The sequence below is a fragment of the Vulpes lagopus genome, chromosome 5, assembly GCF_018345385.1.
Source record: "Vulpes lagopus strain Blue_001 chromosome 5, ASM1834538v1, whole genome shotgun sequence".
NCBI lineage: Eukaryota > Metazoa > Chordata > Mammalia > Carnivora > Canidae > Vulpes > Vulpes lagopus.
The window spans coordinates 95,027,682-95,316,039 of record NC_054828.1 but is presented as its reverse complement, the minus strand read 5'-3'; the positions used below and the strand labels follow the sequence as shown (position 1 = coordinate 95,316,039).

Below are 288,358 nucleotides of genomic sequence, written 5' to 3'. Positions count from 1 at the left end.
ATTCATGATTGTTAGGTCTTCTTGTTGGATAGATCCTTTAAGTATGATATACTGTCCCTCTTCATCTCTTACTACAGTCTTTGCTATAAACTTTATCTGAGGATTGCTACCCCAGCTTTCTTTTGAGGATCATTTGAATGGCAAATGGTTCTCCACCCCTTCATTTTCAGGCTGGAGGTGTCAGGCCGAAAATGAGTCCCTTGGGATCCCTGGGTGGCACAGGGGTTTGGCGCCTGCGTTTGGCCCAGGGCGCGATCCTGGAGACCCGGGATCGAATCCCATATCGGGCTCACGGTGCATGGAGCCTGCTTCTCCCTCCGCCTGTGTCTCTGCCTTTCTCTCTCTCTCTCTGTGACTATCATAAATAAATAAAAATTTAAAAAAAACATTAAAAAAAAAAAGAAAAGAAAATGAGTCCCTTGTAGATAGAAAATAGATGGGTCTTGCTTTTTTATCCAGTCCAATACTCTGTGTCTTTTGATGGGATCATTTAGCCCATTCATATTCAGAGTAACTATTGAAAGATATGAATTTAGTGTCATGGTAATACCTATTCAGTCCCTGTTTTTGTGAATTGTTTCTTTGGGCTTCCTCTTTCTTTTACAGGGTCCCCCTTAATATTTCTTGCAGAGCTGGTTTGGTGGTCACATAGTCTTTCAGTTTCTGCCTATCTTGGAAGCTCTTTATCTCTCCTTCTATTCTGAATGAGAGCCGTGCTGGATAAAGTATTCTTGGCTGCATGTTCTTCTCCTTTAGGACCTGAATATATCCTGCCATCCCTTTCTGGCCTGCCAGGTCTCTGTGGAGAGGTCTGCTATTAATCTGATATTTCTCCCCATATAAGTTAATCTCTTGTCTTGAGCTGCTTTAAGGACTTTATCTTTGGAATTTACAAGTTTCACTATTAATTGTCAAGGTGTTGAAAGGTTTTTACTGATTTTTGGGGGGTCCTCTCTATCTCTTGGATCTGAATGCCTGTAACCCTCCCCAAATTAGGGAAGTTCTCAGCTATGATTTGTTCAAATACACTTTGTGGTCCTCTCTCCCTCTCGGCCTCTTCTGGAACCCCAATTATATGTAAATTCTTCCTTCTCAGGCTATTATTTATTTCCCTAAGCCTTTCCTCATGGTCTCTTGTTTTTCTCTTTTTCCCTCAGCTTCCTTCCTTACAAATTACAAGAGGCATACTATACAGTAATATAATTCTTTGAAAGCAGTTATAGAACAGTAAAATACACTTATTAATTTTATATTAAATACCACTCATCTTATGCTTATGTAAGCATAGGCTGTCCACTTGCACACAAGTCTTACACATGATGCCTTACACAATACATACTTGATGATGACTAAAGAACACCTCATACAATTAATTCTTGCCATGAAGTTATTATATTTTCAAATAGACACATACAACAGATAAGCTTATTAACTGTATGGCATGATTACTTACTCTTGACTAAGTGAAATGAATCATCATCAATGTCTTCATTCTCAGCTTCATATTGAGTTGTCTGAGGAGGAGGAAGAGGAGTTGCTATTGTTCTCTCAGGGGTGGCAGAGGTGGAAGGGGAAGCAAGAGAGGCAGGGATACTCAGAATAACTTCATGGACATACATCATAATGTATCTTATTTCATTTCTCTAAATGTTTCAATTTGTACCAACCCTTCTTCCCTCATTGTTCCAATGACTGTATCCTAGAAGGGTCCATGTTATAAAAGAAGTCAAAATTAGTCTTGAATCATTGGAACCTTTCTGCCAAATTGTCTAATGTCATTTTGTTTACTGGCATTGCTTCTTCTACATCTTTTTCCTCAATGTCTGGCACTGGTAATTCCTATCAAGTCTTTAAAAATTTCTCTGATGCAGGGTCTGTTAGCTTTTGAATTTCTCCAACACCCATATCCTGACACCCTTCAATCCCTACCCTGTTTGCCATATTCACAATCTCTTTCATACTTTCCTTAACTGTCATAAATCCTGATAAGGCATGCACAACATCTGAAGTTTTCTCCAGCAAGAATTTATTCTGGCTTGATGGCTTGCTTCCATAGGTTTTTCTATAACAATGATGGTATCTTCAATGGTGTAATCCTTCCAGACTTTATGATGTTCAATCAGGCTTCTCTTCCATAGCACTGACAATCCTTTCCATACAGTGTCATGTGTAATGAGCCATACATGGCTTTATGATCTCCCGGATCTAGAGGCTAAATTACAGATGTTGTGTTTGGCAGCAAAGAGACACTTCAATGCCTTCAATGCTAAACTCAGAGTTCTGAGAGGCCAAGGGCATTGCCCAGTATCAAAAGAACTTTAAAACAGAGTCCTCTGCTGGTGAGATACTTCCTAACTTCATGGGCAAAGCATGAATGTAACCAATCCAGAAAAAGAGTTATTGTCCAGAACTTCTTGTACAACCAAAACACTGGCAGTTAATATTTATCTTTTCCTTCAATGCTTGGATGTTAGCAGCTTTAAAGATAAGGGCAGTCCTGATCAGAAATCTGACTGCATTTGCACATAACAGTAGAGTTAGCCTATCTATCCCTTTGTGCCTTAAACCCTGGTACTTGCTTCTCTTCCTAATAAGTGTCCTTTGTGGCCCCCCCAACCCCGCATATCCCAGAATAGTGCCTTTCATCTATACCAAAAACCTGCTCAGGCAGATAGCCTTTCTCCTCAGTGATTTTCTTAATGGCTTGTGGGAACTCTACTGACTCTTGGTCAGTAGAAACTGCTTCTCTGAAATCTTGACATTTTTTAGGCCAAACCTTTCTAAAAGTACCAAACCATCCTTTGCTGGCACTAAAGTCTCCAGCTTTAAATTCTTTGCCTTCCTTTTGCTTTAAGTTTTTGTCAAATGATATTAATCTATAGGCATGCCTTTCTTACAGGAATCCTTAACCCACACAAATGCTTATTTTCAAGAAGATAAAAAGTATTTCACAGAAAATATTTTGCACCTGTTGGTGTAGCACAACCATAACTTGATGAATTTTTTTTCAAACAGTTCCTAAGCTGAATTCATTTATCTTGAAATGGTGGGCAACTGGAGCAGCAGATCTCAATCTACAGGACATATCAAACAATTCAACTCTTTCTTGTAAGGTTTTGACTTTTCTTGGGAGCACCTCCAGCATCATTAGCAGCACTTCATATAGGTCCCCTGGTGTTACTGTTTGTGGCATTGCCCTAAACACAAAAATACATGACAACTCCAAGAGAGCACTTTTAATACAATATGTAATTTACTGAAGACATGAACTGCTCATGCAGAGATGACTAGTCACTTGGTGTTTTATTTGAGCTCACCTTGACATAACAGGTGGTTATGAAATTATTAAAGTAGTACAATATACTAATTTTATGCAGTTATTTCATACTGCATCTATTTACTTTTCTTGACTGGAATGGCCCAATGCAGTCTGTGTTTACGTGCTTCAGTTTTATTAAAAATCTTTCATAATAGATTTGTGTATATTTTATGGTAATAAATGTAAAAAGACTAATACCTACATATATTTTATGCATTTATGACATACCTTTTTAATTTGGGGGGTATTTTTAGTCTACAGGATTTATCTGAGTTTTAAAAAATTTTTGCAAATCTCCAAAAAATTTTCCAATATAACTAAGTAAATCCATGTGTAAGTGGATGTGTGCAGTTCAATGGTTATTGTTCAAGGGCCAACTGTATATATTTTTTTCAGAGATTAGATATAAACATTTCCCAACCTTTTTTAGGAGATTGTAACTTTGATATTGTAACCTGACATTACAAAGACATTTCAAAATTTTAGACCAATACCCTTTACTAACAAAGATGCAAAAACCTCCAAAATATATTACTTATGTGTAATTTAAGCCTTCTTTTTCTTATACATTGAAAACTACCATTCCTAAGCACTGTTGTGACTGAATCCCACTATTTTTTAAGTTTTTTTTTTTTTAAGATTTTCTTCATTTATTTATGAGAGACAGAGAGAGGCAGACACATAGAGAAACAGGCACCCTGAGGGGAGCCCAATGTGGGACTCAATCCAGCGACTCCAGGACCACACCCTGAGCCAAAGGCAGACACTCAACCACTGAGCCACCCAGGCATCCCAAAAAGTGTTGTATTTTTATTATTCAGTCTCAAATATTTAATTTCCATTCTGATTTCTTATTTGATCAATGGGTTACTTAGAAGTATGCTGCCTAATTTCTCAGCATTTGGAAATTTTGCAGTTATATTTTTACTGATTTTTAGTTAAATTTCACTATCATCACATCAAGAACGTACTTATACAATTTCAATTTATAATTGAAACTTAATCCTTGAAATGTATTTACAGTGTATGGTCTTCCTGGGTGAACAATCAATATGCACTTGAAAGAAATGTGTTATTTACAGTATTGGCTTTAGTGTTCTAATAAATCCTCATTTGATAGGTTCAATTATTTTATACTTCCATTGGTTTTATGTCTGCTTATAATAATTATGGAAAGAGGCAAAACCACCAATTGTGAATTTCTTTTCCCCTTTAATTCTGTCAAATTTTGCTTCATTTTCTTTTGATGCTCTCTATTAGGTGTGTACCCAGGAATATTAGAACTTCCCACAGCGTTGACCCTTTTACGATTGCTAAAACTTTTTCTCTCAATACAAATACCTCATGATTTCACACATACGTGGAATCTAAAAAAACCACAAATGAATAAAAAAACAAAAAGGGGTACCAGACTTATAAATACAGAGAATAAACTGATGATCATCAGAGGAGAGAGAGGTGGGAGATGGGCAAAATGGGTGAAGGGGAGTGGGAGATACAGGCTTCCAAGTTATAGAAAGATTAAGTCGCAGGAATAAAAGGTATAACATAGGGAATGTAGTCAATGATATTGTAATAGCATTGTATGGTAACAGATGGTAGCTACACTTGTAGTGAGCATATATAATGTATAGAGTTATCCAATCCTGTACAGCTCAAACTAATCTAACATTGTGTCAACTATAAGCAAATAATTTTTTTTTCTAAATCCAAACAAATGAAAAACTTTCTAGTAATACTCTTCTATCTTAAAATTGGTATCAATATAGCCATACTTACTTTCCTAGGACTTGTGTTTACATGGTATAATTTTTTCTGTACTTCTTTTAACCTACAAACTGTATCTTTCATAAGCAGCATATAGTCGAGTCTTTTATCATAGTCAGACCATCTTTATCTTGCATTTGGAGTATTCAGAAAAGCCTCATTTGTTCCTTTTCTGCCTTTCTAATCCGTTTTTAAAAACCAAGAATGTCATTTTCTCATTCAACTCCAAAGGCTTTCCCTACTTGGGAGTTGATTTTTATTTTGGTAAAATATACATAATAAAAAATTGAGTATTTTTAATCATTTTTCAGTGTACAATTCAGTGGGTAAGTACATTTACAATGTTATGCAATCATCAAAACCATCCATCTCCAGAACTTCATCATCCCAGACAGATATAAACACTCTACCCATTAAATAGGAGCTCCCATTACCTCTTCCTCCCTGCCCTGGCAACACCATTCATTCGACTTTGTCTCTATGAAATTTGACTATTCTAAGAATATGATTACTTCTCATGTAAGTGGAATCACGTATTTATCTTGGGTATGGCTTATTCACTCATGTTGCAGCATGTGCCAGAATTTTCTAAGACCGAAAAATGCTCTACTGCATGTATATGCCCTATCTTGTTTTCCTTTCATCTTGATGGACTCTTGGGTTGTTTCCACCTTTTGGCTCTTGTGAATAATGCTGCCATTAACATGAGCATACAGGTATCTGAATCCTCGTTTTCAATCCTTTTGAGTAAACCTAGGAGTGGAGCTGCTGGATATGTTGTTTAACATTTTAAGGAAAATCATCCTGAGGTCTAAAAATATTGTTTAATGCTATTATTGTTTAAATGTATCCAGGACTTTGTAATTCCCCTTGTCCTCAATTTTTTTCTTCCATGATGTGGGTTTTCTTTCCTAAGGATGTTCTTAAAAGTTCCTTCAGTGAGGGCCTGAAAATAAATTCTGGTTTTTGTCTGAAAGTTTCCATAAAGAACGGGGAAAGAATTTGGCTGTCTGTGTTTCTGTTTCGGGCTCTGTTCTTCAGCACAGTGAGAACGTCTATTTTCTTCTAACCTTCACTGTTGCTGTGGAGAAGTCACCTGTTAGTCTGTCACTTCTTTGAGGATTGGGTTTTCCCCACTCTAGCTGTTTTTAAGAATCTACTTGTTTGCATATTCTTTAACTTATTTTATGTGGATTTTTAATTTACCTTGCTTGATTTAAGTGGGCTTCTCCAATCTGATCATGTCGTGAGTACTGGGAAATTTTGTCTCTGACAGCATCTCCCTCCCACCATCCTTTTGGCTTTCAGTCCCTGGTGTCCTGCTTATCAGTTAACACCTCTTTGCAGTTTCCTGTTATTCAATGCTGTATTCTGTATTTTTACCAATCTCTCAGTTTATAAAAACCTTTTTTGTTGTTCAACTCATCTAAGTTTCTAATTTTAACCATGTCTCATTTCTATAAGTTCTATTTAGCTTCTTTCCATATCTGGTCAATTTCTGGAAATCTCATTCCTCCATCGTATTCCTATACTCTTTCTTTTTAAGTTTTTTTTTTTTTTTTTAAATTCATGAGAGACACAGAGAGGAAGAGACATAGGCAGAGGGAGCCCAATGTGGGACTCAATCCCAGGACCCCAGGATCATGCCCTGAGCCAAAGGCAGATAGATGCTCAACCACTGAGCCCTCCAGGTACCTCACTCTCATTTCTTTTTAACAGAGTAAACATTTCAGAATATAAAATAACACTGGATCATTTCAGTCTGTAAATCTCTGCAGGTTTAATATAGCAGTCTGAAGGTTCTTGCTCATTCTTGTTCTTGGTGGTTTTTAGTTTTCATATTTGTTGTTACAACGTATTTGATTGTGAATAACAGTCTTGGAACTGTCACTCCCCTGAGGCCTGGCTTGAAACTGGTTTCTTCTAGAGAGGAATCCAAGTTTTTCTATTTCAGCTGAGGGAAATTTCTAAGTAGCAGTGCCAATTCTAGAGCCAAACCTGTATAAAGGAGCTTCTGATGAATTCCCAGGGAATATGTTTCCCACTGAGATTGGGCAGATACTTCTACTTACTCTTTTCAAGAAATTTATGTTTTTTAAAGTTCATCCATTAAAGGTTTTGGCTTGAAGAGGCAGCTGGAATTAGGCAGGTATCTTCAACTTCCTACTCTGAGCACACAGTAAAAATCCAGGCTCTAGGCCTTGTTTCCACTACTTGATTTCAATTTTAGTCCTTTTATTTATAATAACTATAGTTATCTAAGAGAATCAGGGAGGTACAGAAAGGTGGCTTCTTGATGAATTTCTTGCATTAGAAAGGATTGTTTTAGATACTACTATTCTAAAACTTATAATAATTTCCTTTTCATTTGTAAACTCATACTTGACGAAAGGCCCGAAGAAAGACAACGTATTACAATCTCTGAAATACCTTTTTACAACCATTTAACCAGCCACTATTTGGTTTTTTTTTTTTTTTTTTTTTTTTTTTTTGGTTAACTTCTCCAAATTTAGCTAATTGGTGGTGTTTCTTTGCAAAAGTATGACAAATTTCCACTTGGCTGAGAAGAAACTTATTTTCATGTTAACATTATAATAATCACTCACAAATCACTATAGCATCTAATTTCTCTGCTTTTAAGATGAGCTCCTAGAGCAAACTCTTACACCTGGTGACATTTGAGAAAAGTGTGTTGAATGCACAACCAGAGGAGTAAGTGGAGTCAAAATATTATATGAATACTTTAATGCAAAATGCTTAACACTTAAAATTAGCAAAGCTTCATTTAAATTAAAACTCCATTGAACTAAATAAAGATGGTTAAACCCAAGAATTGTACAGTAGTTGATTTCTGCTATATAATGCCAGTTCTAATGCAACACAGCAGGAACTGCATCGTTAGCTGTCACTTCCTCCATTGCTCATCTGAACCCTATGGGGTGAGGGAGAGGGTACTCAGACAGACACAAAACAAAATACAACCAAATAAACTGTGCAGTGATTTCTAATGGTTTTAAACCCATTTTGACTAAGCTGTCCAACCCAACAGCTGGAGAATAACTGCAGATATTGTTCCAGAGCTGATAAGAGGTTTTGTTTTTACAGCATGGTAGAAGTTCTGCACTAGGTGAAAAGTCACAGTTTAAGGATGCATGTTCTGTAAATAGTTCCTACATATACACATTTAGTGTGTGTAAACACTAGAAATATACATTAGACAGAGTACCCTTACCAGTTGGGTACAATTAAAAAAGAAGATGAGGTAACATGAATCTCAAAGTCCACAGGAATCCTGCCTGAAGAGTTTGAACAGCTGCCAGTAATTCACTTCCAATGTACAGGGGTTAAGGCGTCTCTGGGACCCTTAGGGTTTGCCAAAACTGGATTCACTGGCTTTCAGCATAGCAACTGCATCTTTCACTGCATGGTAGATAACATTTTTCACCTAAAAGAACAGGAGAAAATATGGTCAGTTTTCCACTAAATTTAAAATCTGTCACTAAGACTAAACATTTCCTCTACCAATCTCTCCAAATTTAAAACTCAGTATTCAAGATATCAATACTTAAAAGGCCACTAGACTCCTTCAGGCCAGTATTTCATACACATTTTAGACTCATGCCTCCTCTTCCTGCTTCGGTAGGTTTTAATGTCCCACAACCCTGAGCCTGGTGAGTACAGGGAGAGGCTAGCCCCAACATACAATTTTTCAAAACTTCCATGTTCTCCTAGTTTTCCAAACATGAAACTATGTTACATAATTCACTACTGAAAGCATCTTTAAACCCACTCTCTGAGATCCTTTTTGGATCCCAGAGATTCTGTCCTGCTCTACTCAAGGATAAGAACGACACAGCAGTAAGTCTTTGTTCAAGACCAATGTCTGGCAGTTGAGCCAGGATCAGAAGTCAGATCTATTTGTTTCCTTTCCTTTTTTTTTTTTTTTAAAGATTTGTTTGAGAGAAAGTACATACACACTCATGATCTTGCACACAGGACAGAAAGGGAGAGAGAATCCCAAGTAGACTCTCTGTAGTCACTGCAGAGCCTGACACAGGGCTCAATCTCACAACCCTGAGATCACGACCTAAACTGAAACCAGAATTGGATTTCACTCAACCAATGTACAACCCAGGTGCCCCAAAGACCTATTCATTTTCAGTACTAAAGTCTTTTTCTTGGGGCATAGTCCTTTAGAGTCTAAACAATAGCAAGGAGAGACTTCCTCTATGTTCATTCCTCATTGGCCTAGGTTGACAAAGGAACTACACATGAAGCCACTTCATCAACTCACTGCACCAAGTGTGACATGGCCAAGTTCACTGACGCTTTTTATAAGGTCAGTAATGGGCCATGAAGCCAGAGACAGAATGTCAAAAATCAGTGCTATTTTCACCTGTAATTTATCTTCATGATTGGTATGAGTCTGTGACAGATAACGGAATTCCTGAGTAAGCCAGAAACAGTGTTTAACATGCTCTGGAGAAACAAAATCTTCAGCCACTTTGATACAGCTATATAAGTTATGAACCTGGAAAACACAAGTTACATCAGTAACACATATGCAAAAATTCTTAGTGTAAAGAGAATAAAGAATAATGTTTCTTGCCTGATGTGGAGCTCCTGCTGGGATAAATACCACATCCCCAAGAAACTGTACAATAGCCCAGCCTTGAACTCCATATTCTTGATGGAGACGCTTTCTTAGTGATCGGTCTAAATACCAGCTCTGATCATGAATGGGATCATGGTCTGCTGGGTTTTCTTGACCTTGCTCTTCTGATACCTGGAATACATTTGAAATATTATGAAACTTTAACACACTAAAGCCCAATGAGGGAATTTCCCAACCCACCCTCAAATAGTGTGGACAGTCAGAAGATATCAGGCCTTCTTTTATAGGTACTTAATTGGTACAAAGAGACAAGTAATGCTCAAAGACATTAACTGAAAAACAAGGGAAGACTGTAAGAAAATGTGGTTTTCCTTCTGTCATTTCCAGTAATCTCTGGCAGTTTGCATATTTTTCTAAAGACTATGTTTGGACAGTATTTTGGTCTAGACTTTTGAACATAAAGTAGGCTTGAATTCCTTAGAAACAGACTTGCTATATTGCAGTTATTAACAATCTGTATTCACTTAACAGTCTCCGTTACAGAGCAGTCCCAAAGATTACATTTGTTGATTCTAGACAGAGTGGTAGCACAGACTCACATACTCAGGGAGACACTATCAAAGAACCAATATAGTGACCAGCAGGTTTTGGAAGAGTCAAATGATCCTAAGTCAGAAATACCTTGATTCAAAGCAGTGCTGGTTAAGGACTTACTTGGTACTAGGCAATAGGTTAGGAGTGTTCACATGTCCTCATGAACAACTGAAGAGTAACAGCCACAAATAAAGCCTGAATGCTGATAAAAACCAAATGCAACATCTTTCCAGTTGCCTAGAACTTCCACACACAGCCTAGCTGAACAACCAGAGAACTACTGGAAACTTGGCATCTTAAAAATCCCTGTATCCCTTTCCAATGATCCTTTGCAACCTAATGGCCACAATAATACCTGAGGCTTCCCTGACCTACTACTACATGAGGCTAGACAAACCCCCAGGGACCTAAGTAACTCACTCAGAACACAGGTATCAAGGGCCAAGGAATTACAATGTCTTTAGATTTTTCAAGGCAACAAAAACAAATAGATGCTAACAGACAATCAGAGGAACTAAGCTGAAAGAGCACAAAAATCTCCAAATGTGCTCTAATGTAAAACAAAGACATAAGACAAGTCCCCCTCTTTTCAGAGATGTGAACCTGATCATTTAGAATCTCTGTTCCTCAGCAACTGGCTTCAGCCTAGTCAATCTGACATGCAGAGATTATTAAACTTTTGAGGTGGTGATTACTTCTCAGTAGTCAGTTGCTGACACAGAGTAATTTCTAACAGTGCTATTCTCCATGTCTTTCTTCATAAGCCATAGGGTGGAAAGCACACCTTTTTAAGGAATTCTCGTATTTTCTCTGTGTCCTTCGCAGCATATATGTGCCAGAGGGCTCCTGGCTTCTCTTTTCCTTCAATAAATCGCTTTATTGTGAGTTCATCAGAATCTCCGTCTTGGATGGTTTTAAGGACTTCTGGAGCAAGAAGAAGCAAGTATCAGACCACAGTTTCCAGCTCAGAGAGTAAGACCCACTTTTACACTTAGCACCCTACCTTCTTCTTGGTCACACTGTCCCTTGGGAATTCCCACATATACCATGACATTAGCTGCATCAGATACATCTAAGTGAAGATTTGTTGTTCCATATTTCCTGTCTTCTGGAGTAATTAATCCTGCCAACAGAAAACATTTTAAATTTATGGAGATGATAAAGGCTGCCAATTGTCTTTCCCACTTCCTAGGAGATATCTGGTCACAAAATTTAAAAGGTGCCTCTCAAAATCACGTAAGGGAACAACATATAATATTAAATTATGGGCACTGCGGGTCGGGGCGGGCCCGCGGGCCCCCAGCGCCGTCCCCATGGGGCTGTGCTTTCCGTGTCCCGGGGAGTCCGCGCCCCCGTCGCCGGCCCTGGAAGAGAAAAGAGCAAAGCTTGCAGAGGCTGCAGAGAGAAGACAGAAGGAGGCTGCGTCTCGGGGCATTCTGGATGTTCGGTCTGTGGAAGAAAAAAGAAAGAAAAAGGAAAAAATAGAAAAACAAATGGCTGAATCTGGGCCCCCACCAGAAGGTGGACTTAGGTGGACAGTCTCATAAGCATAGCATGAGTGGAAGAGTCTACTGCCAGTAACTACTATCTGCAATCAAGTGGACGTCCTCAGCTTAATTTCTTCTCTTTGAATAAACGAATATTTAGACTTTGTAATTTTAGTGCCATTAAATGCAGTCAGTGCTTTTTCAATATTGATGTACTGAAAATGCTTTTGATTTCCTAACATAGAAAACGGCCAGACTTTTCATTAAATACTTACTTTCTTATATTTGCTCTTCTGCAGGTGGCAGGTGATTCGCCTTTTTTAGTACTTAAAATATGGACCTTAATAGTGAATGAATATATATCGCATGTAAAGTCTGCATACATCTCAGACATTAAAGTTTGCCGTTGTATTTTCTCTCCTCTATTAATGACCTCGCAGTCTGTAGTTTTCTGCTTAGCCTTATATCTCCTTTTATTTCATTATCTATGAAGGCTTTTGCTTAAACTTATGGACTTTGTGCCTTTAAACTGATCATCAGGGAAAATCTTGAAGGGCTTATGTGAAGGAACACTGTAAACTTTTATAACTTACTAAGTAATGAAAATTTGTAGAAAATGATAAATTTCTCCTAATTTATTTTCTATTTCTGTGGCTTATAAAATTAACATATAGTATTTTACATTGCAATAAAAGTGGGTTTTTTTGCTTGCTGAATTTGAAATTATATGTTAGCAGTGCCATCAGAGGGCAGTGATGTACTATTGCACAATACCAGATTCAGCTCTGAAGATCTTTGTGGGAAACGAATGAGGTTAAACTAAGAATCTGGATGGGCTATACTGAGTAGTAATATATTTGTCCAAATTTCACAGGTGTTTTTATTCTTTTGTATTTATTTATACAGATGCGTAATTGCCAAGGTAAATGTGAATGTATGAAATAGAAATAGGTGTTGTATTTTAAAAGGTCTACTTTAAACATAAAAACATGAGGTAATTCTATGTGATGCAGAGTTCTAAACTTTCCAGATTTTTGTTTATTAGTAACATTAGTTTACAGCATTTTTGCTTTTTGAGTTTTCTTTCTAGTATATATAATAAGCTACAATAGAAGAATTGCTGTATCTTCTAATTTGGTTGCTAACTCTTTTGGATGACAGGGCCACAATCTGAGCCCTAAATCAGAATTCATAGACAGTACCAATAGAGATTATAAGTTAAATAGACCAGCTCATTCGATTTACAAAAAACTGAGCCATTATTGTGCTCATCCCACAAGACTTATGTTATATGGCAGTATGTTGTATATGCTAATTTTAAAGAATTTGAACTCTAATACAAATCTCTTGACTCTTCATTGGAAAAATTACTTTTTTTCTATTATGGTGTAAAATGGGTTATGAATATCCAGTCAAGATATATATTTAGATAGATAGGCTCAATTTTCTTCATCCTTTAGAAGATGAGTGCTCTTTTTGTTCACAAAGGATAGTGAAATCATTAAACTGTATCTTAGAAATAAAATTCTTGACTTTATGAACATGTTAATTTCTCCAAGGGAAAAAGATCCTCAGTAGCTGAACATAGAACCAAAGCATATTATCCTTGAACTGTGCAAATCCCTCCTTCTGCTTTAATATAGAAAGAACAATTTTAACTGTAGTATATTTAAAGAATTACAACTTGGGTTGGTGTAAACAAAGGTTTACATCCAGGGATAATGCCCTATTTCTAACAAAGTTCATATCCAAATACCAGGTTTATTTACTGTTGAACCTTGAATGAGATGTCGATGTATTTTGCTTTCTAGGAAGAGTGGGATATGCTGCTCCAGCCAGTCATGCATGGCCTGCCTCCATGGGTGTAGTCCACTTTCCCAAAAACCACATGGGACGCAGAGGCCAATGGGTGATACAAAAGCATTAAGAATAGTTTAAGGAAGGGGAAGGGAAAAGAGGAGACTAGATGCTTGATAGGAAACCAATAAGTGACTACTAGAAAAAAGAATTGTACGTATGTATCCAAGCATCTCCCTCATCAAGTTATGAATCAGTTCCTGATGAAAACCTTAACTTGGAGCCAGCTTCCCATAAATCATAATTTAAATAGAAAAACACGGTAATGCTTAATATGTCACCCAAGCCCTCCAACAGATTACTAAAATATAACTGAAACAGTAAAGTGCATATATATTAACTGTCACGTTAAAATGTAAAATGCTAAAACCACTGCTTTTTTTAACTACTGCTTCTTGATTCTAATAGTCAAATTAATATGATAACAAAAAGTTGTTATAATCACAGCCCTTTTGTTGACATGCTGCATGTCTTTTAAAACATCTGTATGTGATACTTTGGTTCCACCGACTGTATTTGGAATGTAATTAATAGTTTTCACACACGTGGTTTGTTATAAATTCTGTATTGCTTTATGGGGACACAAATATACTTTTTTTCCTATATAAAAAAAAAAAAATTAAATTATGTTATCCTTTCAACTTTGAAAGAAAATAATCTCAAATACTTATGAAAATAAAAAACGAAGTCCTAATACTACTAGGACTTCTGTTTCTGGTAACAGGCAAAATAAGTCCTTGACAGATCCTCTGCTAAGAATAACTAAAAATCCTGGATGCAATTATTGAAAAAAAAATTTTTTAATGAATCAGTGTGCTGGCAAGAAAAGAAGAAATACTAAATACTCATAAGCCAAAAAACGAGAAAGCAAGACTCAGGAATGGTAAAGTGGCTCCTAAAGCTGGAATCTGCCAAAAGGACACGTGCTCTGCCAATTCTTAAGCTTTGGTTGTCATAGCCTAGAGTGCTCTGGGAACAACCTAAGGCCCAAGGCCTACTCAAGATGGGGAGTCTAACAGAAAGCTGGGAACTCAACTGGCTATAACACTCAAAACAAAAGAGGACACTGCCCAATGCAGTCCTTGGTTCCTCCAAATGTTAAAAAAGGGGGGAGGGGAACAGAATGAAGGAGTGAGCTATAGTATGAGATCCTGGTTGGTGCTCATAGTCTGAAACTTTAATCTCTTACCCCCATGAAAAGACTCGCATTGCTCGCAGTCACCCCAAGGCTCATTGAGCCCTGTGGTCACCGTAGATGGCCTTCCCTGACATGAAGACTCTTGAATGGGCAGCAAAGGGAAGCATGGCTCATAGTGGGCAAACAGAAGCTGTTTGTTAACCCTCCAGCAGTCTTGTTTGGAGGCAACCAAGGGACTTCCATCCAGCTTGCCAGAGCCTTGCAGTTTCAGGAGCAGCTCTATACAGGAGAGGGTACCCCTCCACCCCTTTATTTCAACCTGGGACTATGGCCCTAAGAGCAGTGTAGTGATTTCCTTTCTTTCCATTTGGCTGAAATATTAGTCTTAGGAGAGGGCTAAACATTAAGTATTTAGGAAAAATCAAAGGATATGCTTTAAAGTAGATGTATCAAAGGAGATTTGCTTTAAATTGTAAAGGAAAAACAGGACAGGAGGGAATAATGAAACAATCACGGCAAAACACTGAAAGCTGCTATAACTGGGCGACAAGTATATGGGGAGTCACTCTATTAGATTCTCAAGTTATGGGTATATTTGGAAGTTATTCACTAATAAAAAGTAAAAAAATTAAAACTTAAGAAGGAAAAGCAATAAAAGGAAAATGAATGAAATAGACAATTATAAATGATAGCATGGATGATGATCCAAAAGTCTGATTCTACTTCTATAAAGCTCAAACACAGGTTAAAACTGAAAGAATATTCTGTGGGAATACAAGTATATATAGTAGCCTTACAAACATAAGGGGATGATAAACACAAACCACAGGCCAGCAGTTAACACTGTGGGAGGAAGGAAGGGCACAAGGTGGGAGGAAAGGGAGGAAGGGTGAATAGTCTCAAAACTTTGTCAGGCCACTTGCTCTTTGGCCAGTGCCAAACAGGTGGAAAGACTCGTGCCAAACGATGAAGGAAGTGACACCTACCCAGCTACCAGCCCAGCACTCAACCACATACAGCTACAGATGACTGCACACTAAGAAAATAGTCTCTAACCAGAGAAAGCCTGAACTCCAACAGGACCAAGAGCATAAAAACACGAAGGTCCTGGGGGAAGGATTCCCAGAAAATAGAAAATCCTGGAACATAACACCATCGACTTATGAAAAGCACATGAGCTGACACAACAGGGGCTGCTGGGTGACAGCACTGGAGTTGGGGGAAGAGCAGAACTAGCCTGGAAATCAGGAGACCGAACATTCTAGTCCCAGACCTGCTACTGACTGCCCCTTATACATCCTGAGCAGGTCACTGTCTCTGCCAACATCTGTGAAACTCATGGTGTCCTGGAGCTAGAGAGATGTTGACTATATGTCTCCACAGAGCTTTTCACTCTACTCTAAGGGGTCCCAGCTCAGTCAGTCACCCAACCTTTGAAAGTGATCATTCTCTAATGTTTATGATAAGGTCTAAGTATTTGAAAATGAACATATTTTCATTTTTTTAATCCCTTACTGCTTACTCTGGATAGGAACAATTTTGTCAGAGATAAAGCTTTTACAGAGGAATACTGCCACCTATCTGTTGATGTCTATGCTGCCAAACTAATATTTAATCCAAGCAGATAATTTATTCTGAAACTTCTCAGATAATCACTTTTACCCCATAAGCTTCATGAGGCCTACAAAGCAGGGATAATTACTATGTGTAATATTACATCACTTATTTCAGCAGAAAAAATATTTTCATTCACATAAATTCATTGTTAAGTCTCTGCTGGAAAGACAGTATGCCCTGAGACCCCCAACTAACTAGCTGCTCTCTAGGGCTTGAGGGAAGGAAACTCAGCCAGAGAACATGCTGCAGCTCCAAAGCATACGCAGGGCTCTCTAAACTGAGACCCAAAATATAAAGGGAATAGGTCAGGGGGCTTCTGCCTTCTGTGTACTCTCTCCCACAGACCACTTCTCACCCTACCTGGCAGAATGATCTCAGGCATCTAGATCATGGGAGTTTCCCAACATCAACTCCCTTCTCGAAATGCTCCCTGACCTCATTCCAGGTGTATCCCTGGACTGACTCCACCATAACAGAAGAACTGTGGGGCTGAGATCTAAGCCCTTGCTCTTCTTGTCCCCCAGTAGTCACTGGAGAACACAACAAAGATGCCAAAAGACTCTGCCATCCTCAGGTCTGAGAGGCTGGAGTTTAGAGTAATTATGGGAGGACAGAACAAAATCAAAGAAGTAATTTCTAGAAGGACTGGAAAAATGGGGTTCAAATAAAAAACTAAAGCAAAATCACTAAATGACCCAAACTGAAACTTCATTCAACAATCAATTGGTAACAATTCCTTCAAAACAGTCAACTATAATCAAGACCTAACTAAAACCTCAACATGAAACTGGTTAAGGTCACAGTAATAATGATGAAATATGACCCTGGTAACTAAGGAAATCAATCTCTATTCCTATGCAATCCTTCATGTTGGATAGTTTACTGGGTCATATCTACACGATGAAAATCCAATTCAAAGGATGCTTCCAATACTAACTTAAGTAACAAACTACTACCCCCAACAGGGATATTTAAGTGTGGCAGATGTTAAAACAGCTGGAATGGGGGCAGCTGGATGGCTCAATGGTTGAGCATCTGCCTTCAGTTCAAGTTGTGAGGGTTCCCGCATCAGGCTCCCCACATCAGGCTCCCCACAGGGAGTCTGCTTCTTCCTCTGCCTAGGTCTCTGCCTCTCTGTTTCTTATGAATAATAAATAAAATCTTAAAAAAAAAAAAAAAAAAACAACTGGAATGCTAGCAGATGGACTTTAAAATGAGTAACAAAATCAGATATGATGAACTACTCTACAACCATCAAAAATTATGACACTATAAACTACTAAGCAATATAAAGATTGTGTAATAGAACATGAAATGCAGAAAAAAGAAAAATAAAAAATTGCACATGCCCTACTATGAAAGGGAAATATACATGAGAAGAAATGAAAGGAAATATGGGAAAATAAAGCCTATTGCTGTGTGAAGTAACAGGACTACAGAGGTCTTCCATCTCTACCTACCCCAAAAGCAATTTTCCAGACATTCTGACATGCTCTATCTCCACTGTAATTTTTTTAAGTTAGCCATTTCTTCCTTACCATAAGCATTATACATCTTCGGACCGAGATCTGGCCTCACGAAGTAGTTTGGCAGCCTGGAGGCCAAGTTTAGTTTGCCATCTCTCCTTGTGTACTCAGGCAATGGGATATTGGCCATCAGATCATCAAACCTAGGACAAGAGAACCAAGCATTTACAAAATAAGCTTGCCTTAGATGTAATCCATCACTGATCTGTTCTGTTCCTTACCTAAAAGAATAAATACATCTGTGCTTATAAAGATGGAGACAGCTTTCCTTGAATAATGTTTAAGATTAGAATTATAGGAGTTATAAACAAAGATGTCTTCTTTCTCTCATACAGCACACATCTTTATCAAAATGACCTGGAATCCTTCAGACAAAAGATTTGAGCAGTAACTTCCTGATGAGAAGTGACACTCAGGAATGTATTATTCATTTGTTCTAAGGATCCTTTCCAAATTTCAAGCTCAAATCAGGAAAATGGATCTACCAACTCATTTGTCTTACTAATGCAATATCATTACACTGAACCCTGAAATGTACAATCCCAGTATTGTCTCTAAGTCAGAGGCTGCACACCTCATCTGGCCTTTTCTCTGGCAGAGCACTAACAGTGGAAATGTGTGAAGCTTCATTAGTTCAGCCAGATCTCAAAATCAATCACTTCTTTTCTCTCATTTAAAACACATACCTCCAAAGACTATAGTCTACAAATAAGATAGCACCAGTAACACTACTCCATATTTCATCTTTTCCTTTTGAAAACTCTTTTCTCACCACCTTAAAAAGAATTTTAAGTACAGAATCATTCCTCCCCCCGCCAATTAATCATACCTAGAAGGCATCATATCTCTAAAATCCTCTCCTGGTGGCCAGTCCTTAAGTTTCAACACCATTGGTTCTTTTTCATTTTTCAAGCGGTCTGAAAGGTAACCAGAATTACTGAATTGTTACTGTTCACAGCTCAGAAACAGACCAAAATATAATGGCATTTTATGCTTAATAATGCAAATAAAATTTTTCTTTGCAGAATCTTCATAACCCATACATTTAGTACACAAATATTATTATTATTATTATTATTTTTTTTTTTTTACAAATATTATTTTTAATATTCCCCTCCTGCCAATCACCAACTATTTTATTTCTACACTGCCAAGAAGCCCATTCATACCTGGGTAGCACAGGGATACCAAAATAAAAATTACCAACTGATCTTTTCTAGATGCTTATTAAACTGGTTTTCATTCTTTGAGATTTCAGCCACCCCCTTTTGCCCATTACACATGGTTGGTGTTCTGACAGTTGTCCATCTCAGATCCAGTATCTTCCCCTAATACAGTGTTCTGAAAGAAGTGAGCAGCTCCTAACTGATAAACAGCAATGCACTTTAATAATCAGAGGCCATAGATGTGTAGTAGACTAGATTTTCTGAGGCTACCATGACTTGTTTTGCTCAGAGAGACTGAAACTACCTGATGTTCTATCCAGGGAGGAGGGCCAGTAGTACCACGTGGTTTAGTCAGAACTATTAGTCAGAACTATTACCCAGGTAATGGCAAGGAACCAAGAACCAAGGAGGTCTAATTAAAAAAGATGTTGATAATTATGATCAAGAGCAATAACCACTATTATTTCATTTCTTGCTGTGTTCCATTCTCTGCTAAGTGTCTTAACCATTTAATCCTTACAACTCAACCCAACAACTCCATGAGACTAGCCACCATTTAATATTCCCATTTGGGAGTGAGGAAACTGACAAACACACTCAAGGTCCTCCAGCTACTAAGGGGCAGAATTGGAACTGGAATCCAGGTTTAACTTCAGACCTTGTACTCTTGAGGACTAACATCTGTATGTTTTGTAGTCAACTAAGTACTGTCCCATAACCTAGTTTACATAAGTGCATTCTCCAGAAAGAAACAAAGAAAAAACAAGGTACAGTGTATGTTCAGAATACCAGCAGTATGTCTGTGTGGGTGGTGTGCTGGGGGTGTGTGCAGCAGAATCATCAGTATAGAACAGGAAAGCTATAGTTGACTTGGAGCTGTTTTCACCATCTGCCAGCATGAAGGAGTTTGAGTCCCAGAAAAATTAAGTTACCATACTCATATACACAAGGACATATCAAAAGACAGGATTTGAACTCAGGCCTAACTGGAAAGCTGCAGAAAACTTCTTGCCCAGACACAGCTTTTAGGGTCCACTTCAGCTGAACAGCACTGCCTTGCTAGGTCATGTCTTTCCTGGGGCCCCAGTCTCTAAAGATTGAGGGGAGGTAGGGGGACAAAGGCCCTGACATTTCCCACCTCAGCCCAATCTGAGACAATGAAGGGCAATCCTCATCTCAGAAACCCCTGGCAAGACTGGCCAAGGCTTTGCAGCATCTGCACTGCAGATGACTCCTCGTCCTGAGCAGTCTCACTTCCTCCTTCCATTTTACAGACGCTGGTCCCTAAGTAGCCAGCTTTGGTCTGAAACTCCATCTCAGCTTCTACTTGTGGAAAACCCCATCATGCCTTGTATTAAAAACTCAGCTCTTAACTTTGCTGTAAATATAAAGCTTGTTGAAAGTAGGAGCTATAATCTGTAAATGTGGGTAAAAAGAATAAGGAAGCAATAGATTAAAATGTGTGTGTCTAAAGAAATGAGAGTGATAAATGAGTGAACTTGAATGACTTCGAGTCTGAAGAATGAACTGGCCAAACCCTCCAGCAGAGATGGGGGCCTGATGATGGGTATCTGTGCTAATGGGACTCCCTCGGACCCAGCATGAACTTGACATTCCTGGAAGCAGTTTACTGACTGGCCGATACACAGAGGGGGCAGCCTCAGCATTAGACACACAAACCTCCTTAGTGCCTCAGTGGCTCGCAGCAAAGATGCAGTAGGTGGCGACCAGGATACCCAGTGTTAAATAAATTCACATTTCCTGACATCTTCAGGTCTACCTATCTTGTTAAACAGTAATTAAAATTTTTTAAAGTAAAAAGGATGTATGAAGGTAAGACACACATAAAATCACCAGCTTTGGAGTCACAAACCCCAGTTCTGTGCTGCCCTTCCCACTGGGCTCAAGTGGAAGCAGAGAATTTCTGTCACAGGACAGACATGAAGCTACCTGAAGAACAGATGATGAAAACCTCACCTCTCTATGGAACTACAAAGTAAATATGCCTCAGTTCGACAGCATACTTTTAAAAATGAAGGTGAAAAAGAAGACACAAATTTTAAACTCCAGGATCATGGACAATGCTGTTGTTGCCACTGAAGGGCTTCAGACTCCTGCTATTGTTGTGCCCTCCTTCACATCCTCATTCCCCTAAAAGGTCTTTAAATACATACTTGGAACATCTTCAAATCCATCCCAGAAGTCTCCTACTGTGGCTCCTGTGATGATTTCATTGGTCCTACAGTTAACTAGGTCGACTTCTTGATTCCCAAACTCTTTCCTGAAGGATTCAGGTTTCCAAAGGTCAGTGTTCAATTTATGATGCACTCCTGACACCATCACTGGCTAAAAGAAGAGAATGAAGGCTTTAGTTTGAACTCCCCCAGCTCTGTCCCCAAACCAGTGACAGCCCTTTTACAAACAGCTACTTGTCTAGTTTTCTGTGGCTGGTCCTCAATGTCAGATCCTGAAATGACAGCAGTGTCCTGAGCTCCCACAACATTTCTTATCTTCACGTATTCCTTTTTTTAAAAAATTCATTCATTTATTCATTGAGACACACAGAGAAAGACAGAGAAACAGGCAGAAGGTGAAGCAGGCTCCCCAGAGGGAGCCTGATGCAGAATTCAATCCCAGGACCTCAGGATCACAACCTGAGCCAAAAGCAGATGCTCTACCACTGAGCCACCCAGGTGCCCTACTCTTCACATACTCCTTGCTCTCTTAACTACATTAGTAAGCTTCTAGAAGCCAGGATCACATCTTCTGACTCAGATGCCATTCCTCACAGAATACCACCACTAAGGCACAGGACTGGGCAGGGAATGTAAAGGAAAGACGAAGGTGGTGGGAGTGTCCTGTCTAAAAAGGGTGCTGCCACTGGTCTCCAGCCTACTGCTGCCAGGCAGTAACTTGGACCTCAGATGCCAAGACAAGCCAGAAATCCCAATCTTTATGGGAAACAGCCTAACTAAAAATATTGATGAGTTCAGTATTTTTAAACACTGAGGAACGCAAACAAAACACGGCTGGTGTATCATATTTAGCCTGTCGTCATCATCATCATGAACAAATCTTATTAGTTAGTATACAGAGCTGAAAAGAAATGTAAGAACTTTCTTTTGGTTAAATACATACATTTCTCTATTTGGTAATTCTCCAAGCCCTGGCCTTGTCCAAGAGCACAATGTTCCTTTAGTGAGGATCCATTTGGCCCACAAGAGAAGCCAAAGATCCAGAATACAACAAACAAAACGGGAAAGCAGAGGAGCAGGTCTACAAACCCATGCATCTCTCAAACCATCAACCACAACCTAATATCCAACAATGCAGAACCCTGGGGGACTATACACCAATTCCAAGAGAGCACAAGGCTCTGGCCCACCTAAAACTGCCTTCAGCATCAGGGTTTTAGTTCAAGGAAGAGGGAGACATGATTTTGATTTTGTCCATTTGCCAAAACCCATCAGCCTCTGTCTCTCACTCCTGTTGAGGTGGGTCACCCAAGAATCACTGAGCCAAGAGCATTCATCAAAACCTAAAGATGACTGGTTTAGAAGCAAGCAAAACCTCACTGAAAGAGTGCTTGGGAATATCTGTTGTAAAAAATAAGATTCACAGCTATAGTGCCCCAATTATATTCGGCCTAAACAATAAAGTACAAAAACAGCAGACAAAGTATGTACCACTTACAATGGAAGGGTGGGGGTGGGGTGGGATTGTCAGAAGCCTGCCAAAAGATCTGAGAAAGGGGATCTGAATTGGGCTGGGGAAGCAGAGGCCACACTTACCTGTCCTTGTTTCCAGCACTCCCTAAACACATTCCAGTTGCTCTTGTTGTTGGGATCCTGGAGGCACAGCAAGCGATTATCACAGAGCCAGTAATGAGGAGTGTCAAAGCCCAGAATGCTGGGCTTAATGGTCAGTCCTTGAGGCCTCTTAGATAAATCAGAGGAAGTCTTATTTTGCACCAAAGAGGCAAAGATGTCATCAAGGATTTTTGGTGTATTCTTCAGTCCATTTTCTGTCTGAATTTGAGAAAGAACACAAGTGTTAAATAGGTCATTCCGTACCATCAAAAAACTCATTTCTATAATGGTAGGATGAGAATCACATATCCAAAAGAATCCAAATCGGGATCCTAAGACAAATAGGTTAAGTCCCTTTCCCTCACTTGACATTACAACTCACAGAAATAGGTACAGAAAAAAGTTTAACAGGAGAAAATGGCCCAGCTTGGTACTATAACCCTGTGAAGCCCATCTGCCAATGAAACCTGTACCCATGAAAGAAAGCCTAAGATTCTTCTTTCTACTATCTGTTTCAATTTCTCTAGTCTCTTCCTGTTCTATTTTTACGAGGCGGAATACAAACAAGAAAACAAATTTATACCTTTCCTGTAGAGGAATTCAAGAGATTTCGGAGGAAACCAGAATTGTTGTTGCTTACAGGTGTTAAAATTGTGCTGTTAAAAGTGTGGAGGACTGTGCTGGATTTGCTCAAAGGAGGGAGGGGTGGAAGGCATTTGATTTCATTCTTTAGAATTGGCATCGTTGGTTGTTTTTCTAGAAACAAAACCAAAAACATCCAGATGGAAAGATGGAAAAGCATTCTGAAAGGCAAATCCCTTACTTACCGTCCGTTAATAGAATTATCTTGGAACTTCATTTTCCTTTACTTTAGAACCAAAAAACTTAAGAGGATAGATACTAATGAAATCATCAATTTAGACAAGGATTTTCAACCGGTATTAAAACAATAAATATCCAACATTCAAGGTGATGTCACATTAAAGGTTTTTTTGTTGTTGTTGTTGTTTTTAATGTTTTTTTTTTTTTCTTTCCAGTATAGATGACACACAACATTCCTTTATAGTTTCAGATGTACAACATTGTGATTCAACTTCTCCATATGTTATGGTCTGCTCACTACACGTGCAGGTCCCATCTGTCCCCATACTGACACTTAAAGTATCACTGACTGGACTTGCTGTGTTGTGCTTTTATTCCCATGTCTTCCTCATTCCATACCTTAAAGCCTAGATCTCCCCTCCCTATCACCCATCCCTCCACGTCCCACCTGGGCAATTACAGGTCTGATTCCACTTTTTATTATTTGTTTCTTTCTTTTAGATTCCACAGATGAGTGAAATCATATGATCCAAATGATATTTTTAAACTTCCATTTTCTATTTGTTTGGTACACAAAATACAACTTATTTTTGTAAATTAACATTGTAACTAACAACCCTAATATATTTTTATTAAATGTACTTTTAGGGATCCCTGGGTGGCGCAGCGGTTTGGCGCCTGCCTTTGGCCCAGGGCGCGATCCTGGAGACCCAGGATCGAATCCCACGTCGGGCTCCCGGTGCATGGAGCCTGCTTCTCCCTCTGCCTGTGTCTCTGCCTCTCTCTCTATCTCTCTGTGACTATCATAAATAAATAAAAATTTAAAAAAAAAAATTTAAAAAAAAAAAATAAATAAATAAAAAAAATAAATGTACTTTTAGATTTTTCACATCTATAATCAGATTGTCTAAAATATCAGCTTTATTGCTTTCTTTCCAATCTTAGTATCTTTTGGTTTGTTTGCCTTACTTCAACAGCCAGGACTTCCAGTACAATGTTAACAAAACAGTGATGACAGGTATCCTCTTATTCCTGAACAGAGGCAAACTGTTAAAAAAATATTCAACCAATTAAAAACAAAATCAGTCATTATGATGTTTGTCAGTTTTATTGTAGAAATCCATTATTGTTCCCAATTAAAGGGTTATTTTTAAATCGTGAATTTAAATTTCAGTACTTTTTGTGTCTTGCTACATGACTTTTCTCCTACATTTTCAATATTAAACTATACTGCATTTCTTAAGCCCTGCTTTGGTCATGCCATAGAATTCCTTTATTTAGAGTGCTGAATTCTGTTGAATAAAATTTTGTTTAGGATCTTTGCAGGAAAGAAATCAACCTGCAATTTTTCTTTCTTATAACTAAAAAAGCAGAATCACATAAACTCTAATCTAACTACCTGACTCCAAAGCCCATATTCTTCATACTGTCATCAAGCACCCTAACAACATAGAGGAGAAAAATAAAACTGAAGCCAAAACATTGCAATTAGACAAAACAGGAATGACAAATAGGGTAAGGACAGTAATGTGGAAATCATTTATTAAAACACACAAGTCTCAGCCTACTCCTTTCTTGCCAAACACAATCTCAACCTACAGTTCTACTGTCAGAAGTTCTCCGTTTTGGGGCTGTATGTTTGTTTTTGTTTTTGTTTTTGTTTTAATGTAGGCTCCACACCCAGCATGGAGTCCAACATGGAGCCTGAACTTGTCAAAACTTTGAGATCAAAAACTGAGCTGAAGCCAAGAGTTGGATGCTTAACCAAATGAACCACCCAGGTGCCCCCTTGGGACTGGATTTTAAAAATATTTGCATTTCTGTCAGGTCTTGCTGGTGACTACAGGGAACCACCACTTTCCATTCCACACACTTCTAATCACACTGTTCTGACAGCAACTGAGGTTGCCGATCCCCTCATGGATTAAAGTTCTCAGGAACCCACAGGAAAGCAGGAAACCCTCACCTTTGTTTTCCTTGTTGACATTCCCGCTGGTTAGGTCTGCCAGCCAGTTTAAGGGAGATGTACTGGCTGGACAGGCAGGCTTCATGCTGCTGGCTGGCTTGGAAGCAGCCTCCCCAGCCACAGGTACTGGCTCCAACACCAAAGGATTCTGCTGGAACACAGCACCAAGGCTAGGTTTTTCTCCAGCGAAGGAAGTCTGTGTTGAGTATAAAAGGAGAATTTTTCACAAGCTGAAACATTGTATTTCCTTTCTTTTACCTTCTCTCCTAACAGCTTCACCAGTAAGAGATAAATATTCCAAACGGTACCACCTAATAAGCTCTGGACTGATATCACCACAGCTGCATTAATCTTATAATAATAGAGCAGAACTATATAAGGTAGAAGATATTTTCTTTTTTTTTTTTAAGCTTCTAAGTATTACTGGTGAAAATAAAAGACATGTTAAGAATTTAAATACAGCAAGTTATCCCTCCCTGTTAACCAATCATTTCCTGCTCATGCCTATCGCTATCACTCCACCTACCATGCTACTTTAAAATGACCAGTTTTTAAATGACCAGCCGGGCAGCCCCGGTGGCGCAGCGGTCTGACGCTGCCTGCAGCCCGGGGCGTGATCCTGGAGACCCTGGATCGAGTCCCATGTCGGGCTCTCTGCATGGAGCCTGCTTCTCCCTCTGCCCGTGTCTCTGCCTCTCATTTTCTCTCTGTGTCTCTATAAATAAATAAATAAAATCTTTAATAAAAAAAATAAATAAATAAAAAATAAAATAAAATGACCAGCCCAGGTGGCTCAGCGGTTTAGCGCCACCTTCAGCCCAGGGACTGATCCTGGAGACCAGGGATGGAGTCCCACATCAGGCTCCCTGCATGGAGCCTGCTTCTCCCTCTGTCTGTGTCTCTGCCCCCCTGTCTCTCATGAATAAATAAATAAAATCTTTAAAAAGTAAAAATAAAAAATAAGTAATAAATAAAATGACCAGTTTGTGCCCATCTCCCCTGTGAACTCATAGTACCCTGAGTAAACACTCACAACATTTGCAGAATGAATGAGTGAGTGAGGCAGGGTAGGAAAGGTACTGCTGTGATTTCAGAAGGAAATGAGATGAAGAGACAAAAATGCTCTTTTGTTTTAGCACAGCATACTAGGCTTTAGAATGAGATAAACAGCTCTTAAAAGTACTCAAACATTTAAAAAAACCACACAGAGCACACCACTTATTTTTCTGTTACTTAAAAACTGCCTTCACTCAGCTGATGAGTTTATACAAACAAAAAATGGAAAAAGTCAAATTCCTACTGTGGTCCCAGCCTTTTATGTATGATGGATTTCTGTGATACTCAACTCTCAGTATTGTTTATTATTCCTGTTATTTATGTTTTTTATTTTTATTATTTTTTAAAGATTTTATTTATTCATGAGAGACAGAGAGAGAGAGAGAGAGAGAGACAGAGACAGAGACATAGGCAGAGGAAGAAGAGGGCTCCATGCAGGGAGCCTGATGCGGGACTCGATCCTGAGACTCCGGGATCACGCTCTGGGCTGAAAGCAGGTGCTTAACTGCTGAGCCACCCAGGCTGCCCTATTTATGTTTTTTAAAGTAGGCTCCATACCTAGCGTGGAGTCCAATGTACGGCTGGAACCCACAACCCTGAAACACCGAGCTGAGATCAAGAGTCAGATGCTTAAGACTGAGCCACCCAGGAGCCTCAACTGCTCTGTTTTTGATGAGAAAGTGGAAGCATATGTGAATCAGCTGATATGAATCAATGCTATGCAACTAGAAAGTGGCGGAAAAAGAATTCAAATTCAGTTCTGAATCTAAAGAGCACACTTCTACTGTTTGACATCACAGCTTTATGAAAATGTGAAATTCTGATTATCAAATACAATGTGGGAGAAGAATATACTGGGGTGAAGGGGAAGCAGGGAGAGGGGAATAGATGTGATGGTGGAGGTGAAGGGGATGCTACCAGGGAAGAGGCACCATGGAAATGTATATTTTTTATGGTGAGTGATGGGTATATAAAGGTTCATTTCAATATTCTTTCCTTTAACTCTTCAAATATATATTATATAGGTAATATACACTCGGTAATTTTATTTTTTAAAAGATTTATTTATTCATGAGAGACAGAGAGAGAGAGAGAGAGAGAGAGAGAGAGGCAGAGACATAGGCAGAAGGAGAAGCAGGCACCTCACAGGAGCCCGATGTGGGACTCGATCCTAGATCCTGGGATCACGACCTGAGCTGAAGGCAGCTGCCCAACCGCTGAACCACCCAGGCATCCCTACACTCATAATTTTATAAGATTGTCTTAACTCTGTAAAACATGAAAAGTTTTTTTTTAAGCCCACATAAAACTCAACAGCAACTCATTAAGTAAACTACAATAGAAGACATTTTTGCTTTTTCAAGGAACAAAAATTAAAATCTACTATAAAGAGACTACAGATGAGGTCCACAAAAATGTGAAAAGTGAGAACAGGTCCATGAAGTGTTACCTGAAATGTAGGAGTTGTCTCTTTCCACTGACCATGTCTCCATGTTCCTTTCAAATATACTACAGAAATCCTTGGGTTATTTGAAAAGACAGACAACAATCTCAAAGATGGTGAATCTAGCATAAATAGTAATACCTGTTTTACATCTTCCTTTGAGGCTGGCTTTGAAAAGAGTTTGAATTGCCTGTTAGAACAGGGACAATTTGCTTTTATTCCCCATTTTGCTCTCACAGAATGAACAATGTCTCCAACATCATAGAGGGCTAAAAAAAAGAAAAAGGGCAGAAACAAGCATCTTAACAAGAGTATTAGGTACTTTCAACCTCAACATTACAAAGTAGAAACTGGTATTTCCAACAGGATTACTTTTTTTTTTTTTAAGCAACATGGTGCTTTGGATCTCTTTTTTTCATCCTAGGTATGCCTTCTTCTGCAATGCATTATTTTCCTTCCTTCCACAAAAGTATTAATAAGATCTTAACTAAAAAGTTTTGGGGGTATTATTTAATACATCTTTGGACAATTTATGGTACATACTAAGTTAGAAAGTAATTACACTATATAAAATAAAATTAAACCACCAGCCCCTATGAGCTAACCAAAACAAGGGGGAAAGAAAATAATTGCATCACATGAAATACCTTTCCCAGGAATGATCTGTGTAGGCATTAGGTTCTCTGGCTCATGTATCTGACTCTTCACACATCTTAGCCATGAGAAAGTCTTGTAGGCAGCACCTACAAATAAATAATTTATAGTAACTGCTCCTCATAGACCCTGGCCCCATGCTTAAGAAATCCATCAACCACAAATCAATAAAGGCTTAAGTTTGTAAGGGGGGCTTGGAAGAGAATCAAGTTCTTACCTTGTTGGCAATTCTTCCTCTTCATCCGGTAGCAATCCACACAAACTCCAAACCCACACCTAGGGCACACCCAGTGCAGGTTGAAGATGGTGGTGTCACATACATCACACATTTCCCGAACACCTTTGACAGCTCGCTTCCAAGCAACCTGTCCTACAAAAATCAATAAATCGCTTAGTCTTAGGGAAGAGAGGTTTTCTGAAATAAAGTATGAAAGGGCAGGGAAACTGCTATCATTTCCCCCTCTTATTGGAGTTCCCATCAACTCTGGTTAGCCTTTAAAGACCATCTCAAGTGTTCCCCCAACCCCTTCACCCTCCATCATGAAGCTTTCCTGGATTCCTTCAGCACTCTCATCAACTTGTATTTGTACTTCGGACTCGGGCTTCTTCACACTGTATGTTGTCAGGTATGGTTCTACCATTCCCCAGGAGATTAAACTCTGTACAAGCAGCATCCCTGCTTGGGCTGTACCTTGTCCCCCACCCACTCTGCATAGTGCTGGTACGTACTAAGTACTGCTAAGTAAATCAATGAAAAAAAGCAGCAGTGATTACAGGAGTTGTAGCTTAGACTCCTAAACAGCAGGTATTATACAGCAGTAGTTCTTTCACCTTTTGGATCATGAGCCCCTTTCAGAATCTAAAGACCGGGTGGACCATGATTTCTCCAAAGGAAAAAAAATTACTCAGATATACAAAGTCAATATAGATTGGTACATTAGTCACACAGGCCCTGAATCTACTCACACAGCCTATGAAAAACTCCAAGGGGTTAGGGAACCTGGAGGGAGCAGCGTATTAACTTAATAGTACAGTTGGTTCCTTCATGGGCCAGAGTCAGAAACTTGATTTTTTTAGTGTCAGTAGTGACGAAGGCATCCAGGACTGACACTAACCAAATAACCAACCGGTTGAAGCATAATCCAAGATTCTACAAACTAGTGTCTTCTGTGGCAGTGGCCAAGCCCTGAAAACTAGTTGGAGGGGTCTTCCAAGACTGGCCAGGACATCATACTCTTCCCCCAAGTATGGAGGAGTGCCAAATCAGGTTATAAGAAAGTTTCAAGGAGTATGTGGCAAAGTATGTGACATTTTCTTGGGTCACAGAAAAGCTCAATGTTAAGCAGAAATTTCTTTTCTGTCTCTCTCCCCTGAACAAGACTGGATCAATACTATCACATTCTTGTTTTATGGAAAATATCTTTTTTCTTAATCCAGTCTGTGGTTTATTCACTCCTTCTTCCAACTGACCAAAATACGAATGATCAACTTCAGTTTTTTACCAAATTAATCCAACTGCTAAGTGAACTGCCATTTCACTGTAATGTAATAGCTCAGTACATAATACAGAGAGCTTTAGGCATTTTGCAAATGAAGTTTTATGAACTTCTCCTTGGTCACTTGGATTGACTATTTGAGACTATTCTTAGATCTTTTAGCCACCCATCTAACGATAATTTGTCATTGAAAAGACAGGATAAACATATAAAGATTGATACCTGATTCCTAATCTCAGGATCAGAGGGTAACCTCTCTAGAAACACCTTATGGTGGCATTTGTCAATATCACTCACAGTGAGTTCCTCTCTTCAACTGACCAGCTTGTCACAGGAGAGAGAAGAACAGAATAAAAAAGGCAAGGAGGAAAGGTTAATCCTATTTAAATCTTCAAGGACAGAGTTTCTTAGTTATACTTTTTTTTTAAGATTTTATTTATTTATTCATGAGAGATACACAGAGAGAGAGGCAGAGACACAGGCAGAGGGAGAAGCAGGCCCCATGCAGGAAGCCCGATGTGGGACTCGATCCCAGGACTCCAGGATCACGCCCTGGGCTGAAGGCAAGGCAAGCACCAAACTGCTGAGCCACCCAGAGATCCCCCTTAGTTATACTCTTAAAAGACATCTATCTGTACTTTTTTCTGTATGCTATTCAGATGACTTCCCTTGAGCAAAGAAACAAACATCAGTTGCTTGTAACAAGTCCTGCTAATTCAGGATGAAACTACTAATATATTCCAAAGAAGTGTTTCTATATTCCAGTCATTTATATACCTACCTACTAGATGAGTTACTTAAGAATTTTTCTTTAACCTCACGACTTTTACTTAAATGTATATAATTAGGAAACTCCTTATCTCTACTAAATATAGAAACCAGTCTTCTATCCTAAATAGAAGACTATAAAAAAAAAAAAAACTTCAGTAAGATCCTTGATTTGTAAGTCTCTGCTACTCCAACAGAATGGAGTGATTCTACGGCTACTCTCTACTTAGTACAACTTTGGCTGTGCCCCAGAGTTCACGATCCCATTCTCCTTCTAGCTCTGAATTCCTGCTCCTCACAATGCCTCAGTTTTCATTCCTTGGACTTGGAAATTTAACACTATTCATACTTATCCAAAAAATTACCTTTGTGAAGCTAGTTTCAATTAGTTTCTGTACCTACAACAAAAATTCTTAAGACTGGTTATGTGTGCATGCTAATTGAAACATATTTAGTTATGCAAAGTCTGAAAAGATATCTGGAGAAATGAAAGGCTTTACTTTTAAGTTTCAACCATTTGGGAAAGATACAATGATGGAAGGAAGCATAAGACTTTAAAAATAGCTGCTCCCAGGTGCCTCTGGCTGGCATTTCACTTCTACACAGGCATAAAAAACAGAGGTATGCTGTTCTCCCGGACATCATACCTTGAGATGTTATGAGGGAGGTCTGGTTCTCATGTGTCACCCACACTGATCCCTGTGGCTTACTATGCTGCCGCATCAGTGTGAGAGTACTCTCAGAGAGTAGAAGATACTGGCACTCACCCAGCTGGAACCTCCAAGTATCCTGTTAAAACCCTGACTCTAACAATCCTTTTCATCTGAGTGTATTCTCATTCTCATACCTGGGACCCAGCCCTCCAGATTCTTGATTCAGTTGGTCTAGAACACAGCCTGTCCATTCTTATTTTCTTGAAATGCGTTCCTGATTAGGAACCTTTGTCTTAAAATAACCCAACCTGAGGCCTCAACCCCTTTTGATGAGCCCACTCTGCTGATAAAGGCTGCCCAAATTCCACTACCACCTCATCTTCACCTTTCCACTCCTTTAGTACTTGTCCCAAAATAAACCCCACAGACAGGTGACTGACTCTGATGAAACCAACAGGCAGTTATAAAATGGAAAACACAACCTCATTATACCAAAGTCTTCCAAACTTCTGGGTGAAAATGAAACCCATGCAATAAGAACTTAGGTGTCATTTAGGAACAAAATCAAGTTGGACTCAAAAATCCTACCCCCTAAGAGATGCTCTTACTGTGTGGCTCAATAGTTGACATAGCTTCCTTTTCAGAAATCACCATTTGACAGAAGTGGTCTCCAATGTTGGCCAGGATATACTTTGCAGTGTCCAAATCAGTCCCCACAACGTTTTTAGTTAAAGGCAACCATAAGCCAATTGCTTCACTGTCATACTTGTTTGGTGTTAAGAAGCCTTCTACCCGCAACACACCATGTTTGTTGAACTGTAACCTAGAAGAAGTGGAGGAAAAGTGTCACACACACAAAAAAAATTCATTTGTATCTTATAGTTACTATTTAAATCAACAAATTCCTTCCTAGTTTTCTATAATCTCCATGGCTAATTACAGCCAATTGTTACTTGGCAATGTCAGCAGGAAGATTTAAAAAATTTAAAAATTTCCAAATTTTCCCTTAGAAGATATGGGGAGGGAGGCAGGGAGAGATGCTTTACACTTCAACCAAGATCTAATCATACTGCCTCCAGGGGCAGCTGCTGAACCTTTCAGACTTGAGATTTAACAGCAAGGACAATCACAGAAGAAAATGGAAAACGAACAGAAGGTGGTAAGATAAGCTGATCAGATTTGAATACAACCACTCCTTCTAGAATAATGCTCAGCAAAGGAAGGCTAACCCTAAACAGTCACTGAAGCCATGACCATGTAGATCCATGAGGAACTGAGGTTCCATACGAATCCTAGCTGCAAATTACTGTGTAAGCTTCTGGAATGAGAGGCAGTGTTAAGACAGACCTAACTACTTAAGGTGGAGCAAAAAGGCAGAATACTTATCAGGATTCTCTTTCAATATCTTTGGCATCTGTTTTCCCTAAGCTATCTATTAGTTTCGAATTTTTAAAAAATTCATTCAAAATGCCATTATATGTTAATCTAGTTGAAGATACAGAAGTAGGCATAAAATACACAGTGAAATAGGATATGACAGATCTCATAACAATCATTAAATTTTAGAGTAGGAAGTACTGACTATGAGCATTGTGGGGCTAATATTAAGACTTCATGGTAGAGGCAGTGATTATGACTGGCCTTATAAAAAAAAGTAGACATGGGATCCCTGGGTGGCGCAGCGGTTTGGCGCCTGCCTTTGGCCCAGGGCGCGATCCTGGAGACCCGGGATCGAATCCCACGTCAGGCTCCCGGTGCATGGAGCCTGCTTCTCCCTCCGCCTGTGTCTCTGCCTCTCTCTCTCTCTGTGACTATCATAAATTAAAAAAAAAAAAAAAAGTAGACATTCGCTAAGAGAAAGCATGTCAAGGAAACAGTATTTCATACAAAAGAAAGAAAAATACAGGGATCTTGATTTCTCCATTGGTCACTGCCCGCTACCAATTCTTTGTGCCCATGAGACACTCCTAAAGTTGTATTTTTAAAAAAACATTTGTCCAGAAGAGTGTAGAATGAACTGGAAGGACACTGGAGTTGCTTAACACATGCAAATTTATTTCAGGCAGCCAAAAGGAGAGATGCAAATTTTTAACTGATACCCCAAATTAGAGATAGTCTTAATACTAAAAAATGAATTTGAAAGCTATTTTAAAGGGGAAGATGGCAAATAGGATTTGGCAACTGGACTTTAGTACTGAGACCCAAATCTTCCTATTTTATCTACAGGACAATTTTTTTTTTTAAAAGAATTTATTTACTATTTGAGAGACAGAACAAGCAGGGGGAGCAACAGGCAGGAAGAGAAGCAGGCTCCTCACTGAGCACAGAGCCCAATGTGGGGCTCAATTCCAGGACCTTGGGATCATGACCTGAGCCAAAGGCAGATGCTTAACCAACTGAGCCACCAGGTGCCCCTCTACAGAATTTAATGAGAAACAAGGAGAAGGCTAAGGACAACCTTAATCCTCTCGCTAAACACCGGGGCGGTGGGGGGACGGCTCTATTCCTTAAATTATAACACTCTTTTTACCAAAGTAGTGAATTTGTTCTAGTTTCTACAAGACTGGTTTCTACTTTGCAACACTAAGCAAAAGCATTTTCCTTTTCAATGAGATAAAAAATGAGAAAACAGCTGTCATAAAATCAGTGATTTCAAGATAGTTACAAAATAGTGGTTTAAAAAAAGCCCCAGTAATATTTAAAAGAAAAAATTAAGTATCTCTCCCTTCAAAGGCCTCTGCAACTTACACCAAAATCAAACAATCTCTCCCCTCCAGTCCACTTACACCTTCAGAGCAGAGGAACCATAATGAAATCAAGTGTGTAATAGTAATGTATAGATCTGTAAAAAGCGTAACATTTTGTGCTCTCTTCAACTTATGTCAGAACCCAAAACATATGCATCTTAACACACTTACCTGTGTAAAAAATTCTCCAGAGAGGAAATAGAACTAATCCTTATTAAGAACTTATTCTGGGCCATGTAGTATTGACAATATGTTAATATACAAGTATGCTAACATTCTAGCAGTTATCACAGTTCTAAATAGTAGATACATACTTCATCACAGTGCTTTTGCAATTTATTCAGAACAAATGGGTCAAACTACCATCTAAAAACCTCTAGAGTGCATTAAAATAAGCCTGATTCTGAAAGTTACTAAAACAGAGATAATCAATGACCTAAAATACCTGTGCATTTAATTCAGTTTTTTTTATTTAGATTTTTTTAAAATTTATTTATTCATGAGAGACACACAGAGAGAGAGGCAGACATAAGCAGAGGGAGAAGCAGGCTCCATGCAGGGAGCCCTGATGTGGGACTCAGTCCTGGGATCCATGATCACGCCCTGAGCCGAAGGCAGGTGCTAAACTGCTGAGCCACCCAAGTGTCCCTAATTCAGTTCTTCAGCACTCTTTTATCTTGATAAAATTAAAGGGGAGGAGATAAATAGGAAGATATTCAAGTCAGCACTTCTGTTCATGATTAGAACCAGTTGAGCCTGAAAGTATCTACATTTCTGAGAAAGTGAATCAAAAAAAAAAAAAAAAAAAAAAAAAAGAAAGTGAATCATACCTAAAAAGTTAACCTATACCCAAAACAACACTGCTCATTTATCAAAAAGATGACGACAATATTAAGAAGGTCTTTTTCTTCACTAAGAATAAAAGAATTCAGAGAAAATTAATTTGACTTAAAAAATACAACATGAAAATCAAAGTATTTGCCTATAAAATTAGAAAAGATTTTTTAAGAAGATATGTCTCTTCCTGTTAGCAAAAGTACACAGAGATAGGAATGCTTAGACACTGCCAGAGGGCCTGGACACAGGTGCAACCTTCCTCTAGTGCAATTTGGCAGAACATATGTATCAAAGCCTTAAACACACACTGCTTTTGACCCAGTAATGCCACTTCCAGTAATCCTTCCAAAATAAAGAAGGAGAGATAGGGACAAGGAGATGATCATTTCCGTATTATTTTCAGTGACAAAAAACCCCACAAAATAATCTCAACACCAATAAAAGAAATTGATTAAGTAAATTCTGTTAGAGGAGTTCCTGCTTAGTTATTCAAAGTTTTTGCAGAAAAAAGGTAACATGACCCAGTAGGTCCTACTATGTACTGGGAAGGCAAGATTCAAAGCAGTATATACAATATACCCAAGTAGGTATGCTTGAATGTATTTTATGACCATACAAACACTAAAATGCACTGCAAAGTTAACAGTGGTTATTTGGAGTGGTTTTTAGAAATTTCAGCATTTTTCTATAATGTTTGTTAGTTTTAGGAAGAGAAGTTGGTATGTGTAGGCTCCTCTACTTTAAAAACAAATTGAAAGGGAGACCAAGAAGGAAATAACATGGGATAAGATCTAGATGCTCAAAGCTAGAGATTAAACAGTCTTCACTCTCTGTAGTTCTAGATTTACTGCTGATAGAAGAGGGAAGGGAAAATAAGTATGCTGTAGGGCCCAGATTAACTCAGATAATCTGAGCTTTTTCCCCAAATGCCTTACCTCCTGAAGTGAAAGAAACGACAAAACACAGGTGAGTCTTTCTGTTGCTCCTTATCTTTGCGGAGGCTGTCCAAGCGACACTCCCGGCACTTGGGTAGCTGTGCAACAATGTTCACACAGGAGTCATCTTGTACAAAGGCCTCACCACTCTGCTGCAGCTTCTTGAGTTTGGCTGGGTCTGTCAAAACCGACTTCCGAGAGGGGGCTGGGAAAGCAGAAGATTAAAGAAATGAGACCTGAAATTTTTAAGTCGCCTCAACATTTGACTGAATTCTATTCCAAAGACCAGTTTTCCCAAAAGGAGAACTCCTTAAATACTGCCTTAAATACTGGTTCAACTGTAATTTCTAAAGCTGGCTTAACATAAAACAACTATCAGAATAATTGGAAAGCTTTACTCACTTTATAAAATAATTCTCATTTGGTAAATCCATTTGGCAAGGCAACTTAAACCTCTAAATTCACCAACTTGACTCATAATTCCAAGGTAGTGTACACTTCCATTCACAGCCCTTGATAAAAATATTCCAGGAAGACACTTCCAAATCAGATACTTAAACTCACTGCAACATTAGCAATGCACAGAGATAGGTTTACCTCAACAAAGATCTGTGTGCAAGTTAATTCTGCTACTTTTCAAAGGCTGGTTTAAGTGTGTTTTCTAGAGTACTCTATAAAACCTAACCATTCTAAATATAGTAACAACCAAAGAGCTTTCCCACACAGGCCCCTGGGTCTATAAAATAAGTGCTATCTCCTAAATGCTTCCAAGAGGATATTTCTTTAATTTACTTCACACATATGTTCCATTCAGGATGAAAAGCAGTGACTAAAGTCAGGATTATGATTTTAAGTAAACACACGTTTTAACATTTAACTTGTAATGGGCAGGAGAACTTAAATGTTAACACAGTTTCTAAAGAAAAGGTGGATAAAGTAAAGATTTGACAGAAAAGAGTGATCTTTGCATCAGTTACATCAACTCAACACAGAAATGAATCTATTTATAAGTCTTCAAGAGACTTGAGGAGTATTTCACATGAAGCCAAGAGAAAAGACCTTCCCTCGGGGTCCAAGGGTGCAAGGATGTATATTCTTTGGCAAACAAAAACAAAACCCAGGAAATAACTTTTGGAGAACCAGTTGAGAGACAGCTAGGAGAGGTTAGTAGTTGTGGAGGAGAGTGGAAGATATCAAAGCTAAGGCGGCTTTAAATAAAATAAGCATCTTTAATAATGACCTCATCAGTATTCTAATCTTCTCTTTTAAAACAGAGCCAGAGCATACTGTAAAATGCTAAATGGATGCTGTCAGGCCATGATCCCCTAAGCATTGTTATTCTGTTATAGTGAAAAAGAAAGTACAGCAAGAAAGAACAGAAAATAAAGAGATCAGTAGTTCAAGAATGGAATTTTAATCACTTAATACTGAAAAAACATCACCCTTTAGGTTGGACCAGGTTTTCACCAACCATGGGCAAACAGTCCAAAGGTTATCTGTTCTGCTCTCACATACAAGAGGAAATAGGTAGAAATAAGCAAGCTGAACTACCTAAAGCTAGCTCTTCAGTGAAGAGAGCAATAGTTGACCCAATCAATGATTCTCACAACTTGGAGTACAGCCAAGGGAAAAAAAGCAATGCCAACTTCTGAGGAGTCACACATCTACCTAAAAGAAAAAAACGCAGCTGTTCTTCGACTTAGTCTGCTTTTGTTTTCTAGCCCCTAACTGGAGAAGGTCACAGGGGACAGAATAGCTTCCAGTCGAATCTTTCCATACCTACAAGCAGTACCAGTGGACACAGTACAGAAACCCTGATCACACTCACTCCTCAACCATGCTATTTACTGTGCTCCTCGTAAATAACATGCACCAGGATATTTAACTAGGTTTTTAATTTCTCTAAAAATCACTTTAACTGGTGCATACTTGTACAACATATTAAGTAAGACAAAGAGAGACTCCGTAACTCATTTATATGTCTAAATGTGCTTATCGATATAGAATTTTTACTATTTCTTTACATAATATTAAAGTAATTTGCCTCAAAAACTAGCTGAATGTAAGGCCTGATGACTCAAAAAGAACAAAAAATAGAACAGAAATATGGTTATGAATATTCACTTTTTGGGGGAAGTTATATAATTCAAGAGGAACAGTATAATCTTATGCAATTAATTTTATGCAAATTAACAGCCCTATCAACTTAAGCCCAAGAACATAGAAGCTGGGCTAGAAGTATCACTAGGCAAAGACAGGTTTTCCTACTCCTCCAACTCCGCATCCAAAGGCCAAGAGTCAAATCCATCCATTTTCTCTCTAGCTTCAGAGGTCTAAAGTAAAAGCTAAATTGTGGATACATTCGTTTCCTACTTATTCAAGTGCATAGTGTTTTTTATTAAATTTTTTAAAAGCTATCAAAATCCATGCTAATTTTCCCACACAACTAACAATTATCAAAAGGTATTTTTAAATTGTAATAGCTCTGAACCTTTTGACATACCGAAGCCATTTAGTTCTACTAATTCTAATAGGAGAACTCCTGTTAACTACCAGCAGTGGAATGAATCCTCAAACTTGACAGAAGCAGTATGAAATACAGTGTACCATTTTCTCTAAAGGGTACAGACATACCTTGAGGATACACAGCAGGTGTGGTTCCAGACCACCTCAAAAAAGCAAGTATCACAGCAGAGCTAATCAAATGAATTTTTTGGTTTCCCGATGCATATAAAAGTTATACTGACACTATACTGCAGTCTACTAAGTGTCTAACAGTCTGGGATCCATCAGAAAAACGTTATCTATGGTAGCCTTACAAAATGTATTTCTTAAATAAATTTGAGAGTCAAAATTATTCCTTGATCCATGGGCTGCAGAACTGCTGCTGCATTAGCCGGGATGAAAACATTAATCTTGTCCATCTCTATCAGAGCTCTTGGGTGGAGAGGTGCATTGTCAGTGAGCAGTGATATTTTGAAAGGAATTTATTTTTTCTGAGCAGTAGGCCTCAACAGTGGGCTTAAAATATTCAGTAAACCATGTTATAAACAAATGTGCTGTCATACAGGCTTTGTTGTTCCATTTATAGACACAGACAGAGTGGATTTAGCATAACCTAAAGGCCTTAGGATTTTCAGAATGGTAAATGAGCACTGGCTTCACCTTAAAGTCACCAGCTACATTAGTCCCCAACAAGAGTCAGCCTGTTCTTTGAAGCCAGGTATTGACTTCTCCTCCCTAGCCATGAAAGTCATAGATGGCATCTTCTTCCAATCTGCCATGTAGTATAGGCACCTTGATTAATTATCTTAGCTAGATCTTTTGGCTAACTTGCTGCAGCTTCTACATTCGCACTTGCTGCTTCATCTTGCACTTTTATGTTATGGAGGTGCTTCATTCCTTAACCTCAGGAACCAACCTCTGATAGCTTCAAACTTTTCTGCAGTTTCCTCACACCTCTTAGCCTTCATAGAACTGATGAGAGTAATGGCCTTGCTCTAGACTAGGCTCTGGCTTAAGAGAATGTTGGAGCTGGTTGCTCTTCCATCCAGACCACTAAATTGTCTCCAAATCAGCAATAAAGCTGTCCTACTTTCTTATTATTCATGTGTTCATGAGTACTCTTAATTTCCTTCCAGAATTTTTATTTTGGATTCACAGCTTGGCTAACTGGCATGACAGGCCTAGCTTTATCTTAGCTTTCGACACATCTTCCTCACTAAGCCTAATCATTTCTAACTTTTGATTTAAAGTGAGAGACCTGAAATTCCTTTCACTTGAACACTTAGAAGCCATTGTGGGGTTATTAATTGGCCTAATTTCAGTATTTTTGCATCTCAGAGAAGAGGCAGCCTTGAGGAGAGGGAGATGAGGAAATGATTGGTTGGTGAAGCAGTAGTCAGAACAAATGCAACATTTATCAGCTGTTTGACATCTTTTATGGGGGCAGTTTGTCATGCCCCAAAATAGTTACAACAGTAACATAAAGATCACAGATCACAAATCACCAGAACAAATGTAATGAAAATGAAAAAGTCTGAAATATCACAAGGATTACTAACATGTGACATAGAGACTACAAGTGAGCAAATATTGTTGGGAAAATGGTGCCAGCAGACTTGCTGGACAGAGTTGCCACAAACCTTCAATCTGCAAAAAATGCAGTTTCTACAAAGCACAATAAAAATGAGGCATGCTTGTACATATTTTTTAAATTGTGGCTGCAGTAGGACTTCCCCTTAGACAAAGAAACTGTACCTGGTGTTTCAGCACTGTCTTTAAAATCTTTAACCAAAAACCCCTTTTCTAGAGGTGGTGGCATAATTCTCTTTGACAAAAAAATAATCTGCAGATCTGAACTACCTGCAATCATCTCTTTCATCTCTTCTGTCTTTTCTCCTTCTTCTTTCTTCCTTCTTCTTCCTTCTTCCTCCTTCTCCCTCCTTCTCCTTTTTTTTTTTTTAGATAGGGGAGGGAATGAAGGGGCGTGGGAAGGGCAGAGGGAGAGGGAGAATCCCAGACAAGCTTCATGCCCAGTGTGGATCCTGACACAGAGCTCAATTTCACGACCCTGAGATCATGACCTGAGCCAAAATCAAGAGTCGGAAGCTTAACCGACTGGTCCACCCAGATGCCCCTCCAGCTCTTCTATCACACAAAAATCAGTGATAAGCTAAAGATAAAATAATCATCAGGTAACTTTAGATTTTGTTTAAAATTATTTCTTACAGCCAGAAACTGGGAACCACCTAGTTACCCAACTAATAGGAACCGATTAAGTCATCTGATAAACACATATATAATGGAATCCTTGAAGCCTTTTTTTTTTTTTCCTTGAAGCCTTTAAAATGTTGATAGACACCTACACTAATTCACTGGGTAAAATTATTGGTATAAATGCATTTGTGTAATAGTTTATCTGTAATTCTAATATACATGGAACCAGGTACACCAAGATATTAACAGTAATCATTTCTGAGGAGATTGGGGATGTTACATTCTCCTTTGAACTTTTCCAATTGTACGTTCTTTTTTTTTTTTTTTTTTTTTTTAATTTATTTATGATAGTCACACAGAGAGAGAGAGAGGCAGAGACATAGGCAGAGGGAGAAGCAGCTCCATGCACCGGGAGCCCGACGTGGGATTCGATCCTAGGTCTCCAGGATCGCGCCCTGGGCCAAAGGCAGGCGCCAAACCACTGCGCCACCCAGGGATCCCTGAACTTTCTTTTTTGTTGTTGTTTTTAAAGATTTATTTACTTATGAGAGAGAGCAAGTGAGTGTGCACAAGCCAGGAGAGAGGCAGAGGGAGAGAGAGAATCCTCAAGTAGATTCCCCACTGAGCAAGAGGCCCAAGATGGGACTCAATCCCCAGACCCCAAGATCATGACCTGAGCCAAAATCAAGAGTTGGCCACTTAACCACCTGAGCCACTCAGTTGCCCCTGTATGAACTTTTTCTATAGTCATTTTCATATTATTTTCTCATAAGGTAAGAAAATACATACGTACCCACTACCATCTCTTACCTTTTACCAATAAAAACATGTAGAAACACTCACCATTCTGGATTTTATTGTTGCTTCTTGTACAACAGCTTTCATTATCTATTTTTACTGAAGATTCCTTCAAAGTCTGTGACCGGCATCCTAAAGTTGAAGGTTCTATCTTCTTTTCCACACAACTATGAGGGCTGTTACTAACAACACCAGCTTTCTCTTCTGGCTTATTTGAAAGGACATCAGATGTAGAAGGTGCATACTCTAGGTGCTTCTGTAGTTCAGGTGTACTGGCAATTTCCAATTCTGCTGTAGAAGGCTTTGTAGGTACGCCCTCCTTAGGAAGGCCAGTTGATGACTGAGAAACAGATTCCAATTTGTTTTCCTTATCAGTGTTGGTCTTCAGCTGGGTACAGTTATCTTTTGGTTCACTAAGGGGTTTTAAGTCTCCTGTTCCAATCTGAGGGAACTTTGAAGACAGCAATCCTACTTTGCAGACATCTGGTTTTGTTCTCAGTATTTCAGGCTTTGTATTCAGACAGGAAGAAAGTTCTTCTGGTAAAATCTGTTTATGACATCTGAAACAGAGTATGGAAAATGGAAAACTAGCATCTAGGTCTCTTTTACCTCTCCTCTATCTTTCAAGAACAATTGCTTGGTATCCTAAGGCAACCAATATGAAGGGGGAATAAATTGCTTATGTTATGAGAGAACACAGGACAGAGTCCTGTGAGTTGGAGTTAAAAATAATCAGTAATGGCTCTGTAAAAATGTCTTCAACACTCAGAAAAATATAACCATAAATCCTATTTGTATGTTCTTATAAATCCTGAACTACTTCAAGTTAGTTCTATATATTACAGCATAATGAACCTTAGCTTTCCCTCAAAACAAACTGAGTATAATATGGAGCCAAAACCACCAGCAGCATAAAACCTGGTCCGGCTACAAACAACATGTTACCAGCCCCGACACTGGATAATTTCATTCTTGTTTGCTTAGTGGATCAGGACCCAAAGCACCTGAAAAGCCAACTGATCACTTGCTTGTTCATAGAATAATCTGATATTCTTCCCATCCCCTTAATACCTTAATAGGGGGCATCCTTAAAGAATTTTTGTTTCTCTGAAATTCAAACTGAAGTTTTTTTCCCATGCCTCTAATAAAGGATTTCATCCTTGAAAAGAAAAAAATATGTATTTTTAAGTAAGCCCTATGCCCAACTTGGGGCTTGAACTAATGACCCTGAGATCAAGAGTCTCATGCCCCATCGACTAAGCCAGCCAGGTGCCCCAAGAATTTCTTCATTTAAAGTACTCACATTAAGCAAGTCAATCGGAGAAGGACAAACATTCTATGGTCTCATTCATTTGGGGAATATAAAAAACAGTGAAAGGGAATAAAGGAGAAAGGAGTGGGAAATACTCCTAACTCTGAGAAATGAGCAAGGGGTAGTGGAAGGGCAGGTGGGGGTGGAGGGGTTGGGGTGACTGGGTGATGGGCACTACGGAGGGCACCTGATGGGATGAGCACTGGGTGTTATCCTCTATGTTGGCAAACTGAACTCCCAACTACATATATATATATATGTAATTATATATATATATATATATGTAATTATATATATATATATATAATTAAAAAATAAAAGTACTCACATTAGATTTGGGAACACTGTACTTCTTACTGTTTCTTCTTTCTACTCTGAAGACTGCTCCTCCTTCCGTCTGACTGCTTTTGTGCCCATCCCAGACAGCCCACTTTCCTCCCAGTGAAGCAATGTGCCCAGCTACTCTTCCCACGCTCACTGAAGTGCTCTTAAAACCCACCTTTCTAATATCATTGTCTCTCTGACCTGCATCTTAAGCCTTTATCAACTGCCTGGCCAGGCCACCACTCCTCCTGAGAGAGTCTTCCCTTAAAACTCTGGTCTCTGTAACCTTGTAGCCACTTCAAGTCTCTGGTTACATGTTACATTTTTTATTCATTTTCTTCACCTATAAATTAGTAAACTAGTCTTCCTATGGCTACCACATCCTCATCTAGGATTTATTTTCTCTACCACCATGTTTCTCATCTATATTTGAGGTCTGGACTGGTAAGAACCACTCACTATCACCATGTCTCCCTGTTCTCCACAATCTCATTGACCTCAATCTTTTACATACAACCAATCTGCTCCCTTTTCATTATAGCAGACATTTATTCTACAACTGTCTACAGTATTTCAATGGACTATTCTCATTTTATCAAGTCAAGGAAGTTGCTCTTTCCTCACATCTTCAATTTTTAAAAAACATTTTCACGTTGCTCTGTATGCCTATCACCCTTTTTACCGCTGAAGGCACCTGACCAATTTGAAAACTCTACTGAAAAACCTCCCTGGACAACCTGAGATGTGATAAATGGCAGATCATTACACCAAATATACTAATTCTCAATGAAACACCAAATACAGGCTAAGCCTTGCCACCTAAGCAATGTTAAGCTCAGACACGATGAACCATAGCTAAAATCATTTTCCTCTTATTATATTATGATTAAACATCTTTAATACACAGCTTTACTTACCCTTGAGGAATTTTTGCTCCAAGGTTAGGTGGAGAGTTGGCAGCCTGGGGAGTGCTCTGCTGCCTTGGGTCCTTACTAGGTGGAGTTGCTGCAGTACAGCCAAGCAGTATCTCCTTAAAAACTGTTGTGGGAACAGACTGTACAGGACACACACTGGGAGAGGCCTAAAAGATACCAAACCAAAAGATACTCAAAGGAAAGTCCCTAGTTGGGGAACTATGAAGTCCTAGCAAAATTCAAACATATTGGCTTGGTTTAGTACAAAACAAGCACAGTATCATTTCCAAATAAGAGCAGAACAGTAAAATAAGCAATAAATCACAAAATTAAGGATTTCTATCTGAAGGCAGTTAAATAAATCATGCCAGCTTTTCACAAAACTTGAGTTTTCTCATGAAAGATCATCAGCTGATCTTTTACAGACCTCTGAATCACTATGGCAGGAAAATGCAGCCAGGTGGCAATTATTTTAATAATACAATGCACAAAAGTGTGTTTTCAACTGACCATCTTCAGGTGGTAGCAGCTTCACACGATTCCAGTATAGCACTACTTGAGTGTCTACCATGTACCCACTGCACAGGCTGGCAGACCAGACCACTAGGACTCCTGCAGGGAGTGGTGCCCACTATGTACCAAGATAAGCCTTTACAATGCAATAGAGAACATGGTTCTTGATCCTCTATGGCTCTTCAAGTCACAAAGACCATCCCAAGCTGCAAACAATATCAAGTCATGACGAGCCTATGGGACAGACCTGGTACACCTTCTCTTGTCATAGTTTTATCTTCACAAAAATATAAATAATGGACCTGTTTCTTCCCAGTTTACACCACAAAACTAAACTTCCCATTAAGTGAAAAGAAGGAAGAGGCTAAAACTCAACTCTATATGGGTAGTTTTCAGCTCAACCAAGGGAAATCATTCCCCCTCTTCACCAGCCTCTTTGTACATGCTTAAACTTTAAAACTTGTGCCCCTTCCCAACTGTAACTCTTTCATTTCACAATGACCTTTACATTTATCTTACCAACAAATAAACTTGAAGAATCTTCAAAGTTTCTTCATCTTCCCGGAATTAGTTTCTAAAATTTGAGGTAGAACCTGACCTAAAAACTTAGTAAGTTTTTAAAACTTCATAATTCCGAATATATTTATATGTAGTCTACTTAAGAATCTTTTTCTCATTTAACTTTGGAAGCCTTGAAAAGACTGCCTAGTGTATGCTAAATAAATGTATCTGAAAAATAAGAATTTAGTTCATCACTACCAAAGTTTTGGTATAGCTTCAAACTATTTTAAAATACAGAACCATCATATTACATATTATTTTAATCAACTCGATTTTGGTTAAATATTAGGATGCCTGGGTGGCTCAGCAGTTGAACATATGCCTTCAGCTCAGGGCGTGATCCTGGAGTCCCAGGATCAAGTTCCACATCGGGATCCCCGCATGGAGCCTGCTTCTCTCTCTGCCTGTGTCTCTGCCTCTCTCTCTCTCTCTCTCTCTCTCTCTCTCTCTCTGCCTCTCATGAGTAAGTCAATAAAATCTTTAAAAAAAAAAATGTTTTTTTTTGTTAAATATTAACCTAGTGTTCTCCAGAAAAATATTTTTGAGGGGGAGACTTTGGCTATTCCAAGAATATCCTTGGGATGGTCAACTTTAGCTCTCTGGGACTCAGTTTCCTAATCCTTAAGCTGAGAAAATTAGAGAGGTTTAGTCCTAAAGTCCTTTTTGACTGTTTTAGAATTCTGGTAATCACCTATAAAATGATTACCTTTCAAAAACTGAATTGCCAAGTCCTTTCAAAATGCTTCCTAAAGACTCACTTTCACCAAGCATCTTCCCTCATGTCACCTTCCTTGTTCTGAAGTATGTTTAAAATTGATCCACTAATACATACAATACCTTTTCTTAAATTACTTTCCTGAGAGTAACCTACTCAAGAAATTTTGATGGCAAACCTAGAGTAACATACTCAAGAAATTCAGACTGTATAAATTTTTATTCTGCACAACAGCGATTGAGCTGGAGTCAAAAATTCCTTCATCTAATTTCCTATAGCCAATCAATGAAAGAGTAAATCCTGCCTCTATTTCCAAAATAATTATGGAATCTAGCCAATTTCTTTCCATGCTACCACTACCACCAATTTCCCTGTAGACTACCATGAGTCTCCTAACTGGCCTGACTTCCTTCCATTTCTACCTAAATGTTCTGTCTCTTACCCAAAATGTATTCTAACACAGAGCAATCTTTATAAAAACATAAATCAATCAGATCATGGCACTCCATTGCCTACAAGAATTCTATGTGGTCTGGTCCCCGCCAACCATCTCCACTCATCTCATTCTACTTGTTCACAGTGCTTCAACTATATCAGCTTCCTTCCTGGTCTTCAGATGGTCTAAACTCTTTTGGCCTGCACCTCTGTATTTGCTATTCCCTCTCTGGACAGTTTTCGTGTGGTTGGTTGGTTCCATCCCTTCACTCAAATTTGCTCTACTGTCACCTCCTCACACAATCTCTGATTACAGTTTCCAAACGAATGACCCCCAAGGCATCCCCTTATCTTTATCATATTACTATGTTTATATCTGTCATTGCATCATGATGCTGCACTTATGCTTTAAATTACTTTTCTTATTGTTAACCTCCTCACAATGATTCGTAAACTCCTATGGGCAGACCTTGCTTGTGTCCACTGCTATACCTTATAAAGCAAGGCACATAACAGATGCGCAAGACTGGCAGAAAGCATGAATGAATGAATGCTCTTAGCACTTAATATTTCAAAATAGCTATGTCAGTCCTATGTCAAGAGCCAGACAATAATGCTCACCAATGTCTACCATATATTTCATATTCAATAAATATTTGTTGGAAAGATGGATGGAAGGATAGAGGGAAGGAAGTAGGAATCTGTGGTTTTTACAATGGTGACTCACCATACATACCAAGAAGATTTAGAGAGGAGTAGCAACACCAGCACAGTGCTTAAGAGTACTGGGCTTTGGTGGCAGACCTTGGTTGGAATCTGGTTTCTGACACTTCCTAGCACATTATTTAAACTCTCCCTAAGTTCAGCTTTCTCAACTGTAAAATGAAAATAATGAAGCATACTTTATGGAGCTGTGCTTTACCACATTGCCTGGCACATAGATTAGCTGACTCAAAGCAGAAAAATACAAAAACTGTCTCAGTCAGTCACCATGTGTTACAAGTAGTGTAACTTGGCATGCTTTTCCTTTTAGAAACAAGATATATCACTCTAGAAATTTCTAAGAGTTAGCTCAACAAGGATAGGGCTCCAATTCCAAAACCCATCTTCATGTGCACACCGCTGCACTGGCCTCTGACTTGCCAAGGGTCAAGGTTTCTTCTTACCTGAAGAGTTTTCCCTGAAGGTCTTCTATACCAGTCATGGCAATAGTTCCTCCCTGCCAGCAGACGGAGATAATATAATTGAGTGTATGATGGTATTCTAAAAAAGATACTGCTGGCTCACACTACTCAGCAGACTCTCTCAATTAACCAAGCAACATCCTAACTCTGAGGAATAGTCTGCTAGGCAGAGAAGACCTTCAAGGAACCAATGTTACTGGCAAACAGGTTTATTCTACACAAAAGTATTCACCAAGGCAATTAAGAATCTTATCTACCTAATCCCAAACACCTGCCTTCCAAAGACCACCCTAAAAGCAAACTCCGTGCCAGTCCAACACATCTGGGAAGTGCAAATAGTGAGGTGTGCCAAGTATGTTACTGTACTCACCTTTCACTCCCATATTTAAATGAATTTTCCTTCCCTACCTCTTCCTTTACCTCTCTAGTGCTATTGAATCTAGCCCCAACCAGCATTTCCAAAATTCGCCTGATTACTAGAACCACCCAGGATAAAAAAGAACATTTACTAATATGGAAAAATACTCACAACATACTGGAATCATGGAGGCTATAAAAAGTATAGTTTTTAGTTTGTATTTTTTTAAAAGGCCTCCATGGTTATACAGGAAAAACCTGGGGGGGGGGGGGGGGCAGGAAGAAGACAGGTATTCCAAAATGTGAAGAGTGAAAGTCTGTGAAAAGTCTGACTGTAAGCAATTTTCTTTTCCTTTTCTGTTTTTTTATGTTAACTAAAAATTTTAAAATGAGAGTAACTGTTTTATGTGAGAATCTTTATTTGACAAATAAATGCAGTATAAAGTATAACCTTTACAGTAACAATAAAAAGAATTTCAAAAAATCCCAATACCCATCTCCAGCCAAATCTACCATCTCAACATCCTGAGAATAACAATTTGACTAGTACACAGTTTAAGAGCTGAAACATTTTTAAAACATCAAATTTACTTTCTCATTTTAGATGCAGAAATAAGGCTCAAATAGGTTATGGGAACTTATCTCCTAGCCAGTTTAGGCTTTTTTCAAAAATAGCCTGTACTGTGCCCGCCCAATAATCAGTTCAGTGGCAGACAAACCTACCGAGCTGGACAAAATGATAAGAGATCAAAAAGACATGCTCCCTGCCCTTGAAGAGTATGAGTCAAGCAGAGGGGTTCACTCATAACTGTATATATTACTACATTATATCCATGCCTCTTGGAAGGCTATACATTTATTTGCTCAATTATGTGTCCCATCACTGATAAACTTGTCATTGTGAAGAACTGGCACCTTCTTCCATAGGAGTTTCCCTGACCCCAGTCCTGCCTATACCCTAGGACACACTATACCCTAGGATGATTCTTCAATGATCCATCAGGATGCCATTTTCTATTCTCTGGCCCCCTCCTCAATATGTCATGTGGTTCTCCTTTTCATCTCACCAACTATTTAAACTGATGCATTTTTCATGACAGGATACACCCAATCAACTTCTCCAAATTGGGCTTTATTACCTCTACTCAAGATCGCTAACAATTTATCCGATGTCAAAACCTAACAAGTTCTTACTCGACTGTTTCTCAGCATCTGATACTGTGGATTACATGAAAATATTCTCTGTGAGCTTAACTCCAAGACACAAGAATCACTTACTTGACATCTTCACTTTACAGTTCCTACTATATTATTTCTCCCTTGTTAAGGTAAAAATGAAAGTAGTAATATTAATTTCAAGTAATAACCTCTTTATTCTTTCCTGAACCACCTGAGGTCAGGCCTACACACTTTACAAAGTTTTTAGTCAAGTGACAAAGTTCCTGTTGCCTATACAGAGGCTTAAGACGCAGGAAAGCCAATTATCCTACCCACTCAGATTCATATATATTTGCGTAGCACGGTGCTTACTTTGGTTCTAGTTGATGTTGCAGTCCAGTCTGCTCTGATCCAGAACCTTAGGTTCCTTAACTGACTCTGGCCCATTCCCACACCATTTCTCCTTGCCTTATTCCCACAGACTCCAAAGTTCCCTCTAAAGTGCTTCCAACAATCTTAACACCAACTTGATCAGTTTTAAAATTCTCAACTTCAGCCTGGAGCAGAGCATCCTAAAAGTGTTTTTGTCACTGTTTCACAAGTGCATCTGGATATCTAAGATGTAAAAAAACTTATCTGTATTGTAATAGGCCCTAAGGATTCAACCCACCTAAAAGCCTTAAGTTTCTTGATCTAGGGATCCCTGGGTGGCGCAGCGGTTTGGCGCCTGCCTTTGGCTCAGGGCGCGGTCCTGGAGACCCGGGATCGAATCCCACGTCGGGCTCCCGGTGCATGGAGCCTGCTTCTCCCTCTGCCTATGTGTCTGCCCCCCCCCCTCTCTCTCTCTCTCTCTCTCTCTCTGTGTGACTATTGTAAATAAATAAAAATTAAAAAAAAAAAAGTTTCTTGATCTAAATCCTAATCACTTCAGAATAGAATTAAATCCAATACTTGAATTCACAGTGGGATTCATACAAACCTATCCTGTTCTGGGCAGAAATTAGTAATGGCAAACCAACCACTTCCTTTAAAAAACTAGTATGTTTGTTTAACCTGTCATAAATTATCAATCAAACCTCTCTATTACTGAGAAAAGGGAGTCCTATTTCAATACCTACTCAGATTTCTAAGGTTCCTCCCCCTCCACTCATGCCAGGCTTTCTTCTACTTAGATAACACAACTCAGTTTACCTCAAAAACACTTCTTATGGGTGAAATTGTCAAATCTATTGAGAATTTTCAGCATTATCAAAAAATAAAACATGTTTTACACAAAAAAATAGTTGATCAGAAACTTATATTATCTCCATCTGCATGAGTGTAGAAATTATGGCCAAGATCTGGAACCAGCAAAGAGTAGACAAGATAGCAAAGAAGAGCACAGAAGAGAATTCTATAAACACTAACAAAGCTGGCCACACACCGTTAGAGTTAAGGAAACTACACAAGTGACAAACATTAATCAGGTTACCTCAGAGCAAGATTTTGCTTGTTTGGAAACTAGGCTTCCATTATTTTCAGAAGACTTGCGTTTTACAGTTCCGATTCTTGTAGAATTACCTAGAATATTTAAAAAATAGGTAGGTTGGCTTCCCTATTTTTCTTAACATGAAAAGGAGAAAGATGAAAGATAGGAAGGAGAACAAAGGCTTTAATCAAATAATATATCTTACCACATGTCACAAAGTTATCATGTACAACTTCAACATGAATCAGTGATGGATCAACAATTTTCAGTGCTGGAATCTTAAAAATAAATAAAACAAAGATACTAGAAAACTTAAAAATGCTCAGAAACATACCAGAAATGAGCTGTTAACATACAAGGAAGCTTCTTAAAAATAATTTCTTTTAAAAACAATCACTGCATTTCTTTTTTCTACTCTAATATTTTAATATCAAGATAATAGAACTGCTTTAGATCCTATAAGATATAATTCTTTTTTATAATTCTCTTTCTGTCAAGTTATCTTACATGCAATTAGCATCATCTTTTACCTCCTCACAGTTGACTTGCAGAGTTTTCGACGCTGGGTTTCCATTTACAATGGTTGCAGAAAACCACTGAGTAGATGGGTCCAAGCTATATATTTTTACTTCTGAACCAACTAAGTTTTTGTCACCTAAAAAAAAAAGTAGACAACAATAAACATTAAAAGATATTGCTATAAACATGAGAAGACAACATTTTCAGCAAAAAGCTAGAAGAAACTTTTAATTTTAAACTTTTAGGTAAATTAATAGAAAAATGGAGTAAAAAGTAGCAATATATTTATTCCAGCATTTGTATAAGACCAAGTAGTACCAGATAACTCACTGAGCCTTCACTGTCCTGTGCAGAGTTTTAGGGGATCCAAATTCAGGAACCCCAACAGAACTGCTAAGTCTTTATTTATTTATTTATTTATTTATTTATTTATTTATTTATGACAGTCACACAGAGAGAGAGAGAGAGAGAGAGAGGCAGAGACACAGGCAGAGGGAGAAGCAGGCTCCATGCACCGGGAGCCCGACGTGGGATTCGATCCTGGGTCTCCAGGATCGCGCCCTGGGCCAAAGGCCGGCGTTAAACCGCTGCGCCACCCAGGGATCCCAGAACTGCTAAGTCTTATAAAATACTTATGTGACTGTGAAATTGACCAGGAAATTCAGTAACAGTATAAGGGAGATCAGCAGTACCAAATTCGTGTTTTACCAGTTTTATAAGACTGAAATTTCAAACACATCAAATTCCATGTCAAAATACAGCCGAGCTTTTTAAATATCTACCTTACTAGTTTACACATGAGTCCTGAGCTTTCCAAATTTCAGATGCTTTAAAATAAAGTTCATCAATCATCTAGTTGCATGCGGAAAGTAAAAGGAATCTCCAAAAAATTAGAAATCTCAATAGGAGAATGAGGACTCAAATGCAGCTTCTTACAAAGCTAACCATTGGTCAACTCATAAACTATCACCAAAAAATAAACTCCATACCTTGTAAAAGATGGCTTTCATCCAAATGTTTCACAATCAAAGCTTGAAATTCTTTACTGACATTCTGATTATCCATAAGGGAAAGTCGAAGATTGTTTACATCCTGAAAAATGGAAGATCGTTATATTTTAAGGTAACAAAGAGTCGTTTAAATTCTACTGAATGCTTCAATCAGCTTAATGTTAAATACTGTCATTAGCCATTTGATGGCACCAAACCACTGCAACTCCAATGAACTTATTAATAGGTCAAACAGTAGATGTAAGGGAGACTAAAGTGGAGTCACCCTAAGCTAAGAGGATGACAAATACTAAGAGTGGCTCAAAGCACAATTTTAAATACAACACAACTTTGACTATGGAAATATAAGAAAACAAACTAGCTGGTCAACTCATGAGAATTCCCAGGGACAGAAAACACATACATAAAAACACAGTTATGTAGTGTAAATTCACTGAAATTGTTTTTAATGAATCACTTGACACAGATTGATTTAACCTGACTAGAAATGCATTCCAAATGCATTCTTATTTACAAATGGTAAAGGGGGGATGGGAAGGGACAAAACCTGAATGAACAGCCTAGGTTTTCAGCAAACCAGTTTTGAAACACTCAGTTTTTGGCAAGAGCTCCATTTTGGGCACAGTCCCATAGTCTTTTGGCCTTGTGCACACACTAACTTATGATAAATGTATACAGAGACTGTTAATACGAATAGCCTGCCAAACACAAGCTATATAGCACAGAAGCCCTTCTAATACCAGGCCTTTAAGGCTTTTGTGCTACTGTGAAATGGATACATAGTGCTCAAAAATGGTTCATCCATTTCTCCCACTGGGAAGAATAGTGCTTTAGAGATGCTATGCTGGGGGCAGACCTGGTGGCTCAGCGGTTTACGGCCACCTTCAGCCCAGGGCCTGATCCTGGAGACCCAGGATTGAGTCCCACATTGGGCTCCCTGATGGAGCCTGCTTTTCCCTCTGCCTGTGTCTCGGTCTCTCTCTCTCTCTCATGAATAAATAAAATCTTAAAAAAAAAAAAAAAAAGATGCTATGCTGGAAAAATGCATTTCTTATGCCAAATAACATTAGACTTAACCTAGGGTCTTCAGAAGAGCTCAACATTAATTATCAGAATGGCCCGTGTGTGGGTTTTTTTTTCCCTCATGCTGCTGTAATTTAAAAAAAATGTAAATGTGTGCTTTAATTCCTACTAAGAAATAGCATATTAATGGGGAGAGCCACAAATGGCTCTTAAGGTAGAATAATTCTACTCTACCTTGGAGAGTTTGAATGCCAGATAGCTGACTTGAGTACTTTATCTTTTTTTTTAACCACAGATAAATAATTCAAATTCAATCCAAAGAACACACCTTAAGTTTCAATTCCAACTTCTATATATGCTAAATGATTTTCAGGTTCTCTGTGCATTTTTTAGGGCAAGCATGCTACTATAATAATCATATCCCTAAACACAGTTTCATACAGCAGAACCCTGATATAATTATATATATATATATATATATATATATATATATATATATATATATATATAGGAGAATGCACTAAATTTTGGCACTATCATCATCAGTAAAAGTCAAGAGCACACATAACCTTCCTCAACTAATAGTATATTCACATGGATAGCCACAGTGCATCTCCCTGAGAAGAAATAAAAACTGATCTAGATTTTGCCTTTTCAACCTCAGGAAATTTTGACTGAAAGGTTTAGACACACAAAAGATATGAAACAGAACTGTCCAGAAAACAATGGTGAGAAGTAAAAACTACTCTCATGAAGCAAAGTAAGTTATCCGAAAGCCCCTCCACTATGTTCTTTGGTCCTTAAGAGCAAGTCATTCTTTTAAGCTAGGAAAAATATCAATATTCCTACCTAACATCACAAAGGTAACTTGCACCTGAAATTAACTGAAGCAAAAGCACTTTCTTTGTTCTATTTAGTTAAACATTAAAATAAGGTTCAGAACTTTCATGATACAGAAATTAGACTTAAGTAGAGGAAAATCCAGTGCTTTGGGTTTTCCCATACAGGCATACCAATGGCAATGACCATGGGCCCTGAACTGCCTTATGACAAATAAGTGACTTTAAGTTTTGTACAGTCCACAGAAACAAGACAGGTCACCAAATGGAAGTGGGTAAAAGGATGAAGTTTCATAAATTACATCTAAAAGATAAATGTTATTATATGACCAACATTATTCCCAAGGGAATAATCTAGAGATAATCTGTGTGTTCCTTCCCGGTCTTCAGACATTTTCCTAAAGAAAATAACCATATGTAAGCAAGACCCAAGAACCTAAATGTTATGCAGAAAAGGGTGGGAGTTTTGCAAGCCAACTGGAAAAAACACGCACGTGATCTCAATTCTCATCATTTATGGTAGTTATGTTTCACTAAGTCACCACAAACAATGAATTAGTGAATAGTGAACCACTGCCCCTAGTGGAAAAATAGGGTTAGGTTCCTTTGAGCCTCTTGGTCACAGTTTCATTAACCAACCTATACACAACCATGTGTTAAGTGTGTTTCTGTGGAAGACACATTATTTAAATATATACTGCTGCATCATTAACCTGGAAATCACAACCAATAGCATTGTAACTCATGGCTGAATGAAACTTATTTACCATATATATTTCCTCCCTAAGACACATCCTGACCTTACACTTAGGAACACTAGAGAGCACTTCAGCACTATACTTGGTACAGTGAAACCACCACCACCACCCAAAAAAAAAAAAAAAATCACAAAAATTCAACACTAATAAATAGACCTCATAAACCACACTTGTTTACAGAATGAGAGAGGAAACAAGCCAGCAGAATGTCACCTTATTTGACTTCAGCTGGGAACATATGTCAGGTAACTCAAATTTTTTACCACTCTGCCAATGTCTATGAATGACCATGAAAGTGCCTAAGAACTGATTTGGGGGTTACAAATATATTCTAACAAGTAGGCAACTTCCCACATTATACAATACATAAATAATGACTGCCATACATGTGAATGATAGTCAATCTTTCAAAAATTATTTTCATATCATCTAGGTGTTTCCATATATAAATACAGATCATCAACTGTACTACTTCTGAACTTCCAATCCCAAATAGACAATACCAACCCCAATGGCTAACACCAAAGGGTAATGTCTAACAACTAACTGCTAATGAGATGGGTCTATTTCTGTGTTAGGTATTTATCAGAATTAGAGCAATCAACGTCAATACTTTTAGTTCTCATATTAAAAAATTTATATTTCTATCTTTAGAGGTTAATATTTTTTTTTATGCTTTACCTGTATAGGCTTCAGAAGGTCTTTAGAAAGAAATACTCTTTGTTGATCTCCCAGAAAGCGAATAGAGGTTATGGATCCCAAACCAGCTTTGTCCAACAGAGACTTATACACCTAAAACAAAACAAAAGGGTCTGACATCACAACTGCTGTCAGAATAATTCTGAAAATGGTGACTAGCAATTTTCCACATGTGCAGAAAGAGATAAAACCACTAATTTTATTTACTGCTGGCATCTCAATAACAACTACTTATGCAACCACAACGCGATCACACAATTTTTATCCAAAACCATTTAAACCAGATACACATTTGGGAGTCATTAACACATAGGTCTGGGTCCAGAGATACATGACTTCTCCAAAATTTATGCAAAAAACTGTGTGTATACATTTTTTCTGGGGGAGATAGGGCCATGTTTTTGGCAAATTCTTAATAGCTGGGGGAGAGAGGGATACAAAGAGAAAAATACAACTTTAACCAAAATCTATACCACTCAAAAACCTCCAGCAGCTCTTCTCACCCATGGGCAAAATCTTAACTTTGCTAGCACAGTATGCTAGGCCCTTCACAATCTGGTCAGCCTTTCAGCCACCTTCCTAGCCTTTCTGTCTAAATCTTGCCCTTCTACTGTTATGCCCTATGTCTCACAAAACCTGAATTGTCCTCTCCAGACACTATGATCACTCTTATCTACTACATCAGATTTATGATGTGGAAATGGCATAATCATGTACTGACTGCCAGTACTTTCAGAGCCAAAGAATATCATGAGTCAGAGAGAACCTTAGAGATCATGAGGCCAAGACTGGCAACACCTACAGGAGCTAGGCAACAGCCAGATTTTAAGGTATACTTTCCATATTTTAAAAGTAGATGACTAACTCAAACTTTCTTAAAATGTTATGAAAATCAATCCAAATATACATATACATATATATTGTTTCTCACCTCTGACCTAGACATTCCCCCACATTACCTCCAACCCCATTCTTCAAGTGAAGAAACTGAGGGCTGAAAAGTCAAAGGCACAGAGTTACAGGGTTCCTAGCAGGGCTAACAGGAGATTCCTTATCTGTACTATTCTCCAGAGGCCAAATACAGGCATTACATATACATTTCCCTTGTTTCACTCATAATGGATTAAATCCCTGGTCTCATAACCTCAAGTTGTACTCACTATTGCAGGCCACTGAACAACTCGTTCAGAAATTTCAGGAGACTTTCGTTCAGCCAAAACCAAGTTATGCTCTACTAAAAATGCTCTCCTTAGAAGGCTATAGACTTCTATCCATCTTCTCTTTCTCCAAGATTCCCCATCAAACTCCACACACACCTAAACAGAAGTGAAAAAAAGCAGATTCAATTAACAAAAAAAAAAACATGAAAAATACCAAAGTTGAATTATACCATTATTCTACTTGAATCTTTTTTTTAAAGATTTTATTTATTTGAGAGAGAGACACTATAAGGTGGCGGGGAGGCCAGGGAGAGAAGTAGACTCCCCACTGAGCAGGGAGCCCTATGCGAGGCTCGATCCCGGGACCCCGAGATCACAGAAATCATGACCCCAGCAGAAGGCAGACTCAACCTACTGAGCCACCCAGGCGCCCCTCTACTTCAATCTTTTATCTGAATATTTTGTCCCTCTTTCCCACTCTTACTTCCCTTCCCAGTCCACAATAAACCAATCAGACATGTTAATCTAACCATCAAGCTTTGGTTCCCAAATCACTTTGAGAAGCGGCAGTCAAGGCTTTTGGAAGCCAGTCTCTGCCTCAAAAGTAACTTGTAGAAAGCCAAAGAACCCCCATGTAGAAAGTTTTTACACATGTTAGACATCAGGCTTTGAGAATCAAAAGAAAGAAATTTGAAACCTAAAAGAATTACTTATTGCATGTCATTGTAATTCTAAATGACACTGTGGGCTTAAGAAGACCATCCCATCACCATAATCCCTTGTTTTGAATCCCTTTGGTATGCATAGGATTCAGACTTACAAGGCCTAGAAGACAGCACATCCTCAACATCCCTTTGAGTTGAATAAACTGGGAGTTTGGAGTCAAAGTCTACTTTGCTAAATATAGAAACAAATAGTTGATAAACTGACACCAGAGCTAAACTCCCTCAATATTTCTTACTAAAGAGGGTTAGGGTTAGGGTTAGGCTCTCATAATTTCATAGACAACCACACTTCCCTTTCCAAGCTTTAACTTTAAATAAGTTAACTTCCATTCATCTGCAGAACTCAAAAAATATTTTCCTCAAAGAAGCCTTCCCTAACCAAAGAGCTTCCATTCCCCACCAAAGAGAATTCCTCCTTGTTAAATGTACTCAAAGCCCCATACTTTTCCTTCACCATGTACCCACACTTTGTATTATTTATTTGTGGCTAACTGATTGACGTAAGTTCTAATAGGTCAAACTATATGTTTTTATTTACCTTTGTATTTCACTAGTATCCAGTCCCCAGTCAGTACTGAAATACTTGTTGAATGAATAAATTTCCTCTCTGAATTGGCCTCTTACCTTCAGTTACTCTCAGACATTTAGAAGGCAGGACATTCCCAACTGGTATACCACTAGCCCTAATCCCAAATCTTCTCTAATTTTATGACTTTATAAATACCAATCTTTAAAAAAATCAATGAAATTTAAAACCCATCCTTCTCCCCCAACAGTAAAATCTGTGTCCCTTTCAGGTAACTTTCTCTCAGAATATGCATATCTTCTTGGTACGGCAGGCTTTTTAATCTTGCAGTTATCACAGAACCCATATAAATGTGTAAGTACCTATTATGTGACAAGTCCCTGTGTACGCTCTCCTTGGTTCTGTGCATTCCATCCATCACTACGCCCAATCAAATGGTCCTTCACAGAGTTTAGAGACTGTTCATCTTCCTGCCTCCTCAGTCACAGAATACAGGTCTTATGATAGCTCCCCTAAATTAGATAGTCTTTCTGCTCCATATCACATCAACCTCAAACCCAAACTAGCTTTAGATGAGTTTTCCCATCAATGCGGTATAAGAGGAATAAGCATATATAACTACAGCACCAGAGAAATCTGGGTTTGAATCCCAGCTATGCTGAAGCTTTTTTAGGATGATTTTAACCACATAAAATATGTAGCATTACAAAGAAAACCAATTAGCCTGCATGCCAGGTTAAGAACCCTTGCTTAAACCTAAGTTCTTTGAAACTAGTTTTGCTAGCTACAAAATGAAAGTGCTAACACCTACCTCTCACTGAATCATTAGGTAAAATTTTAAGACAAGGTACATAAAGTATCTGGCAAGGAGATTAGGCAGTCTTAAGATTTCAATGGTAATTCAAATCTTAATTTATCAGGGTATCAGTTCAGTTGGGGGAGAGAAGATCCTAAATAAAATTATCCAATATCTATTGAGGGGGGAAAAAAAAGTAAAGGATTAAGAAATCTTCAGTAGCTTTCCCAAACTTAAGCAACATCACAATTCTTATCAAATCTCTATAAAGCTTATGATCAACCCTAAACCAAAATTTAGACAGAGCCCCTTCTTCTTTATATCCCAATTTTTAATAATTCAAAAATTAAGTTTAGCTCCTTAAAAATAACTTAGTTTATGGCTTCAGAGTATTAGATTCCACCGGTCAAAAACTCACTTTAACTTGACTTTTAAAAAAGGTGACTTTTAAAAAATATAATGAAACCAACAAGTTGTGAACTCTCTTCATTCTTTCAAAAGTTTCCTATCATAACCACAAATGTCTCTCCCATTTGTGTCTTGAAGCCTGAGGTTATAAGGGACCCCCCCACCCCCCCCGCAAGGCTCTTAAGCAAAAATTTCTATAAAAAGAACACCAGGGGTGCCTGGGTAGCTCAGTGGGTTAAGCACTGGACTCTTGATTTCGACTCAGGTCATGAACTCGGGGTTTTTTTGTTTTTGTTTTTGTTTTAAAGATTTTTTATTTATTTATTCAGAAAGAGAGAGAGGCAGGCAGAGACACAGGCAGAGGGAGAAGCAGGCTCCACGCAGGGAGCCCGATGTGAGACTTGATCCCGGCTTCCCAGGATCACACCCCAGGCTGTAGGCTGCGCTAAACCGCTGTGCCACTGGGGCTGCCAGAACTCAGAGTTTTGAGATGGAGCCCCACGCTGTGCTCAAGCACTAGGTGTGGAATCTGCTTAATATTCTTTGTCCCTCCTTCTCCCTCTGATCCATTCCCCTCCAAAAGGCACACCAATAAAAAAAATTCAAATTATGGGGAACTAAAGTGACCTGACCAAGCTTCTGCAAGCTTATTGATGTCACTAGTTCTCATTTAAATTGTATTATTCCTGGGTCTCTGGGTGGCTCAGTTGGTTAGGCACTAGCCTTTTGCAGACCCTGAGTCAAGATCCCAAGTCCTGGGATTGAGCCCCACATCATCAGGTTCCCCACTCAGCAGAGAGTATGCTGCTCCCTCTCTCTCTACCTCTCCCTCTGTTCATGTTCTCTCTTGCTCACTCTCAGACAAAGAAAATATTAAAAATAAGTTGTATTATTCCCCCCATGTTCCTTTGGTACACAAAGTAGATGTTATTTATATTGTCTGATTCCAAAGCCCAAAGAGAGGCCGGTTGATTATGATTCGCTACCTACAATTTCCAAACTTGCCATTCTTCTAATAGGACATTTTGTAAATGTGTACTTATTAGCCTATACATATCTGGACTAAATGTTGAATATTTCAAATTAATTATTTCAAGTTAATTTTCCCCAACAGAAAAAATTTTTAATACACAAATATTGTATCTAATCAAGCTAATCTCAAACCTCTCACTCTTAACATACATTAATCTCATCTGAGTATATGATTAGGAAAACCATCAGAAATGCCAAGTAAAATATTTCCAAGTTTAAAAGCAGGCACTTACAGAATGGCATAGTTTTTAGTCAAGTTTTTAATGACTTATCTATTCTGTGCCCAGAACTATAACATAGATTATCACTTATTTCAGTCTCCACAAATGAGGAAATTATTTATGTTTCTATGTCTTCCTACACCGAAATAAAATACTTATCTAAAATCCCAGGGACACCCCCCTCCCCAGGCTCTTATGCAAAAATTTCTATAAAAAGAACAACAGGGGTACCTGGGTAGCATTCAATTATGGGGGTAAACAGACTTTATTACACTGCTAGGAATTTCTCATTTTACATGGTTCGACTGGCAACAGAATCTATCAATATTCATATTCCAATTGTATGCAGGGATGAAAAGGCTAGGCATTGGTCAAGGCACCCAATTGCCAAAAAGGAAATTTTTAACAGCAGAAAATGGTACACAGAAATGGCTAGTACTACTCGTGTGCTAGTTAGGGATATCCCTAAGGACTAAGAAGGAGCAGAAGACTCAAGGATAAGTTTGGTTCAAAGGAAAGGGAATTGGAAGAGACCTAAACAGACAAGCTGGGGAAGAAAGACAGTTCCAGCATGCAAAATGAATGAAGACCCTTGTCTCACTCTTAAGAAGAAAGAATAGGATAAAAAGAGGTTCTAATAACCACACCTAATAAAGATTTGCTGTTATTCCAGGGAAAGAGGATGCCACTGCTCCATCAGATTATTTCTAAAACTGATTTTCAATGTAGGATAATTTTGATTCCTTCCATTTATTCGTCCAAATACTTCAGCAAACACTACATGCCAAGCAGTGTTCTAAGTGCTAAGAATATAAAGGCCCACTAAAGACAGTGCTTTAATCTCACTCTACCTGAATATTAAAAAGCCTGGTGTTTAAAATCTAGAGACAAACTTAGGCAAGTTATTTAACTTCTTCAAGCCTCTTTTTCTAACACTAAAAAATATGGTTTATCATCTAGAATATTTTTCAGAATTAAATAAGGTGCCACATAATAAGCACTTAACCATCATTATGTCTTCACCTTGACTCTCTGTAACCAACAACTAAACATACTGTATCTCAGTGAGTGACTTTGTTATAAACTCTCTCTCAAGGTGAAACAAAGTTAACAAGCCTTGGCCTCATTACATCATCTTCAACTAATAGCAAATCAAACTAGACAAACGTGTACTTCTAACACCAAACCAGTTGCATACAACTGGAATTGTATTCATTTATACTCATCTAGACCCCAGTCTCACTCCAACCTCAAAAACTCAATACCTTAAGCTCAAGTGCAAGCATGGTCTTAAGTTACTAGCTCCTGCCTGCATTTCCCCAAGCACAATTTAGTTCTAGAGTTTTGAAATTCTATGTTTTTGCTAATACAATATGCCCTTAAACTTAAACCATCTACTACTCAATTAAGGAATGTAATGATAAATCATGACTACATAAAAGAAATCAAGTAATTTCCACCTTACATGAAGGCTGAATTTCAAAGTCTGCAGGTAAAGCAAAAATCAATTACAGTTAGAATTGTTCTTGAAATGAAAATCCCTGTTTATCATCAGGTGAGGCACCTTAGTGCAATGGAAAAGACACAGCCAAACCTAAATTCAAATTCTCCCTCCATCACTGGGCAGCTAATTATGCAAATCTGGGCAAGACTCTTTTTCCCAAATCTATTTTTCTCATTCTGCAAATGGGAGTTATTACCACCACCTCAAAGACTGAGGGTGGCAGAAAAGTGGAAATTAAAAAGAATACACAAAAAGGACCTCCTAGATTGCCTTCTTAATCCAACAGGTCTATAATTAGGTCCTGTTGGGGAAGAGAACACCTAGTCTGTCATCATCTGCCAAAGAACTAAAGACTCAAATCTTGTTTCCATTCAAATCAGATAAAAACAAATGCACTAGAAAAATTTTTACTTGGCAGGTGAAATAAACCACAACAACTATGATTGAAATCTGGTACACAAAGCCCACTTTATGGAGAAAGATTATTAGCCTAAAGCAAATAGGTTCGCCCACAAAACTCCATTTGCTGGGAAGAATGAAAAGGAGAAAAACCAAACTCCACAGTGTATGACAGGAGTTCTTTTGTGGCACAGGGAGCATACTGGTAAAGATAGTGGTAACAAAACTCCTGGGTGAGAACACAGGCTATGCCAATTTCTAGGTATGTGACCTTGGTAAGATACTTAATCTCCCCAAGCCAGATATTTTTGTCTGTAAAATACAGCAATATTAGTACCTACTCCCGAAGAGTTGCTGTAAGGATTCATAAGATCATGGCTAGGAAGTATGCCATCAGTATGATACCTGGCATATGGATAAGTGCTCAACAGTCACTCCTTTTCAATATGAAGACAACACAAGCTGAAAACTTTAAAAATGTATGAATACATATTCTTTTCCAACAATCCTTTGCAGACTAAACCTGGTTTTGGCATGTACTGTCACCTTCAAGTGTTCAAATGAATGATGTGTCAGAAATCAACATGTATTCAACTGCCAATGCTAAAACTTCCTCCCAATCTGAATATAGTTTTCAAGAAAAAGCAGTAATGACCAAGTGAAGATGCTGAAACATATCCACTACCCAGGGTGGAAATCTCTTCTGTTCTAACAGGCTTCCTTCAAGTTATCACCACTTTGGAGTCTTTGTTAGGGACCTTTCTCCAGTTATTTTTGCACAAAGGAGTCTTTGTTGGTAGAATAGCTAGCTTCCTTACTGGTTGTTCCCAGACAATCCTTTGCCACCAAAAATTTTCTATTAGACAGTGCAATTAGAATTCCACCTCTTTTTGAAAAGATGTAACTGAAAAAGGTTCTGAGTGTCATTTTGATTAAAAATCACTGTCCACACTTGTACTAGTTTCTCTCCCTCCACCCAAACACCAAAGTGGAATATATTTCAAAGCCATTCCTCTAACACACCATATAAGGGTCGGCTCCACCCCCTGCCCTCCATATATGGTCAAAGCCCACACCTACCTACGGACTCCTCACAGAAAAGACCTGGAACCCACTTCCACCGTGACCCACCGTATACGGACAAGTACCCACCCTAATATGCCAAACAGAACTAAGCTCCTCCCTCTTCATTCACTTCATTTCCAACAAGTCTGAAAGTTTAACAAGTTGGCCGAAGAAATTAAGAGGAACAAACAAACCAACCAACCACCCGAAAGCGCTAGCCATCAATTCTTAATGATTCCTCACGTCATCTATCTACCTGACCAATCTTAATATTCACGATACTCCCCCTTCGGAGGAGTAACCATACAGTCCTATTAGGGCACAGAGCGGGCAACAGCGAAGCGTGTCTGAGCAACCCCAGGGCCGTCATTAAACACAGGCAACTGTAGGCCAAACACACCTCGGTTCTACACAACCATTTCAAAGACTTTCAAGGTCTCGTTTTCTGCACCTTCAGATCAGATGCCAACTTTCTGATCGCCCTTTCAGAAAAGGGGAGAGGGGGGGGCCCCCCGCTGGCTGTCTCGTTACCAAGGTAACTACAAAACGTCCGACAGCTGAGGCCCGGGAGCTGATTTTACCTTCAGGTCCTTCTTGGTAACGTCGGTGTGGGAGACGGCTCGAATGGTCCCCGAGACCCAGGGCCACTCGGCGACGCGCTCCACGTCCCAGCTGTCGTGGCCGCCGTCGCCGCCGTCGGCTGCGGACAGACTGAGGAATCGCTTCCCCACCAATACTGGCCAACTTTCTCCGAGCGTGAGCACCATGGTTTCCACGCCTGCAGGAAGGGCTCCTCCCTGCAAAAATACAAAAACAAAATGCAGTGGGGGCTGCCGGTGGGAGGGGGTCGGGAAAAGAGGACGCGGGGGAAGCGGCGGCGGAGGGGCAGACGGATGGGTCCCAATCCCGCTCGGCTGACGAGACCCCAGGCGGCGGCGGCGGCGGCGGCGGCCGGTGCGAGGGAGGACCCAACACCCGATCTCCACAGGCGTCCTCCCCCGCCCCCCGGGTCCCTCCCCCACCGCAAACACGGGCCCAACCGCCGCGTGACCCTCGTTCTCCCAACTTTCGCTTTCCCAAAACCTTAAACCTAAACGAGGAGGGAGTGAGGGGAGAATTATCTGCAGCCTAAGTGGATTTTAAAGTGTTGCCCCCCCCGCCCCCCCACTCCGGGAAAGAAAAGGCCCGAAGCGAGGGCCCCGTCTGGGGCGGCCGCGTCCCCGCCCCGGGCGGCCCCACGGGAGGGGCCGGCCCGCGGTTCCGCACTTGCCCCGCCGCCCCGCCCCGCCCCGACACGGCGCTCTCCCGGCCGCCGACCCCCGGGCGTCCGTCGCCCCGGCCTGCGCCGCGGCGCGGGGGCGGCGGGGCCGCGGGATCGGCGCCTTCATCTTTCTTCCTCCTCTCCCCTCAGCCGAGGCCGCGGCGCTCTTACCCCGCCTCCTGCCTCCCTGAGTCACCGGCGGCGGCCGCCGTTTCCAGCCGCCCAGCTCTAGCTCTGACTTGGTTCAAGAGCTCTCACAAGACACGCACAGCCTCTCGGGTCCGCCCCCTCGGAGCCGCTTCCGCCGCTCATTGGCCCCGGCCAGGAAGCGGGGCGAGGCTCCTGGGTAAACAACCCGCCGCCATTGGCCGGCCTGGCGCAGGCGGGGCGAGAGAAAAAAACAATTCCTTGGCTGCCTCCTCCCTCTCCCCTCCCCCTTCCGACTCCCGGACGACCCCCATTAGGTTAAAGTACACAGAGCGTAAGCGAGAGATCCCTCCGCCACAGCCATTCTTTCCGTTTGTTGCCTACGGTATGCAAAAGAGTCCCGCGAAATCGCTTATCAACTTTAGGGCCCAGAGGAAAACTGCAGGGGTGCATAGATAAGACTGAATGACGAGCCCCAGAGCTGTATGTGCCTATTGGATTGCTCTTCAGTTGCGTAGGCTGTCGACGGAAGATGGGCTTTCCACTTGGCGGAAGAATCTCACAGGAAAGGGGTGAGGGCGGTGCAGAGTCAGCGGGGGAGGGAAGGGACGGGAACGTGCGGTTTCAAGCGTACTCAGCTAGGGGGAGGAGCCACCGGGCTCTGGAGGCTCTTGCGCAGGCGCTTCGCGAAGCAGAGGCTGGAGTTTGGGCTGCTGGGCGAAATGGCCGCGGGAGGCGCAGGCGCACGTGGTGTTATTCGTGGAACGTCTGAAGTCCGCCATTTTGAAGGAAAAATGAAGAAAGGCATGGAGTCGTTGGGAAATGACGTTCGTTGAATCTAGAGCAAGAGAGGCCATTCAGTACAATGCAGAATGGGATTTTTTTTTTTTATGTAAAGGGAAGAGAAGATATTATGAGTCTTATATAGAAACTGAAAGACTAGATGAAGGCCATAATGATGCAAGAAATAGGAAGAGGTGACTTTGAAGGACAAAGGAGAAAAAAGGTGATTGTGTCTATTGGACCCGAAGTTTTTTGGCTGAATGAAGAAGAAAGAGAATGAAGGAATTGAAGACCCCTTGTTTAATAAAGGCTAGAGCTTGACATGACGTCACATTTAATCCTTAAGATAAATGAAAATTAAGTGAATAACTCAAGGTCCCAGCTTTACAAGTGTGAAACTGGGAATCAGAAGAAGTTCAGAAAGGTTTTCAAGGGGTTATAGATACAGGCTAATTCCAGGTATTGACCTTTAACATATATGTTCTGACTATATGACATTCAATACTTTTTTAAGTCTAAATACAAATTGTAGAATTAAATTGGATTTATAATTCACAGACTATTAGGAAGGGGGGAAATGGAACAAAGAAAACCTATCCAGTCCAAAAAAAGTCAGAAATGAGAGCAAGAAGAGAAAAGGAAACAAGATGGAAGTACAGTAAATAGAAAAAAATAAGACGAGAGAAGTAAGTCCAAACATCAGTATTTACAATAAATATAAATGGGTTAATTTTACTCGTAAATTAAAAAGACACACTGGATTAAAAAAATCCAGCTATAACTTGACTGCAAGCAAGCTCCAACAATGACACAGAAAGCTTGAAAATACTAGGTTAAAAGATGGATATATCAATGTTAATATAATTGAAAAGAAAATCAAAAGAAAAAAGGATCTTTTATATATATATATATGATTTACTTATTTATTTATTCATGGTAGACATAGAGAAAGAGAGAGGCAGAGACACAGGAGCTAGGAGAAGCAGGTTCCATGCAGGGAGCCCGACACGGGACTCATCCTGGACTCTGGGATCGTGCCCTAGGCCAAAGACAGGCACCAAACCACTGAGCCACCCAGGGATCCCTGGATTTTATATTAATAAAGGATAAATTCTACAAATATACACCCGAACTCCTGTCACTCTAAGAACATAGCTAAGACTAAATATTAAAATTATGGGAAATTTTTGACAATTTGTAATAGAAGCAGGAGATACAAATATATAACTACCCCGGAAATAGGTATCTCAGATTTTAAAAATAAGTGGCGGTATGGAGGACTTTGATTACATAATTAACTATTAATTGGAAAAACAATCACTAGGGATGAGTTCTATCAAGGTTCAAAGAGCATATAATTCCTATGTTATACTTGTGATTCCAGGACATAGGAAAGATGGAAAAATATCTGAAGCATTTTATAAAACTTGCAAAACTCTCCTATCAAATCTGGGCCAGGAGAATACAAAAAAGGAAAAGTTTAGGTCAATGAGGCTCATGAACATAGATGGAAAATTTTATATAAAATATCAGCAAACTGGGACATCTGGGTGGCTCAGTGGTTGACCATCTGCTTTTAGCTCAGGTCTGATCTTGGGGACCTCTGATCAAATTCCATATCAGGCTCCCAGTAGGGGGCTTGCTTCTCCCTTTGCCTATGTCTTTGCCTCTCTCTGTGTCTCATGAATAAATAAATAAAATCTTAAAAAAAAAATAAAACTTATCAACAAATTAAAACCAGTATTTTTTAAGTCACCATGATTAATTAGGATTATCATATGAATACAAGGATATTTCAAGATTAGAAAATTACTACAATTCACCAAATCAGGTTAAAAGAGAAAAATCATATGTTCGTTTTAGTAGAGGCTGAAAAGACTAAACATTCCTATCGTACACTGAACTACCTAGAATGTCAGGAATGTTAAGAGACACACATAGTTATACTAATGATTTTTTTAAATAATGTTAAACTTCCCAGAGTCTTATATCTACCCTAGAAAAACATCCACATATGTAAACTAGGAGACATCAACAAGTTTGTTCATTTCAGCATTGTTTGTGGTTGTAAAAACTTCAAAATCTAAATGTACTTCAGTTGGGGAATGAATAAATAAAATGAATACATGGAATGTAATACATCTAATAGAAAGCTGTAGAGCATTTGGAAATGAATTATATTTATGTTCTTTTAGTGAAATATATTTAGATGTACCTATAAGGATAGATTAGCAAAACACATTTTGGATGAAAAAAGAAAGTTGCATTTCATAATATTTGAAAATGTGCACCAATGGTATATATGTTCTATGAAACATATACTTAACCTCATGATAATAGTTGAGGGGCACAGTAGAATTGGGGGTATTGGTCAAAGGTGATTTAGCATTATTTGTAATTCTCTCACTTTTGTAAGGCAGATGTATTCATGTTGCTTTTGAAGGTTAATTTTTTAAAGATTTATTTATTTTAGAGAGAGAGATTGAGTGCATGAACAGGAGGAGGGACAAGGGAAGAGAGAAAACCCACAAGCTTGATCCCAGAACCCTAAGATCATGACCTGAGCCAAAACTGAGTAAGCCGCCCAATCAACTGAGCCACTCAGGCACCCCTGAAAGTTAATTTTCAAGTCCTATGAATGGTTTCTACTACATTAACACCCAAAAGCATTTATGCCAAGTTGTTAAAGCTAATATTAAGAGTGAAAAAGTTGGTGCAATATAAACATTTTTTAAAATCAAAAGAATTGCTATTTCTTTAGCATCTACTGGAACATACAATGAGAAAAAAGGAACTATTGATGATCTTGAAAACTAAAAATACTTAAGAAAAACATAAGGTGAAATCAATAAAACGTATATGAGGAAAACTGTAAGACTTTCCTGACAGGCATAACAGAAGATTTGAAAAGTTCTGTTTCCTTATATGACTTGGTAAAAATGTTGATTCTCCTTAAACTACAATATGATGAAAGAATCAAAATAGAAATATAAAATTGTTGGGAATATATAAGCAGATCCATGCATATATAAAAAATTGGTTTATGATTAATACAGCATTACAAATGAGTGTAAATAAACTAATCAATATATGCTTTAAGTTATATGGATCAAAGAGCTAAATAAAAATTTAGTTATTAAAATTTATTTCCCTTTCCTTCTCTCTTCTCTTTCCCTTCCTCTTCCTGGACATTTCAGTCCTAAAGGCAGTAAGAGTGCAAAGCAAAGTATGACTTCATAAGGACAGGTTGCCTTATATGGAATGATCCAACTAGAAATAGTAAAGAGTAGTAGCCTGGCATGGAGAGGGAGAGCCCAAGTTGGGTGAAAAAGGTAGACACACAGAAGGTGAGCCCAGCAAAGAATATCTAGAGCCCAAGTGAGGTGAGAAGAGCATTCATGAATGGGAGTCACCTAGGGTGATATGTTAGAATCCAATCGGGGTGAAGAGACTACCCACATTGGGAGGAAGCCTGGCACAGGGTATTAGAGCCTAAGGAAAGTGAGGAGAGCATTCACACAGGGACCTGCAAAAGACAGCGAGAAGACCAAGAGAGATGTTTCGAGCAGGAGGAGAACCAGGAGAGAGGGCATCCTGGAAAGAAAGCAGGACAGAATACCAATTTGGAGAACTATTCAGAGAAATCAAAAGATATGCTGAGGTCAAGGCAGATAAAGAACTGAGCAGCAGGTTATTGACACTTCCAACACATATGTTAGCCTGGAGGTATTATCAGAAATCACTTCTACTGGTTAATAAGCTCCAGCATACATATACCTTCCAGTCAAAATCCTGTCACTAACCAGTTGAGTTGACTTTTACCCCAAAGGACATCAGAAGTTTCTTAAAGTCTTTAAGAAAGTTAGCAACTAGTAATATAGAATTCATTTGGATCTTGATTCCTCAACTGCAAAACAATTAGAATACAATATTTCCTGCCTAAATCTCCTTTCCTTGGGCACATGGGTGGCTCAGTTAGTCAAGCATCAGATTGTTGATTTCAGCTCAGATCATGATCTCAGGATCATGAGATTAAGCCCTGCATCAGCTCTGCCCTGGGTGTGGAGCCTATGTAAGATTCTCTCTCCTTCTTTCTCTGCCCCTCTCCCCTACTGCTCATGGATGCACACACACACACACACACACACACACACACTCTCTCTCTCTCTCTCTAAAAATAAATAAATAAAATTTTAAAAATTAAAAAAAACTTCTTTCCTTAAGTAGGACAAGAATGGTGTGTTTATATGAAAATGTAAATATCTTATGCTATTTCTGTTAATGCAGTGCACCTGTGACAATTAATGAAACAAACAGAACATCAGTACTAAGCTCCTTGCTTCTTTTTTATAAGGACTTTTCCTGTTCACTCACATCTAGAGAAATGCACAGACGTTAAGTGAACAGTTTCATTGGTTTTACAAAGGCCTACATCCTTATAACCTACACCCCTAAAAAGATATGGAATAGAGATCAGCCAACTACAACCCACAGGCTAAATCTGGCCCACCACCTACTTCTCCAAAGCCTGTGAAAATTGGTTTTTACATTTTTTTCAAGGTTTGAAAAAATTCAGAATAATATTTTATGACCATAAAAATTATATAAAATTCAAGTTTTAGTGTCTATAAGTAAAATTAGGACCCAGCCAATCCATTTGTTTGTGTTTTATCTATGACTAATTTCATGTTACAATGGTAAAGTTAAATAGTTGCACTAGAGATCACATGAACCTCAAACCTAAAATATTTACTCTCCATCCCCTTACAGAAAAAGTTTGCCAAACCATGGTAGACAACATTCCATCATCCTTGAATGTTTCTAAGTGCTTTTCTCAAGTCAATACTCCTGCCCAGAGTAACCTTTGTTCCAATTTATATCCACATAAATTGGCTTTGCCTGTTCTTGAATTTTATTTAAATGACATAATACAGTATGTACTCTCATGCCTAGCTTCCTTTACTCAGCATGTTTTCAAGATCCATCCATGTCATTACATCTATAAGATGTTTACTCCCTTTCATTGATAGTATTCCATTGTCTGAATATGCCGTAGTTTCTAAACCCATGCTCTGTTGATGGATATCTGAATAGTTTTCAGTTCTTGGCTATTAGGGGTAATATAATTATGAATCTGTTTGACTTTAAGTCTACTAAGTTTTATTTTTGTTGGTCTTATCTGTTCTGCCTTTATATTTTCTATATTTTAACTCTGCTATTCCTTATTCCTTCCTTCAAAGTCAACTTTTGGCCAATATAATTTCTCTTCAGCTTAAAGAACTTTTATAATGGATTAATGATTTTTCAGCAATTTAGATAGCATAAGGTTCAATCAAAGGAATAATGTAATAATATGCACTGTGCAATTCTGCCCACCTATAATACTAAGCCAAGATTGATATATACTCCACTTAGTTTCATTACCTGGGGTTTCCATATGTGTGATTTGATCAACAAAAAAAACATATACACAATGTCAAGCTGTTTTTCTTTTTTGTTTTTAAGAGCAGCTCAATGATTTGGGGAGTATCTACACTCTAGAGAACATAAGGGGAAAGATACAAAATGTATTCAGCACTGATGTCAGGACTCATCTCACAGTTACAACTAATAATATTAATTTTTGGATTATTCATTTTGTTTTAGAACATACACCAAACCCATCAATTTAACTTGAGGTATATAAGCAATACATATACAATTGTATGAAGAATACTTTCCATAAGTAACTACATTTAAAAATGTTAAAAACTGAGTAGCAGTGCTGATTTGTGTTTTGACTTAATGGAATAAGAGGAGACCAACATTCAACTAGAAATGATTATACTGATAGTAAAGCTCTTAAATATGTCTTCCTCTCCCCTTGTGCTTACCACAAGCTAAACTATGCTCTCTAAGGATTCATTATGAGAAAAATGTCAGTCACAGCTTTAAGACCTTCTTTGGAAGGAACTAATAAGAAAGAAAGTTGGAAGGTGAGGCTTCATCTTTGTTTTCAAGTAAGTGATCTTAATTTTTCTTCTCACATAATAAGTTTAACTTGGTTTATTGTAAATATAACCAAACGATTAGTTTTTGATGCCCTTCAGATAGAGCCCAGCACTTCTTTTATACTGATGAACTTTGAGTAGATCTTACAGTACAGATCTGCTGAGATCAATTATTTCAGCTTTTGTCTGTTTAAAAACTCTTTAATTTCACTTTCATTTTTGAAGGCTATTTTTGCTAGATATAGAATTCAGGATTGACAGGATTTTTTTTTCATTTAAAATTAAAGATGCCAATATATTGGTCTCTTTGAATTATTTGAGAGAAGGTCAAGACCAGGACTAAGGCAAGATAAGTGAGGTATTTGCTGAGGTACACAAAGAGACAGCATCCATAAATGCTGTGCTGAGCTATTCTGGAATCTGAGGGAGAAGGAAAAATCAGTAATACCATATCTATCATTATCTAAAATTTTTAGATTTTGCTTATTATGGATTTTTTTGCATAACTTTGTTTTTTAAATATTTCATTAAAATGTTATTCATCCTAATTGCTGAGTTTTGGGGGTACCCCTTTTTTGTGCCAAGGGCAAGTTCCTCATTTGCCTCATTTGTTTCACTCTAGTCCTGACCTTCTGGTATCAGAATATTTAACAGGACTTGGAATCTGAATGTCTGGAAGATTCATCTTCCTTTTCTTCATCTATCCACTGATGTCAGCAGATCCTGTGTGACTGTATTTCAGGGGGTCCTGTTGAGTTTTTCTATCTCCTCTGAGCACCAGATATTGCCTGATACTCAGTGTAAGGCCAGGAATGCTTGTGGGGTTTCTTCAGGGGGCTCTCTGAGATTGCTTGTCTCTACCCACTGGGAAACTGCTCCTTCATATTCAGTGTAAGGCCCAGAGTGATTTTCCATTCTCTCATTTCACACTCAGACATCAACAGGCCTAACACATTTGTGTTTCAGAGAGGTCTCTCAAATGGCCTGTCTTAAACTTTCTTCTGAGAAGTCAGTGAAAAGGTCTATGGAAAAGATTTGGCAGTTTGGTTCAAATTCTCCAGCATCTTCACATTCTGAGAATTCTAAATGGTCATTCTAGTACACATCCTGTCTTTAAAATTTATTTAAAATTCAGCTATGTTCCTCTTGCCTGCATCCACAGATGCTTCCTTCTGCTGTTTCTGCTACTCTACTACCATGAATGAAATCATCCATGGACTCTTTTCTCCTAAGAAGGCTTGCCATTTCATGGATTTTCATTTATTAGGTTTTTTTGAGAGCTTCTAATGGACTTAACCATGATTCTGTAGATTACTCAGCTCATTCTCATCATTACAGTGGGAATAACATTCTCTTAAAGATTTCTATATCCAAAGTAGAAAGCAAAAGGCAATTGTTTGCTTTTATTACTCTTTTGATAACAACTGGGCTGACTAGAGCCACTGTTTGAAACTTTTGGCCCTTGGATGATCATGATCCCTGATATAAAGGCCTTTGACTCAGTCTTGAGCCCAATATTTATGCATTCCCTGCATTTAAATCGGGCATGCCTGCCTTCTCATTCAAAGATTCTGCCTGGGGATTTTTGTATCCTGTCTTATTTTTCTTTGAATCTATGCTTACTATACTTACTAGTTAATAGCAGTTGCTCAATAAATATTGAGTTGACCCTTGACAGTTTGAATCTATTGCTTCCAGATTCCTTGCTGATTCTTCTTACATGTATACTCTGAACCAACTTCCTTCTTTACACAGTTCTCCCCAGGTTATCTGAGTACTTGCTTTTTTCTCTGTAATGCCCAGGATCAATTTATAACTTAGTGGACATGACCAGGCATGGCTGCAAGGAATCAGAGATACCAGGGAGATCTGTGATATCAGATGTGCCAGGAAGATTTCTCAGTTGAACACAGCAAAACCACAGAAAAGTCTGTCCACATATACACAATAGGAAAAATCAGGGAGGCTTGCCATTCAAAGACAGGGAACAAATATCTGGAAGGAAAAAGGGAGAAGGCAGGGCAACATGCCTAATTGAACCAGATAGAATTCACCAGTGAAGTCAGCTAGTCCTCAGGTTTTCTTTGCTGGTTTTTGATTACTGATTCGCTCTCTACTTATTATAGGTCTGTTCAAGTTTCATATTTCTTCTTCACGCAATTTTAGTGGTTCGTATGTTTCTAGGAACTTGGCCATTTCATGTAGGTCATGTGTTTTGTTGGTGTATGATTTTTCAGAGTATTTTCTTATAATTATTTTATTTCTTTAAGGTTGGTAGTAATAGCCCCACTTTCACTGCTAATTTTATTGAATCTTTTTTTTCTTCTTGATTACTGTAGCTAAAGTTTTCTCATTTTGCTGCTGTTTTTCAACGAACCAACTTTTGGGGTCATTAACTCTCCCTAGTGTTTTCTAATCTTTATTTCAATTATCTCAAATTGTTATTATTTTCTTCTTTCTGATAGCTTTGGATTTAGTTTGTACTCCTTTTCCTAGTTTCCTAAGGTGTACAATTATTGATTTGAGATCTCTTACTTCCCTTGTGCATATTTTTTGCTGCATGCTCTAAGTTTTGGTATGTTGTCTTTTTGCTTTCATTTATCTCAAAATATTTCCTAATTTCCTTTGAGATTTCTTCTTTAACCCAATGATTATTTAAGAGTGTTGTTTAATTCATACTTCATAAATTTTCTTATTTTTCTTGTGTTAATGATTTATAAGTTTATTTTGTTGTGGTCGAAGATTATGCTTTGTGTGGTTTCAATGCTTTTAAATTTATTGAGACATTTTGTGGCTGCTGCTATTCTGGGAAGTGGGGGATAATGGTTAGGTAAGTAAAAATCCCAAACAATGCTATATTACAAAAAGTTAGTAGCTTTTTTCGCCATTTAGCATTCCTCTGGTTGTTATAAGTTTTTATTATGTTCTAGAGTTCTGCAAAAGTTCATTCAGTTTTTACAAATTTAATCATTACTTTAAAAGAGGAACACAGTTTTAAACCTCCCTACTCTTCCATTCAGTCCTTAATGATATTTTGATTTTCATGCATTTTATTTTTACATATATCATAAGCTCCCAAATACATTTTTATTATTTTAAGTCAATTATCTATTAAAGAGATTAAAATAATAGGAAAAATCTTAGATGTTTGCCCACATAATTACCATTTCTGGGGTTTTTTCATTCCTTTATGTCAATCCAGGTTTCCATTCAGTATTTTTTTTTCTACCTGTAGAACTTCCTTTAACATTTCTTGTAGTGTCACTATGCTAGTGAGTTTAAGTAATTTGATTATTATGTACCTCAAGATAGTTTTCTTCATGTTCTTATGTTTGGAGTTCTTAAGTTTCTTAGATCTGTAGATTTACAAATTTCAAATAATTTTCAAAGAAACTGATCATTACTTCAAATGTTTTTGTTTTATTTTCCTCTCTATCTTCTTTCGCATACTCCAATTGCACATATATTGGGCCCACTGAAGTTGTCCCACAGCTATTTGATGCCGTTAAATCATTTTTCAATCTTCTCACTCTTTTATTTTAGACCATTTTTATTGCTATGTCTTCAAGCTTACTAATTTTTCTTCTGAAGTGTTTAGTCTGCTGCTAATCTCTTCCATGGTGTTTTTAATTTCAGATATTGTTTTTTATTATCTCTAGAATTTTAACCTGGGTCTTTTGCATATTTTTCATGTCTCTTCTTCACATGTTTCTGCTTTCCTCTTTCTCCGTCATCATATGGGATATATTGATAATAACAGTTTTAATGTCCTTGTCTACTGATTCTATCACCCATGACATTTATGGTTCTGTTTTAATGGATTTATGTTTCTTCTCATTGTGAATGGTATGTCTGGTGGGTTTTGAACAGATGCCAGACTTTGTGAATTTTGCTTTGATGGATCCTAGATATTTTTTGTATTCCTACAAACAGTCCTGAGTTTTGTTATAGTGTTTTATCACACTATTGAGGCAATTAGCCTAAGGCTTATTTTGCTCTTCTGAGAACTTTACCCAATGCCCCATGAATGTTGATGTATTTTACTCTTCCTGGTACAATCATTGGCTATTCCTGGTTCTCTGCAAGCTCTGATGATTGTGCTCCTTTCAGGCAGTTATTTCCCTAGTTCTGGGTAGATTACTTATGCATATGCTCTGGGTATTTAGAGCATTTAGCTAACCACTCAGAAAGGACCTTTTACAGTTATCCAGACCCTTTTCTTGTGCAGCTCTTTCCCCTCTGGTACTCTGCTCTGTGAATTTTAGCTGCTGCTTTAGCCACCCCAATCTCCTAATTCTATCTGTTCAACTGAAGGAAACCCAGGGCTTGGCCTGAACTATGGCCCCAAAACTCTCAAAAATGTAAGCTTAGGCAATTGTAGGGCTCATCTCATTTGTTTCCCCTCTTTCAGAAGTCATGGTCTTGCGACACATAATGTTATGTTTCAAACCTATTATTTCATATATTTTGTCTGTTTTTTTTATTTGTTTCAGGCAGGGGGTAAATCTGGTTCCTGATATTTCATTTTTTCCAAACCATAATTTCACCAAACATACAATTCAGATCAGTGGAGAAAAAGATGAATTATTCAATAAATGTCATCAACACATCTTAATCAGAGTCCTAATTTGCAATCATAGAATCCAGCTGAGATAGTTTAACAGAAAAGAAATGTATTAAGCAATATTAAGTAGATTAAAATTGTCTCTAGAAGTTAGGCTTTGGGGTAAAGCATTTGAAAACTAAGTTAGCGGGCAGCCCTGGTGGCTCAGTGGTTTAGCGCCGCCTTCAGCCCAAGGCCTGATCCTGGAGACCCAGGATTGAGTCCCACATCCAGCTCCCTGCATGGGGCCTGCTTCTCCCTCTCCCTCTGCCTGTGCCTGTGCCTCTCTCTCTCTCCCTCTCTGTGTCTCTCATGAATAAATAAATAAAAATCTTTAAAAAAAAGAAAAGAAAACTAAGTTAGCCTGTTTAACTGCTCACAGGGATGGTTGCAGCACTTCTAGTGTTGGCACCACACTTTACAGCATAGATGTGTTGTTGCTGCTACTGACTTCTTATCTTTCTGCTGTGCTTCATTACCTTCCTCAGGAACTATATTTAGGTAGTAGGACCTGCTTCCCCATGATGCTCTTTAACAAATCAAGACCTCACTTGCACATGCCTAGTTGATGAGGCCTAGGTCATGTGCTTTTCTTCTACCCACAACAGAAGGTGGGGAATTGAAAGTTGCCTCATACTTTGAGAAGGCAGGGCAAATAACATGAAAACATTCCCAAATACAGAAATAAGATTCAAATCACATTGGGTGGCCACATATATGGCAAATGATGCCACAGCAAAAACTGGATTGCCATCTGAAAAAAGATAAAGTTGAATCCCTACCTCATATTTTACACTAGAAGTTGAAAGATTTAAGCAAGAAAAAAATAAACTGTAACAATACTAAAAGAAAACTAAGAAAAATTTTAAAATAATTTACTTTTTTTTGCATCTCTATCTTCTAATCAAATATCTAAGAGCTTACAGATTTAAAATAAACAGCATTGAAATAACCAATGAAATGAACACAAATCCAACTCAATGACTCTGCCTTAGAAGTAAACTACACTAATAGCATCTGGGAGGTGTTCCAAAGATTCTACAAAGTTTCCCATCTGTATGACCAAGTATCCATAACCAATTGACTGCATTTCTGGGTCCAACCTCCTCAGGTCTCTACTTTTGTTATCATGTACATCTCCCACAGAGCCTTTTAGCCTCTAAAAACTTTCTGGGGGTGAAAGGATCTTTCTCATGGAGCTATTAACAGTGCTACTGAAAGTTCTTAATTGCACTGGTAAAACAACAGATACAAGGAGAGACACTTGTACAGTGGAAATAACAAGGGCTTTGACTCATGCATGAGCCCTGGGTCATGCCCTGGCTCTATCATCCATCATTTATTGGATGATTGGGCACATTACCTAATTTCAGTTTTCTCATAGATAAGATTGCTCCAGGAAGACCTACCACACACAGTTTATATATATACATATATATGTATAAAATTAATTCATAATATATATATACTTATATACAATGTTATTTTCATTAATTGATGAAAGTTAATATTCGTCATTATTATTCATTAATGAAAATAACATAAATACATTATTTTCATGAAATAATAGATGTTTTAGTTATGCATATTTTAATGCATACATAGGCCCAACAGTATTTATAAAATTGATTTTAAAATAGCAAAGTAGGGCAGCCCGGGTGGCTCAGCAGTTTAGTTCCGCCTTCAGCCCAGGGCCTGATTCTGGAGACCCAGGATCGAGTCCCGTGTCGGGCTCCCTGCATGGAGCCTGCTTCTCCCTCTGCCTGTGTCTCTGCCCATCTCTCTCTCTCTCTCTCTCTCTCTCTCTCTCTCTGTCTCTCAGTAATAAATAAATAAAATCTTTTTTAAAAATAGCAAAGTATCATAGCACTTTCCTTTGGAAAATGAGGAAAAGCATCCTTCTAAAATGTCAAGGAAGACAGGGTTTGCACTGTAGAAAAGGATCAGGTACATAAGGCACAAAGTGTCATACATTTTATACTATTAAGGACTCAAAGTTGAACTGATGAGACCGAAAGGTTAAGAAAATTAAGATAGTAAAAGGTTTTCACTGTTAGTGATTTTTAACAGTGATAGCCTTTCAGAACTCCACCTGATTTGCCTAAAGTTAAGAGAGGTATTCCCCTCATTTCTTATCACAAAGCTCTGGAAAGTAAAACTGGTTTTATCCATTTCATATTTAGAGAAACACAGGTTTCATCCTTGCTGGTATAACAGGAGCTATAGGGAAGTTATACCTAATCTTTGAAAGTCAAGGAAATACCAAACTGTGTAAGGAGCCTCAGTGTCCATCGAAAGATGAATGATAAAGAAGATGTGGTTTATGTATACAATGGAATATTACTCAGCCATTAGAAACGACAAATACCCACCATTTGCTTCAACGTGGATGGAACTGGAGGGTATTATGCTGAGTGCAGTAAGTCAATCGGAGAAGGACAAACCGTGTATGTTCTCATTCATTTGGGGAATATAAATAATAGTGAAAGGGAATATAAGGGAAGGGAGAAGAAATGTGTGGGGAATATCAGAAAGGGAGACAGAACATAAAGACTCCTAACTCTGGGAAACAAACTAGAGGTGGTGGAAGGGGAGGAGGGCGGGGGGGGGGGGTGAAGGGGTGACGGGCACTGAGGGGATGAGCACTGGGTGTTATTCTGTATGTTGCTAAATTGAACACCAATAAAAATTAATTTATTAAAAATAAATAAATAAATAAATAAATAAATAAATAAATAAATAGAAAGTCAAGGAAATATTTATGGAAAAAAACTATTGAATAAACCACCTTAAGTATTTTTTTCTGTTTAAACATCTTCTTACTTCCAAAAAAAGTATATTTTGGCTTATTTGACTTAACTGAATTTGGTTGTTAGAACCAATAATAAGGCAGATTTGAAGACATAGTTGCCATGATGAGAGGCTCTAGAAAAGTGGAATCCTCTCATTGGCTCACTTTATCTGCCATGTGGCATCTTCAAAACCATCTTTTATACCACTACACACCTGCTAGAATGGCCAAACCCCAAAACACTGACAATATCAAATGCTAGTGAGAATGTGAAACAACAGGAATTTTCACTCATTGCTAGCAGGAATGAAAAATGGTATGGACACTTTGGAAGACAATTTGGCAGTTTCTTAAAAAACTAAGCGCATTCTTACCATGGGATCCAGCAATTGTGTTCCTTGATAATTCCCAAAGGAGTTGAAAACTTATGTCCACACGAAAACCTGTGCATAATGTTTATATCAGCTTTATTCATAATTGCCCAAACTTGAAAGCCATCCAGATGTCCTGCAGCAGATAAATGGATAAATAAACTGTGATATATACATATACCCAGTCAAGTACTTGAAAAGGAATGAACTATCAAGCCATGAAAAGACATAGAAGATTCTTTTTTTTTTAATTTTTTTTAAATTTTTATTTATTTATGATAGTCACAGAGAGGTAGAGAGAGAGGCAGAGACACAGACATAGAAGATTCTTAAATGCATATTACTAAATAAAAGAAGCTAATCTGAAAAAGTTACATTCTGTATAATCCCATCTGTATGACATTCTGGAAAAGGCAAAACTATGGAGATAGTAAAAAGATCAATGGTTGCTGGGGATGGGGGTGTAGTAGAGAGAGATGAAAGGATAGAGCATATAGAATTTTTCAGGCAACAAAAATAGTATGATACCACAGTGACGGATACATGTCATTCTACAATGTCATATACATTGTACATAAAATGTACAACACTAAGAGTGAACATAATGTCAACTACGGATGATTATGATGTGTCAAGTGCAGGTTCATCAGTTGTGACAAATGTATCATGGTGGTGGGGAATGTTGGTAAAGTCAGATAATTCCTATTCACCTTTGAAACACAGCTCCAGTATCATTTTTTCTGACCCTCCCAGGGTAGGCTTCAAGCCTTCATTCTCCTGCTCTCAACACTCAGAGATTAGGGTGGGTGTGTGGAGAGGGGGAATAGTCACCAGAGAGGGTGATGAATGCTATATGATGGGGGAAGTAGAGGCTTCTGTCCGAGCCCCAGTTTTGTGGAAGAAGTGACCAACTGTTAGGCAGGCAAAGAGGGAATGGAGAGACAGTTTTAGGCCACAGAAAGAGCCTGTCCAAAGGCTCAGAGTAAGGAGGCTAAAGAGTTGTACTGGACCAGATAGAAAGGGAAATAAGGTGCTGCATAACGTTTTGAAATATTTAACTCCTTTATTCTCCCCAAATTTCTCTTTCTCATTCTCCTATGAAAGTCCTCAAGCCCATACTATTAAACTCAGGAATAACAATTTGTTGGCAGAAGTGAAGTGGGTCGCTTTGAAGTAGAAGCTTTAAGAACTAGCCCATGGTCTCCACATTTCCTTTCCCTTAGCCACAATGGCCTACAATATTCCATATAGAGGCTGCTCCATAAGCATGGATCCTGAAGTGAAAAGAACATAGCCTAGTCCTCAAAAACCATGTAGCATGGGGGAGAAATAATCTTTATTGCCATAAGCCATTGAGATTTGGGAGTTATTTGATACTGCAGCAGAACCTAGCCTGTCCTGACTGATATACTCACTTATTAGTAATACATATCTAACCACTAAGCAGGGTTACTGAGATTCTGGGGCTCAAACTTGGGCAGTATGCCTGCAGTTATTACACTCATAGCAATATATAACACTGTCTCTTCATTTATTATTATTATTATTTTAAACTAGATCATGTATTGTGACTAATCATTGAAATCCTTAAGATGAACTGGATCCTGCAACATCTGCTCTCTTGGGTTTATGTGTTATTCCTTTTTTTATGATTTTATTTATTCATGAGAGACACAGAGAAAGAGAGAGAGGCAGAGACATAGGCAGAGGGAGAAGCAGGCTCCTTGCAGGGAGCCTGATGTAGGACTCAATCCCGGGACTCCAGGATCACGCCCTGAAGGAAAAGCAGACGCTCAACTGCTGAGCCACCCAGGAGTCCCTAGGTATTATTTCTTCATGGAATCCATGCCTAAATCAGCAGCATACAATCTTTAGATGCCTCATTTGACTAGTGCCAGTGGTGTTTCATCTTTGAACCTTAGCGCTCTAGTTATACTTTCATCTACTTGGTAGGAAAGCCACATTTGCCACAGGTCAACTGAGGATGGTAGACCTTAAAGTCAAAGCAGCGGCACAACATGTGAGTCTCATTGCCATGCTTTCCAAATCATTGCTTTCTCTTTGTCACTGTGCTTCTGCAGCTGAGACAAAAGAGGCCCAAAGAGTAACACTGCCTCTTTATATAAACACAAGAGTTGCAGCATGCAACAACTCAAACAACATACACAATTTTTTTTTTGATAGTTTGACCTCATTTCTGTTTCAAGCCTCTATTCCATCAGGGTGCTATAAACTCCAGTGTAGAGCTGAATCTAAAATACTATATCCTGAACATACTTCTAAGATAGTAGATACAGATTTACAGAGTGACCTTCCTAATTCCCATTGCTCCCTTGATTAGACTTCTCCTCTGACTTCCATCATATTCTGAGTAAAACCCGACCCTTACCACAGCATGTACCTTCCCTTGGGCTGGTCTGCCACTCTCCTGGTCTCTTCTTCTACCTCCTAGTATCATCCACACAGGCCTTCAGCCACTTCCCAGACTCACCAGCTGGCTCTCAAGTAGAATGGGATGCCACCTGCAGTTGAATCTGGAACTCTGTTCTCCTGATCTTCCCATGACAGGCTTCTCCTACTCATGTAGATCTCAACTTAGCACTTATTTCTTAGAAGGCCCTTTCCTGAAAAAGGAACTTCTCTGAACTGCCCTCCCTTCCCCCCACCTCCCATGAACACGTTTATTTATGGAATTTATCATTACCTGAATTTATCCTGTTGATTTACTTACTTGTTATCCATCTCTACCCTCTTTCACACACCAGACAAAGAAGAAATATGTGTCTTATTAACTATAGAAAACCTGGTGAAAACTCTGCAGAAAAGGGTTTTGACACATGGTAATTGCTCAATTTTGGAAATATTATCAATATCTTAAAGAGTCTTGATACCTATTGTCAAAATGCTTTCCAAACAAATGGGACAAGTTACATTCTTTTCCTGCACTCTTAATAGTATTGGATAAGGTTTACAAATTTTGATTTTTTGCTAATTTGCTATTGACCAAATTTGAATCTGATTGTTTAGAATCTGCTTTTCTTTGATTACTAATAAGGCCGAATATTTCTTACTCTTTCTCTAAAAATTGTTTATTCATATCCTTTTTCCACTGATCAGTTAGGGAGCTACTGTTTGTCATGCTAACTTATATGCCTTCTTATTATAAAAGCTGGAATTTTAAAGATCAGTGACCTTCTGTGAGCTTGAATCTATTTTAAAATATATCACTGAAAGCCAGGATGAACACATGCACACAAAAATGGTTTGTTTTGTTTTGCTCATTTGCTTGTTTTCATTATGGGGGGTACATCCCTAGTTAATAAGCCATGTCAAGGGGATTATTACAGGGGTAAACAAAATACTTTTCACAATATAGTAAAATAGAGATAGGAAGCTACAAAGTGAGTCTGGTGGATAAGCAGACAGAACCCTAGAGCAGACTTCAAAATAAGATTGAAGGTGAGTTCCAAAGGAATTGCAAATCAAGGTCTCTATATGAGACCATCATTAGATGAAGTTACAATTAATAATATTAAGGCTAAAAAAATAATATTAAGGCTAATTTAATAGGTAAAGTAACATTACTTCAAAGTATTGTTTATTAATTCATTTAAATCATGCTTATTAAATCTGTACACATGAGCCATTTTAATGAAAAGTTGACTTGGTGGGTATTTTGTAACTGCCTCTCCAGATTTGCCCCCTCCTATTTCTGTGCCCAAGAAGACCAGTCCTCAGATTGGAAAGGAGATTGGGAGGTAGGAAGAGAGAGCAGTTGGGAGTGTTTATTCCCCAATCTCTTCCTTCCCTGCTGGACTCCGATTTAACTACATTCCTTTAGTGGAGGTCATATCTCCTGCTGGGTGGCACTCTCCTACAACCACAGCTGTTCCTTCCAGGCCCTAGTAACCTCTTCTTCCTTTTGTCCCTTGAGAGGATGGCTCTACGTTATTGCCAAGGACCACTGTCCCTGTAGTCAACCTTAACCCTATCCTCATCCCGTAGATAGTCACTTAATTACATGCTCCTCAGTTATCCCACTTGAACCTGCCATTTGCTGCCAGGATCTTGACTGATAAAGGATGTTCCTTATTTAAAAGGAAAGGAGGAAGGAAGGAAGGAAGAAAGGAAGGAAGGAAGGAAGGAAGGAAGGAAGGAAGGAAGGAAGGAAGGAAGGATAAAATTAATAGTTGTACTACTACCAATTGGTGGAAGTATAACGTATACAGAGAGGAAATAATCTCTTAAAAATTAGCCTTACAGGGATCCCTGGGTGGTGCAGCGGTTTGGCGCCTGCCTTTGGCCCAGGGCGCGATCCTGGAGACCCGGGATCGAATCCCACGTCGGGCTCCCGGTGCATGGAGCCTGCTTCTCCCTCTGCCTGTGTCCTGCCTCTCTCTCTCTCTCTCTCTGTGTGTGTGACTATCATAAGTACATTTAAAAAAAATTTAAAAAAATTAGCCTTACAAACCTCAACAATGACAAACTTGATGTATCTCCTTGTTTTCCTTGCACAGCTCTCTCTACTTCCATTGTGTCTTTATTTCCTGTACCTCTCTTTGTTATGTATGTTGGCAAAGACAACTAGTTGTCTATGCGTATCCATTATCCTCTTTTAGTAATGAGTCCCCATGTTTTAGCTGGGCCCATAGCTGTCCAGGTCAAGGTTAAGTTTCTGAGCCTTCCCTATAACTAGATGTGACTAAGTGTTGCCTAGTAGGACATGAACAGAAACTACAGATGTACCACCAGGTCATGCCTTTAAAGGGCAGGCATGACCACCACTTTCTCCTCTCCCCTTCCTCCTGGATGGAGGGTGTTATAGGGTGACCAACAATTCCTGCTTGTACAAGTTCCTGAGACTCAGGACTTCCTGAGCTAAAACTTGGGAAGGTCTCAAGTAAACCAGGATGAGTTGGCCACCCTAAGTGTAAATGTGATGGTAGATACTGGAGTAGCCATTTTGGAAGCTATTGAAGCACTGGCCCTCTTACACCATTGAAAAATATACTCTTGGGACACCTGGGTGGCTCAGCAGTTGAGCGTCTGCCTTTGGCTCACGGTGTGATCCTGGAGTCCCAGGATGGAGTCCCACGTTGGGTTTCCTGCATGGAGCCTGCTTCTCCCTCTGCCTATGTCTCTGCCTCTCTCTCTCTCTCTCTCTCTCTATCTATCTTTCATGAATAAATAAATAAAATCATTAAAAAAATAGAAAAATATACTCTTAGTTTGTTCAGGCTATTATTATTTTGGTTTCTCTTACAGTGCTAAACCTATATCCCAACGAATTCATATTTTTTCTTTTTTTTTTCTTTCTTTTTATCTTCTCCTCCTCCTCTCCTTATTTGTCCCTCTCTCCATTTTTGTCATCTTCTCCTTGAGAGCCCATACTCCTTACTGGAATATGGTAATATTTTTCGTTAAATTTACTTAAGTTTTTATTTATGTTGTATTTTTAAAAGATGGCCCACTAAACACATAATAACCATATGACCCTGCAATCCCACCCTTAGTTATGTACATACCCAAAATAACTGAGAATAGATGTTCAAATAAAAACTCATAGATGAATGTTTACAGCAGCATATTCACGGTAGTCAAAAGTTGGAAACAATCCAAATGTCCATCAACTGGTGAACGAATAAATAAATGTACTATATCCATACGATGGAATATTATTTGGCTACAAAAAAATAATGAAGTACTGATACACACTACAATATGGATGGACTTTGAAAATATTGTGCTAAGTGAAAGAAACAAAAGACCAGATTGTATGTCTCCATTTATATGAAATATCTGAATATGACATTCTACATAGACAGAAGTAGATGAGTGATTAAGGAGAAGGAAATGGGGAGTGACTATTTAATGCATACAGGGTTTCTTTTTGCAGTAATGAAAATGTTCTGGAACTACATAGTGGTGATGGTTGAACAACATTGTAAACATACTAATTTCACTGAATTGTACAATTTAAGATCGTTGAGATGGGATCCCTGGGTGGCGCAGCGGTTTAGCGCCTGCCTTTGGCCCAGGGTGCGATCCTGGAGACCTGAGATTGAATCCCATGTCGGGCTCCCAGTGCATGGAGCCTGCTTCTTCCTCTGCCTATGTCTCTGCCCCTCTCTCTCTCTCTCTCTCTCTCTCTCTCTCTGTGTGTGTGTGTGTGTGTGTGTGACTATCATAAATAAAAAATTAAAAAAAATAAGATCGTTGATATGATGAACTTTATGTTCTGTGAATTCTGTGCACATACACACGCAAGTTTATATAAGTGGTGCTGTGAAAGTTGAGGAAGCTGGTTGAGTTTCCTTCCTTCCTCCAATAGGTTCTTCTCACTGTTTTACCTTGCTTATGAATTCCTAGAGAGCTAGGGAAGTAACATACCCAGAACACAGTGTTCCATCGATTTTCACCACAAACCACTGGGCCCCATTCCTCCACTCCCTTTTTTTGGGAGGGCTCTCTGTTTGCCCCTGTACTGGATACTGGGCACTGGACTCCATTTGCAAATGTCAAAAATCAGGGGAATATTCTCAACTGCAAAGGTCTAACATGGTAGAAGTTCCTCTGAGGTAGATGTGAATGATCCATCCCTAATATGAGTTAAGGCTTAAAGAGTTAGGGACCTTAGGATGGATACTAGGTTAATCCTTATAGGGGATATGGTAGACAGAATAATAGCCTCCTAAAGACATCCATGTCCTAATTCCCAGAACCTGGTAATAAATTTTTTATATGGCAAAAGGATTCTGTAGATATGATTAAGTTAAGTATCTTGGATGGAGAAATTATCCTGGATTGTCCAGGTGACCTGCTGTAATCAGAAGTCCTTGATGGGGGTATGGGAGTGGTTGATTCAGGAGGGTCAGAGAAGGAGATTGTGACTACAGAAATGGGTGAGAGATGGGGATGGGGGAGGGGGGAGGGAGAGAGAGAGAGAGAGAGAGAGAGATGGCTTCCAGAGGCTAGAAAAGACAAGGAAACAGATTCACCCCTACAGTCTCCAGAAAGAATTTGGCTCTGCTGATACCTTGATTTTAGGATTTCTGAGCTCTAGAAATGTAAGATAATAAATTTGTGTTATTTTAAGCCAAAAGGGGGGAGGGTGGCATGGTTGAACGTTTACTGGTTTTCCTTCAAGGAATATTAACACCTTAAAATTTTTTTTCCCTGAATAGCTACAATACAAGTGGACATTTTTCCTCCTAGTGAGTTAATGATAAAGGCTATCCTTTGTTCATTGCTTGTAACATAATTTGTAAGCTTTAGCTTGTGGAATCTTCCAAATATATCTAGGGTAGATATATTATTCCTATTTTTCTCATGAAAAACCTGAGCCTAAGGAGGTTAGGAAATTTACCTAAGAGCATATAGCTAAGAAGAGCGAATTAATCTGCATTCAAAGCCAGTGTATTCATTTGCCCCTGTCCTATACTATCTATGACCTTCAGCACAAAAAGGTGCCTGACATCACCACAAACCATTATTGACTGCTGCAGCTGTGACAGGCACATACAAGGAGTTGAAGGGGCCTCCTGGCAGCCCAGTTGGTTTGACAGATTTGGCTGTCAGCTGCTTATAACTGTAGTGTGGTTCCTCCCGAGGCATCCATCAAGTAGGTCCCATCCCCTTTCCCTGCTCCCATTTGTGACCCCCTTTCGCCTCCCTGTGGGGCTGCTTCAGCCCTAAGTTCCTGCTTAAACATTCACCCTTGATGATATGTCAGGAGTATAATCGTTCCTTATTAAGGATTTAGTCTGAGATTCTTTTACCTGTATATTTTTGTATTGTCTCAGTATGTTTTTTATTCTGATTTATGTTGCTTTGAACTGTTTTTTTTTTTTGTTTTTTTGTTTTTTTTTTTATGATAGTCACAGAGAGAGAGAGAGAGGCAGAGACACAGGCAGAGGGAGAAGCAGGCTCCATGCACCGGGAGCCTGATGTGGGATTCGATCCCCGGGTCTCCAGGATCGCGCCCCGGGCCAAAGGCAGGCGCCAAACCGCTGCGCCACCCAGGGATCCCGCTTTGAACTGTTCTAAATGGTATTGTTCTTTTACCTTTTAAGTCTTTATTAGTTTTCTATTTTTATCTTTCTGATCTTTTCATATTTGTTTGCTTTTCATCTTTTAAAAATTTTTAAACTTTTATTTTGTATGCATTTTAAACAATATTTTATTTTTCTAACATGTTTAACTTTTAAACTTTTTTTTGCCTTTCTCTTTTTGGGGGGACGGAGGGGCAGAGGGAGAGGGAGAGAGAAAATCTTAAGCAGGCTTCATGTGCAGCACAGAGCCAGACCTGGGGCTCTATCTCACAATCTAAGATCCTGACCTGAGCCAAAATCACTTAACTAAGTGAGCCACCCAGGTGCCCCTTTTAATCTTTTTGTAATTGTTTTTCTCCCTTCAGTCTTTTTCTTTTTTTCTTTTTTTACCCTGCTATACTTAAGCAATCACTATTTTATCTTCAATATTTTTGATCTTTTGATTTTATTGTTTCTATATTTTATTTTATTTTTATTGTTTTTTTATTATTTTTGTTTCTATATTTTTTTGTTTCTATATGTTTAAAGAAAGTTTTTACATTTTAAATTAATTAGCTTCCACATATCTGAGAAGGGGCTAATATCCAAAATATATATTTTTGAAAACGTATATAACTCAACACTAAAAACCCAAAATCATTCCAAAATAGGCAGAGTACCCAAATAGGCATTTTTCCAAAGTAGACATACAGATGGACAACAGACACATGAAAAGATGCCGAACATCACTCATCATTAGGGAAATGCAAATCAAGACGACAATGAGAGATCACCTCACACCTATTAGAAGAGTTAGTATCAAAAAGATAAGAAATAACAAGTATTGGCAAGGATGTGGAGAAAAGAGAACACCTGAGCACTGTTAGTGGGTATCTAAATTGGTGCAGCCACTGTATAGAGGTTCCTCATAAAATTAAGAATAGAACTACCATACAAACCAGTAATTGCACTTCTGGGTATTTACCCAAACACACAAAAACACTAATTTGAAAAGATACATGCTATCTATGCTTATTGCAGCATTGTTCACAATAGACAAGATATAAAAGCAACCCAAGTATCCATCAATAGATAGATGGATAAAGAAGATGTGTGTGTGTGTGTGTGTGTGCAATGTAATATTACTCAGCCATCAAAAATAATAAAGTCTTGACATTTATGACAACATGGATAGACCTTAAGGGTATTTTGCTGAATGAAATAAGTCAGACAGAGAAAGACAAATGCCATATCACTTAACTTCTATGTGGAATCTGAAAAACAAAACAAAAAACAGAAATAGATTCATAAATTCAGAGTACTAGAGGGGAGAGGGTGGTGAGAGGATGGGCTGATATAGGTGATATAGGTGAAGGGCATTGAGAGGTACAAACTTCCAGTTATAAAATAAGTCACATGGATGAGAAGTGCAACATAGGGAATATAGTCAATAATACTGTTATAACGCGTAATTACAGATGGTAACAACACCTACCGTGGTGACCATTGTATAACATAGATAAATACTGAATCTCTATGTTGTACACCTGAAACTAATATAACATTTTATGTCAGACATACTTCAATAAAAAATCAATTAATTAGCTTCCTTATTTTTATTTAATTCATAATTTCTATTCTTAAACTTTTAGTCTCTTGTTATCTGAACACATTATATTGATGTGGGATTTATTTATTTATTCTTAAAGGTCATTTGATACTTCGTTGTTGGTATTCGTTTTCATATTTACATTATTTTAAATTCCTTAAAACTAATTTTATATTTAAATCACACCATTACTTTTACCACACAAATTATTAAGCTCTGGTTTTGTTTGGTTTGAATTTGTTTCCTGCATTTGAACAATGATTCTTTTCCTCCCCTTTTCATTGATTCCTTCATCTGCTTGAAAAGATAACTTCGTCTTAAAAGCTGTAACTATTTCTTATTATTCTTAACTTCTACTACTTTTTAAAGTTTGCCTTCATAATTAGGAAGTTGGTAGGAAGCTGAAAGTGTCAGAAAAATCTCTTAACATAAACTGGGAAGTCTGCTTTTCAGCTATGGCTACAGCTGTCCTTTTGATTTCTCTTAATAGATTTCACATGCTCTTTGGCACTGCTCTAAAGATTAAAAAAAAAATAGCAATACGAGAAACAAATCACCCCTCCAAATGTCTTTCTGCCACAGACAGCTTGCTGTGCACCAGCTGGGGGGCATGGATTAATAGACACGGTCACTGAGTGTGGGGAGATGAAGCCTCAGAGATACAAGAGGAACTACATATGGAAGTTAGCAGTGGGAGTGCACCAGGGATTATTTTGTTCTGATGTTCACATCATTGGCTCCCAAGCTCCTGAAAAACATCTATTTAGCAAGCAAGTAGTTGTGACATTCAGTCCATTAATATAGGTATGTGAGAAACCAAAGCTTGTTTACATCCTCTACATCCTTACCCTAAATTCCATCACTGGCCTCCTGGGAAAATGTAACTGGAGTCACGCCTGGGTTCTCCTCCATAAAATTGTGTCCAAGAGATGGGTGTGCAGGATACCTGTCTGGTCATTGATCATCTGAGCCAGGGCCAAGCTATGCTTCTGCTCCATGCCTGACAAAAAACACAAGCATACTCATTCCTTCCAAACCTAAAGACCCACTCCCTCCCTGCCTCCTTTCCCATAAGCTTTTTGGGTTTAGGGATGATTCTTCTGTCATTTAAGATATATTCAAGCATCCATGTTTATGCTCACAAATTTTTCCTTCCTGTTAAAATTCATGGCAGACTTGTGGAATACTTCTGATTCTACTCCAGAGCAAGACAAGGGAGTGAGTTATTTAATTATCTCTATGCCTAAGCTTTCTCATTTGTAAAACATGAACAGTAATGGTGTCTATATAAAAGCATTGTTGTAAGAACAAACGTGATGTGTAAAGGCAGTGCCTGGATACATGTGCAGTAAACACATGGCCATGAGCTAAGAGTGGCTTGTATATTTTTAATGGTTGAAAAAAATCAAAAGATAATCTTGTATGACATGAAAATTCCATGAAATTCAAATTTCAGTGTCCATAAGTAAAGTTTTATTGGAATATGGCCACGTGCATTTGTTTACAAACTTTCTGTTGCTGCTATTGCACTACATCAGCAGAATTGAGTCCTTTTAAGAGTGAAGCCGTTGTGTAGCACACAAAGCCTAACGGATTTACTATCTGGCTTTTTATAGGTATTGTTTGTTGACCTCTACATAGACTGAGGCCAGAGAAGAACTATCTCAGGGTAGATAGGGTGAAGCTTACCTCACATCAAGTGGTAAGAGCTAAACCAAAAGGTCCTCCTTTCTGTGGGACCTGGGTAAGAGAGGGTGATCTGGGAGGCACATTCCATTCCAAGATTAGACCATGAAGCAGGTTCTGAGAATGAAGGACCCCAACAGACAGAAACATAATACCCAGCTGTATCCATTCCATACTGGGGGTCTGGGAATATTAGCTTAGCATGCCATCCAGTACCTGGTTCGAGGTACCAAAAAAAGGTCTGGGGCTAGATGTCCTATTAGCTATGCCACCAAATCCATTTTTAGCTACATATTAAAACAAGGTCAGAAATATGCATTCTGGAAATTTAGTATTTTTTCCCTCAGTTTCTTAGTACACTTTTTGAGCATAATCTGGAGGGTTTTTTTTTTCTCAAAGAAATACAACTAACTTTTTGAGTGGAACAACTCTTTGATGCATAGTTCTATTCTTACCCACTAAATGCCAGTAGCTCCTAACCCATACTGATAAGAAAATAAAAGCAGAAACAGAAGAACCAATTCTCTCATATTTCTCAGCGCCTCCTGAGTCAAAAATAGGAGAAGAGTTGGGTCCCAGTGTCTCAATCTGAAAATTATGCTGGTGTCAGGATGACTGGATACTTCCAGAGCCCAGGAAGAGTTTGAGCCATTGGAATATGTACCCAGAAGGGAAAACACTTCTCTAGCTCTGTGACTCATTTAGACTTGAATGCTTTGAATGCAGAAGGGACCCAGTATATCTTCCATTGGCCAGGTTCCATTCTCCTTGACTTATCTCTCCTGGCATGAAACCACTGCCTTACAAGTGGCAACAAGAGCAATTGGGATCTCCCACTCAAGTAGAGCTTCGTTCTCATGAATGTGGGCTGAGTGGAAGACAGTAGCTCCCACCAGTTAGCCATATTTACCTGGACATGTAGCTAGGGGCCGGATGAGAAATTCTGAGCTATCTCAGGAAGAGAGCTTTCCAAGTAGAAGCAGGAGAGGAAGGGGAGGAGCCCTGTGTTCTTGACTGAACCAGCTTGGAGTGGAGTTTTCATCTCTCTGAGTTGGGAAAGTGGAGGTAGAGAGCATACCTGGGTTCATGTTACCGACTCTTCTATTCATACTGAATGCTAACAGGCTTTCTTGAATAAATACTTCTTCAGTTACTTGGGACCATTTCCAGAGGCTTTGTGTGGTTTTCTTTTTCATTTTTTTTAAAATAATTTTCGACAGCTTTCCTTGAGAGTGGGTCCATTCCAGAAGTCCCTCTTTCTGGTTCTCTCTTTTTGTATCTCTAAGCCAGTAAATCTTGGGTGTGGGGGGCCCTTGGTTGGAGAGTGGGAAAGAATCATAACATCCCATGTGACATAGCTTCCATTTGGCTGTAGGCAATTCTCTGGAAAGAGGGGTCTGCTGTGAACTGTTAGCCACTGACTCTAAGCAGCTAGGATGAATGTCCTGCCCAAATGAAGGGGATCTGGGGAGACCACAAAAGAATCCTACTATGTCACTTGGGCCAGGCCTAGGGTGAGGTGACTGAAGAACCTAGGATGCAAAATTCAAAGAGGCACTCCCTCTTAGGATCATGCAAGTGCAGTCTCAATGCCTGAGCAGGGAAGTCTTAAGTCTTCTCCCCTGTGTGCCTCAGTCTAGGGCCTGGCCCTGACACCATTCATTCTTTACTTCCTCTGTGAGATGTACCTGTGACTTTCATCCCACCAATGACACCTTCTTGAGGCATAAGCAATTCCTCACCTCTGTGCATCACTAAACAATGTAAACACTTCACTTGCAATGCATAGAGTACCATATCATTTTATTTTTATATTATATATATTTTTTTGCTCACATCTTACTCACTTAATGGACCATTGCTCCACAAAGTCAGGGATAGGGTCTAATTCTTCTTGGCATCTGTAGCCCTGAGGCATGCTAGGCAATTCAATAACTGTTGGTTCATTAAATGAATGAATCTAACCAGTCACTCAGCGTCTACTTCACTACAAATCTATAAAATGGATGTTAGAGCTGGAATCTCCCTTCATAAGCATCTGATCCAATCTTTCTCAAACTTGAATACTATTTACAACTGTTTTCAACACAAAAAGTATCCCACTAAACTCCTGACGCTATTTTTGTGTACTCACAGATTCCTTGTTTCTAGTTTGAGAAAAACACACTTCTTACTTTATGAATATTTCAGTGATTTTTCACAGAAAATAAGAGGATATGTCATTAATGGTTAAGGAAAATCTGTTAAGGTTGTCATCAAAAAGAAAGCAGCAAATTACAAATTGCTCTTGGAGTTCAGCCTTGTACATATACCTGCAGATCTCACCCAAGCCCCTCATTTAACTGAGCTTCGTAGGGCAGGGGAATTAGAGTCTGCATTTTAATTCTGTTAATTTTTAGCTTTTGGGAGATGAGCAAGTCACTTGACCTATAAAAACCTGTTTCTCCATCCATAAAGTAGTAATAATAATAATGTTGATGTTATAGGGTTAGAAAATTAGAAGGATTGAGTTAGAAAAATCTGGGAAGTTATTTTGGAAAACACACTGGGCCATACACAATAAAGTTTGTTATTGTGTAGAAAAAGTTCAATCTTCCTCCTGCGTGTCTCCTTTACTCTTACACTCTTACTCTCACACCGCTGTGTGTCTCCTTACTCTTACACTCTTAACTCTCACACCGCTTCTGACACCAGACATATGTGAGGTTTGCCCCCACAAAGCAATATTCTGCAACACCAGCTGTGTGCCCTATAATTTAACTCAATTATGACACTACCTGGAGAGTGTTAGGTCCCACTGATCAGGAGCTCAGTCCCACAAAACTGTCTTTACCCCATGTCAGATGCCAATCACAAGGCAGGTTGTCACCCATGCTTTTCACCAATGGGCTATAAATTGGAGGTTCCCATGACCCCCTTCTCAGATTCAATTAATTTGCTGGAGCTTCACAGAATTCAGAAAAACAGTTTACTTACTGTTTACCAGCTTATTTTAAAAGGATGTGATAAAGGGCACAGATGAAGGAACAGATGCACAAGGCCAGGTATATAAGAAAGAGTGCAGACCTTCCATGCCTTCTCCATGCACACCATTCTGCCGGCACATGTCCACATGTTCATCAATCTGGAAGCAACCTGAACTCTGTATTTTTGAGATTTTATGCAGGCTTCATCAGATAGGCATGATCAATCATTAACTGCATTCCCAGTCCCTCTTCCCTCTTTGGAGGATGTGGAGTGGGGCTGAAAATGCCAAACTTCTAATTTTGGCTTGGTTTATCTGGTGACCAGCTCTTAACTAGGAGCCCAACAAGAGTCACCTCATTAGAACAAAAGGAAATTCCAAGAGATTTTGGAGCTCTGTATCAGAAACCAGGGTCAAAGACCAAATATTAGAATAAAAGATGGTCCTAGTTCTCTTACCACTTAGGAAATTACCAGGGTTTTAAGATCCATGTGCCTGGAGGCAGGGGCAGAGACTAATATACATATTTTCTATTATCTCACAGTTATTACTGCTCTTGGGCCAGGCATGCCACAGAAAGCTTCTGACCTTTCCATGAACACTTTGCCAGACATTACGGAGGTGGGAGTGGGGCTCAACACATGATATGAAGAGGATGGAGGACTTGCTATCCCTGTCTTATATTGCTGGCAAGTCACAATGGTACTGCTTCTTTAGGCAGGAAGGATGGAGGCTTCCCCAAGGTGAGGTTCTTTTCTCTGCTTCATTCACTGCCTTTTAGACATATACATGAACTTCATTGGGAGAATATGTGCCCATGTGGCCAGAGGGCCTGGGGTGCCAGCCTCAGCACTTGCAAATTACAGCACAGTATTTACCTCCAGACACCACTATGAACCCAGCCCCAGATCATTGTATAATTTTCTTGGACAGTGATTCCAAACCTCAGTTTTTCCATAGCCAGAAAACTCTGTTCCATGATAACTGGACCCTTAGGGGTGAGGAAAGCAGAACCAGGCTATCCCAGTCCCTCCTGCCCATGTTGGCTACCCCTACCTAGCCTAACATCTTTCTCAGCAGCATACTATAGCTGTCATCACCTCCTACTCCAAACACCCCAGGGTCTGGGCTGTGGTTACAGCTTCCTTAGGACTCTGAAAAAAATCGCAAACCACCCCAACCTTTTAACCCTGAGCAGGGAAATGCTGTTCTAAGTTAGAGGATCTCAAAAAAAAAAAAAAAAAAAAAAAAAGCCTATCATCCACCTGGTTGAGATCAAAATCTCTCCAGAGCCTAGAGTCCAGGGGATCTCCTGTATGGTCTCAAGGCAAGTTGCACAGTGTATTTTCCAAAAAGACCTCCACCCAACTGACTCAACATCACTAATAATGGAGCCCATTGCTGTGATATATGCCATAGATTAAATGTTGGTATCCCTTCTCTTCCCCCTACCCAATTCATATGTTGAAGCCTAATCCCCAATGTGATAGCATTTGAAAGCAGGGCCTTTGGGAGGTGATTAGGTCATGAGAGTAGACCTTCATGAATAGGACTAGTGCTTTTATAAGAAAAGGCCCCAGGGAGCGCCCTCTCCCTTCTTGCATGTGAAGTTTTAAGAACACAGCCATCTATGAACCAGGAAGAGGGCTCTCACCAGACACTGAATCTGCCAGCATCTCGATCTTGGACTTCCCAGCCTCCAGGCCACTCTCTTTCCCATAACTCTTCTTTAACACCTGTATCATGGGGTCCTCCAGTTGCTGCTTCCTCTCTAACTCCTCCTTCTCTACTTCTTTCCCTGGCTTCGATTATTTGCTGCATTCATGAGGGGAGTGTTCCTCAGAGTTCCTTTGTCTTCTCTTCCATCTATACTTTCTCACTTGACAGTGTCACATAATACTGGGAATTACAGGCAGTTATGGCTACAGAAAGAAAGAAGTCCTATGCACTATGGAGTAGACAAGAAAGGTGACTTCAATTCTGTTCACCCTAAGCTGTGGCTTAATAAGGCCCTTTATTTTTACTATAAAGTAACCTTTATAGTAAAGGTTACAATAAAGTAAATGAGACAAATGTTCATCTCATGGACATGAATTGAGTTGTTAAATCACAGTAATTTGCTGATAATAACCAAATCAAAATACTTTTTCTGAACCTTTGAATTAAAATTTTTGCTTATTTATATTAAAAGACAAACACCTTGTTCTAAGTAGAAGACAGCATACTAGTAACACCATGAAAATAGAATTTTAAAAATACAGGCTAATTATTTCACAGGCATGTACTTCCTCCATCTGTGTGGTATATAATTACTTATATCATCTGTTTGTAATAGCAACCTCCTTCCTCTAGGAAACTATCCCTTTACCTTAGCCATGAACCTGCTTCTGGCCACCAGTGAGGGTTGGTGGCACAATCTGGGCATTAATTCCTAAGGCATCGTGATTAGGCCAGCAATAGACACATGACTTAAGCTTGGACAATCAGAGTTCTTCCATGGGAGTTCTCTCGTTAGAACTTAGAAAAGGGCCCTGTTTTCTCTCTGGCTGCATGCTCTGAAGATGTAAAGTTGGGACTACTTGTGGTTATGTTCCCTCACCCAAGGAGAAGTCAGTCTAAGAGAGCAAAACTGACTTTATGACTCAGTGGATCAGATAATACCCTAGTTCATGATGAATGGTTTGTGTTGCCTAATGTCCTATGTTCAAGATTCACTCTCTATCAGAGCCCAAATTCAGTCTTGTTCTGAGAATTAGTGTCTTGGGAGCTTGTGGTTTCATGGGGAGTGGGGGTGGGAGGAGGTAATGTTTTGGACTCTCTTCTCTAAAGAGGCACAGGGTTTCTTGTGTACAAAGGAGATTCTTGAATCAAAGGCTAATTGAAAATCTTCCCTAACATGGTTTTGTTGCTACATAAACCAGGATAATAATGATTAACATGGTTTTCACTTTTATTAGTTAAGCCTCAAGCTTCACAATAATTGTCGAAGTAGGTTTTATTATCTCAATTTAATCAGAGGAAAACTAAGACATAGTTCTAAAAGTTAAATGCATTGCTCAAGTTTACACAGCTCACAGGTGGTGACAGCTGGATTCAGACTGCCAACTGCAACACTGTCCCCTTGCCCACCCAAAATAGCTACATAAAGGCATGTTTACATCACCAACCACTGGAATCTTATCAATGCACAGAGCCAAATCAGATTTATCTAACTTTGGTGAAGGGTAAGGGCATGGGGTAGGGTGGGTAAAAGCAGGATACCAATGGGTCTCAGTATGGGCTGATTTTCTTGACCCCCAAAGGATCACATCCATAAAGGTGATGACTACATTGTAATATATATTGAAGCATACATTGATAAAATTATATCATGCCTATAATTTGCTTTAAAATGGCCAAGGGGCACCTAGGTGGCTCAGGTGGTAGAGCACATAATTTTGATTTCAGGTTCATAAATTCAAGTCCCATATTGAGCGTGGAGCCTACTTGAAAAATTTAAATTAAATTAAATTAAATTAAATTAAAAGACCAGGAAGCAAGAAATCAGTAATGAAATAAGATTGGCTATGTGTTGATAATTGATGAAGCTGAGTGATGAAAATAGAACTTATTACACTATTTTTTTCATGTAATAAAAAGTAAAAATGTACTATATTACCAAAACAGACATTCTGGGTCATAAAACACACCTTAACAACTTTAAAAAACAGAAACCATACAAACTCTCAGACCATAATGGAACTGAATTAGAAAACAATAATAGAAAAATAGCTAGAAAATCACAAAATACTTGGAGATTAAACAACACACTTATAAATAGCACACAGGTCAAAGAGGACTCTCAAGATACATTAGAAACTAGTTTGAACAAAATTAAATAATCTGGACTTCAATTAAAATGAAAAATGTTCTGTTTTTATGTTCTGTGAAAGACAATGTCAAGAGATGAGAAGATAGGGGTGCCTGGTGGCTCAATCGGTTGAGTATCCAACTCTTGGTTTTGGCTCAAGTCATGATCTCAGGGTTGTGGGTTTGAGCCCTGCATTGGGCTCCGCACTGAGTGTGGAGTCCACTTGGGATTCTCTCTCTCTTTCCCTCATCCCCTGCTCATCTCCCTGCTCATGTGCTCTCTCTCTCTCTCTCTCAAATAAATAAATAAGTATTTTAAAAAGAAAAGGAGGGAGAGATGAGAAGAAAGCCACAGACTGAAGAAAATATTTCCAAAAGATACATTGCATAAATGACTATTACCCAAAATATACAAAGAACTCTTAAAATTCAACATTAAGAAAATGAACATGATAAAAAATGGGCCAAAGACCTGAATGGTCTTTGATACATCATCAAAGGACTACAAGACGACAAGAAAGCATATGAAAGGTTTTTCAACATCATGTCACTAGAGAATTGCAAATTAAAACAACGGTAAGGGATCCCTGGGTGGTACAGCGGTTCGGCGCCTGCCTTTGGCCCAGGGCGCGATCCTGGAGACCCGGGATCGAATCCCACATCGGGTTCCCGGTGCATGGAGCCTGCTTCTCCCTCTGCCTGTGTCTCTGCCTCTCTCTCTCTCTCTCTCTCTCTGTGACTATCATAAATAAATAATAATAAAAAAATTTTTTTTAAATAAAAAAATAAAAAATAAAACAACGGTAAGCTACCACTAATGTTGAACAAAATCCAAAACACTGGCAATGCCAAATGCTGACAAGGATGTGGAGAAACAAAAACTCTCAATCATTGCAAAATGGTACTTTGGAAGCCACTTTGAAAGGCAGTTTGGTGGTTTCTTACAAAACTAAACCTACTTCCACCACACAATCCAGCAGTAGCATTCCTATGTAGTTACCCAAAAGAACTGAAAGCTTATATTCACACAAAAACCTGCATGTGGATGTGTTTAACAGCTTTATACACAATTGCCAAAACTTGGAAGCAACCAAGATGTTCTTCAGTGATGAACGGATAAATAAATTGTGCTTCAATCAGACAATGATATATTATTTAACACTAAAAATAGATGAGCTATCAAACCATGAAAAAATATGGAAGAATCTTAAATACTAAGTGAAAGAAGGCAGTCTGAGAAGGCTTTATATTCTGTATGATTCCAACTATACAACATTCTAGGAAAGGCCCAACTACGGAGATGGTAAAAAGATAGGTGGTTGCAGCAGGGCATAGGGGAGCAGTGTGGGAGCGATGAATGGGCAAAGCACAGAGGACCTTTAGGACAATTAAACTGTTCTGTATGCCACTACGATGGTGGATACATGTCATTATACATTTGTCAAAATCCATAGGATGGATGATGTAAAGCATGAATTTCAACGTAAGCCATGGGCTTTAGGTGATAATGATGAGTCACTATAGGTTCTTCAATTACAACAAATGTACCACTCTGGTGAAGAATGTGGAGAGTAGGAGAGGCTGGGGGGAGGGGGGTGGTGGACAGGATTATATGAGAACACTCTGTCTCTGTGTATCTGTCTCTGTCTCTCTCACTCTCTCTCTCTCTCTCTATATATATATGTATATATATGTATGTATATATATATATATAGCTTATATAAATGATGATGCACTTATAAGTAGGCTGAAGTGGAAAAAAGGAAGCTACACAATCAAACAAATGTAATGGTGTGTGAGTCTCAGTCTGCTACATTTATTTTCTTTAAATCAACTTAGTTCTGGCTTTAAGACCTGGTCCTTTCTACAAGATCCCTCATGGGCACTGTCAAGCTCCTCCTGCTAGGGTGTTGCAGAACCCAGAATGTTGTCATACAAGCTTGAGACTCAGAGAAGAGTCTCTGTTCCCCAGTTCATCATAGTTGCCACTCTCCTCATTGTTCAGACCTGCATTGTCTCCAGGTTTGGTACTTTTTTATTTTGAGGTTGTTTGTGGGACCCAATGATCTTTTCTGAGATTGGGAATGCCCTACTGAGGTCTCAGCCCCCCTCTTTACTGTGCTCATCATCTTCGTGAAGCCTGGGTACCATCTCACAGAACCTGGAGCAGAGTAACAGTGACAATAGCTGAAGCCTTCCAGATCTTGTCCTTCCCATTTAGTTTGAGGGTGGGTGGTGAGGGGTCCCCTGCTTAATTCTCAAAAGCTCTGCCCCTTAGGCACACTCAACATAATCTCTTCTATGGTGACCTATGCTGTGACAGCAGCAGACAGGCCTCTCTCTTAAGACCATCTCTGCCTCCATAAAAGCCCAGTCAGACAGGACTCCTCAGCTTGGCCACTTGGGACAAGATGGAAAGGGGTTTGGAGGAGGAAGAAACAATCACTTCCACCTTTCCAGAAGGTAACAGGGCCAGTGGAGAGCCAGGCTGGCCCTGTGGGTCCTGCAGAATTCCTTTAACTCTTCCTTCTGCCCTCTAGATCTGAGCTGTGTCAGTTCTGGCAGGGCCTTCATCTCACAGGTCTGCCTCCCAACAATGGCACTTGTGTTTGCACCCCACAGCCCCTGGCTGGGGTCTCTGTTCTGCTTCCTTTGCCTTAAGGTATAATTGTCACTCACCTGCTGCTTCCATCGCTAGACTGTATGCTCCTATGGGCCTCTCAGGGATCCAGGTAGCTGAGCCTAGTAGGTAGCATGTAGAGAACAATGAAACAGTTATGTGAAAAAGGAAGGCAACTTGCCTCTTTTTACCCAGCCCTGCCATGAAGCCAGGGGAGCAAGCCCAATCTGCCTCTTCTCAAATTTCCTCACCTTGCAGCTGCCCAGGAGGCCCCAGGTGCAGAAGGCAGAGATGGGTGGTTCCCCTGGCACTGCTGCCCCACCAGCCTTGCCCTTTTGACCCACTCTGAGAAATTCCCTATCCCGCCTGCCTCCTGCACACACCCAGAGCAGCAGAAGCCATGGACTGCACAGAAAGAGGTGTCCTCAGGCTACTAAAACTCCAGCTTCCTAGATGCATTCCAGCAGGTAGCTTACCCAGGGTTGCCAGGAAAGTGTGGCCCCCATCAGTGCCCAGGCAGTACTGAAACCCCAGACCTTACCTGCTCTTCTGCAGAATTCCTGCATCTGGTATTCCTGAAAGCTCCCTGAGTGCATGGCTCCAGGCCTACAACCAAGAAGACACAGAAGTGGAGAGGTATGTGTTCTGCCCTCACGGAGACTTTACTCAGATTCCAGGAACCAGACCCGATGTGAGACAGTTACATACACATTAACTGTGTGGGTTATTAATTTCCCAGGTCAATGGGACCAATCTGAACTGCTCTTCCTGTCCCACCCAACACACCGTTCCAGCCTCCACAGGATGCTCCAGGGTAGCTCTCTTGTGATGAGTCCCCAGATTCACCTGTTCCTTTATCTCTTCAATTTTATACTTACTCCCAGTGATTATACATGTATTTAAAATCAAAATGTGAAGGGTTACAATGCAATGTTTCTCATGTTTGCACAACTGCTATGATTTCCCCATACACGCCTTCCTATGATTTGCTAATTTTTCCTTACCATGTCTGACTTTCCATCATAAACAGAAGAACAGTGAAAATAAATACATATATATCCAGCAGTGCCACCATCTTCAACACAGATCTTCCAGTCACTAAGGGTAGAGAAGATAAAATTAAGATGGCCCAGAGGCGGTATTTTAGATCAGGCAGGCAGCTCTGGAAGCGGTGACACCCCTTCTGTCTACAGTCCATTGTCCAGAACTCAGTCACAAGGCTCCAGCCTAAGGGGAAGGGAAGTGGCCTAGGAAATGTATTTTAGTTGCTGGCCCAGGAGCAGAAGCAACTATATTGGTGGCCATGTAGCCTGACTCTGCCTCATGAGAAAAGCACTGGAGTAGCTGTCAGAGTCCCAGGGAGAGGTCTTTTCTTTTGATTTCTCACTCTCTAAATCTTGATTCCCACCTTTGAAGGATGGAAGAAATAATATCAGTCTTGTCCATCTCACTGGGTATTTTCAGGGACAAGTAGCATCAGGATGTTCTTTATAAAAATTCTTGCTAAACTGCACACTAGAGGGCCGAGCCAAAGTTCACTTATACTTCTCCAAAGCATTTGGGGGGAATCTGAGCATTCAAAGTTCTCAACTGCATCTACCCATATATCTCCATTGCAAGTCTCAGAATCCCACTCCTGTCCTTGCAGGCCCCTGACTGTGGGAGGCCACACAGAAAGCCATAGGGATGGAGAATCCAGCATTCTCTGATGTTCCACAATTATGGTTAAGTCCAGAGCTGGAGTCTAGTCTTCTGCTCTGGCTGCCCTCTGGCTGTCAAGGAGGCCCTCTGGCTTTCATATTTTCCTTGAGTTGGTGAGTGACCACCTGCGTTGGCCATTTTCTCTCTTCAATGACTTCAATGCTCTCAGCAATGGTTACTTGCTGAGTCCTTCCAGTTACCATCTCCCTCATGCCTCTCCAGTGATGGGATTATTGTACCTGCTGGTGTGTCCCTGTGGGTGGAACACCCCAGTTCACCAGTGGTAAAAGTTCTAACCATTGCATGACTTACAGCATGCAAGGGGCTATCTGTATCTGCCAACCACCAGTAATAGTGTCCTTACTGCCAGTTAATCAACAGATGATCTGCTTCCCAGATTCCTTTTTAGAGTCTGCTTCATAGGACCACTCCTAGCATCAATTATCCTAGAATAAGTTCACATTCTGAGATGGACTGTCTGTCATCTGCCCACACAAAGGGTTTGTTGGAATGTGTTTGTGGGTGGTGCATCAATAAGGGAATGAGGAAGGTAGAACTGGGCAGACAGAGAAGCCAGCCTGCAATGTGTTTGCAAGTGATGCCTCAGCACATCCTAGGAGGAGCTCTGAAGTTGGGATGGCCCTTTGGAATGACTCCAAATTGAAGCAAGGGGGGCTGGCCTGTGGATCCATTAGCCAGTCTCTAGATATGGGCTGCTCCTGCCCAGAGGAGCACTATTCCCATTGAATAATGGTCAGCCATCAGTGTTACCAGAAGCTGGGAGGTGGGTGCATCCCCTAGAGAGGGAATATGGGAGAGCACCACAGTATCCACTATAGCTAAGCTTTGGCTCCTGGCCTGTGTCTTTCTATGGCTACAGTCTTAGGGCTCGCACCACTTTCTAGAGCAGCATTCCTTTCTTGTGACCAAGAGACCCTACGAGTTAGCATTTCTCTTTTCATTTAACTTATGTACCTTTTTAGGGGAAAGGGGCTCAGGAAACTGTGGTCAGTTATTCTCCTGTGCCACCTCAAGCCCTGGAAAGTTAGGTGAGGCTGTCCCAGGATCTCTATGCCTCTGACAACCCATTCCATTTTTACTCTATGGCTCCCCCTGCATGAGGGAGGTACTAGAGATCTAGAGGGCAAGGAAAAACAGAACTCTTCTGCTCTCAGCTCCCCACCGGACAGTGCTAGACTATTGATTTCCATTCATTTGGATCTTCCTGGGTGGGAAATGACACCCTGCCCTGGGATTCCCTCTCGCTTCCACTTCTGCTTCCCTCTAGGTGTCTTCTGTTCCATAGGCCAGAAGGGATCTCCATCTCCCCTTGAGTGTGAGGGGTGGGGGTGGACGGGGACATATTAGTTACAAACACCTCTCTCCATGGCTTTCCCATTATTTCCTCAGTGATACCTGTCATTAGATCTTATTGTTATGTAGCGTGCATTTCTTTACCATCACTGAGTTCTGTTTGAAAAAACAAACACAGGATTCTGGAATATGGATCTGGCAAGAGAAAAGTCTAAGAAAAAGTCATCTCATGTTATCCCAGTGACTGTTGCAGAGGCAACATGGATACAAATGAACTGGTAAATATACAGCAGATCAGGAAGGGAGTTTGGTGCTGCAGAAGGCAGAGGGAGGGAGGGAGGTGCTACAGTCTATAAACAAACTGTGGAATGCCCCGCTACCAGCTGTCTGGAGCAGAGTTTACTAAGATCATGTTATCACACTGTTGCATGTTTTTGGTCTCTCTCTCCTCATGCACAAAGAGAGGAAATATTCAAGAGAGAGAGAGGAAGAGGAAATGAAAAAGGTGGTAGTAGACCCCCAGCCGCACCCCCATTAGGCCTGTAAGTAGGCAGTTAAATGACTGTGCTCCTGGAAAGAAATCAGATCTTGAAGTTTAAGCTATCAGAAGGAAGTGTGAAATCAAGCTTCCCTCCAGCAACCAAATGCTGGAGACATGTACATTCCTTAAAATGTATCATACATTTTCTTTAAATTATGAAGGTGACACATGCACAGTTTAGGAAACATGGAAAATATATAAATATGAAGAAGAAAAGAAAAATTAATCATCATCCAGATATAAACACTATTATTATCTCTGTTTTATTACACACACACTAGCACTTTATTTTAACATAATTGAGAATATTCTACAAATACGTTATTTTGGTATTTTTCCCCTTCTTATCAGCATTTTACAATTTCCTTAAAATTGTTTTAAAATAGCATTTTTAATGACTATATAATATTCCATCTTCTAAGCTCTCTGTAATTTACTTAACCATTCTCCTGTTGTCAGACTGTTAAGCACTTTCTTCCCTCTTACAAACAGCGTAGCAATGATCATTTGTTTGCATCCACTTATCATGGGTCTTTAGGAGTGGAAATCCTATCTCCAAAAGCATAAGTTCTAACCAGTTTTTGATGCACACATGGCCAGGGGCCCTTCAGAGAAGCCTCTACCAGGCCCCAAATCCAACTGTAGATAACTTTAGGCTGTTTCCTACTTGTAACATGAGGCCCACTCTAATTAGCTCCAGATTCACCCTTTTTGACTGCTCTGGGAAAACAGGCAGGGACTTTTAAACATTTTTCCTATACCAACTGGCACTAAAGCTTGATCAGTAGAGGGCTCTAGAGAGACACTGCAGAAAGAGAGTTTTGCTTCTGGGTCCTGTGTTATTGTTCAACAAGGCTCCTGCAGTAGGACAGCTTCTCTAGTCCCAGGCTCCTGGACACCTGGGGCCAGCACCTCCCAGCAGCACCATACTCTGGCAGTTTGGTAGCAGGAGCACCTCTGGGGACACCTCACCTAGAGTAGCTTTCCCCAGCACCTAGAGGGCTAATTCCTGGCAAGTTCTGCTGCTGCAACATCTCAGCAGCCCTGCCATCCTGTGCACCATGGCAGCCTGAGAGCTAGCAGCCATTCCCTGTAGCCACTGTTATTAGATTCTTTAGACTATTTCTCTAGCCAACCCCTTGTGACTCCAATCCACTATTATAGTTAATGATTCTTTATATTAAGCGTTCTCTGTTCAAGTTGCTGTGTGGTTTCTCTTTTTGATTGGACCCTGACTAATCCAGGGCCTAGACTGTCCTGATCCCTCTCACAGGAGATGCAGCCTGATTCCTCAAGCCAGCTTGGATCTCAGCTCAGCCCCCAACAGTCTATGTTGCAGCATTAAATAATTGAAACTCTGACTTAAATTTCGTTTTAAGCTTTCAGGTTCAAAGTCTCATTGACATTTAATTTAGGAGGCAAAGTACAGGCACTACAGAACCATTGCTTCATCCTGTTTTCTGCCAGCTTCTATGCAGTAGCCACTTATTCAGTCAATTCCTTCTTTATTCCTTCTCTCCTCTCTGCTGCTGTCTTTCCATTTTCCTCTCTCCATTTCAGGCATCTAACCCAAGCAATTCTTTCTGCATATGGCTCCTCTGCTTCAAACCAGTAGCATTTAGGTTAACAGTCCTGAGCCATGACCTTGGGTGATCACTACCTTGCAAATTAGTGAAGATCATTTATTTCCCCTTTCTGTTACTATCCAGAGTCACCAAGCAAATGAGGCTCCCTGACTTGTTGGGTAAACACGAGATACCAAGGATAACTGCTATTCTGCTCTGTTGAGCGTAAATAAATAAATAAACAACCCTCAGTTTAAGGGTATCTGAAATGCTATTCAGTAATAATACATTCCTCCTCCTTGGCTTGCTGGAAATCACACACATCCTTCATGGTCCAAATCACATGTCACTCTTTCAGTAATGCTTTCTCTCAACTTATCAGTAAGAAGGAATCCCCTTTCTCCTTGGTGCCCTTATTATGTTTATCTCTTGGCTATAGAGCAGATCACAGTTTGTCTGGGCTACATTCAAGTTTCTCATCAGATTGTAAATTCCTACTAAGAAAGTACCATGTCTTGTTCGTTTTTGTGTTGACTCACCAGCGCCTAATTAAGGAATACTATATTCTTATAGTACTAGTAATAAAATTAATACCATATGATAAATATGCAGAAAACAAAAACAACCCAAATAAGATGAACTCAGAGAAGTGGTTCTCAAACTTACATCAGAATTTGGAGGTGGGGGCAGGTAGGGGGTGCTGGGAGAGGAGTGCTTGTTAAAACAGATTCCTGAGCCCCATCCATAGAGTTTCTAATGTAGCAGGTCTGGGGTGGGATCCCCAAATCTGCACTTTTGAACAAGTTCCCAGGTGATGCTGCAGCTCCGGCCAGGGACAACGTTTTGAGAACCACTAAGCTAGTTCACCCTCCTCTTTCTCAATATTTCCTCCAAATGTGCTTCTGAAATCCTCAGATTCCCCCCCAGGGGGAAAGGTTCCCAAGGGGCACTTTTCTCTAGAGAGGTGTCCGTCAGAGAATCACTGATTCTTGGCACAGAAACTTTAATCAGAGAATCTTCAGAGTTTTCTCGTAATTCCAACTTTGTGTCCAAAGTAGAAATCCCTTTGATCATCAAGTGGTCCTCTACGCCTGCAATTTCCTCCTCTCCAATAGTCCATTGTCCTATGCCTCTCATTGACACCCCCTGACTTGGACATGAACAGCTTTCAGCTCACCTGGCTGCTTCCGATCAGCCCAGGACTGAAGGTGGGGTCATGGGATGAACGCCTGGAACTGCCTGCGGCCTGTGAAGCGGGCTCCTCAGAGAAACTCTCTGGTGTTGAAATTCTCATCCACCTGTTCCTGATTCATGCTAGCCCCCACCCGCACGCACCCCCTGGGCCTAAGTATACTAAAAGTCCGGGTTTGAACTTGGGATTAATTTAGGGACCTCACTCAATTGCCGTCTCTCGCGAAGAGCCGAACCCTACTGACCACTGTGGGGTGGGGTGGGGTGGGGGGGCTTCCAAGACTCCGCTTCCTCCACCTGCCCTTGCTCTTCTCGGGCTCTCCCCGCCGGCTCCCCCAGGGGGCGCACCAGCCCCAGGCCAGTCCCCCGGGGGAGTCCGCTCCCCTGGGCCGCGCACCGCCGGCCTCTTGGCTACAGTGTCCTAGTAGGAGGAGCAATCTGGGCGCCAGGGCTCGCTTCTCAGTGGGACGGACCATGGGGTGCAGGCCCTGGGGAGGGACCTTCCGCCTGGGTTGGGGGTCGGATTGCTGGGTCCTGCTCTGACCCTATATTCCTGCATGACCTCAGGCAAGTTACTCACGACTCTGAAACCTCGGGAAATTGCAGAATTCGGGTGACGATTTAACCAGAAAATGCATTTAAAGCACTCACCACCAGCTTGGTACCTAACAGTATTCTAAATGTTAGTTGCTGTTATTAAGTTTGGATCCATTAACTTCCATTTGAGTTGAGTATTTTCTCATCTGATGGAGAGATGTTTGCAGGAAAGAGCCCGGGCACAGGATTCTGCAATTAGAAGGAAGGTGTAGGTGGATGAGGAGGGGCTTAGCAGGATGAGGCTAGGGGAGAAGCAACAAGAATTCGGGGAATACTATATGCCACTTGCTTTAGACACTTTTGTCTGTAAGCAATAAAGGAAAAGAAAAGAAAAGAGGAAAAGAAAAGAAAAGAAGAAAAAAGGAAAAGAAAAGAAGAAAGAAAAGAAAAGAAAAGAAAAGAAAAGAAGAAAAGAAAAGAAAAGGAGCCATCCCTATTTTAGAGATAGTGAGTGGGGTGTAGGGAGGTTAAATAACCTGCCCACAGCACGCAGAGCTTGGGTTTGGACTCAGGAGTCGAAAAGCCGTGCTTATCTTCATCCCGCAGAAGCCAGGGCACCCAGAGAAGGGCAAAGGAGTCTCAGCACAGCATGTGGGTCTCAGAGGACCCTGTCCTCCGTGGGCTGCTTCACGAAGACAGCCCCAAGTCAGCCTGTGCCACAAACAGCCCAGCAAGCCACATCCCTCTGCCCTGAATTTATATTTTAGCCCTCCTAATAACAAATAGCTGCATCCCATTTGATTGAGGCAAAGTTTAACAGTCTGGTACCAGCCTGCCTCAGTTTGCATCTCACCAACCCACTCTGATCCCTCCCGCAAGTGACTTAATTGTTCTGGGCTTCAGTATCCTTATCTGTAAAATGGGAGAATAACAATCCTCCCTTCTTCCAACTGCCAGGAGCATAAGTGAATTCTATTTGTCAGGCCCTTAGCACAGTGTCTGGCATAGAGGAAGTGTGGGTCGACGTTTATGGGAGTGGATCTGACTTGTCAAAGATTGATTTGGCTTGGCTTTGCTAGAGCCAGCATGGCAACCTCAAGGAGTCATCTCCTGTCTCTGATCAGCAGCTTCCTCTGTAAGGTGGCAGCAGAATCCTTTTGCTAGTACTAGGTGTCAGTAGTGTTGTACCCTCTTGACATGTTGAATCACTCACTGCTCCTGACTACCCTGGGAGATTGATCGCTAATATTATCCCCATCTCACAATGGGGACACTGGGGCTCAGAGAGGTGGTACGCCCAACATCACGGGGCTAGGACAGCCAAAGCTAGGAATCAGAGTCCTGTTTTTCAGACATAATTCCATAATGAAGTCCTGTGGGTGAAACAGCTCAGTACAGTTTGGCCTAGAGAGGGAGGAGTCGAGAAGGGCCTAGAACATTCACCTCCTACCTACCTCTCTCCCAGCAACTCTGCAGACCCCCTGGCTCAGAAGATCACAAATCACTTTCCCAGTGCCTGTTATTTAACCACACATGTCTGCTTTCCTCATCTCCATGCAAAGTGTAGACCTCTGGCTCCAGAATAAAATATACCCACTCTAGAATCTGCTTTTCTTGAGATAGTTTTTCCATCTGGAAGGCTCTGGCTCTCTGCTTCATCTATATGACTAATAATTAGATTATCTAATACTCATTGAGATCTTACTGTCTGCTAGACACTCAAGGAAAAAAACCTTTGAAACATTAGCTCATTTAGGCTTCAGGACAACTCTATGAGGTTGGAACTATTTTTGTCTGTATTTTACAGATTTTTCTCCTGCTAAGCCATGTCCTAAGTATATACTATCTCCAGTTCTGTTATTTCTTCTTTTTCAAAAAGATTTTATTTATTTATTCATGAGAGACACAGATAGAGGCAGAGACATAGAAAGAGGGAGGAGAAGCAGTCTCCATGCAGCGAGCCCGAAGTGGGACTTGATCCCGGAAGCCTGGGATCACACCCTGAGCCAAAGGCAGATGCTCAACCACTGAGCCACCCAGGTATCCTTATTTCTTCTTTCTTTTAACGTGCACGTGTCTTATCTGCCCTTTTCTGTTATGTACTAGCTTTCTGAACTTGGACACATTATTTATGTCAAAAGGCCTGAAGTGCTGCTAAACTGAGACCTATAAAGTCATGGTGCTTGTCATGCTACATGCCCAATAAATGCTATAATTCTTATCATTACATTATTAATAAGAAACTGGATCATAACCTCCAAATGCTTTTGCTTCCTTGTTCTCTCCCTAGCACCCAGCCTTGCCTATTGTTTAGTAAAATCCTGCTCATTCACTGAAATCACCTGTACACTGAGGCCATATTATCATCTCTCCTGTAGAGAGGGGGCAACTGAGGTGTACAGTGCATCCTGTCCCTAGGCCTATGATTGGACTTTGGATAGAGTTATTTTCAGAGGGTTGCCCTGTGGCTAGCTGTCATAAACCCATGGCCCTGTATGCTTTGCTTATATGACTGTGATTCCCACCCTGGGCCCGGCAGGTGGTGCAGGCAGAGCCCAGACTACAGAGAACATGGAGACACCAAGGCAGTTCCCCAGGGATTCTCAAGGCAACTACTCATATTAGTTTCCTAGAGTGCTATAAAAAATTAGCACAAACTGGGTAGCTTTAAAAAACAGAAATCTGGAGCCCCTGGGTGGCTCAGTGGTTGAGTATCTGCCTTTGGCTCAGGTAGTGATCCCGGGGTCCCTGTGGGGAGCCCGCTTCTCCCTCTGCCTATGTCTTTGCCTCTCTCTGTGTGTCTCTCATGAATAAATGAATAAACTCTTAAAAAAAAACAGAAACTAATTCTCTTACAGTTCTGGAAACCAGAAGTCTGAAATAAGGTGTTGGCTGAGTTGGTTCCTTCTAGAAACTCTTGAAGGAGAACCTGTCCTAGTTTCTGGTGGTGGTAGGCAGTTCTTGATGTTCCTTGGCTTCTGGGTGCCTCACTCCAATCCCTGTCTCCATCATCACCTGAACCTTCTTCCTGTGTGTCCCTGTGTGTCTTATCTTCTTCTAAGGACAGCAGTCATTGGTCCTAAGTCCTAAGAATGGCCTAATCTAGTATGACCTCATCCTAACTACTTATATCTATAAGACTCTATTTCCAAGTAATGCTGCATTCTGAAATCTGGATATATATGAATTCTGGGGGACGTTGTTCATGCCACTCCCCATCCCTACCTCCCCATCCCACCGGTGGGGTTGCTACCAGTTCTACAAGGTGGTCCTGGTCTCTCACACAGAGAGAGATACATGATTTGCAAAGCTGAGACTATGCTTAGATTCAAAGACACACACAGAGATGCTCTTTTAATCGGGGAATCTTTGTTAGGCTAGAATATTTGAATTGATCTAATTCTATCATTCACTGATGGATTGGAGAGTGGTATTAGGGATGAAATGGAAAAAACAAACAGTATAGTGTGACAAATTTGGCTCTCATTTCAGATATTTCTGCACAAATCTCACACACTGACAGAAAGGTCTTCCAATGACCTTTAAGAAAATGCCAGATAGTGTTTAGGGATATTTGTAGAAGTTTGCCAAAGTCAGAGATAGAGGGAATTTGGATAAGATGTAAAGAGGGCTGTCTTGGCTTGAAAGATTTTCAAATGCTGGGTGTTTGAGTTGCTGCTAAATGCTTGTGGTTTATAGCTAATGCCTCGTTGCCTTCTGTATTCTCTGAGACAATCCCCTTTTTAAATATTCTTCTCGTTATCCAAAACAATATATATACATTTGTCAGACTGCTGTCCCATTTTGGGGGCATGAAAAGAAAAGTTTCTCAGCCCTTAGCACATAGTCAGTCTTTCATTCAACAAATGGCCACTTACTGTGTGCAGGCACCAGAGAGCCAGTGCAGCTGTTTGGAATACAAAGTGTCGCCACCCCCGGGAGCTCATGAATATCACAGAAGCATAATCATCAGTGGGGGGTAGTGGGCAATGAAGGAAACTTCTGGAGCTCAGAGGATGTATGAGGGACAGGAGCACTATTCTCATCTGGAGGTCGGGAGAAGCTTTCCTAAAAAGAAAAGATTCTGTCCACGAAGAAGAAACAACATGAATGGACATGGTATGTGGACAGTCCTACAGACTAACACAGCTCCTCACTAACCATGAACTGGCAGGAGTGTGGCACAGTTAACTCTACAACATTCCACGATGAAGGTGGGGGCAGGTAGGGGCTGGTGGAGTTGTCAATGGCATCTCTGACTCACAAGCAAGTTTTGAATCCACTCTCTGGAACAATGCCAATATGCACACATAAACCAATGTTTACACAAACTTTTTGAGGTCCACAAAGTGTTTGTGGGTCCCAGGTTAACACTCTGTTCCAGGGTAGCAACCTGTACTCTGGAAAAGAACAGCCATGTCCTAGGACCATCTCCCGTCCACACCACAGACTCCCTGCTCCTGGCTTCCAGAATTCAGGCTGGAAACACTCAGCAGCTTTGTGGGTTAATCAGAAGGCGGTGCTGATCCGAACCCAACCACTTACTGGGCAGCACAGTTTCCATGGGGAAATGCAAGCTTGCTTCCACAACAGACTCTAAAGGGCTCTTGCAGCACAACAGAGTTTGTGATTTGGGGGTTGGTTGTCCTGATGGTAATCCACTTTAATGAGCTCAACAGTAAGAACAGACAAAGCAGCCTTTTCTGGGCCTTTTCTTGTGGCCCTGGCTTTGAGTTTAAATGCTTCCCACCGCCAAATCCAAGTGTTCTGCAAGCACTGCTCTCGTGTGCCATGGCTAGCCAGCGCTCATCACAATAACTGGACTCCGGGTGGATTAATTAGAGTTTATGGTAGTAATTCACCCAGCTTCCACAGAACCTGCTTTTGCCTGGAAAGAAAAAGAAATGGCTTTAATTAATTCTGAATTAAAATAACTAGAAAAAAGTCTCTCCAGGCTACCAATCAGAAAAAGCAAACTGAAAATGAAGCTAGCCATAGAAGCCAGAATTTCAAGTTTTACACACTCAGCTGGCTCAAATGATTAATGTTGATCTTGAGTTAACCATTTTAAACTAAATCAATTAAAATAAAAAGGCAAAAGATTATGTTAAAATAATAGTACCTGATCATTGAATGAAAAAAATATAAATATACAGAATAAATATGTTTATATTCATTTCAACTACTGTTCATGAACTTCTCTTCCCCACTGTGGTGGGATAGAGGCTGATTATGGCAGCAAAGTAGCTGAAATTTAGAGAATGTCTCCTGTGTGTCACTCTGATACTTGCTACTTGATTCTATATGTTATTTTATTTAATTTTATTTTATGTTATAAACAGCTCTGTGAGAGATATCCATCTTTTGGGCAAGAAACTGGGGTTTCCAAGAGCTATAGTTTATTATTATGATTTCTAGTGTGACTCTTCTTTCCTGGATCGCCTAAATTTTTTTACTGGTTCCTGAAGGTGGGGGATGAACCAGGTTTCTTTCGGTCTAGCAATTTTCCACTTGTATATAATCCACATAGTTCTCACGTTTGCAATGAGAACTACTTGTTTTTCCGGACTTGTCAGCCAGGTCTTCTGGAACAATAGCTTTGCGGGGAAGCATGAACTTCCTTCACATTTCTCAGTGGGACATTACCATGAAATCTAATCAACTGTCTCTAGGCCCTCACCCAGAGGACCTTGGCCATTGGGAAAGGAAGTATGTGCAGCGAGCTCTGCTCAGTATTTGTTCACTCAGCAGTCTTAGTCTGCTCAGGCTGCCATGACAAAATGTCATGGACTGGATGGCTTAAAAGACAAAACTTTACTTCTCACAGTTCTGGAGGTTGGGAAGCCTAAGATCAAGAGGCAGGCAGATTCCATGTCTAGTGAGAGCCCACTTCCTAGTTCACAGTAGGCTGTCTTTTTGTTATGGCTCCAATGGCAGAAGGTGTGGGGAATCTGTCTGGGGTTTCTTTTATAAAGGCAATAATCCTATTTATGAGGGCTCCACTCTCTTGACCCACTCACCTCCAAAAGATCCCATTTCAAGTACCATCACATTGAGGATTAGGTATCGACATGAATTTGGCGGAGGGTGGGGACCCACAAACATTCAATCTGTAGCATCAGTTTTGTGGAATAATAAATGAACTCCTTAGGTGGTTACCCATGAGAGTGTAGACACAGGTAAAAGACATCAGAAAGCTGAAAGAGGTTGGGTAGAAGGTGGACATGGGAAGAGAAGATCAATAAGCTTCTCCTCTGTGTTCAATATGTGTACCTGGAGGAATAGATGTTCTTTCTTCTGGGACTGCCAGTCTGGGGGGATGTAAGACTGGGGCTGCTAGGGCCATCTGTCTTTGGCTGCTTTTTGTGGCCACCACTTCCATGCAGGCACAGATATCAGAGAGGCAGAGGAAGACAGAGCTCTATAGGGATGATCTGAGTAGAGAAATCCCGCTCTGGTAAAGAAGGCATAGTTTGGGAGTTTGTTTTTTTTCATGCATTTGTTAATTCATTCATACAACACATGTATATATAACAACTGCCACATACTTACCATAGGTCCATGAACCAAGGAACCAAAATTTAGAGATGAATAAGCCATGCCCATGCTTTCTTAGATCTTCCCACCTACTGGGATTGAAAGGTATGTAATCAAATACAAACCATCTCAATACCACCTGATAGGTGTGCAAAGTAGGGAGTAATTAGATTTATTCCAGACAGGATTGTACAAGATACATAAGAGGTCAGGGAGATGAGGAAAGGCTCTTTCTGACACTAAGCACAGCCAGGATAAATACTAGGCAGCTGCTGCTGTTGTGTGTGTCATTGGGAGAAAGCCAGTGACAGGGAAAGCAGTAATAAAATCTACTCACCGGAGGGATGTACTGTAGATTTGAGTCCCACTTCTTCCTTCCCACTTACTCATTCCACAAGTATTCACCGAGTACCTGCTCTGTGCTTGGTACAAGTACCAGGGGCGCGCAGCTAGGCGCATAGCAGATTGAATAGAAGAAGACATGAGATCCCTGGGTGGTGCAGCGGTTTAGTGCCTGCCTTTGGCCCAGGGTGCAATCCTGGAGACCTGGGATCGAGTCCCATGTCGGGCTCCCGGTGCATGGAGCCTGCTTCTCCCTCTGCCTGTGTCTCTGCCCCTCTCTCTCTCTCTCTCTCTCTGTGTGACTATCATAAATAAATAAACATTTTTTTAAAAAAAGAAGAAGAAGACAAAAATCTCTGTCCTCATGGGTTTATAATTAGTAGGGAAGACAGCAAATAAGTTAACAAAGTATAATCTGTTTTCTTTATTTGTGGTAGTTCTATAAAGTCACCACAAACACTGAATTAGCAAATACTGAACAGCTGCTTCTAGGGGAAATATGGGCTAGGTTCTTGGGAGTCCTTTCACAACACTTTCATCCACCAATCAATATATACCTTGTTTTATGTGTATTTCTGTTGAAAGACATCCTTTTTAATATATATTACTGATTTGTTGACCTTGAATGCACAGCCAACAACATTAGAATTTATGCCCTAATTAAGCTTATCCAACACACATATCTTCTCTGCAAAGCTCATCACAGCCTCTTGCATTTAGGAACACCAGGAAACACTTTAGCACTACTCTTGGGGCCATTTTAAACAATGAAATCACCAACACAAATCACAAAAACTCAGTAAATAAAACAGCACTAAGTAGATCACAGAGGAAAACTTGTATATAGAAGGAGGACAAAAACAAGGGCAAAGCATTGCTTTGTTTGACCTCAGTTGGTGATGTGTGCTCTGGGTGACTCAATTTTTCAGAACTCTGTGCATGTCCACAAATGACTTGTAACCACCAAATCAATGCTGCATGTGTTGATTGGGGAGCTACAAATTTTTAGCAAGTAGGCGAATTTGCAAATACGGGATCTGCAAATAATGAGAATCAACTGTGTAGTATACTAAAAGGTGATAAATTATGAAGGCAGGGGATCCCTGGGTGGCTCAGTGGTTTGGCACGTGCCTTTGGCCCAGGGCACGATCCTGGAGTCCTGGAATCAAGTCCCGCGTCAGGATCCCGGCATGGAGCCTGCTTCTCCCTCCTCCTGTCTCTCTCTCTCTCATGAATAAATTTTTAAAAATGAAGGCAAATAAAGTCCTTTTGCAGGGCTGTCTGAGCTGGGGTGAGTTGGGGGGTGCCTAGGCTGAGAGTGTGGGCATCAGTGTTCCAGTCCCAGAGAACTGGCACTACAGGCTTGTTATGCCTATAGTCGACTGTTGGTGAATATCCCTTAGCCTCCAGGGGTCCCCAGTGGTCAGAAAACCTTTGATGGGAATAATTGGCCCCTTGCATGTCCACCTGCGATCCTGTTTATGTCCATCTGTGATCCAGTTTTCTTTTCTATTCCCAGAATGAATAAACATCATAGGGGAATAATGAGGTTCTATTCAGGACTTTTCAAAACATCTCATTTGAGCCTCCCAATTACCTCACAGGAAAGCAGGGCAAAGGCAATTTTCCCTACTTTACAGGTGGGTAATAAAAACCTGAAGCTCAGGCAGGTTGTGATCTGTTCCCAGGTCAACAGCTCTATTGTGGAGGTAGAAATCTAAAAATGCTGATTCCCAGGACAACCTCCACTGCTTAATCCTTATTGCTTCTCTGGCGTATAACTTTCCATGCATGCATTAGTAGCCGAGCTTGTTTGGGATGAGTTCTGAGGCCTCAGAGGACCCATGGACCCTGAGGTTATCCCCAAAGAGCTTCCCTCCATGGCTGAGTTGAAGTTTTTGTCTCCAAATAGCCCTTCTTAAAGTTTAGGGTTTCTACCCTAGAGACCCTGAAGCTTGGACTGCTATAATAAAAGTACCATAAATGGGGTGCTTAAACAACAAGAACTTATTTCTCACAGTTCTGGAGGCTGGGAAGTCCAAGATTGAGGTGCCAGCCCATTTGGTTCCTGGTGAGGGCTCTCTTCTTGGTTTGCACTGGCCACCTTGTCATTGTGCCCTCACAATGTGGAAACAAAGAGGGAGCAAGGTCTCTGGTGTCTCTTCGTATTAATTCCATATGATGACCTCATGTAAACCTAACTATCTCTTAGAGAGCCCATCTCCAAATACCATCACATTGAGGGTTTGGACTTCAACATATTAATTTGGGGGGAACACAATTCAGGCCACAGCAACCTAATCTGTGAAATACTAGCACTTACTAACACAACCTGAATTAGTGGATCAATTTAGTCAAATGTCACTGTGGAGAGTAGAGCAGAGGATCCTGAGAGAATGGACACACGGCAGGTCAGTTTTGCCTTTTAATAGATAAGAGGAGAATAGGAGAAGCCTGGACATTATCAGGGAGGGGGAAATGAAATAGGTTATGGTAGGTGGAGAGTCCTGATATGGTGGTGATTATTATTTCTGGCTTCTTGCTTGGACCATATGATAGGATTGTACTTCTTAGCTCCTCCGTGGTAAGGTAGAAGTATATGAGTTGGTCTGTTCAATGAGATATGAGCTCAATGGTAACCAGTGTGAGACTCTTGAGTACTCTTTCCTTAGCAATATTCCAGTGGTGGCTGTTTTGTCAGCCTCACTCCCAGAGAAAGACACATGGAGCAGAGCCCCCAGCCAACCTGTAATTGTCATATAGTGACCAGTGAGAAGTAAATTTGTGTGACTAGCCATGGAGAGTTTTGAGTTGTTAGATACTGTGGCAAAATCTAACCTCTCTTGATGTACATCTGGATCCATAAAAGGGTAGGAGGCTGCTCTAGGTGTCCTAGTGGAAGGAGGCAATAGGGGCTGTATCATGCTCAGTAGTTGAGCGCCACTGGAATCACATCATTCAGGCATACAACTTAGTCCTGCTGACTCAGTCTTCAGGATATGGGGCCATTCTCAGTGATGCTAGTGAATTCCTTAGGCTCTGTTCTTCTTTTATGAAAAGGACCAGAATACAAGATTTCCATACAGCACTTGCCATTTCCTTTACTTCCTGTTCCAAACACCTGAGGGAGTATCACCATGGCCACTGCTAATGGTGACCCTGGAGACCATGAGCATCCTACCAAAAATGCTGCCTCCCTGGCTCCCTGCTCATTCATCCATATGCCAAAGCAGATTTGGGCTCTGTCTGAAGAGGTCAAGGATGTCCTTTCTTCCCTCTTAGTACCACACAATCTTTACCTTGGTCCCAAAGCAGTCCAGCTGTGTCTAGTGTCCCACATTAAATAGTCTCATTAAATCAGGCCTTTTCTCTTGTCCCACCCATCCCTCAGATCCTGGAAGGAACATTCTTTCCCTCACAAAACCAAAACTAGACTCCACCATCATCACCACAGCAAGAGGCAACTTCTCAAGGAGAGTGTCTTACATTCATTCACAGTCAAATAACATTTACCCACACCCATACCTTAAAATAAAAGATGTACAGAGAGATGGAGAGAAGGGTAGATACTTCCCACAGTTACAGGGTATAAGGGCACACTATTTCACATTCCTAGCCAGCATATGGATCCTAAAAGCCTCGATCCATATGACAGTAGTGCCTGCATCTTTCCCAAGAATAGTGTGTGCACACTTGCTATACCTTTAGGAAATTTAAAAGTCTATCTTGGTCTTTTATCAAGTCAAAGAAACAATATGTCACAAAGGTTTGTTTATTCAATACATGTTAATAGAGTTCATACTAATTGATGGGTGCTTAGGTTCCATTGCAGAGAAAAACCCAACCAGGAGCCCTGCCTTTGTGTGGTTTCCATTCTAGAATAGAGCTCTAGAGACAGACAACTTCTTACACATATTAAATGGTAGTTCATTCTTCCGCCCACATTTGTGTTTTCCCTTCCAAATTCCAGATATGTTTTTTAGCTTAGAAGGTTTTTTTTTTTTTTTTTGAGATTCATGCATGTAGTTGCATGTATCAATAGTTTGGCCCTTCTTAGTACTAAATAGTATTCCACTGCATGAATCCACCACATTTTGTTTACCCGTTCACCTGTTGATGACCATTTGAGTTGTTTACTTTTTTAGCTGTTACAAATAATGCTGATACAAACATTTGTGTACAAGTCTTCTGTGATCATATATTTTTATCTCTCTTAGTAGCATTGTTGGGCCACACAGTAAGTACACATTTCTTTTTTGTAAAGATGTGTATTTTTCATACTTATGCATGTTGTGTATATATGTCATTTTATGAGAAATTACCAGCCTGTTTTCCAAAGTGTTATATCATTCTGCATTCCCATCAATGATGTATAAGAGTACCAGTTGTTCCTCATGCTTGTTTGCCTTGATATGATCAGTCTGTTAAAATTTAGCGATTCTCGGGCAGCCCGGGTGGCTCAGCGGTTTAGCGCCACCTTCAGCCCAGGGTGTGATCTTGGAGACCCAGGATCAAGTCCCAAGTTGGATTCCCTGCATGGAGCCTGCTTCTCCCTCTGCCTGTGTCTCTGCCTCTCTCTCTCTCTCTCTCTCTCTCTCTGTGTGTGTGTGTGTGTCTCATGAATAAATAAATAAAATCTTTAAAAAAATTTAGCCATTCTCATTGGTGGGAATATCCAATGATGGTTTTAAGGCACCGAGGCATTGTTTTAAGTGCTTCATTAACCTACTTATCACAACAACCTTATAAAATATGTGCTATTATTATTATGATTATGATTATCCCCATTTTACATATGGGGAGACAGAGGCAGAAAGGTAAAATAGTTTGCCCAAGGTCACGACATACCTAGTACGTAGCAGAGCCAGAATTCAAAGCAGGCACTCTTAAGGTCAGACTCTTAACTTTTCTGCTGCACTAACCTACCCAAGAAGTTCTTGGTCTCTACCATGGGTGGTCCTTCATAAGAAGGCCTGGAAACAGCAGCCAGTCACCTGAAGAAAAGAGGTGTTGCCTAAGATAAAGCTTTATAGCCTAAAGGTATATGTCTGAAGAGCCACACAACAGGAAACAGAAGAAACTGCCCCTACCAGCCCACATGTGGGGGTTGGGCCAGAATAAGGGTCAAGAGCCCCTGGTCTCAATCTCTTGCCTTTCCCTGCTGAGCCCTGCCAAAGGGCAACATGGCAGCTCTGCCTTCAACAGATAGTATAGTATAGTATAGTATAGTATAGTATAGTATAGTATAGTATAGTATATCCTCCATCCACCCCCCTCTGCTGTTTGAATCCTGTTGGTGCCTGGGGAAGGGCCCTGTCTGACTCCATAACAGTTATAGGGATCTGGGGTATGACAGAGGAAAGATTATCCTACTGCTTTGAATCCTTTCTGGAAACATGTGGAGTATAAATTATAAATGAACACATGTGCTATTCCTATAAGGGAATAGGGAACAGCCAAAAAAAGATAAAACCTGTAGCACCTGGGTGACTCAGTCGGTCAAGCATCTGCCTTTAGTTCAGGTCATGATCTCAGGGTCCTGGAACCAAGCCCTGCATTGGGCTCTGCACTCAGCTGGGAGTCTGCCTGTCCCTCTCCCTCTGTCCCTTCCCATCAGTCTGTCTGTCTGTCTGTCTGTCTGTCTCTCTCTCTCTCAAATAAATAAATAAAATCTTAAAAAAAAGAAAAACAAAACAAAATTCGACAAGTTTCCAGCGTATCTACCTCTGATTCTATGACACTCAAGGAATAGGATAGAGCATTGGCTCCTGGACTTTTGAATTTCAAATACCAGCGAGGCTTAAAAAAAACCCAAAAACCCAAACTGAAAGGAGTGACATAAGTTTAGTAGCTTTTTACTTTGCCAAGAAAGACATTAATAAAACAACAATCACTAATCACTATCACCGTTATAAAAGAAAGGACATATTAATCACCCCCAAAGGTTTCTAGAAAGGCTGATCTCTGAATAAAAGATGGTCTTTTAAATGGGATACATTAGCTTTATGGAAAATTCACTACATCCTCCTGATTTTTCTTAATGAAAATGCTATCACTGCCAGGTGCTTGTTCTCAAGATCTACTAGTGAAAAAAAAAAAAAAAAAAGATCTACTAGTGAAGTAGAAAGTCCATGGTCTGAAGAAATCAGAGAGATAAGTTCAAATCCCAACTCTGTTACTTTATCTGGAACTTTACATAGCATTCCGGTTAGCTGTCTATTGCTGTGTAACAAACTATCTCAAAACTTAGTGGCAAAAAACAACCATCATTTTATTACACTTATATATTCTGTGAGTCAGGAATTTAGACAGGGCACAGGATGGCTTACCTCTGCTCCATTACATACAGAAACTCAGCTGGGAAGACTCAAATTGCTGAGGTGATCTAATAACTAGGGGCTAGAATCATCTGGAGGCTTCTTCACTCACATCTCTGGTGACTGGGCTGGGATGACTTGAAGGACTGCCAATTGGAGCACCTACATATGGCGTCTTCATGTGACTTGGGCTTCCTCACAGCATGGTGACTTCAGGATAGTCACACTTCTTTTATGAGGCCAGTACCTCAGTGCCCCAAGAATGAGTAGTAGTAAAGCAAAAAACAAATGGACTTTTATGACCTGGACTTGGAAGTCATATGTTGTCATTTCCTCTGTAAAATATCGGTCAAATCATTCACATCATCACTCAAATCCAACAGGATGGGACACAGACCTCACTTCTTGATGATAGACATGCCACATAATTTGTAAGTAGTTTTTGAAACCAACTCATGGAAGTTACTGCATTTAATTTTCATAACAACATAAGTTATGTATCATTATCCCCATTTTATAGATGAAAAAAAATGAGGATCATAAGAGCCAAGAAACTCACCCCAAACTGGTAAAGTGCTGAAGTAATATCTGATTCCCTGACCTTTCTTGTTCTCATGGCCTCTCAACCTGAACCTTTAACCAATAGACACACTCTTTCACCTAGCAGGTAAAGGAGCTGTTGGTGCCCAACATTGCTTAAAGAAAGGCCAGAGACCTACCTTTAGTCTTCATTGATCTATTCCCATAAATTGGCTTCCCAGGCTCCCAGCTCTGCCTCCCATTCTTGGGCTCCAATGCAGCTCTTTGGGCTTGGTATTGGGTTTTGCCCCTCTGAGTTTTAACTAACTGTTTGCCTTCAGAGACTTTCTGCTGACTTGTCCATCTACCTTCAGTAGGTTGGTGCATGGGATTGACCCACTTTTCTGGGTCACCCACTTATGCTGGCCTGGCCTGTAACCAGGGGATTTGAATAATTGAGACATTCAATAGCCATGACACAGGTATGATTAGAGTTAGCAGTGACTTCTGGGCCATTCTTCATGGAGATCCCTGAGGAGGTGGACTGGCCTGGGACCTGAGGCCTTAGAGTCGGGATAATACATTTATTTCTCAAGACTTACCTGCAGGTGCCAGAAGCCCACCCTGTGCCCAAAATGAGATTTGTGGTAAGGATGCTTACATAACATATGAAGGGCAGGGATAAATCTGGGCTCAGAGCTCTAGAACCAAGGTTTTAAATGATGCAGACAAAAAATAAATAAATAAATAAATGATGCAGACATTTCTTCCTTACTCTTGTTTCTATATGTCAGGTTAAATTCCTCCTAATTCTGATGGTTTTCTTCCATGCAAAGAGAAAAATGAGGAGAGTAGTTCCTGATGCATCATTTGTCAGAGCAGGATTATTACATTTCCCTTATTCCAGCTTGAAAAATCTCAAGGAAATGTTCTGATTGGCCTGTCTTCAGTCAAGTATCCACCTCTGGACCAATCAGCTATAACCAGAGAGGAGGGCTCAACAGCCCAGAGTTGACCTCTTGGACCTTACTCCCCCATATTTGACTATTTCCCCATGAGTCAGATAGCCACCTATGTGCTGTGTGCTTCATTATTATATGACGAAAATCTGTGGGTGTCCTTAGGCACAGACCGCTGACCTTGACTAATAATATCAGGCTGAGCACTAAAGAAATGTTGACCATTTCTCAATTCATACTATAGTCATCTTCTTCGTGTCCAGGGCTCCTAGATACAACCTCAGAACAGTGTAAATGGAATGTGAATGTAGTTAGTGACCCTATGGTCTGCACCTTACATGGGCCTCTGTTCTACTCAGTCATTTCAGCAGAAATCCATTAATAGAATGGAGAAAAAGTCCCACAGTGTTTTTGGTGTGATAGAGACAGCTCCATCTATTGGCTGCTTTGAGATATTCCCACTTTCTAATCCACTAGAAAGAGACTCCAAATTGTCTGAAGTGCTGAAAGGAACTTGTTGCCCACATTCACAAGGGTGACCTGTAAGCAACTGTTTTATTGTTGTGGCTGCCTCATTCTCTGAGCTCAGTATCAAGGAGGGTCCATATGCTAGATAGTGCTGAACTTGCTACAGTCTCCTGGACCCAGTGGGTCCATATTTTCCCCTGTTAGAACATGATGACAAAGGCTAGTATTGACTCTGAGGGTAACTGAGGCACATTCAAGACTGAGCTCTTTATATACTCAGTCAGGATACTGGGAAGATGAGATGTGGATCAAGTAGGCCAGGTGGATTTCAGGGATGTCTCAGCCAGACTAGGGCTCAGGATTAAGTTTGTTTCGCCTTTCCTTTCCCACCACACTCCTGCGATTGCCCCTGTGGTCAGTGCTTTGATGTGGGTCGTTTTAGGTATATCTAAGAATCCCATTGTTGGAAACCATTGACAATCTCCTTTGGCGTCACTCCCTTTTTATTATATCTTTCTTCCATTTTTCTTTCTTTCTTTCTTTTTCTTTCATCTCTTTCTTCCTTCCTTCCTTCTCTTCTTCTTCATGCTCACCCAAGCCATTTATTTTTTTTAATTTTTATTTATTTTTTATTTTTTATGATAGTCACAGAGAGAGAGAGAGAGAGAGAGAGGCAGAGACATAGGCAGAGGGAGAAGCAGGCTCCATGCACCCAGGAGCCCGACGTGGGATTCGATCCCGGGTCTCCAGGATCGCGCCCTGGGCCAAAGGCAGGCGCCAAACTGCTGCGCCACCCAGGGATCCCTCACCCAAGCCATTTAATTTGCCCTTCTTCCTTTCCCTCCTAACCTCCTTCCTTCATTTCTTCTGTCTAAAGGTGCCAGTAGCTCTTAAAGAATTTACTTTAATGTAGTAGGTTTTCTGAACTTGGAGGTGTGAATTGACAGATAAGAGTGGGGTTGTTATTTCAAGAAAATTTAAGAATTGCCATTGGGTGAGGAAGTTGACAGGAGCTAAGCTATGTAACACATGGGTGATTCAAATGCTCTAGAGTGGGCTCCAGGAGAGGCTGGAGGCGAGAAGACTGGCAATAGCAGAGCTTCTTTTGGGAAGCAGGGAGAGTTTTTAGAACTTAAATTATTAAGACTGCCACAATGTGGATTAAGGTACCTGACTGTTAAAGCTGAGGTCACTGGCAGTGTGTGCTGAGGTGTATCCTACAGTTCTCTTAGCATTGTGTCAGAGATTTGGATATAAGTATAGAGATAGTGATTGTTGGGGTTTGAACTATGTTCCCCAAAAGATGTTTTGAAGTTCTAACCTTCAGTTCCTAAGAATGTGACCTGATTTGAAAATAAGGTCTTTGCAGATATAATTAGTTAAGTTAAAATGAGATCATACTAGATCAGAGTGGGCCTTAAATTCAATAACTGGTTTCCTTGTAAGAAGGCCATATGAAGACAATCATAAAGGGAAGATGATCACATAAAGATAGAAGAGAAATTGGAATGATACAGTGACAAGCCAAGAAATAGCAGAGACTGCCAGCAACCATCAGAAGCTAGGAAGAGGTAAGGGAGGATTGTGCCCTGCAAAGAAGGTATATGGCCTTGCAAACACCCTGGTTTTGGACTTTCAGCTTCCATAACTGTGAGAGAGTAAAACTTTGTTGTTTTAGGCCATCTAGTCTGTGGTAATTTGTTATGGCAGTTCAAGCAAACTAATATAGTAATCTTATTAATCGTGTAGATAAGACATTGTTGGTTGCCCACCCAAATGCCAGTTCACCATTTTTTCTAACTATCCTAACCCCAATTTTGTTTAATATCGGAGAGCAAGGTACTCAAGGAAGATGGCCAAACTCTGGAGAAAAAGATCATGAATGAGTCAAAGCAGAGTTCATTCATTCCCCTTTTTGCCAGGGACTGGATGGAGTGACCAGTTGGCCCTGTTCTGGCCTCTGAAATATAAGGGGAATTCAGGGTCGGCAGGGCTCCTTCTATGAAATATTTCCTCCTTATTAAAGATGTGAGAAACCTCTGTACTTTCTTTCCTGCTTTTGGGCATGTTTGCCTGAGGGCATATTACTTGATGCTGCTTGTAGCCCTCTCCTAGCCATGAGAGAAAGCCAAGTGTATTGCAGAGAAGCTGACCTAAGGCTCTCATGTCACTGAGCTGTTAAATCCCTAATCTCTGCTGTACTTCTTGTTATGTGAGAAAAATGAACTCCTATTGTTTGGTTGGGTGTTCTATTTGCAGTTGAAAACAAACTAATAGATACCCTAGGAATAATAGTGAGCACCACTGATAACAGGATTAAAAATAATTTGATTTGACTGGAACACTTGCCCCAAATAAAAAAAGACAAAATAGAACAAAGATACAGTTTCTGCATTAGCGATAAAGATTAATTGTTGTATTAGCATAAAATAAAAATGAATACATATGTTAAAAATTACATTTGTCAGAGATATAATAGATTTACTTTTTAAAATTTATTTATGATAGTGACACAGAGAGAGAGAGAGAGAGGCAGAGACATAGGCAGAGGGAGAAGCAGGCTCCATGCACCAGGAGCCCGACGTGGGACTCGATTCCGGGTCTCCAGGATCGCGCCCTGGGCGAAAGGCAGGCGCTAAACCGCTGCACTACCCAGGGATCCCGATGTAATAGATTTAAAAGGCAATTGGTAGAGTGGGAAAATTCTAGCATACATGACAGACAAGAGGTTGGTATACTCATACAAATAACTTTTACAAATGAGTAAGAAAATGGCAAAAGCACTCCAATAGAAAAATGGCCAGGAATAAGAAAAGGCAATTCTCAAAAGAAGAAACATAAATAGCTGACTAATAGATAAAATTCAATCTCACTGTCCACACTAGGGAATGCAAATTAAATACAATAAAACATTCAGGGGCATATTCAAGCCTAAAACTTAAAGAATTTGGGTCCTTAAAACTATACATGCAAAATTAAGTATGAATGTGAATTATAAGTAAAGCTACAATGAACAAGTCTTTATATGGGCACATGTATGCAGTACTCTTGGCTGAATAAAAAGTGGAATCTCTGAGTCATATATAAAGTACATGTTTAACTTTAAGAGAGACTACCAAATCATTCTGGAAAAACCATTTGACATTCTCACTGTCAGTGTATGAGAGTTCTAGTTTCTCCACATCCTCATCAGAAGTGGGTATGGTCAGTCTTTAATTTTAGTCATTGTTGTAGATGGGTAGTGGTATCTCATTGTGGTTTCAAGTTGTATTTCCCTAATGATCTTAAGCATATTTTCATGTCTTTGTTTTTCCTTTTTCTGTCATTTGTATATTTTCTTTGGTGAATGTCTCTTCAATATTACATATATTTGAAGATCTTGGCCAATTCCATCATTTTTGTCATTTCTTGGTCTGTTTCTAATGATCTTTTTTCCCCTGCTAATTAGTCATGTTTTTTCTTTTTTTTTTTTTTTTTTTAAGATTTTATTTGTTAATCTGAAAGAGTGAGAGAGAGCACAAGCAATGGGTGGGGAATGAGCCAGGAGCCTGATGTGGGGCTGGATCCCAGGACCCTGAGATCACGACCTGAGCCCAAGGCAGACGCTTAACCAACTGAGCCACCTAAGTGCCCCAGTCATGTTCTTTTTCAAGCCTGATAATTTTTGTTTGTATGTTGGGCATTATACATTTTACTGTACTGAGTATTGGATTTTTCTATTTTTCTCTAGTATTGAACTCTGTTTTTCTGGGGAACAGTTAAGTTACTTGGGATAAATTTGATATTTTTGCTCTTGCTTTTAAGCTGTGTTAGGGAAGATCCAGCTCAGTTTTTAGTCTAGAGCTGATTTTCTCCCAATATCAAGTTCCCTTCTGAGAGCTCTAGCCAGTGCTTCATGCATTAAGAGGTCTCTCCATTTTGGCTTGTATGAAGATAAAATATTCCCAGCTCTGTGTGAGCTCCAGGAATTGTTTGGCACACTGTTTTCTGGTGGTTCTTCACCTGGCCTCCTGAAATTTCACCCGTGTGTGATCTGAACAGTATTCAGCTAAAGACTTGAGGGGCTCCCTCTGCAGATCTCTGGAATATTCTCTCTCTCTCTCTCTCTCTCTCTCTCTCTCTCTCTCCCCCCCCCCTCTCTCTCTCCCCCTCTCTCTCTTTCTCTCTGCAGCTCCCTCCTCTGATCCTCTGCTCCACAAACTCTAGCTGCTACAGCCTTCTTGAACTCCAATCTCTGTCTTCTGAACTCTTTGAGGTTACTGGGCTCTGTTTCGGTTCCCCCTCCTGCAACAATACCTGGAAACTACCTTGAGACAGCCAACAACTGGGGTAGTTGCAGGACTCATTGAAGGTTCTGTTTTCATAGCTGTCACAATCCGTGGCTGCCTGGGATTAAACTGTCCAATTTGTAAACAGTTGCTTACAAACAGTTGCTTGATATATTTTTTTTCTAGTTTTCTAGGTGTTTACAATATAAGAACCATTCCCATGACAGTTAATGCTTCATGGATGAGAGTGGAAGTCCCTTTTTTCTATTTTCAACTTTAAAAATCCTGGGGAAGTGACGTCTGGGTGGCTCAGTGGTTGAGCATCTGCCTTTGGCTCAGGTAGTGATCCCAGGGTCCTGGGATCCAGTCCCGCATCAGGCTCCCCGCAGAGAGCCTGTTTCTCCCTCTGCCTGTGTCTCTGCCTCTCTCTTTGTGTCTCTCATGAATAAATAAATAAAATCTTTTTAAAACATCCTGAGGGAGAACTTTGGACCAGCTTACATTCAGTGATCACCCATGAACCAATCATAGTAGTAAGGACGTGTGAGAAAATGATGCTTTTTAAGACTGGAGCATGGGAAAAATCATTTTTCAATCCAAAAAGGAGAGGTCTTCTCAGAAGAAAGGGCAAGGGTGTGGGGCAAAGACAGAGAATAAGCATCCACTATAACAGCTGTTCATGTGAAAAAGTACATAAAGTGAAATGACTGATAAGGCTGTAATAGTTCCAACGTTGAGAAGGCTGTGTCCATTCCCTGGCCTCGTGTTTTCCGGGGCAAGGACAAACTGGAGGGAGTCTAAGGTGGAGAGATATAGTACGCGTTAACAGTTGCCCTGAGATAGAACGAAGTAAAAATGCAACTTTCTTCTTTCTCTAATCTTTTCCCTTCTCTGCCTGTTGAAATTTGCTGCGTGGAACATTTTTTCCCAAACCTTGACTGAAATCTCAGGTTTGTCCCATTACTTTTCTGGTGTTCTTCAGACAATAGAGGGATCTCCAGATATTTTAACACCGTGAATGGTCTCATTTCATGAATTAAACTGTCCAGTTCTGGGTAATAGTAAAATTCCATTCATAGGAGAATTCCATTTATAGGAACAGGGGACATGCTCCAGGGGAGAAACAATATGCAGAAAGATTCTTCTGTTTTTCCATCAAAAGGACATCTTTGAGCCATAGTATTCCACTCCCCAAGATTGCTAATAGTATATTCTGACCTCTCCAGGGAGTGGCGATAGGGGGCAGGAGGGCATGGATGGAAGGAGGTGGGTCTCAGGAAGAGATTGCTTAGTACTGTTCTGATCTACCTAGTAGGTATTCTCCAAGCTTTTTCTTGTGGGGTATTATTTTAACGGTGTTACCTTGGGTAAGGCATCACGAAGCTAGACACAGATCAAGAGAGAAACTAGAAAGTTTTACAGTTTTGTTACACTCACAGTTCCCTGAACAGAACACAGCATGCCTTTAGGGCCTCACAGGGCCAACATGGGAGTTGGTTACAAGGCAGAGGGAGAGAGAGAGAGGAACAGTGGCTTCTGCAGGAAGGAAAGAGCAAGGAAGAACAAGCAGGTTTAGCATTGGCTTATTTGAATAATTTCAGTGGGCTCTAGGGCAAAGTTGCTGTCTGGGGTTGTCTGGTACCTGACCCTGGAGCGATTAAGTCTAAAGTGTGAGAGCCTGATAAGGAGGTGGTTGGGGGGGGGGTGCTTAATTGGCTGCCCAAGAAGGAGAACTGACCAGCTTTTAGCCAGGGCATCAAAACTGGGTCAAGACAGCACTAAACAACAATAACCAAACTAAGCTAAATTACAAATATTTTATGGTCCTTTGGAGACCCGTTGTCATAGATGTCTCACCTCTGTCCCCTTATTGTGGGCAAGGTCTTTCTTCTTCCTGTATCTTTTCCTGCCTCTCTCTCTCTCTCTCTCTCTCACACACACACACACACACACACACACACACACACACACATTGCTAGTACATTTCCAGCCTCCTGTCAAGGCCTGGGGTCTCCTTGCCTCTGCAAGGAAGCAAGCCATGTTGGGCAGGGCTCCTTTAAAGAAAGCTTCAAGCTAGCTCCTCTCTGGTGCCTCTCACATCTGACATTGAATTACACATGACATGAGCGTCAGTAAGGGGAGAGTCTGGGAGAGTACCATGGAGGGGGGTGAGGGAAGCCGAGGCAGAACAGACGAACAGTGGACAAAGGTTTTCTAAGCACAAGGGAATACTGTATCGGAACTTATATAATAAAGGCCAGAATCAGGGTGAGGAAGGTGAGGCATTTGTCACAGGGGCAATATTGAAGGGGGTACCATCAAATGCAGTTATCAAGATAAAAAATACTTAATGCAATTAAAAAATATATGTTAGGATGTGTGTATAGTATACACATTTTTCCTTTTGCTTAAGGCACCAAACTGGCTCAGCAGGGCAGTGGTGTTATGCCCTAGGAGCTCCTAGGTTCCTCCTGGCCAGATTGTACCCCTGAACCAATTCCACACAGAAATGCTGGAGCAGCCCCCTGGGAAAGGCCTTCCTCAGGAGATAAGCTTTTATCTGAGCCTTGAAGAAGGAGGTGAGGCATGGAGTGTATGACCCGGAGAGACGGAACGGCTCACATGTGAATCCAAAATGCCTGAGTTGGAAAGAGCTAGACGGCTCATTGGGGAAGGGTGGTGGCACTGAGTTTGCAGGCGGGGACCAGATCCTGCAGAAACCCTCCGTCTTTTAACCAGGAGAGGCGCAGGGCCCAGATTTGGTTCTCACGTGGGCGACAGATTGGAGGGGTCAGGCCCGGATGCAGGTAAGTCCCTCGGGGGCCGGCCCGGGGTCCAAGCGAGGGATGACCGCACCCCAACCCGAGCAGGTGGGGGAGACCAACACACCTCCAAGGGCCGGGGCGGCACCGAGGTCTGCGCCCCGCGTATTAATAGCCGGAGCGAGGGGCGAGGGGCACCCGGGTCTCCGCCCCGCCAACCGGTCCGCCTCAGGGTTCCCCTGGAGCAGCGGGAGCCAGGGCGCGCGGAGGCGCCGCCCGAATGCGGCCGCGGGCTGGGGCGACGCGGCCGGGGCGGGTCCCGCTGGTGCCCGACCGACTCGCCGCCCAATCGCCGCGGGCCCGCCGAGCCCCGGGGGGCTGGGGCCGCCGCCGCCGCCGCCGCCGCCGCCGCCGCGGGAACGTGCCGCGGCTGCGCTGACGCGCGAGCGCCGGGCAGGGCGGCGGGCGCGCTCAGTCTGCTGGCGGCGGCGGCCGTGCGCGGACGGACGTGCCCGGAGCGCCGCAGCCGCCCGCAGCCGAGCCGCGCCCGCCCGCCCGCCCGCCCGCGCGCCCGCCATGGTGTCATGGATCATCTCCAGGCTGGTGGTGTAAGTGGCCTTCCCCGCGCCCCTTCCCTCCCCTCCTCCGCCCCTCGCCCCGGGCTCGCTCCGGCTATTAATACGCGGCGGCCGCTAAATTTAGCAGGTACAGTGGCTGCCGAGGACGCCTGCGGGCGGGCGGCGGCGCGGGGCGGCGGGGCCGGCGGGGCCGGCGGGGCCGGGCGCTCGGGGGCCGCGCGCCGGCCGCTTTGTTCCCCGGCGTGGGGGGCGGTTTGCGAAGGCCCCGAACGGGCGCCGCGGAGCCACGCGTCTCCTTGGGGAGCGCCGCGGGCGGGGGTCCCGCGTCCTCGCGCCGCCGCCGCGCTTTTGTCGGGGGAAGGCGGCGAGCCCGGCCGAGCCTGGGCGCCGCCCGGAGGGGTCGGCGCGGAGACGGCGGCGCGCGGGGGGGGCTGCTGGCGGCCGCGGGAGAGACGCCTCGTCCTGGGTTGCGCAAACTGACAGGTTACGGCGGGTAGGACGCAACGGGACGTGTCCGAATCGTGGGTGGGCACCTCGCGGCCCCCGCGTCGGGTTCCTCGGGCGGGGGCTTGAGACAGATCGGGGTGGGCGTCTCCAGGAACTCGCGGGAGATTTCGAGGTGACAGCCGGCCCCCCGGGGTGGGGTGGGGTGGGGGGGGTGGGGGTGGGGGTGGGGGTGGCGGTGGCACCTCCCAGGCCTCGTAGGAGAGCGCACAGTCATCTGGGGTGAGGCCTGCGTGAAGTCATGGGGGGGTGGGGGGCACTTTGCTCTGTCAAGCCCCAGGCCGAGTAGACGTTTGAGGAGCTCCTTCCCTCGTGGATTCATTTCTCTTTGGAGACGCACGAGGCTGGTGTTTGCCTGAGTCAGGACAGACTTGCCACCTGCTCCGGGGAGCTGGGGCCGAAATTGGGCTGGAGGGGGAGGTGGGAGGCGCAGCTCGGGCTTTTTCTTTGTCTGGGAAAGCGGGGCTTCGGGACTCTGCTTGATGGTGCGCGATCACCCCCGACGTCGTGAAACATCTCCCATCTCCTGCCCTTCTCTACTGAATCCCAAAGCAGCAGCCAGAAGCAGCCTTCTGAAGTCATCCTCAGCGTTCTGTCTATCGTATCGATACTCGGCCACCATTCTGGGCTTTCTTCCCAAAGCCAGAAGGCCGGAGTGGATGTGCCTCTGGGACCCCCCTCCCCCCGCCCAAGTCATCCCTTCCAGGCAGGCCTCTCCACAGCTGTTGCGGACTGCTGGGGCTTGGTGCTGTACCTCCAGGCGGCATGTTAAATATTTAGGAGATTTCTGAGGGCAGAGCTGGCATGAATAATACAGGGAAGCGACTGGAACGCCTTGCCCCACCTCATGCCTTACCAAGGCCTGTCTTGCCTTCAGGGTGGTATTTTTTTCTCCTGAATTAATGTGTGATCCTTCTATTTGGCAGTGGCTTGTTGGGGGGGGGGGGGGGGAAGGGAAGGGCAGGGTGTGGCCGGAGACTTTCATGGGCCTGCCTGGAGAGCTCATTTTCTTTAGGTCCTACTGGGCTGGGGCTGGCCCACCGGAGAGTGAAGGCTTCCAGTCTGGGGTCCATGTGACCATCTTTAATTTTATTAGCATTCCCCCTCCTCAACTACACAAGGTAGCTGAGGGAGAGGTAGAGAAAAGACGTATATATTTGGAAGGGGTCTCGGTGTTGCTGTTACTTCCTAACACCACACTCCCCAGAAGTGAAGCTTCGGAGTACTGAAATGACCATGAGAACTGCCATGTCATCCAGGACCCTCTGCCCCAAGGGAGAATTTGTGGGATTTGGGGTTGTTATTTCCATGGTCAACTCCACCTATCCCTGATCACTGTCTCTATAGAAACCCAACATGGAAGTGTCAGTTGTCAATTATTAAAACCAATTTAATAAGCAGTACCAGTTTCACATAAATAATAACCTCATTATAGGAAATTCAGGAAGTATAGGTAAATAGATTGAAAATCATCCACATTATTACCGCACAGAGATAGCTAACGGTAATCTTGAAAAGTATGTTCTTCAAGATGGTTTTTCCAATGCATATACACACATATATTTATAATTCAATGAATTTATTGATTCAGCCCAAATTTCCACATACCTCTTAGCAAGGAGTAGGAATACCAAATTTAGAATCAGAAAACCCTTGGTTCAGATCTGTTGGGCGATCAGATTCCAGCGCACAAGAGATCCTAGTTCAGGAACTAGTTAACCTCATGTTGCTGTTGCAAAGATTTCAGGAACACGTGATACATAAATTGCCGAGCATCTTCTGCTCTCCCCATCCCCGCCCCAGGTTAGGGAACTAAGGGAGGGTGCAGTTAGAGCTCTGGAAGAGGCTCTTAATCTACTCCTGTGTTTTGCAAACTGGCTTCCCCGAGGGTCACCCAGCCTGATCAATAAGGAGTAACTCCCTTTTGTTTGGTTTGTATATTCGGGTTCTAAATAAAAAATAATTTGGAAAATACATGGGTTTTAGCATTAATAAAAACTACTCATCAGTTCTCCCCTCTCATCTGTAAAACACTGCAAGAGGAAATATGCCTTGCCCAAGGACACAAGGTAAGCTTGTGAAGAAAGCAGGCTCTGGATTTTTGGTCCAATGCCCTTTCCACCTCTGCTTGTCCTTAACAGTTGTCTGAAATTGATCTCTTTCAAGCTCCCAAGACCTCTGCTATGGCATCCTGTGATTTTGTTCACCAGTCCCGTTTCCTATAAGAAACTTTTTCAAGGCTGTGTAAGCCTCTGTGACATCAAAGAACATTTAAGGAAGACCTATCACTGTGTTCTGAGGATGGAGAGGGAGTGTCTTCCTTCCACCCAGAGGCCTCAGAACAATCTGATGGCATCCAGGCAGATGGTGCGTGTAGATATCTGTCCTGCCATTGGCTCTGAGTGTTTCTAGGACAGTAACCATGGCTTATTTCCCTCTCTGACCCCTCCCAAACCTCTTTTTTGAAGTACCTGGTATTTGAGTACGCTCAGTAAAGGCTGGTTATGTGGAAGGAGATCAAGGCCTTGGGATAAGCAGGGGAGCCAGCCAGTATTATCTCCTAGGAATGCTGGTTAATGGGCATCAGGACAGGCTTGTGCCCAAAGTTCTTAGAGTGAGGACCGATTTGAGATGCTGCTTTTGTGCTAGTTGTCTTTCTTCTAACTCTATTGACTCAGCCTAGGAAGAGGTAAAGAAGAAATAATCAGTGTAGTGTCAGGGTTGGCCTTGTTAGAACCTAGTTGATATCTGCATGGAACACAGGAGTTCTTTTATGCCTGGCTTGCTTGCCTCCTTTACAATATTTTCTTTTCTTTACAAAGAACTCAAGTTGGGGATCCCTGGGTGGCTCAGAGGTTTAGTGCCTGCCTTCGGCCCAGGGCGTGATCCTGGAGTCCCAGGATCGAGTCCCACATCAGGCTCCCTGCATGGAGCCTGCTTCTCCCTCTGCCTGTGTCTCTGCCTCTCTCCCTCTCTCTCTCTCTCTCTCTCTCTCTCTCTGTCTCTAATGAGTAAATAAATAAATATAAAAAAACAAAAACAAACCCCCCCAAAACAACCCCCAAAGAACTCAAGTCTTAGGCATCAATGAATTTTAAACTGGGGAGAGTATGTTTATGTGCCTTGGAGGATTCACACAGAGATTGCTCATGGCCTTCTTGGGAGAATGCACTATCTTGAAGCATTTATTCCAAGGAGCAGGGGTTGCCTCATTGTCTTTGGACAGAATTTTGGCTAAGGTCCAGAATGTTGGCTAAATAAATCCAGAGCTTCTTCCCCTTTGGTTATTAGACCCAAACTCCAATTACTGTGTGGGGGAAAAGAGAGTTCTAATTTAAAAATTTTTTCAAATAACTAAAAGCTGTACAGAAGAAACCCTTATTTCCACATTGCACATGTTTTATAAAAAAAAAAAGTTAGCTTTTAGGAGGTCCAGTCTGATATTTAAGACAGTCTTAGTTTAATGGCTGTAGATCTGGCTATGTCCCAGGATTGTGATTTGGAGCATGAAGTCTATTTGTCCCGGTGAAGGATGTACAAATAGAGAAGACTGGAAGGAATGTGAGTTGTCCTCAAGATATTCTCCAACTGTTGCAAAACAAATGGAAATAAATGAAAAGGATCCTTAAACATAGGCTTGCCTTTCTTTGAGGGTTGCTTTTAAAAAACAGAATGCAGAAAAAATCCCATTAATTGGAGGTTCAGATCGGTTGAAGATTTATTTCCTGGCACTCTGGGATGGTATAGGGTAGGAGCTGGGTAAATCTTTCAATTGTATGAGGGGAAATATTGAACTGGAAGTCAGAGGATTTGGGATCTAGTCTTAGCACTGGGCTGACCCACTGTTACAGTCCTAAGGGCACCTGCCCCCACCATAGAGCGAGCCCTGCCCCTGGTCTGTGAGACAAGGCTGTTGACCAGCATCACCTAGGGGGGTCCTGGCACAACTCTAGACCCCTTGGTTGTCCCCTTCTCCCCCAGCTGGCCCACATGCACCATGTTTATTTATAAACAAGAGGAATATCCTCAAGGAAGTGAAAAATACCAGCTTTGATTTCACTGCTGCTCTGCTGCCTTGTTCTTTATTAATCCTGCCTGCCTGCTGGGAAGTCACTTCTGTGTACTTTTCCCAACCATGTCTTCTTTGAAGGTTAGCTGACTAGTGAAGGTCTTACCTGGTTATTACTGGCTCAGTTTTCCTCTTCCTTTTCAAGTGAGCTATCTTTTTTGGAGGATGTATTATTTGGAGGAGGCAGAGCCCTGGGAAGAATGACAAAAGAGGGAGTCAGGCCCTCAGTGGTCACCTAGTGAGGCTGTTGTTTTGTAGTGTGTGTGTGTGTGTGTGTGTGTGTGTGTGTGTGTGTTCTGAGGAGGTTCCAGAGGCTGGGAGGATAGGAAGACAATAGTCACAGTATATGGACACATTTGGATTTTCATTGTGAGAGATGAGCCATGCCCATGTCCAACTGGTTACCAGGATTCTTGGTGTCTGTGAGAATTTTTCCAAGGATGAAGCCCAGGGGATTTGCATTTGGACTATGAGGGTGTTTTCCTCTCACTTCTGGGCCTTGGGTGGATTGGCCCTGATGGATTGGAAGATGGATAGTTCTGTATGTTTGTTTTGAAATTTTAGATCTCATCTGTCTTCACATAGAAGCACATTGTTTTCCTTTTGGGTTTTTCTTTAGTTGCACCCAGGGGCTTTTCTGGGATTACAGAAAAAAAAAAAAAAGGAAATATTGATAAAGAACCAAGTATTTGGCACCCAGTAGGGATGTCTAAAGGAATCTTGACAGGTAATCTGATACAGGCTTTCAAGTATGAGTATGGCACATGTACCTAGACCAGGGATTGCAAGTGAGTTTCATCTCATGATCGATAGGAAGTTGCCTGGGACACTATCTTGACAAGTACGACTCTGGGTTGGACTCCATGGGAAAGGGATCCCATGAATGTTTCATGCAGGGAAGAGGATAATGGGAGCACAGCTGTTGGTTCAGTATTTTCTCTCCCAGACCTAACCCATTCCGGATCGGAGAACTCCACCATCAGAATTTTATACACTTCCCTCAATTAGTGGACAGAAAGCTGCATTCTTTACCTAAGTTAACACCTCCTCCCATGCCCCCCAGCATCCCACCTACAGTAGGCCTTGTTAGTCACCTGGCAATTCTAAGCCAAAGGTGCCTCCTTCTTGCCAGGATAGGGGCAGTCCAGCCTCGTGGCTCTCTCGGGCTCTCTCGTCTGCCTCTTTCCTCTAAGGACCATCACTCCTATACCTACATTTTCCCTTTTTCAATTTGTATTTCGCCAATCATAGCTTAGTTAAATTCGACCTTGGGCTTCTCTGGTGTGATTACGCATTCACATCCTTTCTACCTCCTTGTAGGGTCTATGGATGATACTCTGAGCTTCAAAATGAATTTTCCCTTGCCTTCTTGGCAACGTACCCCATCCCACTTCCCTCCACTCAGCCGCAGGATTGGGCATGTGAGTGGGCCCAGCTACACATTTCCCTGGGCACAGAGATTGATCCAGAGGTGGGTATGTGATCTAAAGTGAGCCATCATATCCTTCCCCAGGGCTTGTTGATTTTGGAGCTAAAAGAAAGCAACCTTGCCTATAAGGTCCAGAGCTATTAAGATGTAAAGTTGGGGCTGTTGGCAGTTAAATTCCCTGGCACATGGAGAAGGCCTGTAGGCAAAAGGGGAGAATATGGCAATGCAGAGGTAAATGGAGATGAGCTTTGGTTTGTGCATTTACTTCTCCTTAAGGATCACATGTGTTTTTTTGTCTGCCTCACAGCTCTTCATGTGTAGAGTGAGTTAGGACCTTGCTACTCAAAGAGTAATCTGTGTACCAGCAACATTGGCACCACTGGGAACTAGTTAGGAATGCAGAATCCCAGGCCCCACAACAGCTAGTGAATCTGCATTTCAGCAAGATTCCCATGGAGCTTGAGAAGCGCTGAGTCAGATATCATCATCTCCCCTGTGAAATGAAGAGAAATTGACTTGTCTAAGGTTCCTGTCATTGGCTGTAGAATCAGAAATGAGCCATTTGTGCTGAACTGGTTCATCCTTCCTGGTGCTAAGAGGTCACAACCCTGACTTTTTATGTGTTCTGAATGGCATTACTGGATTCCTTTAACCCAGTGCCCAACCATGAACCTTTTACGATGGGCTGCCTAGTTGTGACGTGTGTAAAATTTAGTTTTGCCCTACTTGGGGTTTAGATTGCCAAGACAATGTCTGTCAGACATAGTGTTATGCTGAGAAGATCATGCTACTCAGAGGAGAGTGGGATACAGCCTACCTTGAGAAAGAGGTATGGTAAAATACAATCAGCTGATGGTGGGGACTTACAGTGGGTTTTCAGGAACATGCAGGGGCTTTTTCTCCTTATGAGAAAAAAAAATCACTGGTCCCCATGTGTCCCTCTTGAGGAAGTTGAAAGAATCCAGAGAAATCTGTAACCTCTTCAGCCAGGCCCTGTGTGCTGTGGAATCCAGTTTTATCAGGGAGTCCTCTTGGCTCTATCTTCAGAATATTCCCCCATCCAACTGACTCCTAACTCCACTGCCACCATCATGTTCCAACCCCATTATTGCTCTCCCAGACTATTTCAGAACTATCCTAATTGTTTTTCCTGTTTCTACTGCTGTCCCTCCAATGATTTGTTTAAAATTTAAGAAAGGTCATAGCTTTCCTCTGCTGTTTAAAAGTTGTCCAAAGAACATGAATTTGCGCTCCAAAATTACAAAACACTTTAGGTAAAAAACAACTTTAAGCAGGATTTATATACCACCAGGAGCAGGCTTAGCCCTCTAGATATAAATAAATAATACAATATATTACTTTTATGTATTATTTATCTACAGTAACTATTACTTAGAGTCCTTAGAATAAGTCTAAGTGAAAAAATGAAGAATTGAAAATACAAGGAAACAACAGATCTTGGGGCTGAGTGGGGAGAAGAATGGGCCCATTGGAAAAGAAGCAGTTCTAAAAGTAGAAAATGAAGGATTGAAATAAAAACTCAATGGAGTTTAAAATGAGAGATCTTAGAGGTAGAATGCATTTTAGTTATATTAGGCTCTTGTTTGATTGAGAAAGAAGACAGGACCAGAGGGGTTAGGTCATTTATCAAGGTCAGTAGCCTGATTGGCTAGGCCAAGACTTGAGGCCAGGTCTTAGTTTCTCAAAGTGCTTAGTTTTAGTTGTTGACAGGGATTGAACTAGGACTAGTGGTGACTAGAAGAAAAACTTTTGACTTGAGAGAAGGACGGGATTTCTAGTAATTGGTGCTAATGTAAGATAGTGAGTTCTTTTTGGCTTCCAACCCTAAGAACTTCCAACTCAAAAACTATGATTTTAATATTTCCCCTTACAGCGTTCGAGGAAGAGAGATAAGAGTTATTGGAAAGATTCTCTTTTTCAGTGGGTAGGCCTTCTGTCCTTGTATGAGATTGACTGATTCATTCATTGATTCACTGACTATTTATTGACCATTTGCTTTGTGCCAAGCACTACTCTGGGTACCAGGAATATAAAGATGAATGTATTTCATTTTCATCTTTGAGAAGTTGATAATGTGCACATAGCCAGTCAGTGGGAAACTTGGACTTGGATTCAGTTGTCCCTCCTTCCCAGCCAGTGCTCTTTCCACCTAGGGGGTGGGGAGGTTTGTGGGCATATGTGAATGACTTTTCTGGCTTTGGTTGGGAATTATAGTGAGCAGCCCTTTGAGCAGAAAAAGTGGTGCATCTGATATGTGAAGGCATTGAACCACTGCTGCATCTGTCTGACTGAGGAACACTGTGGCATCCAGAGTTGGGAGAGGAGAGGCAGATGAGAGGGTGCACTGAGTGAAAATGGTCTGGGACAAACAGATGGGTGAGGTTGAGCATCCTCACCCACTATATTAGTCTATAATTGCTGCTGTAAGAGCTGTAAACTTGGTGGCTTAAAACAGCATAAATAAGTCTCTGATAGTTTTGGAGGCCTGAATTCTGAAATGAGTCTTTTGGCACTAAAATCCAGATGTTGGCAGGACTTCTAGAAGCTCCAGGGGAAAATCCATTCCTTGCTTCTTTCAGCTTCTGGTGGCTGTTGGCATTCTTTGTGACCACATCACTCCAGTCTCTGCTTCCGTCATCGCTTTGCCTTCTCTCTGTCTTCATACCCCCTACAAGGACCCTTGTGATTACATTTAGAGCCCACTTGGGCAATCCAGGATACTCTCCCCATCTCAAAATCCTTAACTTAACCACACTTGCAATGTCTCGTTTGGCTTATAAGGTCACATTCATAGGTTCCAGGGACTAAGCTCTGGATATTCTTTGGGTGAGAGGATTAGTCATTATTCAGCCTCCCATAGCTGCTGGTTCTGCTGCAGAAAGGTCCTAAGCTGAAGAAAGTTCATCTAAAAACAGACTAAAGAAAGGTGAATACTGTGGTGTTCTAATATCTTATTTTGTCTCAATTTACAGACTTTTCTTGATTTGGTAAAACTCAACAAAAAAGACTACAAATAAATGGTGAGGGTATAATGGATAATGACACAATAAACACTCCTTTACTCATTGCCTGTTTAAGAAATAGAACATTACCTTCATTGTATCAGTATACCGCCACTGTTGATGGACATTAGGGTTCTTTCTAGATTTTTGTTTTTCTCTTTCATTCTTGCAAAGAACTCTGCAATGAACTTTCTCTCTTTCTTTTTTCGCAATGAACTTTCTGGTATGTGTTTCCAGGTACACCTGTTTCTTTAGGAACAGAATAGCTGAGGCATAGGATATAGGCTTTTTTCACTTGGCCCAATAAACATAAATTAAGTTTTCTATAGATGTTTAGGTCTATTTCTGGGCTCTTGGTTGTGTCCCATTAACCAATTTGTCTGACCCTGCACCAGGACCACACTGTATTAATTGTCATAACTTTATGAAAATTCTTGATATCTGGCCTGGCAAGGCCCCTTCCACATCTTGTTTTTCAGAAAAGGTTTTCCAAAATGGTTTCCTTTCAGCGGTATGTATATAATTTCAGTTGCACCAAGGTTTTACTGTCACTTGATATTGTCACACTTTAGAATTTTTGCCAGTCTGGTGGGTTACAAATGGAATCTCATTATGGTTTTAATTTGCATTTCCCTGAATACTAATGAGATTGAACATCCTTTCATATGTTTATTGCCCATTCATGTTCTCTCTCCTGTGAAGGGTCTGTTCAAGTCTTGCCAAATTTTCTCTTGTCCTTACCATTTTAATTTGTAGGAGTTCTTTAAATATTCTGGACACTAATCCTCTTTCATTTAGGTGAGCCACCCGGACTGCCCCGCTCCTAGCAGTTTCATTGTTTTGCCATTCACATTTAATTTCTTACTCCAGGGCAGCCCAGTGGCCCAGCAGTTTAGTATCTGCCTTCAGCCCAAGGCATGAGCCTGGAGACCCGGGAATCCCAAGTTGGGCTCCCTGCATGGAGCCTGCTTCTCCCTCTGCCTGTGTCTCTGCCTCTCTCTCTCTCTCTGTGCCTCTCATGAATAAATAAATAAAATCTTAAGAAAATAATAATAATTTCTTACTCCATCTTGAGTTGATTTTTATGTATGAAGTAAAGTAGAACTCTAGAATTTTTTCTTTTTTTTTAATAAACAAAATGTTATCCTAGCACCATTTATTATAAAGTTCATCCTTTCTCTTCAGATCTGCAACGCCCAGCCCTGTTATAAATCAAGTTCTCGTAGATGTATAGATTTGTTTCTGGGCCCTTTCTTTTGTTGCATTGAACAGTTTTGGCCCTCCAGCAGTACCGCTGTCTTAATGACCACAGCTTTGTGAAAAGTCTTAATGTCTGGAATGGCAAGACCCCCACCTTCAAGGGTATCTTAGCATTTTCCTCTTTTGTATAAGTGGTTAGAATTATCTTAGAATTATGTGTTATAAAAAAAAAGAATTATTACACACACATATACACTCACAGTCACTCAAAAATCTGTTGGGAGTTTGATTGGAGTACCGTTGAATATATGGGCGAATGGAAAACTGATGTTCTTAAGATAATGAGTGTTCCAATCCATAAACATGGTATCTAGTTCTTTACTTAGGTTTTGAATTATTTTCAATAAAATTTTGTGAGCTTTGCTGTTTTGCATGTCACTTGTTAGATTTATTCCCAGGTATCTGATATTTGTTGATGCCAATATATTTAGTATTTTAATAAAATTTTCATCTTGCAGCTACTTGTTAGAAGAATGAAATCTTGCTAAACTGTAGATTCTTTCGGGATTTCCATATAAATAGTCATGTTATCTGAGAATATAACACAATGTTGTGTCTTTCCAGGAATTAGTACTTTTTTCTCTTCCCCTTACTGCAGTGGTAAAAATCTCTAATTGAAAATGACTAAAAGTAGTGAAGGCAGGCATACTTGCTTTTTTGTTCCTGATTTTAAAAGGAATGCTTCAACATTTTCCCAAAAAGTACTGTGCTTGCTGTAGGAGTTTCAGAAATAAACTTTATCACCCTAAGATTCTTTCTATTCCTAGTTTTGCTCAGAGTTTTTGTAATGAGTGATACTATATTTTCTCTAATGCTTCCATTAAGATAATATATTTTTCTGGCCCTTAATCTGTTAAGTGACTTGTTAATATTTAGTTTAGTTTTTTTTTTAAGTTAGGTTTGTGAGTGGTGTTGGCTATATTGTCCTTGTCTGATTTTGGTGTTAATATTGTGTTAACCTCATAAATGAAGTTGAGGGTGTATCCTCTTTTTCTATACTCTGGAATACCCTATGTAATTTTGGATTTCTTTTTGGAATAATAGGTGGAATGTGCCAGTGAAACCACTGGGGCTGGGTGCTTTTTATGTACGAAGATTTTAAACTAGTTATTTCATTTCTTTAATGGTTATAGATTCTCTCTATTTTCTTGAATCAATTTTAGGTGAGGAGTTCATTCATTTAAAATTTTTTTCCGGGGATCCCTGGGTGGCGCAGCAGTTTGGCGCCTGCCTTTGGCCCAGGGCGCGATCCTGGAGACCCGGGATTGAATCCCACATCGGGCTCCCGGTGCATGGAGCCTGCTTCTCCCTCTGCCTGTGTCTCTGCCTCTCTCTCTCTGTGTGTGTGACTATCATAAAAAAAAAAAAAAAAAAAAATTAAAAAAAAAATTTTAAATTTTTTTCCAAGTTATTGTTAACATTGCTTCTCCATCCCATTACTTTTGACCTTTCCTTCTAGCACACTTCATTAGACCTAGTTAGATATTCTTACTCTATCCCCATAACTCTTAATTTCTTATTTCTGATTCCCTTTTCTGTTACTGTTGCATTATGAGTAACTTCCTTCATGTCTGCCTCTTCAGCCATACACTCAGCTGCTGGATATTCATTGATTGTTAAATTTCAGTTATTGTATTTTCAAAATGTTACTTGGTTGTTTCAGAATGGTTTGGACATGTTTCATGGTCTGTTTCTTCCATCTTTTAAATTCAAGTTTATTCCTTTAAACATATTTATTTTATGTTCTAAGCCTGATAATTCTGGCATCGAAATTCTTTCTGAAGGTCTAACTCAACTTTTGTTTCTGTTGACTACGTTGTATGAGGTACATTGTATGTTTTCCAATTTAAAATCTATCTTTCTTTCTTTCTCTTTTTCTTTTTTTTCTTTTCTTTCTTTTTCTTTCTTTTCTTTTCTTTTTTCTTTCTTTTCTTTCTTTCTTTTTTCTTTTCTTCCATAAGCTTGTATTCTTTGTCTATAGGAATACTTTGAGGCCTGGGTTAACAGTAGGTTCCTCCAGAGATTTGCATTTGCTTCTGCTGGGTGTCTAGAGGCACTACCAATATTAGACCCCTAGAAAGTAAATCCTTGAGACTTTTATATTTGACCACTTGGTTGGTGTAAATTTGGGCTGCAAATGGGTGAGGGCAAGCTGTGGTTACAGATTCCCAGGGGGAAATCCTGTTTTCTCTCCCCCTACTATCAGGAGTAAACAGTGGGCATTTTGCTTCTGTGTACCATCAGACATGGTAGCAGGCCGTCTCTGGTCTACTCTTTCACTGATGGTGTACTTCTTTGGGGTCTTTGTTTCCCAGTACTGCTGTACCAAAGTACCACAAACTGGATAGCTTAAAACAGCAGAAATGTATTCTTTCACAATTTCGGAGGCTAAAAGTCTGACCTCAATGCAATGTCAGGGTCATGTTGTCACAGGGGGCTCCACAGGAGAATCTGGTTCATGCCTTTCTCTTAGCTTTGGGCAGTTATTAGTGGTCCTTGGCCTTCCTCTGCCTCAGTTGTCTCACATGATTTTCTATCTGTGTATCTCTTTTCTTCTTTTTGTAAGGACACTAGTCATATTACATTAGGGCCCACACTGATGATCTCATCTTAGCTTGATTTCAGATGCAAAAACTATTTCCAAGTAAGGTCTCATACACAGGCACTGGGGTTAGCGCTTCCTTATATCTTCTCCAGGGACACAATTCAATCCATAACAGAGTCCACACTTCATAGAGGGATGTCCTGGGGCAGTGTTACTCAAAATGTGATCTGATGGCCCTAGCATCACCTCATCTGGGAATTTATTAGAACCATATATTTTTTGGGCCCCTCCAGACCTACTGAATGAAAATACCTGTAGGGCAGGGCCCAGGAATCTGTATATTCATAAGCTCTCCAGGCTTTATTATGCAGGCTGAAGTTTCACAAGCATTGCCCTAGAGTTTGTCTGTAATCTATAATCTTTTATAATCTAACACTCAGTGCCTTAGTTCAACAAGTGCCCTGAATTTACCTTTTTGGGGCACTCATTTGGCTTGGTGTTTGGCCTATAAGACATCCTTACATTGATATAGTATGTCAGTATGTTTTAATAGATTCTTTAAATTGATTACTTTTTTATTTCTAAAGCTGGGAAACCCGTAGAAAAGTTGAAAGAACAACACAATGAATACCTATGTTAGTTTGACCTTGGCATACCCACTCCATCTCTTTCTCCATAAATACACATATTTCCCAATGCTTAACCATCTGAAAATAGGCTGTGGACATCATGCCACTTCATTCCCTAATACTTCAGTGTGTCACTTAAGGACAAGATTATTCTCCTACACTAGTGGTTCTCAAACTTGTTGGTTTCAGGACCCCTTTACACTCAAGAAAACTGGGGAACTCAAAAAACTTTTCTGTGCCTTACATTTTTCAATATTTATCCTATTATAAACTTCAAGATAACATTTTGAAATATGTATTCATTAATTTTAAAAGAACAATAAAACCCATTACATGTTAAAATAAATAACATTTTTTACTAGAAATAACTCCATTTTCCAGAACAAAAACAAATGCTGGGAAGAGGGCATTGTATATTTTTGCAAGTCTCTTTCATGTCAAAGTTAATTGCAATGTGTAAGCGGTAGCCTTATTAATAAAGGTTGATGATCTGTCTTACACTTTGAATGGATCTCTTTTTCATGCATGATTTGTAACATCATGCATTTGTTTTGGAAACTCTTGGTTTACCAAATTAAATGCAGATCTTCTAAATGATGACACATTGCATTTATACAGTATTCAGAAATCACTTTAATTAATAATACCGTCAAGCTCATTAGAAAAGTCCTTAAATGTTGCGATGCTTGTGATGGTGGATACAAATTCCAAAATTCTAATTTTAGCTTGAATTTCAAATTTTTTCATTGGCAACAAACACTATTTGTTTTTCTTGAAATAGTACGCTCATTTTGTTCATTTTCTAGAAAATGCTTGCCAGATACCCAAGTCTAAAAAACCATCATTTGTCCATCATTCAAGTAGCAGTGGTGTTTCATGAACAAAAGTAGACAGTTGGCACACAACTCAACAATACGTGTCCTTTTTCTTCAGTTGTCATACTTTGCAGCAGTACTTTATGTGTACTTCTCATTTTACCATAAAACATTAAAAATACCTGTACTTGAGTCAAGGTTTAATAAGACTGATGATTTTTACTGCATTATCAATGACATTCTTAAATGAAATGAGCATTTTTCCCTCTATTGTGAGTCATGGTGACTGCTGGTAGAGATTGGTGTTGCTGCCTTGATTTATCCAAAGGTGGACCTTATAGACCCTCTGGAAAGGTCCTAGAAACCCCCTGAAAGGGTTCTGGAGTCTCCCAGGAGTCTGTGGATTATACGTGGAGCACCACTCACTGTGTGTACAAGCAAAAACCATTACCATGCCTAAGAAAATCAACTCTAATTTTGCGGCGGCATCCAACATGTATGTGGTCCATACTCAAACTAACCCTAATTTAAAAACTCCTTTATGTATTTTTTTTCTTGTTACTATTTGGATCCAGTTAAAGTTCACACATTGAATTTGGCTAGTATGTCTTTTGACCAATCTAGAACAGTTCTCTCTGCCTGGCTCCCACCGACTTTATGAAGAGTCTAGGCCAGCTATGGTATGGAGTGTTCTGGACTTGTCAGACGTGCCCTCTTGATGAGATTCAGGTCAAACATTGTGCAGATGATGAGGTACACCTCCCACTGCCTTCTATCAGGAGGACAGAATGTCAGACTGTCCCATAATTAGTGGATCCTAAACTTGACCACGTGGTAAAAAGATTTACAACTTATTTAAATCCAGAATTTTTAGTTCTTTTCAGTGGGAGGGTATGTCAGAATATCTTGTCTGATACTGTTATATTTCCTCTTGGCTCTTCATTTTTGAAGTTTGAAGGTTCTATCAGAATTCTTTTGGTTCTAAGGGGAAAAATACAATTCATGCTGGCTTATATAACTTAAAGTCTAGAGTGGCACTGACTTCAAGGTAGATTTGATCCAGTGGCACAAGATTAGCACCAGGGCAGCAGGTTCTCTTGGTCTCTTGCCTGCACCCATGGTTAAGGCTGGCTCCTCTCATGGACCCACGCTTGTTGCCAACAGCTTCCAGGGGCTTTGAGTTTCTCATTGATGTTCAGTGGAGGAGAGCATCTTCTGTGGGACACAAGGAAGTTTCTTCCCCAGAAACTCCTAACAAGCATCTTGCTCTCCTGCTTTTGGTCACACGACTGAGCCAGTCCCTGTGGCAAGAGGATGCGATGTGCTGACGTACTGAAACCAGCCAGGACCCACCCTGGACCTCGGGCTGTGGTCAGCTTCTCCAAAGCATAGGGGCTGCAAAGAACTGGGGAAAGGACACAGGCAAATATCCTCCAATGTTTAGTTGATAATGTAAGGCTTTACTGAGTACCTGCTTTGTGACAGATATTGTGCCAAACCATTCTTCATTCATTCAGCAAGTGGGCTCAGTCACCTGGTATTTAATGAGATGCTACTGTGGGCTGAACGTTGGGCCATCACAAGGGAAAATAGAGTCATTGCCATCACAGCATTTTCACATAAAGTTTGTGATATCATTAACACAGCAGTCATATAAGGTGAGCATTGCTATCTCTTTTCCAAATGATAAAATTGAAGCCCAGAGAGTGAAATAGGCTGCCCCAGGTTCCCCAGCAAATTAGTGGTGGAGTTGCATCTGGAGAAACATGGTATGGCCAGCAGCACTGCCTGGCCCAGGCCTGGATGGGACTCAAGGTATAGATTCTGGTCCCGGTTCTACTTGGATGGGTTGTATGATCATGGATCATTCTGTTTCTCTTTGTGGCATTGGGTTGAACCTCCCGGCATGTAGGTTCCCTGGTTGTTCACACTACCCCACCATCTGCATCTCCTAAAAGTGTCGACTGCTCAAAGCAAGGTAGACTTTCGAACACCCATTCACTTTCTCCCCAGAGTTTCAGGAGCCCTGCAGGATCTTTGATGTTATGATGAGGAATTGTTGGATAAAAAACTAAGGAGGACCTTTAGGACCTGCTTCCTCCCACTCCTGTGTGGAGGGGGAGGTGGTAGGAAGTGGAGGTGAGCAGTGGATTGGCTGGTGAGTTGTTAGTGTGGCTTCTGCCCATCAAGACCCAAGAGAATCAATTTAAGGAGCTGCTGGTTATGCTTTTGTCCTTGCTAGCAGATTAGCCTAGTTGCTGTGTTTCCTGGCCAGGCTGGCATGGCCCTGCCTGCCTGCTCACCACACTTGTGCCTGCCTCATCTCAGGAGAGGCTGGGATCCAAACTCTGAGGTCAGCCTGGGCTAGTCCAGCCCCGCAGTGTCCTCTTAGGCATGATTGAGGCTCAGCACTTCCCCGGAGATAGCTCATCCAGATTAATGAGGCTCTGGGCGGGCAGGTGGTTTCCCTCCAGGGCATGGGCACATTCCCTGGCTAACAAGGATGCCTAGGTAGCCGAGCTGCCACTGCTGGGCTTGCAAGCTGGCAGCAAGATGAGGTCAGCTGTGGTTGCAGCATGCCTGTTACCAGGCAAGGGGCTCTGGGGCTGGGTGAAGTCACTTGGGGTGGGAGCTCTGATCTCAGGGTTGAGGGGTACAATGGGAGAATTTGAAGACAGCTTCCTGTGTAGAGGAGCTATACCAGTCACTGAGGGTCAGTCCTTCCTTTACATGAGTGTACTACTTGATGGTTTTCAAACTGCTTTCATGTCTGTTGTTAAATACAGACAGATATGGTGGCTTCCAAGTTGACAGCAGCCTGCATGTGCTTGTTTGATTTGTAGTGTTTTGTTTTATTTTTTGCCTTGCAATATTTTATATTTGAATCCATTACCAACATTCAACATTGAGAGATGTGTCACTTAAATCTAGATTTTTGTCTTCTGTTGGAAGAATCAGAAGATCTGGCACCCCAGCATGATTCCAGCAAGGCAACATCAGCTGAGCTGAACAGTAGGGGTACCCATAGGGTACATGCTTCCAGATCTGTTCAGCCTTCCACCTGGCTCCGTCGCTGCAGGCTCCTGGTGGTTACCATTTCTCATCTTACACCTGGTTATTTCCATCACCAGTATTTCCAGAGCCTAAGCTGGGGAAGTGGGCATTAGGATCCCCATTTTGCCAGTGAGGTAACCAAGGCCCAAACTGGTTTCAACATGTGATGCGGGAAAATAGTCATGACCCATTTCAGTCATGCCTCTAACACTTAATAGTTCTGTGACCTTGAGTGAGTCACTTGCCCTGCCTGGGTCTCAGTCTCTCCATTCATAAAATGCAGTATATGAGAGGGAGGGGAGCAGGTAGCTAAATGCTCAAGAGGGTCCTACCTGCATTGACATCTGTGACTCAGAGTAGTCATTGACAGTGTGTTGCTGAGTGCTGGAGGGACAAAGATCTGTGCCTTGTTCCCTGAATCTAAAGGCAACACTTAAATCCCTTTTACCATAATACAAATAAGCCTATACTGTTTTTATTGAAATGCCTATACTCTATATCAGCTGTTGCATTAGCAGTGTGCATACACTGTTTCACTTACTCCTGACAGTAGTCCTGCAGGGTAGGGAGTATTGTTTCCATTTTACAGATGAGCCATCTGAGGTTCTGAAAGGAATTAAGGAATTTGCCCAGCTCTTAAGTGTTAGAGCCTTGGATCTGTCATATATTACAGCCTTTGCTTTGTCTTGGCCTAAGTGTTGCTGTATCCCTGTATGTGTGAAAGGATCATGAATAGTGGAAGGCAATGAGAGTTAAGGGTCCAGTGCTTTTGTAAGCAGTAAGACTCAGGGAAATTCTTAGGTCCTATGGGCTGGACTGGCTGGTCTGGGGAGGCTGTGTGAAAGAGGAGTAAATGGTCATCCAAATGTACTTTGGATATCCTTCTGCAAGGAGGGAGGCATGGTTCAGGTGGTATGAGGTTAGGTGTAGGGGTGAGAATGTGCTAGTTGTGTTTAAAGGACCAGACTGGCTTGAGTTGAGAATTAGCATAGTTACATCTTGGGAGCTCAAATCGGAAAGGTATATACGAGGCCAAAATACAAAATTTTGCCTTTAAGCAGTTGTGAGCCAAGGAGGGTTTTTGTAAGGGGGAGTGATGTGAGAGCAATGTCAAGCTTGAAGCAACAAAGTTTGAACCAGGGTCTTGGCAGTGGGAATGGAAAGAAGAGGGCTGAATCTATGAGTCAGGAGAACAGAAGTAATTGACAGGACCTTGAACTATGTAGAATCAGAAGGAGTTTTGGAAGCCAGCTAGTCCTATCTTGTTCTGGTGCAAGGACTACTTTGGTGACATCTGTGACAGCTGTGCAGCAAGTCACTTCCAGTGCATGATGGTAGGACAGTTTCTTATGTGGCTGTTAGCTTCTAGAGCCAGCACATAAGGGTGAGGGTTGCTCACTGTCTGCACTGGGGTAAATTGTGTCCCTCCCAAAATTCATGTCCACCTGAGACCTCAAAATAGGACTTTATTTGGGAATAGGGCCTTTGCCAATATAATCAAGTTCAGATGAGTTCATACTGGCTTAGGATTGGCTTTAATCCAATGACTGGTGTCCTTTTAAGGAGAAGAAAATTTGGACACAGACTGAGATGCAGGCAGAATTCCATATGACAATTGAAGCATTTTGGAGTGATGTCTCCACAGGCCAAGGGATACCAAGGATTGCTGGCAATTGCTGGAAACTGGGAGAAGGCAAGGAAGGATTCTCCCTCAGAGCCTTTGGAGGAAGCCTGGCTGTACCAACACTTTGGTTTTAGACTTCTAGTCTCCAGAACTGTGAGAGAATAAATTTCTGTTGTTTTAAGCCATCAAGTTTGGGGAACTTCGTTACAGCAGCCCTAGGACACTAATGCAGTGCTCCTTACCTTGGAAAACCCTATAGTCCCTTGCTGGCCTCCCTATCATAAGAGGAAACAATAGCTACCCAGCATGATTTGTCCTTAGAAAACCCATGCCGTCTCCAGGTTCTCCTCTCTTTTTTTCTAGTACTCACCATCGTTTTTAATAATCTAGTGTAGAATTTTGCTCTGATGTTTGGGCCCTCCATAATGTAGTTCTAAATGACCTTATTTTTCACTGCTCCCCATGATGATCCCTGCCTGTGCCATGAACTTTCCATGCTCTGACTTGAGTCATTGCTATCTCTCTTCTGAGTGGTACTCCCCCAGCCCCCAGCTGTATCCTGTCTGTCTTTAAGGCCCACTTTTTCTTTCTAGACCCATTCTAAAGTAGATCCTTGGCCCTGCAAGCTCAAAGCACACACCACTAGCTATCACCAGTCATTGGACAGCATCCTACCCAGCTGTCCTGAGACATGTTTTAGTATTGCTTAGCTCATAAATTTGTTTTTTTTAGCATCACCAGTATTGATGGCTTGTTTCTTGGGCCCAAGTCTCAGTCCCTTGAAGGCAGACAGCCTGTCTTTTGCTTCCTTTTCTCCTCTATACTCTTTGTACATTTTTTAAACTCAAGATACATATAGTGGAGTTTCTAAACAATGATAGATGGCAGTTTTGTTTGGGAAAGCTTAAAAAGAAGGAAGGTTGACTTGAAGGGGAATCTTGACCTTTAGAGTAGAAAGCCTAATGCGGCTCCTAGAAGGTGATGATATGTCTGTGTATATCCCTGGAGCACAAATTCTTTATCTTTCTCTCAGTAAGTCCAGCCTCATGTAGCCAAAAAGCAACAACAGAGTCATTGAACCTCTCCTGTGTGCCTGGTTATGTGATAAGCCATGGCAAGGTGGCAGTGAATAAGACAGATATAACCTTTATACTCAATGGCTGTTTAGGTTTTTTGTTTTGTGGGAATACTGACAAAAAGGCAAAGAATATTTCTTAACCTGCTGTTAGGAGCTTTTCAGTAGGTGGCAAGGTACAGTTAGGCATGGAGGTCATGCTAGGCTCTGGCAGCCATGTTTGTTTTGCGTGACCTGCCCCTCTCCACTTAGCTATGGCTGATTGGACCAAAGTGGACATCTGACTCAGACTGAGCCAATTATATTTTTCCTTCCCTGGCAACCCAGAAGTCAGATTTCCACTCAGTCCATAGTCAGTTGCTATAGACTGAGTCGCATTCCCCTAAAATTCATGTTAAAACTTTAACCCCAATGTGATAGTATTTGGACGTGTGGCCTTTGGGAGGTTTAGATGAGCTCATGAGGGTAGAGCCTTCCATGATGGGAGCAGTGCCTTTACAAGAAGAGATACCACAGAGCTCTCTCTCTGCCACATGAGGACATAGGGAGAAGGCAGGTATTCATAAGTCCTCACCAGAACCAAGCCATGCCAGCACCCCAGTCTTGACTTCCAGCTCTAGAATTGTGGAAGAATGAATTTCCCATGTATAAGCCACATAATCTGTAGTATTTTATTATGGTAGCCTGAGCTAAGACACCAGTTATTCAAGAGGCAGAAGTGGTAAGAGTAAGAGTGAGGAGGTCTAGAGGCTTTGTCCTGCCATGAAGGCCATGTGGAAGGTGGGCCAGCAGAGGAGGAAAAAGACAGAGATGTTCAGAGAACTGAGGTGGCAGAGATGCTGCATGGCTTCCCGGGACTCTGTAGTCCCCGGTTCCAGACACTTGCAAGGCCCAGCTGCCCTGGGGGTCTTGCAATACCCCAGGGCCCTCCCCACAAATTCCGTTTATTGCTTAGGCCAGATTGAGTCAGTTCCTGTTAGTTACAACCAAAAGAACCTCTACCTTCTCATTTTGCAGATGAGCTAAACGAGAGCTCAGAGCCCAGGGCTACACTGGTGAGTGACAAGAGTTTAGGCTGCAGTTGAGGTCTTCAGACCAGTTTTCTGCCTCTCGCCTTCTCCCAGGCTAACAGTGACCTTGTGAGACAGACCCTGGGAGGTTCTGAAACGATAAGGAGAGATGCTGTTATTCCTCTGCTATCAACCTTCTAAAATGAGGCCTGTGTTCTGTCATATTGGAAAGTGTCTTTCCAACATCACATGTGTTTGGCCTTTTTTTTTCCTGTAATTCCAAAGGGCTGTCACCACTTGCATGTTTGCCTTTGAACCTTGCATCTAGGAGATTCTTAGCAGTGTATATTGGCTGACAACAGGGGTCTTCCCAGTCCTTTGTGTGTTCGTTACATTTGTCTTCCTTGTGTTCTTGTAATCTGACACACATGTATATCACAAGCTGGTGATCTTCTCTGAGCTGTATGACAGGGAATGCCTGATACCTGTGCCCTGTTTGGTTTCTATATTTATTTTATGATATAATTTTAAAATGAGCTCACCATTAATTGAGAAATAAGTGCAAATAGAAAGAACAAGTTACTACTCTCTGTACCATTTTAGCACAACTGCCAAGAACTAATAGTTTTCTACTTATGCACTTAATTTGGAAAGCTATATAGCTGCAGTTATAGATATTAACAATTTTGTATTCACCTTTTCCCCTGTGATAATGTAAACAGTTTTGTACTGTTTCACACATTTTATAAGTGTCATTTTTATTGGCTGTGTCTTTTCTAGTTAGTTGAACACAATTCATTTTAGTGTATAGCAAATCCTTTTTGGCACAAACATAAAAATGCAAGATGCCTCTTTGTGAGACACTTCATTTGTTTCTGATTTGGTGTGTGTGTGTGTGTGTGTGTGTGTGTGTGACCAGAAGTAATAGTATAGTCTTTACTTTTGTTTTCCAGATGTTTTCCTTATGCTAGATGTCATACAGTGGAATTATGGATAAACAGGTGCAACTCTTTGAAAGGCAATCTTGGGAGTGTCTCAGGGAGACTCCTTTGTTGAAAGTAACAGAAATCCACTTCAGATTAGCTTAAGCAAGAAAGGACATTTATGGGAACGATACTGGGGCAGGTCCTGGAATATGAGGGTACAGAGTCCATTAGGACTCATGAAGGACCAAAACCAAGATCTGAACAGTAGCAAGAACGTGGACTCTCTTTTAATTCATAGAACCAGTGTCTATCCAACTCCTACCTATGTCCGGGTTTTAAGTTCTAATGATGAAGCAACCAACCAAACAAGCAAACAAAAAAAAAGATGCAGCTCATGCCCTCATAGAGCATGTATGTCTGTCTATCTGTCTGTCTCTCTTAGAATGAAATGTTGTCTCTGCTTCTCTGTGTTCCGTTCCTCTCTCTGTCTCTGCAGACTTCCATTTTTGCTTTGGTGAGCATTTGGCCAGCTGTGGCCACCTGGCAGCTGTGCCTTTATAGTCTTCATTTTAAGTAATCTAGAAACCTCTCAGCCCTGGTTATAAATTCCTGGGGGAAAAGTCTGAGAGGTCCAGCTTGGGCCCAGTGTTGGGGGAATCCACTCTGGCTGGAGGCAAGGTCCTTGGTATATGCCCTGGTAACGGGGCTGAGTGATCCTTATAAGAGGGGGGAAGAGGCAGCACAGCTGTGCCAAACAGTATCTGTTCCACAGTGCCCTGTTTTCATCTTAACTAATGTGACCTATGGTGGGGGGGGATGGTTTTTGTTTTCTTTCATAATGAACTTCTTAACAGAGCACTTTGGTGATGATGTGGCTGCTTCCAGAGGGATGATGGGAAGGCCCATTGTGGATTTGTTTGCAATAATTATCAGAAACCTTTTTGGGGGAGGAGTTTGTTGGTACAGAGGGCATTGAGATATTGCTTTTGTTCTTTTGGAGGTGGGTCCATAGTGAGTGTCTGATTTGGTGGGTCTGAGGTAGCGCCTGGGAGGGAGCCTGCATTTCTAACAATTTCTCAGGTGGTGCTGTTGCTGCTGGCCCAGAGACTGTGCTTTGAAGACTGCTGCCCTATTTCCTTCCATGATACCACCATCTGCCACTCATTCAGATTTCTCTTTCTCCCTTGACACCTACATTGAGCAGGCTCCAAGTATTGTATTATCCTCTAAAGTGTCCTATTCAGTCCTTCCTTTTAAAAAAATAAAATATGTATTTGAGAGAGTGAACACACTGGAGAGACAGAGCAAGCACAAGTGCGGGCAGAGAGAGAGGGAGGAGCAGTCTCCCAACTGAGCAGGAAGCCTGATTTAGGGCTCCATCCCAGGACTCTGGGATTATGACCTGAGCCGAAGGCAGACACTTAACCAACTGAGCCACCAAATGCCCCCTGTTAAGCCCTTTCTTATTCCTCTGTCCACACTAGCTCTCCTCATCACATCTGAGGGACTTTGGGAACCTCCTAACCATCTCTTCTACCCTCTGCTGTGACCACAGCAGCCCACCTTGTACATCACAACCTGACTTATTTGCCTGGGGCACAGTTCTCCTCAGGCTATTTTCCTGCTCCTAATCTCTGGCTATTATGAATAAAGCTGCTGTAAATGGTCAAGTAAAGTCTTTGTATGGACATAAGTTTTCATTTCTCCTGGGTAAACGCTTAGGAATGGAACTGCTATGGGGGTGGGTACATAGCCTGTACTTGTTCCTCCCACCCTGAGAGTCTGTGTTTGAAACAATAGAGTTTGGACATCCATATCTGATGGACGGGTTCTTGGCTCAGAGAGTAGAGAAGGGCATCACAGTGGCTTCTGTGTTCCTTCCTCTTAGCCAGAGTGAACTTATCTTTCATCTAGTTAGTGCTGTCGGTGGTGAGCTTGAACGCATTCATCTTTCTTTGCCATGAGATCTAGGGCTTGGTTGCTGATGGTTTTACAGAAATCATCCCTTTGTTATATTGGAATCTATTATATATTTATGACCCAGGGCATATGTGTGAATAGATCTTTACTCACTTTCCTTAGAAGGAGAACTTCTACTGACTGGTTTCTTTCCATCTTATAAACTACTTCTTTAACCTCCTGTCTGCCCCTGAGCCATTCAATCATTCATTCATTCATTCATTCATATTTAGTGTACATGCATTCTGTGCCAAGCACTGTGCTAGGAGGTGGAGTTCTTCCTACTTTGCATGTTCAATCACTCAGGCTTGCCACTGCTCATTTTAGTTTTCCCTCCTCTCATCCCCCAGCCTTTGGATAGACGCTGACAGAATGTGCTCTGGAGAGAGATAGCTCCCCTAGCTGTACTGAGACATTTATAGCCCCCAACCCATGTCTCCTGTTTCTGGGTTTGCTCATGCGGCTCTCCCTTTCTGGAATGTCTCCCCACCCCACCTCCCTTCCCCATCTCCTTTTTCAGGATCTGCTGGAGCATCCCCTACCTGGGGACGTTGCTGATTTAAAAGCTAAGCCTTGGCTCATAGAGCATCATTGTGGGTGTTATAGTCTGCTTGTGAGTTGTCCAGCTAGACTTGAACTTGGTGATGTTTAGGACCGTCCCAGTCGTCTTTATATGATGACACTAATGGATAAGGGATCAAATGCTACTGTGGGCAGTAGGATGGGAGAGAAAAGGAAAAGATAAAGAAGAGAATAGAAACCACTCATAATTCCACTACCAGAGATACATTCTGGAGGGATCCTTAAGACTTTTAGAAAGCAAAGATTGTAAGTGAGGGGTGCCAGGGCAACTCAATTGGTTAATCATCTGACTCTTGATTTTGGCTCAGGTTGTGATCCCAGGATCTTGAGATTGAGCCCCCCCGGTCAGGCTCTGCACTTAGCAGGGAGTTTGCTTGGATTTCTCCCTCTCACTGCTCCTCCTCCCACCATGCTCAGTCTCTTTCTAAACTAAATAAATAGGGATCCCTGGGTGGCGCAGCGGTTTGGTGCCTGCCTTTGGCCCAGGGCGCGATCCTGGAGACCCGGGATCGAATCCCGTGTCGGGCTCCCGGTGCATGGAGCCTGCTTCTCCCTCTGCCTGTGTCTCTGCCTCTCTCTCTCTCTCTCTCTCTCTCTCTGTGTGACTATAATAAATAAATAAAAAAAAATTAAAAAAAAATTAAACTAAATAAATAAACCTTAAAAAAAGATTTTATGCAGTTACTATGTATCTTGCTTTTCCATGAACATTAGTATGTTAATATTTTCTTGTGTCCAGAAGATTTCTAAACAGGATTTTAATGACCTATTAAAATCTTATAATCAATTCCCCTTTTTTATTGTTGGACATTTATATTATTATCATTTTTTGACATAATAAAAAAAAACATGTAATGCATTTGTGCCTCAATCTGTTTGCCTCTGATGATTTCTTCTGGGTGGATTCCCAGGAGTACAATTACTGGGTCAGAGGGTAGCAATAGCTGTTACAATTTGAGCAATGATGGCAACTTGCCTCCCAGAAAGATTGTAGCAATCTCTGCTCCCATCCGCAGTTTTTGATGGCTAGGCTTTAAATTCTTAAAGAAGATGGAGGCAAAACACAGGGCCCTGATGGCCTTGTAATTGTCTGTGGCTTCAGTTTGGAAGGAGTGGCAGCTTTTCCTGCGTCAGGAGCCACGCTGGTGGAGAAAGGCCTGTTGCTCAGCAGCCCTTGGCTGGGAGCTTAGCCTTTTGTGTTAAGGACCAATGCTGTCAGCACAACTGCTCCTTGCCAGGTGGGATGCTGGCATCAAGGAGCCTCCTAGGAGGGACTGCACAGGTTTCTGAAACAGAGTGGGGAAAAGCTGCTTGATGACCTTTGGGTGTGAGGCTCCAGGCAGCACTCCATTAGCTGCACATTCATTAATGAGCAGTTGAAGCTTTGGGAAGCACATCAGGTTTTATAAAGTCTATCAGGAATGAAAGGACAGTGGAGTGTGGATGAAGCATTTCTTGCCCATCACAATGTAGAGAGGTGACTGTTTCATGTTCATCTGCAGGGAGCCCCCCCAGGCCAGTGAAGCCAAGCAGCAAATGTGGGTTCTAAGAGATCAGTCACTTGCCTGACAGGAAACTGGGCCCACCTGGAAACTGAACTTGCAAGCGTCTTGGATGTGTACATCTGTTGAAGTATGACACATGCTCTGTTAGTATCGCTTATTTCTGCTGACATACTTCTGGCATTGATGCCCTGTAGAGAGCACTTAGAAATAAAGCCAAATGCTTTGGCCCAGGGCGCGATCCTGGAGACCCGGGATCGAATCCCACATCGGGCTCCCGGTGCATGGAGCCTGCTTCTTCCTCCGCCTGTGTCTCTGCCTCTCTCTCTCTCTCTCTCTCTCTCTCTCTCTCTCTGTGACTATCATAAATAAATAAAAATTAAAAAAAAAAAAAAAAAAGGGATCCCTGGGTGGCGCAGCGGTTTGGCGCCTGCCTTTGGCCCGGGGCGCGATCCTGGAGACCCGGGATCGAATCCCACATCGGGCTCCCGGGGCATGGAGCCTGCTTCTCCCTCCGCCTGTGTCTCTGCCTCTCTCTCTCTCTCTGTGACTATCATAAATAAATAAAAAATTAAAAAAAAAAATTTTAGAAATAAAGCCAAATGAACCCTAATCAAGTTCGTATTTTTCCAGCTGATTGTATATAATGAGGATGATCTCTCATAAATTATGTTTTAAGATTGTATGTTGTAAAACTAAGTGACATTATATTGTCACTTAGTAAATTGAAAAATGAATAAAGATACTTAATGAGACAAAATGGGAGATAGTAAACTAGTACCTGATAAGTATAAAACTCTCTTGTGTTAATCCTCTGGGCTCTTTAAAACTCTCTTGTTCATTTAATCCCTAAAGTGGAAACTTTTATTTTGTACTTCTGTAGATGAGGAAATGGAAGACTTCGAGAAGTTAAGTAACTAGATCAAAATCATACATTCAGTAAATGGTAGGAATGAGATGAGAATCTCTCTCTGATCCAGAGCCCCTGCCCTTCTTAGTATTAGGGGGGGTTATTATACATCTGGCTTCAATGGGAACTGGAAGAAAGGGCAGTGTAAGCCAGCTACTGTTATACACCCCCAGGGAAGGTAGGGCTACACACCCCTGGGAAACCCAGCATAGCTTCTGCTGGGGCTGGGATGTCCTCTGAGAGGTGCTTAGAGCCTGCTGCAAAGGGAAGACAGATGGAGAAGAGGAACGGCTCTCAGCTTCTCTGGCCTTAGACCCTCCCTGTGCGTGCTGGCATTTCACTGGGGTGATGTGAATTTTCGCACAAACATATGCTTTTGGGCCACCATATTCAGTCCTGAATACTGTGGGATGGGATTTCTGCCTTCCTCAACTCAGCAATGATATCCTCACCTTTTGGTACCATTGTAAATTGGGTTTGTTGGCGGTCCTGAGGTATGAAGGGCTTTGTGCACATAGATACATAGTCAGCCAACAGAGAGGTCATGGTCAGTTCCAGGGGAGGTGCATTCAGGCTGGAGGAGTGAGCTTTCTGGGCATCAGTTGTCAGAGGTCTCATAGGCTGTGTGTTAGTCAAAGCCTCTTTCCATTTTTGTTTTTGTTACATGAACTGGATAAGACAAAGCCAAGTGGACTAAGGGGAATTCTTCATTATGAAGAGTCAGAGTTGTGGCTGAACTACATAGTGTCCTAGAACCCAGGCTGGGTGTTCTTACTTCCTCTCCCTGCCCCTGGACCCTTGGTCCCAGACCCCAGACCCACCACTCTACCTCTCTAGCCACATTGGCTTTATTTTCCGTGCATGTGTGCCTATGTGTGTGTGTGTTGCTTTCACTGACTCTCTTTCTCCAGACTTCTACTTTTCTTGCACACCCACTGTGGCAGTCAGTCCCCCCTCCAAGTATCTAGCAACTACTAAGTCAAGTTTTTCAGCCCTAATGCCAACCCATGGGAGATAGCACCTGACCGCTCAGGATCAGAGGAGGCAGATACTGTGGACCTGGGTGCCAGAGCCCATGCCAGCAGTTGGGAGGGGGAAGTTCTTAGAGGGAGAAGAAGGCAGGCTAGATGACACCCTGTCAATGGAAAATAGACTGAGTAGACCAGTTTGGCTAAAGAGGTAGAATTTGGATTGGATCAAGGAATGGATGCTCCTGGGTAACAGATTTCAGGTCAGTAGGTGAAAGAGCTCTAGAGTGGTCCCAGGTGGACCAGGCTGCTTTGGGTGATAGCAAGTCAGGAGTAGCATCCTGAAGGGGATCTAAGTGCATGCTAGGGGTGGGCCAGATGGCCCTCAGGCTCCCCTGTGGTTACGACAGTCTGGCTCTGAGCTGTCATCTCTACTTCAGGTACTAACTTCCCTTGTACACTCTGTGCACAGAAGATTGGAGGGACACACACAAGTATTTTATCTGTATACAGGTATTGGAGAGACTTACCCAGTAAAGCAGTATTTTGGCTGCTGTGACTGCTAGTGGTAGGATTGTGGGTGATTTTGGTTTTGATTTTATTCTTTTCTGTAGTTAATTGTTTTCTACAGTAGACATAAACAAGTAGCACAAGCAAGTTATGTTTATGTTAACGGTAAGCGAGTTAAACCCAGTGGTTGAATTTCCTTAGACCAGTATGTATTATCTACTCTAAATGACATCGTTGCTTGTGTAAGGTGAACAAAACGTGCTCCTTGCCCTTAAGAAATTTATGGTTTGATGGGGAAAGACTAATATAAGCACATACAAATCCAGCTGACAGGAGACCAGGTTAAATGCTGGTAGAATATAACAATGTGAAGTGATAGAACTCTCCTTCTAAAAAGCTCAGAGGAGGATTTCTTGAAAAGAGTAGCACTGGATCTGGGTGTAGAGCAGTGGTTCTCAACCAGAGGCTGAGACTGCGGGACATTTGGCAGGATCTGGCGACATTTTTGATGGTCACATCTGGGATGGAGGGAATGTTACTGGTATCTAGAGCTACTGGCATTCAGAGCCTAGGGATACTGTTGTACATCCCACAGTGCTCAGGACAACTCCCCACCACAAAGAGTTACCTGGCCCCAAAGGTCAGTAGTGCTAAGGCTTCCGATCCAATGTGTCAGAAACATGTATAGGATTTTGGCAGACAGAGACGGGAAGAGCATTCCAGGCAAAGATGATGATGGCAGAGCTCGGTGGCAGGAGCTCACGAGGTGTGCACAGAAATTAGCGGAGGATAGTGAAGCTGGTGGCTTGGCTGTGGCCCTCAGTTCCAAGGTAAGCAGTTGGAGGTTTTCCTGAGGGCAGCAGGGAGCCATGTGATGGAATTGATCCGTCAAGGATGGAGTCAGTTCTTGTCACCCCCACCTTGTTTCTTTGTTTCATTGCTTGCTCGTCTGCATATTTAGTTTTAGACACTAAAACACACCTCTATTTTCCTGTTTTCCACCCCATTCCATCCATTTTTTGTTTTCCTCCCATCTGAAGCAGAGCTCTGTCAGCACTCTCCCTTGATGACCATTGATTCCCATCTGCTGGTGACAAAGGGATTTAAAAAAATCCCCCTTGGACTACACTACTTCTTACTGCAATTTCCAGGAATATACCACAGTGAGAGTTGACTGTCCAGGTCTGTCCTGGTGGCCTTGTAGCTGCTTTGGTTTTTGGCTTATCAGCATGATTTGGGTGTTTGCTAACCTCCTCACACTATCTCAGGATGCAGAGTTGGGGTGCAGGAGACCGTTCATGCTCAACGGTGTCTGTACTGTGCAACCAGCCAAGCAGAGGCCAGGACTTGGACCTGGGTCAGACTGCAGTCATGGGATGAAAGAATGCCTGATCTGGGGGAGGGGGCGCCCCAGAACTCAACAGCATGCTCTCCCCATCTGTTCACTGCTGGCTTGCCAGCAATAGAACAGTGCTGGACATCTATTGTACTAGGTCAGTATGATGTGTACCAGGGCAGTAGGTCAGTGTTTTCTGAATGAAAGAATGAGGAGCCTGAGGTCTGGGAGACAGGGGTAGGGAATTGTGATGGCTCCAGATTACTCTGCCATTTAGGATCAGAGCTGAACTTAGAACCAGGGTTCCTGACCCCTAGTTGGGAGCCCTTATCCTATGCCACTTCTCCTTTCAGTGCACAGGGACCCAACTGTCATCCTGAGGCCTACTGGATATGGGTGTATGCTCCAAACCCCTCCTATTCCTTGAGTTCCAAACCTCCCCAAACTAACCAACTAGCCAACTAACCCACCCTAAGAAACAATCGTCTTCTCTACCCACTGCGCGGCAAAGAAGCTGGGGAACTATTCTATGCTGAAGGGCCAGAGACTGCCAGTTACTTAGTTATACCCCTTAGGGGTACCTCCAGGGACACCTCTGTCCAGGCATTTCTTTACAGTCCAGTTGGGGTGGGGGTCTGAGGTAATACCCTGTAAGTGCTGAAGTTCTGGCCATCTGTACCATTTACAGTAAAGCCTTCTTGGTTCTCCCTTGGGAAAGGAAATGGGGTGGATTTGTGAATTATTTTCTCTCTTTATTCTGGGAGGGACCCAGACTGGTGTCCTCTGAGATCCCCCAGAACCTTTTGGGAAGAGGCTTCCCTGATGTCACGCACCGAGAACCAAGCAATGAATTGAGGAGTAGGATACGCTAAGGATATACAGCCTCTAAAAATATCTGTGTTGAAGTGTCAGTGTTCTTTTCCCCACACCAACCCTAGGGAGAATCTGCCTTGTGGGCAGTGTCTATCCTTGGCCTTCCAAAACTGGGCATTCCTGGATCTCATAGTTAAATATAGGGATTAGTTAAATAACTCACATCTTTGTGGGCAGGTTAGGGTGCAGGCAGATTTACAGCCAGGCCACATCTCCTGGTCAGCACCTTCAGAGGTGCTGACCAGCTCTGTGGTCAGGGAGAGTCACTGGGTATTATTAGTATGGAAGAACAAGTGAGTGGTTTGTAGCACTGTGCACAGCCTGGAGTAGGTACTAGAGCTGCATGTCCAACAGGCTCCGGCATAGACCCCCATGGGACATCCTGAGGGAGATGTGGCTGTCCCTGACACAGCCCCTCACTGTTGTTTGTTTGCAGCAAAAACCAAGTCATGTTACAGTTGGCACGAGCCTTGGTACGTGGGCCTCTGCATTGGATGATCTCATTTAATTTAATTAAATTCATTCATTCATTTGAGACACAGAGGCAGAGACATAGAGAGGGAGAAGCAGGCTCCCTGAGGGGAGCCCAGTGTGGGACTCAATCCCGGGACCCCAGGACCATGACCTGAGCCAAAGGCAGACGCTCAACCACTGAGTCACCCAAGTGCCCCTGGACGATCGCATTTTAAAATGTTATTTTAGTCCTCATGATAACTTAAAAAGATTTCCTCAGCAAAGCTCACAAATCATGTGATACAAGTAATATGTGAACTAAATATTTCATTGATTTTTGTGCCATCAAAAAAGTGGGGACATCAGTGGCTTCAGCACCCAAGCTTTGAAATCGCACACTTACTGTCCAGCCCTATCACAGCCTCACTGGTGACCTCAGCCCAATTATGATTTAACTTCTTTGATCCTTATTTCCAGTCTGTGGGGATTGTCAGCATGCCTGCCTCATGAGTTTTTGTACAGTGCCTAAACCAATGCCCAGCACACTGCCAGCATTCAGTTAGGGCCCTGGTTACTCTGTGAGGTTAACTTTTTTCTTCTAACTGTGAAGCCTTCCTGCTCAGTGTTGGTTTCCTGGATAACAAGATTTCCGTCACTAGAAGCTCCCATATGCCCATCCTATGACTGGGGGCTCACAAATGGAAAGAGCACACATTTTTTTCATTCTGAAGCAAACAAGATTTCTTGTATTTCCAGCCTCAAAGCCAATTCTTTCTATCTGGGAATCTTTCTCTCCTTCTCAGTGACCTAGTTTTATCCATTCTTTTCAAATCTGTAGAGACAAATGGCAGTGTCCTTGAATAGTAGTTCTCAGGGCACCTGGCTGGCTCCGTCGGTGGATCAGGCGACTCTTGATCTCAGTGTTGTGGGTTCAGGCCCCACCTTGGGCATGGATCTTACTTATAAACAAAACAACAAAACAACAGTAGTTCTCATTCTTTGGTTAGGAGGAATATCTTTATTTTCTAAACAAAGCAAACTGTTTCTTATATTTCAACTTTTTTTTTAAGATTTTATTTATTTATTCATGAGAGACACAGAGAGAGAGGCAGAGAAAGAAGCAGAGAGAGAGAAGCAGGCTCCATGCAATGTGGGACTCGACCCCGGGACTCCAGGATCATGTCCTGAGCCAAAGGCAGATGCTCAACCGCTGAGCCACCCAGGTGTCCCTCCACCTTTTGGAGCTGTACCAAGGATTATCTTTAGAAGTATCAAAAACAGTTATTACCCAGACAGGGACCTTCCTCTCTCAGGGCTGGTTTGTGCTTAGTGGTGGCCAGAGCCCCTCGAACTGTGTAGCCACAGTGCACACAGTGAGGTCCACAGTCGCTGGCGATCTCCCAGGGAAGCAGTAGTGCTGAAGTTCTGGCTTACATCGTCTGCAGGGCATGTGTTCCCTGTGTGGGGTGCAGGCTGGCCAGCTCTGGAGGTACTCCAGGAGAACGCCCAGGTGGGACCTTTCTTTAGCAGCCATCAGTTGTGTTTGTTCCCTACCTGTCCCTCATAATTAACATAACTCCTTCATAATTAAGACACTTGTTGGAGATTCTCCCCTTAAAACTTAAATTTCTCTCCCCAAAGGAAACCTGGCTGTTTTCCACCTTGCTTTCTTTTCTCGGACTGTTGAGGTCTAATCAGGGAAGGCATTTTGGGCATGAGCCAAACATCCCTGTTTCAGTCCATTTTTGTTCTTCCATGAGCAAAGGAGTCAGGTGTAGACAATGACTTCCTCTAGTTCCTCCCTTCCCTTTGGGTGGGGTGACAGCAGTGACTGTATTAGCTGCCCCCAACCTTTCTGGAGACCAGCCCAGGGGCCTGGAATTGTAGTTTCTTATGAGCCACATGATTATTTATAACTGAGCCTCCTCAGATCCTTTCTGGAACTAATTAAGGTATAAAAAAATAAATATTTAAAATATCAACAGGAGGAACATGTTTAGTGGTGTAACTTCTGGTTAGAACATAAGATACAGCATTTTCTTTCTTTCTCTACAACCAGACCATTTTAAAAAGATATTTGCATTGCTTGTTAATTTTTACTCATTTTATGTCATGATATCCTCTGTAATGAATTGAAATGGCAGTGCCTTCTAGAATTGGTGAATTTTCTTTTGTTTGGCAATTTCAGTAAATTAAATAAATAGCATTGTACCATGAAATAGAACAGGTGTAAACTGAAAGATTATATACTTTATTTTTTCTAAATTTGTTAGAATTTGTTAGAATTTGTTAGGATGAACCATTTGCAGATTAAATGAACTAATGATTTATACAAAGTAAATTCTTTTATTTTAAATTTTCAAGTATGTATCATTTTAACAAATATTCATGTCAAAATGTTTTTGGTTCATAAACATTTTACATTTATTTTATTTTAATTGTGGTAAAAAAAATAACAAAATTTATCATCTTAACCACTTTTAAGTGTATTGTTCAGTGGTGTTAGGTATATTTGCATTATGGTGCAACCAATCTTCAGAATTTTTTAATCTTATAAAATTAAAAATTGATACTCTATACCTGTTAAACACCTCCCTATTTCTTTTCCCCCCACCAACTCCTGGCAAGTACCATTTTACTTTCTGTTTCTATGAATTTCTACTACGTAAATATGTAATAGTAGATTTATCAGAGATAGTCTACTCATATAAATGAAATCTAGAATATTTGTCTTTTTAATGGTTGGCTTATTTTACTTAGTATAATGTCCTCAAAATTCATCCATCTTGTAGTATGTGTCATGATTTCCTTTATTTTTAAGGCTGAATAATATTCCATCATATATATAGTTATATTTATTTATATCACACATGAAATCACATTTTGTTTTCTTTGCATTTCTTGGCTGTTGTAAATAATGCTATGAACATGGGTGTGCAAATAACTCTTAGAGACAGGACAATTTTTAAATCTTAGCTACATTCTACTCTGTTGACTTATTTTAACCATCAAAAACTCAGTAACTTGACATACAGGACCAGCCTTTTTCGACAGTCTGTGTTCACTTGGTACCACGGGATTGTAAGCTTGAGGAATGCAGCTTCAGTATAGCTGAGTGAGAGAGTTGGAAGGACCTGGTTCATACCTGAGCAGGTGTGTCTGCCACAGGCCCACATCCCTGCTGCAGGGGAAGATAGAAAAGTGAGCATTAACCATTTTCAGCTTCAGGTATGTTAAGGCGAGAACCTCACTACAAGGGGTCATTACTATTCAGGGAGCCAGAAGAATGCTTGTTACACCAGCTTACCAGTATCTAGAATTTTCACATCACAGTGAGCCACAACTTTCCTACTTGCCTAGAATGGCTTGATGTGATGATACATAGGTTTGGGGTAGTGAACATATGATGTAGGACCTCCAAACTCCAGCTGCTTGTGTGATCTCTGGAAACCCTGGAAAGCCTGTGCACTTTGGTCCTTGCTGGTTCCTGTCTATGGGATGTCTACCTCTGCTAGAACCATGTCATTCCTTTCTCTAGGGTTCCACTGGAGACCAGTGCCTTGGGAACCTGCCATTCTTCCTCTCTTGACCTTTTCTTGCACTTGTTTAAGGGGTGGATCAAGTTTTCTTGGGGCCTGAAGCTTTTACATTGGAGGGCAGGAGCTTTTTCAGAAAAGGTAATAAAAAATTTGATGAACAGATTGCTAGGGCCCCACCCAGAGCCCATGCAGTTGAGGAATTCTGAAGCTTTAACTTCATTAGCTTCACTTTAAGTCTACTTCTGTTTGTATTCATTCATTTTTTTTTCCCTTTCTCTTTTTCTCCTATTTTAAAAATTAGAGGGGACACCTGGGTGGCTCAATCAGTAGAGCACACAGCTCTTGATCTCGAGGTCACGAGTTTGAGCCTCACATTGGGTTTAGAGATTGCTTAAATAAATAAACCTTTAAAAATTAGAGTATAATTTGCATACAGTAAAATACACCATTTTTATTGTATGGTTCTATGAGCTTTGACAAGTGCATATAGTTGTGTAGCCACTGCCACAACATAAATTTGGAACAATTACATCACCTCCAAAATATTACCCATGCCCTTTTGTAGTCATCTTCCCCTCCTTCTGCAGCCTCTGACAACTCACATGTTTTCTATCTGTTTTATCTTTTTTCAGAGTGACGTATAAATGGAGTCATGTAGCATGTAGCCTTGTGAGTCTGGCTTCTTTCACTTAGGCTAGTGCATTTGAATGTCACCTGTGTTTTTGTGCCCACCACCAGAGATGCTTAAACAGGGAAGGCCCAGTCCTTGCCCTTCGAGAGCTCTTAGTCTAATGGAGGAGGCAGAGGCCCATCATCATAGGCTTTTCCTTTGATACTTAGTGTACACAGCTTTGCCCTACTACCTATCTTGTTCTGATATACCTGGCACCCCAGTCATTTTGTGATCATCCTGAGGATAAAATCTCTGACCTTCTTGAGGTATTCTATTGGATGGGAAAGAGCAAGGACTTTGAAGCTAGGTGGACTTTGAATCCAGTTCTCCCATTTAGCAGCTCTGGGACCTTGTGTTGGACTCAGAATATGACACAGAATATACTGAATAAACATTTGTTGAATGAATGAATGAATGAATGAATGAATGAAACCTCCTTATTCCCGGTCCCTTCTGCATATAAAGGGAATAATAGTTGCAGCTTCACCTGATTGCTATGGGGATCAGTGCCTGGTACAGCACCTGGTGGGCCTCACTAAGGGCTTGTTACCCTTTCCTTCCTTAGAGCCCTATAATATCCTTCCCCAGACAGGCACACGCACATTGTACAGACCTCCAAGTGATTAGGCAGGATGATACCAGCATCTGCTGTGCAGGAGCCAAGAAGAGCATGAGTTGAGCATATAGAAACTCCACACAGGTACCAGCCCCACAAGTCTAGCTCAAAGAGCCCCTCTCACTAATTCCTGGACCCTGTCAGCTCTCTCCTCTCACCAAATATATTCCTTGTAAGGGGCTTCATAGGAAGGTCACTGCGAGGAGAAAACCATAACCCTTTCGCAGGGGACCCTCCAGCTGAGTCAGGTCTCTGGCTCTCAGACCCAGGGTGGGGAAGGGGCATAAGCTGGGAGATGAGTGGCCATAGAGTGGTCATTGTAAAGAAATCTGTTCTCTCCTTCAGAACACTCTCAGCAACACTCAACCCAATGATTATTATCAATCAGTTTTTTGTATAATTACCTGTGTGCTGGCTGCCTTCCCTACCGGAGGACTCAGGGCATGTACTAGGTGCTCAACAAATATTTAATATTGAATGAAAAATATTTTTGTTAAGAATTGGCATTTGAAGTTACTATTTCTATAGAAAGGAAGGGAATTAATATTTGTCATTCATCTGTGGTGTTTCTGGCATGTTAAATCTTTACCTACAGTCTCATTTCATCTGTATAGTGGCTGTTGAAAGTAGCTATTTTGATCTGTACACTCAAGGATTAACTGACTCAGAGTTATTAAGAAACACATCCACAGGGGCACCTGGATGGCTAAGCGGTTAAGCATCTGACTTTGGCTCAGGTCATGATCCCAGAGTTCTGGGATCAAGTCCTGCATCAGGCTCCCTGCTTCTCCCTCTGCCTCTGCTTCTCTCCCTCTCTCCCTCCTTTTCTCCCTCCCTCTCTCATAATAAATAAATAAATAAATAAATAAATAAATAAATAAATAAATATTTTTTAAAAAAAGAAAGAAAAAAAGAAATGCATCCAAGTCAGCGATGGAGCTGGATTCAATCTTAGGTCTGATGCCAAAGCTCAGCCTCTAGATTTCTTAAGAATGGAAATCTCTACAAGTTAGACTTAAAAAAAATATTCTGACTGATACTCGAGCAGGATTTGAGTGGGTTGGATTGCAAAGTTAAAGCTTAACAGCATGATTTGAAAATCTGCAGTGTTTGTTCCGTTTTGTGCTTTTCTAAATTGGTTTTGGGAGTATTTCTGTAATCCAATTTAAATTGGGGTTTTTATCATGCTGATTACAAACAGCTCTAAATAAGCAATAAAACCCCCTCTCTGTGCTAAGAAAGGCAGTATGGGATGGGAAATGATTGTGGACTTGGAGGCAGGAAGCCTGGGTTTGAATCTTTTTGGATGGGGAGGGCCTTCTGCAGACCCTGAAGCACTTTAACCCTCAGTGTCATTGTTTTGTTGTCTTCATGTTCACTGGGAAAGTAACCCTGGTCATCCCAGAGAATCGTGGTGTGCATCAAATGAGCAATTAAGCAAATGAGATGTTTGTGAGGGCTATCACCCCAGGAGGAGTTTTGTGTGTGTCAGTTATTCCTAATCTGGACACAAGTAAAGGTATGGAGCACCATGGGAAAGAAAGAAGAGTGCAGAGATAGGTCAGCAGAATCACATGTCAAGGTGAGAAAGATGTGGCTTGTTTCTGTTCTGCCTAGATCAGCTTGGGTTGAGAGAACCTCGTTTGTATGAACAGTTTATGCCCTTGGAACCCTGCAGTTATATTGTCACCTGTGTCAATAAATATATAATACAGGGCCAGAAAGCAAGAAACATTCTCTCTCTCTCTCTCTCTCTCTCTCTCTCTCTCTGGCCCTCATCTGTCCATCTGTTTATTCATTCATTCATTCATTCATTCATTCATTCAGGGATCACTGTAGGCTTTGAGCTGTGCATTGTGGTCAAGTCAATAAAGCAGCAAATCATGAGCAGTGGAATCAGATAGACCTGATTTTGAGTCTGGCCTTCTCCCTTGACTAATGTTAAACTTAGTAATTCAATTTCACTAAACCTCAGTTTCCTCATCTACAATATAAGGAGAATATTACTTGGCTTGTAGGGTTATACAAAGATTAAAAGTGATAATACCTATAATGAAGTTTGCACAGTTCTTGGCACATAATGAACATTCAATAAGTAAATAGTAGCTTATACATCTTAATACTATAACTGCCAAGAAGCCAAAATGTATAATGGGCCAATTCTGCTGTTTTAGTATTTTCTCTTCTATCCTCTTAGAAGGTCACAGTGGGTAAGCAGAAACTGAGGCCCGAGGGTTGGGACCCATGGTAAACAAAGCCCAGGTGGTTTGTTGTGCTATGGGAACCTTGAGCTGTGTGCCCAGCCTGAGCAACTCTGCCCAAGGAGGCTTCTGGGTAATCACTGTGAGCGAGGATGTTCTTGCAGCAGCATGCTAAAGATCAGGCTTGCTCAGTTGTGTTTAGAACCCGGGCCCATGGTACATCTTTCAGGGCTACAGTACTAACAGTATTATGGTTTTTTCAAGTCCTTGTTTCATTCCATTTGTACCCTTGGCTATTAGGAAATTGTCTCAGAGCTTGGAGGCTGATGCCCAGGTTGACTTTATCCATTTTTAGAGACACACCAATACACTCACACTTATATGAGTGTGAATTCCTCCAAATGCTTTATTTTAGAGGCCATGTTTATTGAGATAAAATTAGTAAAAGTCACTCTTTAGTGTGATTTTTCTTTTAATCATAAGTTTGAATTCTGAAGTTTTAATAAATGCATATAATTTGCAACCACCACCACGATTGAGATGTAGGAGGTTCCATCATTTCCCTCATTCCTTCACTCTCCTTTGTAGTCAACCCCTCCCACTCTTAGCCCCAACAACCACTGATCTGCTTTTTTGTCTCTATACATTTTCCTTTTTCAGAATAGCATATAAATGGAATCATATAACATGTTGATGTTTCCTGAGTTTGGCTGCCTTCACGTAGTGTAATGCATTTGAGATTCCAAGTGCTTTTGATTGCAGCAAGATTAGTGGTTCTGAGATCAACATGTAAAATCAATAACATTCCTGCATGCCATTAGTAACCAATAGAAAATCTAATTCAGAAATTCACAATAGCATCCAAAATCCCTGAAGGACTTAGGAATAGATAAAACAAAACACGTCCAAGATCTTTATGGAAAAATTTACAACATATCATGAAAAGACATTAAAGATGACATGAGTAGATGGAAAAGATGATGTTTATAAGAGGAAACCCTGAAAACATAGACATGGTGCTTTTTTTTCCTGAGCAAATCTATAAATTCAGTGCAATTCCAACCAAAATCTGAGTAAAGTTTTTCATGGAATTTGCAAGCTGTCATGAAATTCATATAGAAAAAAAGCTCAGGATAGGCCAGACAGTTTTTAAGAATATCAGAATTTATTATCAAGCTCTGAGAATTAAGATACTGTGGTATAGGTGCATAGTTAGATGGTAGGCTAATAGAAGAGAATGGAGAGCCAAAATAACACCTGAACATGTTGGAAAACTTCACGTGTGATGGGTAGAACAAACCCAGTGGGAAAGGATTCAGTAAATGTTACTAGGACAATTGATATCCATACAGAATAGAATAAAATTGAATCCTGAACTCACAGCATACATAAATATAAATCCATAAATTTATAAATACATAAAGGTAAATTAAAACCTAACAATGAAAAAGCAAAAGTTAAACACATTTGTGGGGGGAAAAATGTGACCAGGATTTCCTTAACAAGATATAAAATCAGGCTATAAAATAAAAGATTGATATATTTGTCCACATGAAATTTAAAACTTCTACAAAGAGGGTGCCACAAACCAAGTTAAAGGAGTTTTTTATTGGAGGAAGATGTTTGCAATGCCCATGTCCAAGGGAGGATATATACCCAGAAGTCACAAAGAAGTCCTAAAAATCAGTAAGAAAATGATGAGCTAATGGGGGATAGAAATAGGCTAGTTCAACAGGCCAAGGGGCCAGTAGGCATAAAATGCTGCTCTACCTCACTTGTAATTGAGGAAATACAAATTAAGCCAGGCATGAGATAACCATTTCTCATGTATCAGACTGGCAAAAATTTTGAATCTATATCAGTTTGGCAAGAATGGGGAGCATTGGAAATCTCCTATGCTACAAAAAGAAGTCAAAACTGGAAGAATCTCTATCGCTAGTAGATTTGCACTGTATAGTGGACAGTGCTGACCCCATGATTCACGCTATGTCTCTACCCTAGAGAAAATCTCACATGTGCACAGGAGACATGTATTAGAATGTTCATTACAGCCCTGTTTGAAATAGTAAAAAATTGGAAAGTACCTAAATATCCACAAATAGGTACATCTTTATATATGGATGAACAAATTGTGATATATTCACTTGGTGAAATACCACATAGTCTAGAAAGACTTCTATCAACATGGATCAAATTTCAAACACACAAAGTTGAATTTACATATTTCAGTGGACTGCATGGAGTGTGATTCCATTTATATAAATTTTAAGCAGGTATAATTTTTTTCATTTATGCATGGCTTATGTAGTTAATAAAAACATGGTAGGAATGATAAACACCAAATTCAGGATAATGGTTATTTTGGGGAAGGAGGGAGTGGAATGTATCAGGAAAGAATATATAGGAGACTTCACATGTATGTTATGTCTTAAAGTTTTTTCATATTAAAAATTATATTTATTTGAATCCCAATAGGAGCTCAAAAATCAAGGAGCATCCTTTTATTAGAGTAGACAGCAAAAATGGTCTTGGGGATAAATTCTCATAGAGAGTAATAAAAATTGATCCATAAGCTTTTGAAAAAACCCTCAGGGAACAGCAATTAGAAATTATATTTTTTTCATAAGAACAGAAAACAAAGTATAATCAGTGTAAAATTTAATAGCCTTTTAATACTCAAAGGAAACAGTGTATCTTCATAACTTGGAAGACTTTTTGTGCAAATTCATTTTTTTTGGATATGGGACACCACTTTTAAAAATTATAAAATGTAGGGGATCCCTGGGTGGCGCAGCGGTTTGGTGCCTGCCTTTGGCCCAGGGTGTGATCCTGGAGACCCGGGATCGAATCCCACATCGGGCTCCTGGTGCATGGAGCCTGCTTCTCCCTCTGCCTGTGTCTCTGCCTCTCTCTCTCTCTGTGACTATCATAAAATAAAAAAAAAATCTTAAAAAAAAATTATAAAATGTAACATTCACATATAGAAAAGTGCATAGAACACATGTGTATGTGTTTAATATACATTTGTAAGTACACAGCAAAACTCTGCATAACTGCTGGCCAGGTCAAGAGATTCAGCATTCCAGGAGCCCTGTGTGGTGTACCATTCCTTAAATTTAATTTAATTTGTTTTATCATAATACAAACAATTGTACAGTGGACCTGTTATTTTTCTTACATTAAAAATTAATTTTAGAAAAAATGTTTCTGACATTGATTTCTAAAATTTTCAACACAATTTGTGGGGGGCACCTGGGTGGTACAGTCAGTTGAGCATCTGACTCATGGTTTTGGCCTGGGTTGTGATCTCAGGGTCATGAGATAGAGCCCCATGTTGGACTCCATGCTGAGTACGGAGTTGGCTTCGGATTCTCTCTGCCTCTCCCTCTGCTTCTCCCGCTCATACTCTGTCTCTCTCTGTCTAAAATAAATAAATAAATAACTCTTAAAAAAATTTCATCATAATTTGGGATTGGAAAATGTCAGTCTAATACTAGGATGCCTGAGAAGATTGTGGAAAATACTGTGCTTCATTGTTTGCAGACATCTGGGCCAAAGTTAGCAACTGCCTGTGTCATAGCTTGTACTTGAGCTGCCGGCCAGTGGTTGCTCCTCTGTGGGCTCCGAGAATGGCAAGCCCTCCTTGGTGACTGTCACTGGCATCACAGTTATGATTTATTCATGTGAGGAATATCTCTCTTCTGTTGGCCAGAGCTCCAGGAAGTTGATAAGTAGCTTCAGAGTTGTATTTTCCCCTGAGCACTGACCAATGGGATAGGTATGTGGTTTTTGCCATTCTGAATTGTCTCCTATCTGAACCTCAGATGCTGGGCATTTAAAAAAAAAAAAAAAAAAACTCTTGGGGGCAGATTGTCCTTGATGACTGAGTGAAGAATCCATGGACAAGGATTGGGAAACAGCACACTAGACCAGGGTTTTTCCACTCTAGCACTTTTGACTTTTGGGGCTAGATAATTCTTTGTTGCAATGTGTGTGTTTGGGGGGGAGGGGTGTCCTGTGCATTGTAGGATGTTTAGCTGCATCCCTGGCCTCCACCCACCACATGCCCGTGACACTCTCTCAGCGTGGCAAACAAAATATTTCCAGACATCACCCAGATGTCTGGGGAAATGAAATCACTCTGGTTGGGAAACATTGCCGTAGAAGATGAGACTCATGGTCCCTTGTAGATACTACAGCTGTGAAAGGGGTAGTGGAAGCAACCCCTGGATGAAGGCCCCTAATTTGGAGCAAGAGAAAGAATGAAAGGCAAAGAAAGGAGAAATGTGTCAGGCAGATAAATGGAGCCATTAAGTTAGGGGAGGGAGCTTCAGGGTAGCTGTAAATGACAGTGGCGAGAAGTGGGGGGTGGGGGTGCAGGGCTCTGAGGCTGTAGAGTACAGTGTGAGGTTTTGCCTAGTAATAACTGGGAGGAGTGTTAGCCAGAGCCTGGTGTCCTCTTCAGAGGGAGGCACTCACGCCTTCCACCTTCCCTCTGCTGAGGCCAGCCTTGAGCAATTAAGCACTTTAGATCCTCCTAAGTATTTTACTGCTTTCCTCCTGACCTTGTGGGGAGAGTTATGTGAATCTATCAAGTGGGTTAAGCTCCTTGGAGAGAGATTGCAATTCTTTGATCTTCATACACTCCAACAGACATTTCTCAGTCACCCACCTGGGCACAGGCTGTGCCAGGCACTGGGGACCCCACTCATCCAATTTTAGTATATGTGCTGCCGAAGCGAGCACGGGACCCTACTCATCCGACCAGAACTGCATGGTCTGGGCAGGGAGACGATTCAGCCGACACAGGCCACCCTGGGAGGAGAAAGAAGGCAGGCTCTGTTGTCAAGTGGCCCAGGTCCACGTCCCACTCTGCTCCTGGCCATTCGGTCTCCTTTGGCCTCGGTGTCCTAGTCTGTAAAATGGAGTAGTGAGAATTCTTATCCCAAATGGGTGTGGAGAGGATTAAGTGAGAGAACGCGTGCAGCCTGTGCAGCAGTGCCTGGCATTAGTGAGCACTCGGTGATACTACTATCATTATTGTTAATGATTTATTAAAACTACTACATAAAGGCTGTAAATAGAGTGCCAAGAAAATTCTGAGGGACAAGTGATCAAAGATTCACAGAAGTGGCTTTTTTGAGATGGTCTTAAAGGATTAGTGGGACTTTATCAGGAAAAAGAGCTGTGGCGTTGTGGAAAGATCATGCACTAAAATGTGGGCAGGAAGTCACAGATTGTGAGCAAGTGAGCATGGCTTATAGGGGACAGCTGCTGGCTCTGAGATCCGGAGGCTCAGTCAGGGGTGGGCCATCAGGCTGGAAAGGAAGGCCAGTGGAGCTGCCAGAGAAGGGACTTGGTCTGAATCAACACGAGTACCCAAATCCTTCAGCTTGGATGTGCTTCATTTGTTATTTCATTTCTACAGAACAGAGTGGGAAGGACTTGCCATTTTAATCCCATTCTCCTTTCCCTGAGCAACGAAGTGCTAAGTTTGCTCCCTTACCTGGAGGCATTAGTGAGCCTTGGGAGACTGAAAAGCAAATCGTCTTGCTGTCCCTGTGCTGTCAAATATGGGGCAGGGTGGCATGCAGGGGGACACTGGCAGCCACTTTACACTGGAGTCCAGCAGATGGAGTATGCCTTCTCTTGTCTGGGTGCTCTTGAGGCTTATCCAGCTCTGTGACCACTCAGATGGTATTGGTATTGCTGCTCTACTTGCTGGAGTTCACAGAGGAGCAAATCAATCAACCAGTCATGGAGTTCTGATGCGTTTTCCACCTCTCTTTTTTCTGTGGCTCACACGCTGCCTCAGGGCAGGGGCTGGAAAGCATCCTGGCAGACGTGGCTAATAACCCAGGGAATTTGTGCCAAAGGAGCGGTGTGTTTATTTCTCCGGAACCCGTGGCACTGTGCCCGAGGCTTTGCTGAATCAGCCTGGTGCTGTCTGGCGTCCCCCCCTGAATGCTGAGACCTCAGTCCCAAGGTCATGAGTGTCCCCTGCATGGCTCTGGCTTTTGCTTCACCACTCTCTGAAACTTCACAGAGTGACACTGTATTTATTGAGCATGTGCCAGGCCCAGCGGGGAGTGGTTATGAATGAGAAAGATGCCATCCTTGCCTTTGGGAAACGTGTAGTTTTATAGGAGAGACAAGTGGTGTGAGTATGGGTTAAGGAAGAGGAATCTCAGGATTCCTGGGTGGCGCAGCGGTTTGGTGCCTGCCTTTGGTCCAGGGCGCGATCCTGGAGACCCGGGATCGAATCCCACATCGGGTTCCCGGTGCATGGAGCCTGCTTCTCCCTCTGCCTGTGTCTCTGCCTCTCTCTCTCTCTCTCTCTCTCTCTGTGACTATCATAAATAAATAAAAATTAAAAAAAAAAAAAAAAGAAAGAGGAATGTCTGGAGTCATGATGGTATGGGATGGTGAGAAAAACCTAATCTTGGGCATGGGGCGTGAGAAGTCCGGAATGCCACCCCCCTTCCCGAGAGAAAGTAGGACTCCCTGATATCTGAGAATGCTTGGGGGTGGGGCAGGGACCGCCCTCACCAAGCTGGCTCATGGCTGAACCCAGCAGGCTCCTCCAGGAGGCATCCTCCTCAGCCTGTCCAGCACCTTTGACACTGTTGCCTTCTTTCTCTTTCTTTAAATTCCTTTCCTCCCTCCTCCAGGCCTACTGTTTTCCCTTCCATTCAGGCTACTCTTAGGCCCCTTTGCTGGCTTCTCTTGCTCCCCATGTGCAATTCCAGCCTTCCCAGAGGATGGCCTTGCTCTCCAGAGAAGTAGACAGTGGTGGTGAGAAGCCAGGCCTGGGGGAGGCCAACCTGGCTGGGTCCTAGCCCCTGCTTTACTCCTTATGGCCCTTCAACCTTAGACAAGCAAGTGACTAACTGCCTCATTAAAAGTGGTTCCTTTTACCAGGGCATTAATGATTACTTAATGATTACCAGGGCAGTCTGAGGACTGAGGTGATACCTTTAGAGCTCTTAGTGCTTAGTGTAAGACCCGTGTGAGTCAAGGTTACAACACCCTTTCTCTTTCAGCATCAGAAACTGACTCAGTTCCATTCACTTTCTATTTCTTCCTGAAAACCTGGTGAATATGGAAGGTCAAGGTGTTACCTGGCCACAGTGCTTATGGTAAAACTGACCCCTGCTTGGTACATTGAATCTGGACTGAAGTTCTCTGTGCAACCTCTAAGTAACCTGATGAAGAAGCCATGGTTTTGGGCTTCCTGAGTCTGGTGTCTCCTTCAGGGACCCTAGAAGCTCTGTGTGTGGGGCTGTTACAGGACACGTTGGCTCCTGAGGGGCCTGGGACCAAGGGGGCTCCAATCCCAGTCAGCTTATACCTGAATTGACCTTTGGAGGTGACCTCATCTGTCAGATGAAAGGATTAAACCCTTCCAGATCTAACATTCTGTCAGTTCATTCACTTAAAAATATCCATTGAGAGCCTTCTATTTGGTAGGTGCAGAGAACACATTGTTGATCAAAACAGATGCGTTCTGTGCTCTGAAGACCCTCATGGTTCAGTTGGGAGATGTCAATCAAAGCATCACAAATTGTAGTTAAAAGAGCATTTGATCATATATACATTGTGTAGTAGGAGATTTGACCTAGTTGGGGAGGTTAGAGAAGTCTTCCATGAAGAAGTCATGATGGAGCTGGGATCTGGTGGCTAAACAGGCATTTACCAGCAAAGAAGGGCAAAGAATGATTTCAGAAAGCGAGAACAGCAGAGGCAAAGGTTTTGAGAGGGGATGGGTGCAAGGTGGAGAGAACGAAGGCTGGGAGAGCTCGGGGACCGGGGGCTGAGAGTCAAATTATTTAATGATCTCATGCAGCCCTGGGTTTGGATCAGTGAGAGCTGATACCCAGCTAGTCATGCTGCTGTCATTATTTCTCTTTCTTCTTCTTAAGAGCAGTGAGAAGCGGGTTAAGGCAGAGTGGGGATATATGTCTCGGGAAGATTGCATTTACAATTTGAAGAGCTGATTCTGGCTGCAGGATGCTGGAATCGAGTGTGACAGGGAGTGAAATTCGGAACTTTAAGTGATAAGGTTTTTTTGAAGAAGGAAGCCTCAGGTGTGGGCGGGCTTTGTAGAGCATCAGTGGGGATTAGCAGCAGGAGAGGAAAGTTTGACCTTTAATTTCAGGGGTCATGGCTGCTCAGCTTGGCTTCCCACCCCCACATTTTACTCCCAGTTTTGGCTTCTGTGATCCCGAAGCACTCTTTTATGTTGCCAAATCACAGACTGAAGGAAGGTGGGTGTGCAGCTGTAACAGGAGATGGAGGCTCCTAAGCACATCCCAGCCACGAGAAGAAGCCTTCAGGGCATTCATAAAACTAGATCAAGCCACACAGCAGCATTTTCTGTAGCTTGGAGAACTGCTTTTGGCATTGAAGACAGACATTTTCCATCAAATAGGATGAATGAAAATCACATTTCTCTCTTCTCTCTCTTTTTCCTCCAGGCTTATATTTGGCACCCTTTACCCTGCATATTATTCCTACAAGGCTGTGAAATCAAAGGACATTAAAGAATATGTAAGTAGCACTTTTTGATGGTTGTGGAGGAGTTGGGTGTAAAGTCGTGGGAGAAGGAGGATACCCTCTTTGGTGTAGGCACTGGTAGCAGGGCAAAGGAACCCCTCCTTTACTCTTCTTCTCATGAGGCTTGCCGGGTGTGGTCCAGGAGTCCTCCCCAAGTCTAGACCCCTGTAGAAACAGAGAATGGAATGGCAGTATGGCAAGGGGAAATGGAATCAGGGATCAGAGGTGACCCAGGCTGCCGCATATCACTGCCTTGGTCAAGTGACTTTACTTCTCTGAGCCTCAGTTTCCTTGTCTGGAAAACACTATAGACCAGCATTACTGGGAGATAGTCCACATTAAGAAGCAGGAGCTCAGGTCCTCCTGCCTCTGTGACTCTGGCTATGATCCTCATTCAAGTTGTGTGATTTGAGTACCCCACAATTTAAACCCCGTTGCTTTATAAGCTTTTTGAGAACAGGGTTTTTCATCTTACATCTGATTCCCCAGCACCTAGCAGAGGGCTGAGCATGTGGGAAGGGAATCCAGAGTACTTATTGGTTGGAGGATTGTATTATTGCTGGGTGGCACCATCACAGCCCTAGATGTGCTGGGCACCTCTAGGCAGGAGAATCCTGAGACCACCCCTGATTGACAAAGACCTCCATCGGGTAGGTGATGAGGAAAGGGCACCCCATCCCACGTAGGACAGAAACCCAGATCAAGTTACAAAGAATGTGAATTTGGGCATCAAGAGTCTGAAGTCAGATCCTGGCTCTGACATTTGATTGATGCACTGCTGGACAAGAAGCTTAACTTCCAAGAGCCTTGGTTTTCTAATCTGAGGGGTGATATGAACAATCCTGGCCTGTAGTGTTCTGAGGAACAAAGGGTTTTTGCTCTACATCTTTTACTCAGATGTCACGTTGGAAGTTTGGCACAGATAAAGAAATAAAGTGGATTTGAAAGTCACTTTCCTTCTCAGATTTTCCAGGATGTCTTCATGATGAAAATCAGCCACTTCCAGGTGAACTGCAAGCAGGACCAACCCTCCTCCTTCCCACCACCGCCTGGCCCCGTTTCCTCAGTTTCCCTGAACTGCTTGCCTGGGCTTGTATCTGCTACTAAGCAGAGGATCCAGACAGGGGTGTGTTCCCTGGTGACTGGGTCGCTGGTATATTTGAGAGAATCTCAGAGTGTTAACTATAAATAGCTCTCCTAAGATCTGTCTCCGGACCCCTTCCAGCCACGGGTGCAGGGAAGCTGTGCTAGGTAAGGAGGCATAATTAGTGTCACTGTGGTTCAGGGTCTGATGCTCCGTTTTGCAGGGGCAGAAACTTAATTTTGCTAGCTCATCTGGGAGAGATCAGATCCTGTAAGTTGTTTTGCTCTGACCAAACTCACAGGAGCCTGGTTTATGACTAAAATGGCAATTCATTAATTTAGAGTAAAAAATGTAACTGACAAACAGTGCAGCTGTTTGTGTTGGCTAGTGAGCATGAGGCTTTTCCCAGTAGGGAAAGCTTGGGAGTTAAGATTAGAAGGTTTCTTCATAAAAATGGAACTGAAAGAAAGGAGCTGAGTGTATTAGAAGAGATCTGCCTGCTTTTCCCGCACTTGCTCATGTGCACGCACTCTCTCATACATGCTCTCAGAGGTGCTCTTGTACATGCCCTCACACACACCCTCACACTCATACACACTTACATGCTCTCCAACACTTTCTCACACTCTCACACATGTTAACTCACTCTCACACACCCATACACTCACATGCACTCTCACACTCTCACACATGCTCTCTTGTGCTCTCACATACACTCTCACATGCTCTCACTCATACATTCTTCATACATGTTCTACTTACACACCCACACATCTCTCACACTTCCACACACTCACTCACATACACATACTCTCACATGTTCTCCCACTCATACCCACACACACTTCTTACACTCACATGCTCTCTCACTCACTCTTATATACTCTCATACAAATATGGCTCTCTCACTCTCACTATCACACTCACACAGTCTTGTGCTCTCATACACTTCCACATGCTCACACTCACTCTCACACTTGTTCTCTCACTCTCATACCCTCACACTCTCACATGGTCTCTCTCACACTCTCACACACTCTCTCAATCACTTACACATGCTCTCTCTCACACTTTCACATGCATTCATACTCACCATTAGAAAGAGGGGACTCTTTCCTCTGTTTTGACCAATAAACCCATTTGTCCAAGAGAGAAACCTGGAATTGCTTTCAAGTTCTGCCTCCTCACCACCTGACCCTATCTACACACCTGGTTGGTGACTGTATCCTTTGTCTCTATCCCCCTAATGGTCCTTCAAACCAGGCCTCTTCTCCTGTGCTGCCACCCTCTTAAATGCAGTTCTCATCATGTTTTCTCTGGAATGTTACAGTGGCCTACTGTAGTCATTTTTTATTGCCACTGTAACAAATTACCATGAACTTCGTGCCCTAAAACAACACAAAGATGCTATCTCCCAGTTCTAGAGGTCAGAAGTCTAATGGGTCTTACTGGGCTAAAATCAAGCAAAGCTACATTCCTTTTGGAGACTCTAGGGGAGAATCCATGTCTTTGTTTTTTCCAGTTCCTAGAGGCCACCTGCGTTCCTTGGCTCATGCCCTTCCTCCATCTTCAGAGCCAGCAGGTAGCATCTCTGATCATTCTTTCAAAGTCACATTTCACTTAAATGACAGCCTCTTGGTGACAGCCAGCTCACATCACAGGAAGGCTCTGGTTAGGAAGCTGCTGCTGATGTCACCACCAGGGACACTGACTGCCAGCTCTCTGTGCCTTTGGAACATTCCCTGAAGATTCAAAATTCTAAGTATGAGCATTTAACTTTTCTAAGCCTATGTAACAGGCCTTACCTCCTACCATGATCCTCATGTTGGGAGACTTTCCCCAAATTAGAGGACATTGGATGTTGGTTGTAAAAACAAATAAATATAGGTATTGATATAGATGTATCTCCATCAGTGTCACTTCTTTGGCTGCTCAACACCCATATTCACTCCTTTGTCCATATTTTGGCTTTAAAAAAACTTTCCAACAAGAATTATATATAATTTATGTACTTGGCAAACTTGGTATTTTTTACCTGAGTCCAGCACCAATCCGGTATCTCTGGAAAAATCCTCTCCTCCTCTGGCTCTGACTTCAATATTCAGCACTCTAAAAATTAAATTGTCAAGTGAACCATCACTGATATATCCCATATACTATATTAGAGGGAGAAAGAGAATACATAAAAATAAAACTAGTTAAAATATTTAAATTTATACATAACTCAAAAATGAGAAAATATGGATAGGAGCCATAGTTCTTAGTCATGCAAATAGTCATGATTTCATAGCTGGTGTTCATGTCTTTTGTTATAAGTTAATTTTTTAAAACCATAAAATCATGACTTTTGTACAAAAATAAGTTGATCCATGTTTAAACTTTTACTTAACTCATTAATTAATAAGGGAACCAGGAAGATGTTTAAAAAAAAACAAAAACAGCTCAAAGGAGACTCCAGAGAACAGACATATATAAGGAATCAGGAATGATTAAATGAATGTGTTAATAGGTACTCAACTGATTTTGGAGGATGATGGGGAAATCAATTGTACCTCCACTGGACAAAATTTATTTGCACCTCTATAGACAAAATCATTTGCATTGCAGTCAGTTTTCTATAACTTAAAAAGTTGTAAAAGAGGTCAAAGATATTGAAAAACAAGATACATATAGAATCAAGGTAATTCAGAAGGATGCTCTGGAGAACATCTAGCATTCTGTAGAACACCTGTTCCAAACTCTTTCACATTTTTTCCTATTACTTCCCTCTTCTACTATCTAATTGCTGTTCACTTTGTCTTCAGGTAGAGCTTTAGTGAGTGGGGTTCCTTATTCAGGGGTGTGGCCTAAACCTTCATTCTTGGAGACACTCAGGCAAGTAATCTTGCCTCTATAAGGTTGTAATGATGATCCATTGATTCTTACCTCCAGACAAGGCAGTACTTGCTCAGACAAGTGATCACACTCAGATCCTTAACATCTATCCATCCTCCTACCTGTCACATTATGTAGCAGCGAACACTGGTTCCTCCTGGTAATCAAGATCAGCCACTCCATCAAAGCTTGTGAATCCCTCTACTGTCTATTTCCTAGAGGCATCATGGTCCTGAAATAGCCAGGTGAGAGTGTAGTTTCTGCTTCCACTTCTTTGGAATCATTTTGTATGCCTGGTGAAAGCACCCAACCCTCAGGTACCGTAATATTAAAAAGCAGAATTCAGAGGTTTGAGAGTGAAAAGCATAAATATTGTGAATGAGTTAGAACGGTGATTCTCAAACGTCAATGTGCATATTGAATGAAGGAGAATTTTATTAAAATGCAGATGCTGATCTGTTAGGTCTGGGGCAGGTCCTTAGATCCTGCATCTCTAAAAAGCTCCCCGATGATTCTGATGATACCAGTCTATGAACTACAATTTGAGTTACAAGAAGCTGGCAAATGGCTGAATCATAAGAAACACCACTCTCATTTCCTTGGTCCCTGAACCTTTAGATTCTGGCTAAGCTGTAGAAGCATTTGTTGGTTACTGGTTCATGGAAGAATCTGCAGCCTCCAGGGCAGCACATCAACTGGACGGAATGCTGACTCTTACCTGATTCTCTTTCAGAACTCTCTTAAAGCTGTTGCAGCACTCTTTAAAGCTGGCTGCCTTAGGCAGTGTGGGGGGGGGTGGGGGGGCATGGTAAGATCAGAGACTCCCCAAAGTGCCAGCTTATTGTCTTGGATTTCTTTTGCTATAAAAGAGGGTCCTTAGTTAGAATGAGTGTTGTACAGCATGCATTAAAATGAAAAGGGCTCTGAGTTCCCAGCTTACTCTATAGTTGCTAGAAACATGGCAGTAGGAAAAGCAAGTCCACATGCAGAAGAAATGCATACTCCAGAAAAGACTCTGCTGCCCTTTCTGTGAGGGAAGGGGCCTGGTACGAGGAGCCTGCTCCCAGAAGTTTGACTGGGGCCATGAGATATGGTACCATCACAGAGCTGCTGTGCTGCTGCTGGCAGCTTGGTCTCTGAGTGGTGGTTGTGGCCAGGTCAGCCTTGGGGAGCCCACATTGCCAAGCCCATCTGCTCCCTCTGTCACTTCCACAAGGTCATTGGTACATGAGTGCGTTCCTCATTATGAGGAAAGTGTCTAGCTGACATCCACATGTCTGGCTGGTCATCTCATCCACTTGATTACCAAAAGCTTCCTCTGCCATGGGGACCTTTTGGTGAGCAGGAGCAGGAGCCACAATTATCTAAATTCTGTGGGCCTATTTACATCATTCCCGAACCACTTCAACACTAGTCTCTCACTTAGTCTTGTCCTTTCCAAGTAATCCTTATACAGTTTTCCCAGAAGAAGGAGGCACAGCATGCCATGGGGGGCCCCATGGGGGAACACCAGGGTCTGTCAGGAGTCAGAAGGAGCAACACCCTTTATTGTGGTGTCTGTAGGAAAGTACTGAGTGTGAGCAGGTTTAGGATTGGCTCGTTTGAATAATTTCAGTAGGCTCTAGGGTAATTAGGGCTGGGGAATACTGGCTCAACCTGTGAGAGCTCTAGAAAAGAGGTAGTTTGGAGTATGGGCTCTGGACTGGTCAGTTTGCATTTGAAAGGTGTGCTCCAGGGCAAGTCCTTTGATATCTCTAAGACTTGGTTAGTCCTAGGAGGGGCAGTCTCTCCCCAGCCAGTGAAGCCACAGATGCCAGAGCATCAAGAATACAGAAAATAAGAAAGTATAGTTAATATACCTGATGACAGTGTAAAGACATTACCTCAAGACATTTCTTCCAGCCTAAGTGTACTGTTCAAAGTTCTGCCTGCAGGGGACTGTCACTTTTGCTACTTTATCTGGGCTACCCCTGACTGTACAGCTCTCTACTGTGAGCTCATAGCAGCAGATGGCGCAGAGTCATCCATAAACCAGGCTCATATTTTTTTCTTTCCCAGTCAAAGGCATAGGTAATACTCTGAGGCTGAAGCAGGGCTCAGATATGAAAGAGAGTGTGTGGAGCTGGCATAAGAGAAGGTCCAAATAGGAGGTGAGGCTACAGAAGTGACTAAGCCTGCTACCTTCCCATACCACAGGGGAGGCTTTTTGCAGGCTGCTAGGAGCCCTCCTGGCAGAGTGTGATAAACTATGGGATTTCATCCTGTCTCTGTGGTTCGTGAAAAGTCTCCAGGCTCTGCTTCTGACCCTTTTGCCATGGTTTAGGATTTCACCTTCTCTCTATCTCCTCACTCCTGAATTCTGCCCCTGACTAGTTGAGAGGGACTTCCCAATCATGCTTTCAACTATCCACTCTGGAGTAGCTCCTTGACATTATTCCTCAAATCAGCCATAGCTTCCTTTATTCTGGATGCTGGCCTACTCGGGCTCCCTCTCATCTTATAGGAAGTATTACATAGAATCCCTTAAACATGGCAAGTTCTATCTATTTCAAACTTTGGAAAAAATAGGCATTATTTGGTTTCTCTGCAGCATGATGGGGAACACCATTTCCTGGTAATTTATTTATGATTTTCATTTCTGAGTCACATATTCCATTTGACCTGTTAGGCTCAAATCATTCTCTGATCTTTGTGCATTACAGTAAAGTAAAGGAGTGCAAAATAGAAACTTCTTTAGGTTAACACTTCAAGCCTCCTCTACCATGGCTCCCTTATCTTTGTCCATAGTTTCAAACTCCTTTCTGCGATTTGGCCTTATCTTTTCAATGACCTGTTAGACATTCTTCATGGATGTTCTGAATCCTCAGACTCCCCTCAGCCTTATGGCACTCAACCTCTTCTCCATAAATCACCTCTTTCTTTACTCTCTGGTATGAGTGGCTCCATATCACAGTATGCCTCAACTTCAGTAAGCCCCTTTCCTCCTGTGTATACCCAGTCATCCACTCAGCAGACACTTGTGGGAAACATCTATTGCCTTGCAAGCTGCCTAATTTTGTCTTTTCTTCTCACAAAGCCACCTAAACCAGTATTTCCCAAAGTATATTTTTTCTCAACATTTAAAAACCATCATTTCTTTCCCATTCACAATGTCGACATTCTAATTGAGTCATTCAAAACATATCCTTTGAGTACCTACTGTGTGCCAATAATTGTTTTAGGTATTAGAGATATGGTGATGTGCAAGAATAACTTGTCTCCACTCTCAGGGAGCTTACAATATAGTGAGAAAAGCATAGAAATAAACAAGTACTGTCAAAGTAGATGGATAAGTATTATGACAGGGAGCATGTATGACATTGTGAGAGGAAAAAAAGAGATGATACTTACCCAAACTTTGTGTAAGAAGGAAATGACTTTTAGGCTGAGATCTGAGGCCTGAATTCTGGAGGCAAAAGATGTACTGTTTAGAAAACTAAAAAGCGTTCATTATAACTGGAATGAAAAATTCAAGAAAGTATTAGTGTCAAGGAGGGATTTTATGGAGATAATTAGAGTATCATTCATGCAAGGACTTGCAAGTCAATTTAAGGAATTTGGGCTTCATCTTAATAACAGTAAGGAACGGTTGAAGACTTTAAATTAGGAAGGAATATCATCAAATTTGGATTTAAGAAGATCATTCTGAATTGAATATGGAGGAAAGATTAGTAAGGGGTCAGAGGTTTAGAAACCAGGCAAAAGACTGTAGTTCTATTCTAGATGGGAGATGTTGGTGATCTGAAGTAAGCATATTGCAGAAGGGATGGAGAGAAGAAGATAGGTTCAACAGGAATAAGAGGGTGGAAGCAACAGAACTTGGTGATTATTGGCTGTGTTAGGTGAGGAATGCAGAGTTTTCCCAGGGAGAATGTCTTATATAGAGTTAGAAGAGAATGTCTAGAACAAACCCATGTGGAGGAATTGATAAACCTTAGAAGTAGATAGAAAGTCAAGAAGCAAACAGGACAGTTGTGTTGGGGGAGCTTTTCAGGAAGTGGATAGTTTCACATCCATCTGAAAGTCAAGCAAATCAAGGAAAAAATAAAAAGGGTCCATTACTCTCCCTTGAAGTATGTTACAAAGTGGAATCCCCAATGTGAGCAATGTTAATGTAATGAATGCAGTGCACTGAGCACGTGGAGGATGAGGAAGTAGACATTGCATGTATAGATGACTCACTAGAAAAGTTTATAGCTAAGGATTGTGTTAAGGAAAGGGATTTTTTTAAATTGTTGTCATTGTCTTTGTTTTTTTGTTTGTTTTAAAACTTTAAAAGATTTATTTATTAGAGAGAGCACACACTTGAGCACATGAATGGGGGAGGGGCAAACGGAGAGAATCTTCAAGCAGAATCCCCACTGAGCACAGAGCCCAACCATCATGGAGCTCGATCTCCTGACCCATGAGATCATGCATGACCTGAGCTGAAACCAAGAGTCCAACACTCAACCAACTGAGCCACCTGAGCTCTCCATCATTTTCCTTGGTTTTTATTTTTTTTTTATTTTTTTTAATTTTTTAAATTTTTTATTTATTTATGATAGTCACAGAGAGAGAGAGAGAGAGGCAGAGACACAGGCGGAGGGAGAAGCAGGCTCCATGCACCGGGAGCCCGACGTGGGATTCGATCCCGGGTCTCCAGGATCGCGCCCTGGGCCAAAGGCAGGCGCCAAACCACTGCGCCACCCAGGGATCCCCTTCCTTGGTTTTTAATTGAAGATATTAGAGCATGGTTTAAATACTAAAAGGAAAAAGACAGTATACTGGGAATTTAGGCTCCTGGCTGTGTTTCTGGATACCAGTGTTGGGAATTCCTGGATTCCGGGCCCCAGAATGTCATGAAACGTACAGTTGGAAAGACCTTCTTTGCCCTCTGCTGAGGAGCCTGTGCAGCATGTGGTCTCTCAGATAGCAGTTACTTTTGATGAATGAAGACAAGGTGGTTTGCAGGGGACAGTCTTGTTTTTCTGAATAAAGAAGACCTCTAAGTAATCTGTTGAGCCACATGTTTCAGAGTTACAAAGACAATGGGCATTCACCAGAACTGCCTTTATTTTTTGAAAGATATTTTTGCTGGGAATAGAATTCTAGGTTGACATTTTTTTTTTCTTTCAACATTTTAAATATGTTACCCATTTTCTTCTGGTATTCATCATTTCTGATAGAAAGTCATCTCTTGTCATTCCCTTGAATGTAATATGTCTATTCCCCCTTGCTCTTAAGATTTTCTTTCTTTTCTTTTTTTCCGGCAGTTTTACTGTGATGTGCCTGGGTATGGTTTTCTTTTTTCTTTTTTAAGATTTTATTTATTTATTCATGAGAATATACAGAGAGGAGACAGAGAGAGGCAGAGACACAGGCAGAGGGAGAAGCAGGCTCCACGCAGGGAACCCGACGTGGGACTCGATCCTGGGTCCACCAGGATCATGCTCTGGGCCAAAGGCTGAGCCACCCAGGCTGCCCTGGGTATGATTGTCTTGTATTTGTATTGTATTGATCTTGTTTGAGGTTTTCTGAGCCCCCTGGTTCTGTGGATTTGCTAATTTTGATAAATCCTGGAAAATTTCAGTCATTATTCAAATAATTTTTCTGTCCCATTCTTTTTCTTCTTCTCTGAAATTCCTATTCTGTATATGTTAGATTGCTTAATGTTATTCCACAGGTATTGAGTCTCCATTTTTTTCCAATATAGACTTCCATCTTACTGACTTTATTGTCTTGTCTTCAAGTTCACAGATTTTATTTTTCTTATTGTATCCAGTCTGCTCAAATCCATTCAATAATTTAAAATTTTTTAATATTTAAAATTTTTAAAATTTCAAATACTGTGTTTTTTAGTTTTAGGATATCATTTGGTTCAAAAGAGTTTCCTTCTTTCTCTTGAAATCTCTAGTCTCTTCACTCAATATGTCTACTTTTTCCTGTAGATTCTTTAACATGGTTTTACTTTTTCAAGAAAAATATCGAACATGCCGTTGTCTTCCTAGAATGTCTTAAGTGATAACAAAAGAAAAATTAGCTTTTGTAAAAAAAGCTTTGTTGATAAATTGTTAAATATCTGTATATTTTTGGTGAGGGGTCTGTTTGGATCTTTTGCCAAGTTTTTAATTGGGTTGTTTATTTTTTATTACTGAGTTTAAGAGCTCTCTCTATATTTTGAGTATGAGTTATTTATTAGATATATATAAGTATTGAAATATTTTCTCTCATTCTGTAACTTATCTTTTCATTCTCTTAACAGTGTCTTATAGAGCAAAAGTTTTTCATTTTAATGAAGTCCAACTTACCAATTTTTTTCTTCCATGGGTCATGCTATTGCTGTTGTGTTAAAAAAACTCACTGCCAAGTCCAAGGCCATGTTAATCCTCTAGAAGTTTTATAGTTTTGCATATTCTTTTAAGGCCTGTGATCATTTTGAGTTAATTTCTGCAAAGGATAAAAGAGCAGTGCCTGGATTCATTCATTCATTCACTCATTTTCTTATTCATTTATTGATTTACTTACTTATCTATGTACTTATTTCACGTGATCTCCAGTTATTCTAACACTGTTTGTTGAAAAACTATCCTTTCTCCATTGAATTGCCTTTGCTTCTTTGTCAGAGATCAGTTAACTGTACTTATGGGGCCTATTTCTGGGCTATGTATTCTATTTGTCTATTCTTCCTTTTTTAAAAGATGTATTTATTTAATAAAGCAGGGGGAGGGGCAGAGGAAGATGGAGAGAGAGAATCTGGAGCAGATTCCCCACTGAGTGCAGAGCCTAATGCAAGGCTTGATCCCTGGACCCTGATATCATGGCCTGAGCCAAAATCAAGAGTCATACACTTAAAATGACTGAGCCACACAGGCACCCCTTCTGTTCATCCATTCTAAGGATATATCTATTTATTCCCTTAGCATGAACTCTGTCTTAATTATTGTAGCTTTGTAGTAAGTCTTGAAGTCAGTGTCAGGCCTACAACTTTATTCTTCTTCAGTATTGTGTTGGCTTGGTCTTTCACCTTTTGATATAAACTTTAGAATCAGTTTGTTGGCATCCACAAAAGAATTTGCTTGCATTTTGATTTTGATTTTATCAAATCTATAAGGATTCATTTGGGAATAAATTACTGATATGTTGACAATATTGAATCTTCCTATCCATGAACATGGATTATCTATTTGTTTAGATCTTTTTTGATTTCTTTCATCAGAGTTTATAGTTTTCCTTACATAGACCTTTTACATGTTTTGTTAGATATATCCCAGAATAATTTTTTTTTACTGCTAATGTAAATGGTATTGTTTTTTTTTAATTTCAAGTTCCAATTGTCTAGAAACATAGGAAAGCAATTGACTTTTACATATATTTTTAAAAGATTTTATTTATTTATTTTAAAGATTTATTTTTTTGAGAGAGAGAGGTGAGGGATAGATGGTGAGGGACAGAAGGAGAAGGAGAGAGGGAGAGAATCCTAAGAAGACTCCTCCCTGAGCATGGGGCCCAACCCTGAGCTTAATCTCATGACCCTGGGGCTGGAGATCATGACCTGAGCAAAAACCAAGAGTTGGACACTCAACCAACTGAGCCGCTCAGGCACCCCAAGACTTTATATTTATTTATTCATTCATTAATATTTTATTTATTTATTCATGAGAGACACATTTTATTTATTTATTTATTTATTTATTTATTTATTTATTTTTAAATATTTTATTTATTTATTCATGAGAGACACAGAGAGAGAGAGAGGCAGAGGGAGAAGCAGGCTCCACACAGGGAGCCCTATGTGGGACTTGATCCTGGAACTCCAGGATCACGCCCTGAGTCGAAGGGAGGCACTCAACCACTGAGCCACCCAGGTGTCCCCCAAGATTTTATTTTTAAGTAATCTAACCCAGTGTGGGACTTAGATTCACAACCTCATGATCAAGAGTCATATGTTCTACAGACTGAGCCAGCCGGATCCAATTTCTGTGAGGGACTGTGAGACTTTTCTACAGGAAAGCATTCTTAAGTGACCACCATTTCATTCTTGAAAGTCTGATCTGGTTAAAGTTCATTCCAAGATATATCTCTGTTAAGACCTGAACAGTTTACTAACCTGGTATTAGTCTTGGTAAAATGACCTACCTGAATCCTGAGTCACTCCTGGTCTACAGGTCCTCCTAGTTCACTTGAGGGCTAGAAGATCACCCAGGATCTACTTTGACATTGTATCTGGATCATTTGTGGAAACAGCGTATTTGCCTCTAGCCCCAAGGTCTGGAGTGGAAATGGACACGAGTAGTGGAAGGATAGGGAGGAAGGGTTACAAATGAAGGATATGCTGCCTGCACATGCCTCAGCATCCACTGTCTGAATCTCTTGTTCTTAGTGTTAGGCAGTCAGCCATTTATCCTTGACCTTTCCTATTAGCTTTGTTGCTTTCTCTTTCAACAGGTCAAATGGATGATGTACTGGATTATATTTGCCCTTTTCACCACAGCAGAGACATTCACCGACATCTTCCTTTGTTGGTAAGTACTCCAGGAATTGGGACTTTTCAAGGGAAGATGTTTCCTAGTGTCAGTGGAGAGGTGGAAAAGGTCTAGAAGCAGTTCCAAACCTTCAGAACAGAGAAGCAAGTTCAGAGATGTTAACTGGCATAGTTTTAATAAGTTAATCTATAAAATTGCTCTTCAAGTAAATATTTGTTCAATGACCTTATAAGAGCAGATATTGTTCTTATAGTATAATGATATAATGATGGACAAAATAAATGCAGTTCCTCAATGTAGTTGGTAAGGAATCATTAATATATCAAAAAACAAAAAGGAAGGAAACAATACACACAAGTTTTCCTTTAACTAATAAGGTTAAGTTTCTCTGAAACACCATTCACTCTCATCATAACTACTATTCACAATTGTATGTACTTTAAAAAATATTTATGTGTGTATATATACACACATTTTTATTTTTATTTTTTTAATTTATTCATGAGAGAGAGAGAGAGAGAGGCAGAGACAGGCAGAGGGAGAAGCAAGCTCCATGTAGGGAGCCTGATGTGGGACCGGATCCCGGGACTCCAGGATCATGCCCCGGGCTGAAGGCAGGCGCCAAATCACCAAGCCAACCAGGGACCCCCTATACACACATTTTTAAAAAAGATTTTATTTATCAGAGGGAGAGAGAGAGCAAGCGAGCATGAGCAGAGTGGGGGAGCAGAGGGAGAAGCAGACTCCCTGCTGAGCAGGGAGCCTATTACAGGGCTCAGTCCCAGGATCCTGGGATCATGACCTGAGCCAAAGGTGACACTTAACCAACTGAACCACCCAAGTGCCCCTTTTTTCTTTCTTTTTTTTAACAGTGGTATTATAGTATACATAACAGTTTGAATTTTGTTTATTAAATTTATGTTTTAAATACTTTCAGGTAAGAATAAATAGATCTACCTATTTTTTCAGTGGCCACATGGAATTTCATGGTATAGATGGACCATAATTTATTTAATAAATCCCCTTTCAATGGAAATTTTTTTTGCCTTACCAACGGTGCAGCTATTATAGCAATGGAGCAAGTAAAATCATAAACTAGGTCTATGTATTGATATATTGCATTTTCTGTGTTGTATGAATGTTTTACCATGGTCAGTTATCATCAGAGACAATAACAAAAATATATGTATTTTGGAGAAAATCCTTCTCCAAAGAGGATCAGTATGAACTTACCCTCCAGGGTGTCATAGGCCAAGGACCAGACCTGAACACCACTTCTGTGAATCCTGTTTTGTATCAGTGGTTTTAATGACCTTAGTATGTAGATTTCCCCCCTGAAGGGGCCTAGCTTTTATCTCCACTGGGAGAAATAGATGTCTCAGCCATTGTAGCCTCAAGCTGTAGGGAAGAAATGTGGGTTACCTAATTTAATGTATTTGTGCCATTCTGCACTTCCCTGTGCCCAAATAAACAATAGACTCAGGATGGGGCTAAGTCTCCAGATGCCTCCAGGAGTGGAGATGGAACTCTGTGGAGCCATCCCTCATTTAACCCATGCTGCAGGGGCTGGCACTAGGGGTCAGGCCCTGTATTGTGCAGAGCTGCATTGGGGAGGCTCTCGTGCCCCCACGGAGATGAGGGAAACAGGCCAGGTCCAGTAGGACTGTGTAATCAGTTAAATGTCACGGCCAGCACTACATGTCCTGCAGGTTCCTTCTGAACAATGTCCTGTGTGTGGTGCTGGGGCCTCCTCCTATCCCTCCTGTTTCTCCTATCCCTTCTAGAGAACGTCATGAGGGAATAGAGTTAGTCTTATGAGCTCTTTCCCAGGGATATCGGCATTTCTATCTCACTGCTTTTGGCTAAGTGGAAATCAGGTCTAATGATGGATGCACCCCTCCCTCGTAGCTGGAGTATGTTTTTACCCAGTCCTGGAACTTCAGAGTTTCATACTTAATAAGTGCTTATCAACTATTTCTGGAGTTTATTTGATTTTTATTTTTGGGACATGAATTAGCTTTCCATTGCTGCTGTAACAAATTGTCACAAATTTAGGTGCTTTAAAACAACAGAAATTTATTATTTCAGTCTCTGCAGGTCAGAAATCCAGGTAGAATCAACTGAGTCCTCTGCTTGGGGACCCATAAGGCCAAAATCAGAGCGTGGGCCAGGCTGGGCTCTTATCTGGAGACTCTGCGGGGAGACTCCACTTCAGGTTCCTTTAGATTGTTGGCAGAATTCAGTTCCTTGTGGCTGTAGGACTGAGGTCCCCATTTCCTTGACGTGAACTTCCTACTTCATCTTCAAGCCAACAATAGCATGTCAGATCCTTCTCATGCTTCAAATATCTGCTGTCTGCTACCAGCCAGAGAAAGATCTCTGCGTCTGCTTTTAAGGGATCCTGTTAGTAGTTTAGGTCTACCCCAATAATCCAATATAATTTCCCTGTTTTAAAGTTAGCTGATTGACCATCTCAATAATGTTCTCATAATCCCTTTTGCCATGTTAAGGGAACATATTTGTGGGAATAACATCAGGATGAGAATGAGAAGGTCATGGGATCAAAATTCTGCCCACCACAGGAGGGCCTCTGATACCTGATATTCTGGTGCTTGTGCACAGGGGCGGATAGAATCCTCCTTCTCCTAATCCACGTGGAGGCCTCTGCTGGCCGGTTTTAGCGGGAGCTGTCCAGGCGTTTTATGTATGGGAAGTGAGGGTCTTGTCCATCTTCTGCAGGGAAGAGGTTGGGAACCTTCCCTGCCTGCTTTAGTCCACAGTCTGGTCATGCCCTCAGCCTGCTTTCTCTCTCTCTCTTTCTCTTTTTTTTTTTTTTTTTTTTTTTTTGCAAACCTGCAGGTATTACAGGGCAAAGTCTTCTCACTTCCTCTGGGAATGGCACAGAACAGGCTGATCAGACAGAGCCCTTTTTCCCTTGCAGGGACATGGACACCAGCTCAGCAGCTCTGCACTCTCTTTATATTGAGAAAGAGGGGAGAGAGACAGAGAGATTGAAGCTTCTGTTCTTCCTGGAAGCACCTCCTGGCTTCCTGGGAAGCATCCTTAATTCTGGTTCACTTCCAGGATTGGAGATTGCCCCTCACCTTTATATTCTCTTCCTAACTCCTCGATCATCCCCACTGCCCTCTTTCCACCACTCTCCTAGGGCAGTTCTCTCTTCATAATTACCTTTTTTTTTAATTTTAAGATTTTATTTATTTATTTGACAGAGAGAGAGAGAGAGAGAGAGCATGCACACAAGTAGGCAGAGCAGCAGGCAGAGGGAGAAGGAGAAGCAGATTCCTCACTGATGAGGGAGCCCAACTCAGAACTCAACCCCAGGACCCTGGAATCATGACCCAACCTGAAGGCAGATGTTTACGAACTGAGCCACCCAAATGCCCCTTAACTTTCTATCTTGATGTAAACAGCAATTGTCTGTGGTCGCAGGAGAGATAGGATGGTGTCCTGTTTCACAATTTCTGTAGGCAATTTCATTTAATTTTTTAACATATACAAAATAATGTATCACATGGCACAATGAAATTGAAGCAATACACTAATTAGTAAATCTCTCCTCTCTTGGGCCTTCATTCTCTCTCCCCAGAGATATGACTGTTAAAAGTTACTTGTGTTTTCTTCCAGAAATTTTCTGTACACATTAATTGCATGTATGTTGACAATTTAATCACTTGTCCGGTCCTCTTAGGAAACATTTACCCCTCAGGAATGTGAAGGTATAACATCAGAAGAGTGGGAGCCTGCACCTCCCCCATGTACCCCAGTGCTGTTTACTTGCACCTGGGGAGGCAAATACATGCTAGAGCTTATCATCAAGGAATGAGCAGGATCCTTCTCTGCTTCTTGGGTGAAGGCTGAGATGATGGTAGGTCAGATGGAAGATGAGTTGGTTGGTGGTAATTGTGTGGCCAAATGAGCCCAGTGACCCTTATGATACCTGACAAGGGCCTGGTCTTGGGGTGATGATTCCAGGGGCAGTTTGAGATAATCCCCAAAGTATACTGTTAAGTGTGTGTGTGAGAGTATGTATGTGTGTGTATGTGTGTGGTGGAGAAGTGTGGTGTGGGAAAGAAATTATAGAATATTACCATGTGTGTATGGGGGATTGCTAAAGGAGTCATGTATAACCACATGATTTTATATTCTAGGCATCGCAAGTCTACTACTGAAAATGTTTTTGCTTTTGAAAAGAGACTAAAGGTCTGGGATGGGAGACTGTTATATACTCTTTTGGACATTTGAATTTTTAAAACCATATGCATGTACTACCTATTTAAAAAAAAAAACCACATCTTTTACATAAGCAACAAAAGTGCTGCTGTGTGACAGACCCCTTGGGATTCTGTGTGTATCCTGTGTTGATGCCTGAGCTTGCTACATTCATTTGCTTTCCCCTCGGGGCTGGCAAATAGTTGTTTTCAAGACAAAATTTCTTCCATTATTAACCACTGGAGGGTTCAAATGTGGAAGAATCACACCTCTCTTCCTTTGGCCTCTTCTCTCTTATGGCTGTGAAACATTAAACAATCTTGAAGTGACAGTATCCTGGAGTTGCTGAGGGAATATTCGGGAAAAGCCTGCCAGAGGCAGAAGGCAGCAGATCCAGGACCTCGTTGAGGAAAGCAGAGTGGGTGGAGCTGCTGATTTTGGGAGTCTGTGTGAGAGTTGAAGGCTCTGAACTGACTTGCCGGAAATTGCTCTTTATTTTCAGCTGCTTTATGGCGGGGAGGCAGGTGCGTGGGAAGGATCTACTTGTTTGATTCTTCAGACTAGCACAGGTGTCCTTTTCCCTCAGGGCATCTTGTTTTAAGCGTACTCAGGATTTGTTTTCATCAAGTATGGTAATATTCATAGACTCAGAAATGACTGTCATGAAGGAAGAAGTTCATTAAAGTTGCAGATCCCACATAGAATAAATATTGCTAAAGAAAATATTTTAATTGCTTACTTATTATTCATTGGCAGTAAATTGAGCAGGAATCACTTTTTTTCTTTAAATGCTGCCCTGTTATTGAAATACAAAATAGTGGGATAAGCACTGGGTGTTATGCTATACGTTGGCAAATTGAACTCCAATAAGTAAATAAGTAAGTAAGTAAGTAAGTAAGTAAATAAATAAATAAATAAATAAATAAAATGTAGCTCTAAAAAAAAAAAGAAATACAAAATAATTTGAAAGAAAAATACAAGAATACAAGAATTTGAAAAAAAAAAGTCGCAGTCCCTAGAAACAGGAGACACTGCATGTGGTGAGGTCAGTCAAGAGGCAGAGGTTGAAAGTGTGGGCAAGAACCTATATTGTGGTTTCCATGGAACGAACAGGCAAGGTAGGGTAAACATGTTTAGGATTAGCTAGTCTGAATACTTTCCGTGGGCTCTGGGGTGTAGGGGCTGTCCCTTGGTGGCTGGTACCTGGCCCTGGGGTGATAAGAGCAGCTGGAGAATGGCCCAGACTGCAAGAGCTCCTAAAGGAGGTGATTGGTGTTAGGGCTGTGGATTGTTTGGTTTGTTTATGAGAGGCTTGCTTGTGGAGGAGTTGTTTTCCTACCTTTAGGAATGGGCTGACCCAGGAGGGGCAGGCTCTCCAGAGTCAGGAAGGTCCCAAGACATCAAAGCATCAGAATACAGAAAATTAAAAAACATAGTATTAGTACACATCAGGACAGCCAAATATTGTTCCACAGGTTGTATCTAGCACAAGATATCTGGCCAGGATGGTAAGTAGGGCTAAAATTCAAATGAAGCCCTGTTCACTAGTTGTGGACCTGCAGGACTGCATCCAGTTGAAGGGGCTGACTTTTTCTTATTCATACAAAGGCACCACGACAGAGGCCCATTATGGCATTTGTCTCAGGTTACTGTTCTGAATCATTTGTGATTATTTGATCAATCTCTGTTTTCGTGACTGAGCCATCAGTTCCAAGGATGCAAGATAGTCCTTATCTGTTTCCCACTAGAGTGAAAGCTTCAAGAGAGCAAGGATCAGGTTTGCTTTGTTCACCACTGACACATCTTGGTGCTGGTAAATGTATATGTGATGACTAAATGGACAGTGTGCAGGATTTCCGACTCCAGATTTTTTTTTAATTTTATTTATTCATTCATGAGAGACAGAGAGAGAAAGAGAGGCAGAGACACAGGCAAAGACACAGGCAGAGGGAGAAGTAGGCTCCATGCAGGGAGCCTGACGTGGGACTGGATCCCTGGTCTCCAGGATCAGGCCCTGGGCCGAAGGTGGCGCTAAACCGCTGAGCCACCCGGGCTGCCCCCAACTCCAGAATTATATGTTACCTGTACCCTGAACTCTTCTTTTGACAACAAAAAGATCATCCTCTGTTCACCTGCCATAGAATTGATTAGGGTGAGTAGCATCCTCTTTGCTGGCTAGAGTTTGGCTCCTGTCCTTGACTCTTCTGGGGCCAAAAAGGCAGCCAAGCAGGGGAGGCTTTTTATTCTCAATCTGGAGATTCTTTGTCAGCTTCTCCCTGTTACAAATCCTCTAGTGGTTCATGCCTTCGCGGCTGCCAGTGAAAAATAAGCGACTGAATGTAGGGCACAGAGGGATATGGCTTTCTGAATCCACCAGCTGTGGCTGGAGCCCTGGCTCCAACCTAAAAAAATAAAACCCTGTAGGAAGACCCAGAGGCTGCTAGGCATGGCAGTAGGGTGATTGCTGAAGAGAACCTGGATTCCTGGCTTGCTTTGACAAAAAAAAAAGAAAATAAGAACCAACTTTCTTTTTTTAATTTTTTTTAAGATTTTATTTATTTACTCATGAGAGAAAGAGAGAGAGAGGCAGAGACACAGGCAGAAGGAGAAGCAGGCTCTATGCAGGGAGCCCGATGTGGGACTTGATCCCGGGACTCCAGGATCACACCCTGAGCAGAAGGCAGAAGCTCAACCACTGAACCACCCAGGCATCCCAGCTTTCAAAAGAAGCCTTGTAGGGGGTGCCCCTAGCTGGCTCAGTCTGTAAAGCATATGACTCTTGATCTTGGGAATGTGATTTCAAGCCCTATGTTGGGTGTAAAGATTACTTAAAAAAATAAAATCTGAAAAGAAGAAGAAGAAGAAGAAAAAAGGAGGCCCTGGGGTTTTGCTCTGTGTTTACAAGTGTACACATACACCATGGGTGGAAAGAGGAGGGATCCTGGGGCCTGCAGCCATGTGCAGGCAGGGGAGGTGTCTGTGTTGCTGGGTCTCATCCTTCATAGGCCCCGGGCAGTGTTGCTGAGACCCTAACAGAATGTGTATTTTCTCATCTCTCTCCAGGTTTCCATTCTATTATGAACTAAAAATAGCGTTTGTAGCCTGGCTGCTGTCTCCCTACACAAAAGGCTCCAGCCTCCTATACAGGAAGTTTGTACATCCCACACTGTCTTCAAAAGAAAAGGTAATTTATGCTGCTCAGCCTTTGACTCCTCCTAGCAAGTAAAAAATCTAAAAAGCAGTAAGTAAAAAAGACAGAGTGTTTTATTGTAGGAGACCTTAGATCGTCTCTTATCTGCCTCCAACAATTTGTTCCTTCTAATCTTTTTTTTTAATCTATTTTTCTGACATGTTTAGGAATAGTGGTGAAATCCTCAAGAAGATATTATGTATCATTATTTATTGAAAAACATTTCCATAAATTGAAACAAAGGCAACAAAAGATTCACTCATAATTCAACTCGCCAAACTGAATTTTCTTCCTTTTGTCCTGCTCAGCCCCTGTCCTTTTATAGATAATGGGTTTTTTTCATAGACTACTAAAAAATACTTTTAAAACTTAACATAGGAAAGTGGAAGCATAAAGTGATTAAATGACTTGAACTTGTACCCAGATAGCTACAGATAGACACTGGAAGATATGACATCTCTTGTGCAGTGTTCGGTGATAAATACATGCCTACCAGTGGAATCCCTGCTATTTTGGTACTTATCAGTTGATAAGTACTAATGAGAATAGTCATAATAATTTGTTTCCTACTATTTACCTTTTGTGTTTATTTTGCTTCAAAGTACTTCCCAAACATCTTTGCAATGAAAATAATAGATTTGTCTCATGTCATTGATGGGAAAAATCACAGGAAAGGGTCAGCAATAACTAAGCATTCAAGTAAGGATTAAATCTCTTGAAAATAATTTTAATTGTAAGCTGCTTATAAGATAATAGAACTGTATAAAATGATTTTTTGTTTAACATCTCTGCTGAACTTAATTTGCTGTATTTACTTTCAATAGATTGTTCTATTGGTTTTTTTTTTAAGATTTTGTACAATAATAAATGCATTACCTCTGTCTTACTGATTTGTTTTGATAACTTCTTTTCTATATGCATACCAGTCTATTTAAACCTTTCTTTGAAATAAAATCCTAAGTATACCAAAAAAACCCCTAAATACCAAAAAAACAAATACTTAACATAAACACAATATTTAAATTCTAAGATCTTCAGCATGTGTGCACATAACCCATTTGTACTTGATCTTCATAGTGATTCATGAACACCACAGTACATAGAAATTCATTTCTTCTTTTTTGACTTATTGTCTTAAATTGCCAAAAGTGGGATTATTGAGTCCAAAATTATATAATCCATTAATCAGATTACATGATCTTCTAAACTGATTGGGATATGACACTTAACAAAATAGGAGCACCAGAGGTGGCTTTTTATATAAATTTCTATTGTTTCTGAAAGTTGAGTACTTAGGACTTCTAGGGGGAGGCTTTAGGGGAAGGTATTAATTGGATGAGCAGATTACTACAGACATTTCCGAGAACTCTTTTAGGAACTAGGATACAGCACTGGCTGTCTCAGATGGGTGGATTTTGAGGAATGGGATCTCTCTCTTGCCCTGGTTGTCACATCCCTACTCTTTGCACTTACCTTTCTCCAGATGCTGGGTTTACCCTGAAGCCATCAGTGTCATTTCCATTGAAGTGAAGGAGACTGGCTCTTAAGAGCTGCCAAGAATCCCACCAGAGTCAGTCACGGGTCACAATGAAAACTTAGTGTGGTGACTTCCTGTGGAAGCCTTAAACAAGGAATGCACGGGGGTCGACTGTCCCACTTGATTCCTCAAAAAGGAAATGCACTGATATGCCGAACTTCAAATGAGACCAAGACCAAGTGTCATTGTATTACTAAACTCTGAAATGAGCTACTATGATGTACAAAACAGCTATTCTTTAAAAGAGAGAGAGAGAGAACATGAACAGGGGGAGCGGCAGAGGGAGAGGGAGAAGCAGACTCCCTACTGATCAGGGAGCCTGATGTGGGACTTGATTCCAGGACCCTGGGATCATGACCTGAGCCAAAGGCAGATCCTTTACCAACTGAGCCACCCAGACACCCCAAAACAGCTGTTCCTAAAATGGTGACAACAAAACAAACCAAATCAGACAAATGAAAAAATAAGCCAGAGTTGATGCAAATTTGAAGTAAACCACTATTTTTGACTTCAACCCTCTTTCCAACCTTCCCCTGACCCTGGAGATGATTCTGGATGACTTCTCATTTTGCTTTTATTTCATTATCTGTAAAATGATCTCCCTTATCAACAAAAATAGCACTCATCTCTTTCTGTGTCCTCATTTCTCCCTCTTGATACCTACATGGGGAGGTATTTGGACATAGTATGAAAAAGCTACAGAATAGAAGAATTTCAGAGCTGCAAGGACCTGACCCCTTTGAGATAAGAAGGTGGCAGTGCTTCTCACTTATTGAAACTAGCCACTGTGTTAGATGCTTTACTGGAATGATCTCATGTAATCCTCACTGTGTTCCATGAGTTAAGTACTGTCACAGTCCTCATTTTGCAGAAGGCTAAACACTTGCCGAGACCTGACAGCCAGTCTGAGGTCTGAGGTTAGATGTTCCATTCTTGGCATTCTCTCCCCCTTCAGTTCCTTCATTGTCTTATAGAGTGGCTGTGTGTAGAATGGCAGGATGGTCCACATTCAGGACCCTTGGAGCCTTCCTGGAAGGCTAGAGGACTTTAGGAACAATCCTAGGGTATTGCTCGGAAAAACCTTCTTGGATCAGTAAGTTGCTGTTTTTTCAAAATTCCTCTTTCACTTCCGTCTATCTCTTCTGTTTTTTCCCCTCCTCCTGGCTACCTTCCCCTCAAACACACCCCCCAAAGTGCCTATGACTTTTCAGTCCCAGTGCGAATCCATGATTGGGCAAGCTGCCAAGCCCAGTGCTCTGGAGGGAGAAAGAACAGAGATTTATTTGAGCCTTCCAACTCAGTGTGTCTCTGTTTTACCTTCAACAGGAAATCGATGATTGCCTGGTCCAAGCAAAAGACCGAAGTTACGATGCCCTTGTGCACTTCGGGAAGCGGGGCTTGAATGTGGCAGCCACGGCAGCGGTGATGGCTGCTTCCAAGGTACTGTTCGGGACCCTGAGCACCACAGCCACTTGAGCATCTCCCCTCCAGCCTGCCCTGCTTCTTCGTCACCCATGCAACTAGCACAGGACAGTCTCAGGACCAGTCAGGGGTTCTTCATTTGGGGGAGGTTCCCTTTGAAAATTGGATGGAGAAATTGGTGACTCTTGCCCCCAGGAAATCGTGCACATGCACACACATACATATATGCACAAACAATGTGTGCAATATTTAAAAGGTTCCCAGAGCTCCTGGAACTCATTATATATCCCAGATTAAGAACCTCTGAATTACTTGAAGCTTAAACTTGGGAGAAAGAGGAAAGAAAAGGGAGAAAGAATTGCTCTTCTCTGCAATTTCCCAGGGTGCACTGGGAAAGACACCTGAACTCAAAATAATCAGGTGGGGAGACTACCTGAGTGAGTGGGTGGCCCCACGCTCATGTGTTCCAGCAGACCCGGGTGGGGGAACCCAGGGTACCAGAAGAGGTGAGTGGTTCAGACACGGAGGAGGAGGATGTGTATAGCAGTGGCAACAAGACCTGGAGGAGGTTTGAAGTAAACACTGGTCGTGCAGGACATGGTGATGTAGACATCACTTCCTTCTCTTTTCCATCCAGCCCCATTCATGTCCTCTGTAGTCCTTCCTAGCTTCTTCTCACATCACATTCACCTTATTGCTTCAGTTTCTCATTATGTGCTCAGCCCTGAAATATTAAATTGGTAGTATTTCCCCCTGGAGTAAATTCAGCAAAAAACAGTAAATTGTGTTTCCTGCTTACATCCTTTACCCTCAGCCCAAATGTAGAGGAGGGGTCTATATTCAGCAAGGGGTGGAGGAGAGGCAGTTATGCCAATGTTTGGGCAGACAAACTGTCTGGGAGGTGAGTTGTATGATCAAAGGGAAGCCTTATGTCCCTAGGTGATGACTGAGGGCAAGGGAGGCAGAGTTGTGAAAGGCTTTGGAAGAGGATACTGACCTTGGTGCTCCATGAGCTCTGAGTGGTTGGTGGGATGGAGCATGTTCACAGCCAGCTAGGTCAGGGGACCGAGCTGAGTTTCTGTGTCCTGAACCAAGAGAAGCACATTAGGAGCATTTCTGGAAGAAAGACTTACCACTTGGGGCTGAGTGTTTGTTTGAAAAGTACTGTCCACCAGAAGTCAAGGAGTTCTACATACAAAGGCTGGGAGAGAGAGAAGGAAAACCAAAAGGGAATGATTCCTAATCATATTATAGAAGGACCAGCTCCTTCTATAATACAGAACTGTAATGAGGTGTCCCCCTTAGTCCAATAGCTGCTGGCAAAATGATAGATCCCAGTGAGTATCTTTAGAGGAGACATTCCACTTTGGTCTCCCAAGGAGATGTATCAGGATTTACAAAGAGCAGTGAATATCAAGATCCTTTTATTTGAGATGTAACCATTTTGTGCTTTTATTTTTAAGGTGAAAGATAAGAGAACTCAAAATTGCTAAATTGTTAATTCATCAGGTGAAGTTTGCAACATAGAGCTACAGAAACCTCCTCTCTGCCCCTCTCTCCACCCCATGTCCTCTGCTTCTGAAGCCTGAAGGAAGATGGGGATATATCAGGGTGGCTCAGTGTGGGTCTCCTGGCCATACAGCAGCATGTGTGTAAATGTTATTCTGACAGTAATTCTTTAGGGCCATCCTTTTCCAGGTCTGCCTCAAGCTGGAGCCTCCAGAGTCTTGATACCATCTTGGCCAGCCACCGCCAGCCCCTCAGACCACCCGGGGAAGCCTGTGAGCCTAGGCCTCTAGCCAGGCACCCTACAACAACCAAACATGAAGGAAGCTCTAGACAGTCTGAAACTTTGCCTCAGGAAATAACCGCTCATTAGTTCTTTCTAGTTGTGCTACAATAGTGAGGGGTGCCCGCTTCCTGTTGAATCTGGTTTCAAATGAGAAAACTTTTTGCCTTTTGGGGGCTTTGCTTTCCCTCTCTTGATATAAATATCTTGAGAGAGAAACACAGCTTCTCTTCCAAAAATAATGCCCTCTATTTTTGAAACAGATGTGTATTAAAAAAAAAAAAAAAAAGGAAGAAGTAAAATCCAGTCTGGCTGAGGGGTAAATCAGTGGTTTCCACAGCAACAGCAGATCACTTCAGGCAGGGGTCAAGGGATAATGACTCACCAGTGAGTCCAAATCTGGCTTTCATGTCCAAACCACCTGGGAAGCTTTGTTTTCATTTTTTAATAGATTCTCAGATGTGCTGATTCAGAATCTCAGGCAGTAGGCCCAATCTCTATTTTTAACAAGTTCTCCAGATGATTCTTAAGCAGCCAGCTCTGTACAGGTCATTGCCTCAGGCCCCATCCAGAACCAGAAGTGCCCAGGTGATTAGGGTTAGAGCACTTCACTTACATTCCTGGAATGCAGACTTAGCTTCTTAGAAGCATTAACCTTGAGAATGAGAAAGTGAGGTGTGTGTGTGTGTTTCATTTCCTTAAAACTTCATGCCAGTTGGGGAATACTACGGTGGGAATACAAATTTTTCTCCCTCTCTGTAATGCTCCAAAGAACCTAGCACAGTGCACTGCACCCAGCCGAGCCCTGAACAACCTTGGTGATTCCCCCGGGGGAATAGAGCAGTTTTGTAGGGGGGAAAAAAACCCAGCATCCTGGCAAATCCCCCATGACTATACTTTAATGTCCAAACCAGAACATCTGAGAGTGAAAGGGGTGCTGGAATAATTATACCAGGAATAGGTATGAGGCCTGTCCCAAGCAAACCAGGAATTAGGATCACCCTACTCATAGCTCCATTTTACAACTCTTGTACCTTGCCTCTCTCCTCCCAAAAAACACCCTCAACTCACAAATTGGTTCTAACTCTAAATATCTACTGCATTTAGCTAAATGGACCCACAAGAGAGTGTGAGGCAACTGAGAGACTATCTCTTACTTCAGACATATTAGGGGTCAGGTGCTTGGATGAGGGGTCACTGCTCCCCTGTCTTCTGTTCTTTTTTCCATCCTTTAAAGCCTCCCAGAAGGGAAGTATAGAATTTAAGAGATCTCTTGGTTATATTTTTTCTTTTCTTTTTTTTAATTGAAGTATAATCGACATGTAAAATTATGTTAGTTTCAGGTGTACAACCTAATGCAGCCACACTTTGAGTTAATCCTTTATTTTCTTGTAACATTGAGTCCTGAGCCCTGTCCCTAAAAACAACACAAAACAAAAAAACAACAACCAAAATTGAAGGTTTGCAGGATTTTTGCATCATCAAGAAAAGTGAAGAAACTTTGTGCGCCATATTGTACCAATGTAAGTTGTTATTAATGTTAACGTTGTTTTATCTTAGAACTAGAAAAACAAAAACAACACAATTACACATGGGAAATTCCTCCCCAGGCCTACTAACCTCCATCCCACTCCCACTTTTCCCCAAGGTCTAATCCTTCTCTCTGGAAGTGTCGATGCATCTTTTCTTTCTATGAAAACTGCTCTGTCTCCTTCCTGAGGACACCCTTCTCTAGGACCATCTGTCTAAATGTCCCTTGTCTCCGAGTTGGCTCTGCGCCTGGATATTGGATGTTTCCTAGCCAGTAATTCCACCTAGCGGGAAAGTTTTTCGAAGACTAGAATTGGAAGTCTCTCTCTCTTTTTAAAAATAATGCTCTAGAATAAGTGAAGCACATCCTCACACAAAAGAAACCATGTGAGAAAAACAATTGATCAAAAGTTTGAAAACTGAAGTGTCCATGGCACCCTATGGCTCTTGAGCTTGGAAGCATATATTAGGTCTCTTGCACCTGCCCAGTTCTTAGGCCTGGTAAACCAACCTTTTTACTTGTCTCATAATTTGGAAAATAATGTTATTTTACTCCCTCTAGAGATCCTATCCCTAGAACAGTTCCACTGGAAGCAATATTATTGGTAAAGTCATCTGGTTAATACACTGCTCCAAGTAGTGTTGGCATTCTATGGATTTGGGATTCTTCTGCCCCAGATTGTGTATGGGCTTTTCTCCCTCAAATCTAATATTTCCTATTATATTGTTAGCTTCTGGAGGTGAGGGTCTCTAGATTCTTTTCCTTTGTTTCTTGCTTAGAAAAAAAAAAAAAACACAGAATAAAGAACCTAACAATACCTACTTGTTTAGTGTTCTACACTCATAGCTACTCATCAAACCTTGTTGATTGATCCGAAGAATAAACTTTTTTGATTCTCTAGTCCTGCTCTGTTCAAGTGGTTATTTATATGAATTAGTTAAAAGTAAGTTAGTGTAAAATTCAGTTCCTCAGTCATACCAGTTGCATTTCCAGTACTCAGCAGCCATAGTATAGCAGGTGGCTGGCACAGATACAGAACATTTCCAATTCCAACATCACAGAGGTGTTTTTTTTTTTTTTTTTTTGGCAGCACTGCCCAAGTCCTCTCTGAAACCTCTTGGGTTATCTTTGCCTTATTTTCACCCCTTCACCTGCAGTGCCCTAGCTTTGACAGGACCCCTCCTTTACCCACTCAGCACTTTGGGGCCTCTGTATGCGAGGTTGATCAGCAAAAATAGGGAAATAGAAATGCAGCTTATAGTGTCACCCATGGTATCGCTTTCTTTTCTCCATCTTCTTCCCTGGTCCAGCCCCACTTTTACACCATGACTCCATTTCCCCAATTTGCCAGTCAAAACTCAGGCACTCTATCTTATGGTGTGGTTAGCACCCACCAGAGTATAGCCAAACCTTGGTTATAGCCCTAGCATTTTAACAGCTGGGAACAAGCCACAGAGAGACAAATCCTGGTGTTTTCCCACTCATTATTTAAATTCCCACTCAATTTTGCCTTAAAAATAAAACTCTACAAAACAGTTTGCATAGTTTTAAAAAAATTCCTCTATCTTTAATTCCTTATCTTTATCTTTTATCCATCACTGCTTTATCTAAACTTCTTGCTTGAAATAAATTCTGCTTTCAAACCACTGTGAAACTATTTTTGGAATCAGAAGCTCATTCCCAGAAGTTTGTAAGACTAGTGACTTGGGGCTTCTGGCCAGACTGGAGTTGTTTGCCTTTGCCTTTGGTTTGTTGTTTTTCTAGCTGCCTATTGTGTACTGATTAGTTGTAAACAATGTGTTTATAATTCATCAGAGGGAAGGTATTCATTTCCCTTTTATAAAACTTCCCTGTATGGACTCATGCTCAGAAAGTATTTCCAAGGAAGAAGAAAAGACTGCTTTCCCTTCCACATCCCTGTGTCTCACTTCACAGTCACACCTCGTGTCTCCTCCATCCAAGTAGCTGAGGAACATTAACCAACCATTGTGCTAGGTTAGGTGAAGTTAGCCTTCTTTCTTCCATTTTAGCCAAGGAGCGTGTGACATAAAATTAATATTTAGAATTCACTACAGCAAACAGTTTTACACACCAAGATTATCTAAACTATTATGGACAACCTGCTGAAAAAGTTTGGAAGTATTGCCTACCCTCTACGTCTCCCAAACAAATTGACTTGCACCCAAGCTAAGCTTTCTGCAACTTGTTGATGCAGAATCACCCAAGACTTCCTGCCAGTGCAGGTCTGCCATGTTCACCTTTGTCTGCAACACTCCATCTTTCTGGATTCCTTTTCTCCTGTGTTTCTACCAGGACGGCTACCTCACCTCTGTGCACCTGGTAGATGTTTAGGCAGAGGAAAACAAACAAGCTGCAGAGCCACCAGTCAGCCGATAAAGAAGAACTGGGAGCTCGCACAGATGTCTCTTGCCCCTTCTGTTCCAAGTTTACCTGTGGAGGTTATATGTAGCTGGATGCATCAAGGGTCTAAGTGAGAAGAGAGAAGCCCACCTGCTTACCTGGTCTCTGAAAGGAGCCTGGTGGAACCTAGGAGGTCTGAGAAGGCATTTTTTAAGATTACCTGTGAGCAGAAAGAGCTGTTTCTTGGCTGTGGCAATGTGGCACCTTCTTGGTCACCTCCTCCTCCCTTACTCTCCTCTCCTGCTTGCTCCCTTCCTTCTCCCCTCATCCACCACCCTCCCTGCAGTGTTGGGTGGAATTTCTCCAGAGCCCCACCTCATTCCCCTTTCCTTCCCAGGATCATTTCATCCTTTCCTTCACCTTCAGCTGTCCTCTGATGCCCTGGTTCTCAGATCGGCTTCTCTGCCTTCCACTGAACTTCTCCTCCTCTTGTTTCCTTGGCACAGTTAATGTTTCCTAACTCTGAATCTGCCCCTCGTCTTGTGTCCCATCTGTCTGATGACAATGAAGTAACCATTCACCCCCTCAGGCCTCCAGGCATCAGATCTCAGTCATCTTTGAGGTTCTTCCTCTTCTCACTTACTCTTCAAGTTGTGCCCATTCTTTCCCTTTTTCCAGGCCTTCTTCCCCACCCCCTTCCTTTCAGTTAGGACTAGTGCAGTAGCCACTCATGTATTCACTGCTCCTCTCTCATCCAGTTTGAGCTGTGATCCCAGCTTTTCAGCCTTGTCTTGTCTCTCCTTACCTTTCTGGCTCCTCTTGTACTGCAGTCACAGCACCACCTTCTGTGCTGTTCTAGAAATAGCAACTCTGTGTGCTATTTCTAGACTTTTCTCTTTTCCTGCCTCAGCTCCTGTTGGTCCTTCATCTGCCCCTGTTGCCACCTGTTTGAAATCCTGTCCACCTTTCAATGTCAAATGCCACCTTCTCCATGGAAACCTCTTCTGATTCCAGGTGGAACTGTTCTCCTGCTTCTTGGGTCCCACATGGCAGTCTGCTGTGATCGTTATTTCATGTCTTATCTGCATCCCTAGTAGGTGCTCAGTCAATATTAAAGGAATGAAGGACTGCCGTGCATATTTTTAGCTGTGTCAGCTAATAGAGCAACATTTAGCATCACAGGTGGGCTTTGGAGGTAAGCAGAGGTAGATTAAAAACCCCAGCTCTGGGGATCCATGGGTGGCTCAGCAGTTTAGCGCCTGCCTTTGGCCCAGGGCACGATCCTGGAGTCCTGGGATCAAGTCCCGTGTGGGGCTCCCAGCATGGAGCTTGCTTCTCCCTCTGCCTGTGTCTCTGCCTCTCTCTCTCTCTCTCATAAATAAAAAATATATAAATAATCTCCATTTTTAAAAAAAAACGGCTCCCACACTTACTGCTGCACCCCTGTGAACTTCAGCTTCTTCACCTGCAAAGTGGACATGATCATAGTGTCTGTCACAAAACACTCATGAGATGGTGTACCTAAAGACTACACAGAATGCAGAAGTCATACTAAATGCTTAATAAAGGTTGCCTATTACTCACTTCTCCTGTATGTTGGTTTGATCTCTGAGGCTGATCATTATTCTGTTGAGCAGAATAAAAGAAATGCCAGATACTGACTTTGGGAAGCTATTTACAGTTCAGACTCTTCCGGATAGGAAGCTGAGTTTCCCTCTCACGTGGATCTAGACTCTCTTCTCTTCTTTTCTCTGTGATGTGGTAGTGTAAGGACAGTACCTAGTTCTGCCTGTGCTCTGGTCCCAGTCCGCTTTGCCTGTGCTGGGTCTCCCTGGGAAGGCCACCCTCCAGCCCTCAGGTTCAGGTCCCTCATTGCTCTCTGCCTGACTTTCCATACAGTTGTTTCCTCCTCCTTTTCAGCCCCTGGGTGGGTGGATCCCTGGGGTCAGCTTGTAACTGTGAGCACCTGCCCTCCCCCAAGAGAGAAGGAATGTCAAACTTGTGGGTCCCAGAGCAGGCAGGAGCCTTAGAAGCCGTCTTTGTAACCCCTTACTTCACAGGAGTGGACACTGAGACCCAGAAGTTGAGTGGCTCACCCAGGGTTATGCAGCTGTTAGTTGTCAAGTTGGGTTCAGAGTGAACTTGCTGGTTCCCAGTCCTGTGTACCCTGCATCACTCCAAGCAACCCCAGGCCCTCTCCCCAAACCACCATCACCCCATGCTGGGCTGACACTTGACACTTCCTGACCATTATGTGCTTGGGTTACATCACCAGGCCCTGAGAAGCCAGGCCTAGTACCTGAGAGATGATTGTCTGCTTCAGAGAATTTTAGGGCCAGTCACAGCCCCAGGTACTTCTTTTTTTTTTTTTATTTTTTTTAGCCCCAGGTACTTCTAAGGTTGTCTGCTTGCTCTTGTGACCATTTTACATCAGATGTCCCTTGGAATTAAGAAAGTGCATTAATATACAAAAGGCAGCCAGCACAGGGCACCAAGGCAGGTTCCTTCTTTGCCCTGAGGCAAGGCTGGGACAACACATAAATGCAGGATGTGGTACACACTAAGTTGAAGGAGTATGCATCACAAATACATGTTACCGTAAGATCTAGTTCCTTTAAAGCTTCATCACATGTGATAATGGGGGCATATTTGCAAATATAACTATAGCTCCACTGCTCACTAACAGCAAAACAAATCTGTCTTGTGGATGCCTGCCCCCCCACCCTAGTCCTTTCTCCCTCTCACAGTCTGTTAGCAACGTCCCTCCCCACCCAGGAAGATGGATTCCCTACCATATTAACCTCCCCACAGGGCCTTTGCTCTCCACGGAGAAAGCTTGGACAAGGGGCAAAGTTTCACATCTGGGAATCGGTGGTGGACTTCTACATAAGAGGACAGAGACGACAGCTGTGTGTGAAGAGTCCTTCCTGGTGACCCCGAAACCCTATCCCCAGGGTGCAGGCTTGACTCAGAAGGCCAAGCCACAGTATTTTCCCTTTTCTATTTGATGATGCAGCCCTGGCTTCACTCAAGTTTGAGCTCTTGCATGATACCTCCCCCAGATGAGAGGGCAGCTGGCTGACGTCTCTCCCTCCTCTGAAGATCGGCCCCACGTTGTGTCATCTTTGTCATTTGCTGCCTTGTGTGCATTTGTGTCCAGATGCCACTGACTGTGAGCTCCTTGGGAGTAGGAATTGGGTATCGTGTTTCATATTCATCTTTGTTCCCCTGTGAGGCTTCACACAGAGCTTTGTAAACACTCCCTCTGCACCCACTGCGAATGGAGGAAGGAAGAAAGGAGTGAGTGAGTGAGCAAGTGAGTGAGGAGTGTCCTAGGTAAAGACAGCATGGCTCCCTTCAACCCTGTTTTATAGGCTTGGTGCCCATGGCTTTTTTTTTTTCTTTTCCCCTTTGTCAGGTGGCTCGACTCTTTCATTTTGTCTCCTCTTTGGACCTCAGAGAAGGGCAGGTAACCCCACTGAGAGGTGTGACTAACTCCAAACTGATCCAGTCGGGTAGAGAGGCCAGCCCCCATCTCTGCCCACCAGTCTGTGGTCTGGATCCGAACCAGGTGTTTCTCCTACCGACACCTGTGTGTGTATGTGTGTGTTAATCCCAGAGCCAGTCCCACTTCAGTGTCCTTCCAGAGCCTCTTTTTTGTGTTAATTCAGTAGCATCTAACATGTGATTAACTTACTTGAGTTTTTCTTTGTTTAATGCCCGGAGAATGAGTTGAATTTGATGATTGATGCTGTTTTGGGAGAAATCGTCTTTCTTTCTTCTTTGTTTGTTAATCTAATGTTATGTCAAAATCAAGGCCCCTCATCTTTATCCAGCATGATTATTATCCTGCTTGCCATTGATGTGGAGCATGTGTAGCTATAGAGGTTAACTTTGTTAGCGAGTGGGTACCCTTCTAGAAGGAAGCATTAACTCTTTTTGAATTACCAGTGGGAAATGTGGTTATGCTGGTGGCTTTGTTATCAATTGCTTGACTCACTAAAACCTGCTGTCTTTATTCTCTTTGTCATTAGTTTTGGCATTCGGTACCTGGGAAGGCTCTGCTGGAGCCTTCCCCTGTGACTTGGTGTGTTCCTCTGGAAAAGAGGACCTCATCAAGTGCTTGCAGCCAAGCTTAGCTGCTATGCTGAATCTGGGCTCTGTGGGCCCTAATGGCAGGCATCCTATTAGTGGTAAATTGTTTTGTTTGGAATACCAGATTATTAAAGGTCTGGATTTTCCAAGAACATACCCCCGCCCCTAAGAAAAACATCAAAAGGAGTACTTGGCTGGCTCAGTCAGTAGAGCATGTAACTCTTGATCTCAGAGTCGAGAGTTTGAGCCCCACCACGTTAGGGATAGAGTTTACTTAAACAAAGTAATAATTTTAGAAAAGAAAAACATCAAAACATATAGAATTTGGTGTGTGTTGGCTGAGTGGCTTTCTCATTTCTTACCAGTTGAGGGAGAAATTAAAGATCTCAGATTGATAGGTACAGCTTATTTCTTGAAGTCTAATTTTCTGAGTTTTAGCTAGAAAAAAAAAAAGATTAAATAATCAGAAATGGATTACCCTCCCTTGTTCCAAGGCACTTCTGTGGGATTTCTGGGGCTTCTAGGAGCACCCCTGGAAGAACCACCAGGACATGTTGTGTTGATGTATACAGAAAGCAGCGAGGTGGGTTTGTTAAATAACATGTAAACAAGCAACAATAACAAAACTAGACAGACATACTTATCACAGCATAGGGAATGAAGAGCTAAAGAGTACAACAGATTATAAGTAAGAGATTTGTTGTCATGGAAGGCCGAGTATATCTCCCCTTCCAATGCCATGATGATAGGCTATGGAGAGGGTCTTCCAGAGGTGGGCTGGTAAGAATGGTACTGACATGTGGTATGACAGGCCCAGGGACTGGCTCAGATGTACCTGAAGTAGGCTGACCTTGGTTCATGAAAGGGCCCCAGCATTTTTAGCTTTTCTTATGTCTCACATTCCAAGCTGAGTGTTGGCTGGGGAGGACATCAATGCAGGAATTTAAACACACACACACACGCTGGAAACTACTCCGTCAGAGTTACCATGGGAGACCCAACATTAATTCTAGAGATTTTCAAATAATTCTAGAAACCCTTATTTTGGTATTGTAGTCAGAGCCAGATAATGGGCCACAGAAGAGGGTCATAGATTCTTGAACTCAGAATTTTCCACTTGGAAGGGAATCTTGTTCAAATACTTTAATTTGCAAGGCTGAGAAAGACCAAGGCGACTTAGTCAAGGCCCTTCATAGCAGAGTTGAGACTAGGCTCTCTGAGTGGACAGTGACTAAATATGCTGCCTCTTCCTTCTCTTTTCTCATTTGTTTATTATTATTATTATTATTTTTAAGATTTTATTTATTCATGAGAGACACAGAGAGAGAGGCAGCAACATAGGCGGAGGGAGAAGCAGGCTCCTTGTGGGGAGCCCGATACAGGACTTGATCCCAGGACCCTGGGATCAACGTCCTGAGCCAAAGGCAGATGTTCAACCACTGAGCCACCCAGGTGTCCCTATTATTATTATTATTTAAAATAGTTTCCATGTCATTCTTTTTTGATCTAGATGGCATTTTTCAGCATCATGCAAGCCCTGTATTTACAAAATGGGATCCTCAAGGTGATCTTGGGAAAGTGCTGTGTTTGTAAAAATGAAACGGTAATGATTTCTTAAAGGTAATATACGTTTATGGTATACAATTCTAAAAGCACAAAAGAGAGCGTGCAGTGAAGAGTAGGTCTCACTCCTGTCCCTGTCTTCCATTGGTCCAGCTGATTTAAAAGAAACCTGTGACCTTCTGGCAGGCACTTTCAAAGATGTGTTCATTTGTCCATTAACATGGTATAATTGACACTCCCATCTCCTTAGCAGACAAAACTGCAAAGACCTCCTCTGTCATGGAATGAAGTGGCAGCTCTGAGTGACAGGTGACTAAGAAATACACTTCTTTTTCCACCTGGTCCCCATCTTCACCTACCCACGTCCTCCCAGGCTAGGTCATATGTAGTTTCCTGTGTATGCCTGGCCTCTCAGATGTGCACTCTCTGTCCTTGGCACCCTTCAACTCTCTGGCATTTCTCATACACTCCTTGAAGGCAGAGCTCAAGTTCCTGCTCAACAAGATACTCCTTCAGGTCTGGGCCCCTGGCCGGTACACTGGGGTGGAGGTACGGATTTCTGGTTGTGGCACTTTACTGAAGAGATTGCTCAGGAAATGGCCACCAGTTCATTTATTCAACTCCTTGACCCCCAGCATATATCAGATAGAGTGGCAGACACCAAGGCTGCACTAGTAAATAAAACAAGCAATCCAGGGGGAAAGACAAACCAACAAACAACATTAAAGTTAAATACAATCGTGTGAAGTGCTACAAAGAAATACAGACTGTACTGAGAGCATATGTCAGGGAGCAGAGATGGTCAGAGAAAACTTCCCTGGAAGTGCAAGCATATTCCATTGAATCTAAAGTGCTGTGGTTTCTAAGATACATTGTTATCCTCTATACCACTAAGGAAGAAAATATTGCCAATTAAATTAGAACATAATGCTTTTGCACTTAGAATGTTTACTTCTACTTATTGAAAGGACTCCTTTAGAATTGTGTAGACATAGAATCTTTATGCATCACTTTTGTACATACATTAAAGGGAACATATAAGTGCAATAAACTGAGGTCATCCTAACATCAGTTCTTGACTTTCTGTGTCTGACTCTTCAGAATCACTTTGCAGTGGAGCTCATCAGTAGCCATTTGACCATGCTGTATCACTCTCTGCCTTCCAGAGCACTGGTGATACAGAGCTATTGTCTCTGGGATTTTCATCTGTGCTGCTGATACCCACTCAGAAATGCTGTCACTTTATTTATTTATTTATTTATTTATTTATTATTTATTTATTTATTTATGATAGTCACACAGAGAGAGAGAGAGGCAGAGACACAGGCAGAGGGAGAAGCAGGCTCCATGCACCGGGAGCCCGACGTGGGATTCAATCCCGAGTCTCCAGGATCGCGCCCTGGGCCAAAGGCAGGCGCTAAACCGCTGCGCCAGCCATGGATCCCCGAAATGCTGTCACTTTCTTGATCTTACCAGAGGTGTCAGTGGAATGTGTTTCAGACAACCTGGACTCACATTTCTTCTTCAGGTGGTTCTTAATGGTTTCTGAATGGAACACTCAGTTCAGCTAAGTTGTCCAGTCCATGCCATGGCAATAACAACTAAATGCATTCATATGTGGGCAGTAACAGTGATGTCAAGGCAACAATAATTGTAAAACACATCCCATTTCAGAGATGAAAAAATATATGTCTTGAAATTGATGAAAATCATTTACAAGGAATCTAGGTGTAAGTGAGGGCTGTTGTTATTCTAGTGAGTGATGTCAAGGCTATGGGTGGGTGTTTCTGTGAGTCTCCTAGTCATGAGAATGGCAGTTCCACCACACTCAGAGGCAGAAAACAGGGAGCAGGATCAGGCCTTTCTTCTCTTAAGAAGAGAAAAACACCTTTCCCAGAAATCCCTTAGCAGATTTCCCCTTATCTTCCATTGGGCAGAGTTGCATCCCATAGCTATCCATCGCTACAAGGGAGATTGGGAAATTTGTTTTTTTCCTATCATGTCAAGAATGGGGTTGGGATGACTTTTGGATGGCCAACTAACAGTATGTATCCCTGTGGGAAAATTCTTTTGAGATATAGCAAATTAACCTGAAACACTGTAGGACTTCTCAAAGGCTTTAATATAGTAATGTGGCTCATTGAATTATGGAGAAGATGGTATTAAGCTTTAACAGACTTAGGGGATCTGAATTTATTTTCCCAAAACAGGGGACCCAACTTTGTGAGTACCAGTGAACAACTCTTGGTTGTACCCAGAATAATAAAATGGAGGTTCTCCAGAGCATCTGAGCCAAAGTGGCAGGGTGGATTTGGGGTTTGTGGAACATGAATGGGAATGAGGTTTTGAGAGGAGACTAAGCATGGGCTAAGAAGTTTACAAATGAGAGCCATATCAATTATAACCATCTCAGAATGTTTTGACAGATAAAGGCTAATTTGTTTTCAATATCCTTGTATCCATGCCACTATGATTACCCCTGAGTCAGGACTGTGTTGATACAGAGCTATTATTTTCCTTTTTTCTTTCCTAACCTCTGCCACTTCCAGCTTCATGATGCTAGTGATATTGGAGCTAGGCTGGCTAGCTTCTGTGAGTGGAATTGAGTGCTTTGCCGAAAAGCACATGTATGGTGCCTGCTGCTGCTTGCTCTCAGATACATTGCTGAGCATTTGCAAGGGCTGGCAGACACATTGATGGAATTAGTCCTTGACCATTTATTTGGGTTTGAGGTCATGAAGCCCCCTCCTTGTCCTGCTGGCCGGAGGTGGTCTTATGATTTTTTATTTCAACAGCAACTGTGTGTCTCAGGCAGTAGTATCATCACCACCATTATCACTATCCGAATTCATCACCATCCTCATCATCCTCACCATCATCATAATTGGCATTTCTTGAATGCTTGCTACACACTGGGCTTTATAATGGATATTATATGGGCATAATCTCATGTAATTCTCACCTTAATCTTACCATGTGGATGCTCCTTGGCAGAGATGAATGTTGAGGCAGAGAGAGGTTGAGGTCATCCAGCTATTAGTACTAGGACTGTAATTTGACTCTGGGTCTGACTCTAGAACCCTTAATCTTCACTTTCTGTAGTTTCTGATATGGCACCTTTGTGTGGTTATTTGTGCATTTGTCTATTTACATTCTGTCCAAAATTGAGCTGTATTTTTGGTGTTTCCTAATAACACCTAGCTCAGTGTCTTGCCCAGAGAATGTCCTTGATAAATAATTCTTAAAAGTGACCAAACGAGAGGTTGATGGAAAGCGAACCAGTAAGTGGTTTTCCTGGTGTGAACCTAACACTGAATTACTTTTTTTCAGAATCCATTTTTGTTCTGTGGTCCTCTCATTTCTCTTAAGTCCCTATGAAATAATCGTGGGTCATTGGCTGATAGATTTTGGAGGGGATTATACTGGGCAGCTAGTCCCACCTGGCTTTGGTGGCACGACACCCCCCCACACACACACCACACACACACACAGTTGTTAATGTCTAGAAAGTAAGCTCTCCAACCCCTTGGCCACCATCGTGCAGAGTGGTGTCTGAGGCCACCAGGGCAATTATCTCTTACTTAAAATTCTAATTGTATATATTTGTTTATTTAAATAATTTTCTTTTTTGCTGTTAGTTTCCTAGAGATGTTCTTTATCTTTGGTGGGTTGAGCACTGATCTTTTTCATACTTTAATGCATCTTTGTTTTTATTCTGACATTTCTTCTAGACCTGTCTGCAAGCTCCTTTGGTTTTCCCCCTTCCCTCTAATGAACTCATTCTGCATTTACTCCTTTATCTAACTGGCTTTTTGACTAGTCACTTCTGTGAACTGCTGTGCTTTGCTTTGCTGGCCATTTTCGTTGCTTTTTTCTCCCCCTTAAGTAAAATGAAAAAAGTCCTCCAAACCCTCTATCATGTCGAAGGCATCCTACTAAGCTGTTGTGCTCCTTGTTTGTTTCATCAGTTCCACTCCTAACCCAGAGCCCTCCTGTTAGCTGTTCCCACTGATTTTGTGCTGCTTTGTCGGTTCTGTTCTATCTGTTGTGCCTTATTGTCCCTAAGACCTCCAGCCCTGTAGGACTACTCTTGCCTTCATTATCCAAATAAAATACCTCCTCCCTCACCCCATGTACCTGTGAGAAGTCTGCACATCCTCCAGTATTTCTGATGATGCTCAACTTCATCTATTTGGTTGGTGGTTATTTACTTGCCTGTCTCCTTGTGCTCAAATCCCAACCCAGTTCTCAGTAACCCCAGTCTATGACCAGCCCCTAGCCCCCTCTCAGAGTCCTTCTCCCCCAAACACTAGCTCCCTCTCTAGCCCCTGAGGCGCCCCTGAGGCAATTGCGGCTCTCCCTGAGCCTGCACTCTGATCCTTTTCACTCTGACACAGATTCTCTCATCCAGACAGCAAGGAAGGGAAGGTCCCTTTCATAAGTATAATGGATTGATCTTGCTTTCCTAAACAAAAGAACAATTTTCCCCTGAGATGAATTCTGTGGCTCTCTCAGAATATGAAATGGTTATAGTCAGCAGGGTATTTTTTTTTCTTAGTATCATTTTTTTCCTTCCTGATTCATTACCTTTTGGGTATTTTATGAAGCTCAAATGTGAGAGTGGAAGTAAATGTGCCTCATAAACAGTAACATGAACAGATAAGAGAAATTGCTGTTGTCATACATTTTAAAATATACTGGCTGAATTTTATTTCCTTTGAAAAGAGTAAGGACTGAACACATAGATTATTAGGTTTTGATCTTTCTGACCAGATTCTTGTATACTGGGAACTGAGCAAAATGTGGCTATGTAGGGATTTTTATTTATGTAAAGCCAGAGAAGCAGCAAACAACCCCTCAAGAGCAGGAACTGCAGGCAGTAGTCATTTCCTTGGCCCTGGGTCTGTCTCTGGCTCTAGTTTATCATGTGATGTGGGCATCTGAAGGAGACGAAGGAACTAGGAGCCAGAGGAACAATTGTTGAGACCCACAGGAAGCCCTGGAATATTCCAGACCTTGACCCTCTCAGTGCTTCCAGCAAGTACACCAGGCATCTGCCCTTCTGCAGAGTCCTTCCAGGTCTTGAGTTCCACCTTGCTGACTGTAGAACCCCTCTTGGCCTTTGTTGTGTCTGTTGCCGACAACTGCCTGTGGTCTGTGGGGCAGACCTCTGATGTGTGCCCCCTCCTGTGTTGTATCCAGGGTCAGGGTGCCTTATCGGAGAGACTCCGGAGCTTCAGCATGCAGGACCTCACCACCATCAGGGGTGATGGTACCCCTGCCCCCTCCAGCCCCCCACCACCGGGGTCTGGGCGCGCCAGTGGCAAACACGGCCAGCCGAAGATGTCCAGAAGTGCTTCTGAGAGTGCTGGCAGCTCAGGTAGGTGTCATTTCACTTTTCCCCCTTTCCAGTTTCCAGGCCTTGCTTTTGCTGAGAGCGGCCCAGTCTACCACATGGCATGTCAACCTGGAGTTGCCCTCAACACAGATGTCCATCAGATCACGCCAGGCCAGCTAAGAAGCAGAGCACCACTCAGGCCCAGATGGGAGGCTTGGCCTGGGGACTCTGACCAAGGGCAGGATTAGGCCACCCACACCAAAGGGCCTTGCCTACTCCATCTGATTATCTGAGGGTTTGGGGATAGTTGGGGTGCCTGAACCAAGCCTGGAGGCAACAGGCACAGCTGGACCTGGACCAAGGCAGCTTTCTTTGTTCTCTTCTTGTCTGACCCTATACTCCCAGGAGGGCTTCCCTGTCTTGAGCACCTGAATGTCTCCTCCTACCCACCCAGGACTTATGGCTCTTGTGATCCCTGTGCCCTACATAAATGTTTCCTGTCCTCTCTCCCCACTCTACCATTTCTTCCCATCCTTGAGTCCCCATTCACCATGCTAACCCTCAGCTGCTATGTGCCATGGGCCATACTAGCTCTGAGGTCTGATTCCTGCGGAGGCCATGGCTTTATGGAAACCACACCTCTATCACCAATGTCTACCTCTGGTTGTCAAATGCCTCGCATAAGGTTGCTTGCATGAGGATCGGCCTGGGGACCCTGTTAAACATGCAGAGTCCTGAGCCCATCCCCAGAGGATCTGGTAAGTCTGGGATGAGACCCAGATATGTGGTGGTGTGGAGGTGCAGTCATGTTTGTGACCCACTGGTGTCTGATCCATTGGTGGGTTTCAGGCTTACAGAGGGCACGGGTATGAATGGGGGGGGTAGGGACCTGGGCCAGGACTCACATCTTCCCAGACCATTCCTTGGAAAGATTCGGAGACCTTGGCTCTCAGGAGCTGAGCACTGCTGGGTTCATGGTGAAGGGGGGAAGGAGATAGCTCTGGATTGCCACTTCTGTTGCTCACCCTTGGTGGAAAAGTGAGCCTCATGGATGGGAATTGGACCACCCTCTTGAAGCTTGTGGCTGTGACATGTGTCTGGTGGCTACCCTGCTCTTAAACATAGAAACAGGGCCATGCCAGCCACCTGGACTCTGACCCTGTGCCATGAGGTGTACCCTGCAGGGGGCATCTTGGCCCCAAGCCTCAAGGACCCCAGCTGACTTTGGGGGGTCATGGACAGGAGTGGGAAAGAAGAGGCCCCATGGCTGCCCTAGGAATGATGACTCACATGCCCTGCCAGGGAGAGAACAGCACACACCCAGGGCAGATGTCCATCAGTTTCCTCCCTTCTGACAAATATCCCACTTTATCCTGGCCCCAGGTTTGAATATTGTGGCTTTTTTTGTAGGAAGGGAAATGTTTTAACTCTGGCAGGGTTGGGAAGGTAGAAGTTTGGCTGTAGGGGTGAGGTTATCTCCTGAATGAACCCTCCCCCAGGTGAATTTAGAATGGACTCCCAGAAGGCCAGGCAGGAAGGAACCTCAGGGATCATTCAGTCTAACCCTCAGGTTTTACCAATGAAGAGACAGAGCCACAGCAAAGGGAATGGTCACCAGGGTCACCCACTGATTGGCATTCTCCTGGGGCCTCTTGACTCCTGGGCCAGTGCCCCCTGGGTCTCACCCATTGACCGACTAGGTTTCCTGGAGCATCTACAGCTTCTGACTTACTGGGCACTGTCTCAGAAATATGAATAGGAACTGGAATTAGGTATTACCTCTACCTTTGCCTGGCTTATTGGCTATAGAGCCTCAAATGAAAAATGTTATTTGGAAGAAAAACAGGTCCCAGTTCTGTGAGGCTCAGAGGCAGAGTGGGAACCAATGGGATAAAGTTGGGTAAAGTTCCAAGGGGGCAGCTGCTTACTAGCTGTGTGACTTGGGCTAGCTCTTACCCTCTCTGAACCTCAGATTCTGTATCTGTATACAAGGAATAATAATACCCTTTTGTAGGGTCATCTTAAGGATTTGAGTGTAAGCTAATCCTGTAAAAGTGCTTAGGATCATGTCTGGCACTCTATATAATAGCTGCTGTTTTTGTTCCTGTTATAATCTTATTCACCTTTGAAAGCACTTTGTAATAGGAAAATGTCCAAGAGGGAAATGGGCTGCCTTGCGAGGTGCCTGACACTGGAAAGGCCCAAACCAAAGTTGAATGATTCTATGTTGTCATAGATTCTATGTTGTCATTATAAAGTGAGCCAGGTGGAGGAAGTTATGAGAGACTCAGAGAGGTCGTGGACTGTGCTAAGTCCACACAGGACCAGATCCAGGCCTTCTGCCTAGACCCCTCCTTGGTGTATTATATAGGGCAGCCTCAGAATTTGGGGAGGGGAGAATTCTGGTAAGGTCTGAAGGCAATGGGAAGCATCTCCTGGGCTTTGACCATTTTCCCAGACCAGCACTAGATAGAAATGGGTTTGGGATGCTTTGTTTCAGTGCTGGCCTGCTGCCTTACATTAGCAGCGATGCCCGCTGCCCTCCGCCACACCCCAGGAGGCAGGAGGGTCACTCTGGATGCCAGCTGGGGGAGTTCATGGAGAACCAGAGAACCCGCCACTGTGCTGCAACAGGCTGCAACCCACCTGTGCTCCCCACTGCTCGCCCTTGGCCACAGCACCTGTGATTCTCAGGACTGGGAAGGGAGATGCTGACCCAGCAGGGAGGGCAGGGATTATGTGGCACTCCCTCCAGCTGTTCTGGGGCCTAAAATAAAAGTTTACTCAGGAAAACAGATAGGTGAAAGATGACCCAGGGCCAGGGCTTGGGGCAGAAGCACTCAAAATAGAGGCTCTGGAGCATTTGGGGATCGAGGTGCCTGGAAGGAAGTCTGGCAAAGAGGCCCAGTTACAAAGGGCTCGTGTCCCCTCCCTCACTGGCTGTGTGGGCCTTAGACACTGGGCATGGTCAGGTGGGGCCCGAGTCTGGGCTTCCATCCTGGCAGGGTGACCGTGGGCCTCTGCAGAGCAGCAGATGCTGTGCTAGCAAGGCAGACATTGCCAGGCAGTTGCCAGATTTGCTCCCACTGGGTGTAGGTTCAACCTCTGACCCTCTCTCAGAATGATACCCCAGGTGATCACTACCAGAGAATTTGAGCTCGGCACAGAAGATGAGCACAGTTCCCTTCAGCTTTCTCCTCTGAGAAGAAGGTACGGTTATCCCTACTCAGCCTAGATCTTAGGGTTGTAAGGAGAGAAAACAAGAATTTGCAAACCCTGGACAGGTGGCAGTTGTTGAAGGCAGCCTGGCAGCGCAGCGGACAGGTAAGAAGTGGTGGCTAGACCCCATGGAGTTGTATTCGTAGTTGGGCAGAGGCAACAGTTTCAATGTACATACAGGCAGATCTTGAGAACATGATGCCTAGTGAGAAAAGTGCAAAGCCAACTGAGATATTATGTAACAGTGTATATAAAACAAAAAGACATGGCCTATGGTGTAAAATAACAATATGGAGTTTCCAGGAACACATTGCCCTCCCTCCCTCATAGAATTTTGTTAGACACCATTTATTGAAAGCTTGGCATTGAACCCAGGAAGGGTGCAGAGGATGTTAAAAGAATGATCCTTGCCTTCCATGAATTTGGAGATACTCGGTCACCATGTATTTAGTAAGCACCTGCTGTATACCAAGGCCCAGTTGTTCACCCAGACCAGTGGAATTTGCAAGGCAACAGCCAATTAGGTCTTTGACCAAATGACTGACACTAAGCACTCTGGGGCGGCAGTGAGAAGGTTTCCTGGAGGTCATTTGGAACTGGAAGGCATAGAGAGGAGGGCTGTGTGGGCAGGTGTGGTTGGATTTATTTCTCAGAGGACACAAGGACTGACCTCTGTGGGCAGGCAAGGGCATTTTCTAGCACCTGAGAGGAAGCTGAAGCTGGAATGATCTCATCCTCTACCTTGGTGTCTCTACAGAGACCCACATCCCTGGGACCCCTATATTGAACACACTGGAATCCCACACCTCACTGGGTCCTCCCTTTTTGTCTGGGGCTAGCTCCTGTCAAGTGAGGGATATCACTGATGATGTCCCCCATCCCCACAGTGTGTACCTGCTGCTCTACCTGCAGGACCCGGAAAGGTGAGTAAGCAGCCAGCCTCTGTGCGGTGCGCTGGACTCTTGCCTCAGGAGGAGGTTCTAACCATAAGCTGGTACCTGACCTTGGGGCTCCCTTTCGGCTGCATAGTCTGGGGGGAGTCAGGAGGTTAACCACCTAAAATGACAAACCTGTATTCTCTTACAGCATCTGCAGGCTAAGAATTCAGGAGCAGCTTAAATAGGTGGTTCTGGGTCAGAGTCTGCTAAGAGTTATAGTCAAGATGTCAGCCAGGGCTGTAGTCATCTGAAGGCTTGTCTGAACCTTGAGGATCCACTCCTAAGATGCTTCTCTTGTGGCTACTGGCTGCAGGCTCAGGTTCTTCCCACATGGGTCTCTCTGGGGCTGCTTGAGAGTCCTTACAACATGGTGACTGGCTTCACCCAAAGTGGGTGATCCAATAGAGAGGACATGCAGGAAGCCGCAGTGTGTTTTAGGATAGGACCTAGACTTTGAAGTCACACACCACCACTTCTGTCTTCTTCTGTTTGTTGGAAGTGAGCCATTAGGTTCACCCCACACTCAAGGGGAGGGGGATTCATCTCCACCTCTTGAAGAGAGGAATATCAAAGAACCACCACAGGGTCATATTTCCTTGTGCTCTGGTGATGAGGACGTGGGAACCTACCCAGGTCCTCTGAAGCGACAGAGGACGATAGTTCCTCCCTATAGTTCAGAGTTTTTGGTCCAGGTGCAGCCAAGGGAGCCCTGGTTCTGCTTTGCCACTCACTAGCTATGGAATTGTGTGTGAACCACCTAACCATGCTGAGCTTTGATTTCCTCATCTTAAAATAGACCTAAAGATCCCGCTTCCTCACCTCACTAAGTGGTTGTGAAAATGTCTGTGAAAAGGCTTTTTATTATAGCCGGAAGCAGCCAGGAAACCTCAGGGAAAGGGGAGGAGCCTGGCATTTCCCAGGCCTGGATGGGGACTCCTGCTGCTGCCCTTCCTGAGAGGAAGGTGTAGCCATGGCCACCCCGCCTTGGCTATGTTCTCTCCTGACCTGCTCCTGCTGTTGCCCTAACCTTGACTAGGCACATTCTGACAGGGGGATGGTGCTGGACTGGCCCACCTCCCCTTTCACCTGCCATGGGGAGTGCCCCCCATGGCAGAGCTGCCTCTGACTCCAAGGGCAGAAGGACACCCCTCCAACTGCCAGTCGGCATGAGGGAAGGAGAGAGAGGGGGGAGGCAGGGTCCTCGCTACTGTGCTACTGCCCGTGTCCCCAGCGCCCGGGCCACTGAGGCATGGCCGTCCATCTCTCCCACAGTGGTAAGAGCAGGGGGCATGAGCTGTGTTTTCAGAAGTGTCCTGGTTTCCCTTCATTTCTTCATTTATGAGACTTCTCTAAGGCTTTTGAAAGTCTATGTAAGACCTGGGGGTCTGGGAGACCATAAACCCAAAGTGAACTGACAGTCAAAAGAGTGAAGCAAGTGGACAGTGGGTGGGGGGTGTCTAACTGATCAGCCCTGTGTGCCTCAGAGGCCTCCCAGTCCACATGAGAGACAGATATACAGATACACATACTGGTCTATATAATGTGTGTGTGTGTATATATATCTCAAGTGATTCTGTTGTACACCTAAAACCAACATGTTACATGTCAATCATATCTCGATTTTAAAAAGAAAGAAAGGAATGGAGGGGTTGCATTGCTGCGCTAGAGGCTAGTATTTGGACTTGGTTCACAGGGACCAACCTTGAGCTCCCAGCCACCTCAGGCAACTGTGATTATTTCTCACAGTTCACCAATTTTGAGTTTGTAAATTCTGTGAGCCATTCTGAAAGCCTCTAATTCTGTGATATTATCCCTTGGGGAACCAGGGGAAATAAAGCTGCCCTCTCCTCCATTCCTTCCTCATTCATTCCTGTGCTGTTTGGTGACCTCCGAGGGTTTCCAGATTAGAGGCTGCATTTCCAGTGCATTTCAATAGAATTGCAGTTGACTGTAGGGATTGAGTACACTTTGCCTCTCCCACGCTCCCAGGGAAGCTGTGGGGATGGAGACATTGGTGAGTGAGCAGCAGGCTGGTGGGGTGGGGCCTCCAGCTAGAGTGGCCTTGTTCAGAGCTGTGATCTGGGAGTCTTTGCCCCAGCCCTCCCTTTCTCGGGCCTTCTAACACCCAGTGTCCCAGAGGTCTCCCCATACTTCCCAGTTTCCCTAAGGTCTACTTGCAAGGAACTGGGTTCATCTATACTAGGTCCCTCTGTGATGGTGAGAAAGTCCCCAGGCCTCAGTCCCCTCCATAAAGTATGGCGATCTCTGCAAATGAAGGGTGCTGGGTGGGAGAGGATTTCAGGGGGTCACAGACACTTTGGTCAGAGGGTACTCCTGGTCCCTTGAGATGATTTTCATCTGTACATCTCAGACCCCAGAAGAACATTCTCTCCCCCTTCGGCTCCATTCCTGTCCCTCTGTCAGTGGATTCCCTGTTGTTTCAGGCATGGGTCTCTTTGTTATTCTCTCTCCTTCCTGCCCAGCTGCCCTTTCTCCTCCCTCTTCTCTCTACCTGCCTTGATGTAATGTAGAACTGAAGTCTGTATTACTGCTCAGAGTTAAGTCATAGAGATGCACATTTTTCCTTTTTAAAAAAAAGTGTGTGGGACATCATATTAAAAAGCAAAGTCATGCTTTTTACTCATCCCAGTGAAAGAGCGAGAGAGCGAGCGAGAGAGGCGGGGAGAATTGGCCTTGAGTGTGGTCCAGGGCAGCCGAAGTTTCCTCCAATAGCAGCAGGAGCCGTCCTAGCGTGAGGAGTGAGGGCGGTGTGTCTGGGTGTGGACCTGGGCGTGGTCCCACAAGCTCACACGTGCCTACAAGTTTCATGCTTTGATCCGGAAAGACCTTTCCCTAACAGAATATTGTTTTCTTTCTCCTCGGCGGCTGTCGGCGACGCGGACGTAAGTGTTCCAGATGGGCGTGCTCTCCTTCAACACGTTTGCTGACTTCCGTGAATGGCTCCCACTAATGTGTGCTGTGTGGGATGTGTTGGCTAACCTGGGGGTTTGTTTGGCACGACGGGGGTAGAGCGGCCTGGGCTCGATGCAGACTCATCTACTCAGGCCTCCCAGGGCTCTGAGACTTGTCCAGTTTCTTCCTCCTGCCCTCCCCACCGCACAGAGAAGAGGTAGAGCCACCTGCCAGCCTACTTTAGTCCTGCTGACACACTTGCTAATAGGAATGTCGGAATGTCGGCCAAGGCTGCGGCAGAGAGCAGGGGCTCCTGCTTTCCTAGAGGCCACCCCACCTTGGGCACTAGGGTGGCAGCTCTGCAGGCCCAAGGCCTTGGCTGCCATCACCTGAGGCTTGGAGGTGGTGGCTGTGGCCATGAGCTTGCACGAGAGTTGTCTCTGGGAGTGATCAGAGTATTAAGGAGTGGATAGCAACAGCGCAGGGAAAACCCTGGACCAAGATTTGGAGGGAACCACGTGTGCAGAGGCACTCAAACCAGTCCCCGAGTCTGCTCCTAGGATGCAGTTTCGTGCTGGGGCAGAGCTGGCCAGGCTGCTTCTGTGGTTTCTGCCCTAGGCTGAGGCCTTTTGGCTCTACGCAGGCTTGTTTCTTTTTCCTCCTGTTAGGCAGGAGGTATCTGTGTCCAGAAGGAATTTCTCTGTGGACGGTGTCAAGGTCTGACTTGAGAACTAAACTCTACGATGATGTCAGTATTCTGCCTAGGACAGGGCCAGAGATAACCTCATCCCACCACCCAGGTTGGGGGATGCACGGAGCAAAAATAAATAAAAATAAAAATAAAAAATAAAAAAAATAAAAAATAAATAAAAAATCAAAGGAAGATTAATGGTCTAAGTCTTGGCTCTTACCCAGGCGCTGTCAGAGCCGGCGCTCCCAGACTACAAGTCAGCTTCGCAGTTTGTGGTTCAGACAACCTAGCGCTCGTGCTGCCTCCTGCTGGCTGTTGGGGAGTACAGCAGCAGTACCTGGAAAAGCTGTTCAAGATTAGAGGGTCTCCTATTAGTTTACTTAACCTAACCCACACCTGGTTAAGTCTGGAGCTGTGTTATAGTCTAGCGAGTCCCCTGGTGGTGGAGGAAACACATTTGGTGACTGACTTTTTAGGAGCAGTAGCAGGGTGTTCCAGAAAGAGTTCTACTTTCTTTCTGCAGGCCTTGGGGTTGGTTAACCAGATGATCTGAGGGCCCCCTATAGTCTGTGATTCTAGGTAAACACAATTATATGAAACATAATGAAACATAGAATGCTATCTCTTTGAGTGTCAGATAAGCTGGGTACGTGCAGGAAATATTTTATATCTCGACTAAAATAGGACCACCTGGCCAGACGACATGGAATATACGCTTAAGCATGGAACGTTTTAAAAAATACCGTGCATTCAACGACATGAATTAATTCTGGAGTTTTCCCTGTGGATTTAATCAAGGTCTTGCTGTCATCTGGGGGAAAGGGTATTCCCAGATCCTCTTTCCACTAGGTTTCTTTGCTTCTCTGGGATTTGACCTTGGAAATGAAAAATCTACATAGCTTTGCTTAAGGTTCTCTCTTAAGGCTTCCTGGCATTTGACATCCTATCTCAAAGAGCACTTGGAGCTAAATATGCAAGCGTAAGGCACTGTCAACATAGCGTGTCTGTGGAATAGAGGAAACTGCCAGGCCCCTCTGAAATCACTGCATATCCATTCTAGAAGAGATTCTTTCCCTGAGCATTCTTGAGTGTGGTGTCACAGGTCTCAGCTGCAGGGCTTGACACCTCTCAGCTAAGACAGCGTCTTCCTTCTCCTGGGGCTGCAGTACCCCCACCTCCCTTGGTAGCTTATCAGTAGGTTCTGGAACCTCCTGTGCCCAGTGCCTGCCCACTTCCAGTTGCACCCTCACAGCCTGGGACCACCCTGCAGGGAGGCCCAGAGGATGCTGGCCTCTTCTTCAGATGCAGGGACCTTGGCTTTCCTAACAGGCTTGTGGTGCTGTGTACCTAACCTTGACCTTGCCTGCCCTTCCTTGCTCCTTTCTACATTGATCCCTCCCTGCTGTACTTTGTCTCCTTTGTATAGATTTTAAATGGACATTAAGTGGTTGAGGGAGATGTGAATGAGGGTGGTGTGAAGGCTTGGGAGACCCACCAGGTCCAAAACCCATTGGCATTTTCCGATGAGGAGGAGGAAGACCTGCTGGATTTCATGTACAAGTATAAGGCGCCTCGAAAGACGGAGTTTCCCCTGGAGGTACACAATGTCTGGGGCCACGGGTTGGAGCATGTGTTCCCACAAAGGCTTTGCACTGGAGATTTGGGGGTCCTAGGGTTGGCAGCTCTTGGGACATCCAGCATCTCCCAAGGGCCTGGGGTAGGAAGACCTCTCTCCATCAAACAAACAGGACAGACCACTAGATAGCATCCAGATACCTGCCAAGAGGCAAAAAAGGACTCTGCTCATTTTATTTAGAAATAAGAGAGGTGATATAGTACCTAAAATAAAAATGAAAAATGTGCAGCCACTAACCTGAGATGGTATGTGAATGAAAAGCGCCCCAAATGTGTGTCTTAGGGGCAGGAAATGTGTTACTTGACAGGTTTCTATAAATAAAGCTGATTGTCACTATATCTCCAAGACACAATGATAGTGTCTGGTACAAAGCAGATCCTGATGACATGTTAGTGAAAGGGCACAGCCCTCCAAAATGACCCGAACCAGTTATACTAGATACATGTACTCTGGCCAGTTGAGGATGTGGATGGGAGGCCCAAACCTAAAGCCTCTGGGGCCTTGCTTTGTGATGTGGACAGGGAGTCACCAGGCTCGGGTCCAGGTGTGGAGCTGGCCGAACTGGGAACCCCCGAGTCTTCCTCTCTGCCCCTCGCATCTCCTCTCCTGTGGCCCATCTGCTGAATACTGTGGCCTGAGAGTCCATCTGAGGCAAGTTCCCCTATCCTCAACATAGAGACCTTTGGGAGACTTAGATGAGGGAATGCACCGAAATGTTTGCCTACTCAAGCACCATGGCCTTTCGGTCCCTTTCAGACTCAGACCGTGGTTATCACCACTGAGTGTACGTGAGTTCATCAGATTCATTTCCAGGGTGGGGCCCCTATGGGTCAGTTTTGAAGTTAGAGGTTTTGGTAAAAGATGTTCTGGGTGTGCCCTGTCCATCACAGCCTGGAAGGCCTGTGCTGGGGGTAGGGGCTCAGCTCTCACAAGGAAAGTGCCCAAAACATTGTAGAGTCTGAGCCTTTGTACCATTCTGGTTTTGTTTTGTTAAAGCTGCACAACCTGCTTTACTGTTTCATTAGCCTGAGACAGGTTACCAAAAGTTAGATTTCTCTGATTCTTCTTTTACTGTATCCAGAGGTGGCTGGTAGACATTTCCTAATCAGAAAAGTGTCCTGAGGACTCAGGATGTGGAAGGCCAGAGCTTTGTATTTCCTGCTTTGTTCTCTCCCTTTCCTCCTCCCTCCCGTCTGTGTGCCTTCCAGGCACTGAACTACTTACTGGGAAGCAGCAAAGGTGGGCCTGGCCCCTGGGGAGTTCACAGTGTAGAGGGAGAAACAGGGAGCAGATCAAGCACACTCCGCCATGGGTGCAAAGTCCTGATGTCCTCTCATGTGCAAAACCCTATGAGAAGGTGACTCTGGGTATGTGTGTCAAGGCTGTGGCCAGAGGGGCTCAGGAGTGACTTTTGAGCTGGGTCCTAAATAGGAAGATGGAGAAGGGAGGGAAGGGCTTTGGGTCCAAAGGAACAGAGGTATAGAAGGGTACCACAGAAAAAGTTAGTGGAGAGAGACAGGGGTTGAGAGTAGTTTGGGGCCAGCTGTGTCACTGCCCTCACCCTGCCCTGCCCCTACCCCCAGCCTAGAGTGCTGTGCCAGGACAGAGGTTTCCTTTTCTTTCATTGCAGAAGTAACTTCTGTGATTTGTGTGTTCCCTGGAAGGAGGGCTCCCCATCCTTGGTAGCCATTTGTAGGGGAGATGGGGTGGAACCCTTTATACTTAAGGACAGTCAGTGTCTCCCTTTGCTGCGCAGCCTGCTGTACATTAAAGGATTTCACATCCAGGAAGAGGACTGGGAACTTGGTGATAGAAATTTCAGGCATGTACCTGGAAACAGAAGGCTGCTTTCCAAAGGAAATGATGAGAACAAGGGAAGAGATTGGGGGGTCGGGGGGATTTCTCTGCTGAGTCACTTGTTAGGATCATTTTGCTCCCAAGGCAGAAACAAGAAAGTTGTGTCATCCTTCTGTGCAACCATTCACCAGGAAGACCCCGGAACTTGGGAGAGCATAAAGACAGAGGGAGGCACCTGTCTTCTCAGCTGGCTCAGCATGGGATGCTTAGGGTGTGACCCTGATTCCCAGCCAGCTGCCTCACACATATGTGGGTGTGGCCAAAGGAGCTGTGTGTCTCAACACAAACCCACACAGGTGCTCACCACAAAAGGCTCCATGCTTACACCAAATTAAGGAATGCCTTTTTCTATTTTCTCTGCCAGGCACCGCCTAGAGTTCTTCGATCCCGCTTTAGGAAGAAAAGTACCTCATCCTCAGCCACTGAAACCACGTGAGTGAGATGAGCCAACAGCACCGGACCCACAGAATGTTTCTTCTCTGCCTTAAAGAGCTAGTCACTAATAACATAGAAATCTGCAAGCTGGTGTGTTTTGAGTGTGCAGCCTCACAGACATAGCCTTTTCTCTCTCCCCTCTTACACTTTTAAGATCTTTATTTTCCTTTATTTTGCTGGGGAGAGGCTAAAGGGAAAGGTAGTGTGGGGGTGGGGAGGTGTGACCTTTAAGTCTTCTGAGGTTAGTAATTTCCCACGATTGGATTGCCAGTAGTGTGTTTTTAGAAATAGAAGAGATCACCCTCACACTGCTGAGATGTACATTTGTAATTTATTTGTTGCATACTTCGTTTTTAGTCCTGTAAATGCAGACAAAGCAATTTTTTTAAACTTTTTTTTTGTTCTTGGTACTAATACTTTGGACTACGATGTACATATTTATGGCTTTTGGCTTATTGGCTTAATCTGATGGACTTGCAAGGGCTGCCAGGGGTTCTGACATGTAAGAAAACTGCAAGATATGTAAAAAAATTATTTTGATTCTAGAGAATGTCTCAGATGTGCTTCTAAAGCTTCTAAATGCAACTCCAGTGGAACATCCCTTTCCCTGCAGGACGATGGTCCATCTTCTTCAGACAGATGTTTAGTCAATAGACCAGAGATGTTTGGAATGAAGAGACAATATCGTAATGACAGAGATGAGTGTAATGAGACCAGGGGAGCAGCCCAGAATAAGAGAAATCACAAGAAGCTTGTCTCCCCCTGGATTCTGGATTAAGAGCTTCTGAATCTTTTCAAGGGATTTACCAAAGCCTGAGGCAGGTGGCTCACCCTTGGTAAAACTGCCTGGGGATGTGAATTCACAGGGCTGTTGAGAGGAATCATTTGAGTGTTCCAAAAGTGTTGGACGAATGACTGTTTCTCCTTCATAGTAACCAGTTCTGTGACTTGTTTCCCCAGGTAGAGGAGTCTATAATCTGAGCAACCTGATTAAGAGAATACTAAGCAAAAACCAATCAGTCAACCCAACCCAACCCAAACCTAAAACTATGTTTCAAATACATCATTAAATATTCTGAGACACTTGTCCAAACTCTGGGTTCTAGAAAGGTTTCAGAGGTTGAGATGTTTACTAACTGGCTTACTGCTCAGCTTCCTGGGCAGCTGTGGCTCACATCCTTCTGTTCCCTTCCTGGCTTGTGCAGAATGTGAGGGAGAGAAGTCGCGCCCTCACAGGCACTCCGTGTCTCACTGGACATCGTATGCAAGCAGGGATTGCTTGGTAGAATAGAGCGCTAGCTGAAGGGATTCTCTGTTTAGACCGAGAACTTTACCTGAAAAGAGGAATCTGGTTTAGATAGCATTGTGATCTGAGGTAGCTCCCCCCCTCTCGGAGAGCTGAGCCTAAATGTAGGACTTGTATATTCGTGCTTAAAGTTGGTGTTTTCTTTCAGTGTAATGCATGCAGTGGTCACAACCCAGTCACTTATAATAATTCGATTGTGTTTGTTCATAGATATGCCCTGAAGATTAGAGAATTAGTGTTATGTACCACTTAGAACTTACTGTCAACCAGATTTAAACTGGCCCAGTTAAAGACCGTTTCATGACTGAGCTGCATGAACATATATAAGTAGTCTTTGCTGACGACACACTGGCTGGATCTCTGCCACCTGAGAAAGGGTTTTACCTGAAGTTGATTGTTGCCAGATATGCATACTTAAGTCCCTTCTTCCCACAATTCCTCTGAGGGTGACTTTGTGATTTACAACAGGATTTAGGAAAATAAACCTAAGAGCAAATTTGTGGTTCAGAGGGCTCTTCACTGTCTGTGCCCCACACCCACCAATACCTAAACCCTTTAGAGAAGACAGAACATCTGTTTCTTCACGCTCACTGAATGGTTTCAGAGGAAATATATCTGCTTTAAATGTATTTACCTGTTAGTTGGGAGTACCCAGAATTACCAGAAGCAGCTTAACTTTAAGCAATTTTTTTTTTTTGCCAAAAAAACAAATGCCTTTAGCAGCAGAGATCCTTTGTGAACAAACTATATTTTCACCATTTTACGATGTAAAGTTTTAACAAGTACAAGCTATCAAGTTTGCACTCAACTATGCCAAAAACAAGTTTGAAGCACTCTACTCTCAGACATGCTGTATTACTTCTCATTCAAGATTTAAAAAAATATAAAGGTATCCAAACTGCTGTCTTAATGTAAATGTAACTATTGTTCCTTCAAGTGTTGATTAGGGAGTTGGTTTCTCTCTTAAAAACACTCACTGTACAAATGAGAGCAGCTGTCATATTTCTGGCAAAATGTGTTTACTTATCCAACAAGCTGTATATTTGTGTATGGACTGATATAAAATGTGAATGCCTCAAAGTGTACATGTAGTGGTGTGGTGTTCTGTCTAGAGGATATAACTGAACATTTTTAATTTGCTGATTTACAGACACAGGCTGTTTACAAAATGCTAGCTCAAAAGTCTGTAATTTTCATGTAATAACTTTTAGTTATTTGCCATTGGGCACCTGTTGTGTTTCTGAGGAGGGGAGATGTGGTGGTGTACTTAGACACTGGAGAACTTCGTCATAATCCCTCCTGGCTTTGTGTGAATAGCTTGCTCACTTCACTGGCCTCTGAAATGTGTGTTCTCTACAGTAAACTGTCTGTGTGTTTGTGATAACAGTGCTCGTCCACCATGATCACTGCTGAGTATCTCCTAGTCCTCACCTTGCACAGTATTTGACATGGCAGAGGATGGGCTTCATTCTCCAACAGCACACACTCAGAGAGCTGACCTTCTGGATGGTGACCGTGCAATTTCTCTAGTTTATTTCCTGTAGTCCCTATAGAATGATCTGTAATAAAATAGTATACTGGACTGTGCATCAAAGGGTGTAAAATTACAGTATTCCAAAGGTTGAAGTTCTGCTGTTTTGTTATAATGCCTGATATATATCTTGAATAAAGTCTTAACATTTTTCTTTTAAAAAAAAATCTTTGTAATGTTGATCTTACGAGAAAAGAGAAAATACTTTTTTTAAAAAAATGTGGAAGGTAGCTAGAATTAGAAGCTGAGTAGTCAGTCCCTAACTTGCCTGGTACCTTGGCCCCGTGTCTGCTGCATAGAAATGTTGCACGGGGTAGGGGGAATCAAATGAGTGTTTTGAAAACCAGTTGATTACATAAGTTTAAACCTGGTACTATGTTTTACACTTGAAAAGTCCCCAGAGGAAACTGTAGCTGAAAAAAAAAAAAAGTTCATGAGGTAGGCAGTTTTAATTCTGCAAACAGAAAATTAGGTCTGTTTTCCCTTCATGATAAGAGGGTGGTAGGTATAGAGGCACACTGGGGGGTGTGGATGTCCTTTACATCACTGCAGCCCTTGACTACAGACTGAGTGCCTGGCTGGTTCAGTTGGTAGAGCATGCGATTCTTGATCTCCCCGGGTGCAGAATTTACTTGAAAAATACATATATGGGGGTGCCTGGCTGGCTCAGTCAGTTAAGCGTCTGCAGCTCAGGTCATGATCTCAGGCTCCTGGGATGGAGCTCCACATTGGGGTCCCTGCTCAGCAGAGCATCTACTTCTCCCTCTCCCTCCTCTACCCCCTGCTCATGTGCTCACTCTCTCTAAAATAGAATCTTAAAAAAAAAAAAATATATATATATATATATATATATATATATATATATATATATATATATATATACACAGGCACATATAATCTTCATTGGGTGGCCACAAAGACTTGGGCATTTAAAATTTGAAACATCAAAACGAAACCCTCATTTTCTTTGCCTTTATAGTCATATTCTGTATGCTTGACATGAGGGCTATAAAATACAGCAGCAGCTGGTAAGGAAGCACATTCAGAAGGCTGAAAGGAAGATGAAGAGATGGAAAGGCTGAAAATCAATTCATTTATTCATTTACTGAGCCAAGTCCAATGGCAACAGAACTGAGACCACCAAGTTAAGAGCTGAGAACAGAAAAGCAAAGCTATGATTTAAAGGCTGACTTGGTATAGTGTCATGAAAAAGTATTTAGTATTATGGTGCTAGATTATAGTCACTTATTGATTTAGATATTAATTTTCATGTGGAAAGGCTCTGGGAAATGCACAGGATTCCAAGATGTTAGACTTAGGTTCTGTGACTTATTAGCTATATTTCGGGTAATTTATTTAACCCTGTATAAACTGCAGTTTCCTTAAATATAAAACAGGGATAAATAGTATCTTCCTGGGCATCTGACAGGCTTAGTTAGAAGAGTGAGACTCTTGATCTTGGGATCATGGGTCTGAGCCCCATGTTGAGTATATAGATTACTAAAAAATAAATAAACTCAAAAATATAGTATCTCCCCTGCAAGGCTGATATGAGGATAAGTTATATATATATGTCCATCCTCATGCTGGGACATGGTTGATACTCAATAAATTAGACTTTTACATAAATTTCAATGTAATTTAGGTAGACTCTTTAATGATGTTTGGTTGTCAAACTATAAAATCAGTGTTGATGGTAAGCCGTGCTACCCATAAGACAAAAATTGTATATATGAAAAGTCCCTTTCTCCGAAATCATTTCCTGTCAGCCCTTCCACTTTAGTCCATGTCTGGATGCTGAGGCCTGGTTGCCAGTCCTTGTGTCTATGTCTCCTACCCCTGGCCTCCAGGAGAAACCAAGGTGCTCTGAGGCCCCTGTAACAGAGATCTTTGTTGTCCATATTTGCACTGCCAGTCATGGAGGCAGTGGAAAGTGGCTTCCTCCTCAAATTCACGCACCTGTTCCATTCCACTGGGGGTGGGTAGGAGAGGCAGGGACCAGGCAGGTAAGAAATGTGGGAGCACCTGGGTGGTGGCTCAATTGGTTAAGCATCCGACTCTTGGTTTTAGCTCAGGTCATGGTCTCAGGGTCATGAGATGGAGCCCCACAACGGGCTCCATGCTCAGCACGGAGTCTGTTTTTCCCTCTCTCTTTGCTCCTCCCACTACTTGCTCTCTCAAATAAATAAATAATTAATTAATTAAAAAAATCTTTAAGAATGATATAGAAACCTTGTAAGTGATTGGCTTCTGCCATCTCAGAAGTTATGAGGAAATGAAAACCAATCAAAACAGAATGCAAATGCATACTTCACTCTTACCTCATCTCAAATCCGATGACTGTTGTTAATTCATTCGTCGCATACAGAGACAAATAGATGGCCTTCTAGTTTTAGAACCCTCTATAGTCACCTCTTTTCCTTTTAAGGAACATGCACTGCACTAGTTCCTCTAAGAAAATCCTCTAATGATCCTAGCCTGACTTGCCACAGAATTTCAATTTGGTTATCTTTAACTTATCCTATTAACAACAGAACTTCATCTTATCATCACCAAATACTTTATTAAAGAAAGGGTTTGAAGTAGCAAGTGAGGGATAATTCTATTTAATACAGATAGTCCTCAACTCAGGATGGTTTGACTTAGGTTTTCCGACTTTACAATGGTGTGAAAGTGACATACATTGGTAGAAACTGTACTTTAAATTTTGATCTTTTCCTGGGCTAGCAATATGCAGTAGAGTACTGTCTCCTGATGCTGGGCAGTGGCAACGAGCTGAGGCTCCCAGTTAGCCACGTAATCACAAGGGTAAACCACTGACTTAACAATCATTCTGCACACATACAACCTTTCTGGTTTTCACTTTTGGTATAGTATTCAATGAACACGATAGCCAACACTTTATGATAAAACAGGCTTTGTGTTAATTTTGCCCAACTGTAAGCTAATGTAAACATTCTGAGCATATTTAAGGTAGGCTAGGCTCAGCTATGATGTTAGATAGCTTAGGTGTATTAAATGCATTTTCGACTTAATGATATTTTCAACTTACAACAGGTTTACTGGGATGTAACCCCGTTGTAATTTGGTTAAGGACTGTAATGGTTTTTCAACCAGGCAAAATGCTGTTGTTTGAAAATGCTTCCTACAGGACTCTGATGGGATAGCTGAGAACTACCACCCTAGACTTTAACCACACTGCAAACAGAATTTTCTTCAATGCCTCTTACCCAACCCTCTTCAAGTGAACAATGCTTAACTCTTGCATCATTTCCAAAATGACTGATTTGCCTTAGTTTCTACAATGTGTCTTTGGAAAATATTTTCACAATTAAAAATATGAAATCTCGGGTAAATGAACATTTAGAAAATAATGCCTTGGGGTGCCTGGGTGGCATAGTGGGTTAAGTGTCTGACTCTTGATTTCAGCTCTGGTCATGATCTCAGGGTTGAGATGGAGCCCCACATCAGGTTCTGTGCTCAGCATGGAGTCTGCTTGTCCCTCTCCCTCTGTTCCTCCCCACTTCTTGCACACTCTCTTAAATAAATAGATAAATAAATAAATAAATAAATCTTAAAAAAAAAAAAAAAAACAGTGCGTTTCAACTCTTGGATAATTAATGTTTGTCTTCACCTATAAAGCCTCTTCTGGGGATCCCTGGGTGGCACAGCGGTTTGGCGCCTGCCTTTGGCCCAGAGCACGATCCTGGAGACTCGGGATCGAGTCCCACGTCGGGCTCCCGGTGCATGGAGCCTGCTTCTCCCTCTGGCTGTGTCTCTGCCTCTCTCTGTCTCTCTCACTGTGTGCCTATCATAAATAAATAAAATAAAAATTTTTTAAAAAAATAAAATAAAATAAAGCCTCTTCTGTTTCATGAATAGGACATACTGAAAGGCTGTTTCATTTACTCTTCTCTCCATAAAAATCCTGTCTCAATATACTGAGAACTGTTATGAACACAATAAATCTAGAATACTAGACCTGTGTTGCCACCCCATGCTCATCTCTAAGTGAAACTGCCCACATAACTATTTTTTGCTCCATGTGAACCTGCTTATTAACACAGCCAAGTGAGCCAGGGTGGGCTCCTGACTTCTGAGCCAGGGTGGGTCAGTGACTTCTGAGGAGACCTGGTATAAAGAGACAGCTGGCCCAGTTAGTCTGTTAGACTGGAGATAGGGGCTGAGGGTTAGGATGCAGAAAACAACCTGAGAGAGGTACAAGCCAGAGTTATTATGGGGGCAGAAATTGAGTCACACACAAAGGCAGACCCCAAGCCTGAGTCTACCATTGTCCGCTGCTGAGGCCTTAAGAGGTGCCTTGGATTCGGGAATGCCCTATAATTTCTATTCTTTCTGAGGCCTGGGGGTTAAGATGTGGGTGGGGAGTGCGGTTGGTGAGGTGGCTCCTGAGTTTCCAGGCATGCATACTTAAAATAATGTCAGGGACACCTGGGTGGCTCAGTGGTTGAGTGTCTGCCTTTGGCTTAGATTGTGGTCCTGGAAACCCAGATCAAGTCCTGCATTAGGCTCCCTGCATGGAGCCTGCTTCTCCCTCTGCCTATGTCTCTGCCTCTCTCTCCTCCTGTCTCTCATGAATAAATAAATAAAATCTTTAAAATAACAGTAGTAATAATAATAATGTCACACTGCTGGAGCTCACTTGTTAGCTTTATAGTCTTCTTATGCCTGCCTTAACCTGAAATTCCTTGCAACAAAATAAGCCTAACTGGAAACAGTTAAACCATTACCATTTGTTTAAAATAATCAACAATTTTAAATTGTTATTTCCCTGAACAAATTTGAAAATGTTTAATACATTAAATGTTGAAACTTTAGTAAGTTTAATGTTGGAGCTCTGTGTTTCCATACCAATTGGCACAACTTCAAGTTTTGTATTTATTCCATTTTGCAAAGACATCATATACATAAAGATGCATATTCAATAACTGGGAAGTCATAAAACTTCTGATCTATACTTTCAGGTTTGTCCGATCATGATACTTCTGATAAGGATCGTCAGCATACCAGTTTCGCCTCTTCCAGAAGGACGTTGTCATTTTATCTAAGAGCTTACTCTGGGTTTTATTGCAGAACACAAATTCTCTCAAGCGCCTTTTTCTTGCAGTCGTCTTTTTCCATAATTTTTTCTTGTAACCGGCCTGTTAGATGATATTATAAAGACATTCAAAACATGGTGTAATATAGGAAACAGCAGATAACTTCACGGTTTATGGCTTATAGGCCCAATGGGAACAAAGATGAGACTTTCATTGGGGCTGGTACATTTTTCAGAAAGATGTAATTCTCAGTGAGGGGTGTGCAATTTGAAAAAGTATTAAAATTTAATACTTTGAAAAAAGATTAAATTAAAAAAAAAGAAAAAAGATTAAATTAAAACAACAGAAAATAAAGCTAAATGACTGTGGTAGGCAAAGTACAGAATAATGATATATAAATATAATCACTAACTTTATATGCATACCTTATTATCTATCTCTTCAACAATTTTTTTTTCCTCTTCAACAATCTTTAACAACAAACTATTATTCTTATTTTGCAGATTAAAGAGAAACAACCACTGATTAGAGAAGTTTTCCTAGCAGACTGAGGTCACAGAACTAGTAAGAGTTCTTAACCACTATTCTACTATTTTCCAATGTGGAGGATGAACAAGGGCATTACTGGCTAGTTGATAACATTTGTGCTCATTTAGGGGACTAAGTATTACAAAAGCTGACAAAACACAGTTCTCAAGTATATTGTTTGGTTTCTTCCTTTCACACTAAGACCAATTTCTGTAGCAAGTACTTTTCTAAGGAATAACAAATGAATACAGTCAAACTACTATTGGGAGTGGTGAAGGAATGGTTAACTCGTATGTTTGACCCAGAACTACCATATACACTATCCAAGCATTATTAATTTTGAAGAATTTTTGAATTAGAAAGAAAAAAAATTAATTTTTAAAGAAAAATTAAATTGAATATAAAATCTACGGGGATCCCTGGGTGGCGCAGCGGTTTAGCGCCTGCCTTTGGCCCAGGGCGCGATCCTGGAGACCTGGGATCGAGTCCCACATGGGGCTCCCGGTGCATGGAGCCTGCTTCTCCCTCTGCCTGTGTCTCTGCCTCTCTCTCTCTCTGTGACTATCATAAAAAAAAAAAAAAATTAAAAAAAAAATCTACAATCATAGTCTGTTTAGACTAGAAGAGACCTTAGGTGCCACCCAGGTTAATATGTGGCTAAAACCACACAGAAAGTTACAGGGGAAGAGAGATTAGAACTTAAGGTATTGCTAAGAGCCCTTCACCCTTTCAAGCCAAGGGGTCCCTAGGGCACTACACTAATGGGTTTCCGACATGTCTTGGTGTCATCACTGTGACCAGCAACTTCTACAGTACAGTTAAACTCAGAAATAAGGAAACATTATTTAAGAGTTCTGGTTTTAAAATTCCAAGGATTAGATTTTTTTCTACTCATTGCTTACAATTTAATTCAAAAGATTTGGGGATCCCTGGGTGGCTCAGTGGTTTAACACCTGCCTTTGGCCTAGGGCATGGTCCTGGAGTCCCAGGATGGAGTCTTGCATCGGGCTTCCTGCAAGGGAGCCTGCTTCTCCCTCTGCCTATGTCTCTGCCTCTCTCTCTCTCTCTCTCTCTGTGTCTCTCATGAATAAATAAAAGTCTTAAAAAATAAAAGATTCAAACCCAAATCCCTCTATTTGTGTAATAATTTTCTAATTTGTAAGCCGAGCTGGGTTACTGTGGATCTCTGACTTACAGCTAATTTGCTCTTCTGCCTATTACCACTAGTATCCTCTGATCATTACTCTATGGAATGCAACTACTGTGAAAATGCTTCAAGCTTTTTAGATACTCTCTAGGTTCAGAAATGGAAGGGAAATGCGTAAATATGTTTTCCTCACATGAATTCATTTACTTTCTACTGCTGCAGAAAGTATTTTCAGTTTTTATACATTGATATAAATTAACCCACTCAGCTTTTTTGTTTTCCTCTTAATATTACATTTTGATGAAGAAGGGCATTCCACACATAGAATACTTTTTGGGGCCCTGAATGGGGACTAGGTATTATGATTAGAAAATTTGATTAGGTCTTTTATATTAACAGGAGGGTTAACAGGGCCCAACAAAAGGGATGTAGAAGGAAGGCAAAAAACAAAACAAAACAAAAATCCACCTAGCTTATTTTATCTAGGGCCAGATGAAGACCTGGAAGTAATCAGTATGACAACAAAGGGGAGGAAATTGTCCAATGGTCCAAAATTCACAAAACTTAAAACTATTATGTGAATGACGGAGTTCAGCTACTTAGGGATTACATGAGCTTCTATTTATTAATGTAACAAATGAACTACCACAGTATTGTTCTGAAGGGGAAATGAGCCGAGAGTTCCAATTAACCCATTTACCTTAAACTTAGGATTTTTTAAAAGATAGGAGACAATCCTTTCAACCTTTCACCTAGTGAAAATCCTACCAATTAAGTATTTTATTTTTAGGGGGAAACAAATTTTGATCTTTAAAGAATTGTTAACTTCTGAGTAGTGAAAGGGAATTAAAATTTGAATAGTTATCAAAACTCAAAGGTGGTTTTGCAAAACTCTAGTCTTCAGAATCTTTCTAATTATCAGCTATCTGCTTCTGAGAATAAAGACACTAGTGAAAAAGCCCACATGCACGCTCTTGACGTGCTGTGGGAGAGGACAGAATAGGAATAATTTGTCAGAGGCCCCCTGAGAGGCAGTGGTCCCAGGTCAGAGGAGGCATTAGGGTTCGTCTGCTATGAACCTCAATCATACACACTGCCAGAGAGAAAAACATAGTTAAAAAAGTGTATGTGGGGTTAATGTTCTGCCAAAAAGACCAAACCATGGGACGCCTGGATGGCTCAGCGGTTGAGTGCCTGCCTTCGGCCCAGGGCATGGTCCTGAAGACCCAGGATCGAGTCCCACATCGGGCTCCTTGCATGGAGCCTGCTTCTCCCATTGCCTGTGTCTCTACCTCTCTCTCTCTCTCTGTCTCTCATGAATAAATAAATAAATCTTAAAAAATATATATTAAAAAAAAAAAAAAGACCAAGCCCTAGAGAATCTAATCCAAAGGAGGCGGAAAAGCTCTTTAGCCCCCAATCTGAGCCACACCACGAAGTCCCTGCTGAAGGCGACTCTGCCGCTCTAACACTCTAGGCTTAAAGATGGTCTCTCCACAGGCTATTACACCTGGGGGCTGTCATAGAGCTTCTGGTGATCACTAGATACACCAGACATGTGGAAGACCTGAGATGAACCCATCCTACAGTGAAGACTTTTACCATTATGAATGCGTAAATATGTTTTCCTCACATGGATTCATTTACATTAAGGGATGCCTGCCAAGCTGGTACTTAAGCACAGCACTATAAAAGCTACTGGTAAATGGGAGGAAGATATGTCAATGAATAGGCTCACTGAATTCTGCTTTATTTTCATGTGCTCCCACTCCTTTTCAATCAAATAACAGTGTGAGGACTCACCTTCCTCCTTAGCCAAAGGCCAGAGTGAAGTCGAAGAAACCTATAGATGACAGCTTTCACAGTTTTTCTCTTCCCTTTCCTTGAACTGAAGTATGTTACAGTTCTCACTGGTAACTTCAGGACATTTGAAAGCAAGGGGGCCACTCTAAAATATATTTTTAAAAATTATAACTTATCAATAAGACTCATTAAAGGATAACATCCATTTCTATACTCAAAAATGAGCAAAGGAGTTTCACTGGATAAAGCTGACTTTAATAGACACTGTTACTTCAAATGATCCATGGCACTAAGCATAAATAAGAATAGCATCTATTGTCAGCTTGTAAGTCTTCCATCAACTACCCCCTCAATCCCTATGAGAGAATTTATCCATATATTTTAGTCACCTGACTTCTTATCTGCCTACTAGATTATAAAGTCTTTGAGGACTTCAGTGTATCTTAGTATCCTTTCTGCTGAGAACTGGGTACCCAGGGGTCCTTAGCTGAATATTTGTTGACTAAATGAATGCCAGCCTTGCATGCTGAGCATCTCATTCATCCTCTGCTTTGGCTGACAGATTCCATCTAGGAAATTACATCTAGAACACTGGAGGTGTGCTCTGTTCAGTAGTCCCAGCTGCTGCCACGTAGGTATATGGCTATCAATCATGTTCTCCCCACTCCAGCAGCCAAAGGCTACAAAATAAACTGCAGGTAGGCAAAGAGTACCATCTGCTTTGAAATGTCTTTGCAGACATGAATGTTTTACAATTTTTGTCTAAGCATAACGTTTACTGAGACATACTCCACCTGCTGAGGATTGCTGCAGTATGCCCACATGTCAGGTTTCCAACACATGTGCTAAGTCTGGGAGCAGAGGAAACAATTGGTGTCTGAAGAGAACTAAAATGTCGGGTGGACTGTGCAGAACTAAGACAGGCATTCTTGACATAGTTTTGATAGGCTGAAGACACCAGGGGCCGTAAGACTCCTATAAAGAGAGAGAAGCATACTTGTTTAATATGATACTCCAAAAATATGCATCCAGATATTTAAATTAATGTATCAAAACAAGGTAAGCATCAGATTCAACTTTACTAAGGTAAGACTTACATACCACAAATTTACCCATTTGTGTAATTCAGTGGTTTTTAATAAATTTACAAAGTTGTACAACCATCACTACAATCTACTCTGATATGTCCTAGTTCTGTGTTCAGCAACAGAGGGCAAAAATGTTTGTAACATGAAGTCCCACCTGCCAGATCTTATACTCCAATGAGACAGGGCTCCCTAGCACATGGTGAGGCAGAGATGAGAAAGCCTGGCCATTCCCTGGAGAGGCAACAGAGTAGCAAAAGGAGTCATAAAGAAAACAAAAGAGGTGCTTGAGCGCTCCTCTAGAAAATGAATAGGCTACAAGAGGAGGAGGTAGAGAGTCCAGGTAGGATGAACATACACAAAGGCAAGGGGGCTGAAACATGACTCATGCGGGGACTGGACCTGCCAGAGGCTGAGCGCTGCTTGCCTGACAGTATGGCTATGCCTGGGTGCAGATCAGAAGGCACTTCATGGGGTAGGGGTTGGGGAGGCTAGATGCATGGAGTGAATGTAGTCCTCCTTACCTATTCTTCACACCGTTGCCAAAGAGTCCAGGGCTACAAAGCAGAATCACTCACAGGGCACTGACTCCACTCAGATTCTGAGTCTAGTGTGGGGCTCATGAATGTGTACATTGGAAAAGCTCACAGGATGATGGAAATGCCCCCAAAACTGGATTGTGGTGATGGTTGCACATCCTATTAAATATATTAAAAATCATCAAATTGTGTTCATAGAACAGGTAATTTTATGGTCTGTAAAGTATACCTCAACAGTTGATTAAACAATAAAGTTCCCCAAACTGCTATTCAGCCAGGACTTAGAACCACTCACTGCCTTTTTGTCCACTACACTGATTTTACCTAACAAATGAGAGGCAGTATAGTGTGGAACTGGAGTGCTGGTGTTGGAGTCAGATGATTTGTATTCATATTCTAGCTCTACTACTAACTAGCTTTGTGACCAAGGGCAAGTTACTTAACCCTTCTACACCCCAGTTTCCCCAAATTTAAGTAAGGTTAGTCATGGGGGGGCAGCCCAGGTGGCTTAGCAGTTTAGCGCCTGCCTTCAGCCCAGGGTGTGATCCTGGAGACCTGGGATCGAGTCCCACGTGGGGCTCCCTACATGGAGCCTGTTTCTCCCTCTGCCTTGGTCTCTGCCTCTCTCTCTTTCTCTGTGTCTCTCATGAATAAATAAATAAAATCTTTAAAAAAAAAAAAAAAGGTTAGTCATGGGGAGGTAATTAAATGAGATAAAACATGAAAAGTGCTAGGAAGAGCACTTGGCACAGAGATTTAATGAATGATAATAGCAGATAATAAGCAGGAAAATGCTTAGCAAAAATGGTATAATATTAACAGATGGCAGGAGAAGGATTGAATACTTACAACTCATTATTTTGCTATTCTGTTTTCCATCTAAGATAGCAATTTTCAAACTAAAAAGGGTAGCATAAACATTAATGAGTTAGCTGAAATCCACGATTCAGGAGACTGAGAGAGCCCCTCTGGGAACTTAGAAGTGAAATTCTCTACTCAGTGCAAGGCATTCAAGTCTCCAGGTATAATGACTTATATTTCAAAGAACTGTAAATATTTGCAGGCATGACTACAAGCTAAGAGGTAATCTTTGAAATATTAAGTGAATTGAAGAGGAGGACTGCAGACAAGAAAAGGTCCCAATTTTCACAGGTCATCAGAACTTGGGTGTCTTGGTTAAAACAAAACAAAACAAAAACTCTCAGAAATTCTTAGAAACCACCTCTGAAGAAAGTGAGCAGGTAAGAGTCTAGATCATATAAATGGGTAAATTACAGACACATTCGTAAGAAAAAAAAAGTTAGAATGGATAAACAGAAAGTGCACAGAAAAAACAAAACTACATTGTGAACTAGAAGTGAACTGTTCCTTAAAAAGAACTTCATTTTTTAAAAAAAGATTTTATTTATTTATTCATGAGAGAGAGAGAGGCAGAGACATAGGCATAGGGAGAAGGCTCCCTGCAAGGAGCCCGATGTGGGACTCGATCCCAGGTCCTGGGATCAAGCTCTGAGCCAAAGGCAGATGCTCAACCGCTGAGCCACCCAAGCATCCCTCATTTCATTTTGTGATGTAGTCACTAACCTGGGAAATCATGAGAATGTCTAGACACAGTGTATCCTGATTTTAGGAAGGCATGTGAAAAGGTTTCTTTATATTCTAAAGAAATAAATGTGGGCTGGATAACAGTACAGTTAGGTAAATTCCAAGCTGACCAGAAACTATCTCCAAATTAGCTGATTGCTGTTCTGATGAACATCTTTTCCTATATCCCTAATTGACTGTATTTTCCTCAATTTTTATGGAGGCCCTAAAGCTGCATAAAATATGTTCGTCAAATCTGCGTAAAAGCAAAGTCCCAAGACTATCAGGACTCAAAGTGATCTTGGTAAAATGGATCAAAATTAACAAGACAAAATCTGTGATAAATACATTGAAATTAGAAAAAATTAAGGAAGGGTGAACCTTGCTTGATAGCAGTTCCTGGGAAAATTACTTGGGGGGCCTTATCCATCATACAATTGGGTGGACCAACACCATGATTTAGCTTGTAAAAACTGAATACAGTCTAACAGAATGTGTTAACAAAAGGGTAGCACACAAATCAATGGCAGTAATTAACTGTTCCTCCAGTTTTCTGCCCTGTTTGAACATTTTAATTAATTAATTAATTTATTATTATTTTTTAAATTTGAGCATTTTAATACACACTGGCTTTCTCTAAACACATTCTTATATGGAGAACACAGACACTTTAACAAAGAAGGTGACACAAAACCAGAGTTCTGAAGGAATAAGAAAAGGCAGAGGGAACAGGGAATGCACCGGTGAAGAGTCAAAAAACAGTGTGGTAGGTTTGGGGACTTACAAATACCCTGTGTGGCAGGAATCAAAACAATGGAGAGTGGGGAGTGAAGTGAGTATGACTGTCTAAAGTAGTGGTCTTCAAGATTTTTTGACCCTATAACTTTTGAAAGAATTCTGAAAAATTATGTACCCTTTCACAAAATTTTAAGGAACATCTAAAATTTTAAATAGTTTAAGTTGTTATAAAGGATATAATTTCCAGAATATTTAGAAAACTGACATTTAAAAATAAGCTGTTAAATCACTTTTAATGAAATCTTTCAATGAAATCTAAATATCATAGTGAGTCGATACCCACCCACATCATCTATCTAAAAAACACAAGGAAAATAAATTCCAGTCACTGAAGATAAGAACTTATTTTCATCAAAAGATACTTTAAATAAACTAAAAGGGCTGGCCAGAATGGGAAGAGATACTGGAAACACACTCAAGTGAGAAAAGATACATATTCAGAATACATAAAGAACTAGTATGGGGATGCCTATGTGGCTCAGTGGTTGAGCGTCTGCCTTTGGCTTAGAGCGTGATCCCGGGGTTCTGGGATTGAGTCCCACATCGGGCTCCCTACGTGGAGCCTGCTTCTCCCTCTGCCTGTGTCTCTGCCTCTCTTTCTATGTCTCTCATGAATAAATAAATAAAATCTTAAAAAAAAAAAAAAAAAAAGAACTACTATGGATCAATAAGACAACTCAATAGAAGAATGGGCAAAATATTTAAGTAGATATTTCATAAAATTCATATGTAGCCAATATACATGTAAAAGTATTCAAGCTCATTACTAAGCAGGAGAATGCTAGTTAAATCACAATGAGACATCACCAAATACCCACAAGATTGACAAAAATTTGCTTGTCTAACAATACCAACTGTTGGTGAGGATGTGGCACATGCAGTGCTGGGGTGACTTTATTATTTTTTAAAGGTTTATTTATTTATTTGGAAAGAGGACTGCACAAGTTGGGGGTGGGGCAGAGGGAGCCAGAGAATGCAGAGCTCCACGAGGGGCTCAATCCCATCATCCTGAGATCACGATCTGAGCTAAAATCAAGAATTGGCTGCTTAACCAAATAGGCCACACAGGCGCCCTATTTTTTTTTTTTTTTAAGATTTATTTATTATCTTAGAGAGGGAGAAGGAGAGAATCTCAAGCAGTCTTCTCACTGAACTTAGAGCCCCACTCGGGCTTAATCCTACAACCCTGAGATCATGACCTGAGCCGAAATCTAGTCTGATGCTTAACCGTCTGAGCCAGGCAGGTGAGCCTGGGGTGACTTTAAAGAAGCACATCACTTTCACAGTATCAGGCAATGTTGAATATACACATATTCTGATTCAGCAATTCCACAGCCCGTTTTATAAGTGTACACACACACACACACACACAATAGAGAAACGTTTGCACTCATGTACCTGGACACAAGGAAAATCAGCTTTGGATCTCTAATCACCCCAAACTGAACACTGAAATGCCCAGCGTTCGTAAAATGGAGAATTGTAGGGTGGTTGAATAAGAGCCTATTATATAGGAACAAGAAACCACTACAGCTACACCCAAAATGAACGAATTTCACAAATTAAAAGACACAAGAGTACATACTGTATGATTCCATTCATGTAAAGTACAAAAAAACAGGAAAAACTAAACAATACTAAAACTAAAACTAAACAAAACTAAACTTAGAGATGCATATATAGATGTTAAAACTATTAACAGAAAAAAAAAAGCAAGGTTAACAATCAAATGAGGCTACTATTTACAATTAGCAGAAAGAGGGAATTTTGATGAGGAGAAGCACAGAGATGGAGAAGAGGTTCCTGGTAGTGTTCTGTGTCCTGCCTTGGGTGTTTGCTTTAGAATTACTTGTTAAGCCACTTGTGTATGTCACATACATTTTTCTTTATATGTTATTTTCACAACTTAAAAATACCCCACATAAACATACTCTTCTGTAACAGGTGGAAATTTTTACATTGTAGTGTTTTCCTTTATTTCTATTCTTCTTCCACAGGATTTTATCCTAATTTATTTTGCCTTTAAGTGATTTACTGACAATCTTACCATACTTAAATAATATTTTTGCAAAACTCCTTAGAGCGAAGACAATTTAATTGCCTTCACTCCGGAAGTTAAGAAAGAAATCCTCCGGACCGACTGCCCCTGTGCCGGGGGCTGAGAGGCCAAACCATCGCCGGTTTCCCGCACCTCGTGTGAATCTCCCACACGCCCGCTTGCGGTGTGCCAGGCACTACGCAGAGCGCTCTACACGCTCCAGCTCGTTTAGTTCTCAGGTACACGGTATCGTCCTCACTGTAGAGCTGCAGAACCTGAGACTGAGAAATTACTTCAAGGCCAAAGGTCATGAGTGGCGACTCCTAGCCTCTCAATCACTCACCCCCCTCCGCCCCAGTCCGTCGGGTCCTTTTTCTGGCTAAGGCAGAAGGACCAGGAGCCACTAAAGAAGCGGAAACCTGGGGACACACGTAGGTCCGCGAGGGTCCAAGAGCGTCCGCAATGTCCGATGCGACCGGCCGAACACGGGCAGCCCTGTAGAAAATTCATTACAATCCTCTGGCCTTTATTCCCCGGTTAACCTCCACGCTCACGCTAAACGCCTACTCCATCCTACACCAGTCCCGCCTTCTGTGAGGGGCTAAATCGAGCGCGCAGCTTTCTACTGACCTGAGGCGGCCTTCACGGCACGAGCAAAGACAGGGGCCGCCATCTTGCCACCCCGCCCTACGGCAGCCGCATTGGGTCTAAAACTCCAGGGCGAAAGGAAATTAAGGAAAAGGTATGGGTGGAGTCGAAGACAAAAAGAAGGAAAAAAAAAAAAAAAAACAACAACCCCGAAAAAGTAACGGTCAAGGCAACTTTTATTGAATGTCTTCTATATGCCAAGCAGTTCTTCACCGCCTATGAAGAACAAGTACCTATGTACTGTGTCTGGCATTGGGTAGGCTCTTAAATTTTCAGTGAGCATTTGACATCTAAAGTACACAATTTCAAAAAATAAATAAATAAATAAATAAAGGTTACACAATTTCATTTTGCTCATTTTATTAACTTTCAAAAAATAACTTATATTCCTTTCAAAGCTGCTAGATGTTAGGCTGCATGAATGGGACATAGCAATATTATTAAAATTTTTTAAAAAATTGAATGCCAATCATAATTAAATGAATGTACATGTCCTAAGGATATCACACACACATAGTTTCTTCTAATCATTAACACTGTCATTTGGTAGAACAGCATCTCAATCCTTCCTAAACAATTCTGTTCCTTATTTTATTGATAATTAGTGATCATACATTTTTCCAATGTTCACTCAAACAGAAAACAAATCTCTAACCTATCCTTGTTGGTTAAGACTCCATGCATATACAATAAATGACACCATATACTGATTGAAATAAATAAGGATCAACGCTGGTCTCAAGGAGTTCACCTTTAATGAGACAAGTGCAGAACATAAATACAAGACAGATGATTCACAGGAGCAGTTCGAAGTTAAGGAGAGAAGGCATTCTGATTGAGATGATGAGGGAAGAGAAAGTAACACAAGTCTTAAAGAATGGGATGGATTTTAACAAGAGCAAGGTCATTCTTGGCAATAAGAACAGGAAGAGCTAAGATGAGAAGACAGGGAGCCAGGACAGAAAGATACAGGATTTTATATAGCAGTGATTCTCAAACTTTTTGGTCTTAGTACCTCTTTACATACTTAAAAACTGAGGACTCCAAAGAGCTTTTAATTATATTTCCAATTGCTGCTATAACAAAGTACCCCAAACCTAGTGGCTTAACACAACACAAATTATCTTACAGTTCTGTAGGTCATAAATCTAAAATGAGTTTCACAAGGCTAAATCAAAATATCCAGGGCTCTGTTCCTTCTGGAAGCTGTAGAGAAGAACCTGTTTCCTTGCCCTGTCTAGCTTCTAGAGGCTGCCTGTATTCCTTGGCTTACGCCTCCTTCAATCTTCAGAGTCAGTAATCACATTCCTCTGACTTCTGCTTCCATTGTCACATGTCCTTTTCTGACTCTGCCTCTCCTGTCCTCATCTTTTACTCAAAAGGACCCTTGTCATTACTTTGGCCCTGTGCAGATAATCCAGGATCATCTCCTCGTTGCAAGAGGCTTAATTACATCTGCAAGTTTCTTTTGTCATGTGAGGTAACATTTATAGGTTCCAGGGATTAGGAAAATATGCTATGTTCAGGGATAATTATTCTGCCTACCATACTTAGTAAAAAACTATGATTTTCATAACAAAAATACACTCATGAAAAGTAACTCTCCCAAAATAAAAAAAATACTGAGAACAGCATCATTTCTTAACTTTTTCTGCAAATCTCTTTAAAGTATGGTTTAATAGCTGGATTCTGAAATTTGCTTATGCATTGTCTGTTGTAATTTCACTTGTCACCTAGCTTCTGGAAAAATTCTACTGTAAAATTATGAGAAATGAGTGAAAACAGCTAATAATATCTTAATATTATGAAGGTAGTTTTGATTTTTATGGATGTTCTGAAAAGGTCTCAGACTCCCTAGTGGTCCCCGTTCACATTCTGAGAACCAACTGAGGAGTGTCATATCCTTTAATTCTTCTGGGTTTTAGGGTATGTAAGTGGGTGGTGAGCTTTGATTACTATCATTGCTTTATTTATATTTATTATCTCCCACCTAAGATGGCTAAATTGAGCCTTAAACATATTCTCGTGTACTGAAAAAGTACTGAGACATTTCACAAATACTCTTTGAATTGATAATGGAAGTCCTTGCACATTTTTGAACAGAGGAATGATTTAAATTTGTATGTTACTTTGGGGGAGTCCACTTCAAAGCCAAAAAAAAAAATCCATAAATTGCACATGGAGGATGAAGATTAAGGATTTGGTTAAATGGGAGATGAGGAAACAACAAAAATTAATTTTGAAGTTTGAGATTTGGTAGCTGAAGTTGGTAACGACGTTCAGGCCCAGGATGTGGCTGGGCCACACACAGTTAGGGTAGATTTAAATTGCTTATTTGGTATTGAGAGGTTTATGGCCAAGATATTAGAAAACTCATTACACTGGCATCACCCCGTATAACAGCAGAGGGCAGGGACGGGGGTAGGGGGTGGGAGGGGTTGGGGAGATTGCAATTTAATTGCTAAAACTACTTTTAAAAATGGGAGACTGCTTTGGGGGCTGTTAGGTGATGGGGATATGAAATTAGAGAGAGTAATGTAATTTTTAAAGTACCCTGAAAAGCAATGAATATATACGGACATAAGTATTTGATTTTAGGTAATTTTCAAATTCCTTTCTCCATTTTACAAGTGGGATTAGTATCATACTGTGATACCACCATATTGTAAAACACCGTATCTCTAGGAACACCATGCTGTGATAAATAGCCTAGTTAAGACCTAAAAGCACTTTGCAAATGCAACGGATATACACGTTATTCAGTTTCTTTTGATATTGTGATGGTGAGTTCATTATTAGTAGTAACAGTATTGAATACTGTGTTCAATATTTAACATACTAAATATTGGTTACAGACTCCGTGGAATACTTTGAAGAGTTCTTCTATACTGATCTCCTTAACTTCCGACCCATTCCATCAAAATTATCTTTGTAAAAGGAAAACGTAGTGGGAAAATAAGTGTGGTTTAAATCTAGGAGTAGAAGCGGTGGAACCCGAAGGATGTGGGTTTCTATCCCTGCTCTGCCATTTATTAGATGAGCGAACAACGCGTTCCGCACAAAGGTCTCTCCAGTGTTCTTCCTCCCAATCTCCCATAATCAGGATGACTCCCTGAAGAAAGGCTGTCAAAGCAAATAAACACGCAAACCAAAACACCATTGTTTACGTAACTTTCGCCAAACCGTCTGCTTTCTACGAAATACCCAGCTGACAAATGCGGCTGGGATGTTTTTTTCCTTGAATTCTTCGACGAATAACATCTTCTTTCCGCACTGATCAAAGCCCGAGTTTCGCGCTTCCTCTCACCCTCCCGGTTCACCTACTAACCCCTTCTAGCGGATACAGACCAGAACTCCGAAAGCGACCCGGAAGGAGAAAAAGCCTTTTCCGCCCGGGGTCGGGGCGGGGGGGGGTGGGGGGCGCCTCTCAGCGCGGCCTGGGCGGGGTCGAGAAAGGAGGCTGCGCGTGCGCAGCGGCGTTTGTTGCCCTTCCGGTACGACCGGCGCGGAGAGGCGGCACGGACGCAGGGACGCACTCACGCACGCTCTCCCTTACTAACGCCTCCGCGGCAGCTCCCTCGTACACCAGCTGTGCCCAAGCCCGGCCGAAATGCTGCGGGCCTGTCAGTTATCGGGTGTGACCGCCGCCGCCCAGGTGAGCGCGGGGGCGCTGGGAGAGCGCGTGGTGAGGCGGACTCCGGCCAACCAACGGAAAATGGGAGAGGCTCTCGCTCTGACTAGGCCCCGGGAGAGAGGCGTGTTTCGCGGCCGCCCTCATCGCGGGAGTCCTGGGCCGACCCGTGAAGCAGTTAATCAGGGGGTTCGCCCGACTGGGATGATTTGAGGGTTATTGCTCTAAGCGGGATGGGGTGTGGAGAGAAGGTGGTGGGGAGGCGGGCGCAGGACGGTCAGCACGGCTTCGGGGACGCGTCGTCCAATCAGCGGCGCGCTGCCCCAGGCAGGGACCAATAGTGGCTGCTGGCGCTCGGGTTGCCGGTTGGGCTCGTGATAGGTTTCGCGCAGCCAGTGGTTGAAGGTCGCGGGGAGAACTACAGTTCCCAGCAGGAAACGCCTATAGCCTTGGCTTGTTGCATCTTTAATAAGGAGGCGTTGGGACTGTTAGAGTCCACATTTTTAGGGGTCAAGGTTGTAATTACTCGGGAAGGACCTTCTTTTTTGTAGCTTAGAGAGCCTCTGAGGTATTCTTACTCTAAACAAAAACGAGAGATTGTAGTTTATGAAGTAAAAACTCTGGGTACTGAGGAAGAACAGGAGTCATGACCTTGTGCTCATTTCTGAGGTTAGCTTGGGGATGTATTTCTCCAGGTGCTGGGACAACTTTGGCAGACATCCAGGAAGCCTAGACACCCAGTGACTTATATCTGCATGCTTGTCAAAGTACTTTTCTAAAGTTGGAAATAAACTTCTATTTCTATTGTTCACAGTTTTCAGAATTACTGATATGTTGGAAGATGTATTGCACACCAAGCAGCAATTGAACAAAATCTCTAGTCAGAGTGAGTGAGAAATCATGTCAGGCTTTTTTTTTTTTTTTTTTTCCCTTCAAGTTTGCCTGTCTCCCTACTTGTTGCCAGGATAGAAGCAGCTTTTGTAGGCAAGTAGGGTCTGTATTAGTTCTTTTTTGATGCATAACAGGTGTCACAAACTTAACAGCTTAAAACCGCACCCATTTATTCTTAGACTTTCTGGTTATGAATGGTCTGGATTCTTTGTTCAGTGTCACACAAGGTTGCAGTTGAGGCATTGACTGTGCTGTGGTTCTCATCTGGACCTCAGAGTCCTCTTCCAAGTTCATTTTGGCAGAATTCAGTCCCTTGCACCTGAGGAACCGAAGTCCCTGTTTTCTTTCCTGCTGTCACCTAACTCTCTTAGAGTCTGCTCCAAGTGTGTTGCTCAGTGACATGGATGTTTGCTTTCTTGTAGGGTACCAGGAACTTATCTCTTTGACTTCAGAAGTCTCTCTTAACTTTCCTGTTTTTGATCTCTAGATCAGCATGTAAAAGGCGTTAAGATTAGCCTGGCCCACCTGGAAAACCTCCCTCTTGATTAACTCAGAGTTACCTGATGAGTTACACACCTGCACAATCCCTTTTGTCTTGCAACCCTAATCATGGGCTTAACAGGGTGGAAATTGTGTGGGCCATCTTAGAATCCCTCCTAATGTAGTACCCAAGTGGGACTAGAAGAACTCTTTGAGTGCAGAACTCTTGGTTTGTCTTCAGAGCTCTTCTTTCATGGAACACTCTTGTTCTGCCCTCAGATTATGTCATGGCTGTCACCAATCTCCTTGTCTGCCATAAAGTCTAAAATTTTTCCTCTTTTTCCTTCCTTGTCTTGATGAAAATGCTTTCTACTTATTGGGATTCCAATTAGGAAGTTAGAAGAAAACAGATTAAAGCTTCACACTAAAATATGAACCCTTTTCTAGCTTGCATCCGCATTTTCTTAGGGTCTCGAAATTGCGATCTTGTAAAAATTCATTGGTTTCTTCTCATTTTGTAGCATTTGATATTGTTGCTTTGTGAAGCTGTTTTTGCTTTCTGGCTTTTCTTATGTAGTATCTAGGGGCTCTTTATCTTTCTCCTTTTTCCTTTATTGAATCTGCTACTTGTACCTCAAAATATATCCCCAAGGTCCGACCTCTCTACCCATCTCTCTTTTTTTAATTAAGACTTTTTATTTTTTGAAGATTTTATTTATTCATGAGAGACAGAGAGAGAGAGAGAGGGGCAGAACCTAGGCAGAGGGAGAAGCAGGCTCCATGCAGGGAGCCCAATGTGGGACTCCAGGATCAGGCCCTGGGCCGAGGGCAGGCGCTAAACCGCTGAGCCACCCAGGGATCCCCTAACTAAGACTTTTTAGAGAGCAGTTTTAGCTTTGCAGCAAAATTTGGGGGGAAGGTAGAGATGTTCTGCCCCCACACATGCTTGCTTACCTTCCACCATTATCAACATCCCCCACCAGAGTGGTGCATTTATTACAGTTGATGAACTTACATGGGCATGTCATAATCACCCAAAGCCCATAGTTTACATTGGGGCTCACTTTTGGTGTACATTGTCTGGGTTTGGACAAATGTATGATGACATATGTCAGTCGTTACTGGTATCTTACAGAGTATTTTCACTGCCTTAAAAATCCTCTATTCTCCACTTATCACTTTCTTTCCTCTCCTCGCAACCACTGATCTTTTTATTAACTCTTTAGTTTTGCCTTTCCAAAACGTCATATAGATGGAATCATACAGTGTGTAGCCTTCTCACATTGGCTTCAGTCGCTTCATAATGTGCATTTAACTTTCTTCCACGTCTCTTCGTGGCTTGACAGCCTTCTTTTTTTTTCTTTTCTTTAAGCATTGACTAATATTCCATTGTCTGGATGTACCACAATTTACCCGTTCACCTACTGAAGGATGTCTTTGTTGCTTCCAAGTTTTAGCAGTTATGAGTGAAGCTGGTCTAAATATTCATGTGTAGGGTTTTGTGTGAACATGTTTTCAGCTCTTGGGTAAATACTGAGGTGCATGATTGCTGTATTATACGTTTAGTTTTTGTAAAAAAGTGTCAAACTGTCTTTCAGAGTGGCTGTACCTTTTGCATTCCTAGCAGTGATGAATGGGAGTTCTTGTTGTTCTACATCCTCATCAGCATTTGGTGTTGTCAGTTTTAGGGACTTTGGCCATTCTGATGTATGTGATAATCTCATTGTTGCCCCATCTCTTTATATACTGTTACTTGGGATTATATCAATTCTCAGAACTTTCATTCCCAGCAGATGGTTCTTTAGATTCTTTTGAGCTTTCTAGTCAAATTTTCTTTTCCTTGTTTGATTTTGTCAACTTTATCCAGAATATTCTCCTTGCCAAAATCTTTTCCATTCTGTCAAGCTTCATCTTCTTTGATGTTTTCCTGCTTTGCTATTGCCCTTTTAGAGTCTTCTGGAATTTTTTTTCATTAGGATTGTAAAAACTATGTTACTCAGCAGTAATGTCTGCCAAGTATACATGGTAGAAAGTACTTTAATATATCATTGCTCTTTGCTTTTATTGGTGTTAGATCATTTTTTATTCCTTATTTTCATCCTTTTAGGCCAGTGGCTTTCAAGCCATTTTGGAATATTTACATCGTAACTTAAGACATGCAAGTGGGAATATATGAGTAATATATATTCATACATGTATGGAGGGAAAACTAAAGTATTAAGTTCCTTCTTTTGCCGTATTTAATACTTGCCATTTGCTTGTTGTAACTGAAGGGTACGTTTTCTAAGATAGAGATCTGTGTCTTTCTTGAGAGATAATACTGCTTCAATGCCAAACTTCCTGGATTTTTGTGTGTGTGTGTGTGTGTGTGTGTGTATATATATATATATATATGTATATATTGTTTTTTAAAGACTTATTTATTCATGAGAGACACAGAGAGAGAGAGAGAGGTAGAGACACAGGCAGAGGGAGAAGCAGGCTCCATGCAGGGAGCCCGACGTGGGACTCGATCCTGGCTCTCCAGGATCATGCCCTGGGTCAAAGGCGGCGCTAAACCACTGAGCCACCCGGGCTGCCCTTTGTGATATATTTTTAACTTTAATTCATAATTCTTTTATTTTCTTTTATTTTTTAAAAAAGATTTTATTTGAGAGAGAGCGTGCACTTGCACACATAAGTGGTGTGGAGGCGCAGACTCCCCACTGAGCAGGGGGCCTGACTCCCGTCTTCATCCCAGGACTCTGAGATCATGACCTTAGCCAAAGGCAGACGCTTAACTGACTGAGCCACCCAAGTGTCCTTTAATTCATGATTCTTATATTTAAAAATTTTTTTTTTAATTTTTTTATTTATTTATGATAGTCACAGAGAGAGAGAGAGAGAGAGAGAGAGGCAGAGACATAGGCAGAGGGATAAGCAGGCTCCATGCACCGGGAGCCTGATGTGAGAGAGAGAGAGAGAGAGAGAGGCAGAGACATAGGCAGAGGGATAAGCAGGCTCCATGCACCGGGAGCCTGATGTGGGATTCGATCCCGGGTCTCCAGGATCGCGCCCTGGGCCAAAGGCAAGCGCCAAACCACTGCGCCACCCAGGGATCCCTGATTCTTATATTTTAAATTAGCCTTTGAAAAAGTTGCTATGTGTATTTCATGCATGCTAATGTGTATTTCAAATGTAGAAGTAGGTGTTAACTTCTAGGTGTCTTTTGTTTGTGTGGGAGGAGTCCTTGTGTCAAAACCCACCAAAACATGGTCAGTTATAGCCATTGGCAAAGTCTATAGGGGAAACCTGGAACCTCCAGAATGGGGTTCATGTGAGGAGATATTTATTATAGTCTCTTGTTTCCAGGTTGTAATGCTAGAGTTTGCTTGCTTGCTTGCTTGCTTCCTAAAGATTTTATTTATTTATTTGACGAGAGAGAGAACTGGGGGAGTGGCAGGCAGAGGGAGAGAGAGAAGCAGGTGCGCGCCCACCCCCTCCCCCCCGCCCTGAGCCGGGAACTTGATGTGGGGTTCAGTCTCAGGACCCTGGGATCATGGTCTGAGCCAAAGGCAGACACTTAACCATCTTAGCCACCCAGGCACCCCTAGAATTTGGTTTCTTTTTGTATGTTTACCTTAGTTTGGAGCTAAGGAATAGATGGTTTGTGCAAGAACATAACATGGGTGTTGTATTTTTATCTTTTTTGTTTTTATTTTTATTTATTTTAAAAAATATTTGATAGAGAAAGCACAAGTGAGGGAAGGGACAGAGGTATAGAGAGAGGGATAAGCTGACTCCTTGCCCAGTAGGTAGCCTGATGTGGGGCTCTATCCCAGCACCATGACATGAGCCGAAGGTAGACCCTTAACCAACTGAGCCACCCAGGCACCCTCTTTTTTTTCAAAAATCATGTTTCTATAGGTTAGAAGCAGTAATCCTAACCTTGCAACATTGATTATAAAGTTATGTCAAGGCAAATTGCTTTGAAACAGTATAGTTCTTTCTACATGATAGGTTATTATTAATTAAAAGGTATTCCAGAATGAAGAAGTATGTTAAAGTAGGATATTTAGTTTATATAAACAAAGAGATTAGCTTGGTGCATAAGAAAGAGAGCTCTAGGGGACGACTTAGATTTGGCAATGGTTTCTTAGATATGACTCCAAAAGAAGTAAAAGATAAATTGGATTTCATCAAAATTAAAATTTTTTGTTCTATCAAAGGACACTGAAGTGAGTGAAAAGAATGGGAGAAAATATTTTCATATCATATATCTGATAAGGATCTAGAGTCAGAATATGTAAAGAACTATAGCTTAACAATAAAAAGACAACCTTAATAAGACATGGGCAAAGGACTTGAATAGACGTTTATCCAAAGAAGATGTAAAAGTGGTCAGAAAGCACATGAAAACATAATAAACATCCATTGGCATTAGGGAGATGCAAATCAGAACCACAATAAAATAGCTACTTCATATTAAGATGCCTATAATGAAAACATAAAATTATAGGTGATAGGATGTGGAGAAAATGGAACCCTCATTCATTACCAGTGGGAACGTAAAATAATGCAAAGTTAAACATAGAATTACCATGTGACCCTACAATTCCACCCCCAAAAATTGAAAACAGGTGTTTAAACAAAGTTTCCCGAGGAATATAGCACTATTTACAATAGCCAAACGATGGAGACATCCCAAATGTCCATCAACTAATGTTTGGATAAACAAAATATAGTATATCCATAGATGAAATATTCTGGTCAGCCCCCAAAAGAAACCACATAATACATACATGATACATGCTACAACATGGATGAACTTTGAAAACATCATACCAAGTGAAAGAAGCTGGGCTCAAAAGACCACATATTGTAGAATTTCATTTGTATCAGATATCCAGAATAGATAAGTCTGTAGAGCCAGAAAGTAGATAGTGTTTGCAGGGACTGGGGGGAGGGGAGAACGGAGAGACTGCCTAGTTGGTACAGGGATCTCCTTTTGTAGTGATGAAAATGTTCTAGAACTAAATAGTGGTGACGGTTGTTGTACAGCACTGAAGATGTACTAATGTCACTGAATTGTACACTTTAAAATGGTTGAATTTTATTACAGACAGGAAAAAAAAATTTGAAAACTTGACACCAGGTATTTGAGATGGCCTGAAGTATAGAGACAGATTATATATACACACAGACACATAGACACACAAACAATGTAACAAAATGATATGCTATAAATTTGAAGTCAGGTCCATTGGCCAAGTATTAGAGAAAAAAACCTATAGATTAAGAGACTTAGAAGATATCCTCTTTTTTTTTTTTTTTTTTTTTTTATAAATAAAACTGCACTATGGTGTCTGGGGACTCATACTTGGGTGATAAAACCATAAAAACCCATAAATTTCTGACTTTTAAAATTACTTAGGATATTATGTGCAATGTAGAATATGAGAGTAGGCTAATGAATGGGATACTTAAATTTTTAAAAATCAAGAGCCACTTGTTCAGATAAAAACCCTATAAATTTGAGTCATGCTACAATCCTTATTTCTACTTTTTTCTCATACAGAAGTAGGAAACTTTACTGCTATCAATTTTTCGCCATGATTCCCCCCACACACACATTTTATTCTCTCTTAAATTAGGGTCTGTCTTTTTTTTTTAAGATTTCATTTATTTGAGAGACAGTGAAAGCGAACATGAGAGGGGTGGCAGAAGGGCAGAGGGAGAAGGAAAAGCAGAAGCAGACTCCTCCCCACTGATCAGGGAGCCTGAGGTGGGGCTTGATCCCAGGACCCTGAGATCTTGATCTTGACCTGAGCCAAAAGCAGATGCTTAACTGACTGAGCCACCCAGGTATCCCCAGAGTGCATCTTATAATTAATGGTATGTTGTTTAATTGAAAGCATTTTGATAACTCAGCTTTAAAAAAACAAAAAATTGTGAAAAATAATAGTTCTCAGAGAGGACAAGTCCTACCAGATTAAAAGCTATTTCTAAGATGCGGTAGTTAAAACACTGCAGTATCAGTATAGATCATTGGAGCAAAGTAGGAAATCTAAATGCATCAAGGCATTTGATGTATTTTAAAGGTAGCATTTCAAGTCACTAGAAAAAAATTGTTGGGTCTATGATTTAGGGACACCTGAGTAGATATTTGGAAAAAAATAAAGTTGGATCTGTATCTCAGACTAATTTCAAAGAATTATACGTAAAAGGAAGAAAACTATGATAGTAGAAGGCACGTGGAAGAATTACTTTATAACCTGATGGGGACTTTCTAAGAATATGAGAAAACCCAGGCGCCATAAAATATTGACAGTTTGGACTACAAAAAAAAAAAGTTATTGCATCATATATATTCTGTTGAGGGAGGATAGAGGGTCAAGATAAAGTATAAGGTGGAAAAAGATACAGGTTCAAAAATAAATATTGATGTGAAATGAGGCATTCATTCTAGTGTTAATTTGGTTTTGTACTCCCCAGATTCAGATTTTCACTATTATGTTTGCTGCTTGATGTTCCAGTTAGCTAATTATCCACTGTGACCAGTGTCTTAGTTTTTGACCTGAATACTTCTTTGTATCTATGAAAGTATAGAATCTTAAATACAACTTTAATGGTTTCCTAATATTTCTTTTGGCATAGAAGTAGATGTGGTTTTTTTAAAAATGTCGTATAACCCACTTTACAGGACAATAGGAAAACATGTTTTTCTGTTAAAAGCAGTTGAACGATATTGAGAATTCTACAAGTTAGATAATAATTGAAATGCTTTTAAAATACCAACTATGACTTCTTTACATGTTGTAAAACATCTAGCTTGTTGTCTTATGTTTTTTTTTTTTCCTAAATGTATTAAGACATTAATGCTTACTTTTAGGCTTAGAGCATAAATTGCAGCTGTAATTGTGGAGTTATTTTATGTGGCATTTAATCATGTGATCGAGTTTTTTTGAACTTAGGATATTTCTAAAAGGAAATTTGTGTTTTTCTGATATTTGAATCCAGTTTCATCACGGAACCCAGAGAATTCATTTTTTCCCCCTTGACTTGTTACAGTTTGATTTTCTGCTTGATGTAAGGAAAGATGATATTGATGCAATAAATTTGAAATTACAGATTGATTGCTATGAATAACTAAGTTTATCAAAACCTTCCCCAAAAGTATTTTGATAAGTGTTCTTTTGTTTTATTTAAGATATCCACATATTGTTAAGAAACATTTGCTTTACTCTGATTAAAACAAATTTCAGAGGTTGGCCTGACCATTTGCTTTTGAATAAAGATAGGTTACGTGGAGATAAGTATTTACTTAAGCATTTATAATATTAAAATTTTCTTTTAAAAATTTTTGACTTTAAGGCAAACCAAGATGAACTTTCAGATTTAAATGACTGCCTCTAGGAAATGACCAGTCCCATAGTTATCTTACAGATGGGAAATTTGGTGTCCTACATAAATTAAGCTAAGATTGGATCTCTCCCTAGTAGATTCATATACATCCTACAATGCAATGTTTTCTGTGGGTGATTTTTCAGATGTCTGAATTAATCTTACTAAGTAAAAGTAGATATTTTATGCTATTTTATTTTTTCTTGCCAATTAAAAAAAGCATATGGCAAATTCCAGTCATATCCAAGAAATAATTAATGTACATAACACTTAAGAGTGCTCATTGATCATAATCTGATAATAATTTTTTTAATCTTAAAAATAATCTTATATGAGTCTTAGGTTACTGGAAGCATCACTGTTATAAAGGGTTTATAAGAGTTTTATGGTAAATTCATTTCTGAAAGTAAAATAATTTTTTGTTTAACAAAGACATTTGTAATAAAAATATTAATCTGAGTTACCACCCTAAAAGCTTTCCAGATTCCTTCCGCATTGACTGTGATGTTTTCTTCTTCCTCTCTAGAGTTGTCTCTGTGGGAAATTTGTCCTCCGTCCAATACGACCATGCCGTAGATACTCTACTTCAGGCAGTTCTAGGTATGTGATATGTCTCCCTGTAAACAGGCTTTTAACTGTGTGTTAAAAGGTGTGTGTATCTCTTTTCCATGAATATGGGAATAGCTGCTTAAAATATTTTTTGTTAAGGGATACAAACATTGGAGCTTTGCTGTAATATTTGGCACATTATTTATAGGTGAAAATTTGTTATGATGTCTCTTTGGTTCTACTGTAGTTGGATAGCATCCAAGTAGATAGCCTCCCTCCCTCATGTGCTGTCTTCCATTCTGTAGCAAATAGATTTATATCCAGAACTTAGCATATTGTAACTTTAAAAATATTTGTTTTATTTGATATTTGTATTGTCTTTCTTCTGTAAAGGGTTTACTTTATTGTGTTTACAGAAATGTTGGGATGCCTGGGTGTCTCAGTGGTTGACTATCTGCCTTTGGCTCAGGGCATGATCCCAGAGTTCCAGGATCAAGTCCCACATTGGGCTCCCTTCATGGAGCCTGCTTCACCCTCTGCCTGTGTCTCTGCCTCTCTCTGTGTGTATCTCTCATGAATAAATAGAACCTTTAAAAATAAAAAAGAAAAAGAAATGTTATATTAAGGAGAGAGGAGCTTTGAAAGTTAGTGATAATTCTTTTTTGGGTTCAAAGCAAATCTCATTATTATGAACATCTTACATTTTTTTTTAACATCTTGAGTTTTAAGTGTTACAGGATAGATTACTTCATTCTTCCTATTCTAGATATTACTATACTTAAGTATAGTTATCCTTAAGTAAATGTTATTTCCTATTGCAGACATGTTTTACAGCAAATCAGGAAAGGGTGATGTGCAGCTGTAGTAATAAACTTGGCTGCTGTGATCTGAATCATCAGTAGAGAGGTAGAAGTTAGAGATTTTTGAGACTTTTACATTGGTCTAAGTAAGTGTCTTTGGGAAAGCCAAGAAATATAAATGTGTTTTCCAAAAAAAAAAAAAAAAAAAAAAAAAAATGTGTTTTCCTATTTCTTTCACTTAGGTTGTCCCCTGGCAAAATTGTTGGAGCTGGCCTCTTGTTTGTTGGTGGAGGTATTGGTGGTACTATCCTGTATGCCAAATGGGATTCCCATTTCCGGGAAAGTGTAGAGAAAACCATACCTTACTCAGACAAACTCTTTGAGATGGTTCTTGGTTCCCCACCATATTCTGTTCCATTGCCAAAGAAGCCGGTAAGAGTTTTAAACAATATTTCAGTTTTATCCTCTGGAATACTTGTAAAAGCAGGTTGTTTTCATCTTGAAAATATAATTCAGTAGAACCTGCTAGATGTGTGTTTGCTAGTTTTTTTTTAACATTAATCTGTAGAGTTGGATTTTTATTCATTTGGAGTTAAGTGTTCTCATTTAGTACCCATTATATAGAAAATAATTGCATGACACACAAGAGTAGATGGAGGAGGGTGCTTGAGCAGAGGTAACCGTTGCTGCCCTGTGGATGGAGGGTGGTCTGTGACAGCCTACATTGTTGGAGCTATCAAGCCCATTAGTGACTTAAAACACTAAAAGCATAAACATAGAATGAATGGTCATGGCACAGAACCCAAGTGGTTATAGTTAGTAGTGGCTCTTTTTAGACCATAAAACAAAAGTCACAGAATTTTCAGCTACTTACTGATTGGTTGACAGGAATATCTTCTGGTATTTCTGGAACTTTGTATATGTTCAGAGTTTGAAACTTCCCCTCCTCCCCTAGGTTTAAATTTTTTTTAAACATCTTAAATATTTCTTTACCCAAACAACTGCCTGAAAAAAAAATTCACAAAGGAGGTCATCAATTTTTTTTTTCCTGATTTGGTTGTGGGTGTTTCTTTGTACTGTAATGCTGAACAATACTGATCAGTATTTTCTTAGAAAGTGAGTGGACCTCTATTCTCTAGTATCTAGCATAGCCTAGAGATAAATCTTATAACAGCATTATTATTTGAGAAAGCAAATGTCTTCTGATAGCTTCCCCCAACCTTATCATGCTTTTTCAAAATATTCTTAGTCTTCTACATCATATATTCTTTCACATGAACTTCAAAATGTGTATGTTGGCCAAGAGAGTTTTATAGCTTCAGTAGTCAGGGAACAGAATTCTGTAGATTCATTTTAAAATCTATTTTAACCTACACGATCCAGGAGAAATAGCTGAGAGCAATTCTAGGAGAATGGAGTAAGCTGAAGAGTTGAGAATAGTGTTCTTTTCTTGCTTGACAGGACTTCAAGTGTCATTCTTCGTAGATTGTTTAGTCATGGCCTCTTCTCATTCCACTCTAGCAGTCTTTCTGAACATTCCCATTTGGATTACTTGGCAGGTCCATTCTGCCCTACCTCAGAAGTTACACTTTTCCTAATTTGCTTTATTTTTTATTTTTTTTCAAAGATTTTATTTCTTAGAGACACAGAGAGAGAGAGAGAGAGAGGCAGAGACACAGGCAGAGGTAGAAGCAGGCTCCACGTAGGGAGACGTGGGACTTGATCCCCGTCTCCAGGATCATGCCCCGGGCCAAAGGCAGCGCTAAACCCCTGAGCCACCCGGGCTGCCCCTAATTTGCTTTTTTATGTTAAAGATAGCACTATGCCATTGGGTTAGAATTCTTGGATTCATCTTCATAGTTGCCTATATTTTGTTAGCTATCTTGTTTAATCTCTGATATTTATTTTTTTCTTGGATTACAGCTGTCCTTACCCTACTTCTAACCTTTATGACTTTATCATCAAACTTAATACTTTATCACCAAACTAGACCTGTTTCTCTTCCCCGCCCAAGACTTTCCTCCCTCTCTCCACTGCTGAGATCTCCCCTCCTAACATAATCTAGTCTATGCTCATATCAGTACCAGAGAATTATCTAAAATAAGTGCTATCACATTTTCATGATATTTTTATATCACTTACCAGTAAATTTTTTATGTTTCTTATCATTTGAAAGACAGGAGACCACAGAATATAAAAACTAGAGAGACTTTAGAGATTGTTTCATGTTCAGTATAAGGAGAGTAAAGCAAGGAATGGTTAAAAAGTTAGCCTGGGAGCTAGCCATTTGTTCCTTTATTCTGTAGTTTATGGTTTTTGCTGGTTTTTAGGGTGACATTTAATACACATTGCAGTCTGGCCCTTATTTATCTTTCCAGCCTTATCTCTGAGTGGTCCTGCACATAAATCCTTAGCTTCATGCCAGTTAACCTTACAAAAAAATATGCCTTGTGCTTTCCATTCATTTATTCAGCAAATATCGATCAAGTGAGTATTATGTACCAGACACTGTTTCAAGGGCCTTTGTTAAAGCAGAGAGCTAAACAAAGATCACTTCTACTTGTACTTTTTTTTCTCTTGGTGGTCTTGTACTCAGAGTGACCTTTTCTTTTCCTACTAATGTTCTCTTCAAAACCTACATCCTTCACTACATATACCAAAGTATATTTTCTCATCTCTGAATTACAGTAGCAGTTAGGGTTTTAGTTTTTAATTTTTACCATTTATTCATTCTCTACTCCTGTGCGTTATTACCAACTTGTTGCTTTTAGAAACTATGCATTTTATTTTATGATAATTCCTTTGGTGCCAACATGACTATTTATGCATAGGTATAAATATTAAGAGAAGATACATTTAAAATCTTTTTGATGGACATGGAGTAAGACCTGCCTAAATGGAGACAAATATTATGTTCCTCGATGGGATTTAATATCATAAAAATGTCCTTTTTCTCAAATATGCATTTCTCTCAAATTTCCCCTAAACTTGTATATATTTGAGAGACATGGCATTTGTATACACACACAAATACCTAATAAGAATTCTAATGGATTTTTCTAGAGATTGAAGAATCAGATAAGATGATTTTAAAATTCCCATGAAAGGATAAGTAATGTAGCCAAGAATATTTCAAAACAGTATTGGGTTGGGGAAGGGTCAGAAGACACTTGTTTTTCCAGGTATTTGACTTTGTTATAATCCTACTTTAATAGAAAAATAAGATTTTGACACAGGATTAGAAATTAGAGAAATAGAACAACTAAGTCTGGAAATAGGTCTTATTTATACACACACAGATACACACAAGTTCATTGTGAGAATGTAAGTTGCTAGAACCTTATGTGAAAGTAATCTATTAATGTTAAAAATACACAACCTTCAGATGCCTGGGTGGCTCAGTAGTTGAGTGCCTTTGGCTCAGGTCATGATCATGGGGTCCTAGGATTGAGTCCCATGTCAGGCTCACTGCAGGGAGCCTGCTTCTTCCTCTACCTGTGTCTCTGCCTCTGTGTGTCTCTCATGAATAAATAAAATCTTTCAAAAAAAGTGTGTGTGTGTGTGTGTGTGTGTGTGTATAAAACCTCTTTGACCCAGCACTTCTTTTGGAAACTGTCCAAACTACAGTGCTTTTCAGTTACCTGGACAAGGATTTTTTTTTTTTTTAAGATTTTATTTATTTATTCATGAGAGGCAGAGGGAGAAGCAGACTCCATGCAGGGAGCCCAACTCAATCCCGGGTCTACAGGATCATGCCCTGGGCCGAAGGCGGTGCTAAACTGCTGAGCCACCCAGGCTGCCGGACAAGGATGTTTTAATAAAAAAGGCAGGAACCAACTTGAATGTCCAAAAAATAGGAGAATAATTGACCAAGTTGTGGGTTTTGCAGTTACATTAAAATATTGAGGGACCCCTGAGTAGCTCAGTGGTTAAGTGTCTGCCATCAGCTCTGGGGTGGAAAGATAGATTTCAGGCTATTGGCTGTGGTTGCCTAAGAGTGCTGTAAGGGGAAAAGAACAGTAAAAGGGGCAAAATAAAACCATTAATATGTCTTGATATTATTTTGTTATAGTGAGTGTGTATTTTATGATTTAAATGATAAAATTTTAATAAAAAATGCGTATATTTCTAATTTCTGGTAGTGACAAAGTTCAGAACCATTTCTGTTATATTTGAGTACTCTTTTGATATATCTGAGTTCCGTTGCCAAATTCTGGCAAAATGGCATACCATACGTGGTAAATGAAAATATTTCAGTTACTCAGTAATTTTTGCCAGCAAATTTTGCCAGGCAGTCCTGTTAATGAACAGGGTCTTAAACTTAAGGCATGGTAAGTGAGAAAGAGAAAAGCGGACATTGCAATTATTGTGTTTTTTAATGTGCAATTGCATGAATCGACAGATTAAAGAAACAAAATACTTGGAGTTTTACTCAGAGCCTCTGAAAGTTATTTGTTTCTAATTGAATGTAGAAGACAATGGAATTTGATTTAGAAAGCAGATGGAAATGGTCTTCTCAATGTAGTATACATAAAAGAAACTTTATTTTTTAAAATATTTTATTTGAGAGGGTGAGAGAGCAGCAGAGGGAGAGAGAGAAGCAGGACCTTGGGATCATGGTCTGAGCTGAAGGCAGATGCTTATCTAATTGAACCACCCAGGTACCCTAAGAAATGGTATTTTTAAAGGGAAGGCTCTGTATTGTGTACTTTATTATTTGTCCTAAGAGTGGGCCTTGTTACTATGAAAATATGGGCCAGTCATTTGGAGTGAAATTTTTCGGCTGCATTTTTCTAGAATGATGGCTTCTCTTGCCTTACTGTGGTTAATAAGATAATATTGTGAAGTGTTAACTTTATATGAAAAACCTGAAAGACTTGACTTTTGAAATAATACAAGTTATTGTATATTGCCTTTTTTTTTTTTTTTTTTAAACAGTATTACATCTGAAATGTTACATGTCTTTTATTTCCAAGATTCAGTCTGGTCCACTAAAAATCTCTAGTGTATCAGAGGTAATGAAAGAATCTAAACAGCCTGCCTCACAACTCCAAAAACAGAAGGGAGAAGGTACTCCAGCTTCAACACCAGGTACCTATACTTAGAATCAGTTTTTTAAAAATTATTGGTAATTGAATTGTTTCAATGTATTTGTACCCAGGGTTAAGAGTGAGCCCTTACCCAATGGAGCGTTCTTCTGGGGCCTAGTTCTCACCAGGGAATGAATGTTTATACCAATCATACCTATCATTTGACATTCATTTTAGGAATTGAGTGGGATTGCACTTTATTGTGAATAGCTATTGAGTGAGGATAATGGCAAGAATTGTCATGCCTGCAACACTTTTTCTTTACATTTTTCCTCTCTCTTAGCCTGTTTCCCCTCTTAGTGATCTAGCTGTTGTCTGGGTTTTTGGTTTGGTTTGGTTTTTTTTTTTTTTTTTTTTTCTTCACTTCATGGTTTGCCAGTTACTCTGTCCTAATTTACGGCACTTATCTAACTCTAACCTGCTTAGTATTTATTTGATCTGTATTCCTCCTTAGTCATGTCTGTCCTCAATTTAACCTCTTGGCTTGCTTTCATTCAGCGAATATTCACTGATTGTCTGCTATGTGCCAAACATTCTTCTAGGTACTGGGGCTGTTGCAGTGAACAAAAGAATAAAAGCAAACACAAACTCTGCAAATATTTCTTAGTGGGATGAAGGAGACGAAGATCATATATAAATATACATGTAAAGTGAATAGGATGTCCGAAGTGATGTGTTGGGGGGAATATTGCAATTTGAAATGGAGTAGGTAAGGAAAGCCTCACCTGGAAGGTGTCGTTTGAGCAAAGACTAGAAAGAGATGAGAGAGTAAGGCATGTATAAAAGGCTAATGGGAGAAAAGCATCCTAAGGAGAGGATTAGTGCTAAGGCTTGGTATATTTAACTAGTAAGGAACATAGGAAACTGGAGTGGAAGAAAAGAGAGAAAATGAGGAAGCAGGAAGCCTATTGAGGCAGTCTTTGGAGGCCATTATAAAATGTTTGCTTCATATTCTGAGTGAGATGGGAAGGTGTTTGGAGAGTTCTGAGCGTAGGGATTGATCTCTGACTTTTATTTGAGTAAGATCATTGGCTGTTGTGCAGAATAGATAAAGGGACCAAGGGCAGGGCAAGGAGAACAGTTAATAAGCTTGTGATAATCCAGCTTTATCTTTTAAATGGGACTTTCAGTTTTAAATTTATTTTCTCTATTATGTTGCTCTTTTTTTCCTCTTCTGTTTTACCTCTAGAATTGTTCATTTTCTTTTCCAACACTTGTTTATAAACTCTTGATTTTGTTTTCAGCCTTCGTTTCTTCTTTTGTGTTTTAAACTGTCATACTGTTCTTGCTCACACCTCTTCTTTCATCTCTACCACTGTTCAAAGCAGTTAAAAAATATTTTTTTTTGGTTACTTTTTTTTGTCTACCTTCTTCATGACAGACTCTGATTTCCTTTGTTGCTACTTTCCCTTGTTATGAAAATCTTTTTGTTTTGTTTTGTTTTGTTACAAAAATCTTATGCCCACTTCTCATACATTAGGATTTAATACCATTTAGTACGGTTACTAGAAGCCCTGCCTGAGAATGCTGATGGTTAAAATGCAATGTGTGCTGATGAGACTCCTTTCTCTGTACATTTCCCACCATTGTCCATCTTGTGTGGGTTTATGTCTATGGGGGAGAGGGCCATCGTCTATTTGAGTGTTTGAGTAGAGGCAGTATGTGTATTTGTAAGGAGTCAGATGTGAAGTGGGTGCTAATAGTAGTAGATTCCTGTGTGCTCCTGTGTTAAACCAGGAAACTATAAATATCGTGAGTAACATATATTTGTAGGACCTACAGAGGCAGCTCGAGTTATTTCTGCAGCAGGTGATACACCATCAGTCCCAGCCCCTGCGGTTCAGCATGAGGAATCTATAAAAACTGGGCACCCTGGAATTGGTGAAGGGCAACCCAAGCCTGCAGCTTCAGGTAGTTTATTTATAATTGTAGTTTTATAAATGATTTGCTCATCAGAACTGTTTAATGCCTCAGTAACCTCTACACAGTTTTTAAGTACCCATTTATACTGGTTTTTATTTGCAGACTTGCTTAGGGAATTTTCTAAATTTCAGAGTCTGAATAAATCCCTGAAAGCACGAGGTTTAAGAGCTGATCTTTTATTCATGTTGGAATCATTGATGATGTGGTTTTAGAATCCTAATGACAAAAATGCCCTCAGTTGATAGAACTGGCAAGTACAAACAATGGTGTTTTTCTATCCCTCTGAGCTATTGAAATTTTGTGCTGAAATGTGATTTCCTCTTATTTACTTTTGCTGCAAGAGGAAGCATCCTCAACTTCTGTACGGGAGCGACCACCCGAAGAAGTTGCAGCTCGCCTTGCACAACAGGAAAAACAAGAACAAGTTAAGATTGAGTGTATGTAAACCAGACTGCTTCTTAAACAGTTCGGGTCATCTCCATCAGTTGCTGTCTTCCGAAGCCATTGGCACATGTTACTCATCTGTCAGTGACTTTGGTTTCTTTAGTAGCATTTCTCTATGCACCACTTTTATGTCATCATTTATATTCTTTCCATTTAATCTTCTTTTACCTGGGTAAAAGTGTACAGTTGGAGAAAACTCCGAATGATACCTGCCCTTAATCCATTTGTGTTTATTAGGGTTTGTGCTAGAGAGCCTTTGTATTCTGTGGAACAGAAATTGTTTATATTTTGGCAACTTCCCTGAGTGTCTTTTAATTGTTTAACTCATAGATTTATTTGTGCAGGTCAAAATAGCTCCTGCTCTGTTTTATTACCAGCCTTTGTATCTAGTGGGCCCCTTAAGTGACATTGGCAGGGGATGGAATGTTCCAAAGCATATTCCTTTTTAAGTTTCGATTTTATGTTAAACTTTTTGAGTTTTGAAAAAGATTAGATACATACCAATGTATTTTTCTGTCTTAAGGCAGAGGGAATGTCATTGTACTGTGCTGCAGTATAATGACATCTCTGCAGGTGGGAGTATGCAGCTTTTTGCTGGACTGGGAAATGTTTAAGTCCTTTTTTTTTTTTTTTTTTAAAGATTTTATTTATTTATTCGTGAGAGATACTGAGAGAGGTAGAGACATAGGCAGAGGGAGAAGCAGGCTCCTCACAGGGAGCCTGATGCGGGACTCGATTCCCAGACTGGGATCATGTCCTGAACCAAAGGCAGATGCTCAACCACTGAACCACTCAGGTGTCCCGAAATGTTTAAGTCTTACAGCAGCTGTTTATACTTCGAGGTTTTCATTTTTGTTTTTTGTCTCTCCCCATGACTTCCTTCTGCTGTCTGTCTTGAATGATTCCTGTTTCCCTTCTAATAGCTTTGGTTCTGCCCTACTTGGGGGTTGGGGGGGGGGCAGGTTTGTTAGAATTGTGTAGAGTAGAAGGAGCATAGGTGCAGGGCTTTAGTTTGGCTCCTTGGATTTTGTTTTTGTTTTTGTTGCATTCTTCTGAGTTATTGACCATGGTTACAAATAATTGAGAATGTTGAGTGAAGACTTCTAAATATGTGAAATATTTCTTTTTTCTTTTTTTTTTTTATGTGAAATATTTCTATACTTTTCTCTCCACTACCTAATTTTTCCTGAGTTCTCTACTATATCTAATCAAGATCAATTTTTTCTTTTATTCTTTTTTTTTTTTTTTACTTTTCACTTTTTCCTTTTTATTATGTAGATTCTTTGAAGTAAGTTGTGCATTTAAGATGGTGATGTCTATTTCATCATGCTCCTTTTTCTGTGTGTGTGTGTGTGTCTAGTTCTTCTCTTTTGTTTTGGGCAAAATGAAAATTTTAAGGATTCTGTCACCTCTTAGTTTTTTCCCAAGCTTTATTTTTAAAATGAGTGTGTTTGTAATTTTTATCAAGAATCAAAGCACATAAAATCAGCAAATGGAACTACATTGAAAAGCTTCTGGTACAGCAAGAGAAACAACTAGCAAAACAAAAAGGGAACTAGTGGAATAGGAGAGACTATTTGCAAACCATATGTCTGAAAAGGGGTTAATGCCCAAAATATATATGGAACTCCTACAACTCAATAGCAAAAACAAAACAAAACAAAGAAGAAAATGCGGGGGAGAGGAATCAAAGTACAGTGAATAGACCTGAAGAAGGCTTTGCGTCTGTGAGCCACTGTGAAGTGGTTTACTGTTATCTGTGGTCTCGTGTGCCCCTGTTAACTCACGCCTCCCTGCCTCTTTTTCTCTTTATTATACCTCTCTCTTCATATATGCTGTGTCTTCAAGTGGACCCCAGTCTCACATTCATGACTTAGTCTTTTGTCATCATTACCTTTCTTCTTTTATGTTTGTTGCACAAGTACCTCAGGTGGTTCATAAGTTCTGTTTATCTCTAGCTTAAGCTGCTTTTGCTTAAAATCATCTTTTGTTTTTGTCTTACCTGCCAAATACATTTTCCCTTTTTTTAATCATCTGATATCTGATAAATTAGTTTTCTCACTGGCGCTTTTTCATGTGACCATTTTTTTAAAAATATTTTATTTATTTATTCATGAGAGACAGAGAGAGAGAGAGAAGCAGAGACACAGGCAGAGGGAGAAGCAGGCTCCATGCAGGGAGCCTGATGTGGGACTTGATCCCGGGACTCCAGGATCATGCCGTGCACGGAAGGCAGGTGCTAAACCACTGAGCCACCCAGGGATTCCCTTCATTTGACCATTTTAATATTATATCTAGAATCACCCCTTACATTATTTTTTTAATTTTATTTTTAAAAAATTCCTGAAGCAGCATATAGAAATATGATCTTAGAGGTCATAGTTTCTTGCATACTGGTATCTATCTGGCTGTTTCTGGAGTTCTTTTATGGAAAAAACACTGTCCATTCCCAAACCAGTTTTTCTTTTTTGTTGACGTGTTTCCTTATCTTTTTCTTTCTCATATCAGTTATCTACTCGTATTTTGGTTATATAAGTTGCTATGAGTATCCCTTCCTGCTGAGGAGATGAAATGGGCACCTCTTTTTCCCTGTGGATCTGTAGGATCATTATTTAAACTGAAAATTGCTGGTGGTTATGCTGAATTTACAGCCTCTAATAACTATAAGGAGCTAACAGTGATTAAAACCTTGTTCTTCTATTTGAAGTATATGCTAGCCTTCTTTAAGCATTTTTTTGTCTTAAAAAAACCCAAAACAGGGATCCCTGGGTGGCGCAGCGGTTTGGCGCCTGCCTTTGACCCAGGGCGCGATCCTGCAGACCCGGGATCGAATCCCATGTCAGGCTCCCGGTGCATGGAGCCTGCTTCTCCCTCTGCCTGTGTCTCTGCCTCTCTCTCTCTCTCTCTCTCTCTCTCTGCGTATGACTATCATAAATAAATTTTAAAAAAAAATTAAAAAAAAAACTCAAAACACTATTTTGAAAAAATTCAGTTATATATAAAAGTAAAAATAGTATAATGAATCCCCATAGATATGTCCACCAGATTTAATAATCTACTAGCATTTTACCATACCTTCAAATGAAACTGATTTTCTAAATCTGTATATTTTTTGTTCTTACATTTTTGAGGAAATGCAATGGAGGACTCAGTAGGAGAAGAAGGGAAATTTAAAGTTATGTACAATGGAAGGATTTGTTTTTTAACTCTTCTGTATGTATTTCAGCTGTAGCCAAGAGCTTAGAAGATGCTCTGAGCCAAACTGCTCACATCACTCAACAGGCCATTGTAGCTCAGAATGCTGCGGTTCAGGCTGTCAACGCACACTCCAACATCTTGAAAGCAGCCATGGACAATTCGGAGGTCAGCCAAAGAATGGGTATTGATGTAGTATTTAGGACTGATTTCTTCCTTCTAGTAGGGGCTTTTTCTCAGTAAGTGAAGACTACCTAGAGTAATTGTTTTTTTAAATAAGCAAGGCAGGAAAAATCTTTAAATGTTATTTTTAATGAGTTTTATATACTGTTTTATCTCACAACAATGATATGGTACAAGAATTAGTTCATATTTGCTTTCATATCTTAATAGTGCTTGAATATTACTTGTCATTTGCTTTGTTTTTTTTTAAAAAAGATTTATTTATTCATGAGAGAGAGAGAGAGAGACAGGCCGGCAGAGGGAGAAGCAGGCCTGCAAGGAGCCCGATGTGGGACTCGATACCAAATCCCAGGAGGATCACACCCTAAGCCAAAGGCAGACGCTCAACCACTGAGCCACTCAGGCGTCCCTTGTCATTTGCTTTTTTTCACTTTAAAGTTTCCAACCATTTTTAATTAAAATTAAAAAAAAATTATTTATATTATTTTTGCCATTTTTTTAAAATAAACTTTTTACTTTGAGATACGTTTATTTATTTATTTATTTATTTATTTATTTATTTTTTGAGATACTTTTAGATTGATACACAGTTACAAGAAATAATACAGAGGGATGCCTGGATGGCTCAGTTGGTTAAGTATCCTACTTGATTTTGGATCAGATCATGATCTCAGGGTCATGAGATCAAGCATTGAGCCCTGTGTCTGCTCTGAGCTGGGCATAGTGCCAGCCTGATTCTCCCTCTCCCTTTGCCCCCACCCTTGCTTCTCACACTCTCTCTCTCAAAAAAAAAAGAAAAAAATAGAGATCCCATGTACCCCGATACCAGTTATTTTAGTATTTTCATTTATTTGTTTGTTGAGTGTGGAGCCCAATATGGGGGCTTGAATTCATGACCCTGAGATCAAGACTTAAGCAAGAGTCAGACACTTGACTGAGCCACCCAGGTGCCCCTGACACCAGCCATTTTAAATGCTTAAAGATGATTAATTAACTTATATTGAGCACTTTAGAGAATAAAGTAATTACATTGATTTAAAACTGTTAATACCTGGAGTTAATTTTTTTTTTATAGTTGCATTCAGTTATTCAGTGTATAAAAATGTTTCTCGATACTAGGTGATTTAAAGAGTAAAAATAAGTACATAAACTATGAATCTCAGGGATCAGGATCTTGCATGATTAGTAAAGTTACTTTGCCACACTGTGTACTTTTTACAAAATTGAAACATACTGCATTGTTTTAGTCCTGTGCATATAAATCACAAAAAAGTTAAATTAGGGCTTTGATGTAAAGAGCTGGAAATTGTAGCCTTTAAAAAAACTTAAATTTTGGTTTATTCAAAGTACAAGAAAGAAGAAATTTAAATTTCAGTCAGAGTTCAGTCAGGAAAGTGGAAACCACACAGAGAATACTTAATATTTTGGTTATGCAGATGTGGGAAGGCAGGGAGTTGGGTGCAAATGCAAGTAGATTGGTATGTTTCAGGACACTGAATAGAAGCTTTATTATTTATTTTTATTTTTAAAAAATATTTTATTTTTATTTGAGAGAGAGCATGAGCGGGATGGGGAGAGGGAGAAGCAGGCTCCCCGCTGAGCAGGGAGCCTCATGTGAGGCTCCATCCCCAGGACCTTTTTGGGATCATGACTTGAGTTGAAGGCAGATGCTTAACTAACTGAGCCACCCAGGCGCCTTATTAGAAGATTTCTTTTTTTATTAGAAGATTTAAATGTCCATAGTATTTACTTTGGCAGAGGACTATGTAAGAGGGTATTTCCTCTTCCCAGTGAACACACAATATGTAATGCGTGTGGATTTAGATCGTATGAAATCTGTTGAGATAAGATTTTACAACTAAAGGACATCTTATAGTAGTGGTTAATTAGATTAGAGGGTATTAGCTAGTGTTACAAAATAACCAGAAATATGAATGAACAGAAGGTTTGAAATGTTAAAAATGGATTCCAACTTCTTGTTTATTCTAGTAAAAAAAAAAACAAAAAACAAAAAAAACTGCACAAGGGCTCTTAAAATAGATACAGAATTACTTTCTCAAAGCAGTGTTTTGGAATAGTTGGATTTGGCTTAATAGTAGGATTCTGTTTATTCTACAAAATAGCTTATCCTTGGACCTCTATAAGGATTTTTAAGGAACCCCTTTGTGTGTGTATGTGTATGTGTGTGTATAACATTTTACAAAATTCAGCTCCAGGTGGGGCAGTGGGTTTGATAATAGTTGATTTTTACTTTACCGGTTAGAGAGGGTCATTCTTGAAGATGATGTTTTGGAGGAGTAAGGACTGTATGAATGTATAAACTTTCTACTTATCCTTAAACTGATTTTGGTTGACAGACCTACAATTCAAATTTTAAATTTTGGTGCTTCATTGAAGAGTGATCAACAAACAATTCATAAAGTTCTTGTTCTTATTAACCTTTTCTGCTTCATAATCTCCTTTTGTGAATCTTATAAAAAAATAATCTCTCCTTAGAAAATATTTATATGTGCTAGACCACAATCTTTCATAGTTCTGTTCGTTGGTATTGAGGGGGGTGTTGATGAGGTTCGTGAACTTTGGTCCTAACCATGAACCTTAGATTAAGGGACCCTACTCTGAAGAAATACTGGAAGTTTTTACCTTTGAATTTAATGCCCTTGTTTCTAAATTTAACCATGTTGGCTTATCCTATAAATGGTAATGGTAGTTATTCATGTTTACATCATAAATAAAGCCTTTTGTTTAGATTGCAGGTGAGAAGAAGTCGGCTCAGTGGCGCACAGTGGAGGGTGCATTGAAGGAACGCAGAAAGGCAGTTGATGAGGCTGCTGATGCCCTTCTCAAAGCCAAGTAATTACTCATGGACTTTAACAAGTAATTAGGGCCTCCTGGTGACTTTCTTTGGGCTGGGTTTTCTTTGTACTGTCTGTATAGAAAGAGAAGGCAGAGAAACCCTTCCCTTCACCTCTACTTGATCTGTATTGGTTTCAGGAACACAGGTTTAAGAAAGGGAGAGGGAATAAAATATAATTAGGCCTAAATATATTTGGCAGAATGTATATAAAGGATCTTGTATAAAAAGCAGTTTTTCTTTGGATTGTTGCATAGGTGATGTATCTCTACAGATTTACTGAGATTCTGGCATAATTTCAAGATTTTTCGGGGATGGCCTGGACAGTTTTATCAGAATTTTGAGAGTATGTCATAATCTCTTTGCCTTAACTATAGTTATTAATAGGTCTATTTTTATGCCATTGAGACCTTGATTCCTGGAATTTAGCTAAAACTAGGTAGGACTGAGCAAGCCAAGTTTAAAATTGACTTCTGATGATGGAAACCTACATTTGACTAAAGGTTCTCATCAACATTTTGGAATCACTGTCATTCAAAATTTTGTTGTCATTTTTAATAAAATATATATTTTTAAAGATTATTTACTTATTTGACAGAGAAAGAGAGAGTGTGAGCACAAGCAGGGGGAGCGGCAGAGGGAGATGGAGAAGCTGACTCCCTGCTAAGCAGAGAGCCTAACACTTTGCTCAATCCCAGGATCCTGGGATCATGACCTGAGCCAAAGGCAGATGCTTAACTGACTGAGCCACCCAGGTGCCCCAATAAAATATCTATTATTGATAGAGAAAGAGAAGTCTTCTCCTGAAGTCATCGTGTCTTTTAGGAGATTTAAGATGTTATGCTCACATCACTAGACCTTGAATCAGGTCTTTTGAGTTCTGTGTTTTGTGGTGAGTAGGCCATAATTCATCCAGTTTGTGAAACACTAAATGAGGACTCTTTGAGGCCCAGCTATGTTTGCTTAGTGAGCTCTTCAGTATCCTCCCTTGCTTTCCCTTCCTTAAGGTCTTATTGGCAGGGGGAGTCAGCCTAATCAATGCAAAAAGTGCCATTTATTAAGTTTGCTTGTTGTGGTAGGGACTATTCCAGGTTCTTTTCATTAAGTACTTCTAATCCCCATGCAAGGGTGAACAACAAAGGAGAGGTTGATTTTGGAGTTGAATCCAAGTTTGCCTGGTTCTGAAGCCTGTATATTTCCTATACATCACGCTACTCCTTTGGTCTATGTTAGTAATAAATCTAGCCTTCTGACCAAGCTGTTTTCAGTTGTTGTAAGGAAAGCTTCTCTACCTGTATTTACTGTGAAGAAACAATGAGGAATTTTTTTTCAAATTATATTTTTTCATAGATTCTAAGCAATTACATGCAGTACTGACATCAAACTCTTTCCTAAGATTGATAAAGAATAATATTAAATATTGGTTTTGCTTTATTGGTTTCCAGAGAAGAGCTAGAGAAGATGAAAAGTGTAATTGAAAATGCAAAAAAAGAAGAGGTTCCTGGGGCCAAATCTCATATAACTGCTGCAGAGGGGAAACTTCACAACATGATAGTTGATCTGGATAATGTGGTCCAAAAGGTGCGTTTCCTAGGTCTTTTATAGCACTTAAAAAATTTAAAAATATAATCCTTTAGTCAAAGGATTTGAAGAATTCAAGAAAATAATAGATTCCTTTCTTTCTCCCATTTCTTCTGCAAGGAATAGTAGTTGTTACTAATTTTAAAAACTTGGGCGCAAAGTGGATTATCCATTATTGTCAATACTTTTTATAATAGGTAACATTTTTGGTCATGGTTATTAAATGGAAATTTTCATTTTGTAGCAGATCTTCTTTGTGTACTTATCTAGTCTGTATGAGTAGTTTCCTGAGACCAGAGAGAGGGACAGGGGGATAGTAAGATGGCAAGGGGCTTGTCTGAATTACAAGGCTTATATTATGTTCCTTTTCTGAGCTTTAGCTTTTTCTCTATTTTTTATGTATTTCCCAGCCAACATATAAATATATGAATATAATTTCTCTTTTTTTGGAAGGTTATGGTAATTCCTGTTCACTTTAACCACATTCCCCTTGTATTTGTTCAGGTCAAAGCAGCTCAGTCTGAGGCTAAGGTGGTGTCTCAGTATCATGAGCTGGTGGTCCAAGCCCGGGATGACTTTAAACGAGAACTGGACAGTATTACTCCAGAAGTCCTGCCAGGATGGAAAGGGATGAGTAAGTGTAACTCAGGTGTTGGTACTTTTCTGTTTGTGTTTTAACAAGAGGTTGGCTAAACTTGCTTCAACCCCATTCATCTAATCCAAACCCCTCTGGTATGCATCTCTCATTTGGTGTACAATACAGTGTTTTCCACATTTTATTTCAATCACAACCATGATAGGTGACACACTTGCGGTTTTAGTCATGGTGGACACAAGTTCCAGCCAATGTTTAGTTCCATAACTCATGATTCTGTTCAGATCTCTGCTACTCAAGAAAAAAAAAGTTTAGAATCCAAGTGAGAGTGACAATCTGTTAGAATATTATATATATGTAAAATTATTCAATTTAAAAACACTCTTAATGAGTTAGGGCACGCCTTTAGGACTTCTCAGTGACAGTAGGTTAAAAACTCACATGATAAAGAAATCTGTATGACTGTTGACTTGCAGATAGCTCAGACTGCAGGGAACTCCGATTGTGAATTTTAGAGTGTAACTGCAGAGAATAGTCACATTTTACTGAAGTGCTCTGAGAGTACTAACAGTCACATAAATTACCAGTCGTGGTAAATTCAAAATACTCATTAAATGCTAGTTTCTATTTTTAAGTAATTACTATACCCAGCATGGGGCTTAAACTCACAACCCCAAGATTGACCCACTGAGCCAGTCTAGCGTCCCCATTATCGTTATTCTTATTCATTGGTTTTTGTGTGTGTATCTCTGTCCCTGAGGTTTAGCTGCTTGGCATAAATGGGACATTGGTAAGATAGTTGGGGTCCCCCTTGGCCAAAATAGGTGAAATAAAGTCTAAAGAGCAGTACAGACTCTGCTTATGGAGAGTTGGTTGTGAGTTCCATCCCTAGGAATTTGCCTTCTCTCCTCTAAAGTACTTGTCTATGGTCTTCCCACTAGGTTAAATTCTCATTTTTCTGTGCCAGCCTCTGAAGTTATTAACTTTAAAAAATCTTTCACTGATTTTGAAAATGCCTTTGGGAAGATATGAAAACCCTAAAGTCATCATTCTCAACCTAGGGCATTTTTGCCTGCCGTATTAGGGAGGTGCTACTGGCATTCAGTAGATAGAGGCCAGAGATGCTGCCAATCACCCTGCAATGCACAGAATAGCTCCTCACAACAAAGAATTACGTGGTCCAGAATGTCATTACTACCAAGGTTGAGAAACTTGACACTAACGAGAATGTATCCTGTGGAAAGTGAAAGTCCCCTGCAGTAGTCTCTGACCTTGTCTATGTGCATGTGTGTGAGATGTGTGCTCATGTGTGCAATCTCCATTTTAATTTTTTACTAATTGAAAAAATTGATTATACATTTACATGGTATAGAATTTGAAAAGTACATGGCATCTGATAAAGTTTCCCTTCCACCTCTGCCTACAGCCACAAATTTTCCTTTCAGTGTTACTGATATCTTATGTTGCGCTGGAGATAGTTAATTATTCCACATTTACCCCAGCCCTTGATAAATATCCTTGCCTCTGAAATCTGAACTCATTTAAGACTTCTGCCAGACTTCAGTCTATTTCACTAAGTTATAAATGTCCTGGTGATATTCATTTGTCTGGTATCTTTTCTGTGTTCTCAATAACTGAGCAGTGTCAAACATAAAACAGCCAACATTATTTAGCATGATCTCGTATGTAGCACTGTGTTCTGAGTGCTTCATGTGTATTATTTCAGATTCATAACAGCCCTGGGTGCTTGGGTGGCTCAGTTTAGTGTCTTGAGTCTTGATTTTGGCTCAGGTCATGATCTCAGGGTGAGTGAGGTTGAGCCCTGCGTTGGGCTCCATGATGGAGGAGCCCAGGTGTGGAGCCTGTTTAAGATTTTATCCTTCTCTAACTCTGTTCCTCCCTGCCACACTCCTGTTGCACATGCTTGCTCACTTGCTTAAAAAAAATTAAAATTCATAACAGCTCTATGCGATAAAGTTTTGTTATTCTCATTTTACAGATAGGAATATCAAAACACAAAGAGGTTTAAAATAATTTGCCCAAGGTTGGAAATAGAGCCAAGATTTCATTCTTACCCACTACTAGCCTCATTTCTCTTCCTGATTGATTTGTATTGGCAATATAGGACTCCCTTTTAGGCTTTTGAGAAGAGGAATGATCTGATTGTAATGAGGAAAATTAATTTTCATGAGATTGAACATGCAGGGAAGGGATGTCTAAGGGCAAGGAAGCTAGTTAAAAGCTGCTGAAGTAATCTGAGGGCAGAGTGATAGGGATCACCTGGTGTGTGTGCCAGGGGCACTGAAGATAAAGAATAGAAAGAAACTTAGAAGTGATCATTTAGCCATTGATTTGTTGAACCATAACTTATGGTATCTAGTGAAGTTCAGAATGTATATGCTCCCTGATCCAACTGGTGAGCTCCTAGGTATGTGCTTAAGATGACACACAGGTGTTCAAGGTGACATAAAAATATTCATAGCAGCCTTATATTTGTAAGAGCAGAAAAATCCGAAACTGCTAAATGTGCTTTCCATTTGGCAGTATAAAAGAATGAACTAAAACTATATCTCTCAAACATAAATGTTAAGAAAAAAAAGTTGGAGAAGAATACATAGAATAGGATACCGCTTACATGAAGCTTAATTAAGAACATGCAAAGCAAAATAGTGTATTGTTTTAGGATGTATACACATGTAAAGCGTAACAAACTGAATGATAAACACTATATGCGGGGAGGGAGAAGGAGCCTTTAAGGGGGAGCGTTGGTGGATGTTGCAAGGATGGGAAAATGAAGTGTGCAGGGCGTAGATTTTCATTATTTCCAGGGGACAGTTCTTTTATTGTTATAGACTGTATAGTTATATTTTTTACCTTGTTGAGACTGACATCTCATTTTGTTCATCTTGCCCATTTTTCTTGCAACATTGGGACCAACAACTGGTTGCAACATTGGCAACAAGATTCCTGTTTTTTTTTGGGGGGGGGGGGGGTTTAATACCAGATGAAGTAGTTGACTTTTAGAACCATTTTGGATGAAAAATACCAGTCATTGAACTTTCTGAATCCAAGAGTCATGCCCATGATGTGAGGAGAAGAAGCTTATGCTGAGAGGCAGGAGACTTGCTGTGGTTGCCTTCTCCTGTCACTGTGTCCTCAGGGTGGTGCTTCATCCAAATTATTTATTTTTTTATCCTGTACCATCAAATCAGTCATAGTTCTTAATTTAATTTGCCCAGGTTAAATGGAGATTTAATGTTGAGTTCACTGCTTTTAAGTTTCCAAAGAGGAAATATTAATTATTTGAAATGTTAGGAGAGGTCTAGTACTGAGAACAGAATCCAGACTGAGACTTAGTGAGTTATGCTATGAACTAATGCATAAATGGGTGGGGGCAGGTGGGCCAGTGTTAGTAAATGAGAATTGCAGTTTCTGTGTAAAAACTAAGTTGATTGCTCTAGCAAAAATACTGATGAGCCCCTGGAAACCAAAGCTACTTTCAGTATGAATGACACTCTTACTTTGCAAAATGTTAGAATTTACCTTGATTTATATTGTTCTATGTTCTTTTAAGTTTTAGGAAATAAACTAGTGTTTTGCTTTCTAATATTAAATACACTTTTTCTGTTACTAGTTTCTGATTCCTTATTTCTTTTTGGATTTTCCTATTTAATGATTAATAACAAATATGTATGATTTTTTTTCAAACTGTTCTTTTCCTTTCTAGGTATTTCTGATCTAGGTGAGTAAATTACATGAGTTTTGATTCTTAAAATACTGAAGCCTTTTTGTTTGCCTATGATTCTTAAACTAAAGAATCTTAAATAATTTATAACATAGAATTATGTTGCATGTGATAAATCTGACTTAGATTTTTTTGGTATTCATGTGCTAAAGCTTTTATTTTGTAAAATTTCAAACAGTAAAAAGTAGGAGGAAAACTATAATAATCTCATGGATCTGTCATCCAACTTCAGCAATTATCAACACATGGCTAGTTTTTTGTCATTCATTTCCCCAGCTTATATTGAAGCAGATCCCAAATATCATATATCCTTTTCAGTTGTAAATAATTTCTGTATGTTTTTAAAAAGCACTGTGCCATTATCACAACTGAAACAATAATTCTTTAATGTCATCACGTGTCTATTTAGTGTTCAAATATCCCCAAACTTTATAGAGTGAGTTTTTTTTAGTTGTTTTATTTGAATCAGTATCCAAAGGAGCTACACATGTTGAATTTGGTAAGTCTCTTATTGCCACTTTGTTTTTTACTTCTCAGCTCTTTTTTTCTTCTCAGCTCTTTGTGGAATTGGGCCATTTATCATGTAGTATTTCACACATTGATTTTGTTAAAAAAAATTTTTTTTTAAAGATTTTATTTATTATTCATGAGAAACACAGAGAGAGAGGCAGAGACCTAGGCGGAGGGAAAAGCAGGCTCCTCTAGGGAGCCTGATGTGGGACCTGATCCCCAGACCCCAGGATCATGACCTGAACCAAAGGCAGACGCTCAAACACTGAGCCACCCAGGCACCCCTGATTTTGTTAAAATTCTTAACCTATAGTAATAAGTCAGAATACTTTTGGAATGTGAGATTTGAAAACAACACACATGCTTAAGCCTAAATCAGAATCTTTGGGCATGTATATTTTAAAAAGCTTGACAAGTGATTCTCATGAACTGCTCAAGTTGCCGATCACTGTCCTAGGTAATACCATCTGTTTAAGAAAAGGAATAAAAACTCTTACCAGGGAAAAGTTAGAGAATCTGAATTTGAGTTTTAGCAGAAAAGAATATTAGGATACTTGTTACGACTAATCACAGTTAATGCATGAATGAAAATATAGACTAGTATGTAAACTGTCTTTAGAGGTAAAGTTATGATGAATTATAGAGTCTATTTATAATTCAGATCGAAGTACTAAATTGGGTTCCTGGAAAAGAACTGATTATATACTTGAAGGCCTATCTAAATTACTTTACTTGGGACTGAAAATGCCTTAGTTAGTTGGACACAGGCTATGCATGATGGCAGTGAGAATCTAAATCTGTCTTCAAAGGGTTAGCCACCCTTTGCTTTTCTTTACAGCGGTTTAAATTAACATTCATTTGAAATAAGTACCTTGTAGATGTATAATTTCGTGAAATCGTTAACATTTTAATGTCATTTTGTGTTTAGCTGACAAGCTGTCTACTGATGATCTGAATTCCCTGATTGCTCACGCACATCGCCGCATTGACCAACTAAACAGAGAGCTAGCAGAACAGAAAGCCACAGAGAAGCAGCACATTGCACTAGCCTTGGAAAAACAAAAGCTGGAAGAAAAGCGGGCATTTGACTCTGCAGTGGCAAAAGCATTAGAACATCACAGAAGTGAGATACAGGCCGAACAGGACAAAAAGGTAGAGGAAATGAGAAATTTAAAGTGAATCCTCTTGAGTAGTAGCCTTGTTGGCTACTTCTTTGCCCCCTTTGCTCAGCCTCCCAAGTTTATCCATCTAAACTATCACCAAGACTCTTACCTAGTCCTGTGACTTAGTGAAATCCTGTCTATCATGGGGACATTTATGTTGCTATCTCTGGCCTCTGCCTCACCTTTAGGTTCCTCCTTCGAGCAGCTTTCTGGATGTCTCTAGCTGAATTTTCAGTAGTTGTTTCAGACTCCACTTATTCAAAACAAATTTCTTCACTCTCCCCAACGTGTCCCTCAGCCCCTCAGCTTCTTTCTCTCAGTGAAGAGTGAATTTCTTCACTCTCCTCAACGTGTCCCTCAGCCCCTCTCTTCTTCTTTCTCTCTACATCTCAGTTGCTCAAGCCAGAAATCATGCTTTGTCATTCCTCCCTCAACTCTCACACCTGGTCCATTGACACATCCCACCAGTTCTGCATCCAAAGAAAATCCTGCTTGTCCACTTTCCCCTAAGTCCAGATTATCACCATAAGAGGTTCCCTGTTTTCTTTTTTCCCCCTTTTAAAAAAATGATTTATTAGTGTGAGCTGGGGGAGGGGAAGAGTGAGAGAGAAAGAATCCTCAAGCAGACTCCCTGCTGTGCATGGAGCCCGAGTGGTGCTTGACCCCGGACCCTGAGATCATGCATGACCTGAGCTGAAACTAAGAATCAGATGTTCAACCAACTGAGCTACCCAGGTGTCCCCCGGTTCTGTTTTCATACCCATCTTTCTCTGTCTGTTTACATGGTAGTTGATCTTTCTAAAACCTCTTCTGATCAGTTACTAGGCTGCTGAAAATCTTCCACTGACTGTACACTGCATTTAATACAAAATCCAAACTCTTCACCCCTACTGAAAGGGCCTCTTGATTTCATTCTTTTTTGCTGTGAGTCAGACTTTCCTTACTTCCCTTATTGCCTGTATTTGCCAAGTGCCCTGGTTTTTTGTTTGGTTTTGTACCTTCACTACATAATTTGCCCTGGGGTGTTTGCTCTGCCTTATACATTGTTACGGTTCCTCTCTTTAAACCTTAATTACAAGTTTGGATGTCACCTTTTCCTGCAAGGTTTTTCCTGTTCCTTCATTGTAGAGTTTCTGTATTACTCTCTCTCATACTGCCTTATGTATTTTTTAAAAATAAGTATCACAGTCTGAGATGTCCAGTTTATTTACTGTCCAATTCCTCCAGTGAATTGTACATTATGTGAGAACAAAAAAGTTTGTGTGCCTTGAGTACCATTCCATCCAGGCATATGGTAGGCACTGCCTGGCAAAGGATTAGCACTTTATAAATATTTATGCACTAACTGAATGGGTTTATTCATTACTTACATTATTTCTGAGAAAAAGTAAGTTATGAATTCCAGATAATCAGTACTAACTAATTTGTAATATGACCTATGGGCAATTGTTAGGCAAGACATGATAGGCTTTTCATATTTTTGGTTGGGTCTGGGCCATGTTGTGAATCTAAATACATATTAAAGTAAGCAGTTTCCGAGCAGTTTTCTTTGTTTAGAAGAAATTGTGTAAAGTAACTACCAGATACTAATTTTCTTAATAGTTCTTTACAGTAGGCATTATTATTCATAGGTCACACAGTTGGTTGTGGTGAAGCTGTGTTTGATCCCAAGTCTCTGTAGTTATTTTTTTCCAAGAGTTGTGATTTGTTAATTCCCAGGGAGTGTGTGATTCAGGAAATGACAGTGTTCACCTTGCATATGACGTAGCCTGGTGATATGGGAGAAACAGAATTTGGGGCCAGAGAGACTCCTAGACCTCTGTTTAAAATCCGATTTTTTGCCTCAGCTTTGTGACCTTGTTTTTGAGTCACCTTCCAACGTTCAGCTTTCTGAATGATGTACGAGAAGTCAGGAATATGTACACATGTATGGTACATCATAGAGGTTTAGGACATGGAAGCTGTTATCATTTCTACTAGTCTTTCTCTTTTTTCTAAAAGCAAATGTGGAGAATTGAGAACTAATCATTCCTGTGGTTTCACAGGTAGAAGAAGTCAGAGATGCCATGGAGAATGAAATGAGAACCCAGCTTCGCCGACAGGCTGCTGCCCACACTGATCACTTACGTGATGTCCTTAGGGTACAAGAGCAGGAACTGAAATACGAATTTGAACAGGTGAGGACCTTTTCCTTTTCACGTGCTTTACGTTAATAGTCTTTCCTTTCCTTTTCATATGCTCTGTATGTCATTCTCTCTGAGGATATGGAAGAGTAGGGAAAGATTGCTAATGGCACCCAGTCTTGGTACAATGGGGCCTTTGTATATTTTTACATAAAGATGTATCTATGTGTTATTGATCACATGTGTTTTGTATCTGTGTCCTAGTCATTTGGAGCCTTCAAAGCTTTAAGGTGGGTTGGTACAGGGGGTTTCAAAAATACAGATATATTTGACATGTGTAACTCCTGCTTTATCACCACAAATTCCTATGGATTATGTGGTAATGCTCAGATTTTTATATCTGAGGAAACATCCTAGAGAAGTTAATTTGGAAATGACAGCAAGTCAGGATATCTTTAATCATAATTAGTTTCTATTCAAGCCATTTATAATATATTAACTTATTTTGTCTCACAAGAAGAGAATGAGGTTTTCCACGTAAAGAAATCTCCCAGAAAATTGAAATTTATGCCACAATGAAAAGGTATTTTACTTTAAATTCTATTTGATGGGTATTTTTCTAAGAAAAAAAGATGAATATATAAGTTCTTGAATTGAGGATATCAAATACAGTTTATCATGTTGGGGTGACTGTACAGTTACTTCCTAAAGTTGGCATTTTTTCCATTTTTAATAGCTTGCATTCTTCTCCTGGCCTGTTTCCTCTAAAACTTGGTTCTATCAGTAAAGTTGTAGGAATCACATACATCAACTATGGGTTTTAGGAAATTTTTGAAACCTTAACACATAGCAGAAGATTTTGATGACAAATGTTTGGAGATTTTAAAGGGCCTCTTTGCTTGTGGAAGTGGCAGTTGCTGGAAGATTGTAATGTCCCAATAAATGCCATGTGTTGAAGTAGCACTACTCTTTTCTGGACACTATTTATGTTTTATTTCAGGACCTTTCTGAGAAACTCGCTGAACAAGAGTTACAGTTTCGTCGGCTCAGTCAAGAGCAAGTTGACAACTTTACTCTGGATATAAACACGGCCTATGCCAGACTGAGAGGAATCGAACAGGCTGTTCAGAGTGAGCACATGGGCCTCTTATGATTTTATTCATTCCAACTTTTTAGGGTAATTTCTTATTAGGAGAATGGAATACGTGCATCAACACTAGGACCTAGAGATGCTGAACTCATCCTATTAAATTTCATTCATTTCTAAGAAAATTAGCCCAGACTTGATAAGTTTGGAACATAGTTTGTGAGAGGAAATTAAAAAGAACCTAAAAATTAGATCTAAATACTTGAAGTTTTACTCTGTGTGATAGACTGAAGATCACTATTTATGAGATAGGATACCCAACACACTTTGGTTATGTCTTCAGTGCCCTGAGTGGAGCAAAGGTAGTGTATCCCTATGCTCTCTCTCTAGCTCTGCTGATGTGTCTCCAACCCTGTTCTGGAAGTGATTTACTGATTCAACCCACCAAATGGACAGTAGTTAATCTGAAACTTTCATGTACCACATTAAAAGGGAAATGTCCTGACGGGATGTTAAAATGAATTCTTTGAGGGTATTATAGAGCCATCTTTGTCAGATAAGTATAAAAATAAACTACTCATGAAATTTCAAGATCCAGTAGTCCATTAAGTTTACTTCAAGTCCTCCATTCCTTTGCAGGAAGTTTCTGATGGCATTAACATAAGTCTTAGCCTAATTTAAATATGTTCCTTTCTCAAACATTCTAAAATAAGTATCTCTGAATTAGATACCATGTGTTGTCCTAGATGTCACAGAAGGAGGGGAAAAGAGACATAATTAATGCTTGTGCACATATATCCTTCCAGTTTTCTCCATGGTTTTATTAAAATCAAGTCCTCCCTGGGCCACCTGGGTGCCCCAGGTGGTGGAGCATCCAACTCTTGATTTTGGCTCAGGTCATGATCCCAGCGGTCATGAGATCAAGCTCTGCTTTGGGCTCCACACTGGGCATGGGGCTTGCTCAAGATTCTCTCTCCCTCTGTCTTTCCCCTGTTCGCTTTCTCTAAAAAAACAAACAAAAAAGTCCTCATCAAATTAGGCCTCCCATGTTGCCTCATGAAGAGGCTAGCTTCCTAAGAAAGAACATGCTGGAAATAATGGTAGGGAAGGTTGGAAGAGGCTCTCTGGCCCCATCATTTACATGTGTGGCTTTAGCCTTTTTAGGGTATGGGGTGCATCAGATCTCTGGAGGTATTGAGAAGGACTTGTAGTTAGATGGTGAGAAAATGTTTTTCTTTGCCGTTTTTTTCTTTATAGGTCATGCAGTTGCTGAAGAGGAGGCCAGAAAAGCCCACCAACTCTGGCTCTCAGTGGAGGCATTAAAGTATAGCATGAAGACCGCATCTGCAGACCTGCCCACTGTCCCGCTGGGTAGTGCGGTTGAGGCCATCAGAGTCAACTGTGCTGATAGTGAATTTGCCCAAGCTCTAACCGCAGCTATCCCTCCAGAGTCCCTGACCCGTGGGGTGTACAGTGAAGAGACCCTTAGAGCCCGTTTCTATGCTGTTCAAAAACTGGCCCGAAGGGTAGCGATGATTGACGAAACCAGAAATAGCTTATATCAGTACTTCCTCTCCTACTTGCAGTCGTTGCTCTTATTCACGCCTCAGCAACTGAAGCCACCAGCGGAGCTCAGCCCTGAGGATATAAACACTTTTAAGTTACTGTCCTATGCCTCCTATTGCATTGAGCATGGTGATCTGGAGCTGGCAGCAAAGTTTGTCAATCAGTTGAAAGGGGAGTCCAGACGAGTGGCACAGGACTGGCTGAAAGAAGCCCGAATGACCCTAGAAACTAAACAGATAGTAGAAATCCTGACGGCATATGCCAGCGCTGTAGGAATAGGAACCACTCAAGTGCAGCAAGAGTAAGGTCTAGGAAGAGTTTTGTAAAGTCCTATTTTATGTGAAAGGGAATCAGCAGCGATATATGAAGAGTTTGCAACAGGGTCCCAGAATTGTCTAAGAAGGAGCAGGTTACAAGTACTGTTCTAAATGTTAACACCTGTTGCATTTATATTATTTCCACTTGCTATCATGTCAGTGAACTCCAGGAGTACTTTCTTTGCAACTTGTGTAACATTATCCGTTTTTCAGGTTTTACTGATCAGGCTTGTGAGCCAATCAAAATAATGTTTGTGATCGCTATTACTATTGATTTTGCCCTTGGAGCAAACTGAATAAAACAAAAAGATGAAAACTGAGTAGTTGATATCCCTTTTCAAAAAGTGCCATTTCTGGTTTGTTGTATGTGTAGACAGTCTCTTTGAGAAGCAGCAACAGAAGTAGGAAGTCCTGGGCACTGAGTTTCCAGGTAGTGAATTGTGTTCCAGAAGTGCAAGGTCTATTTTTGGTTTTGAAGGTTCTGGTGAATTGATTCCAACTAGTCAAACTCGAGTGATATACAAGCCACAATGCCAAAATATTTTTTTTTTTAATATTTTTATTTTTTTAAAAAGATTTTATTCATGAGAGACACAGAGAGAGGTAGAGAACAGGCAGAGGGAGAAGCAGGCTCCACACAGGGATCCCAATGCAGGACTTGGCCCCAGGATCCCAGGACCATGCCCTGGGCCGAAGGCAGGCACCAAACCACCGAGCCATCCAGGGATCTTTTTTCTTTTACCCATAAATTAATTCAACAGTCCTCAAAACAGATCACAACTCTCAGTTCTGAAACCCTGGTAATCGACCTTGCTCCTTTCTGGTACTCAGACTGGAATCTCTTCATTGAAGTATGGGGGTAGTGAGCCTGGAATCTTAACAGTATCGAATAATTTTGTGGTATACTCTGGATTGCCCTGAAACCTAGAGAACTTTTTTTCTCTGAAGGTTAGGACAGTTGCCATATTGGGTAAACATAAAAAAATCCTGCCTTTGAGGTTTATTTTTTTATTCCATGAAAATACTGTTAAACATTTTTTCATAATTTTTTGTTGGGGTTTATGTGTTCACAAAGTGACTGAGGAGGCACTTTTATCTGAGCAAAGCATCTGCAAATCCTGGAGGTGAAAGGAATTCTATTTCCAGAGGTATATGCCAGACCCTGAATTTGGATTGTTACATGAAGTTTGCATGACACTTGCCCTTTGATTTGGGGATCTTTTGGTCCTATTTTGGTCTTGGCTGGTACTACTAATATTCTATATGTTCCTCCTAAATAGATTTTTTTTTTTTTTTTTTTTGAGATTTTGAGAGTGCACCAGTTGTGGTGGGGGGAGGTAGGAACAGAGGGAGAGTGAGGAGCAGATTCCCCACTGAGCAGGGAGCTAGATGTAGGGCTAGATCCCAGGACCCGGGATATGAGCTAAAGGCAGGCAGATACTTAGCTGACTGAGCCACCCAGGAGAGCCCCCTAAGTAGATTCTTAAATTAACAAATGTAGGTAGTGTCTCTGATGGAACACATGCTTTGTGTAATGTCCTTAATTTCTGCAGTTAGAGTGGGCTGTTTTTTTTTTTTTTATTTTTTTATGGAGTGGGCTATTTTTATCAGAAGATAATGAGGCTGTTCTAAATTCAGCCTTTCTTCCCCTCTGGAATGGCATGAAATTGCAAAAATTCATTAACTTGCAAAGCTGTTTACCTGTTTGTCATAGTGAAGGTGCTTATTACTTGTTTGACTTAGGTAGCATGTAAAATATTACCAGGTATAAGGAAATCTAAATTTCTCCAGGAGCTGGGAAATAATTCTTATCAGATGTGATTGGGCTCATGTAAGTAAGCAATATTGAACAATTTATTTTAGCTCTATAAATCAAAATAAGGAAGACCCACTGGCTTTCAAATTTTAGTAGTTCCATTAACCACCTCACCCCCATTGCATATTGGGAAATGGGATGGTGCTGAAAGGGGTTGCTTGGCCAAGCCTTGAATTTCTCTCCATGCCTAGTAATACTCCTATCTTCCTGAGATGTCACTCACCAACGCTTCAAGTGAACAGGGCCTTTACATGGGTTCTCAGTTCTTCATGAAAGTGGAATCCAAAGAGGCAGAGTTGGGGAAAGATGGATACATCCCAGGGCATATAGAGCCAGGCAGCTTCACTCACCAGGTTTTCACTTAAAATATAAGATAAGTTCTATCTCTGCCACTTCTGACTTGATCGTGTGAAGCAAATCATTGTCCTGCTTTCATTGTCTCAATCTATTTTAGCCTTAAATTGGGTTACACCTTGTCTCCCTCTTGAGTACTGTAGGAAGTGTTCAACATTTTTAAACTCATGCCTCCAGATAGAACTTTGAAACTGTGATCTTTGCTTTACTGTTGGAGTTTCAAAATCAATAATATAATTAAAATGCAGTGTTAGTCTTTTTTAAGGCCCATGGTCTTTCTCTTCCTTAGTATTAACTCCTCTGTTCTTTCTTAGCAGGTTCTGGATAAAAGCAGTCTCCAAGTCCCAAATGATTTGTCCCAACAGTTTTAAAGTAACTTCCTTGAACTTAGTGAAGAACAGATAATGAGTTAACATACACGGGAAATAAAACGGATTCAATATC

General features: G+C 41.2%; 5 protein-coding genes across 18 annotated transcripts; 3 read left to right on the top strand and 2 right to left on the bottom strand.

Annotated features, from left to right (window-relative positions):
• Nucleotides 1-8,131: 8,131 nt before the first annotated feature.
• Nucleotides 8,132-64,948, bottom strand: KDM3A (lysine demethylase 3A). Of its 3 annotated transcripts, XM_041754984.1 has the most exons (26): nucleotides 64,848-64,948; nucleotides 63,997-64,212; nucleotides 56,740-56,895; nucleotides 55,562-55,672; nucleotides 52,240-52,342; nucleotides 51,262-51,386; nucleotides 50,937-51,009; nucleotides 50,735-50,823; nucleotides 44,344-44,507; nucleotides 41,836-42,350; nucleotides 36,274-36,478; nucleotides 32,363-32,577; nucleotides 29,055-29,207; nucleotides 28,831-28,926; nucleotides 28,325-28,452; nucleotides 25,684-25,879; nucleotides 23,479-23,651; nucleotides 22,878-23,114; nucleotides 21,261-21,432; nucleotides 18,750-18,837; nucleotides 17,933-18,063; nucleotides 11,299-11,418; nucleotides 11,080-11,219; nucleotides 9,696-9,872; nucleotides 9,483-9,617; nucleotides 8,132-8,531 (listed from the first exon to the last, which is right to left on the bottom strand). In XM_041754984.1, the coding sequence occupies exons 2-26, from the start codon at nucleotides 64,180-64,182 to the stop codon at nucleotides 8,451-8,453; spliced, it is 3,969 nt and encodes a 1,322-aa protein (XP_041610918.1). In that variant the 5' UTR covers nucleotides 64,183-64,212; nucleotides 64,848-64,948; the 3' UTR covers nucleotides 8,132-8,450. The 3 variants fall into 3 exon arrangements, 2 of the variants coding, with proteins under 2 accessions (XP_041610918.1, XP_041610919.1); XM_041754985.1 differs by lacking the exon at nucleotides 64,848-64,948 and having other exon boundaries at nucleotides 63,997-64,802; XR_005987787.1 differs by lacking the exons at nucleotides 8,132-8,531; nucleotides 9,483-9,617 and having other exon boundaries at nucleotides 9,736-9,872; nucleotides 11,342-11,418.
• Nucleotides 11,475-12,207, top strand: LOC121490858 (small VCP/p97-interacting protein). The gene has a single exon (XM_041754986.1). It carries the CDS (start codon nucleotides 11,609-11,611, stop codon nucleotides 11,840-11,842), a length of 234 nt encoding a protein of 77 aa, XP_041610920.1. The 5' UTR covers nucleotides 11,475-11,608; the 3' UTR covers nucleotides 11,843-12,207.
• A 64,595-nt stretch (nucleotides 64,949-129,543) lies between the features above and the next one.
• On the top strand, nucleotides 129,544-230,571 carry REEP1 (receptor accessory protein 1). 6 transcript variants are annotated; one of them, XM_041756338.1, is made up of 11 exons: nucleotides 129,544-129,749; nucleotides 176,282-176,354; nucleotides 188,785-188,861; nucleotides 196,116-196,236; nucleotides 199,106-199,219; nucleotides 208,301-208,351; nucleotides 215,743-215,920; nucleotides 219,985-220,020; nucleotides 225,085-225,236; nucleotides 227,497-227,564; nucleotides 228,114-230,571. In XM_041756338.1, the coding sequence occupies exons 1-11, from the start codon at nucleotides 129,718-129,720 to the stop codon at nucleotides 228,343-228,345; spliced, it is 1,134 nt and encodes a 377-aa protein (XP_041612272.1). In that variant the 5' UTR covers nucleotides 129,544-129,717; the 3' UTR covers nucleotides 228,346-230,571. The 6 variants fall into 6 exon arrangements, with proteins under 6 accessions (XP_041612272.1, XP_041612275.1, XP_041612270.1 ...); XM_041756341.1 differs by having other exon boundaries at nucleotides 208,301-208,453; nucleotides 230,261-230,571; XM_041756336.1 differs by having other exon boundaries at nucleotides 208,301-208,453.
• Nucleotides 230,572-235,231: 4,660 nt separating this feature from the next.
• Nucleotides 235,232-245,707, bottom strand: MRPL35 (mitochondrial ribosomal protein L35). The gene is made up of 4 exons (XM_041757483.1): nucleotides 245,617-245,707; nucleotides 239,737-239,917; nucleotides 238,943-239,087; nucleotides 235,232-235,566 (listed from the first exon to the last, which is right to left on the bottom strand). Exons 1-4 carry the CDS (start codon nucleotides 245,657-245,659, stop codon nucleotides 235,378-235,380), a joined length of 558 nt encoding a protein of 185 aa, XP_041613417.1. The 5' UTR covers nucleotides 245,660-245,707; the 3' UTR covers nucleotides 235,232-235,377.
• Nucleotides 245,708-249,121: 3,414 nt separating this feature from the next.
• IMMT (inner membrane mitochondrial protein) lies at nucleotides 249,122-286,064 on the top strand. Of its 7 annotated transcripts, none has more exons than XM_041756031.1 (15): nucleotides 249,122-249,289; nucleotides 258,546-258,619; nucleotides 259,611-259,800; nucleotides 264,345-264,459; nucleotides 266,265-266,369; nucleotides 266,723-266,818; nucleotides 270,052-270,188; nucleotides 272,953-273,056; nucleotides 274,503-274,638; nucleotides 275,143-275,272; nucleotides 278,961-278,975; nucleotides 280,417-280,640; nucleotides 282,697-282,828; nucleotides 283,775-283,904; nucleotides 285,119-286,064. In XM_041756031.1, exons 1-15 carry the CDS (start codon nucleotides 249,245-249,247, stop codon nucleotides 285,730-285,732), a joined length of 2,247 nt encoding a protein of 748 aa, XP_041611965.1. In that variant the 5' UTR covers nucleotides 249,122-249,244; the 3' UTR covers nucleotides 285,733-286,064. The 7 variants fall into 7 exon arrangements, with proteins under 7 accessions (XP_041611965.1, XP_041611962.1, XP_041611968.1 ...); XM_041756028.1 differs by having other exon boundaries at nucleotides 266,232-266,369; XM_041756034.1 differs by lacking the exon at nucleotides 266,723-266,818.
• The last annotated feature ends 2,294 nt before the right edge of the window (nucleotides 286,065-288,358 follow it).

Excerpts from the sequence above, each read along its gene's own strand:
- IMMT (XM_041756028.1), top strand. The coding sequence starts at position 249,245 with ATGCTGCGGGCCTGTCAGTTATCGGGTGTGACCGCCGCCGCCCAG. Across the intron at positions 249,290-258,545 it reads GTGTGACCGCCGCCGCCCAG|AGTTGTCTCTGTGGGAAATT; the intron begins GTGAGCGCGGGG and ends CTTCCTCTCTAG. Across the intron at positions 283,905-285,118 it reads AATCGAACAGGCTGTTCAGA|GTCATGCAGTTGCTGAAGAG; the intron begins GTGAGCACATGG and ends TTTTCTTTATAG.
- REEP1 (XM_041756336.1), top strand. The coding sequence starts at position 129,718 with ATGGTGTCATGGATCATCTCCAGGCTGGTGGT. Across the intron at positions 176,355-188,784 it reads CAAAGGACATTAAAGAATAT|GTCAAATGGATGATGTACTG; the intron begins GTAAGTAGCACT and ends CTCTTTCAACAG. Across the intron at positions 215,921-219,984 it reads TGAGAGTGCTGGCAGCTCAG|TGTGTACCTGCTGCTCTACC; the intron begins GTAGGTGTCATT and ends CCATCCCCACAG.
- KDM3A (XM_041754984.1), bottom strand. The coding sequence starts at position 64,182 with ATGGTGCTCACGCTCGGAGAAAGTTGGCCAGTATTGGTGGGGAAGCGA. Across the intron at positions 36,479-41,835 it reads CAACAATAAAATCCAGAATG|CCCCCTCTCGGAAGTCGGTT; the intron begins GTGAGTGTTTCT and ends CTGCTTTCCCAG. Across the intron at positions 23,115-23,478 it reads TGAATTCCTCTACAGGAAAG|ACAGAAAATGGACTGAAGAA; the intron begins GTATAAATTTGT and ends TCTCAAATTCAG.
- MRPL35 (XM_041757483.1), bottom strand. The coding sequence starts at position 245,659 with ATGGCGGCCCCTGTCTTTGCTCGTGCCGTGAAGGCCGCCTCAG. Across the intron at positions 239,918-245,616 it reads TGCCGTGAAGGCCGCCTCAG|GAGTCTTACGGCCCCTGGTG; the intron begins GTCAGTAGAAAG and ends CTCTCTTTATAG. Across the intron at positions 235,567-238,942 it reads GCCTTTGGCTAAGGAGGAAG|GCCGGTTACAAGAAAAAATT; the intron begins GTGAGTCCTCAC and ends ATCATCTAACAG.
- LOC121490858 (XM_041754986.1), top strand. The coding sequence starts at position 11,609 with ATGGGGCTGTGCTTTCCGTGTCCCGGGGAGTCCGCGCCCCCGTCGCCG.